The sequence below is a fragment of the Drosophila nasuta genome, chromosome 3, assembly GCF_023558535.2.
Source record: "Drosophila nasuta strain 15112-1781.00 chromosome 3, ASM2355853v1, whole genome shotgun sequence".
Lineage (NCBI taxonomy): Eukaryota > Metazoa > Arthropoda > Insecta > Diptera > Drosophilidae > Drosophila > Drosophila nasuta.
This window is the reverse complement of record NC_083457.1, coordinates 28982326-29232065: the sequence shown is the minus strand read 5'-3', so window position 1 is coordinate 29232065 and position 249740 is coordinate 28982326. Positions and strand designations below refer to the sequence as shown.

General features: G+C 38.6%; 35 protein-coding genes and 1 long non-coding RNA gene across 46 annotated transcripts; 17 read left to right on the top strand and 19 right to left on the bottom strand.

Moving 5' to 3' along the window:
- Window positions 1-710: 710 nt before the first annotated feature.
- On the bottom strand, window positions 711-2534 carry LOC132788149 (neprilysin). Its single transcript, XM_060795479.1, has one exon. The coding sequence runs from the start codon at window positions 2532-2534 to the stop codon at window positions 711-713; it is 1824 nt and encodes a 607-aa protein (XP_060651462.1).
- An 866-nt stretch (window positions 2535-3400) lies between these two features.
- LOC132788800 (uncharacterized) lies at window positions 3401-6097 on the bottom strand. The gene is made up of 3 exons (XM_060796396.1): window positions 5898-6097; window positions 4899-5842; window positions 3401-4834 (listed from the first exon to the last, which is right to left on the bottom strand). The coding sequence occupies exons 1-3, from the start codon at window positions 5992-5994 to the stop codon at window positions 3521-3523; spliced, it is 2355 nt and encodes a 784-aa protein (XP_060652379.1). The 5' UTR covers window positions 5995-6097; the 3' UTR covers window positions 3401-3520.
- A 239-nt stretch (window positions 6098-6336) lies between these two features.
- LOC132788802 (diacylglycerol kinase epsilon) lies at window positions 6337-9446 on the top strand. The gene is made up of 4 exons (XM_060796397.1): window positions 6337-6622; window positions 6706-7722; window positions 7777-8094; window positions 8153-9446. Exons 1-4 carry the CDS (start codon window positions 6458-6460, stop codon window positions 8276-8278), a joined length of 1626 nt encoding a protein of 541 aa, XP_060652380.1. The 5' UTR covers window positions 6337-6457; the 3' UTR covers window positions 8279-9446.
- On the bottom strand, window positions 8585-9805 carry LOC132788803 (nascent polypeptide-associated complex subunit alpha). 2 transcript variants are annotated; one of them, XM_060796398.1, is made up of 2 exons: window positions 9677-9805; window positions 8585-9444 (listed from the first exon to the last, which is right to left on the bottom strand). In XM_060796398.1, exon 2 carries the CDS (start codon window positions 9436-9438, stop codon window positions 8788-8790), a length of 651 nt encoding a protein of 216 aa, XP_060652381.1. In that variant the 5' UTR covers window positions 9439-9444; window positions 9677-9805; the 3' UTR covers window positions 8585-8787. The 2 variants fall into 2 exon arrangements, with proteins under 2 accessions (XP_060652381.1, XP_060652382.1); XM_060796399.1 differs by lacking the exon at window positions 9677-9805 and adding an exon at window positions 9635-9652.
- A 2763-nt stretch (window positions 9806-12568) lies between these two features.
- On the top strand, window positions 12569-16516 carry LOC132791950 (homeobox protein unplugged). Its single transcript, XM_060801098.1, has 3 exons — window positions 12569-13618; window positions 15641-15879; window positions 15979-16516. The coding sequence occupies exons 1-3, from the start codon at window positions 12739-12741 to the stop codon at window positions 16357-16359; spliced, it is 1500 nt and encodes a 499-aa protein (XP_060657081.1). The 5' UTR covers window positions 12569-12738; the 3' UTR covers window positions 16360-16516.
- Window positions 16517-16867: 351 nt separating this feature from the next.
- On the top strand, window positions 16868-17804 carry LOC132791951 (uncharacterized). 3 transcript variants are annotated; one of them, XR_009632948.1, is made up of 3 exons: window positions 16868-16975; window positions 17271-17552; window positions 17662-17804. It is a non-coding gene; the product is annotated as an uncharacterized LOC132791951 (long non-coding RNA). The 3 variants fall into 3 exon arrangements; XR_009632947.1 differs by having other exon boundaries at window positions 16869-16975; window positions 17271-17556; XR_009632949.1 differs by having other exon boundaries at window positions 16879-16975; window positions 17366-17556.
- Window positions 17805-21218: 3414 nt separating this feature from the next.
- LOC132793574 (probable multidrug resistance-associated protein lethal(2)03659) lies at window positions 21219-43616 on the bottom strand. Its single transcript, XM_060803559.1, has 7 exons — window positions 43442-43616; window positions 42953-43183; window positions 40650-42891; window positions 40442-40592; window positions 39432-40380; window positions 39310-39358; window positions 21219-21942 (listed from the first exon to the last, which is right to left on the bottom strand). The coding sequence occupies exons 1-7, from the start codon at window positions 43522-43524 to the stop codon at window positions 21718-21720; spliced, it is 3930 nt and encodes a 1309-aa protein (XP_060659542.1). The 5' UTR covers window positions 43525-43616; the 3' UTR covers window positions 21219-21717.
- A 493-nt stretch (window positions 43617-44109) lies between these two features.
- LOC132793577 (ceramide-1-phosphate transfer protein) lies at window positions 44110-45150 on the bottom strand. The gene is made up of 3 exons (XM_060803563.1): window positions 44899-45150; window positions 44630-44847; window positions 44110-44568 (listed from the first exon to the last, which is right to left on the bottom strand). Exons 1-3 carry the CDS (start codon window positions 45042-45044, stop codon window positions 44267-44269), a joined length of 666 nt encoding a protein of 221 aa, XP_060659546.1. The 5' UTR covers window positions 45045-45150; the 3' UTR covers window positions 44110-44266.
- A 56-nt stretch (window positions 45151-45206) lies between these two features.
- On the top strand, window positions 45207-46077 carry LOC132793576 (protein lethal(2)k10201). Its single transcript, XM_060803562.1, has one exon. The coding sequence runs from the start codon at window positions 45294-45296 to the stop codon at window positions 45990-45992; it is 699 nt and encodes a 232-aa protein (XP_060659545.1). The 5' UTR covers window positions 45207-45293; the 3' UTR covers window positions 45993-46077.
- Window positions 45989-46579, bottom strand: LOC132793578 (dolichyl-diphosphooligosaccharide--protein glycosyltransferase subunit 4). The gene is made up of 3 exons (XM_060803564.1): window positions 46474-46579; window positions 46165-46275; window positions 45989-46101 (listed from the first exon to the last, which is right to left on the bottom strand). The coding sequence occupies exons 2-3, from the start codon at window positions 46263-46265 to the stop codon at window positions 46080-46082; spliced, it is 123 nt and encodes a 40-aa protein (XP_060659547.1). The 5' UTR covers window positions 46266-46275; window positions 46474-46579; the 3' UTR covers window positions 45989-46079.
- Window positions 46580-47060: 481 nt separating this feature from the next.
- Window positions 47061-62267, bottom strand: LOC132793575 (putative phosphatidate phosphatase). 2 transcript variants are annotated; one of them, XM_060803560.1, is made up of 7 exons: window positions 62009-62265; window positions 57909-58453; window positions 50687-50838; window positions 49874-50077; window positions 48492-48671; window positions 48222-48398; window positions 47061-47504 (listed from the first exon to the last, which is right to left on the bottom strand). In XM_060803560.1, exons 2-7 carry the CDS (start codon window positions 58237-58239, stop codon window positions 47391-47393), a joined length of 1158 nt encoding a protein of 385 aa, XP_060659543.1. In that variant the 5' UTR covers window positions 58240-58453; window positions 62009-62265; the 3' UTR covers window positions 47061-47390. The 2 variants fall into 2 exon arrangements, with proteins under 2 accessions (XP_060659543.1, XP_060659544.1); XM_060803561.1 differs by lacking the exon at window positions 47061-47504 and adding an exon at window positions 47933-48132 and having other exon boundaries at window positions 62009-62267.
- Window positions 62268-62862: 595 nt separating this feature from the next.
- On the top strand, window positions 62863-66720 carry LOC132791853 (putative phosphatidate phosphatase). 2 transcript variants are annotated; one of them, XM_060800951.1, is made up of 7 exons: window positions 62863-63131; window positions 63490-64011; window positions 65437-65588; window positions 65648-65881; window positions 65944-66123; window positions 66182-66358; window positions 66425-66720. In XM_060800951.1, the coding sequence occupies exons 2-7, from the start codon at window positions 63642-63644 to the stop codon at window positions 66440-66442; spliced, it is 1131 nt and encodes a 376-aa protein (XP_060656934.1). In that variant the 5' UTR covers window positions 62863-63131; window positions 63490-63641; the 3' UTR covers window positions 66443-66720. The 2 variants fall into 2 exon arrangements, with proteins under 2 accessions (XP_060656934.1, XP_060656931.1); XM_060800948.1 differs by having other exon boundaries at window positions 62863-63426.
- Window positions 66721-73509: 6789 nt separating this feature from the next.
- On the top strand, window positions 73510-87188 carry LOC132794418 (uncharacterized). Its single transcript, XM_060804866.1, has 8 exons — window positions 73510-74209; window positions 76156-76429; window positions 84008-84253; window positions 84315-86220; window positions 86284-86382; window positions 86442-86691; window positions 86746-86834; window positions 86908-87188. The coding sequence occupies exons 2-8, from the start codon at window positions 76264-76266 to the stop codon at window positions 87128-87130; spliced, it is 2979 nt and encodes a 992-aa protein (XP_060660849.1). The 5' UTR covers window positions 73510-74209; window positions 76156-76263; the 3' UTR covers window positions 87131-87188.
- Window positions 87189-90315: 3127 nt separating this feature from the next.
- Window positions 90316-122827, bottom strand: LOC132794419 (sestrin homolog). Of its 2 annotated transcripts, XM_060804867.1 has the most exons (10): window positions 122622-122827; window positions 120960-121501; window positions 108851-109738; window positions 97249-97416; window positions 92739-92921; window positions 92204-92609; window positions 91770-92088; window positions 91158-91341; window positions 90985-91095; window positions 90316-90920 (listed from the first exon to the last, which is right to left on the bottom strand). In XM_060804867.1, the coding sequence occupies exons 3-10, from the start codon at window positions 108899-108901 to the stop codon at window positions 90834-90836; spliced, it is 1509 nt and encodes a 502-aa protein (XP_060660850.1). In that variant the 5' UTR covers window positions 108902-109738; window positions 120960-121501; window positions 122622-122827; the 3' UTR covers window positions 90316-90833. The 2 variants fall into 2 exon arrangements, with proteins under 2 accessions (XP_060660850.1, XP_060660851.1); XM_060804868.1 differs by lacking the exon at window positions 108851-109738.
- On the top strand, window positions 113106-114570 carry LOC132791383 (purine nucleoside phosphorylase). The gene is made up of 2 exons (XM_060800273.1): window positions 113106-113995; window positions 114052-114570. The coding sequence occupies exons 1-2, from the start codon at window positions 113204-113206 to the stop codon at window positions 114325-114327; spliced, it is 1068 nt and encodes a 355-aa protein (XP_060656256.1). The 5' UTR covers window positions 113106-113203; the 3' UTR covers window positions 114328-114570.
- A 4269-nt stretch (window positions 122828-127096) lies between the features above and the next one.
- Window positions 127097-131441, top strand: LOC132789900 (lethal(2)neighbour of Tid protein). The gene is made up of 3 exons (XM_060798230.1): window positions 127097-127400; window positions 127461-127509; window positions 130107-131441. Exons 1-3 carry the CDS (start codon window positions 127167-127169, stop codon window positions 131387-131389), a joined length of 1566 nt encoding a protein of 521 aa, XP_060654213.1. The 5' UTR covers window positions 127097-127166; the 3' UTR covers window positions 131390-131441.
- LOC132792655 (protein tumorous imaginal discs, mitochondrial) lies at window positions 127629-129550 on the bottom strand (the record flags this gene model as incomplete). Its single annotated transcript, XM_060802094.1, is given in 3 exon segments — window positions 127629-127966; window positions 128199-129210; window positions 129212-129550. Coding segments are annotated over 3 exon segments (1503 nt in total), but the record flags the coding sequence as incomplete, so codon positions are not given.
- Window positions 131442-131889: 448 nt separating the features above from the next.
- Window positions 131890-134953, bottom strand: LOC132789898 (protein lethal(2)denticleless). Its single transcript, XM_060798228.1, has 2 exons — window positions 134765-134953; window positions 131890-134431 (listed from the first exon to the last, which is right to left on the bottom strand). The coding sequence occupies exons 1-2, from the start codon at window positions 134805-134807 to the stop codon at window positions 132123-132125; spliced, it is 2352 nt and encodes a 783-aa protein (XP_060654211.1). The 5' UTR covers window positions 134808-134953; the 3' UTR covers window positions 131890-132122.
- A 653-nt stretch (window positions 134954-135606) lies between these two features.
- On the top strand, window positions 135607-168880 carry LOC132789902 (uncharacterized). 2 transcript variants are annotated; one of them, XM_060798232.1, is made up of 4 exons: window positions 135607-135851; window positions 136495-137030; window positions 163355-164189; window positions 167920-168880. In XM_060798232.1, exons 2-4 carry the CDS (start codon window positions 136887-136889, stop codon window positions 168171-168173), a joined length of 1233 nt encoding a protein of 410 aa, XP_060654215.1. In that variant the 5' UTR covers window positions 135607-135851; window positions 136495-136886; the 3' UTR covers window positions 168174-168880. The 2 variants fall into 2 exon arrangements, with proteins under 2 accessions (XP_060654215.1, XP_060654216.1); XM_060798233.1 differs by lacking the exon at window positions 135607-135851 and having other exon boundaries at window positions 136401-137030.
- LOC132790062 (calmodulin) lies at window positions 161860-162625 on the bottom strand. The gene has a single exon (XM_060798493.1). The coding sequence runs from the start codon at window positions 162428-162430 to the stop codon at window positions 161981-161983; it is 450 nt and encodes a 149-aa protein (XP_060654476.1). The 5' UTR covers window positions 162431-162625; the 3' UTR covers window positions 161860-161980.
- LOC132792645 (uncharacterized) lies at window positions 166350-167587 on the bottom strand. Its single transcript, XM_060802082.1, has 5 exons — window positions 167555-167587; window positions 167415-167498; window positions 167189-167343; window positions 166815-167099; window positions 166350-166754 (listed from the first exon to the last, which is right to left on the bottom strand). The coding sequence occupies exons 1-5, from the start codon at window positions 167583-167585 to the stop codon at window positions 166350-166352; spliced, it is 960 nt and encodes a 319-aa protein (XP_060658065.1). The 5' UTR covers window positions 167586-167587.
- An 8-nt stretch (window positions 168881-168888) lies between the features above and the next one.
- On the bottom strand, window positions 168889-170818 carry LOC132789906 (protein lifeguard 1-like). Its single transcript, XM_060798237.1, has 3 exons — window positions 170643-170818; window positions 169994-170265; window positions 168889-169925 (listed from the first exon to the last, which is right to left on the bottom strand). Exons 1-3 carry the CDS (start codon window positions 170689-170691, stop codon window positions 169326-169328), a joined length of 921 nt encoding a protein of 306 aa, XP_060654220.1. The 5' UTR covers window positions 170692-170818; the 3' UTR covers window positions 168889-169325.
- A 451-nt stretch (window positions 170819-171269) lies between these two features.
- LOC132789903 (protein lifeguard 2-like) lies at window positions 171270-173161 on the bottom strand. Its single transcript, XM_060798234.1, has 3 exons — window positions 172845-173161; window positions 172134-172474; window positions 171270-172070 (listed from the first exon to the last, which is right to left on the bottom strand). The coding sequence occupies exons 1-3, from the start codon at window positions 172894-172896 to the stop codon at window positions 171414-171416; spliced, it is 1050 nt and encodes a 349-aa protein (XP_060654217.1). The 5' UTR covers window positions 172897-173161; the 3' UTR covers window positions 171270-171413.
- A 147-nt stretch (window positions 173162-173308) lies between these two features.
- On the top strand, window positions 173309-173611 carry LOC132789908 (uncharacterized). Its single transcript, XM_060798239.1, has one exon. The coding sequence runs from the start codon at window positions 173309-173311 to the stop codon at window positions 173609-173611; it is 303 nt and encodes a 100-aa protein (XP_060654222.1).
- Window positions 173612-173801: 190 nt separating this feature from the next.
- Window positions 173802-176084, top strand: LOC132789899 (mitochondrial-processing peptidase subunit alpha). The gene is made up of 6 exons (XM_060798229.1): window positions 173802-173985; window positions 174052-174433; window positions 174496-174912; window positions 174969-175109; window positions 175169-175673; window positions 175735-176084. Exons 1-6 carry the CDS (start codon window positions 173933-173935, stop codon window positions 175902-175904), a joined length of 1668 nt encoding a protein of 555 aa, XP_060654212.1. The 5' UTR covers window positions 173802-173932; the 3' UTR covers window positions 175905-176084.
- A 29-nt stretch (window positions 176085-176113) lies between these two features.
- Window positions 176114-180826, bottom strand: LOC132789897 (ribonuclease 3). Its single transcript, XM_060798227.1, has 3 exons — window positions 179217-180826; window positions 176839-179151; window positions 176114-176781 (listed from the first exon to the last, which is right to left on the bottom strand). Exons 1-3 carry the CDS (start codon window positions 180721-180723, stop codon window positions 176618-176620), a joined length of 3984 nt encoding a protein of 1327 aa, XP_060654210.1. The 5' UTR covers window positions 180724-180826; the 3' UTR covers window positions 176114-176617.
- Window positions 180827-180906: 80 nt separating this feature from the next.
- On the top strand, window positions 180907-182013 carry LOC132789905 (tRNA methyltransferase 10 homolog A). Its single transcript, XM_060798236.1, has one exon. The coding sequence runs from the start codon at window positions 181019-181021 to the stop codon at window positions 181955-181957; it is 939 nt and encodes a 312-aa protein (XP_060654219.1). The 5' UTR covers window positions 180907-181018; the 3' UTR covers window positions 181958-182013.
- Window positions 182014-182079: 66 nt separating this feature from the next.
- On the top strand, window positions 182080-183594 carry LOC132789904 (ribonuclease H1). The gene is made up of 4 exons (XM_060798235.1): window positions 182080-182600; window positions 182658-182926; window positions 182980-183250; window positions 183312-183594. Exons 1-4 carry the CDS (start codon window positions 182235-182237, stop codon window positions 183411-183413), a joined length of 1008 nt encoding a protein of 335 aa, XP_060654218.1. The 5' UTR covers window positions 182080-182234; the 3' UTR covers window positions 183414-183594.
- LOC132789907 (phosphatidylinositol-glycan biosynthesis class X protein) lies at window positions 183582-184839 on the top strand. Its single transcript, XM_060798238.1, has 4 exons — window positions 183582-183712; window positions 183777-183909; window positions 183970-184118; window positions 184179-184839. Exons 1-4 carry the CDS (start codon window positions 183582-183584, stop codon window positions 184570-184572), a joined length of 807 nt encoding a protein of 268 aa, XP_060654221.1. The 3' UTR covers window positions 184573-184839.
- A 44-nt stretch (window positions 184840-184883) lies between these two features.
- On the bottom strand, window positions 184884-186777 carry LOC132789901 (putative inorganic phosphate cotransporter). The gene is made up of 4 exons (XM_060798231.1): window positions 186508-186777; window positions 186149-186358; window positions 185639-186093; window positions 184884-185578 (listed from the first exon to the last, which is right to left on the bottom strand). Exons 1-4 carry the CDS (start codon window positions 186530-186532, stop codon window positions 184904-184906), a joined length of 1365 nt encoding a protein of 454 aa, XP_060654214.1. The 5' UTR covers window positions 186533-186777; the 3' UTR covers window positions 184884-184903.
- A 462-nt stretch (window positions 186778-187239) lies between these two features.
- Window positions 187240-190297, bottom strand: LOC132793894 (putative inorganic phosphate cotransporter). 3 transcript variants are annotated; one of them, XM_060804043.1, is made up of 4 exons: window positions 190135-190297; window positions 188695-188904; window positions 188185-188639; window positions 187240-188121 (listed from the first exon to the last, which is right to left on the bottom strand). In XM_060804043.1, the coding sequence occupies exons 1-4, from the start codon at window positions 190169-190171 to the stop codon at window positions 187387-187389; spliced, it is 1437 nt and encodes a 478-aa protein (XP_060660026.1). In that variant the 5' UTR covers window positions 190172-190297; the 3' UTR covers window positions 187240-187386. The 3 variants fall into 3 exon arrangements, with proteins under 3 accessions (XP_060660026.1, XP_060660027.1, XP_060660025.1); XM_060804044.1 differs by lacking the exon at window positions 190135-190297 and adding an exon at window positions 189505-189597; XM_060804042.1 differs by lacking the exon at window positions 190135-190297 and adding an exon at window positions 188967-189085.
- A 715-nt stretch (window positions 190298-191012) lies between these two features.
- Window positions 191013-192913, top strand: LOC132793892 (probable lysine-specific demethylase 4A). The gene is made up of 3 exons (XM_060804041.1): window positions 191013-191326; window positions 191385-192251; window positions 192317-192913. Exons 1-3 carry the CDS (start codon window positions 191079-191081, stop codon window positions 192705-192707), a joined length of 1506 nt encoding a protein of 501 aa, XP_060660024.1. The 5' UTR covers window positions 191013-191078; the 3' UTR covers window positions 192708-192913.
- A 115-nt stretch (window positions 192914-193028) lies between these two features.
- LOC132793891 (cullin homolog 1) lies at window positions 193029-197340 on the bottom strand. Its single transcript, XM_060804040.1, has 4 exons — window positions 197202-197340; window positions 195395-196538; window positions 194299-195339; window positions 193029-194213 (listed from the first exon to the last, which is right to left on the bottom strand). The coding sequence occupies exons 2-4, from the start codon at window positions 196268-196270 to the stop codon at window positions 193812-193814; spliced, it is 2319 nt and encodes a 772-aa protein (XP_060660023.1). The 5' UTR covers window positions 196271-196538; window positions 197202-197340; the 3' UTR covers window positions 193029-193811.
- Window positions 197341-197477: 137 nt separating this feature from the next.
- Window positions 197478-198672, top strand: LOC132793895 (uncharacterized). The gene is made up of 2 exons (XM_060804045.1): window positions 197478-198064; window positions 198208-198672. The coding sequence occupies exons 1-2, from the start codon at window positions 197595-197597 to the stop codon at window positions 198365-198367; spliced, it is 630 nt and encodes a 209-aa protein (XP_060660028.1). The 5' UTR covers window positions 197478-197594; the 3' UTR covers window positions 198368-198672.
- A 191-nt stretch (window positions 198673-198863) lies between these two features.
- Window positions 198864-234275, bottom strand: LOC132793890 (RING finger protein B). Of its 2 annotated transcripts, XM_060804038.1 has the most exons (5): window positions 234092-234275; window positions 233239-233391; window positions 218382-218955; window positions 210801-212901; window positions 198864-199551 (listed from the first exon to the last, which is right to left on the bottom strand). In XM_060804038.1, exons 3-5 carry the CDS (start codon window positions 218891-218893, stop codon window positions 199348-199350), a joined length of 2817 nt encoding a protein of 938 aa, XP_060660021.1. In that variant the 5' UTR covers window positions 218894-218955; window positions 233239-233391; window positions 234092-234275; the 3' UTR covers window positions 198864-199347. The 2 variants fall into 2 exon arrangements, with proteins under 2 accessions (XP_060660021.1, XP_060660022.1); XM_060804039.1 differs by lacking the exon at window positions 233239-233391.
- Window positions 234276-236996: 2721 nt separating this feature from the next.
- LOC132792820 (uncharacterized) lies at window positions 236997-239195 on the top strand. The gene is made up of 3 exons (XM_060802315.1): window positions 236997-237241; window positions 237301-237425; window positions 237486-239195. The coding sequence occupies exons 1-3, from the start codon at window positions 237144-237146 to the stop codon at window positions 237752-237754; spliced, it is 492 nt and encodes a 163-aa protein (XP_060658298.1). The 5' UTR covers window positions 236997-237143; the 3' UTR covers window positions 237755-239195.
- The last annotated feature ends 10545 nt before the right edge of the window (window positions 239196-249740 follow it).

Below are 249740 nucleotides of genomic sequence, written 5' to 3'. Positions count from 1 at the left end.
GCGTATCAATAGGCATATCACTGGAATGTTTTGTTTTGATAATTTCTTAATATATGCAATATATTTGAAGTGTTATTTGGTTTATTGATTATTTGGGCATTCCAAAACACATAATATTTGTACATATTTAACATTGGTTGTAAATATTTCGATAATAAAGAGTGCAGTTTTAAAAAGAAAAGATTATTTTTTGTTTAATCAAAGCAACCGTTTTAAATATTGTCACTTGATATTAATGGTTTTTGACAAGAATCTTGAAAGCAAAAATTGGCTCTTATTTCACTTTTTTATTACTTCTCAATAATTATTCGCATATATGTAAAAACTTCATATGATCGAAATTTAAATTTCTGGAAAATTTTGAATTTCTAAAAGTCTATGAGTAATAACGTAAACCTAAGCTTTTTCAAAATATGTTTTATACAAATTAATAATTTATTTATTTTATTTACTTTGCCCGATATGAATTTTATGCATTTTCGTTTAATAATTGTATAAATGTTAATGACTAGCCATAAACATACACAATACATGACAACAAAGATAATATAGGATAATATATGATAAGGAAAATAATTTGTAATTAGACTACCCTCAAAAATATGTTGTTCAAAGTACCAAGATATATACTTTTAAAAACAAATATACCATAAATGCGTTCGACAGTGCACGCAGGGTATATTAATGTTGAGCACTTGCACTCTTACTTTTTATTGCCTGATGGGTCGCCACATTTCACAGCCCATCGACTGCGGCGCCGACTGCTGTCGGCACTTGAAATCGATGGCAAATTGATGCAAATTCCTCTCGGCTTCATTGACTCGCACATCGTCCATGTCATGGCCAATGGCCGGCGGCAGTCGGCCACAAAAGAACTGGGCAAAGTTCATGTGAAACAGCTGGGGCGCCACAAACTCCCTATCGAAGCCATATGGCCGATAGACCAACTGTTGCGAGTTATGATCCAGACCAAAAAATGTATCATACGCCAGCTGCAGACCATTGAAATCAGCCAAGCGCTCCTTCAGTGATACGGTTCTCGTTTGCTGCGCACACTTCAGAGCCGCCTGAAAAGTGGCCAGCTGGCGTATACGTAATCCGATTGGCGACTCGTTCCCAGCAGCATCGTAAAGTATGCCTTCGTGCTCAAAGGCATGACTCATTTCGTGGCCCAGTATAAAACCCATCAAGCTGCTCCGAAAGATCGAGTGCTGGCGATAATCGTAGAGAGGAAACTGCATGAAAATCATTGGCACTGTCAGCGTATTGCGCTCTGGCTCAAAGTACGGTGCATTGCGTGCCTCAAACACATCGTCATTCACATAGTAACTACGCACATCCAATGCTGCATCTGGTTGCAACAATGGGGCATGCTGCAATCGGGTGCGCAGACGCAATGCTTGCCACAGATTGTGATGGAAATCCGAGCTCGAGAAGTTGACACTCTCATAGTGAGTGTCAAAGAACTCTGCTGATATTAAGGGGTCGGGAAGATTGCCAATCTTGAGTTTAATGCCCATCAGTTTGGCACGCACATATTCCAACTGCTCTGCACTTAATTGCAAGCGATTCGCGTCCAAATACTTGCCAAACATAGTCCGTAAGCTGGCAAATATCTCGTCCAACTGTGGCGTATCCTGTGACCTGCTGCTGTAGACAAGTTGATCGTAGATGTAGTTCATGCCCAGTGGCAACAAAGCGCGCATATGATTTATACAGGCAGCTGCAGTTGATGTCCTGGGTCGAGCTGCTCGCTCTAAGGTGACGAGACGGGTACACAGATACTCCTCCAGCTGAGTTTTATTGCTACGCTGCAGCAACTCGCCCATGGCACGCAAGTAATCCACATCGCTCACTTCCAGACGCAAAGCGGTTTCATTCAACTCTGTTTCGAGCAACTCGTTGAAGTAGTTTTGCCAATTGATTTGTGGTATCTGTTGCTTCAGTTCCAACAGTGTCCAGGACTCTACTTTGGACTCCTCCTTGCGATACCTTGAGCGCAGTGCGAACAACTCTCTATCGAATTGTGCCGTTGGCTTTAAATCGAAGCTACTATCGGGCATCTTGATTTGCACCACCGAGCGCAAGGAATCATTGTAGGCCACATCCACGGTCTCCTCAAAGAACACACCATTCAATCCGTATTTACGCAGCTTGGCCACAGCTGTTGTCCACTCAGAGTTTGCGGAACGCAGCTCCTGAGGCAGTTCCACAACTTTGGGCTGATCGCGTGTGCAAGCTTGGAAATATTCTGACATCTTTTGCATCAATCGTGGCGCCTTTAATCGCTCCTTACTATAATTGCCGTTTAGCACTGGAATCATTGCACGCACATAACGCTCCTCGACCAGCTGAAAGTTATCCACATAGCTGGATGACCAATTGCCACAGGCGTAGCCCCAAAAGCTTGTACAAGGCTGCACCCGACGATTCAAATTTGCACGAATCGCACGCATCGTCAGCATGCTAATCTCCTTCTCTGATAGTCCCGAGACGAGGACAATGCTCAGCGCAAACAATATCAAACCGTTCATTATAACAACACTTCTCTCACTGACCATGAAACGGGGCATTCATTTCATCCAAACTTGGATAATCTTTATCTTTATGCCTGAGTGAATTTAAATAACTGGATGAAATCAACTACAGTGAAACAGTTGTAAAAATAACTTTACAATGACAACCTTATACTTAAAAAATAAGCTAACAAATTTATTTATTTGTTTTTCTTAGAAAAATAATAATCTCTATACCCCCATTAATTGATTTATGTATATTAAAATACTAATTAGAAAATAATTCTTTTTCATGTTTTCCCCAATCCTAATTATGTTTCTTATAGAGAATACTTGCTGTACTAACGCGTCACTCAAAATTTATCGTTTTGGAAAATATTAAGAACGCATTTAAATATTTGCAAGATATAAACCAAATATGTATATAGTAATTTAAGCTATTTAACTCTTTTTGCACAAATTAAAACACAATTTTTGTCCTTGAATATAACTATATTTATAATCCAAGCGTTTAATTATCATAAAGACTAAATAATTGGTTACGCATTGCTATGCACAGATGAAGTTGATGCTAAGCTTAATTAGTTTCAGCTCTAAAACGTATCCAACAATTTATTTTAGTAAAATTCTATATACTAAGTGGAGGATTTGCTTCAATTACTTTTTAAACTTTTGTTTCTTTCCTGCATTCGGTTTGGATTTCTTCAATTGTCCAATCTGCTTGGACTTATTTTTTAGGTTGTTTTGCTTTTTTTATGGGTTTGCCCTCCAGCAGCGGCACATCATCCACATCCACACGTTTCGCCTTAGCCAATTTTTCGCTTAGTTTCGATGCAGGTTTCTGTGGGGGGGCTTTTTTGTTGGGGCTTTGTCCATTATTTTTGGACTCTGCTTGTTGGGGACTTTGCTTGGATTGCTTCTCGGATTTCTTGCCGTTGGGTGTCGCCTGTTGGGCAGCGGGTTTTGAGCTCTTGTCCACATTCACAGGCTTCTTTGACTGCTTCTCAGATTTTTTTACCATTGGTTGTCGACTCTTGGACAGCGGGTGTTGAATTCTCGGCCTTGGTCTTCTTGGGACCTTTCGCAGACTTTTCAGTTTGTTCCACATTCTTTGACTGCTTCTCTGATTTCTTGCCATTGGTGGCAGTCTCCGTGGCAGCAGGATTTTCGGGCTTGGGTTTCTTGGGCACTTTCACGGGCTTCTCAAACACCTTGGCAACATACTTTGTTTTGCTCTGCTCGAGCTTCTTCTTCTTCAGATCCTGTTCCACATCGGTGAGTATCGGTTTTCCGGCACGCTTGCCCAGTAACTTACGTGGTGCATCTGGCGCACCTTCAGTACCTTCCACCTCCACCTTCTCCTCCTCATTGTCTGTGGCTTTGTTTGACTCGGGTTCATCAGCTGCAATTGCATCATCAAGCTGCTTCTCATCAGCTTCTTGTTCCTCCTTGGTAATGGGTATGGTGTTGGAGAACTTCTTCAGTTTGGCCACATAGAAACCATCCATGTTGTTAGTGTGGGGATAGAAACGCTTGCTTAGATTCAAGCTGGGATGATAGCGATGCTGACGGAACTTGGTGAAACCAGGCTCGCCAAAATCAATGCCCAGCGGGACGAGTTTAACGTTCCGTTTCTTCAGCGCATAATCGACAACCCATTCGTTCTCCTCGGGCAGCACAGAGCAAGTAGAATAGACAATATAACCGCCCGTTGAGGACTTGGCATCCACACAATCGATGGCAGTCAGCAAAAGTTTACGCTGCAAGTTATAACAACGTTGCACATCAATCTCAGATTTGGTAGTCTTCACACTGGGATCCTTGGAGACGACACCGGTACCCGTGCAGGGTGCATCGAGGAGCACACGATCAAAGCCAGTCATTATATTACGGAATTTGGTAGCGTCTTCGCAACTGACGATGGCATTTACAATGCCCAAGCGATGGAAATTAGCCACAACAGCCTTGATACGATCACGATTCGAATCGTTGGCAAACAGTACACCCGTGTTCTTCATTACGGCCGCAATGTGTGATCCCTTGCCACCAGGAGCAGAGCACATATCCAACACACGTTCATTCTCCTGCGGAGCGAGTGCAATGACTGGCAGCATTGACGAGGCACCCTGAATCATATAATGTCCAGCCAGATACTCGGGCGTGGCGCCCAATGGCACAGTCGAGTTAAAGATAACCAGTCCCACATTGGTCCACTTGCCCAGTGGATCTAGATTGACACCTCGATTGATCAATGCACCAGCCAAATCACGACGACGAGTCTTTAGTGAATTTGTGCGTATGGTCAAGGGACGCGCCACCTAAGAAATTTAAAGATAATAGATTAAAATGTGTTACAAAACTTATGTTATGTTGACAACTCACCTCTGAGGCTTCCAGATATTCCAGCAGATCGCTTAACTTGAAGATGTCCATCAATTTTTCCATGAGGAACTCGTTGTAGCTGTAGTACAAGCAGAGATCACGTCGCAGCTGGTCTACATACTCGCTACGGGAGCGACCCTCCTGGCGATACTTAGCAAAATCAGTGAGCACCTGAGTGATATCCTTGATGCGCTGCTGCACATCCTGCAGTGACATTTCGGCATCCAGTTCCTCACCCGGCTCTGGCAGCTGGAACACTTCCGACTGATCAACGGTCATTTGCATTTCTTCATCGGCTTCCTTAGCTTCCTTGGCTAGACGTTTCTTGAGCTTTTTGTTAGCCTGTTCAATGGGCAACTTGTCGTCATTCTCAACATCGTCGTCATCACTGCCATCTTCATCTTCATCGTCGCTCGATGCATCGTCCTCTGAGGCGGCTTCCTCATCGTCCTCATCATCGTCAGCAAATAGATCATCCAATTTACCGACTTGTGCCTCATCATCGTCGTCACTAACTTCCTCTTCCATATCATCTTCATATAGATCTTCCGTCTCTTCCTCCTCGCCATCCAATTCCTCTTGGTCGTCAGAATCCTCCTCTAACTCCTCATCAGACTCATCTTCATCTTCATCATCTTCTGGCTCCTCATCGGAAACTGGCTTTTTCGGTTGCTGTTGCTTTTTCTGTGCAATACCATTAGATTTCTGCTTCTTAATTGGCACCAGCTGCGGTACTTCCTCGTCAGAAGATTCCGCCTGTTGCTTCGCCTTCTCTTCCTCTTCTGGTTCGCTGTCACTGTTGTATTTCTTTTGCTTTCGCTGTTGCGGTTGTTGGGCGCGCTTCTCTTTTAGCTTAGCCTTTTGTACCACCTTCTTTTGCTCACGTTTAACCATGCGCTGCTTTTGACGATGTGTCAACTTTTTATCTTCTTCCTCCAGAGGCGCTGCAAAGACAAGCACTTTAAAATATGCTCCTAAAATACATTAACCGCGGCTTACCAAACGATTTCTTTGGAAACGTGGGTGGACCCTGTTTGCGTGCCTTGCGGCCAGGTCCCTTCTTTTGTTTCTCACTGTATTCAGCTTTACGACCCATTTCTTAAGTTAACTATAAAAAACACACGTTTTGCTGGCAGAAAAATAATTTTAAAAAATGTGTGCCTGCTCCACGTGCGGCTACCACTCACAGTGTTGGTCACCACCGGCTAGATTACAGCTGTGCAATCGAAGCAAAATCGATAACAAATATCGCTATTATGCTGAGCTTCAGAATTAAATGCTTATGATTAGCATATATTTAAGTAAACAAGACAAATTAAAACAGCTTATTTGAGTATCGTTCTTAAGTCACATTACTAATAATATTTTAACATATCGAACTTGGAAACAATCATCTATCGATTGCCAATTTGAGTTGAATCTGTGCAGCTGTTTGTAGAATTTTGCAGTACTGGCTCTAATTGGCCGAGGTTTCGATTAAAAAAAGAAAACAATAACACGGAAAATGTAAAGTGCTCGGGAAATTGGAATAAACAAACACTGATAACAAACTGTGCACAATGGATATTGCCCACATTGAGCTGAGCGTGGAGGCGCTAATTGGCTCCCTTGTGGCCCTGAGCGTACTCTTTCTCTTTTGTCGCAGCATTCTGGCCGAAGATATTGTGATTTGCATATCTGGTAAAACACGTCACAGTTGGAAATCAATAAAAATTCTCGAACAAGTAATGCGCATCCCTTTCCCAGTAGTATCACCTGTTACTCGTTTAGTATCTCTTGTCTCTTTCGCTCTCTGTGTTTATGCTAGGCTTGCTTCTGCAATGTTTGTGAAATTTTGTTGACACCTTCGGCCGGACTCTTTTGTGACTGTTGCGGCCTTTGCACGCATTCGGCGCCAACGTGTCAGAAGCAGGCCGATGCCAATTATCACTGTAAGGACAAGTGGCTGCGCAATGCGGATTCAGTGAGTCATTTATGGGTGCGCGGCAACTTGCCCATGAGCTACAGCTGCGCCGAATGCGGTCAGGAAGCTGAACCGGATCATCACAGCAGCTCAGCCGGTCCAGGACTCTACGGCTGGCGTTGTGCTTGGTGTCAACGCTGCTACCACGACAATTGCTACAAGAATGTAGACACCAAAGCTACGTGTGACTTTGGCGAATTTCGAGACATGATCTATCCGCCCTATTGCATTGTGGCGGCCAGAACTCGTGAATCTGTGCGTCTGCATTTGGCTGGGATTAAGCCACCCAATATTGAGAACTGGGAACCTTTGATTGTAATTGCCAATACCAAGTCGGGCAGCAGTACGGGCTCCAATGTCCTGTCCCTGCTGCGTGGCTTCTTACATCCTATGCAAGTCATGGAACTGGGCACACGTGGTCCACAGGATGCCCTGCAGTGGGTGGCAAAAACAAGTCCACGACCATGTCGCATTCTGGTCGCTGGTGGTGATGGCACCATTGGCTGGGTCCTCAATACTATCTACACGCTGAACATCAAACCACAGCCATCGGTGGCCATCATGCCGCTAGGCACCGGCAACGATTTGTCCCGTGTGCTTGGCTGGGGCGCTGAACCGCCCTCGGAGCTCGATCCGCTGAAGATTTTGCGCAGCATTCGACGTTCTCGCTCGGTGAATCTCGATCGCTATGATCTGCAAATTGAAAAGCTACACTATCGCCTGCCAATTCAAAGACATCCCATCAAGACAATACACGTCTACAACTATTTCAGCGTGGGTGTGGATGCCTACATTACCTACAATTTCCACAAGACACGAGAATCTCGCTTTTATCTGCTGAGCAGTCGCATATTTAACAAGGTAAATTCCTACAATATCAATAGTTAACTCTTCTTAATACTTTTCCCTTTGCAGTTGTTGTACTTTACGTTTGGCACACAACAAGTTATGCAGCCAGACTGCGAACGCATTGAACAGAAACTGACACTGCATCTGGATAATAAGCTGGTTGAGCTGCCGGAACTGCAATCGCTGGTGTTCCTCAACATTGATTCATGGGGCGCCGGCTGCAAACTATGCGAATTGAGCAACTCGAATGGCGAGACGCGTATCATCAATTCGATTTCCGATGGCATGATGGAAGTCTTTGGCATTGTATCATCCTTTCACATTGCCCAGTTACAGTGCAATATCAGCAAACCCGTGCGCATCGGTCAAGCCAAACAGATAAGGGTATGTGATGCACTGCCTCTTATTGCTAATCCAAATATTAATTTAACTTCTATTGCAGCTACAAGTGAATGCCACGGTACCCATGCAAGCAGATGGAGAACCCTGGATGCAGGCACCGGCAGACATTCGTCTACAGTCACGGAGCCAAGCCCGAGTCCTCAAGATCGAGCCAAGTATGAACTAATAACTACTAACAGCAGTAGCAGCGTAACTAGTCCTTTAAATATTGCACGCTGATCATAATTTAACCATGTACTTAACTATGTATCGATAGGATCATAATTCTTCCGTTGTTCCCCAATCGAATTTATTTGTAAGTCTCGAAAGTAGTTTCTTTTTTAGATTGTAGTTAGCAAAATTCCCTAAAAAGCAGCTAAAGATTGAAATGTAACCAAACTTAAATAAGACCCAAAAAATGTATTGAAATTGTGCAATGAAATTAGCCAAATTTTACTGATAAATGTACAAAAAATTAAAAAGCAACAGAGAATACTTATAAAGTTTACGTCACTTTATTCTTCTCCTGATAAATTGTTAAATGTTCGACTGGTGTACTAGACATGCAGAGTTGCATGCCTCATAACATTTTTGGGGGTATCATAATTATTTGTTTATGTGTTGTTGTTTGTTGGTAATATTGTATCGAAAGGCGGGTAATCAACGAAAGCAACCAAGTTCATCGGTTTAATGCTTTTAGAGCATTGTCAACTCCATGATGGCATTGACAATGTCATTGCTGTTGTTCTTCAGCGCCTTGATGGCCTTGGCACGCGTCGTGTTCGCCTGCGTTATGACCAGCTCAATGTCCTTTTCGTCGACGCCAGTGTCATCGATCTCTTCCTCATCCTCTTCGGCGATAGGAGCCACAGATGTGGTGGCACCCACGCTGTCGGAAGCACCAGCAGCCTCTGGGGCCTTGAACTTCTCAGCAGCGGCAACCTGCGCTTGCTGCGACAGATCTTCGATCTTGGCCTCGCCGAACACAATGTATGTGTCGCTGTGGGGGTTCTTGTACACATCTGGGTTGTTGATGACGAACAGAATGTTCTTCGACTTGCGAATGGTGACACGGTTAACGCCCTGGATTTGCTTCAGGCCCAACTTGAGCATGATTTTGCGTGCCTTCTTCTCGCCACGCGACTGCTTAGCCTTGGACACAACATCGATGGGCAGGCCGGTTTGGCCACCGCCCAGTTGTGTGGTGCCAGTGTCGGCTTCCTCCAACTCGGGAATTTCCGAATCGCTCTCGCTGCCATCATCCTCGACGCGAACGTCATCCTCGGTCTGCTTAGCCTCAGCGGAGGTCGAGGGTGCCTCGTTTTTGATTTCAGTCAGCTCTGGCATGTTTACCTGTCATAGAAGAAGAGAAGCGAAAAAAATCAACATTAGAGCATGTTCTAGAAAATGCCGCAGATGGGGGTCGTTTTGCAATCGATTTTCCAACAACAATTGCCGATGAATAATTGTGAGTCCATTGACAATATATATAAAATATTTTAGTTCAAGGCGAGTCCGACATTGTATAATAGTCTTTTTCTACCTTTAGTGCGTGATGTCAGCTTAAAATATGAATTATATTTACCTAAGAAAAGCGGCTGTAGCACGGAATCGCGAAACGTTTCTTGTGAAAAGAGAGTGTTGCCACCTGATTTAAACTAGGGATGGAAGTTGCTGCAGAAACCGGGGCAATCTTTTCGTGCATTGCATAGAAATATCGATTGCTCAGTAGTGATATGCTGTTATTGTTCACTGTATTAAGCTAACTGCTATGCCACTTGGTGGTCAGATTCAAATGGTTACATTGCCATGCAGGAATAATGTAGATTCTATATTGACATATAGTAGTTTCCATAAATAAATACGTCCTATTAATTAGTGAATAATCCATGGCTGCACACATAGCAAACAGTCGTGTAACTGACAACTATAATTACTTTCCAATTTCCCATTTAAATTGCATAAACAATTGGTGAACTAGACTTAATTACAGTTTTGACTAACAAGGCAATCGAGCATGGCCCTGTGCCTGGTAGAAAGGGTTAAAATGACACAATTATGGCCAACGGAACGGCAGCAGGAGCTGTGACCGCGCACAGTCCTGCCCGCAAATTGTGAATGGGGGCGTGTCAATTGTTGGGTAAACATTGGACAGTTTCTCGTTGTGCGTTGCGGTCAACAGCAAACACATGTTCGACTTCGCATTTCGTTTGTGGCGGCTGAACGTAATGATTATTAAATTTTTATTAGCTGAACGATATAATTTAGGGGCTGGTGAGCAGAGACAATGTAAAGAATGCCTGGCAAATGTATTTGGCTGTCATCATATTGGATATCGATGCACAGACTCATGCTCTCATCATGTTCGCTGCAGTTTTAATTATTTTTATTTTATTTTGTGCGCATTTTTAAGTGCTGCAAACGAGTCGCAAACTATGCGAAACATTTGCAACAATTTGTCAGTAAATAATTTCGATTTGAGTGCGCGTCAGCTCTGTTCTTTATCGTCAGCTACAAATGTATCTGTATCTGCATCTGTATCGGTGTCTGCAAATGTATCTGTAGCTGTAGCTGTGGCTGTAGCTGTATCTGGGACCCTCTGTATGTAGACGTCTTGGTTGGGCCACATCCCGGGTGTCAACAGCGCTCTGATTTATTTGGGCGCATGAAACGCTTCGTTGGCTTTCGTTAATTTGTCCGTTTTCCGCTAGGGAGACTGGCAATACCAAAATTTATACAATATATATAGGAATGGATGCACAACAACTACAAAAACTACAGAAGAAAAATAAAATGAAAATTTCTTTTATACAAGTTATTGCCAAGTGCTCGTATATAATTGACACAACGCCAAAAACTGACATGCTTTTATCATCATAACAATAATCGCCGACAAGGCGCATAATTATATTGTAATTTATGCCCAAGGCGAGTAATACAATAAAAACGTAGCAAAAGAAAACTTTAAATTACTCGTATTGCAATTTCAAATGCTCGTAAAATATTTCAAACACCCAAACGTGACCAAATGCTATTTAATTGCTTATAAGTGTTTGCATATGAATAAAACGAATACAAACCATATTATTGATTGCCAAAAATGTGCTCAATTATGGTCAAATTAAGACACACACAACCATACACCAATGCAAATTGGCAAAAGTGTGAAGAGTGTGCGGCATATTAAAAAAAAAAAGGCATGAGCTTTAAATTGCAGTTTTACGATCCATCCATTTATTAATGGGAAGCCATTTTAGTGATTTCAGCTGTAGTTTCTAGAAAACCTGGACAGGAATTATTATTTTATGAAGAACTGCATCAATAAATATAGCTTTCTTTTATACTAATTTAATATTTGAAAAACATCACAGTATTCCTTTCCTTCTAAGTTGTAATCAACCGGAAATAATAACTTTTTGGAGGTTGCTTGTCGAGTATTATTTTAGCAGGTGTTAAGCTCCAAATTAAGTAACTCTAATAAATTATAATTATCATCTATTCTTTTCAATATAACTTCTTTGTTTGGTATTTTATAGTTTTTTTGAATATATCTTTTTTTAATAATGTAATGAAATTTGAGTCTTTAATCGGCTAATAAATGTAATATAATGATATAAAATATATGCAACGTTTTTGCTTAAAAAATAACTATGCATTTTCATAAAGGATACAAACTAAGTAAAATAACTTTTCTTTTACAATATAAATGAAAATAATCAAGTATCCAGGACAAATGAAAAATTGTTTATTGAAATGAATAGAAAATTGTAATATGTATTATTCTTAAAATTTACAATTCAAATGTAAACTCAAATTATATTCCATTGCCGTCGGAGAATTTATAGGAGTAGCTTCTATGCTCTGCTAGTGCTTAACAATTTTGATGGATACCTGCAGTAGCGGCACTGAAAATGCCTTCATTCTCATTTCGAGTTTTAATATAAATATATGTTTAAACTTTAAAGTGAAGCGTTTGCTAATGATGCAAAACTGAAGCAAGTGCAGAGCCCCTTTGCACTAATGTTTGAATTTAAATTGGTCTGTAATATGCCACGCGAGACCAAGCAGCACATCTCCCCCTATTCACCCACCCGCTGCCCCCAAACACGACTGAAGAGAGCAGCGGCAAAGGCGGCACATTAATGGTAGCGCTGTGGTTAGTCGGAGTCTGATTGCGGTACGAATCGAGGAGAAAGCAATTAGGGAGCTGCACACACTGACTAGGTAGTGTGTGTGTGCTTGGCTCCAAGAACAACCCCAATACAAACAGAAGACAGACAAGTGCAACCGGTTTAGCAGCAATTAAACTGCAGCCAATCAGCGACGCTCACGCGACCAACACTCGCACGCCATATTGCCCATTAACGAGGCGGAGCTAGCGTGCGCTCTCTTTCGCTCTCGCTGTTGCCTTGTCTTGTGCTCTTCCCGCAAGTGTTAGCAAACGTTTATGTGTGGTGGTTGTTTCAGGTCTGACAGTCTTTGGGTGCAATTCGTTGGCCGTTGGCTGGCAGTGAACGTGCTGTGTTGTTTTCAGGCATTTGGGTTTCATTTGCGCGCAGATCTTTGAACGGTTCACTGCGTCAACGTCGTGTCGCGCCTTGTTTGAAATCGAGTTCGAAGCGAGTTCTTGAATTGGTTTCTCAAACCATGCAAAACGAGCACATGGCGCTGCTGCCGCCGACGGATAACAGCACCAAGCTGGTCAGCAAGCCATTTCCTAAGCCCTTCTCTATCGAGAGTCTCATTGCCAATCAAACGCCAGCCGTTGTTCCGGAACAGCCGGAACTGGAGCGGGAACAGGAACGTGAACGTGACCGTGACCATGATCGTGAACCAGAACGGGATTGTGATCGGGAGCTTAATGCACGCGCCATTGTGGCCAGCTCGGCGCTGGGCCTCACACAGTTTCCGCTCTACAATCCCTGGCTACACGGCTACTTTGCCCAGAATCATGAGCGGCTCTCGCATTTAATTGCCGGCGGTTGTTACCTTGGACCACCATTTGCCGGCAAGGAGCCACAACTGCAGGTTACACAGCCACCTCCACCGCCGCCGCCGTCCCAACCGCCACATGCCTTGGATAACCTCAGTCTCAGTCCGTCAAAGCCCAACGATGCCGAGCTGGGCCATCGCCTGCCATTACCGCATCCGCTGGACACCCGTTTCCTGCCCTTCAATGCCGCCGCCGCTGCTGCGGCTGCCACAGTGCCATCGGATCTGAGCTACCGCCGCCTGGCCGAGCTCATGAACCAGGATTATGTTCACAATCTGAGCATGCATTCGCGTCTCCAGCACATGGCCGCCACACGTGCCCAGGACGAGAGTCAACAGCACGCGCTTCATCAGGCACTGCAACAGCCATCGCCACCACAGTCATCGCCCTCGAAGTCGCATAGTCCCATCGAGCCGGCGGTGGATGTGGGCATGGATGAGGACTACGAGTGCAGCGGAGATTCATGCAGTGACATCAGTCTGACCATGTCGCCCAGAAATTACACAGCGGAACTGGACAAAAGCCGCAATGGAGGTAGGTTGACTTAAGATATATGTATAAAATATGAAAAGCTAATCCTAGTATTAGTTGAAGTTAGTTGATACCGACATCCAGATAAATCTAACATTATTCAGTGATTCTTAAGAAATTAATTTTAAGAAGGCACAAATTCGAAGTGTTTTACGTAGTAGTAAAAAAAATGATATGATGATGATTTAAGTATTTAACATATATCAAATTAGAAAATTGTAGAAATTGGCATAGTTTTTTATTGAAATAAAAATAGCATACTATTTGAAGATAGGTTTTTTTTCTATGATTTCAAAGATTTATAACGAAATTTATATATTATATCATTAGATGATTTTTTTTTAAATATAAAATTTCTATAAACTTAATTCGTACGTAATTATTTTTCTACAAAATTTGCATTTCATTGCCAAATGTTTTGCGTATAATTTCAATATTTGTTAGAAGATTAAAATCCCTATAAAAATTATATATATATAAGTACACACAAAATACTTTCGTAAAACTAACTTTACTTTTTTAAGTCCCCCAAAAATGTTTTCAATAATTTATAGGGAAATGGGTTTATATTTGATTTAGTTAGTTTTCTTTAGAATATTCAGATTACATGATTTTTTCTTAGATATAAATATTTAGTAATTATTTATATCTAATTTATTTATTCCAATTTTGATTGAGATTTTAAATGATTTAAATAGATAGTGTGGTTTTTATAGAAAAGAAGATAATTATCTCAGTAGGCTAAGATACGAATTAAAATGAAATTAGAATTAAAATGAAATTAGAAATTGTATCTCCACTTTAAAGGCTGTAAAAAGTATTATTATTATTTCATAATTCACTTAAGACTCTTAATAATGATAATTTGCGTGATTTTAAATACGAAAACTAAAAGCTGTGATTAATTTATAATAACTTAAAAGCCGAGAGAGCTTAGATAGAGTTTGCATACAAGACTCACAGGTCTTTTCGACCAATTCGTATTCAGATGCGGATCCTTCAGCTCTCCTTGCTAAAGTGCTTCTGTCATGGTAATTAAAATGACACTGCCAAGTCATAGTCGAAATTAGCATAAAACGCATTAAGACCCAATGTTAGATGTCAATCAAGAAGGCAAAGTTCTCAACTCTTGCTCCATAGAAAAAACCTAATGAGAAAGCAGGAGAGCGAATGTGAGCGAGACAGAACATAAGGAGAGAATGCTTGACAGCAAAATATGAGCTGACGTTTTGACAAACGTAACGATTTAGCTATTGGACTGAAAAGTGAGCAAGGAGAACTCTTAACAAACCGCATTTTAATGAGTGCACAGCATGTCCTCATGGCTTGCTCCAGGACGTCGTCTCCAGCTTCTTTTGAATTCAATTGGACAACTGAAAAGGCACAACGAATTTGCAACTAATGTATTCATAACTGAAATACTTGATGTTGGTGTTGATGTTGTTGTTGATGTTGATGTGCTTGGGGGTGTGCAAAAATTACTGTGAGCTACCCCCGCAGTGTGTTGGACAGTTGACAAGGGGTGCGGGGTGGCAATAAACCGAAGCCAGACGATGATGAGGACACAAATAAATCAGTGACAGAGTTGGCTCATAACTGAAGCGTGTAAGTGTTAAAAAAGCGCTTAAGCGTTACCCAAAATAATCAGAAATACTCACATCAAGCGGCGGGGGATGAACGTGCCACCCTCACCCTAAACCTCAGTCCTCTTTTGGGAATGGAACGTTTAACATTCACACTCAAGTTGGGTCATCATGAACCGCAGACACAGATTAAGTTTCAAGTGATGTCTTGTTGCTGGGAATGGGGCGTCGCTGGGCCAAGTCAAGTGTGACTGCCAATTGGACACATGTATCCAGTTATAAATAAATATGTTTGCCACAACTTATGACACAGTCCATTTACGCCAGAAGCACACAAGTGTGGCACAGGATGTGCGGCAACTTTATTATACTATACTTAATGATATGTTATTTGTTCATTTAATCAACACCATAAACATTCCGAATCCTTGACTCATTCCAGCTTATACCAACTCGGACAGCGAGGATTGCAGCGACGACGAAGTTGGTCATTCACGTCACGAAACCGGCGGCAAGGAGTCGCAAAGCGGTGGCAGCAGCAGCTCCAAGTCACGACGCCGTCGCACGGCGTTCACGTCGGAGCAGCTGCTCGAGCTGGAGCGCGAGTTTCATGCCAAAAAATATCTGAGTTTAACGGAACGCAGTCAAATTGCCACAAGTCTGAAATTGAGTGAAGTGCAGGTGAGTTTCTAACTGGGATAAAAAAGTCAACTAATCACTCACTCTATAACTGTCTTTCTCCTTCTCTCTCTCTCTCTTTCTTTTTACTGTCCTCTTTAGGTGAAAATCTGGTTTCAAAATCGACGCGCCAAGTGGAAACGCGTTAAAGCCGGACTCACGTCGCATGGATTAGGGCGCAATGGCACCGCGAGTGGCACGAAAATCGTGGTGCCCATACCGGTACATGTGAATCGCTTTGCGGTGCGCTCGCAGCACCAGCAGCTGGAGAAAATGTGCCTCAGCGGTCCCAAACCGGATCTGCGCAAGAAGCTATCAACGGAAGCGATTAGCGGCTTCGAGAAGTTCAATGCCAGCAGCGCTGTCCCCTCGGTGGGCGTCGGTGTTGGAGTGGGCGTGTCCATGGGAGTGGGCATGCCACCAATCGGAGCTTTGGCACCCAGTCCCGCTGCCTCTCTCGCTATGACGCGCAGTATTTATTAAGCTCGAAACCGGAATTGATGTTTTTATTTGCCGAGTTATCTTTGTACATAAGCAAGTCCCCACACACAGACACACTCAATTTGCATTAAGTGTAGAAACAGCGTTTTGTAAATAAACTGAAATTGAATTTAATTGCAACCAAACAAAAAAGAAGTTAAGCTTGATCTGAAGTGAGTAAAAGAAGTAGACTGCTAGCTTAAATGCTGTCAATTATTTACCGCCTAACCACGACAATAAATTTGCAGTGTGAATTGTTCACGCCTCCCAAGTGCCAAAATCACATCTCGCATTGCCCATTTATTTTGGGCCACTCACTCGAGGGGCATACAAATTTCGTTTGGTGTCAATTGGAACAATTAAACTGCCAATTTGTGCGATTTAACACGCAAACCCTGGAGGCAAATGTCGCTGCTCCTGCTACTGCTGCTGCTACTCGAGCAGTGTGACCAATTCTTGTAATTTAACGCACCAAATTGTACCAAATACTCGAAAAGAGGGAGCATGAGAGAGTCAAAGCCTGGGCACATCAAAAGCATTCGCAGCATCAGCATTAGCAGCAATCACTCCAGGTGTCTCACGTGTCACGCCTCTCGGCGGCGACAAGGGCGCACACATGGTAAGTTATTAAGGGACTCGGCTACTCCTCAGCCCCTTCTCCCTCCTCTTCGACTGTTTGTGTGTGAATTGTTAATTGCATTAGCGACTTATTGGCTACGATAATTGACTTTTGTTTGGAGCGAAAAAAAAAAATACTAATTGTGTGTGTGTATGTGTTTTGTGAATGAAACCACCCTGTGAACGCCAGAGCACCCTTGCGGCTCTTGCTATCCTCAACTTAGCTCGTTTCGTTTGCAGTTTTATGTTGGGACACGCCTCCAAGCATGAGTTTTTATTATTGTAACACTTTGCAGGCAATTTGCTGCCGGCTGCCGTTGCTCTTTTCCATTGCTTTTGCCTTCTGCTTTTGTATTTGAATCTGAATCTGAATTGCGGCAAACGAACAAAGTGACACACTGTGTGCTGGGATGTTGTTGATGATGATGCAGGGACGATGTTTGATCGGCTACGTTGACTACGGAGTGCGCTTTTAAATTCCACTCAATCAAATTAAAAACAAATTTCCAAATTTGATTACGGCAAAAATTAAAATTTGCAATAAAGCGATTTTTGTAATTTCGAATCATTTCTCATTAGTAGGTAAAGTATAGTTATAATATGAAATATGAATATGAACACTTGCTTTTATAAATAATTAAATTTAACTTATATATTTCTTTACAACAATATTATTATTTATTTCAGATATTACGATAACTTACATGATGATGGATTACCATGTAATCTTTAAACATATTGACTAAGATAGAACATTGGGAGATATTCAGTTAAATTTACTAATAATATTATTTCACAACTACAAAAATATACCTTAACTTATTAAAAGATCTTTCAACAGCATGAATACTCAATTTTATTACGTATGCACATTTCTTAAAAATGTTTTTTAGTGCAGCGTAATCACAAGTCGTTGTTGCCTCATTCATTGCGAGTAGCGCATGAAAACCCGAGTCTCATTGGCATACATAGGTGTGGCCCAGCTTTGGCTTTGTTGTAAATTATATTGCCATTAATTATGCGCGGATTTGTGTATGTCGCGTTAAGCTGTTAAACAACCATAATGGAGGATGTTAAAAATCACTTTAAAATCATTAAAAGTTTGGGAAGAAAAAATGGGAATAACCGGAAGGATAATATCCTTGTAGATTACAGATGTTAAGCTGAGGTTTCTACAAATGCTGCATGTACAAAATTTTAAAATATTATCACTGTAAACTACTTCATAATGTCCTTAGACCCTCGGAAGACATAAAAAAAAGTCAGGGAGCGCAAAAGTTTTGCATTCGCGGCAAACAGGAAATCTGTTAGCATAGTCAAAAAAAATAAATAAAGGGGGTCATAGCTGAATGCAAGAGCTCATAAATCAAATGGGTAATGCTTGCTGTCATAATTTGTCATAAGGCGTGGCCACGCCCTCCATTTGGTAGTGGTCTCTCTTTAGGGAAATTGCTTGAACTGAGTCTCAACACATGTGGAAAGTTCTGCTTGAATCGAAGCAAAGTTTTTTGCAAGTTTGTTGCTGCAGCTTGATGCTTATTATATCAAAGAGTCCGAGGCCGACTCATTATCCGATGCACTTGTCACTGTGGCATGCCAAATGCAGAGGTGATCCAAGGAGGGGCAGAGCATAACCATTGGGCAGAAACAGTCAAGAGAGACAACAGGCAACAGACAATCAAACGAGTTGCAATCGCAAAACCTATGTAAATCGGTTTGTAAATGAATGGGCCGCCCTGGCAATCGCATTTGTTTGTATCGCATTATGGCATGCGATCTGTCAATTGTCGACAGACAGTAGCGATATTCACCCACCTTGTTCCCTTCGATCGTAGCACCCAAGACTCGATTCGCTTGGGTCTGTCACGGTCGCCGTTGCCGTTGCTGTTGCCGTTGAAATTCTGTTGAAAACCGAAAAATGCACTCACGCACCTGAATCCCTAATCAGATGACAATCGATGTCCAGTCGCAAAAGCAAACGCAGTCCCCATCCCGGTCTCAGTCTCAGAGTCAGTCCACCACGACTCTCAGGCGGCAATGCATTTTTTATTTTATCTTTTCTTTTTTTTTGTTGATTTTGTGTGTGCTTCTGTCTTGTGAATTAATTAATTACATTTTTATGATTTTATTAATTTCCAAACACAAATATGAATGCGACTGCTGTCTGCTGTCTGTGGCGACTCCAGCCTGGCTCCGGTCTCGTCTTCTCCGCCATTCTCCCCGTTTTCGTTCAATATTCCAATTCCCATGGCTTATGGGCACGTACGGCGATGAGAGCTCGTAATAATAATGAATGTAAATTGCCTCAATGAACGATTTAATGTCTTAATACATTATTTACAAATGCATTTGCATTATTGTTCGACTGCCGCCGATGCACTTATACTCTGCCACGCCCCCATCTACTCCCACTGCACGCCTACTTCGCGGACTGTCAACTGACAGTTCCACAAACAATTTGAATATAATTATTAGTAACTATGGGCGCGCATTTGTTTGTTGTCATTTGAGCAACAAGAACTGAAAGTGCCGACTGCATGTGTCCAGTTTAATAATGAACTCGAGTATCTTAATGCAAATTCCAAAAGAAAACTATTAGAACTTTGTTTGAAATTTGAGAAAATATTCAAATAACTCGCATTTCACAGCTGCACGGCTGCACTTTTGATTCAGTTTTTTATTTTTGGTCACGCAGACGGAGGGGAAGACATTTATCAACATTTGTCAGCTATTTCGTGCAGGCTAATTAAATATAAATATATTTATTTTCTTGAGGTTTGGGCAATTAAATTATTATAATTCATAGTTGAAATGTTTGTTGATAATGATTTTCTCTCTGTCATTTGTTTGAAATACCGACTGCAGTTGTGTGTCATTGCGGCTCTTCTGGTATTTCTTGTGGGAGTGACTTTTAGTAGAAGTTGATTGTGCATAGGCTGAAGTGCTTTATAGGGCCCCGTATATCTTTAGATAGGCTAATATCAACTACAGAAGAAATTTACAAGTTAGGATTCTACTAAACGGTGTAAGGATCTATTATTAAAAACTTAATAAGTTTTTTTTTTAGTGATAATTGTGAAGATATATATTTTCTCTTTTAATTTTCTCGAAATTGTTTTCTTAGCTTTCACTAAAAATATATAACTAACTAAAAACATGCTAAAATCAAGAATAAAATCTTTAATCAAGATTGTTTAACGTCAAAATTGAATCAAGAAAGTTTATTCTTAAAATCTACAAAAAATCTAGATCGTCCAAAGTATATCTAAATTTAATCAGCCAATCTACTATTACTCCCTCGATTTCAGAGTTAAAATTCCCATTTGATTTCCTCCATTCAAAAAAACCACTTCCTGATTCCATTGTACTTGATCAGCTGCCGCAATCCTCGATCTAATCCCCCCACAAGGTGTCTCTCATTTTGCATAATTTGGCATGCCCACAATTTATTATCCGAGAAACACTTCCGTCGTTGGCCTACCACAGACTGAGGCGAGAGGATGAGTAGGTCACATGATCATGACCGCATAATAATAAAGTATATCTGGTCGTGTGCACGTAGTTCACTAAATCGTTGGGTTGCTCTTGAGCGAACGCTGTGTGCGGTCTCTGCTCTCTGCCCTGAGAGATCGTTTAGGATGAGTTACGAGGCCAAACGTTGAATTTACGTGTCCACTGAAATGTTTATACCGCTGTTGTTGTTGTTGGCTTAAAGGACACGTGCAGATGTCGGATAATTGATAAAACAGTTTAGATAAGATGAAAAGTTGTTGGCCAAGTAATTGATATTCCTGTCGATAGGCTGGGCTACCCAACAACTACCCAACTACCCGGCTACCCGCTGTGCACTGGGCGCAAAAGCAATCAGCAATCAGAAGTCGGCAGCGAGGATGTGGCGACTAAAAAACCGACGGACAATTTATGCCGTCCCCACACCCCCCGAGAGTGAGAGAGATGACAACAGCACAAGTACATATCTGTATCTTTTGTGGTATATGGTGAGTTGGCAAAAAAATAAAAATGAAACTAGCAAAAATTTGAGCGCAATAAAAAAAGGTTGTTTTGCCGCACAAAAAGCGCATCATTGTCATCTATCCCGAGTCAGACTTCATTGTTACGCCCACTCACACACACACACATACAGTTGGCCGTTGCCTGTGTCTGTCTGGACGCGCTCTAGTTCCGCCCACAGGCTTCCGGTCACATAAGTGCCAAACTCTCTGCAAGTCTTCGATATATATTTTTTGCTGCTTCTACTGTTGTTGTTATAATTTCCAAGCTGTTGTCGTCGATACCAACCGCTAAATGTGCTGAAATGTGACGGAATGGGTGGCGCATGTCCATAATTACAAAACCACCCACCGAGCGCCATTCCGCTCCCATCGTCCCCCTTGGGCCGTAAAAAAGTGATGACGTAGTTTGTGCCACAACTGAATTGTTTGGCAACGCCCACCGCACAGCGGGCGATCAAATTTTGCGGTAATCATTGCCACGTAAAGTTGTTAAGTGCTGCCGGCGGCATGGCGCTTGCTGCTGGACAGCAGCCAACAGAGTCATAAAAAACAAATACACAAACAAGTCAGCAAAACAAACAATCATCATTTCATACTGCAGTAAAGAATGAGAAGTTAATTTTCAAAATGCCAACGGCACACGCCATAGCAGCCAGCTCTTGTGAGGTAGCATTCAGCTATCGATAACAAGCAGTAAACATTCTATCCAATAGATGGCGTTCAAGTGTTGTCAAATGGTATATTTGTTTTTGCGCGCGTAATTATCAGCGGCAATTTTCTTGAGATATTTAACTGTGAGTGCATCACTTTGATTAACCAACTTGAGCAGGGCACCATCCTTGAGCTGCAGCAGTTCATGCGGTGGTCCAAACTCAATCATTTTGCCCGCATCCATTACCAGAACACTATCATTATCCATCACCGTGTGCAGTCGATGAGCAATTGTAAGTACTGTAACGTGTGACTGGGGTATGTTTTTAAAAGAACAGAATTCGTGCACTTCTGGCTTGGCTCCAGCTAAGCTCGACGGATTGGGGCGGGGATCTTTCTGCTTTTAAAACATTCACACTTAACAATAAATAAGTGCACTGTGTGTCGGACAAGAGAAAAATAAATAATAGAAAATCAAATATTAAGGAAAATATTAAACGGACAAGACTTTGGCTCTTAGGAGCGAGGAACCTGATGGCGATGGATCCTCTTCTTCACCCTCCCTACCATGGCAACATAGGTCTTAAACATTGCCCCTTTTTTACAGGTAATTACCAGTAACTAGCTTTGGACAGGCATGACCTCTGGAGTACTGGCGACGGACTCCATTAATAACACTTTAGTTATTCATTTTCAAATACAAATTAATTTTTAATAATAAAAGAAATTACAAACATAAGGTTTAGAAATTGAACTCTAAATCTTCTCATAGATGAATTAAATACGTTTTTTTTTTTATCGAGAAAATGATTGCGCGAAATAAAGGTATGTCTTGGGGAAAAACAAATTTAAGAGGTAAATGGCACTTTGGACTCACCCATCGCTGCGTCGTAGAGCTCAATTGACGAGACTGGTGTAAAACTAAGTATACAATTTAAACCTTAAATTTACCCTGACATACTCGGCAATGTTAAATAATTAAATGGTGAAAATCGTTTAAAGTTCAATTTAGTTAAAGTTACAAATTCATAATAAAGATTACATAAGTTGGTTTCTTTTCAAATTAATTCGAGGTATATAAATTTCAATTCGATGTTAATTCATGAAGCAAAATAATATAAGAATATATATATATATAAATAAAGCAATTTAGTTAGATTTCCGTATATAATGTGCGTAAACATACAAATAAATTCACTTCAGTTTATACACAATTTGAAGTCACCATATTCGAGATGGCCGAGTTAGAAGTCAACTTCTTGAGAGCAAAAAAAACAATAAGTCTTAGTTAACTTCTAAAAACTTGATTCTATATAAACATAATATTCAGCCTAGCACAGATTTGGGAAAGGGCAGCCTGGGACCGTCTCTTGAGCGGCAGCGATAGTAATCCCTCGAAGCAAAATAAAGTTGTTGAAATAAAGATGATAATGAAAGTGATGTTCCCGTATGGTAGAAATGATGATGACGTTGTGGACGAAACATCAATTATCGATGGCTGAGAAGAGGTTTCGTAGTCAATAGACGAAGCAACCTAATTCCCTTTTAGGTGCGAGTGGAGGTACTTGCTCGTATGAGCCACATCAATGTGTAAGCGGGAACCGCTGGCACTGGCAAAAATGCACTAAATACAAAAGCAAAGATAATAAGTATGGATTCAATCAAGAATCAAAATCCATACCTGGCCAATAATAATTATTCACTTTAAGATGAAACTATTTCACTGCACAACTTTGGAATTTTGTCCCGCGTGGACTTTTCCCTTTTATTTCAAATAATTTGTCGCTGCTGTTTACGAATTTGTTCTGTGCGCACCAAAGAGTTAAGCTGTACTAATTTAGTGAGCTCAGCTTCAGTCCAGCCAATGCCTCGAACGATTTACGAATTTACCAACAACGATCTATGATACGAAACGGTATAATCGTACGATGCGCGGGTGGTGACAAACAAGAAACGGTATAATCGTTCGATGCACGGGTGGTGACAAACGAATTTGAACACCAAAAGAGACCGCGACTACAAGAATAGAGAGGAGGGGAGACGCGGTAAGCCTGCGCTGCCTCGCTATCGACCAGAAAAAAAATTATGCACAAAACAAAATGAGCAGACAAAATAGATAGGAATAACGGATCAGCAGATTTACCAGAGGAACAGCAAAGCAAACTTAACAGACTGGCTTAACAGAACTCCTAACCGAATAAAAAAATTACAGAATGTATTTTAACAGAATCTGACCTAACAGAATCCAAATTAACAGTGTCGACCTAAACAACCGCTTTGGTCAAATCCGACCACTACAGCGCAGTTAAGGCTCGAAAAGTCTTAGTTTGAGAGTCCTTAACTGAAGAAGGGCAGGATTTATTATTACCAACCAATTTATGCCGTAATTTGAATGTCTTTCAAATGGTACACTCCGATTATTTTTCCAGACTCATTTTCTAATTCATAGTATGAAGGACTTAACTTGCGACGCACTCTGGCATTTTGAAAAACTGGTGCCAATTTAGCGCTAAATTTTTTTACTAGCATTGCTCTGAGTAAAATTCCGAGCATAAACTTTATCGCCTTCCTTCAACTGGATGGTTCTACTACGCAGGTTATAGATTCTAGCATTAGCGTCATGAGCGGTAGATACATTATCTTTAGCTTTTCGCCGAATAATTTGTAAAACGTCATTCTGTTTCAGAGCCGTATCATCATTCAATAAGCTTAGTTTTCTCAAAAGCTCATAGTCTTGTCCATTAAGGAGCATATTTTGCCCGAAAGCCAAAAAGTATGGAGAATATCCGGTACTGCTATGAACGCTGGCTCGAAGAGCTCCGCTTATTTCATTTAGATTCTTATCCCAATTAGAGTGATCTGTACCAATGTATGCACGAATGGCGGATAGAACAGACCTATTCAATCGTTCGCTCGCATTGGCCTGTGGCGAATATATTGCAGTGCATACATGCGTAATGCCAAAACGGGTTAGAAAAGACTCAAATTGAGCCGAACGAAATTGTGATCCATTGTCTGTCAGTATGACCTCGGGAACACCAAATGTATAAAAAATATAATTCTGTAAAAATTCACAGATTCGTTGAGAGGTAAACTTTTTAAGCGGTTGCAAAAAAGTGAAATTTTGTATTGTGGTCTACTATGATCAATAACCCAATGTTACCGCTTTTAGATCTTGGGTACGGACCGAGTAAGTCCATGTATAGCTTTTGAAAGGGTCTCTCGGAGACCAAAGGCTTGCCCATAGGAGGTCGTAAAACGATATTCGGACTTTTAGTGGTGCGGCACACACAACACTTGGAGACATAGTTTCGAATTTGCGTTACCATACCGGGCCAGAAGAAATATCTTTTAAGTTTCTCTATCATTTTTCCGGTGCCACAGTGTGCTCCATCAGGAGAATCATGAGCTCTATACAAAATGTCTTCTCTTAAATATTGTGGTATCCACAACTTCCACGCTTGGGCTTCTTGTGTGACGTCACCGGTTGAGTGCTGTGTTCTTTTGTACACAAAATTATCACAAATTTTAAATCTGGCAATTTAGACTGGTTTTCTTTGATCAGCTGTATAAGGTCCAGATAGTCTTGAGATTGAAACTCTTTAGATCTTAAATCAACTATTGGGCCGCTGTCGGAAAGTTCGGAAATCATGGGTTCATTTTGCCGAGATAAAGTATCCGCCACAATATTCTTAGAGCCACTACGATGCTTAATCTCAATACCATAACCTTGCAATGTTACCGCCCAGCGTCCTAAACGACCGGTCAGATCCTTTTGAGACATGAGCCATTTAAGAGAGGCATGATCAGTGATAACTGTAAAATTTTGGCCTTCTATGTATGCTCTAAACTTCTTAACTCCTCTTAACACTGCCAGACATTCGAGTTCCGTAACGGTGTATGATCTTTGGGCCTTGGACAATTTTTCCGACATGTATGCTATGGGCATCTCAACACCATCTAAATCTGCCTGCGCTAAAACACACCCAATGCCATAGGTACTCGCATCGCACAACAATAAGAATGGCAGGGAAAAGTCCGGAGTTTTCAAAATAGGTGCCGACGTTAATTTTTCTTTTAAGAACTTAAAAGATTTTTCCGCTTCTTCGTTCCATTCTAATGCCTTATTTTTCTTTAGCAGTTCTGTCAATGGGAAGCTGACGGTGGCATATTGCTCAACGAATCGTCGATACCAGCCAGTCAAGCCGAGGAAGCGCCTCAATTGTTTCACTGTTTTGGAACAGGGAATTCGTTAATACTTTTTATTTTTCCTGGATCAGTTTTCAATTCCCCATAACCAATAATGAATCCTAGGTATTTTACCTCGCGCATGCAAAACTTAGACTTTCCAACATTTATGGTAATATTGGCTTTGCGCAAACACAAGGCCACTTCACGCAGCAAAACCATATGGGACTCAAAATCGTCCGATAACAGCAAAAGGTCGTCAAGATATACAAAAACTCTCGTACGAAGGTATGGCGGAATGACCTGGTCCATTAATCTGCATAATGTCTGTGGAGCGTTGCACAATCCGAATGGCATTACCTTATATTGGTAGAGTGGCCGATTCGGGACTGTGAATGCCGTATATTGCCGAGAGTTGACCTCTAGAGGTATTTGCCAAAAGGCATGTTTCATGTCCAGACTACTAATGAAACGTGCAGGGGGTAGGCGACTTAAAATGCCATCGATGTGAGGCAGAGGATAAGCATCCTTTCTGGTTACTTTATTTACTACCCTCGAATCTAGACAAAGACGAATCTTGTCTCCCCTTCTAACAATAACAGAGTTACTACTCCATGGGCTGTTGGACTCCTCGATTATTCCTAGATCCAACATACGGTCAACCTCAGAAAACATAAGTTTCTCGATTGCCGGAGATATGGGCCAATGCCTCTGTTTAACGGGTCGGGCATTGTCTACTTCAATCCTGTGTTCCAATAAATGAGTGCGACCAAGTCCTTCAATGTCAAAGGACGGTAGATCATTAATAACTTTTTTGTAAATGATTGTTTTGAGAATCGGTAAGAAAATGGGTTTTTTGGGTCTTCTACTTCTCCTTCTGCCTCATCCTCTAATTCTGAAATGGATGGTTCTAATATTTGCTCAAGCAGTCCGAAAGCTTTCCAAAAGTCAATTCCTAGATACACATCCTGACTTAAAGTTGGAATGATATAAAATTCGATAGGATTCGTCCTATTTCGATACGAAACATTTGAAATTATTTTTCCAATGACTGCACTCTTAGAATTATTAGCAGTTCTAATATTTCCTGAGCATTTTTGAACTTTGTGCTTCTGCATAATGACGGTGGCAGCATTGCCACCAAGGCAACTTATTGATGCACCTGAATCAAGCAAAGCTACATATTTCTCGTTTTCAATTTCAATATCGCTATACAGACGATTGTCGGATTGCATAAAAATGGCTGAGACCAATTCTTTCCTAACCGAGCGAACCTTCTTCCAAAACGACCGAATTCTCAATGTTGAACGTCTGGGTTTATTATTAACTTTCAAGTAGTCAACGTTTCCTAAAATTCGTTGATCAACTTCACTGTATTTACTAAAGCGAATATGGAATGGCTGTAGACTATCTGAAGAGCTCGCCTTTTCCTCGCTTTCTAGGTTGAATGCCGGTGTGTGTGTTTGTGACCAGGCATCCATGCTCAATGTTCTTATTGTTGAGGATGTGATAGGATGTTGTTGGCTATCACATCCTTGTGCCGGTTTTCCGACGCATTGCACGACTTACAAGTCGGCTTGTACACATTTCGGGCTCCGCAACCATAACAGAAAATTGACCTGACCTCCATGCAATTCTCAAATCTATGGCCAGGTTTATCGCAGTTCCAACAGATTAATCTCTTCCGTTTGATTTCTGATATTTCATTATCTGAAATATCATCTGTTTCAACAAGAACTTCTGCTACCTGAGATCTGTATGGTAATTTTGGTTTGGCAGGATTCGAATGGATTTGTTTAAAGAAATTTTCATGCGTGCGAATTTCTTCTCGCAGCCGGGCAATGGTCGAGATACCTAAATGCATTATTTCATATTGAAGCGAAGGCTTTGAATTTCTTATAAGAATTCTAACTAAAGCCTGTTCCGAAATGGAATTTTGGAGACGGCCTACCAAGTTTTCAATAGCAAACTGATAGTCGTCGAAATTTTCCTGCTCGGCCTGCCGCCTAGAATTAATCAAATCCCATATATCCATGTCCGAATCACTATCGCCAAATTTTTTAATGAGCTCTTCACAGAAAGTTGCCCAATTAAAACCAGGGAAAGATTTGTGAAACTTCCAAAACCATTCAGTAGCTCTATCGGCGAACAGCAAATACAGGTGGTCACACACCAATTGGTAGTTGCCGCCAAGATTTTGTACAGTCAATGAGCGAAGCCTATAAAGAAAATCTTCAACTCTCATACCTTTCCTATCTCCACTAAATTTTAATCGCCAGCTCTGTATTAGATTAGACACCTTTTCGGGAGAAATAGTAGAGGATGGCCGAAATTCCCCAACCGATTCATGGGTTTGACGGGTATCATTTCTAAAAGTGTTATAATCTGGTCGAAGATTATTTGGGACTGGAGGAGCTCTTGATTGCTTTAGGTCCCTACCAGGAGATGGGGTTGAGTCATATTGACCGAGATTCAAATTTGCCATCTGTGCCTGCATGGCCTGTTGGATGGATGCATTCATGGCTGTTGTTAATTCTTGCAAAAGCGTAAGTTGCTGTGACTGCAAATACGATCGAGCAATATCTACAACATCATTTCTATTTATGGTTTCAGGCGTAGGACTAACAGTCGGCCTAGGATCTTGCTTTGGATCCAGTAAATCATAAGATTGATCGCGCATAGCTCTCTGCATAGAACGTGTCTGCATGCCTCCTCTGGGCGTAGCTAACTTACTTTTACTCCCTCTGTTAGAAGTTGAGGCTGAGTTTTCTCCTAATTGCGAACGAGCCTCAGTGTGAGATTCTGCCTCGGTCAGTTCTACCTCTAAATTATTATTAGAGAGCGATAACTGGTTAACCGAGCATTTGGATTTGCAGATAGGACAAGAAGGTGTGTTTTGCAGTGCTGGGATCAAACAGCTATAGTGGAATTTATGCTTGCAAGGGGTGGTTGCAACGAGTTCATTTGAATTTGTTGCCTCGTGGCAAATGCCACAAAAGGATCTTGATCTTGCATTAGTTGCACTATATCTTCAGCACTATGTCGCACCGCCATAATTAATTCTTATCGTTAAATTAAATGTTCAAATTAGTTTTTGTGTGGTTAAGTGTGTAAGTGAATTTGTGTATGTTTATGCAAATAATAATATATATATTTATTCTAATTTTTAATTTATATAGAGTCCGTCACTTTCCTTTTGAGATCGATGCCATGCCAAAATTTCCTTTGAAGCCGAAAGCTAAACTATTCATAGAATTAGAAAATATTTCTGATTTGAATTGATAGTGTCATCCTACTGGTCGGATACCGAAATTATTCCAGTATGCTGCAATTCCAAGTATAGATGTTCAGCTATCAGTCCAAAGTTTTTTTACACAAAATTATAGTCTGAAGAATGTGTGGATTTTAGTATGAGTTCGATTTGGTCGACCATTCCAGCATGACGAAATGCAGTCGCAAATTCCAATAATCGAAATCCCATCTTCACCACCAGTCAATCCCCAGTACTAGTTTATGTGGGTGTATGCAATACAAATAAGAAACTGAGACTAGAGTTTTTTGACATTAAACACAATATGAAAGAAAAGTATGGATTTAAGAATAGGTTCGACTTGGTCGATCATTCCCAAAATTATGAAAAATGATCGAGAATCCAATAGTCGAGGTCCTATCTATATCATATAAAAGTCTCACCTACTCGTTTAAATCAAAAAACCAAAATAAAATTGGGTGGATAAATAGGGAGCAAATTTCCGTGAGGCTAAACAACTTTTAGGCCCCACGTTGGGCGCCAATGGTGTAACGTGTGACTGGGGTATGTTTTTAAAAGAACAGAATTCGTGCACTTCTGGCTTGGCTCCAGCTAAGCTCGACGGATTGGGGCGGGGATCTTTCTGCTTTTAAAACATTCACACTTAACAATAAATAAGTGCACTGTGTGTCGGACAAGAGAAAAATAAATAATAGAAAATCAAATATTAAGGAAAATATTAAACGGACAAGACTTTGGCTCTTAGGAGCGAGGAACCTGATGGCGATGGATCCTCTTCTTCACCCTCCCTACCATGGCAACATAGGTCTTAAACATTGCCCCTTTTTTTTACAGGTAATTACCAGTAACTAGCTTTGGACAGGCATGACCTCTGGAGTACTGGCGACGGACTCCATTAATAACACTTTAGTTATTCATTTTCAAATACAAATTAATTTTTAATAATAAAAGAAATTACAAACATAAGGTTTAGAAATTGAACTCTAAATCTTCTCATAGATGAATTAAATACGTTTTTTTTTTATCGAGAAAATGATTGCGCGAAATAAAGGTATGTCTTGGGGAAAACAAATTTAAGAGGTAAATGGCACTTTGGACTCACCCATCGCTGCGTCGTAGAGCTCAATTGACGAGACTGGTGTAAAACTAAGTATACAATTTAAACCTTAAATTTACCCTGACATACTCGGCAATGTTAAATAATTAAATGGTGAAAATCGTTTAAAGTTCAATTTAGTTAAAGTTACAAATTCATAATAAAGATTACATAAGTTGGTTTCTTTTCAAATTAATTCGAGGTATATAAATTTCAATTCGATGTTAATTCATGAAGCAAAATAATATAAGAATATATATATATATAAATAAAGCAATTTAGTTAGATTTCCGTATATAATGTGCGTAAACATACAAATAAATTCACTTCAGTTTATACACAATTTGAAGTCACCATATTCGAGATGGCCGAGTTAGAAGTCAACTTCTTGAGAGCAAAAACAATAAGTCTTAGTTAACTTCTAAAAACTTGATTCTATATAAACATAATATTCAGCCTAGCACAGATTTGGGAAAGGGCAGCCTGGGACCGTCTCTTGAGCGGCAGCGATAGTAATCCCTCGAAGCAAAATAAAGTTGTTGAAATAAAGATGATAATGAAAGTGATGTTCCCGTATGGTAGAAATGATGATGACGTTGTGGACGAAACATCAATTATCGATGGCTGAGAAGAGGTTTCGTAGTCAATAGACGAAGCAACCTAATTCCCTTTTAGGTGCGAGTGGAGGTACTTGCTCGTATGAGCCACATCAATGTGTAAGCGGGAACCGCTGGCACTGGCAAAAAAATGCACTAAATACAAAAGCAAAGATAATAAGTATGGATTCAATCAAGAATCAAAATCCATACCTGGCCAATAATAATTATTCACTTTAAGATGAAACTATTTCACTGCACAACTTTGGAATTTTGTCCCGCGTGGACTTTTCCCTTTTATTTCAAATAATTTGTCGCTGCTGTTTACGAATTTGTTCTGTGCGCACCAAAGAGTTAAGCTGTACTAATTTAGTGAGCTCAGCTTCAGTCCAGCCAATGCCTCGAACGATTTACGAATTTACCAACAACGATCTATGATACGAAACGGTATAATCGTACGATGCGCGGGTGGTGACAAACAAGAAACGGTATAATCGTTCGATGCACGGGTGGTGACAAACGAATTTGAACACCAAAAGAGACCGCGACTACAAGAATAGAGAGGAGGGGGGGAGACGCGGTAAGCCTGCGCTGCCTCGCTATCGACCAGAAAAAAAATTATGCACAAAACAAAATGAGCAGACAAAATAGATAGGAATAACGGATCAGCAGATTTACCAGAGGAACAGCAAAGCAAACTTAACAGACTGGCTTAACAGAACTCCTAACCGAATAAAAAATTACAGAATGTATTTTAACAGAATCTGACCTAACAGAATCCAAATTAACAGTGTCGACCTAAACAACCGCTTTGGTCAAATCCGACCACTACAGCGCAGTTAAGGCTCGAAAAGTCTTAGTTTGAGAGTCCTTAACTGAAGAAGGGCAGGATTTATTATTACCAACCAATTTATGCCGTAATTTGAATGTCTTTCAAATGGTACACTCCGATTATTTTTCCAGACTCATTTTCTAATTCATAGTATGAAGGACTTAACTTGCGACGCACTCTGGCATTTTGAAAAACTGGTGCCAATTTAGCGCTAAATTTTTTACTAGCATTGCTCTGAGTAAAATTCCGAGCATAAACTTTATCGCCTTCCTTCAACTGGATGGTTCTACTACGCAGGTTATAGATTCTAGCATTAGCGTCATGAGCGGTAGATACATTATCTTTAGCTTTTCGCCGAATAATTTGTAAAACGTCATTCTGTTTCAGAGCCGTATCATCATTCAATAAGCTTAGTTTTCTCAAAAGCTCATAGTCTTGTCCATTAAGGAGCATATTTTGCCCGAAAGCCAAAAGTATGGAGAATATCCGGTACTGCTATGAACGCTGGCTCGAAGAGCTCCGCTTATTTCATTTAGATTCTTATCCCAATTAGAGTGATCTGTACCAATGTATGCACGAATGGCGGATAGAACAGACCTATTCAATCGTTCGCTCGCATTGGCCTGTGGCGAATATATTGCAGTGCATACATGCGTAATGCCAAAACGGGTTAGAAAAGACTCAAATTGAGCCGAACGAAATTGTGATCCATTGTCTGTCAGTATGACCTCAGGAACACCAAATGTATAAAAAATATAATTCTGTAAAATTCACAGATTCGTTGAGAGGTAAACTTTTAAGCGGTTGCAAAAGTGAAATTTTGTATTGTGGTCTACTATGATCAATAACCCAATGTTACCGCTTTTAGATCTTGGGTACGGACCGAGTAAGTCCATGTATAGCTTTTGAAAGGGTCTCTCGGAGACCAAAGGCTTGCCCATAGGAGGTCGTAAAACGATATTCGGACTTTTAGTGGTGCGGCACACACAACACTTGGAGACATAGTTTCGAATTTGCGTTACCATACCGGGCCAGAAGAAATATCTTTTAAGTTTCTCTATCATTTTTCCGGTGCCACAGTGTGCTCCATCAGGAGAATCATGAGCTCTATACAAAATGTCTTCTCTTAAATATTGTGGTATCCACAACTTCCACGCTTGGGCTTCTTGTGTGACGTCACCGGTTGAGTGCTGTGTTCTTTTGTACACAAAATTATCACAAATTTTTAAATCTGGCAATTTAGACTGGTTTTCTTTGATCAGCTGTATAAGGTCCAGATAGTCTTGAGATTGAAACTCTTTAGATCTTAAATCAACTATTGGGCCGCTGTCGGAAAGTTCGGAAATCATGGGTTCATTTTGCCGAGATAAAGTATCCGCCACAATATTCTTAGAGCCACTACGATGCTTAATCTCAATACCATAACCTTGCAATGTTACCGCCCAGCGTCCTAAACGACCGGTCAGATCCTTTTGAGACATGAGCCATTTAAGAGAGGCATGATCAGTGATAACTGTAAAATTTTGGCCTTCTATGTATGCTCTAAACTTCTTAACTCCTCTTAACACTGCCAGACATTCGAGTTCCGTAACGGTGTATGATCTTTGGGCCTTGGACAATTTTTCCGACATGTATGCTATGGGCATCTCAACACCATCTAAATCTGCCTGCGCTAAAACACACCCAATGCCATAGGTACTCGCATCGCACAACAATAAGAATGGCAGGGAAAAGTCCGGAGTTTTCAAAATAGGTGCCGACGTTAATTTTTCTTTTAAGAACTTAAAAGATTTTTCCGCTTCTTCGTTCCATTCTAATGCCTTATTTTTCTTTAGCAGTTCTGTCAATGGGAAGCTGACGGTGGCATATTGCTCAACGAATCGTCGATACCAGCCAGTCAAGCCGAGGAAGCGCCTCAATTGTTTCACTGTTTTTGGAACAGGGAATTCGTTAATACTTTTTATTTTTCCTGGATCAGTTTTCAATTCCCCATAACCAATAATGAATCCTAGGTATTTTACCTCGCGCATGCAAAACTTAGACTTTCCAACATTTATGGTAATATTGGCTTTGCGCAAACACAAGGCCACTTCACGCAGCAAAACCATATGGGACTCAAAATCGTCCGATAACAGCAAAAGGTCGTCAAGATATACAAAAACTCTCGTACGAAGGTATGGCGGAATGACCTGGTCCATTAATCTGCATAATGTCTGTGGAGCGTTGCACAATCCGAATGGCATTACCTTATATTGGTAGAGTGGCCGATTCGGGACTGTGAATGCCGTATATTGCCGAGAGTTGACCTCTAGAGGTATTTGCCAAAAGGCATGTTTCATGTCAGACTACTAATGAAACGTGCAGGGGGTAGGCGACTTAAAATGCCATCGATGTGAGGCAGAGGATAAGCATCCTTTCTGGTTACTTTATTTACTACCCTCGAATCTAGACAAAGACGAATCTTGTCTCCCCTTCTAACAATAACAGAGTTACTACTCCATGGGCTGTTGGACTCCTCGATTATTCCTAGATCCAACATACGGTCAACCTCAGAAAACATAAGTTTCTCGATTGCCGGAGATATGGGCCAATGCCTCTGTTTAACGGGTCGGGCATTGTCTACTTCAATCCTGTGTTCCAATAAATGAGTGCGACCAAGTCCTTCAATGTCAAAGGACGGTAGATCATTAATAACTTTTTGTAAATGATTGTTTTGAGAATCGGTAAGAAAATGGGTTTTTGGGTCTTCTACTTCTCCTTCTGCCTCATCCTCTAATTCTGAAATGGATGGTTCTAATATTTGCTCAAGCAGTCCGAAAGCTTTCCAAAAGTCAATTCCTAGATACACATCCTGACTTAAAGTTGGAATGATATAAAATTCGATAGGATTCGTCCTATTTCGATACGAAACATTTGAAATTATTTTTCCAATGACTGCACTCTTAGAATTATTAGCAGTTCTAATATTTCCTGAGCATTTTTGAACTTTGTGCTTCTGCATAATGACGGTGGCAGCATTGCCACCAAGGCAACTTATTGATGCACCTGAATCAAGCAAAGCTACATATTTCTCGTTTTCAATTTCAATATCGCTATACAGACGATTGTCGGATTGCATAAAATGGCTGAGACCAATTCTTTCCTAACCGAGCGAACCTTCTTCCAAAACGACCGAATTCTCAATGTTGAACGTCTGGGTTTATTATTAACTTTCAAGTAGTCAACGTTTCCTAAAATTCGTTGATCAACTTCACTGTATTTACTAAAGCGAATATGGAATGGCTGTAGACTATCTGAAGAGCTCGCCTTTTCCTCGCTTTCTAGGTTGAATGCCGGTGTGTGTGTTTGTGACCAGGCATCCATGCTCAATGTTCTTATTGTTGAGGATGTGATAGGATGTTGTTGGCTATCACATCCTTGTGCCGGTTTTCCGACGCATTGCACGACTTACAAGTCGGCTTGTACACATTTCGGGCTCCGCAACCATAACAGAAAATTGACCTGACCTCCATGCAATTCTCAAATCTATGGCCAGGTTTATCGCAGTTCCAACAGATTAATCTCTTCCGTTTGATTTCTGATATTTCATTATCTGAAATATCATCTGTTTCAACAAGAACTTCTGCTACCTGAGATCTGTATGGTAATTTTGGTTTGGCAGGATTCGAATGGATTTGTTTAAAGAAATTTTCATGCGTGCGAATTTCTTCTCGCAGCCGGGCAATGGTCGAGATACCTAAATGCATTATTTCATATTGAAGCGAAGGCTTTGAATTTCTTATAAGAATTCTAACTAAAGCCTGTTCCGAAATGGAATTTTGGAGACGGCCTACCAAGTTTTCAATAGCAAACTGATAGTCGTCGAAATTTTCCTGCTCGGCCTGCCGCCTAGAATTAATCAAATCCCATATATCCATGTCCGAATCACTATCGCCAAATTTTTTAATGAGCTCTTCACAGAAAGTTGCCCAATTAAAACCAGGGAAAGATTTGTGAAACTTCCAAAACCATTCAGTAGCTCTATCGGCGAACAGCAAATACAGGTGGTCACACACCAATTGGTAGTTGCCGCCAAGATTTTGTACAGTCAATGAGCGAAGCCTATAAAGAAAATCTTCAACTCTCATACCTTTCCTATCTCCACTAAATTTTAATCGCCAGCTCTGTATTAGATTAGACACCTTTTCGGGAGAAATAGTAGAGGATGGCCGAAATTCCCCAACCGATTCATGGGTTTGACGGGTATCATTTCTAAAAGTGTTATAATCTGGTCGAAGATTATTTGGGACTGGAGGAGCTCTTGATTGCTTTAGGTCCCTACCAGGAGATGGGGTTGAGTCATATTGACCGAGATTCAAATTTGCCATCTGTGCCTGCATGGCCTGTTGGATGGATGCATTCATGGCTGTTGTTAATTCTTGCAAAAGCGTAAGTTGCTGTGACTGCAAATACGATCGAGCAATATCTACAACATCATTTCTATTTATGGTTTCAGGCGTAGGACTAACAGTCGGCCTAGGATCTTGCTTTGGATCCAGTAAATCATAAGATTGATCGCGCATAGCTCTCTGCATAGAACGTGTCTGCATGCCTCCTCTGGGCGTAGCTAACTTACTTTTACTCCCTCTGTTAGAAGTTGAGGCTGAGTTTTCTCCTAATTGCGAACGAGCCTCAGTGTGAGATTCTGCCTCGGTCAGTTCTACCTCTAAATTATTATTAGAGAGCGATAACTGGTTAACCGAGCATTTGGATTTGCAGATAGGACAAGAAGGTGTGTTTTGCAGTGCTGGGATCAAACAGCTATAGTGGAATTTATGCTTGCAAGGGGTGGTTGCAACGAGTTCATTTGAATTTGTTGCCTCGTGGCAAATGCCACAAAAGGATCTTGATCTTGCATTAGTTGCACTATATCTTCAGCACTATGTCGCACCGCCATAATTAATTCTTATCGTTAAATTAAATGTTCAAATTAGTTTTTGTGTGGTTAAGTGTGTAAGTGAATTTGTGTATGTTTATGCAAATAATAATATATATATTTATTCTAATTTTTAATTTATATAGAGTCCGTCACTTTCCTTTTGAGATCGATGCCATGCCAAAATTTCCTTTGAAGCCGAAAGCTAAACTATTCATAGAATTAGAAAATATTTCTGATTTGAATTGATAGTGTCATCCTACTGGTCGGATACCGAAATTATTCCAGTATGCTGCAATTCCAAGTATAGATGTTCAGCTATCAGTCCAAAGTTTTTTTACACAAAATTATAGTCTGAAGAATGTGTGGATTTTAGTATGAGTTCGATTTGGTCGACCATTCCAGCATGACGAAATGCAGTCGCAAATTCCAATAATCGAAATCCCATCTTCACCACCAGTCAATCCCCAGTACTAGTTTATGTGGGTGTATGCAATACAAATAAGAAACTGAGACTAGAGTTTTTTGACATTAAACACAATATGAAAGAAAAGTATGGATTTAAGAATAGGTTCGACTTGGTCGATCATTCCCAAAATTATGAAAAATGATCGAGAATCCAATAGTCGAGGTCCTATCTATATCATATAAAAGTCTCACCTACTCGTTTAAATCAAAAAACCAAAATAAAATTGGGTGGATAAATAGGGAGCAAATTTCCGTGAGGCTAAACAACTTTTAGGCCCCACGTTGGCGCCAATGGTGTAACGTGTGACTGGGGTATGTTTTTAAAAGAACAGAATTCGTGCACTTCTGGCTTGGCTCCAGCTAAGCTCGACGGATTGGGGCGGGGATCTTTCTGCTTTTAAAACATTCACACTTAACAATAAATAAGTGCACTGTGTGTCGGACAAGAGAAAAATAAATAATAGAAAATCAAATATTAAGGAAAATATTAAACGGACAAGACTTTGGCTCTTAGGAGCGAGGAACCTGATGGCGATGGATCCTCTTCTTCACCCTCCCTACCATGGCAACATAGGTCTTAAACATTGCCCCTTTTTTACAGGTAATTACCAGTAACTAGCTTTGGACAGGCATGACCTCTGGAGTACTGGCGACGGACTCCATTAATAACACTTTAGTTATTCATTTTCAAATACAAATTAATTTTTAATAATAAAAGAAATTACAAACATAAGGTTTAGAAATTGAACTCTAAATCTTCTCATAGATGAATTAAATACGTTTTTTTTTTTTATCGAGAAAATGATTGCGCGAAATAAAGGTATGTCTTGGGAAAACAAATTTAAGAGGTAAATGGCACTTTGGACTCACCCATCGCTGCGTCGTAGAGCTCAATTGACGAGACTGGTGTAAAACTAAGTATACAATTTAAACCTTAAATTTACCCTGACATACTCGGCAATGTTAAATAATTAAATGGTGAAAATCGTTTAAAGTTCAATTTAGTTAAAGTTACAAATTCATAATAAAGATTACATAAGTTGGTTTCTTTTCAAATTAATTCGAGGTATATAAATTTCAATTCGATGTTAATTCATGAAGCAAAATAATATAAGAATATATATATATATAAATAAAGCAATTTAGTTAGATTTCCGTATATAATGTGCGTAAACATACAAATAAATTCACTTCAGTTTATACACAATTTGAAGTCACCATATTCGAGATGGCCGAGTTAGAAGTCAACTTCTTGAGAGCAAAAAAAAAACAATAAGTCTTAGTTAACTTCTAAAAACTTGATTCTATATAAACATAATATTCAGCCTAGCACAGATTTGGGAAAGGGCAGCCTGGGACCGTCTCTTGAGCGGCAGCGATAGTAATCCCTCGAAGCAAAATAAAGTTGTTGAAATAAAGATGATAATGAAAGTGATGTTCCCGTATGGTAGAAATGATGATGACGTTGTGGACGAAACATCAATTATCGATGGCTGAGAAGAGGTTTCGTAGTCAATAGACGAAGCAACCTAATTCCCTTTTAGGTGCGAGTGGAGGTACTTGCTCGTATGAGCCACATCAATGTGTAAGCGGGAACCGCTGGCACTGGCAAAAAAAATGCACTAAATACAAAAGCAAAGATAATAAGTATGGATTCAATCAAGAATCAAAATCCATACCTGGCCAATAATAATTATTCACTTTAAGATGAAACTATTTCACTGCACAACTTTGGAATTTTGTCCCGCGTGGACTTTTCCCTTTTATTTCAAATAATTTGTCGCTGCTGTTTACGAATTTGTTCTGTGCGCACCAAAGAGTTAAGCTGTACTAATTTAGTGAGCTCAGCTTCAGTCCAGCCAATGCCTCGAACGATTTACGAATTTACCAACAACGATCTATGATACGAAACGGTATAATCGTACGATGCGCGGGTGGTGACAAACAAGAAACGGTATAATCGTTCGATGCACGGGTGGTGACAAACGAATTTGAACACCAAAAGAGACCGCGACTACAAGAATAGAGAGGAGGGGGGGAGACGCGGTAAGCCTGCGCTGCCTCGCTATCGACCAGAAAAAATTATGCACAAAACAAAATGAGCAGACAAAATAGATAGGAATAACGGATCAGCAGATTTACCAGAGGAACAGCAAAGCAAACTTAACAGACTGGCTTAACAGAACTCCTAACCGAATAAAAAAATTACAGAATGTATTTTAACAGAATCTGACCTAACAGAATCCAAATTAACAGTGTCGACCTAAACAACCGCTTTGGTCAAATCCGACCACTACAGTACTGTGCACTCGGCGAACTTGGTTTGTATCGTCTCCTGAATCAGCTTATCGGTGCTGCAATCGAGAAGCGAGAATTCCAAATTATTAAATTATTTAATTGCACAGGTGATCCAACAACACTACTTACTCGGCGTCTACATTGGCCGTCGCCTCGTCCATGATGAGTATTCGATTATTGCGAAGAATGGCACGGGCCAAGCAAACCAATTGCCTTTGGCCCATGCTGAAATTGGAGCCACCTTCCTGCATGTGACAGGAGAGTCCACCTTCCAAGCTGGCCACATATTCCTTCAGCTTAACATCCTGTAGTGCTCCCCACAACGCCTCGTCGCTCTTCTCACTGAACGGATCAAGATTGAAGCGTAATGTGCCTGAGAACAAGACTGATTCTTGTGGAATAATTGAGATGCGACTGCGCAGATCATGCAGTCCCAACTGGGCAATGTCCTGACCATCGATCTCGATGAGTCCCTCATTCTCGGCCAGTCGAAACAGTGCTTGTATTATGGATGACTTGCCAGCTCCTGTACGTCCCACAATTCCAATCTTTTCCATGGGTCGTGTCTCAAGATTCAAGCCCTTCAAGATCTCTGTGCCACCTGGAGAGTAGCGCATGTGCAGTTCGCTCAAGCGTAGATGACCCTCGTGCGGCCAGTTGGCAGGAAGCTGTATCTGTTTAGGCGTCTCCAGCGCTGGCTCCGACGGTGTCTTGGCGTACTCCAAGATGCGCTCCACACTGGTCATTTTGTTCTCAAGCTCAGCACTTTGGCGCATGCCCCATTGGCACATGAGCACAAGCGTCATGGACTGTGTGATGGCCAAGCCCACATCACCGCTGTAGAAGTTCTGTTGAATCACGAGGAAACTGAAGGTCACGGCAAATATGTAGATCACACAAATAAGATCGGTCCAAAAGGAGAAGGCACGATTGGCGCTGGTGTAGAGGAATAAGGCTGACGAATTGATGTTCTGATGGCCATGGAAAGTGTGCTCCAGCTGCGGCATGGCGTCCAAGGCGCGTATTGTGGTCAAACCTTGGAAAGTCTGATTGGCATGTGAGTAAACTGGACTACGAGCTGATCAGGAGTATAGGGGTAAAGTTAATTAAGAGTTGATATAAAGAACTCTTTCACTTACTTAAGCTCTCAATGCGTTTCAGACTGCGACTGGCGCCAATGTAGAAAGCACGGCACAAATACATGAGGAGCGCCATAATGGCAGCTGGAATGAGCAACCAATAGTTGGCAATGGCCACAATGACGAGCACCGCAATCACATCTACAAAGAACTGCAATGGAAGGGAATAGTTAGAAGAGATCAACGATAGTTCCTGCTTTTCACTCACCTGCAGTGAATCCATCATGGCTTGCGGGAGTGCCACATCAACGTTCTCAATGTCGCTGGAGAAGCGATTGAGCACACGACCCGAAGCGTTCGTGTTGAAGAAGAACATACGGGCACGTATGATGCCCGCAAAGAGGAGATTGTGCAGCCGGAGGGAGATGCGCAGACACAGCAGGAAGAAACCAAAGGTGCGCAGCAAATATAACGCCAAGGTGCACACCAACAGTACCGAGTACCAGGTGACCATACTTGTGCGTGTTGCCTCAAATTCCTCAATGCTATCGTAGTCACGGTTCTCCTCCAGCGTGGCCCAGCGGGAAATGAAGATGTCCATCAAAGCTTGACAAGCGCGCGCAACCACAAAGAGCACAAGCACCAAGCAAACCCAGAAGGGTGCTCCCAGAGCCTGAAAGTACGACTTGTAGGTCTCGTAGCTAACAGCGCCTTGACCTTGTCCCTCGGCAAAGACATTCTCAGGGCTTTGCTCTTCACTCGCTGAGGTGGCCGTGTCCTGGAACTGCTTGGAGTTGCGATCCACCTGGCTGAGCACACGCTTCACCTGCTGTTTATCTTCTTCGATGGCCTCCAAGTCAGGGGCCGCATGCTTTTCAATCACATCCCGTAGCTGCGCATAGCTGCCCTGTTGTGTAATACGTCCAGATTCGAGGAGCAGTAAGTGATCAACCTGTTGCAGCAGCTGCACATGATGTGTCACCAAAATGCGCAGCTTGTCGCCCAGAAAGCGATGGAAACACTTGTCCATCAGAAGTTTACCCACTCGAGAATCGACGGCAGCGAGTGGATCATCAAACAAGTATACATCTGCCTGCCGATAAACAGCACGCGCCAGACTTATTCTGGCCTTCTGTCCGCCACTTAAACTGATGCCGCGTTCACCCACAACTGTGGCATCACCCTGGGGCAGGAGCGAGAGATCGGTGTCCAGCTGGCAGGCATGCACAACAGCACGATAGCGCTGCTCATCGTACGGCTCCACGAAGAGTATGTTATCACGTATGCTAGCCTGAAAGATCCATGGCTCTTGCGGCGCATAGCTCACCTTGCCATGCAACTCCAGGCGTCCTTGCATCAGCTCCACTTCGCCGAGAATCACATTGAGCAGCGTACTTTTTCCGGATCCCACGTTGCCCACAATGCCCACCATTTGGGTGGCGTGCAGCTCAAAGCTGATATCGTCCACATGTGCGCGCCGTTGCTGCTGTGTGCTGGGCTTGTCCCAGCTGGCACTGACGTGGCTGAGCATTAGTCCCTTGACCACACTCTCCAAGCAATGCACTCGACCCACTTGCTGAGGTTTGTCAGGCTTTAAGCTATCCAGCTGCAGTGTGGGATTGTCGTGGCAGCTGGAGCACTCTTTTCCAGTAGGAGTTTCACTTTGCTGAAGGAAGTCCACAACTCGTCTGGCGCTGACTACTGTCTGGGCCCAGGTAGTGATGGCCATGGGCCAAAAGTGCAGCAACGAATCATTCAAGAGGCTGTAGTACGAGGAGAGTATAAAGACCTTTTGGGCCGTGACCACATCCCCCGTATAGACGTAGGCGATGAGACTGAGGAAGAGCGACACCTTCGAGATCATGTTGGTGCACTGCAGCGCCGCATAGATGCTCATCGAACCTCTGATGGCTCTCACTTCCCTCTGGCGTACTGCGGCAATCAGCTTGGCAAAAGATTGCTCCCAAGCATACATCTTGATGACTTGAATGGCAGTGATGATCTCGTTCATCAGCTTGACTCGCTCGTCGCGATGCTCCGCCGATCTGGTGCGAAACTGTGTCGCCGCCTTGGCTGCCCAGGCCTGCAGTGGAATCAGCACCACAATGAATGCGATGCCTATAAGCGCTGTCCAGCCAATCTCCGTGTACATAATATAGCCAAAGATGCATGCCTCCACAGGACCCTTCCACAGATCGTGAAAGAAATAGAATGTCAGATCAAACTGTGGCAAATCGATCGACATCACAGATATAGCCTGGGCGCCTAATCCTTCGCCAGCATTCATGCCTGCCCGCAGACACTTGCGATAGATCAGCCCGGCGCAGGCGAGGCGTATCCTTGTGCCCACGGCAAATACGTAGAACATGAAGGGATGAAACACCAAGGAGTTGATCAGGGAGCAGAGCACTATGCCCATGGCATACAAATAAGCGCTTTCCTTGGTGATGTCCGTTTGTCCTTCTGCAAAGTACGAGATCAAGCCACCCAGGAAAATGGGTTGAAAGGCGCTGAGGGATTGAAGTCGTGAGTATTACGTGGATTCCCTATAATTTGTTAATTTTTACTCACTGTATTGCAATTTCCAGCGCGGAATACAAAACACAGATGGGCACAAATTGCCAGCCATAAAAGCTAAAGATTAAATGTAGCAAACTCGGTTGCTTACGTTGAGATTCACGTATCCAAGGTTGCTGTACATCCTCTGTCAGCTGTTCGCTGTCGAAGCTGGGCAGATGAGCATAGAGTTCGTTCTCGGATAGCTCTTCGTGACGTCCTTTGCGAAACACATGACGCATCCAACTGAGGAAAAAGACAGCAATGAGAGGATTCGATTTTGGACGTATCTTATCACATGAGCTTTAGATAGACGCAACCAATAGCTTCAATTGGAGTCGTGCCGTTTTTCAGGTACTGTCGCACTTATCACTCAAACAATAGTTTATAGCAAACCCCTATCAATGCAGTAGTGAATCTAACTGACCACTTTATCTGGACAGCTAGACGACGCGCAATTTAAATGGGGCTTTAATCATCAATCGAATCGATATGGGAACTTACACGAAAAACCACTTTGATAGAATGTTTGCCTTCAGAAAGGGATTCGTTTCGCGTTTTACACTTGTATTCGAATGGGAATTCATGCTGTCTCCATTCACAAACTTTTACTGCCCGCGTCGGTTGATAATTCCATAATGACTCGCGCAGTTCCAGGTCTGTTGCTTTTAAACAATTGCCCCAGGTTTCGGTTGGGAGAAGTAGTAATCAAGTTGTACTATATAAAATTAGCAGTTCCCGTTTTGCACTTGGCACTTTAAATGACTGATTAAAATGGCGATCAGTTGGCCAACGGACGTGTGCTCAAGTTGTTGACTAATACGTAATCAATAAGAGCAGTTAACAAGCAATACTTCGGTCATTTTTTTTATGCAGATTGCAGTGAAAGGCTTAGTAAGATCTGTAAATCATTAGGATTTCGGAGGAATACAAAATAATTATGAGTCTTTGTCTAAGCTGCTTAGATATCAGCTAGATAGACAGATATCTTTTTTGGAAGCTTCAAGAGCAATGTCCTACAACACGCAGTTCGAGGTTGTAGAAATGAAATCTTATCGCACAGTATTTTGGGATCCATTGCGTCTAGCTGTCGTCATAGATTATTTGTCGATTGCCACTATTTGAGCACAATCAGTGATAAAAATACGCTTGTTTCGTTCGTTTATCGTTAAGTTCTAATAACATTTAAAATTGATTCATGAAACGGGCACAGCCAGTGGCAAGGCAATAAATACAATCAAGCATTTGGAATGCAATAAATGGGTGAATAAATAAACAAAACACACATGAAATAATGGTCTAGAGATTTGCATAAATATAGCATAGATTCTAAGGCAAATTGTGCAATTCGTGCAGTGAGTAGAGTTCATCTGTGCGATCGTAAGCTGTGCGCATCTGCTTCAGCATATCCGGCAACAGTTCCATGGCACGAGTCGCATCCATGTTGTGACAGACTCGACTCAGGAGATCGCCACGCGTGGGGATTGTATACATGGCCACCTGGGCACCTTTGCGTATGAGAAATGGGTGATGCTTAGCCAGTGTATCGTTGTAGGCGGACTTGCAAACATTGTGCGCCTTCTCGTTATCAGCCACAGTCTGCAGACGATTCAGAAACTCGTACACAAACTCTGCAATAACACGGAGATAACAAACAGCAATCTTATCAAGGTGAAGAATGGTGAAACTAACCCAGACCCCGATGTAGTCGCAATAAGGTACGACTGCCTGACACGTAGCCTTTGTGGAGCAGCAAACTTTCTTCCTTCTCATACAACAACATCGTTTTGATGGTATCAAAGTGTTTCAGCTCGTCGACATCTTTCTTTCGTAATTCGTACAAAATGTCCAATTTGTTGCGCACATCGCTGCTGACAAACGTAAATACGCTGCCCATTAACAGGAAGAACCTGTAAGAACCATATTAATTAAAATGTTCGCAGGGTTCTTTGTTCACTTACTTCATGATTTCCTCATAAGCCTCCAGATAGTCGTCCATGCGTACGTCGTCCACATCAATCAGACTTCTTTCGAATATTTTTGCCACCTTCTCAATGTCAAAGCAGTCTTCTGGAGCTGCTGTTGCGGCATCGCTGTTAGCTGACATTGCTATTTTGTAATAATTTTATTAATTTCCCCTTACTAGGTGGGAGCGAAAGGGGGTAGTCCTAATTTTGTCAACGAATATCTTCTTTTGTTTGCTCAATAATAAGTGGCAGTCCAGCTAGTTATCGTTGCGTTCCACTTATCGATTAATCGCCATATCAAGATGGTAATAGCTAGCGATAGCTTAGAAATTGCGCAGTTGTATCGATAGCCAGCTAGCAAGCAAGAAATACATTTTAAAAGTAGCAACATGGAAATAATAACACACAGATTGCCATTAACAGCGGCGCAACTTGATGCCATACTAAACGAGATTCCCGTTGCATATGCGAAGCCAACAGATCCACAATGCAGTACAGCAATTCGACCTGTTTTTCGCAAACTAGGCGTTCTGGTGGATATGGATGAAATAACAGATGCAGCCGCCGAACAAAAAGATAAAGATAACAAGCAACAAACTCTAGGCAAGGTTAAAGTGAATGCAAAGACGACGCAGTCACAGTCCTACAGTTGCATCCAATGTCGTCGGCAATTACCCACAGCACATCTGTTGGATCTGCACATCACCGAACAACACGATCTGTATTTCGCAGCGAGCGTGGAGCGAGGTGACAAGCCCATGTTTGCCTGCTATATCGAGGAGTGCACCACCAAGTTTCAAGGACCCAAGGAGCGCAAGGATCATTGCATTTCTATACACAAGTTCCCTACCAACTATCGATTTGACCAGGCAAAGGCGCCAAAACACAAGAGTCACAAGCAGCAGCAGCAGAAGGCGGCAGATGATTCCATGGAGGTGGACAATGATGGTCAATTGCCATATATTAAGGCTTTTAGTTTTGGGCATCTTACACAGCGGACGTTCAACACACGTAAGGAATCGAAGAATTCTGGAAAAGCATTACTCGATGTCCAGGCAATGAAAGACGCACTTGAAGAGATGAATTAATTTGAATATACCATTTTTATTACTTTTACTCGAATGTCGTTTCTCTATATGATAGATGGATTAATTAATTTGTGGAAACCTTAAAGATCATTTGGTTTTAATGCTCGACCTGAAATTAAACATAAATACATGCTGAATGGTTTATAACAAGTTGAATTTGTTGTGGACTCACTTGCCGGTGTTGGCATTAATATAATGGTAGGCGACAACCAGCAGGAACAGAAACACACCCAACACGTTCGAGAAAATGGCCAATTGCACGTCGGTAATCATCTTGAAGAGCCTGAGGTTCAATAAAACATAATTGTTAGAATTTTCTCCATGGGCGTTCGTGACACGTCATGCGTTAAGAATTGGTGTTTTCACGTTTTCTTTTTTCACAGATTGTTTAGTTGTTTCTTGAACTAACTATATTGCACACAGGGTACTTTAATTTTAAGCACTCGGGCTTACATACACATTAATTTAGTGGAAAATTTACCTTTTTTATTTAGCAAATACAAGCCGGCTGTTGTTTAGTAGAGGTGGTAAAACATCGATAACACAAATTATCGATGCAGTGGTGTTTTTGAAATATATTAAATATCGATGTTTTTATAAACATCGATGACACTTGTCTATAGAAAAAGATAGCTTTCCAAAAGCTCTAGCATAAAATATTCGTTTTAGCGATGTTATTTTATACTAAAAAAATAATATTCGGCTGTTTACGGTCTTACTACACTGCTCTGAGTAGTCTGCATTAAACTGAACAGTTGATGATTCTCTGATTTAAAAAAAAAAATCAAATTGAGTTAATAATCAATATCTGCAAATCAACATACATACATTCTTAATTACGACAAGAAAACACAGTCAAATATAAATATGTATTTATTTTCTTAAAGTACAGTATAGGTGATTATGCTAATTATTGCTTATAGTTAAAAAGGCATAAATTTATTTTATATATAATTCATATAAATGTATTTATTTTTAACAATATATTAAAAATAATTTGAAATTGTTTAAAATATTAATTGAATATTCTTTCTTTTGAAATAAAATATTTTTAAATCTAACAGAAAGACTCATTTAACATAATACTTATTGTCGATTATGCTGACTTCGCTAATCGCACTTTGTATAATCTGAAGGTCACTTTAGTGAGTTTATAGTCAGTATTAAGTATTTTAAATTATGCGTATATATATTTTTACACTTAATGAGCTTAACAATTAAAATGCTAATTGGCTATCAAATAATATTTTGCGAATTAACAATTAACTAGAATTTAAAATATAACGCAAGCTTTGCTTTGTTTTAAACAAATGTATCGAAAGATCCCTGTTTGCCTTATAAATTATGGAATTTGTGCTCTAAACGACGACTAAAACGGCTATTCGAATTCACAGTGTGCTAATTCGTTGTTACCACAACCGTCGATTGCGTTTGGCTCACATCCTGTGAGCTCCTGGGCAGATATGGCTTAGTCCGGGATTCTCGGGGGAACAAATCGGACACGCAATTTGCCTGCAAAATAAAAGCAAAGGAAGAAAAGTTTTAGTCGAATTAGAAAATAAAATAAATATTGGAATTTTATAATCAGAATTTAAAAGAAGCCTTGCGCCTAAAAGTATGGCATTGTTTTTGGTCGTTCTTGTGGATCTTTGAAAAGAAATTGAGGAATAAATAAGCGAAATGTTTTATATCTTTAATTTTAAGCCCCATCCTCATTCATATTCCAAGCAATAGAGCTAATGAAGCCACAAATGAAGCCTGTAGCAGGCGATTTGTGTTGTGATAAGTTTGCAGTTGCGTGCCAGTTGCAACTTGACTTGACCAGCACATGCAATCATGTGGCAGGAAGGTGTTGAAGCAAAGTCAATTAGTTGCACGATTATTAAATTGTGACTCTAGGCTGCTAGTACACATTAAAGAGAAACGCTTGTGGATATCAATTGATGCAAAAATGTTATTTTAATAGCTAAACATGAGCTGACTTTACAATCTCTTAGATGATGAAGCAGTAGTAATTTTTTGGCTTAGTCTCTGTGTTAGTTTTGTTTCGTTTCATGGTCACGTTTAATCACTGTGTCTTGCCATCTTTGGTCGGCCAAACGGTTTCAAAGTTAAACCAATTTTTGGGCAAAAAGTAGCTCTAAAAAGATGATCAATTGATGTAAATGTGACTAAGGCAATCGGCAAATGGCTGTGACATTGTAATCATAATAAAGAGTTTAAACTTACCACAATTAAAGCGCAGCTTGCACCGATTGTTGAGCCAGCCAACACATCGGACCAATGATGTTTGTAGTCCGAGATGCGGCTAAGTGCCGTATACCAGGCGATCATAATGAAGAGAAACTGCAGAAAGTGACGCAACAGCTTCCCGGTATTCCAGGTCATGCGAGACTGTAGATATAGCTGCAAGTTTGCAAAAAAATTGTCAATGTGGTGAGTGCGAAACAAACAAGAGTTGCAACTTGCAACGGTTAATCTATTAAATGATCGACTTACCGCCACATAGACCATGGTGTAGAAGGTAAAACTGGAGTGGCCACTGGGGAACGAGAGACTCATCTCTTTCAGCATGCGAGGCGTTGAGCCAACTCCTAAGCACTTGAAATCCGTTATGTATTTGCCAAAGTTGGCTGGATCCGTGCAATTCGTGCCATCTGGCATGATCGGCTGGCACACCTGCAAAATTGGAGAGTACAAACACATTATTCATTGATCGATTCAATGAGTGCGCATCATAAGCTGATTAACCACTAGCGAGTTGATCCCCCTTTCGATCTGCGCAACATGTGCTACAAATTTGCAAACTGCTACGCATTTTATGCTCCATTTTAGCGCGCTGTTGCCGCACTTCACTAAACAATAGGGCGGCTCTGTGTGCTTCCCTAATTTACCCAAAGGGAGAATGTTAACAAGCAAAACAAACAGCCTCATAGGTCCCTCTATCTGCCGGAGTTGTTGCCAACCAGGGGGCTAGCGAATATGCGAGTGTTGCGCAACAAGTTCACTGCCAAAAGTATGTTGTACTATTTAATTATAGAAGTTTATTAAGCTGCCCTCGCAGGCGCAAGCAGTCAGAACGATTTAAATAACCATAAATAAAGGGAAATGACAAGATGACATGTAAGAAAATAAAAGTGGAGCGTGTTCGACTTTGAGATACGCTCTAACTAAAAATTTTGAAATGTGCTATAAGAAATTGATTAAAAGAGTTAAATAACAATAAATGGTTGGAAGTAAGAGAACAAGCTTTTCATAAATTTCTTTTATCAAAATGTTAAATAGTAACCATTAACTAACTTGAAGAAACCCGAAAATGCTTCCCCTTAAAGAAATTGAAATTCATTTTATCTAGGTTGTAAAAAAACAAATTGTGTGGTTTTTCCATTTCATTCAAAATATCGGAGCGTTATCAAGTTATACGAAACCACTAAAATTATGGTTATTATTAAGTGCTACAAACTACTGTAGTTGATTGTGAATATCGTTACTTTATACGGCCAAAGTTACTAATATACCCTTTTCACCTATGACTATATAAGGTATGAAAATTGTCATTCGGAGCGACAATAAACTCGAAATGGCCATAAAGCTCGCCCGAGTGCGCATGTCAAACTGCGAATCGGATGCATTTATTAATAGGCCTTGGCTTTGACGTGGCGTCGTGTGTGTCGCAGTCGCATGTTGCTGTCGTTGTCGGTGTTGTCGGTGTTGCATTTGCAAGTATCTGCATATGTTGCACATGTTGCATATTAAAATTAATTGGCAATGTCACGTCTAACGGTTGATCTCGACATTTGCATTGCTTTTATTTCCAGTTCCCCGAGTTGTGTTGTTTTAATTGCGATTCGATTACACCCAACTGCAGCTGCAAAACTTACCTGCATGAAATGTGGACGCAGTCGACCAATCGAATACTTGGCAATATCCGTGGTCAATTGACTGACAGCGGCTCCAAAGGCGAATGCGCCAAGCTTCTTATAGCACTCGACGAGCCAATCGGGAATCCGATATCCCTGGTAGATATAACGACGCGTTGTGTTGAGATCTTTGTCCTTTGAACGCAGTATTTCCACAATCAGTACCTAAAAGAAAACAGAGTGCAACAAACAGTTGTAATTAGAAAACGGACATTTCCATTTCACACCTCGAGGCAAGTTTATTTTTCTTGAGAACAACAGCGCATTTTAACGAGGGAAAAGGTATGCAAATGTTTAGAGTTGCCTTGGGCGCAGCATACCCTGTAATTCTTAGAAAATAGGGGCACGATTTTATGAGCCACATGTTGCTAAGGCACCATTATAAATTCCACATCTGGTCAGCGGGGCAAACCAACCAACCAGCCAACCAGATGACTCGTGTCATTGCGTCACAACGAGCAACAACTGGAGCACATTAAGAGCAGTGAAACACATTGTATGTTGTTGAATGTTTATCAACAATTTGTGAACTTGAAATGATTGTGCAATTGCACTCTCTGGAGAGTTGTAATGTGGGAGATGCCAACTGACAGATGCTTGACATGTTTTTTTTGTGCCTTGGGTGGGCACTTGGGAGATGCTCCAACATCAACCTTCAACTCCACCCACCAAAGCCCGCAGTTCATACGCGCAAGCAATTCAATTCAATTGCCATCAATTCAATTCAATTCAACGCACTTTTATTACGCAAAAAATAAATGTCATTTCACTTACCACACCCACTGGAATAACGAGTCCAATGAAGTACAACATCCAGTTCTTCACGGTGGACTCCTTGAAGGGATGCATTAACGATTCATCGTCACAGAAGAAGCCTCGCTTGTATGAAGATCCCAGCAGATAGAACAAAAGTATAGGAAATCCAGCTGCAAATAATGAGAGAAAGGAGTTGCGTATTAAAGAAAATCCGCTTAGAGCACTTAAAAGAGTTATTGCAATCACATTTTTTGAATGAATAATTGTTATGTTTTCAATATGCTGTAGCTGCAGCCAACGATTTATCAATATTTTTCATTAGTAGGTCATTGGGACTAGCGGGGAGTATTATGTGGCATTATCATTGATTTCTCCCCTTCTAACAAACACCAAAAATTGGTATAAATGACACTGTTGACTTACGATATGTCTAAGCTATTGATAAGATTACGCTATGCAGACGGATTGTCGTTGAACGTGTGCGGCGTTCTAAATGTGTTGAACTGTGGATGGAGTTGAAGTTGGAGTTTGGGTTGGAGTTGGGGGCACATTAGGCATGCCTCCAACTATTTTGAGCACAACAGCTGCACACAGTGCAGAGTCAAAAGAGAGGGTGGGCGAGGGGATTTTCAGAGTCAACTAATGTCTTGGACCTTTCAGCAAGAAAAGTCAGTATATTCTCTCTCAGCGCTGTCTAATTAAAAATGCAATGCCATTAATAATAACAGCGACTACGGGCCATACAAATTGCAGTCAAACGAATGCCAGACAAATGGGCATGTGCAGTGCGTTGTTTGATGGATTGTTGATTGATTGATTGATCAAAATGCTGCAGCTCGGCTCATCAATCAAACAGTTGCAACTGCAAATGGCCATCGAAAGTGTCACTGACACTTGAAATATGTTTGTTTTCCAAACAGACCACGACTTTGAACACTTCTTCTCTTCTCCCCTCTTATGATAACGACGAGAATGCGTTGAGTTGCAAGTGCGAGTATCTAATTAAAAGTGCATTAAGTTCGAATGCCATTACAGTCTGTTCAGGCTGCATAGCCAGGTCGTGGTTCCAGTTACAGTTCGCCTAATTGCCATTGCAATCGCGCGTAGTACCTGCCCAAGAGATGCGATGCAATGCTCGGCGATTTCCCGGTCAACGATGCGTTCGAATTTAGAAAGTCGCATTATCATTAGCATGCCGCATTGCGAGGCCAGGAACTGCAGGTCTGCGCCTCATTAAATGGGCAAAATGAGATGCTATCTTTCAAATTAAATGCTGAACATATTCTTGCTATTTATTAATGAGTAAGAGTTTCAAATAAACTAAATATTATATATGGAGTAAAGTATCTTAGAGATGCTAGCAAATATTCAGAAAAGGTTGGAATGCTTTGAATTTGGAAATTGAAATTTAACCCTGAGCAGTAGTTTCATATTTTGTAATTATTAACTTCAGTATGAGTTGAAAGCTTGCTTTGTAATGAAATTCTGAAAACAGTTTAATTAATAGTTAATTTATGAATGTGTAGTAGCTTTAAATAAGCTAAGAATTGAGTAAAGTATATCAGAGATGCTCCCAAATGCTTTGAAATTAAACCAATTTAGCAATGATTAGTATTTGCATATCTTGCAGATGCCCTCAAATTCAGAGAAGCTATTGATTGAAGCTATTAGATTGAGTTGAAAATAGAATTAAGTTAATGCTTAAAAGATGCAAGTATTGTTGCAATTTAATCAACAGCAGAAGTTAAAGTTTCTTGGAGATGTTCTCAAAGAAAATACTTGAAATTTATGATTGAATATTCCTGATATTCATAATTAGTAGATGCTCTCAAATTCTGAAAAGTTATTGACTTGGCGTTGAATCAAATAAAAGAAAATTGTAGACATTCGTAGTATGTATTACAATTCCTTTATGGATAGTAGTTCAATTAAAGTAAAGTAAAGTATAATTTAATGACAAGTATCTTTGAGCCACAAAAGTATCTCTGAAGTACTTCCGAGTTCTTTATCTCGAAAACATGCCACATTACACATTACCTAATAGACATAGTAGTAAGCATAAGTGTCTCCCAACAACAACAATTCGAAATCAGTTGCATAAGCAAAGAATTTGAAGTGCCTCAGTGACGCGTCGAAGTTCCAACTGCACTTGAGGCCGGACAGACTTGAGATCTTTAGGAACTGATTCAGAACATTGGGTTCAAAAACTTTCACAATTACGAAAATATGAAAAGGGACATAAACCGATCTAAACGACATGGGAAATGAGAAATTGGAAATGCGTCTATTCTTTGCTTCTTTGCAGGCAGCTGCACTGCAAATGAGAAAAACAGGTTCGATTGCCCCAAAGACAGACTTATGTATGTTAACTACTCGTATCTGTGCTGGGAAAGTAGAGGAGCCATTGTTGCAAAGATTAGCGTCATATTACAAACAGCAAGTGGTCTTTGTATGCGGGCGACTAATCCTGCCCAAAAGAAAAACGGTAGCTCCTATCTATAGCATCTCTCCCTCCATCGATGGGATGAGATGGCTTCCCTCTGCTTTGGTGGTTGGTTTTATGACTTTTTATTGTTTCGAAAACGAAAGTATCAATAAAAAAAAGATACTAGATTGGAGCACATAAGCTGATATTAACTAGCTGGAACTGAAAAGACTAGATTGTAAATTGCGTGCTGCGTTTTTTTTGTTGGTCGTGTTTTCTAGGGTGCCATTAAAATAATAGCATGCGGGTGTGAGTACGTGTTGTAGAGTCTAGATCCATAAAAAGGGGTTTTTGGGGGCTGCTCAACCTGGGGCGGAAGTGCTTCATTTAAAGGCAGCGAGAGTCACCGAAAAATGTCGCATTTTGATATCATTGAAATGGGTTTGCGTCCATTTGGTGTCAAGTTCGTTTCAATAATACTTAAAGCGACGCCGCGGCGATGCAATAGAAACGCATGTAGAGAGAAAAGATGTGCCCCCCTCTTTAAATAAACAAATTTGTTTGATAAACAAAGAGGTAAACGCTTTGTCTGGAGGAGGAGGAGGGAGGCAAGTTCTGCTCTTTCTCCCTCCCTTCTACCTCAGACACTTCTTCAGTTGAGACACAAAGGCAAGCCGCTGTTGCCACCGGCCTACGCCACACTCCACAACTTCAGATCTGTATCTGTATCTGTATCTGGATCTGGAGTTGCAACTGCAATCCGTAACTCTTGGATGCTGTCTTTGGGGCGCACACTTTCAAGTTATTTGTTTGTATTTACAAACACTTTGTGGGCCACACAAACAAAAGCAAAAGCGGCTCGTTAGAAACATGCGAGTATCTTTATCTCAAAGTCTTTACCTTTTGCCTAAACACAGCATGCAACAATAAACTGCAACTATGTAAATTAAAAATCTGATCTCATAGGGCAAGTTGCAGCAGCAACTGCCAACTGCGGCTAATTAAAAGCGATGACCGTCTGGCAGTTAAATTCTAACAGCATTAATTAAACAAGACGGAAGTTAAATTAAAGACAATTAATGCCAAAGATTTGCACTCTCAACCTCCAGAGCTAAGTGACAGCAGACTTCAGACATCAGACTCCAGACTCGAGACTCCAATCATTAACCGACTTCAATCTACAGTCTTCAATCTTATAGCTCTGAGTATGAGTGACGGGCTTTAAATTGATTCAAGCAACAACAAAGGACATAGCTAACTGGAGCAAGACACATTCCTTTCACATCACGCGGCAGGCAGGTTTAGAAATCTGCTTGCAACAATAGCATAGAGAGACAGACAGACTCTTTGGGAAGCGACACATTAATTGCAATGTGCAGTGCACATGTGCAACAACAGTACCAGGAATTCCCAGAGACCGAGACGCCGCAAAGGTGTCGCTGCCCCGATGTTGGTGTCACACACAGGTAAAGCGAGCCAGCCCTGCCTTTGTGTGTGAGCTGCCCTATAAGTCATGACGGGGCACAAGACGTTGAGGTTGAAGCTGAAGACGAAGACGAACGAGGCATAGCCGATAGCTCACAATCAGACACAGTCTGAACGTTGCCAGGTAATTACACATTTCCGAAACATTTCGAAATTGTAGCGGGAAACAAGAACGTCGAGTGTGGTCGACTAGCAGATACCCTATATCAGCTAGGCAGTGAGATAAATGTTAACGAAATTCTTTAACTTAACCGAAATCTTATTAAAAAGACAGTGGGGTCGACTAGCAAATACCCTACAGCAATTAGAGACAAAATATAAGTTCTAAAATGTGCAATAAAATCATGAATAAGGTGGAAACCATATTCAATAATGGGGTCGACTACCAGATACTCCACAGCAGAGAGAAAAATGTTTTAAAATGTGGAACAATGTCTTGAATTACTTCGAAATCATATCAAAATGTAATATAAAACATTCTTAATATAAAAAAACGATTTTTCTTATATAAGAAAATCTATAATATTTATATAAACTACCAAAGCGTTAGTATACTTTCAAATATACCCTTTAAAATTTCTTGATCGTGTTGAATTTTGAAGGATGGCAAAATAATTGTGCAAACTTGAATTCTACATAAATCAATCACATTATACACCTGCTAAATCAGTTAAAAATACACCCCTCACACAAAGACAATGACAGGTATAAAGACGAGAGTCATCAATTGTCTGCGGACTCCTGTGGATGTGCCTCCTCGATGTACGTGTTTGTTATTGCGGCCCTTTCGGGTAGAATATAAACAAAAATAATGAACGCAACAATTGTAAAATGACAAGAAACCAAATGCATTGCATAAATATTTCTTTTTCTACTTCTGGTAGTTGTTGCCATCGTGAATTCAACTCCTCCCACACACAAACACACTCACTCACACTCACGCACAATAAATTATTGAAGTGCGTGCACTTTTTCTATCTTTTATGAGTTTAATGACTCCACGAAGTCCCCACCAAAAAAAAACTTGAAGTCAGAATTGTTTCCAGCTCGTTCGCATTCAATTAACATCAGACACAAGTTGAGTTCGGTTCTCTTCGGTACTGAACTAAGAACTAGGAACCCTGAACTGAGGCCCTATTGTTAGGTAGGTGATAGCTGGCACACCCCTCACGTCTTTCGTATTTGGCAGATACCAGCAACGAGTGAGTGCTTCAATATCTTGGTATATATCACTCTATCAGCGACTTGTGTCAGAACTAATTTCCACACAAATTAGTCGGCAAACAGCAGACAAACACACAAAACACAGAAGTCCATCAGATCCGAAGAAACAGAAATGCCACAACAATTTTAATAGGTGTTCGTTCTACTCTTAAAAGGCCTCACACACTAAGAAAGCATCTGTATCTTAAGTCGTATTTCTAATTTCTTACAAATTTAAAACTAATTGGAATTTATTTGGAAAGAACTTTTTGTGTTTTTACATATTTGATTAAGTGGGCAGCTGATAGAAGTTTTGTATTTCCATTTGTTGGGGACTTTAATTTATGCAGAGACCATATTGGGGTAAATTCACTTTCATTGGGGTCAAACAAATCGATATATAGCTTTTTGATAGAGTCTGTATTATCAGTCTGTCATCAAATATGCAAGACGCATTTATTGGGAGGTCATTTCAATCTCATAAAATACACATGTTTTAAGGTCAGATGAGTTTATAGAGTCATGTGCGATTATTGCTGCAATAAGAACAATCTGCATGGTTATAAAATCTTGAATTTAAGAGCAAGTGAAAGTCGTAAACTTGCTTTTCATAATCGCATCGATTACCTTATCTCTAAGATCTTGGAAATCTTTCCACTACTTGGGAAATTTACTTGATCTAATAAAAAATACAATTGAGAGGCCTTGTATAAAAGACCGGCATGTTTGTTAGAAGAGTTTATGGCAAATTTGATAAGCACCCGCAACTCTCTCAGACTGATTCATTTGGGGCTTAAGTTTATAGCTTTTCTTTTCTCCGGGTATCCACAAAGATTACGCACAGCGAAAACTTGATGTTTGACCCAAGACAATCAAGTGAGTCAACCTTTTTACGTTGACTCTTACCTGATGCCAATCTACAGTTATTTATGTGGAGACAAAAGTGTGGGAATGTCTGTGTGATTGTGTGTGTGTGTGTGAGTGGAACCCAAGTGTATTGACTAGCGTGACATTCAGGTAAACACGCATCCAATGCATACGATTGAAAACATAAAAATAGTATCGGTAGTAAATTAAGCTTTAGCTCGAAAGCTACAAAGCTACAGAGATATGGCGATGTACTTGTTCACATTCGCATTCGCCTTCGCCTTAGACAAATGTATTGTTGTCAATATTTCAGTTGTTAATTGAAAAGACGTAAGTAAGTATATAGAAACAGGTAACTGGGGTGACTCATATTTTGGGGAGAGAGTATTGCGAGTTAACAATGCGACTGTGAAGCAAATTCGACTGCGTATTTTAAAGTAGTCGAAAAGCACGCGATCCGGTTCGATAATAATAGAATATACTTAAATGTCAACTGCTTATTATTTTCGATAATGAGTGAAACCCGATGTGTTCTCATTAAAATTCAATAACAAGTCGAAACTCGCCTCCAAAGTACTGGGCGCGTGTATCTTTTGGGTGACACAGTTTGCCACTGTTGAAATTGAAAGGTAAATAAAGTGCAGTGCAAACATTGACTTTAAGCATAGGTAAGATAAATGGAAACACAATGGAAATTTAAGGCGGTGTCAGCTTTTAGGTTTGGCCAACAGGAAATTGCTTATGCGGGTGTCCGATATACCGTAATACCAACAAATAAGTATATATGTATATAATATTTGTTTTTAAAGTATTACTAAAGTGGTTTAATCTTTTTAGCATTGCTCATATGTTGATAACAATATGGATTTTTTCTAATATGAATAACAACTCGGTGGCTGCTAAGAATAAATCGCATATGGACAAACAAATATTGCTCGAAAATGCGATTATCAAATTTTTAACTCGTTGTTAGTCCGTATGCTCAGCTGTTTGAGAGCGCCACTCTGAGAGAGAGAGAGAGACAGATAGAGAGAACGCCAACAAAGAGCGTAAAGCTTTATTGAAAGTGAGCTCCACTGAACAGACGCGTGCACGCACACAGATGTCGAAAATTACATAAAAAGCACAATACAAAACAAACATTGCAACAACAATTGGGCGGCAAATGTACACATGCATACTCAAATTTATAAATGTGTGCTGTTCGTTTTAGAATGTATATACATTTAAATGACTATTACGATTGCAAACTGCACTCACCACATAATAAAATGAAAATATCGAGAGCCACACGACATAAAATACGTTTATTTGTGTCCATGTCTGTAGTTTGTTGTTGCTGCTGCTGCTGCTGTTGCTGTTGCTGTTGCGCTTGCCGCGTATGCTGTTGTTGGTTGGTGAAACTGTTCAAGTTGTTGCTTAGATGATTACTGTTGCTTCTGGGTATATCCAACGTTGTTTGTCCCGTGTTTAACTTGCTTCTGTCGACGTGGTTGTTGTTTGTAGCCACGTTAGTGCCTGAATTTGCACTCAACTGACTGTCTGGCCGTCGCAGCGGTGTTGTCTCGCTCGCTGACGATTCGTTACTCATTTCCAATTTGTTTCCGTGCTTTTTGGTGAGTTCGAACGATGCAAAAGCTTACGCAAAGCTCTTCTCCTCTCTCTCGCTTAGACGAATACCCACTTGACAATGAACTTGGGCTTAAGCTTTTGGAGCGTCCAAACAACTCTCAGATTGCTCTGTTCACCTTTTCTCTCTCGATTTTATGTTGTGTTGAAAATGTGAAGTTTGAAATACGTCACAACTGAAAATATAAATATAAATTAAAATAAGATTGAGAATTTGTGAAAGAAATGTTGATTAATGCTGTGTATGAGTAATGCAGCGGGTTCCCTAATGATTAAATAATAAAAAAAGACAACCATTGACGACAGCAATTGGAAGTTTTCAAGCTGTGATTCATTCACACATCGTATATCATTCCGTCAATTTAAAATGATATGCGGAATTCTAAAAATTCCAACATCGTCGTTAGACAATAGAAAGAAGACTGGTTCTATTTGGTTATCAGTTAAGAATTCCTTCAATTTCAAGGCTAGTTTTATAATAATCATCATGCTTTTCACCGGGTCACATTGGCGGATCACAACCTATCATTCTCCGATTGTGGTTAGGCTAGGTTCTTGGCCATGGCTCTGCTATAATTTTATGCAATTTCGTTAACTCGTTTGACCATAAAGGGGCGTCGTAATAAGCAGTCACGTAGCACAGCTCGCGACTTCTTGCTCCATTGAAATGATCCATGAATTGCAGAAGGAAAAAAAAAGCAAACACTCGAGAGCAGCATGGATGACTGACTATAGTACTTCAACTACAAGCACATCTAGGCAGGAATGCTTTGCAAATACTACTGCCAATTTGGGATGACTAATTGGTCTGGATGACAGACGTAGAGTTGTTGACGATCTGCCCAAGTTTGGTGTCACTGCTTCCATTGTGTAGGGATCAGAGCTCGTTGAATTAAACTTGGCAGCCAGGGCGGAGTTGCAATCACCCCATTGCTGTTCATTTCATCTGACAAGACCTATTTATAGATAGCAAAACAAGATTCCTAAACCGTCAGTGTTGTCGCGTGCGCCTTTTTTCCGCCATCTCCTCTATTTAGCTTTTAGCTAAAGATTCAGCTATAAATCTTTCATTGTCACTAGAATTTTAATTTGATTTTAGTAGAGATTGGCTTATTTTTAATATAGAAAGATTAGTGCCATTGCAAGTTTTAGCATTGCGGTATCTTTTAGCCAATTCTTTACGTCTTTCAAGAGTTGCCAACATTGTTAGCTGTTGGCTCTAGCTTCGTGGCCTCTGTTTCTGCAAAGATCGTTACATTGACAACCAGTTCGCTTGTCTGCCGTTGATCAATGCCCCCTTGGGTAGTGTTAAAGATGTTGTAATGACAGAACATTGACTTAATTAAAGCTGAAAAAATACTTTTACGATTGTATCTTAATGAATGTGCTGCCATATTGCATACGCTAGTCTTTAATTTTTAACTACTAAGAAGGCGGTTACTTTCAACTACCGAGGAAATAAAGCCACCAATAAAACCTTTGTGAAATCGCTTTGATTCATCAGCTACAATAAACGTCAACTACTCTGCGTATTTGCCTTTTATTTTGACTAACTTATCGATCAATTCTGTCTACTTATCTTATCGTGCGTAATATTTCGTAGTACAGTAGCTATTCGGAAATTAGAAATTGTGCTAATTTCAGTTTTCCAGAAAACAGAATCGCCTAAAATAGCGTTAAACTAAATATAGAAAATTTCTTAAGTATTAAGGTAAAATTAATCTTACGTTAATTACAGAATTAGTACGTGGAATAAAAGCGGCTATAAAATTGTTTATCTCTGGAATTAGAACGGAATGAGTCTTGTGTTTACTAACGTTAACGATAAACTAATTTGCACACTGATTAATGGCATAATTATTATCGTTATACTAAAGAGTGTGACGTTGAAAGTGACAAATTTACACTAGAACCGTTGTGACGAATAATTTTAAATCAGTTCCTATATTATTCATGTGAATTGTGTATTAAATTGAATTGTGAAATCTTCCGCAACAACAGTTTTAAACTGCATGCTGCTTTGCGCTTTTGTTAAGCGAATATTAATAAGCTTCAGCACTCTCTTAGCATCAGTGTCAAGTTCAAGTTCCAGACATATTCGGGAAGGACTCTCTCACTGTCTCTGTCTGTCTCGCTCTCTCTGTGAAATGCAATAAATGCAGTTACTTTGAACTTTGCGGCATTTTATCGATTAACTTTGGGGCGGGCAACGACCACAAGCTGCGTTGACCTCGCTCTTTCTCTCTTTTCCAGACAGCTCCGCCGCTCCGCCCCCTCTCGCCAATCGAGATGTCTCCGCATTTAGCAATCAAGTGTCATTTTGAGGTTTTGTTTCATTTGAGAATGCACATGCTGCGAAATAAGGTCAACACGCTGCTGCGTCTTCTGCCGCATTGCGTGTGATGCGGAAAGTGATGGTGGAAGAGGTGGGGAGGGGGAGTAGAATGCATATTCAAATTAACAAAAATATAATTGTGCATAAATAAAGTTAAAATGGAATGTAAATAAATTATATATAAACAGCATGAATTGGCGGTCGCACGGCGCCAAGCGAAAGTAACGTAAAAACAACCAAATAAGAGCAGAGTCGGGTATATCGGGGTATACTCGACTGAGATATACCTCGCTTTGCCAACACATAATGTGAAATGATTTCTAAGACTCACTGTATGTATATACCCCTTTCGGATTGGAAGACTTCTTCAATTTCACATTGGTTTCATAACTGCAGACTGCAGTCTGAAGTCTGGGGGCTGGTAATAATGGCAGTGTTAAGCGCCAAGTCCAGACAAGTTGACGACGTTGCCAGCGGAAGGCGAAATGACACCCAAAAACGATTCGCATGCGCTGTCGTTGGACTTGTGTAAAATGCTTTCTTGTTTTACTCGTGTCTACGACTTAAATGCAATAAGTAATGCTTTTTTTCTTCGGCCTGCAACTTGGCAACTCGATGCGCCTGACATTGAAATCCAATGCGAACAGAAACAACGGATATGGCACAATTCAAGTATGCCGAATTTTGATATTATATCTACATGTACTATATGTACCTCTTACATGTGTTTGCGAAACGCAATTAGAATTTTTGCGAATGCCAAGTATTGTTATGGCTCATAAAGAGAACTGGTTATTTATTGTACTTTGTTGGGCAGCGTTAAATCACGATTAGATGCAATTGTTTTAACGTAGTATTCACCTAAAATGTTTCGTGGAAAATTGTTAATTATGAAGCGTGGCCAACGATAAGCAGTCGAGTACACCTGCTTTGATAAGCCCAAATGAATCAATGGTGTATTAAAGCTGCGCCACAGTTAATCAGCAATTTTCCACCTAGGGCAAGAACCAATCTAATAACCATGTTAAGAGACATGAAAACGGCCTTGACCCTGGTGGCACATTGCGAACATCCTTCGCAAGAGAGAATCGATTTTTTCCGATATTCGAGGTAGCAATAATAATAGCAGCTGCCTTCCGTTTTGGCCGGTTTTCATGCTTTGCCACTTTGCACATGGATTATTTGTGTATTTTGTTTGTTTACATTGCAATAAATTCTATGTTTCCACAGGTATTTTGGGAATCTCACTTTGCTGCCGCCTTCGAGTGCTGGACTTTGATAGAACCAAAAGAATCGACAGACAGCTAATATATTTATTATCTGCTGATTGCACACATGCACACACCAACACACACCCACACATGAAGAGCACTACATTTTGGTGCGAATATTTTACCTTTTGCCAAAATTGAATAGAATTCGAATGTTTGTGGTGTGGTAATTTTATCGTTTTTTGATATCTTTCCGTTGTTGTTGTTGTTGTACGTAGATGTGTGAATTCTGTCGGCCACTCTGTAGCTTTGTTTATCACGTCACGGCACACAAATAGTATTAATTAATTTTTTAATACATAAACAAATACGAATTGTTTTGGACGCAACCAATTCTCTCTTTGACACCGGCAGCCAAAAGCAGCAACCGAACGCGTTCACTGTGTAAATCGCACTGAATGTAAAACAACAGCAACGCGACAGATAAGTCTTATGACAAACGACAGAGAGAGAGAGAGAGTAAGAGGGTGTATGTGTGTATGAGAATGCGAATGAGAGAATATTTCAAATGTTCTGAGAGCAACAAAGAAGTTGCGCACTCACACCTCCCAAAGGTACACTCACTCCCACTCACACATACACATGCGTATATTCTAAGCTTAGATAAGAAATTGTCAAAGAATTTAACTGATTTTTGGCTGAACGATAAGCACCAATACCGGAACCAAAATATTGATTAATCAAATGCTTTTTTTAGACTAAAATACTGCCATGGTATTTGTCAAGTTGAAAGCATTAACTAGAACTTCAAAACACATACGATGGAGTTGCATTAAGCTTGTTTATGCCACTCTTGCGAGGAGTCCACAACAATGTAACCACGATGTTTGTGTTCTGATCCAAAGAGATAGAGCGGAGAGATCACTTACAGCAGAGAGAAAGTAAACACGCACTCACACAAGCATGCATTGTGCTCTCTTGTGCTCTGGAAACGGTGCATTGAAAGGTAGCGCTATTTCCATAGTGGCTGTTTTGGCTGTGTCAGTTCTTCGGGGTCTGTTGAGCGCTTCGGTCGCATTCGCATTCGTTTCGTTCTGGGGCGACGCAATCGGCGCTGCGCATGCGAAGTCAATGCGCGTAAATTGTAACATAGCAACGGGCAGAAAGTGCAAGTAGATATAAAAATAAGTGCGACCAGTGAACGAATTGAAACAGTAAACAAAAATAAAGTGAAATAAGAAGCAGAACTATTATTATGGCCAACTAAGCAACCTCGAAGCCCGGCAAACAAAGTGCTGTGTGTCGAAGGTAGAAAATAACGCAAACGCAAATGAAAGCAATGCAAGTGCAAATACAACGAGTATTAATGACAGATTGAAGAAATTTTATGTGCCTCGCCAGCAAAAATATTTGTCCAACCATTTTTCGTGACTCCTAACTTGCGCAATTTACCAACAAATTTCCCATTCCGCGCCCCGTAGCCAATTCGTTTTGTTTATTTTACATTATCGATGCTCGGCATTTATTTACGCAACTCGGTCGGCCACCAACGCCGATGAACGACGAACGCTTATCACTGACGGCAGAGAAAGGCGCATACATTGTAAAAATACCCAAACGAAATACCAACACTCAGCACCTAATCCCGTGTCCATCTATCCATTAGCGTATGCCCAAAAACAGCGAGTACATTACAAATATTGGGACTTCGGATAACGTACTGATAAAAATGCCCACACACTGCGCTCGCAAGGTGCAATAGCGAGCCACGCCTACAACGCCCAACTACCATAAAAACAAAACTAACTGCAAATAAAAATGAGTAGCCTGCGGCCAGCGAGTGTGTGCGATACGACGCCGTTGCAGCGTTTCGAGAGCCAGAGCAGTTCCAGTGAGGAGCCTTCTTCGCCGACGGCAGCTAGCATCATAGCAGCCGCCGCTGCAGCGAATTCTACTGGACAGCATCCACAACTTCCACAACATCCACAACTCCCACACCAACAACAGCACTACAACAACAATAACATTAACAACAATGTTAAAGTCGACTTACAGCTGCCGTCATTTGTTGGGGCGGCTGCAGGAATCGGCGGAGGGGGAAGGGGAGCTCTTGTCTCCAAGCCGACGGCACGCGGCACTGCGCATATCTTCGGACGCATCATTGTGGATCTGAGTTTGCTCAGCTGCGGTAAGTTTTGATCTCTACATACTATAGAATTTAGTATATATAGTAGTATGGTAATTCGATCAAACTGCAAACTTTAATTGAAGCGAACGCGCAAACAAGTGTGCAAAAGAGCCCAAAAGAGAATGGCAAAAGCACACACTTCCAACGGGAAATTGAAGCTATGCATTGCAGTTCAATAAATTAGAAAGAGAAGCAAAGTTACCTTAGAGTTGTACACTACAATAAATGTCACACTTCTTATGCGCTCTCTTTGAGCTTCTCTTTTGGTTTACGAGCTGTTATCATGGTGTAGCAATTGAACTCTTGCACTTCAGCACTTCATTGTGGAGTTTCTAGTGGAACTCGAGAGAAAAATGTGCCATATCAGTGTTTCACCATGGACACAAGGTATGCGCGACTATGGTGATTATGTGGCCCCCAGTTGGGCGCCTCTTTTTTCCACGCTCTTGTACTCGTCGTATCATTTCATTGTTCGCATATTTTTCATTAAATTAATGAAAACATTCTGAATTGTTGTTGATGTTGTATTCTTTAAATAATGAATAAGCATTTTCAACTGATGTGTTGAACACTGAATGTTGAATGTTGAAGGGGAGGCTGTTAAATTGGTGGCCAGTGCCCACTTGTAGCCTCAATCAGCGCCCAAATATTCGCGCAATCGAGTGTTGTGTGATTTATACACGGTATTTGACTTAATTTACGCAAATGTTTGTGGGGTGAATTTATTTATTGTCGCTCGTTTAACAAAAAAACAGAATAACACTCATAGAGAACGGAATCATCATCAATCCAGAGCAGCATGGGCTTTTCAACTGAAAATGCCACCGTTTGTTTACCCACATCCAATTTAGGCATCATCAGCAGACCTTCAGCCTTCCGATGTGCGTCAGCTAGATTCAGAATCTGAATCTGACACTCGAACCTCAGCAACAATGTTGCCGATCATCGTTGTGACTTTTATCGCCATCATGCTACAGCCCTTGGTTTTCATGCAGATTGCAACTGACCCACTTGCCATGTAATGAATGAAAATATTGATGATCTAATCTGGTTTAGGAAAAATTATGCTCTAAAAAGAAGCGGCTATTTCTAAAGGGTTGATTACAAGATTCTCTTTAATGTAGACTTCAACTTTTGTGTATCTCCAATTTATGACTCCTTTCAATGTCTTTTTCAACAAGTTACCTTTTCTAGCTTGAACCGGTTCAGCTTACAGACCAGTTAACTGCCCTATTTTACTCTTTCTTCTAACTTTACCTTTTACTCACATAGATTAGAGCCGCTTTTGATCTCATTGTTACGCTTCATTTCAAAGTTCTATTCGGTTAAGCAACAAGTCTAGTGTTCAGCTCGCGAAACGGTTCACAAACCGGTTTAGTAGCCTATTATACCCTTATTTTCATTGTTCCTTTCCCCCTTTGACAGTTGGCCTGACCATGCTCGGGTTCTCGCTCTGGGGTGAGCCCAACAAGCGGGGCTTCTTCTGCGACGATCTCTCCCTGAAGCATCCCTATAAGGACTCGACCATACGCAGCTGGATGTTGTATTTGTTCTGTGCAGCGCTGCCCGTATCCCTGGTAAGGCAAACCTTTTACCTTTTGAGATGATTGGCTAAGCTAAGATCTCAATTTTGCAGATCTTACTGGTGGAATTCTACAGGTCACAGGATAAGCACGGTAAGAAGCATTCCCATCATTATCACAGCCAGCAGGAGGGCAGCGGTTACTATTTGTGCCACATGGAGTTGCCCCATTGGCTGCTGGAATGCTATCGCAAGATTGGCACCTTTGTGTTCGGTCTGGGCATCGAACAGCTAACGACGGATATAGCCAAGTACGCTATAGGACGTCTGCGACCGCATTTCTTAACGGCAAGTAGAGGTTTCTTTCCAATCATAATTCAATTTCTAATCAACATATTTATTAATTACAGCTCTGTCAACCCGTGCTTCTGGACGGCTCGACTTGCAGCGATGCTTCGAATGCGGGTCATTACATTGAGGAGTTTACTTGCTCAACGGTCAATGTGAGTGCCAAGATGCTGAAGGATATGCGTTTATCCTTTCCCAGCGGACACGCGAGTTTCGCCTGCTACTCGATGATTTATCTAGTGGTGCGTATACTTAATATATTTTAATAATATCAGTTGCTAAGCTCTTTTCTCTGTGCAGATCTACTTGCAACGTCGCATGCATTGGCCGCGTCTTCGGATGTTTCGCCATCTGCTGCAGTTCCTGCTCCTGATGTTCGCTTGGTACACGGCGCTGACTCGCATCTCGGACTACAAACATCATTGGTCCGATGTCTTGGCCGGTTCAGCAATTGGATTTACCTACGCGGTTGTGGTGGTCAGTTTTGCTTAAAAAATTACCTCATTCATAAGGATATTAATCTCTCTCCCTATTTCATTTCAGACTTCGACCATTTGGTAGCTTAAATTCACAGCAAACTCGACTTCAATCCCCACCGTTGCGGTCTACGCTTTAACTTTCCTGTGCTTGAAGTTTCAGTTTTTAATTCTTAACATAATTTATTCTTAGTTTCTACCTGTACGACTATATACTTACCTGCAAATGTATACATATATCTACTATATACACCTTTGTATAGTATATGCTTACGTATACACGTATTTTCTACGTTACGTTTTACGTTTTGTGCTTTACTTTAGTTATTCTTAATAAACTTTTAATAGTGTTTATTTTCGGTATGCGAAGTGGTTTGAGTTATGAGTTAAATGCTTATAATTGAAAGATTTGAGTTTGGCTATGCTAACAGCATAATAATAATAAATAAATATATGCCTGGTCAATCTATTTAAATTGTGGAAACTGTTTAAGTGCTTGGAATTTTGTTGTTCAGCTGTAATGCGTATTTTGAAGTTTCAAATTCGATCACAAGTTAGGCTCTGCTTTCATCTCTGCAATGTTTATGGTATTGGTTTTTTTCTTGAGTTCTTTTGTGAACTAATTCGAGCATGTTTGTTCGTTGAGAATTAAAATACTACAGAAAGAAAAAAAACGTGCTCTAATCAAGAAAAAAATCTTGAATCAAGATTATATGATGTCTTCCTTTTATTGATGATGACGTCAAACTTTGCCTGACATTTAACATAATGATAGTCTTGCGATGTCACTGTTGCAATGTGACCTTAATCTAGAATCTTGATGCAGAATAAATATGTTACATCTTAATAGCAATAAATGTAAGTTTATGACCTACTGTTTTTTTCCCAGGTAAATAACTATGTTTTATATAACATTCCTCTAGAGCGAATTGAAGTTGTGAATGACTTGGGGGTTCTGCTTGATGCAAAACTAAAATTTGATAAGCATATTCTGTCTGCTGTAAATAGGGCCATGGGTGTTCTGGGATTTATAAAACGCTGGTCGAAAGAGTTCAATGATCCCTACATCACTAAGACTTTGTACGTCTCACTGGATCGTCCTATCCTTGAGTACGGATCTCTTGTCTGGAATCCCCAGTATAGGGTTTATCAAGATAGGATTGAAGCGGTGCAGAAACAATTCTTGTTATTTGCTCTTGATAGTTTAAATTGGAATCCTAATATTAGATTACCATGTTATCGCAGTAGACTTTTATGCAAGGTGCTGTTTTTATACAGAGACTAATTAATGGTGAAATAGACTCTTTGGAGCTGTTAAGTCGAATTAGTTTTGCAGTTCCGGTCAGGATCACTAGGAATTTTCTTCCTCTTCTCATTTCACGAAGAACTACTAAATTTGCTTGCCAGAATCCCTTCCGTAAATCTATTCCTCTGCTCAAAACCTTATCATAGAAGATTTTTCATCTTCTTATACATATATCCTAACATATTTTTAAGTTCATTTGATTAGCTGTCCAGCGTCTTTTAATATTTATTCGCGGTTTTCGATTAATGCATGCTGTTCACAAATTTATTTTGTTTTGTCCTGGGCCACTGGATGGTACTGCCGTTAGTACGTCAACGTCCAAGTAAAAACAACAAAAAAAATAGCCAGGAAGGGTTATTCTTAAATCACGATTAAAATTCTAGTTAGCCCAATCTTGATATTCAAGATTATAATCTTATTTCAAAATTGAAACAAGATTTCCAATCTACTTTTCAAGCTAAATTTTTTTCCAGATGTGATAGTATCTCAATCAAAACATTTTTATAAACGTGTGTAGGCATTCATTCTTGTTTCTTGCTATACAATACAATTGTTGTTGTCTGCGAGTTACAGAGTATTTTCTAGTCATTCATTCGCATTCTATTTCTAAGGTATTTCATGGCTGAATAGTAAAATGTTTCTATAACATCTCTTTTAAAGCATTTTGTTTGCTGAAGAGCACAATTAGGTATTGCACTAATTTTGTCTGCTAGTTACAGGATATTTTCTCGTCTAGCATTCGCTTCTACTTTGCGAGGATCTTATATTCACTAGTTAAATATAACTTTTTATTCTCCTTTTATTTTATTGTTTCCTAACCAAGACAAATGAATTGGACTACTCCTTGTCTGCTAGTTACAGGGTATTTCCTAGTCAAGTATTCACTTTCTAAATGCCAAATCTCTGCATAGATAATTACTAGACTTTATAGAGTAACTACCGGTTATTTGACCTATAGCGTGGCCAAATGTTAACTTAATTTAGGCAAAATCCTTGGCGCTGATTTGATCCGAATGCGCATTCGAGCCGCGTTGACAAACGCTGTTGACTGAAACTGGTAACTTGGCTCAAACTGGCTGCAGTGTCAGTCTCTCACTCAGCGTGAAGTGGCCAAAATGCATTTGGCAGTTGCCGTTAGTTTGGCAGTTTGGCGTCAGATAGCCGAATGACTTATGGCCAACCCGTTGGCCATTTTAGACAGTTGGCCATTTGGCTATTTGCTTAGTTTAGACATGGCTAAATGGCTAATGGCTAATTAACAATTAGCCACAGTGGCGGGGGCAATCAGTTTGGGTCTTTTAATTAGTTGCACCTCCTCCTTCCTTCTCTTTGCCATTGCAATTTGCATTTTAATCGAATTTATTGCAGGGAGCAGCAGGAGAAGGAGGAAGAGGAGAAGGAGGAGTCAGTGTCCATCACTCAATCAAGTCGCCAGTCTGGACACGTCGCTTTATGTGGTTAAGTCAACTATCAGCACTCAGGCTAAAGTCTTTTGCTCTCGGAGATTGATGAGTTTATTAAATGCTAATGTTGCCACAAGCCGTGGATGCCACAGAGGCCACTCGAATGCGATGATGCCACAATTCAAGCATTGCAAGCAAATGTTCCATATTTTTGGTTTGCCAAGTCGCTTTTTAGCAATTAACACAATTTTTTATTTCACTTTTATCAGCAACAATTACAATTTCAGTATCTTCTCCCCCATTTTCCAAAGCATTCCCCCCTTTCTCATCTATTTTTTGTGGCTTTTCTTGGGGGCTTTTCAATTGCCCCGCCTGCATCTGCATCTGGCGCTGTCAATTGGCCGTCTTCGTGTCTGTCAATAGCTTCAAGTTTATGTCCCAAGCTATCCAGCTATCGCCAGCTGTTGATAGACCCAGCCACATTGAATAAAACTTCTTATTTTTTTTACGACTTTATGACAAATGCCGGAGGGAGTTGAGTTGAGTTGAGTTCTTTCACCATTTCCATTTCCACTTCCATCTCCCTCCCATCAGATTGGCAATTTCAATTCAGGCGCTTAATTTGAAGCATGAAAATGACGTCGGAACATTAAGGTAACAACGAGACACGCTCCGTTCTTGTTCTTGTTTTTTTATTTATGACGAAAACTGTGGAAAATTGCATTTTAGGGGAGGCAGCGCATCAGCCATGTTCGCACCATTAAAATCCCAAAACACAATCCCAATCCCAACTCGAATCTCTGAGCTCTGGCACAATGCACAAATCTCGATTCGTATCGGCAGCTCGTGATAGAAATTATTATTGCCTGGCATTCTTGTAAATACCCTGGAAATGCTTGTTAAATGGGGTTGGATTACATTCTTGCTGTTGTATGGAAAGTAGTTTAAGCATATGAAGGTTTTACATTGACTGTAATTGTTGATTTTTCACGATAGTTTAATTGGTAGTTTAAATATAGATTAATTATAACATCAATAACAAATTTGCTTAAGATAATTTAAAAGTTCTTTATTACTTAGGCAACCATCCATGCTTAAATGCATACAAAAAAGCAGATGTCCAAACTAAAACAAAATATATATAGTCAAAAGAATCCAATGATATAAAATAATATAATTGCTACTCAGTTATGTTATTTCATTATAACTACAATGCTATTTCTTATTACTTTCCATACTTCGAACTTTCATTGAATTCTGAAAAAAGGTATGTATTTTTAATTTAAATTACTATTCTTTAAGAAACCTATGTCTATGATGTTTTTGATTACTTTTCATAATACGGACTATTATTAGATTCTTAAATTACTATTCTTTGAAAAACCCTATTCTGGTTTTTGATTAATTTCCATAACTCGGACTTTCATTAGATTCTTAAAAGGGATTTTTACATTAATTTACTATTCTTTATACAAATTTGCAATTCAGATTACTTTTAGATTACTAAATCAACAAGGTAATTAAATAAAACTGTTCAAAAGATATTGAAAAATGTAATTTCGACTTGGTTTTTATGATGTTATATTGATAATACATATTAACTATGAAACTTTTAAATCACTTCACAATTCGGAATTATTTCATTTATGTTTTTGAAAACATTTTTTATTTAAATTACATTTCAACTCAAAGTTTTTGGGTTCCATTCGTCAGTCTGATCTTTCGTCGCATTTACAGGGTGTGCTGCAGTCGAGCAAGCTTGCCTGTTAGTATGAGAGCAAAGTTCTATGCGGCTTCGTGTCGCTGCGAGGCATGACCACATTTCATGCCACAATGTCCAGCGCAGAAAGCGTTAAATTTTCCACATGCAGCGTCTCTGGACGTGTAACAAGCAGTCGCTGCCAAGGGTGAAAGAGGTGTCGATGAGGACGAGAAGGAGAATGTGGGAGCAGCAGCCGGCAGCCAGGAGGCAGGAGGCAGGGAAACTGCACAGTCATAGGTCGTTATGGCGAACGTGGGCCAAGAGTTGCGTGGGTAACATTTTATTTATATTTTTAGTCCCGCGACGCAGATCGCTGAGCAGCCTTTTGTCTACGAACTGAAGAAGAAAACGTGGAACGTGTCTGCTGCTGCTGCTGGGTTGCTGTGGCTGCCACACACAACGAGTGGCAGCATGTTCCGTGTCCTGTGAATCCATGTGGGCTGCGTTTTGTGGAGTCTAGAGTCTGAAGTGTGGCATGGCAATTAGTTGGGCCTCTGCAATTTGTGTGCTGGCCCTAAACGCTTATTAATGAGTTCAAGTCAATTTTGAGATATGCGCATTATTTATGGCGCCGCAATATTGCCTGCAAGTGAAATCTATAAATCTTGGCCAAGCTTTAACAGATAAGGCCAAGACGGAGGCTAAGACGGAGTCGGACTTTGAAGCTGGCGGCTGATGAAGATTACGAGCGCATAAATCGTGGAGGATGAGGCGTGGATTCTGCAGCGAATTTATGCGCACATTAGAGAAAATTTCAGGTAACGCCTCTCCCCTCACTCCTCCCTTATCTTGTGAAAATCTACGCTATTTTCCATTCGAATGCATTTCGAATGCAGCTAAAGTTGTTGTCGTGTTTAGAAGTGACACATAAATAATTTTGCAACTTCGTCACCCCTTTGAATGTTGCCTCGTCTGTTTGCCTTCTTGCTTGCAACACTGTTGCACCCCTCCAGTCCGCACAGCAGGACGTGGCAGTGGCATTGAAAGCGGGCGCCTCTTTTGACACCTCTTTAGTTGCTGAATGCTGAGTGAATGATCTATGAATACCCGTTTTTGCTTGTTGCTAACAAACTGTTAACGTTTTCATTTTGGACAGTCAACAACAACCACCTGGGTGGACATTATAGTTGTGCTTAGCATCTGTAAAACGGGGCGTGGCACCTTTCGGCAACTTTTCGAACTCCTCTCGCTGTTGTTAGCCGCATTTCCTCTGACGACTGCTTAAGCTGAAACTCAAATACACAACTCGAAACTTGTAGCTTGGACAATGCACAGCTTGTTGTCGTTGATGAACTGTTTTTTTTTTTTGCTTTTTCATTTTCCCCTCATTGGATAAACATGTATTTATAAGCAGACAGGTACTTGTAGTCTTGATGAGCTGTTAAGCAAGTGGGCGTGGCAGCTTAATGCAATAGCGTAATCCCGACTGCAAATTGCTCATCAGCCATAACATCAACATCGGCCAGTTTGCTAGACAACCATTTGGGTAATCACAAAGGCGAATTTCTAGACGGAATTTCTTTACAACGTGACTGCAATTTGTAGTAGCGACGATGAGCTGAATCAAATCAGTGCGTTTTAATTGAATAAACGCAGCAGTTATAAATGTTTACATTAAGCGTATGCGTAGTCATTTTCCCCCTCTCCTGCAACTTCTCGTTTCGCAAGAGCTCTAATTAGCAGCAACAAGTCGAGACAAGGCAACTAAATGTACAACGGATGCGTTCAATTACGACCAACATGTGGCAGGAGGTGGGAGGCATGGAGGAAGAGGCTGAGGCAGCGTGTCGGCGCCATGTCTAAGCCACACTTGTGTAGCAACTGCAGCTACAACCCCATCACAATCGCGATCTGGATGGTGTCGGAAAAATTGTCACTGGCCTGCGGGCAACACCTTTTTTTTGCTATATGCATTTGTAATTTGCATATGGCCAATTTGCGCCAGGTCGCCGTTAGCCAAGCTGAAGCTGAGCAGCCTGCAGTTGCCTGTCTGACTTCGGTTGCTCGCTTGTCAATCATCCAAGACAAAGCGACGATTGCATCGCTGGCGACGCGTGTCGCATATGCATAAATTTAATGACTCAGTTGCGTGTGTGCGTTTCGCAGTTTTCCTTATCGCTATTGCAGCTGATTTATATCAGTCATATGCCTTTATATTTCAAATAGCTAAGGTGCGGTCTCAATTCATCAGTCATTGCTGCATTTAAAATGTTGTTAAAAGTGAGTGATCGGTTAATTGATTCAAATTCACTTAACAGCGCTGCCAGTGCGCGCCATGCCAAATTGTTTTCTGTAAATGCAGTGCTGCCAGACATGTAAACCGCACGGCTGTTAACTCAAAATGGCAATGTAAATATACAGACTCGTTCGAGGCTGGTCACACTAATTTTAACGGCCGCCTACGCTCAGCTGTTTGCCATTCACTGGGCAAACAATTCGTATCGCTGCTCAAGTCACACCTGAAGATTGATTGGTTGCTTTTTTTAACCAAATGATGAAAAGGCCATTATATATTTAATGTTTGTTTGTTCAGCCTTTTAAGAAGAAACTGATCTGGAACATGTTAAGTTACTCAATTTTAACGTTTTTCTAATATCGCAAATAATACTAGCAATTTGTGTTGGTATATTTTTGGAAGCGGAATAGTATATTTTAAAATCCAACTTATGGTCACGCTACACCTGAAGTCGCGTTCGCGTTGTCATCATCGCTCCAAAAACCTCCGTTGTTGACCAATTTGTGCCGTTTTTACATATGCAAACGTGTGTTTTATTGCATAAAATACGCATAAAATTTGCTAAAAAATCCTGTGTCAACTGCACTCATTGGTTCGGGTTATAAAAAATTTGTGCAACAAGTGGTTTTCAACTCGCTTTTAACTTGCCATCCAAAGTGCCTTACACACACCGACGCGACGCGCGCACACAGACTTAGTTCTTACCTGCCAGCCAGCCTGCACACACATACTCGCGCATACGTAAGCAACAACAAGTTGTGAGCTGTCGTCTTCGAGTCCAATAAGATAATTACGCCGAAAAAATGCTAAACGCATGCACATAATTTAATTAAAGAGCTCAGTCTCTCTCATTGAATAAATTCAACAAGCAAATCAATTGAGAGTGAGAAAGTGCTAACAGAAAAAACTGCCAAAATCCCCAACGCGAGGATCAGTATCGTGTGTGAGTGTGCGCGTGTGTAAGTGTATGTGAAAGAGGAAGAAAGTGAGAAAGAAATAGAAGAAGGAGAGAAAGAGTTAGCAATCGAGAGCACTTAATAACAGTCTCTCTTCTTTTACAATATAAAAGGCATTATACAAATTGATACAAGTGATTTTAAATATAGATTACAAAGTCCACTTAAGTAAATACCACAACAACGCAGGTAATTACACATTACTTGCATTTTTCACTTTTGCTTTTGCATACTCACATACGTATGAATATAAGTATGCCCATTGTAAATGTATTACATACTTATGTACATACTTATAAATAAGCTAACATATTCGCTCACTCACTGTATAACGCTCATTTCTTTCATTGACATTGTTTTTGCTATTTGCTTTGCTAGTTGTATTTATGTGTCTGTGTGAGTGTGTGTTTTTGCGCGTTTTCTCTGCCGCGTATTGCAAAATATTTTGTATGCTATTTTCTTTTTATCATTTCGCATTGCCCTCCGCTCTTTTCGCTATTGTTGTTGTTGTTTTTATTGTTTTTACCTTTCTACGTTGAACAGTCACCAACAGTTTGCACTTGTTTCACAAATGTTGCCATCTCTTTTTAGTCAAAGAAATAGCAACAGTGCTAACATCGGGTCTAATAAGAAATTTTTATCGGTGTTGGCTGAAGTTTCTTGTTTGGATACTCATACATACATTTGCAAGAGCGGCCGCTCAGCATACCATCGCAGTAACACAATACACACACAAGAATATACATATGTGTATGTAAACTAGCCAATAAGTGCCGCTGCTTTGGAATGTTCACTGTTGTTGTTGGCGTTTTCGTTGCGGGGTTCGCCGTTGTTGTTCCTGTTCTCAATACATTTTGTATTAGGTGTATGTGGCCGTTGTCAACGGTTTTTGGTTATCAACCGAAGACACAAACACACGTACTCGGGGAGCTTAGCAAGTTAATTTCGATAAACAAACCGTAGACTGTGTAGTCAGGTTTTATGTATTCTACATACATACAATATCCGTTGCTTGTCCATCTTTTTCTGTGTCACTCACCTGTTTTTCACACGCTAACCAACAATCAAAGCGTGAAGAACAAAAAACTAAATAACAACAACACACATATTGAGTACGCAATGAATTCGCCGTGATTTTCAAACCGCTGTCCTTGTCTGCCCTGCCAATCAGCTGTTGTCGCCTTTGTTTATGTCTGTAACAGCAATGCGAAGAGAGCGCTGTTAAACTAAAGGACGTGAGAGAGCAATTTAACAGACAAAATTGTTCTAAGCCCTAGCCAGAAGTATTGTAATGAGCAATCAGCAAGTAGACAAAGTTGGCGTTAATTTATGCTTTTGTTAACAACAAGAAACAAAGTTTTTCATTACCTACTTAGCATGCAGTTAAAATGTTTTTTGATGTCACAAACACATGTCTATTTTTGGTGAGAGTAGCGGCGACATTCCTTAGCGTGGGTCAACATTACTCAGCCTCTGTTAGTTAACAGAGTGCTTAAGAGCTGCGACTGCGGGGCAGCGGCAGCGCTGTTAGGCTCAGTTGTCTTTCAACATTCGTGCGCGTCGCAAGGATTCTTCTTGCGGAAGGATAACGAGAAATAAACACGTTGCAGCTAACAGAACAATATTTACGTGGCGGCTTTTCAATTATTCAAGCCGCAAAGCCGACGTGCAAGTCGAGTTTATGGCTTTGCACGCTCAGTGCAAGAAGACACTCAATGCTAGCCGATGTGACTGAGACTGAGGCAAAGGCAAAGGCAGAGAGATAAAGATAGAAATGAAGGAGGAAAAGCACAAAAATGCAATAACATAAAAGCGGTAGCGACTCAAGTAGAAAAGTGGATGAGTACTCGCATTAAATAAGTAAAGACAGACGTTGCAAAAAAAGTGGAAAAGAGTGAGGTCAAACGTACGTAAATACACACAGTACTACTATATAGTAGTTTTATACTATGCTCATATAGATACACTGTGTCAATATGTGTGTGTGTGTGTGACTGCGGTTTGCTTTTCTTTATGTGTGCATTGCATAAGATTCTTTTATTGTTGTTGTTGTTGTTATTGTTGTTGTCGCTGTACTTGACATTATCAATTGGTCGCCAGCAAGTGAAACTTTTTAACGTTATTTCTAATTTCAGATAGCAACAACTAAAGAATATCAGCTGGAACGTGACGTACTTTGGCATTAATATTTAAAACGATTAACTAACCAAGGCAATCGGTAATCGGAATACGAAATACGAATTATGGAATCCATGGAATATGAAATGGCACGCAACATGACGTTGCTGTTCTTCCTTGAGCGACTGCTGGACAAGGGGGAACCCCGCACTGTGCACGATCTATCCTGTCAGTTTGGCAACAAGGAGTTCACCAAGGAGATGCGACAAATCGCCGGCGGTAGTCAGTCCGGTGAGTCAAGAAAACACATTTCACTATTTCAATTCATAGATGTCTTGAGGTAATACGAAACTGGTACAGTGAAACCTAATAGTGGGCAAACAAACACAAATATGCTAGCAACATATTTGTGCACCTGCGGGGGTTTTATTGTTTTTGTTGTTGTTGTTGTTGTAGTGATTGTTGTTGATGCTGGTAAAGTGCTTGACTTGTCCAAGTGCACATGTCATTGCCATTGCCATTGCCAGTCGACAGTCGTCAGTTGTTGGTCGAGAGTCGCCAATTGAAGCTGAAGCTCTAACCGCAAAAGAAATCGACACCAGACATCAGAGTTTGAACCGACTAGCAAATATCCTATACAAAAATATAGGTTCAATTAGATAGCAAAACTCGTTTACTACACTTTTAAAGTACAGGGTTTTGTTGTCGTATCAAAAGCACTTGAAAACCGCGTGTTTTTGTTTACATCGACGTCAGAAAAAACACCATCGATTTCCCCCACATGAAAAATAACATGAAATACTCGATTTGTACGTCCGCTCTTAAACAAAAAACAAACTCAAAAAACTGAAACCTCAACCATTCAACAATTCCAACAACTCAACAACAATTCAAGTCACAAGTAAACAAGTTCATCATCCAAGATGCAGGCGTTTTCAAAAATAGCAATTCCCAACTCTTCAAATATTTTAAAAATAAACCACTTCTCTCAGGCAGAGCATTGCACTTTCCACTACTATACAAAACTATATACTATATACTATAGTATGGGAAAATGGCTTTGAGATCCATTAGCGTATAATTAGAAGCTTATGCGTAAGACGATTTGTTGTACAGGAAACAGTGACAGTTTTGTTTGTGTGAGTTCTCAGATTAATATCAGTCATTAAGTTTTGTATTAAAAAGTGCATTTCATACCCTGCAAAGGTAACATTATTATTTCATGTTGTATGCAACAGTCGAAAGATAAATATTGACAGAAATGCATTGAATTTAAAATCAGTTCTTGACAGTTTGTTGGTGTTTGTTTTTGCCAGACACGAGACACAAGAATTCTTATCGTATTTTCATAGTTGAGTTGTTGTTTAATTTGGCATGCCTTGCTAATTATTTTCCATTTATAACACATTTTTATTACATGCATTTTTCACACCTTGTGGTTGCATTAATTGCATTAATCAAATGTGTGCAACACAAATGCTTTCAACAAATGTTTATCGCACTTCAAATACATATGTCTTTTAGACTTTACTTCGTCGTGTGACGTGTGCTGCAACTTTAATAATTATCGCCATTACTATACATTATTATTATTGTTGTTATGAATAATGACAGCTTTAAGGAGCTTCAAAAGCAAAGCTCTCGCAGAATATATTTGTAACTAACACGCAAAGTGGTCGTGTCTCGAAAGACATAAAGCCAGCATAATGAACATATTAAAATACACAATGTCAAGGTTCAGGTTTATAAATAGAACTGAATTCACTTTATATGAAAAGAGAGAAAGTTGTGAATTCTGACCTAAATCGAAAGTTGAACTGGTTGCACAAAGCTTCTATCGAAGCTAGTCTTTAATGTGCTTAACCCGCTGCTAAAGCTTTCGGACATTTGTTAAGCCATAAGCTCAAGAACTTTTGCAGTGACAAGTCCCAAAAGCTTGACCAAACGGACGATGGTCGTCCAATAAACATTTTTTATGCGTCACCTTTTCTTGTCAACGTTTTTGCTTATACCACTTATAAACCGTTAAGGGCGCTCTGTTGCCAACTTGCAATACCTTTGATATTTTCATAATGCCCACGAAGCTCTAGCTAAAGCTAAAGCCCAGAACCAAAACCCCAAAACCAAACCCCAAACCTGAATCGAAATGATGATGTGGGTAAATTTGCTTTTCTTGTTTGGTTTGTAATAGAAAAGTGTCGATTACGTGACAAAAATGTTCAATTGAATTTCAAATAATATAGCTTACTATACTAGAAAGTGAGAGCGAAAGATATGGGGAAAGGAAGAGTGGGAGTGAGACAGTGAGCTGCCCATTTGTTGCTTCAATAATGCATGTGTATGTGTATGTGTGTTTGTGTGTGTGTGTATAGTTCTCAATTCCCTAGCGATTGATGAGGGTTTTGCTGGCAAACAAGAAAACATTTACGAAATTAATGTCACTAGCAATTTTGTGTCAGCTTAAAAGTGTTGAAAGCATCGAGAGCACATCGTTAGAATGAACGACCGTCGAATTGACGCTCTGCAGCCATCAGCAAGAATTCTCGAAGCCTTTAAGTTATTAACCAAACTATGCTAATGGCTTAAACAAACTGTTACCAAATCGTAGCGTGCCCATTTCACTGTTAATTTGACAAGCGATCGCCAAAGCAAAAACAAGTTTCGCATGCATTTTGTGCCAATCATTTGGCCAAACATCAACAGAAAACCATAAAAAACAAACTACACTCGTATCTGTATCTCTGTATTTGTATCTGTATCCGCAGTTATGTGTGTGTGTGTGTGTGTTGTCCAATAATTGAACACTTGAACACATACAAATATGCCATATTAGCGCGGCTTACGAAGGTCTCTAACCTCCTCCCTCCCAAAAGCGAAGCAACCCCTTGACTCATAGACAAAGTTGTTTTTGTTTTTGCGTAATCGATTGACAATGCGAAGGTGGAACGCATTTGTCAACTTGCACTCAAAATGGCAAGCAAGCGAAAGAGACAGAAAGAGAGACAGAGAGAGAATGAGTGAGATTGCCCAATAAGTAGTGTATATACCCTGTTAAATGATCGAGGCGTGCAGCTTTAAGTAATCCTCGTTCATTTGGCATCATTACTTATCCCAGTTACACATTTCAATTTTTGACTTGCGCCCTTTTGATTCGCAGCCCAGTCAGAGGACATAAATTTAACGATTTTATGCCGACAGCAGTCGGTTGCTCCATTTGGCACCCTCAGACCCAGACCTTTCACTCTCCCCTTCCCCCACTCTACGGTCTCGTGTCTAGAGGCTTTCGAATTGCGTGTCGGCAATGTGCGTCTGACTGGAGTTGAGTTGAGTTGAGTCGAGTTGTGTTTTCCTGCCAGCTGTCAAGGTTTATGTTATTGTTGTTAACTTGTGTGTGTGTGTGTGTGTGTGTAGAAGGCAAATGGGGAAAATGCAAGTGGAGATGGAAATGGAGCTGGATATGGAGCTGGATATGGAAATGGAAATGACTCTAGATTTCATTCGGCATTGATTTTCCTTTTGTTTTCGCCAAAGACTTTAAGCGAATTTGTTGTTTATTAATTGCGCGCCCTTTGCGTATAATGGGGCCAAATGCCCCAATTAATGTGCCTATAATGAAGTCATGCTTGCTGCTAGGCATTCCCAAACCCAATCTTTCAATTGCCATGCCATGCTCGCATCATCAGCAAAGTGAAGTCACATATGAAGGAGAACGTGTTTCACTTTCGTTACACCTCGCAAGACATAAAATCTTGAATTTATTGCCGCATAACCCTTTTTACCTGGCCCCCATACCCTCCCCCATTCGACTGCCTTCTTGTGTTCCACTGGCCCGTCTGGGGTTAAAGTCGTATTTCAATAAGAATACATAACATAAATATGCATATATTTATAGCGTATGCTTTTGCGGTGCATTTGAAAATTGCCCACAAAATTGTGTCCAATATGTGAGCGGCAAAAAAGCGGCGACTGACCGTAAAATGTGCCACTGCCGACACCTGCTCCTCGAGTATGGGGAGTGCGGGGGAGGAGAGAGAGGGGGTCTCGACACCCACCAAATATTCTTGTTAGCCAGCCAAGAAATTCTGCTCTGCAGCCGGGCAAATATTGTCTCTCAGTTCCGCAAATACTTGCATTGTACAATATTTTGCTTGGCACTATAAAAAAAAAAAACAAAACGAAACAAATAAGTAGGCGAGGGTTTTTTGAAATGTTTACTAGCCTAGCTTAGCACTACATATAAGTACTATTATTTACGTGATCAGAGCAAAAAGCTATAATATTTTCTAGTGTATAATTTAAGCTTGTACTTAAACAACACAAATAATTAAATAGTTGCCAAAAGGTCGCCGAAAATGACAAGCGATCCGAATCAACAAGATTTTATACCTGTTAATTTAAATCTGACCAGCACTGCGATTGGCATTAGGTTCGAGAATGGAGTTGTGATCGCAGCCGATAATGTGGTGCGCTGTCAAAATGTGCATCTTTGTCACACCATGGATCGGGTACTCAAGATTAACGAACACATTCTACTTAGCGGCATTGGAGACTTTCCGGACATACTCGACATGAAGAAGTCCCTAGACCAGATTGTGGTCCGCGACCTTTGTTGGAACGACGGCATCGAGCTGAGGCCCGAGAACGCATTGCATTGGTTACGCAATCTCAACCGAGAGCGTCGATTGCAACTCAAGCCGTACTGTGCTCAAATGATTGTGGGCGGCATTCGTACTAACGGTTCACCTGTTTTGGGTAAAATGAATGAACTTGGCCAAGTGGAGTACAAGAAGTATGCTGCAGTCGGCGGAACGGGGCCGTTGCTCGCGAATAGCTTGATCAGAGCTGCCAAGCCCGCAGATCGTCCATTTACCATGAGAGAAGCTGTCGACTTGATATCCCTATGCATGCGATCCATATATTTTCGGGATAACGCAACTATATGCAATTATACTGTTGGCATTTGCACCTCCAACGAATGTCTCATAAAGGGTCCATTTAATGTCGATGAGAACTGGGCTTTGCGTTTTACCATTGATTTGTAATTTAATGTAATGTGTGAATACAAAATGGAACAAAATATGTATCAAAATTATTGTTATTGGTACAAATGTTATAAATAAATAATTGTTACGTTTCTAAAATAATCATAACTAATAAGTGAATTCGCTTTCTTGGCAAAATGTTTAAGCTCAGATTTCAGTATTATATATTTCGAAATATTTAATTTTTGAATACGAAATTTTCAGTTGAAAATTCTGGGAATATTTTAATTGTGAAAATTTTTAAATAGAAAATTTGCAGAATGCAAATTTGAGTATGCAGATTTCAGTATTCAATTTATCAAGTATCAATTTGGGAAATTTTTAAATACTATGCGCCATGCAGATTTCAGTATTATGAATATTTCAATTTTGGGAAATTTTTAAATATTATGCCCTACGTTTCAAATGTTATTTAATTTAAAGACGTCGAGACCTTATCTTTAATTTGAAGTTACAGTTCAGCCTATTTATATAATAATATATGTAAATTTATGTATATTTGGTCACACTTTTTTATTTAAAGGATTATATAATGAAGATGAAGAGTACAATAATATTATATAACCCAATACAAAGGGCTTATAAAACAATATAAATCTACCAAAATTAAATTACGTAAATCTAACAAACCAAAAATGAAACCCACATTTACTGGGAACGCTGTCCTGCCTTTTTCTAGACAATCATTTATTTCGATATATATTTTAAACTGTGTATTTTATTCGTATACATTGAATGTATATTTCTATACTCACAAACATATACAAATAAATATAATTTTGTTTGTTTTTTGTGGTTCAATTTTATATGCGTACTTTGAAGGCAACCCTCGCAGATACATTTATGACATCGTGCAAATGTATATACTATATGTGTGTTTGTGTGTCCATGGAGTTGCTGAGTGGCTCGACGCCTGTCTCCAGACTAGGATATACCCGATAAATATTAATGCATATTGTCCATTTGTACTGTTTTCTTTTTGTTTTTATTTCTTGTTTCTTGTGGTTTGCTTTACAATTTTCATGAAGTTCACTCTGCGTCACCTGTAAATTTCAATTTCAATTTGTGTAATGCATAAGGGAGTATAAAAATTGAATTATGCACCAGTTGCTTGGCCCATTTAGTGTTTCTGTTTGTGTGTCGTTGGCCAACACAAGGCAGAGGGCACATGCTTAATGCTGAGCAATTTTTCTTTCACTTTGCTTTCCTTTTTTTTATACGCTTGCCAAGAGGGCGGCTAGAAAGAAGGGATGCGAAGGGAGGCCATTTGTCAGTTTTGTGGCTCATTGAGCATATGGAACAGGAATCTGTTGGATTAGATTGTCAGTTGGAAATCTGTGTGCAACAAGCACTTGGATAACGATTACATAATGCTTGACTATTTATTTACAACTCGATTAATCAAGAGTTCATTTACATGAGTTACAAATAATGCAATTGGATTAATTTAGGCAACGCATTTTGAGCCAAGCATATTACAAACTCAATTTGACAACAATGCCAAACCAAGTCGAGGTAGAAGCTGTTGCTGCTGCTGCTGTCGATGTTGCTGCCTCTGCTGTTGCTGTCCCCTCGACACGCAACAATAAAAAACATTATTCCGCTTACCCCTCCGCTTGCCGCCTCATGCAGATGTGCTGCGCGTTTGTCATGTCACGTCATATTACACACACAATAGACGCAAGACGAGACGAGGCGGATGAGTTGCCCCTCCCATATCAAACCTCCCATCTCTCACCTCAGCTCTTAGCTTTATCCATTGCTAGCAGCAAATGTTGACGTTTGCCGTTTCCCTAGGCCGTTGACGGCAGTCAGTCAGCAACTATGACCTGATTTATCAAATAAATAGCTCGCGATGCTTGGCTTGAGTGCATTCACTTTTCATTTGACTGGAGTTGACTGCACTGCAAACAATTTTTTCAAATATTGTGGCATTTGTTTATCAAATTTCAATCAAACTACAATGGTAATATTACTATTTGATTACAATGATATGCCTTTTATTACGACTAAACAATAGCAGTAAAGTTTCAGTATTGAATCACTATTTAATAACAATACAACAAATAATTTATAAGAGAAAGCAACCCTTCAATTTAAACTATCATTTACAAAACAATATTTAGTATATTCAACAAACAATGCAAATTTACAAACTGCAACATTTAAGTATCAATTTTCAATTTAATTGCAAGCCTTTTAAACTGCCATCCATTGATAACTACGCTTTAATTTTGCTTTGTGTAGAACGAAAAGTTGTAATCCTGCCATTTTCATTCGCACAATTGCAACTTGTCTGAGGGTAAAGCCATTAGAGTTACAACAATCGCTCTTTCAGGCCATTTCAAGCAAAAGTTTTGCCAACTTTACAGGGAGAGCAGCAGCAGCGAGAGAAACATATCGCAAATATGTGCATATGTATCTCAGTTAGTGTTTACAATAACGTTAATTATGGGAAGCCAGGCATATGTGGCAACCTGATAGCAAAGTTATACAATACAATGCGGCTCAACTTGTCTATTACTCTCTCAGCTCGCTCGTCGTCGTCTCGAAATTAATCAACTAACATATTATAAGTATGAAGCACAATGTACATTAAGTACTTTCCCAGTTATAGCGACCACAAAGAAATGTCTTTCAGCTACGCGAAGGGGAATTAATTAAGTTTAACACTTTTACTGCATTAACTGCAAGTGAAAAGAAAGAAACGAAGAAAGACAGCGATAGTAGAGTGATAAACTGATTGAGATTGAGTAATACGTGTAGAGGAGGAGGAGGGTGTCTCTCACTAATGGCTTAGACTAATTGTAATTGACATCTTTGGCAGGTCTCAAGAAATTTCTCGCCCAATACCCATCGATATTCCTGGTCGACGGCGACTATGTGCAGGTGAATGCCTATCAGCACAGCAGCTCCGATGATGGCAACAGCGGTGGCAAGCGCGACTACATCCAAGAGGCTAAAGACTACTTCAAGAACAAGATGCTGCAGTATGGAGCCGCTGCCGAGGTTCCCGTGCGCAGTCTACTCGGCCATCGATCGCAGGCATCGCCCCAAGTGCGTCACATATCGGGTGAGTAGTGAATAGTTAAGTGAAATTGATCCTTTGTCTAATGCGAGCTCTTGTTGCACAGGTCAGCACATCAAGGAGTTCACCGACTTTCTGATGAAGCACACAGACACCTTCAAGGTGGTCGATGACTATGTGATGCTTGTGGGCAGCGAGAATATGACCGATTTGCCGGCCCGGGATCGTTTGCATCTGCCGCAATCGAACATCGATACGCGTGGCACACAGCAAATGCTCGACTTTTTCGCACAATGCATTGAGATGAAGGGACCGCTGCTGGTGGATCAATTGTTCCATCTGCTGACACTCAACTTTCCGCAGGATCAATGGTTGCGCATGTTCAAGACGCCCGGGGATCTGAGCTCGTTCCTCAAGCTCTTTGGCGACTGCTTCCACATACAGGCGAATCTAGTCACGCTGCTGCAGAAGCCCAAGCTGAACGACTCGCACATCCAGCAGGCTCAGGCCCGTTCCCGCGAGCAATTCAATGCGTTGAACAACAATCAGAATCCTCGAAAGGCGGAGCAGCAGAATGTGAGCTCGGTGCAGCAGCGTTTGCAGTCGCAGGCGATGCGCAGCAATGGACTCACCAATAATGTGAATAACAATGTGAATAATAACAACAATAATAATATTGTTTCGCCGAACTTCAAGCTAAATGCTCCAGTCTCCAATATGACTGGCGGCAATGGCTTTGGACAAGGTCAAAATAAATCGGAGCCCAATTCGGGCTTTGATAGCTATGTGCCAATGTCGGAGCTGAAGCTGGAGAATCTCTGTGAGAACAACTATCCCAGTTCGACGGTCAACTATGGTCCCATAGGTGCTGCAGCACAGCAACAGCAGCAGCAACAACAGCAGCAGCCAACAACGGCAGCAACAACTGCGGCGCCAACGGAGCGTTTGAATAGCGTCAATCAAACGCTGAAGCAACGCATCAATACGCTGGTCATTCGCACCTTGGCTGAGAATCTGGAGAAGGACAACAAATCGCTGGCCAACCAGAACTCGCACTCAAGTCCAGTGCATGCGAAGGCATCTGGCAATGCAGCGGCAACAGCAACAGCAGCCGGAGGTGCTACAGTTGCTGGGGCAACAGCAGCAGCAGGAACAGGAGCTCAGAACAATGCCAATCCCTCACCTAGTCATAGTTATTTTGTTGGCGATACCTGGAAAATTAAAGTGCTGCAGAACACGACAGTCATTGCGAACGTGAAGCATTCAACGTTCGTCACCGAGGCACTGCTGGACCTGGCCAAAGATGAGAACAACATTGCGGTGTCGCTCGATTGCGAGGGCATCAATCTGGGAATCAAGGGCGAGATAACGCTCATCGAGATTGGTACAGCGCGTGGCGAGGCGTTTCTGTTCGATGTGCAATCCTGCCCGGCCATGGTCACTGATGGAGGCCTCAAGACGCTGCTGGAGCATGATCAGGTCATTAAAGTCATACACGATTGCCGCAATGATGCGGTCAATTTGTATCTGCAATTCGGCATACTGTTGCGCAATGTCTTTGACACGCAGGCGGCGCATGCCATCTTGCAGTATCAGGAGAATGGAAAGCAGGTGTACAAGGCTAAATACATATCACTTAACTCGCTGTGCGAGCAATACAATGCACCCTGTAATCCCATCAAGGATCAGCTCAAGCAAATCTATCGCCGAGATCAAAAGTTCTGGGCCAAACGGCCGCTAACCCGCGAAATGATGCTCTATGCGGCCGGAGATGTGCTTGTGCTGATACACGATCAATTGTTCAACAATCTCGCGCAGCAGATTAAACCCGAAAATCGGCAGCTATTCTCAGAGCTGTGCTCGGAGCAAATACTCATGCAGATCAAGCCGAATGAGGTGAAAATACGCAAGAAGCAGCGCAAGGTTAGCACTGAAGTATCGGATCTCAAGCAGAAACTGGCCCAGACCAGCAAGAACATTGTGCTGTCCAATCGTGAAATACGACTGCTGCGGTAAGTTAAAGTTAGATTATAATATCTGCATTATATATGCTAATCTTGTGTTTTTTATTGTAGTTACATGGACTTGACGGAGGATGAGAAAGAGCGACTCAAGGGCTACTACAAAGTTGCCAAGAAGCTGGAGAAAATGGAGTCTGCTGGCAATCCAAACAAGTACGTTATACTAACTAAATACTGAGCAGCGTGGATAACATCATATTTATTGCTTGCAGAGATCAAAGTGATTCTGAGGACGATGCAGAGCCCAATGAGAATGACTTCTTCCCCAGCTTGGATTCTGTGCCATCGGACAACTCGCTATCAGGCACATTTTCGCCGCGTTTTAGCTCTGAGCCGCCGAGCTTAACGGAATCGATGCAAATGCTGGAGGAAATACTGCAGAACAAATCGATGGATCGAATAGCGCGCATCGATAAGCTCGAGGCCATATTGACGACTGCAACAACATTGCCATGCGATCAAGTAAGTGCAACTTGCAACTATTAAGCGAACATTTGTTGATTCATTGTCTTGCAGATTATTACTTCCAATGCCATGCAGGAACAGTTGGGGTCCAGCATTGCAACCACAGAGAATCTGCAAATCATACGCGAAAAGACAAGAAAGTAAGTTACAGCAGACGCATGAGAACCTTAATTGCTTGGCCATATAACTAATATTATGACTCTGCGCTTTTAGCATGAAGAACTGTAATTGCCATGGGGAGCGCAGTATTACGCCCATCTTGAGATCGACGAATGACAAGCGAGTGGTCAAACTAGTCGATGCAGAATCACAAACGCTGAGCACTGGTGATGTTGTCATTACGAAGATCTTCTTCCAAGATGAGCACGAGCGCGTCAAGGATGCGTTGTTGACCAACAGCAATACCAATTCACCGAAGCGTGTGGCTTCAACTTGAACGAGTTTTTGATAACATATGATAAATGATTCCTAACAAGCCAAGCGCCGACATTATATGTATTATTTTTTTATTATGATTACAATGAGACTCCTCCACTGAAAAAATGGGAAAAACGAAATGAAAATGAAACAAAAGAAAAAAAGACGGAGTGCTTAACTCTATTAAATATGCAATAATTATTATCTATCTAATTGAAAAGCAATATATTTTGTGCCTAAATGTTGAACATTGCAATAACAATAAATTCTATAATTATTTACTACACTGTACTCCAATTGTGTGTTAACATATACAACTATATATATTATGATCATTTTGCCCACTCATTTAACAATTTGAACATTTTATTAGGCCGAATCGCACTTCTCACCAACTTATGGTTGAGAATCTGTGTTGTATTCTGATTTATATATATAATCACTAATTTTTGTTAAAGCTTTACATTAACTATACAACTAATATATTAAATGAAATCTTAGCGAAACAATAGATTCAATGTTTGTATTAAATTTGACCTTTAAGCAAGCTTTGCTATTTATTTGAGATGTATAAAAACAAGAAGTGAAACTTAAAATAAGAAGCGTTGGACCAATCTGTGTAGAATCAAAAGTCTATTTCTTTATTAATACACTGATAAATATTATAATCATTCACACAAGCATAGATTGATCAATTTTTGTAAAGGTTTCCAATATCCTTGTCGCCATATCAAAAGTGAACTTTGTATTTTAACCATAACACTTACAATCGTCAATCGATCGCGTTTATCCAACATAATTTTAGTTTAACCCAATTGCATAATCAAATTTCTTAATTATTAACAAAGCGCATAGTCAATCTAAGTAAATATTTAATTGTAAAGTGAAAATCTATTGAAATCGTATGATTATAAAAAAAAATATGCTTAATTAAATAAAGTAAATTGTACATACAAGCCTATGTAACGAAATGGCAAACGGTATTGAAGGAATTATGGAAAACGGCAACAATTTTCATTATATACTTCCGAATTGCCTTGGAAACTTGGCACAATGAGAAAATCCTGTAACTGATTGAATAAAAGACAATTTTAAAACTAGACAATTTTGCGGTTTTTGTTTTTTTATTTAACACCAAACATCAAGAGGCTTAAAACATTGATAATTTGTGGTTAGTTGTACACATACTAGTAAAGTTGTAAACATTTATAAAGATATACTGCGATTATATTCGTTACCAATAGTCCGGCGTTAATGCATTGAAATCGTCAAGAATTTTTAAAACTTTTGACAAAATCATTTGTGCATATTTTGAAACAATTTTCAAATAGATGTAGCAGATACATGTTTAAAAGTTTTCATTAAAATTTCACATTATAGGCGTGTTCAGTTGCATACTATTTGGTAGTCTATAGGTTATCAAATTCATTTAGTTTCAGAAAATGAATAATTCAAAATTGTAACATATTTATTTATTTATTTGATGGTTATGTTAGACATCAAGTTGAGTATTGTAAAATATATGAACTCTGAATTCAAATTCAGTCTCCAAATTGAATATGTGATGAGACTCTTTCAATGTTTATTTATTTATTTCTTTTTGGTATTAATATTGTTGCTTATTGACAATTTGAAATTCGTAATTTACGTTTATTATTATTATTATTATCTATTTTTTGACGTCTAATAATAAAATCGCTGTGGCACACAATGTGGCCTTACAGCTAAAAACTAAGATTATTTTGTTACAGCCATCTTGCACATTTTGAGCATATTTAATAGATACAAAAGTATAATATGTGTATATATTTAGATGGATATACGAGCAAATTTCACCCATAAGTTGCACTCTTCGTTCCATTTATGCAAAAACACAAATAAATATTGAACTGATTAAGCCTAGATATCGTATATAGTATATGCAAAAAACACTTTGATATCTAAATATTTGTTTGTGAAATATATACACCTTTTTCTGTATAACTATATGTGCAAAGGTATACTTTTAGGTATATATATTTATTAAAATCACATCTTTGAATGCTATATAGCGGTGTTAGCTGTATGTACAATTGGTTCTAACACTGCCTTTTATAACGTAATACTTATGTTCTATATCAATATATGTTTAAAATTACGCATACTTCATTATTCGTTTATTCGAAACCTGTTTAAAACATTTGTTTTCGCTTTTTTACACTTAAATATAAACTAATCTACTACTGACAATATTCCAGTTAGATTTTCTCTGACCGTTGAAAGACCAGTTGAAATTTTCATTAAGCTTTCTTAAGACATTCTTTAAAGGTTGAGGAAAGTAAGTCTTGGGGAAAGTTAGTCATATGGCAAGATTGAATTCACATCGATTGCGACATATTTCTTATATGTTTTTATTTAAATTCTGTTCAGCAAACTCTGATATTCTACTACAAAGTCATATATTTCTGTTGACTTCACGATGAAAGCTTAAATTATACACCTCCATTAAAAAAATTGTTATTATTCGTTTAATTCGACTGTTGACTTACCAAACTAAATATACAACATCAAACATTAAAACCGTGTTATATGAAATCTATTCGTGATTGAGCTTAATTTTATATCGATGGCTGCATTAGTGTACTTATATTATGTTGTGTATATAATTTTATTATTCTATAACAGGAATATGCAATAATAACTCAGGTTTAGGCAAGCTTATAGTTAAAATACAACCAGCAACCGATACGTAATGAAATTGAAGAAATCTATTCGTAGTATATCTAACACTATTTAACTCTATTCGTGTTAATAAGTCGAACATACTTATTTTGCACGTTAATCATTTGCATTATACTCTCTCCCTATTGTATTGAAATGTTTTCACAACATTTTTGTATACGTACCTCTTGAAATGGATAAAAATAAAATGTTATCCCAGTTCTTCGACATTGAATGCCTTCACTTAAAGATTTTTAGATGCGCATTTTCACATTACAGTCCAATATGCGTACTATACTATATATGTATGTATATTTTTATATTCGTTTTGTTTTGTTATTCTTTTTAAATATTATCAAAATATAATATTTGTTTATGTCTTTAGAAGAAAAGCTCCGAGATGTATGTATATAGTTCACCATTTTGATTTCGATTGTTTCTAGAAGCTCAAAATTTGAAAAGAAATAATAGAGAAGTAATAAAAAAATGAAAACAAAATAGTAATTAAAATAAAAATGTGTTTATTTCACTAAAATATTTTAACAAAACATAATACATATGTACAGTGATTGTTGCAAGCATTTTTTAAAAGAAACAGAACTAATAATCAAATCTTGAAATTCGATTACATAAATATTGATTTCCATAGGGTAAACTGGTATTTACTTGGTTATGTTGCAAGTGTAACACATTTAATATCATAGACACAGACTATTGAATTGTATTTAAACTGGACATTGACAATTTCTATTTTTTGTTTCTGATTATACTGGATCAATCAATAGACATTGCACAAATTCAAAAAGCTGATATTTTAATTGTTATTTAACTCGTTTTCCTTCTGCTCTTTTTTTAATGCTCATTCAAAATTAGAAAGGTTTTCGTCAGCTCGGCTAAGTATTTTATATATATATATATATGCGTGTGTTTGTATATATATATTTTTTATGTATATTGTATGGTGTATATATTATATGTTGTGTGTGTTGTATAGATATAGATATATTAATCACTTAATGAGATCAAGTCATATAGCGCATTATCTCGCGCAAAGCATAGAGTAGTTCGGCCTGATTACGGGCCTCCATTATCATTAGATTAACATGAACCTGCAAAAAGTAAGAATACATGTTACATTCATTATTCAAATTCCATAGAGTTCGATGAGCTTACCTTTTCACTGTCCTGCAGCTCGACGAGCACACTATCGTAATCCTTGGTGGTAATGCGCTCCGGAAAACAGCAGACTGTCTTTATGAACATTTTCAACGGACGCACAAGCAACTGCAAGAAGAGTTCATTGATTAATCATTGTTTCATGTCATGGAAATTAGCCAGCAATGTACCTGATTAACTTCACCGTAATCGTAGTCATCGTGTCGTATGCCGAAAATGCATTGAATGTAGTTCCAAATGGCACGACGAAACTTCGATGTATCCACATTCTTAATGCCGCCCATGGTGAAATACGTCAGATTATAGGCAGCTCGAAACTTGGCATCCAGAAAAGTGCCCACATCGTTGTACAAACTGACAATGCAAAAAAGGTAAAGAGATAAAGATAAAGAGCTTAAAAAATATGTAAGAATGTGCTCGACTTTACAAAAGGAAATCAGTGTGGTATCATTTAAATATACAAAAATATTATACCAAACAAATACAGAAATATAGCGAAATGTATTTTTGGTATATTAAAGTCTTTGATAAGCAGTTCAATAAGTCTGTTTATGATAATCGCTTCCAAAAAAAAAAACAAAACGCCAAATGAAAATCTCGCAAAATACCAAATTATAAGAAAAGCTTTATTTCTTAAAGCTCTTTTTATCGATATACTACTTCATTCAAAATATACCATGGAATACAATATATACCAGATATTTAACCCAAGAAACCAAGACCTATCTATTCTAGCTCTATCTTTCATAGTCTCTAAGATCTGTATATGAATAGCAATTTACCCGTCCACTAGAGAATAGCCATGATCCTCCCACGAATAGTCCTGTATGCGAAACGTGTTTATATTCTCGGCACCGCGTCGTGCGAAATCCTCATATGTGAAATTCGGATCGTCCACATAGTGCGAAATAATGGGAGGCAAGGCGACAGTTGCCTCGGGCGTTACGGCTGCCAGCTCAGCGGTCTGCAGCTCAACGCTCTTGAAGCGATTACTCAGCTCGGCCTCGCTGCATTCGTCCTGGTTCTGGGACAAGACCTTCATGCGCTCCATCAAGGCCTCCACCGAGATGCCATGCTGTTGCGGCTGTTGCTGTGCCGTTGCTGCAATCAAAACATTTTCGCACTTAATTAAATACGTCGGGGGCAATTTCGAAATGTCGAACGGAATGCAAATATGAATTTGACAAACAAAGTGTGCTGTCTTTTGCCTATTTACCCAAATAATGCTGGCCAAAACCGTTGCTAGCTGCATTCCCTTTATTGTCTGTTGCTCCACCGTTGATGCCAACTCCAATGCTGCTGCTGCCACTGCCATTGTTCAACGATATCTCGCCAAGAACATTTTTCTGTTGCTGTTGCTGCTGTTGTTGCTGGAGTTGAAGTTGCTGCTGCTGCTGCTGTTGGAGTTGTATCTGGGGGTTGATGGGGCTGGTTGTCGTCTGGCGAGTCGCTGGATCGAGCGACACGGGCGCACCTTTCAATTTGGGACTAGACAAACCGTCGAGCTTCTGTGTAAGACCGCAGGAGAACACAAATGAGGATAGCGAATGGAAATGCGATATTAAGACCATCGCATGCACCACCTCCGACAATGACCAACTATTTTTGCCCTTGGTCAGACGCTGCAGCAGAAAATACGGGAAAATACGAGAAAATACGTGAAATGTGAATTGTGAAATGGAAGAGAGACCAGTCATTAAAGATTCATGCAGTTTTGTAAGTGCATCCATTCACTCGCTCATTGTCCTTACCTCGATATGCTCCTTCCGCAACAGCCAGGGTCGGTGTGCTAATATTTTATTTATATCATATATGGCACGTAATTTGGCGGGTATATAGTCCACTCCGTTCAGCCATTCTCTATTGCCGCCCTGATTGAGGAACTCCTTCTCGTAGCGCTTCACCAGGTACGGGCATTGATGGCGTGCGGCAGCCTGTAATAATGTCCGATATCAGTCAATTATTATAAATGCAATCAATAATTAAACAAATGTACCCCATTACACTTGGCAACTAACTTTGATTGTGGTCGACATCAATTTAGAGTTGTAGATTATTCTAAATATGTTGAATTATTTCGATAAAAGAGATTGAAGAATACTGCGTTCTTTAATTATAATAAATTGCATCGATTTCTGTCCCTAGTTCTTAGTTCTGACTTTTCTTCAACTTATCTTTAAGTGAGAGATACCCACTTCCAATTTACATCAAAACCAAAACAGTGCGAAGACGGTATTATCGTTAAAATATACCAAATTATGATACCAACAAAAGCAAACCTGGTATAACGACAAACTACTATGCTTAAAATATACCATATAGAACAAAATATACTAAAAAATAAAAAGAACCCACAATTGTCATATATATTATTTTTGGAATAACTTATAATATTTTTATTGATTGCATCGATAATCATCTATAACGAATACTGTGTTTGAAATATACCATATTCAAAAATATACCAAAACAATCTAAAACCCACAATTAAATATTATTATTTATTGAATATCTTGTAATATTTTTATCGATTGCGTAGGTAATCACAAAAACCACAGTATTTATTGTTTGTATGATTTCAACTTCGATAATCTAGCTTTATAATTAGTCGCTTTATCATCTCGGCTATTTACGCTGATCAATAATATATATACTTCATTTTTATTCCATTAGTAATTTAAGGAAAAAAACAGCTTTCCATATTTATTTAATTTTTATTACTTTATTTTCAACCCAGCATAATTCTTTATCTTCTCAACAATAAGTATTGTTTTTTTCTTTTTGTTAAGGTCACAAACCAAACTCTGTTCGGACTTATGTCGAAAGCATAATTTTGTACTTGGCCACAACGATTTAATTGTGAGACAAGGGTTCAAAACGCTTGTGATAATTATGTAGCATCAAGTGCAAACCGAAGGCATCCAAAACAAGTAGTTGAGCATAAGTATTACGCAATTTGTGTGTTATGTTGGCTTTTGTGGGGCTTTAGCCTTGAACTTTTCCATACTTGACATATCAGAGGGCGCTTAATAAAAGCAATTTATTGTCTGTAGTAGTTCACGCTGCTCAACGAGAAACACAACATTTGAAACCGCAATCAAATGCGAACATCACAAATGACAATGAAACGATCCCATGCCGCGTTCTATATAAAACAACAACAACAACACAAGTATTCATCTATTCATCTACCCATCGTAGTACCCGTAGAATCATAGGCCGCGGTCTCCCCCCATTAAAAGCCCCTGGGAGAGCATTTCGTCCACACCTGAAAATGCGCTAAAAATATTTTTCGATTTTTTTTTTTGGGGGGGGTATCACATTGAGTTGAGTGTGAGTGTGTGTGAGTATATGAGTGTGACCCAAAATACGACAAACACGAATATACAAAAGCGTAGGCCTTTGTTTTGATTTCTATTTTGTTGCCTTTATTATTGTTTTCGTTTTCAGTTTTGATTTTTTCTTCTTTTTTTGCTGTTGTTGTTCCTGGGCCTCTTCTATGCAATGATAACTTATTAATTTTGTACATTTGAATCTTATGAGGTTGACCTGCTTTACATTCGAATGCACTCAAGGCATCAATGCGATTCGTGTACACTGCTTGCAATGAATGAGTTCTTCTTGAGAACTCATTTGCCCCAAAATGTAGCGCAATCTTGGCGACCTGGCGACTCATGTGCGGTTGCTATGAATAACTTCTGGCAAAACGTAGGCGAGGCGCAAATCGTCGCCAATTTGCTGGCATGAGTTAAATGAATGTGTTTATTGTATTCACGAATATACAAAGTCAAAGACCCAAAACCAAAATACACATATCTTATCTAGTTTATGATTATTGCACATAAATATGCACACACTTATTATGAGCTGCTAGCTGTATGTGTGTGTGTGTGTGAGTGTGTGTGTGAAATACATAACAATAATTTATTTAAATAAAACGACACAGAAGAGTCCCTGGCAAAATGTGCGTGTGTTTGTGTTGAGGCAGCTCATGACTGATTAACTTTCAATGATTGCTGCGTATACGTAATGTGCTCGTTGTACACTGTACAGGGTATGCTAAAGTCAGGTATGCCCATCCTTGTGGCTTTATTGCTTTCTGCGCCAATGCAATAACACAAAAAAAAGAGATTAAGAAACAGAAAACGAACACAAATAAGAATTATTGCAATTACCCTTTAAATATCTCGCAACGAACGCGCTTCGAATGTGAGTGTTTGAGTGTGAGTGTGGGTGTGAGGATGTATGTGTGAATGGGTGTGTGCCCATTGATGGGCATAAAATTCACACTGCCACCCTCACTTACCCCCTCCCTCACCCCCTTCGGCCTTCGCCAACCCCATTCAGATTGTTATTGCAGGCAGAGAAAAGATGAAATTAACTGCGCCATAAATAAAAATTTAATTACGATGTTGTTCAATAAATTTGCCTATTTTTCGAAATATTTCAGGCTATTTTCATGTGTTCTGCGTGTTCATTAAACAAAACAAATTAATTATTGTTTTCTCAAACGAGTTTCCGGCGTGTAATCACAATTTGCAGCCAAAGATATTATTTGCAACTAGCAACTTATAGCAACTAGCAACTATTTCGTGTAATAAAATTGTGCATTTTCTTTTTGCACTTACGCAACTACAAAAGAGCAAAGCAGCTTATGCTTTTAAGATACTTTTTACAATTTAGTACAAAAATATATATTTTGCAGATACAAAACATAAAGACTTCAACAACAATCTATGTAACATTTAAATCTCTTTAGCATTTCAATGCTTGATTTCGATGTTGAAGTGCTAATCGACAATATACAATAATGTAATATAGTATATAGTATATTTTGTAGACACAAGAGAAACTTCAAGAGACTTGAACAATCTGCAAATACAAAACAAAAAGACTTCAACAACAATTTATGGAACTAAATGCTTCATTTCGCGGATGAATATACTAATAATGTAATATAGTATATTTTGTTGATACAAAAGAAACTTCAAGAGACTTCAACAAAAATCTGTGTATTACATTTCTTGCTTATTATACTGATAATCTTATATATTTTGTAGATAGAAAATAAACTTGCACAATCTTCATTGAGATTTAAATGCTTGCTTGCATTATTAACATCAAGAGATTGCAACAACAATCTGTGCTTGCAACATTAATATACTGATATACACTACATTTTGTAGCTACAAGGAAGCTTCAACAATCTCAGGTATTACATTGAAATGCTTGCGTGCAACATTGAAGTATTAATCGATAATTGGGCAAAGGAATTCGATTGATTCTGCCTATGTGAATAGCATAGAACTATTTCATGGTTGGCTCTTAAATTATTCAGCAGTTTCTTGTCAGTGGAAATGGAATTTATAATTTCCGCAACTCTGAACTGTTGTAGAAATGTCAACATAAATCGTCTGACATCTTGACAGTATTAATATCTGAGTATTTATCCTGAGCAAGGAGATTTCGCCTCTTCTATCTCGTGTGTTGTTGCTGGGCCAAATATAAAATGCTGTCAGTTGTAATTAAGAAACTTGTTTAGCTGCAACACTTCCATTGTTCCAACTGCATGCCCCCGGTTATGTGTGCACACCTCAAACCCAAACAATTTCTACTTTATATATCTATCTGTTGTGATGTGTGTGTGTGTTGCAGTTTCTGTGTGTGTGTGTGTGTTGTAGTAGCTGAGGGTGAAAAGTCTTTTATTCTGCATTTTGCAGAGAGCTCAGAATAGTGGAAATAATTTGCTGTTGTTGTTGATTCCCCAATGTTTAAGCTGTGTGTGCGAGTGTGTGTGTGTCAGTGTGTGTGTGTGTGTGTGGTTGTTTTCTGGGAATGTGGAGGCTGCTGATGTTGCCATTGATAGGGCATCAACAACCAACAAGCAAACTGACTGCAAATGTGAGCTGACAGCATCAGTCGGTGAGAGCTAATGTGCTTAAATTTGCTACTGGCAACAATGCATTCACACAATGCACACACACACACACACACACACGCACACACATTCGCACACACCTGCATAGTCACATTACAAATACTGCGAATGTCAGATCCATGATGAAAACTCAGTAGGACAGCTTTGCTCCTGGCTAAAAGACAAAAGCATGAATCTCTTTCTCACTCCCGCTTCTCGCTCCCATTTTCTGTTGTTGATTCTCGCATAAGCGCCTCGGGGAAAAAACTCCAACAGCTGTCGCTTTCAAGTGCGCTTAATACCCGACTATTATCATATATATATACTGTATACTGTGTACTCACAATTATGGCCAAATAGTATCTATAAGCATAGGGCAGCGGTCCATCGCCTTTCATGATGAAATTCTGCGTACGCAGAAAGTGATCGCGATAGCGCGGATGATAGCCAATAACTTGTGTAACTTGATCACAATCATCGAGATCATCCATGTCAAGATCTGTTGAGGAACACTGCAATGACAAAATGAGAAAATTGATATAACATATGAGCAAACCATGCGTATACTTAATATTGCACATACGCAATATAAAACGATTTTTAATAAATACGAGTTGGCATTTAAATGAAAAACTGTGTTTGCTCTGATGTCAAATAAAATGGAAAATATGAGCAATTTTTATTTATTTTTTCTTTTGGCAATGTTTGCATCCAGTATTTGTAATTAAGTTTCACTTTTGAGCATTTGATATGCTTTATGCATCATTCTACTGCAGCAGCAGCAGCAGCAGCAACTAAGGGAAAATCTCTCCTTTATGGCCAGCTGCATATCCTGATTATGAATCAATGCCAGTTGTGGGCCAGTTGTCATGGCAAATTGTGTATGTCAAAGCTATATTGAATGCATTCCAAACTACAATATTAAATTTATGGGCTCTTCATTAGGCATATCGCTACTATAAGACTGAGACTTAGTCTGAGTGCTGAATTGAAGGTGCAGCTATTGAGATGCTCTTTGATAAGGGCGTAGTCTCAAAGCTCAAGCTACTTAATCGGATTGACAGTTCAAAGACTATTAATAGCTAGGGAAGCAGAGAGACAGATGGATCGGAGCACTTTGAAGTTGCTTCGTAAACAAATAATACAAAGCAAGCGATTGTTGTTGCTGCTGTTGCTGTTGATGCCAGAGAGAGAGTGTGTGTACTATAAAGTTGATCATTAAACATACACTCGCACATACGCACAACACATGTTTACGCGTTGTGTTGCGTTGCGTTGCGAGAACAACATTTTTCTATATTTTTATCAGAGTCTGCAGCTCCAATGACTGACTAACTGCCTAAGTGACTGTAAAATTTTAATCAAAGTTGTTTTGTTGTTGGCGTTTTATTATTTTATTTGTTTCTTTTGCTGCTGCTGCTGCTGCTGCTGCTGCTTCTGGCGCTGCTTTAGCTACTCGTGTGTGTGGCTGCTGCTGTTGCTGCTGCTGCTGCCTACTAAACTGGGGCGATGTTATTAAACGTTCAATGACTTTGTGTGTTTGTTTTTTCTTCTACTGGCTGTGCTTGTTGTTTGTTTCTCGCTGCTTTTGTAGTCGGACTTGGTTGCCTTTTAATACTTTAAGATAGCGCAATAGTCGCTCTTCTAGAGCATGTACCCATAATCAGCCACAGCCTCAGCCAGAGCAGCAAAGCGAGTCCAATGCTTAAAATGCTTGATAAAGACATAAGAAAGTTTCAGATACAAATACGAATATATGTATGTATCGAATGCTGTCAATATTAGCACAACTCATTAAAATAGTTAATATACGTACGCTGACCTTAATACACACTCCCACACACACACACACACACACACACACACACACGCACAGGCAATCACGCCTTATTGGGCAGGCGGTTCAATCAAATAGAAACTGAGAATTTGTTGTTCTGACATTGACAACTCCCACACTCAGAATATGAGATGAATACCCAGCTAAATAAAGTCAAATATCTAATATACATGTTTATTTGCTAAACAACAACTAAATCTATACGTGTATAGTATATAGTATAGTACACACTTAATCAGATAAATCATATCTAACATCATTAAGAAGCCATGTTTACGTCACACGCTCATTATTCATGTCTTGTCTTGTTGTAGAATTTGTGATCATCACTTTCTCGTCTTGTAATTAATAGCATTTAATGTGAAATGATAAATAGAAAGATAGATTTTGGTAGCCAGCCGATTGAATTAACTAACAAGAGGCCGAACAAAACATCTACACGATAAAGCATTCGATTAATCAATCTGATTTATGGCCCAAAAACTATTCACATGCAAATTGAAGCTGCACAAAGCGTTGCCATAAATTAATATGTAAATTGTTTTGCTTAGCTTTGCTTTCCTAATTTGCAAAATCAAGTATTTTTTTTTTTTTGGTTCGTTGTTGGGGGGCTCTAAACGGCACAGCATAAACAGTTGTTAATCGCAAAGGAAAAAAACAAGAAAAGAACAGCGACAGTTTGTCGCATTCGAAATACTCTACTTGCACTCTTTACTCTCACTACTCATTTTGTTTCTGCAATTACTCTCAGGTTTAAGGAAGTACATACATACATACATACATACATACATGTATACATACATACATGCACTGCTCCCAGCATTGATAAAGCAAAACACAAAAACAATTTTGCTTCCTCAGTACAAAATACAAAAACAATTTTGCATATTCCGTCATATTCTCTGCTTATGCGTCGAGCTTAGCAACAACACTTTCATCGACTTTACATTGGTAAGCCTAATGCACTTTGTTCTTGGGTTGCCGAAAAATCTACATTGTTCGAAATGGACTTTTTTCGTTGCTTGGAAAAGAATCTTCGAAATTGCAAAGAAAGAAATTTTGTGAGCTGCAATGCAATTTTTTTTAGTGCATTTGTGTATTGCACTTAAGTGTATTGGTGTTTACTCTTTCCTTACTCTAGCACAAATTTGTAAATATGAATTCATATCGCACCACAAATTGTTTATACTCTTTGTAAGTGTATGATGGAAATACATATACATAAGTAATTGTCACTGCTACCAGTTGAAAATCAGCTCTCTGTTATTGTCGTCTCTTGTTGCTTCATTTTATTATTTTTTATATATATTTATTTTTTGTATTTCGTTGTTTTTTTTTTTTGTTGTGTTTAGTGTTTTGGTTGAGATTTTAATTGGCAGCATTTTGTTAGGTGGCGCCTGGGCAAATGAGCGTGTCGAAAAAACTTGACAGACTTTTTCGCGCTTTATTTGAATTAAGACAAAAGACTGCGACAAATTGTGTAACGTGCAGATTATAATTAATTATTAACAAGGCAGCGTTTTAATTACAAACGTTGATATCAAATTAGCAAAAAAGCTATTTATAGACTCAACAAACACGTATATGTGGTTGTTTGTTTGTCTCTCTATATATATGGGAAATATGGAAAACAGGCAAACACACACACACACATACTACAAAGTCAGCTGTGTGAGGAAAACCCGTTTTGTAAAGTAAACCACTTTGACTTTGGCATACAACTTACACTTACACGAACGAACATCGAACAACGAACAACGAACCAGTTAGTTCCATAAACTTGGCTGAATGACAGCGAGACAGCCAGGCAGGAGATGGGGATACGGTCGAGGGTGCTTAGGCCAAGTTTAATGGATATGAACGAGCATTGAGCACGAACCGATCATGTGTACTGGTTTCAATACCAAGTTGTTCATTTATTTTCTTTTCATTTTTATTCGCTTTTCCACAATCGGATGGGTATATCGAATCTATAGCTGTTCTGTATCTCTCTTCTTAGTAGATAGCAATTACAGGGTATCTGCTGTACGTTCAGAGTATAGTTTTGCTTTGTTTTGGCTCGCGAGTTGAAAACTTGTTCATCAACGCGTCGTATACGTGATATGATGAGGTTTCTGCTTGCCGTTGCATGCGGGCATCGAATGTTTGACTTTATTCATCGCTGCACAATGCCGCAATACCCTATATGAATGGGCGTGGGCGGACTCTTCACATCTCTCCCTCTCTCTCTCTCTCTCTGTCGACTAATCAACTAATCGCATACACGTGGCCGATGATCATTTACCTTATTCCACTTTCATACGCTAAGCTTCTCCATTGTGGTTGTACTTTTGGCCATGCCAACTAATTGCTAAGGTTCAATTTGATAATTGAGTACTTCAATGCAATTGTGTGTGTGTGTGTGTGTGTGTGTGTGTTGTGCTGTTGTTTTCATAATAGTACACACAACAGAGAACAACACAAGAATATCAAATCCAAAAATTTAAATGGAGGTCAGACTGTATAGGAAGCACAATTCTGCCTATATATGTTATGTAGGTGTGCGTGTGTGTGTGTGTGAATCGTGATTGAGCATAATTTATTGGCAGTCGAAAACTCTAAGCTGAAGCTGAACTCCATGCCCATGCCCATGCCCATGCATTCATGCATAAATTTGAGCATAATTGAGTAGACTTGAAGTAATGGCAGGCCTTTAAGCTTAAAGGCAAAACAACTGATACTTTTGGGCAAGGACAGGCAACAAGTTGAGTTCAATTTTCGTGTTGCCTTGATGATAAACTTACTTGCATTTTAATTACAATGTGAGGCGTTTGCTTGAAATACGAGTACTGCTTACTATAATTACTCCGAGTATTATTATTTCCCACAGACTTAAGCTTAATTCTATGGCAATTAGCAAAATTATTAATTGCACTAGCTTAACAAATGTTTAAATTAGTCGTAACTAAATTGAAAGTATTTTCAAAACATTTTACAAAACTTCTTGGTAAAATATGGGTTTAAGAAGGGTTTAAGCCTCATCTATTTTATATATAAAACCTCTTTTAAAATTTTGTAAAACTTGTTAAAAAAATGTTGTTTGCTGTTCAGTGATTAAAATCTTTGTAAGTTGCTTGTGATTAATCTATAAGTTACACAGAATAATAGAGTATTTCAAAAGCTGTTTTACTACAAACTTTTCACAAATTCTGCGCAACTTGCTAGAAAAATGTTCTGTTAATGGATTCGCTTCATTTAAAATGAGCGCAAATCTTTTTATCATCGTCTGATAACTTTTAGCGATGACTGTATCGCGCGATGTTTACGTGCAAAATCATGAAGCGTAAAGATTTCAAATCTAAGATAGTGTCAGTTTTTTTTTTCGTTTTGGAAGGGGTAAACAAAGTCTACAGAGTTGCATTAACTAAACTATTTGCTGAAGGTGGAGTTTAGACAAATAATAAATAAAAAGTAGAAGAAGAAAGAAATGAAGACGCTGCTTACAATGCGTATTAAAAAAATGAGGCGTTATTCGAGCTGATGTTAATGCGTGTAATTAATTATTGTAAGCTAATTTTGATTTCCTCACTAAAGCGCATTTAATGGGCGGATGAAGTACGAAAATAAAGCAAATTAAATATAAATTAGCATAATTAGCACATGAAGTCGACAGCAGACAGATTCAAGCACACACACATTCCCCTTTTGTCTGGCAATTTGATTAACTTGGGTCAGTCCCCCAACTTGTGCTCCATCTCTGTCTCACACCCTGTATCCCCCTCTAACCATCTCTTTCTCTCTCTCTGCTCTTGATCTGTGTTCAGTTACATGTGGTTTTTCTGTTAATGTTACATTGTTTTCGTGTTGTTTTGTTTGTGTCATTGTGTTGTTGTTGTTTTTTTGTGAGTGGGCGCACAGTTATTATTATAAAAAAGAAAAAAAAAACAGCCGCAGTTCTCGTCGGTTTCGCTTCAAATGTCAACAGAAGTGGCCTCAACAAATTAAAACAAAAGCTGGTAAACAAGCAAATAAATTAGCATAAATGGTAGACGGCAAAAAGAGAAATAGCAAACAATAAGTAAGTAGTAGTAGGAACGATACAGAGGTTGTAGATAAATGTATGTGTGGTAGATATGAGAGAGCTGGAGGATGAGTGAGTGAGTAGAGAGGTAAACAACTAAAGTGGAAAAAACGGCAGGTGTTAAAAATGCAAACTAAATAAATAGCTTGATGAAAACCAAATAGTACTACTAAAAACGAATAATAATAATAATAGTAAAAATATAGCAAAGCAGCGAGTTAGTAACTATGAGTTGTCTAGACAAATAAATATTCCGCATAAGAAGTTAAAGTGTGAAATAGTAAAGGAATATGATTGATTTGCGTCTTTAAAAGAAGATTTAATATAAAGGCAAATGTATTATCAAATTAAAGTAAATATTATTAAATAAATAAATATTAAATATTTGCATAATTTATTATTACTGTGATTAAAACTCTTCAACTTAAGCAGAGTAACTAAAGCCGCGTTTTTTCCATCGGCAATTTTGTTATACAAATACTATGTATAACACGCACTGTCAAGAGTATAACAAAGGATTAAGCAAATGTATTATAGTTAAATCAGAAGTATGTACATAGAAGAAACTCTGCTTAAAGCTGCCTTCAAGCTATTTTGTTATACAAATACAATGTATAACACCCTCTGCTGATCACTTTGAAGAGTATGACAAATAGAAGAAAACTTGAAAGCATTTTTTATAAAATACACATACATACGTACGTACACGTTGTCTGCAGGTACTCGTGTTGCTGTGTGTGTTGGCTATTAGCAACAGCAGAGAGCTTGCATTATAAACTATTTGTATTATACACGCCTGTCTGCCTGACTCTTTCTGTGCTTGTGTGCGTGTGTATGTATGTGTGCGGGTGTGTGTGTAACTAATAAAGACGCGCGTCTAGACGTGATAAACTATCAACGGAGAAGTGTGCTACTTGAGTGGATTCATAGTGTACTACTAATGAGTAGATTTGTAAGTTTTGCATTTGCAGTGGCGCATATTAATTTAGGTTTATCTGCATATTTATTTTTTATGTATGCAAATGCACATATCTACGCATTGAATTTATTATCTCGTATGTCTATGCAAATGCAAATTGTTGCCAGTAATAAACAAATATGAAATAAAATTGAAACAATTAAAACAATTGCAGCTGCAGTGTAGTGACACACATTTTGTTTGTGCTTACAATTATAATATAATATTATCATTTTTCAGCATATTCATTTAATCAACTCTAGCACTGTTGTTGTTGTTGTTGAATTTTGTGCTTGTTAAATACAAAGTTGATTCATTTTATTATTTTATGGTTCTGTTTACACAGTTTGTTGTATCAGTTCTCTTACATCAAATTATATAAAAAGCATTTTTAGTCAAAGTCAATAATAAACACAAATTTCACTCTTCTGCATTCTTCTTCTGCATTCCGCTTTTGTTTTCGTTTTCGAGTGTGTTTTGTTTTTGTGGGATTATCTCATTGTTTGACTTGACTTTTTCTCTATTTCTTTCTCTCTGACTCTGACTCTGACTCCGTTGTAAATGTGTGTGCGTGTGGGTGTGTGCATGTGTATTCGCAAGTGTGTGCAGCGTGCACATATTTGCAAGTGTCTATCAAGTGGCAATATTGACTAACCTCAAAATGAGTCTGCATGTGTGTGTGTGTTGGTGTGTTGATGTGTGGGTGCCCGGCTGGCGTGACTCTTTGCCTGGACTTTTGTTACCCTGACTGCATAGACTGGCACTTGCTGCGACACTTTGTCTACTGATATAATACAAACAATTGATGGCAACACAAAGAAAGGCAAATGCAAACACAAAGACATGACAGCAACCCAATTCCCCACTTCCCTCTCTCTCTCTCTCTCGCTGCCTATCAACTGGCAAGTGTGGCAAATTATTAGGTGCACATTATCGCATGTAATAGAAGCAGCAGCAGCAACGACAACAACAATGAGAACTACGACAATAAGCGAACTATAAAGAGGCAGACAGACAAGCTCCTTGGCCTGATAACACTTGTTGATAAGCAGGTAAGACACACCGTCAGTCTATGCCCGTAATTGTCATTTCCTTCTGGCCCTGGCAACACCAGCAGCTTTCTCCCTCTCTCTCTCTCTTAGTCTCTCGCACTCTTGGCGTCATTTGTTTAGAAATAAATCACACAGCGAGTTCAATGAACTCTCGTTCAAATTCAATTTACTAATTGCAATTACAATTATTATTTTATTTACCTTACGAACACAATAAAATGCAATAAAATACAATATGAATTACAATTAAAACTAAATACACAAGAAACAAGTAAGAAAGTTACAGTCGAGTGTGCTCGACTGTGAGATACCCGCTACCCATTTTTAATAAGGGCAAAATATTGTGGTATTATTTTCAAAATATACCGAAGATACTAAAAATACTAAAAATATACCAAATGGTATGTTTGGTATACCGATACAGCACACCATTCAAAATATACCATAGACGGCACAATGTACCAGATTGTCGGCCAAAGCAACTATGAGCCCTAGTAAGTGGGAGTTTTTGCCCATACAAAAGTATTTCTTTAATAACTTCCACAATTTTTATCTGATCGCAACCAAATTTTCAGGAATCATAACTACTATAGTAATTATAGTATATACCAAAATTCGCAACTCTAGCTTCAAAATTACGCTTGCTATACGATTTTTTTGATTTGCGGGGGCGAAATGGGGCGTGGCAAAAATTTGAAAAAAACTTGATCTGCGTGCAAATATAACAAATGCTGTCGAAAAAAAATTATAGCTCTATCTCTTATAATCTCTGAGATCTAGGTGTTCATACGGACAGACGGACAGACGGACAGACACACAGACGGACAGACACACAGACGGACAGACGGACAGACGGACATGGCTATATCGTCTCGGCTGTTGACGCTGATCAAGAATATATATACTTTATAGGGTCGGAAATGCCTGCTTCTACCTGTTACATACATTTCCTGCCGGCACAAAGTTATAATACCCTTCTACCCTATGGGTAGCGGGTATAAAAATGGTACAGTTAAGTGTGCTCGACTGTGAGATACCGACAAAATATTCCGAAAGTTATATTTGGTATATCGATATACTACTATATTCAAAATATACCAGATTGCCAGCAATAGCAAACGAACAGACAAATATCATTTCACCTCCTTCAACATAAAGTCATAATACCCTTCTACTTTACGGGTAAGGGGTATAAAAAGCACTGCTATAGTTAGAAATATACAATTAATTGCGTATGACTTTTGCGAGTCCACAATATTATAGTAAATAATTAATTGCCACGACTTCCGCATCTGTTAAAAGCTGCCAATTGAATAAAATGCTGAAAATTCAGCGAATTTCTCAAGCAATTCTAATGGCATAAGAGCAAACTTATTCCCTCATTCTATCAGTCAGTCAATCATTCGCTCAGTCAGTAAGTGAATCAGTCAGTCAGTGTGTCATGTGGCTATTCTGTCACTCAATCAAAAAAAAAAGGCGAATGCCACTTGGACACTTGCCAGCCAGAGAATGGCGCACATCTGTTTATTTGGTATTGTTGCTCATCTTTGTTGCTCTATATATTCCAATATAATATATATTTTTATACACTTTTTCCCTAATATCAAAAGGCAAGAATTTCCACACGCTAGTTAAAATAACTACATAAATAATACGCCAATTGCAGGCATGTTAATTAAATGCAATTGAAATTTAAATTTGATTTTCTATCGCACAAACAAAGCAGCAACATTTTATTAAATTTGTCATTTGCAATTGAAATTAGAAATTAGAATTGCATTAATTGAATATGCACACATTTATGGCATTTGCTGTCAATACATCGAGTATTTGAATATACTATATACTATATATATATAGTATGCATTTGAATTGTTTATTATGCAGATGTGACTGCGACAGTGTGTGTGTGTGTATTTATTGCACAAGCCGATTAGATGACCCAGTTTGCCAGTTTATTTTTAAGCAAACATAAATAAATAAGAATACTTTTATTCTAAAGTTAATTCCCCCAACACTAATTCACACAATGCTCTCTTATCGGTTTTATTGTTTTATACAAATAATTAATTGTATGTAGTTGTATAGTTCGAGTTTGCGTTGTTGTTGTTGTTGTTGTTGTTGTACAATGATGATGTAGTTTTTGTTAGCTTATCAAATCCTTATCAAGCCACCCCAAAAAATAAAATGGTACGAGTATATTTCCAGCAGAGAGACCAACAAACAACACCGAAATTGCGCATTAATAATCTGGTTACCAAGCTTACTTATAGTATATACTAATAGTATGTTAAATTACTGCCATTTTCATTCGCAAATCTGGTTTTAATTCGCATCAACCATTTAATATTATGTAAAGTCCTGCAATCGCTGTTAATTTGTGCAATTAAAAGCATCCTTTTAATTCTGAACCGCAATGTGTGTGCTAGATTTTGGTTTGTAATATTAAAAACCTTTCAACTCAGCTCGGCATTAAAGTAGCATTGACTTTTTTGTTTCAAATAAACAAAGGAAAATTCCTATATCACTTTCGTTCCTCTATAATATGACTAACTTAATTATAATACAATGAAGACTCAATGATTCACTGGGCTTTAAAGCAACTATCAATGCTGTGGCCCTATGCTAATGACTCAGAGTGTAAGTCACTGTGGATCCACAATTTGAGTGGTCAGAGTTTGTGCAAATACTCAATGTTATACAGCATTTCATATTAAACGAGTAAGAATGCTTAAGTCCCATTTGCTCGACCTTGAAATACCCGCTAAAAAAGTTTAAAAAATGCAGGCGTTACTATATGAAAAATATACCAAGTAAATACAAAAATATTCCAAATATACATATTGAAAATACTAAAATATACTAAATACTAGAAAAGGGAGCAAAATAATCCAAAATGTCAACAATTAAAACCTACCAAATAAATACTGAAATATACCGAATTAGTATACCGAAAAAAACTAATAAAAGAAAGATTGTGTCGAAGGTGCTTCACTATGATTTTTAATAAAGCATGCAGTAATAGTGTAAAAATATACCAAAAATACTAAAGAATAACACATTAGTATACCAAGAATACTAAAATACACCAAATACTAAATATACTAAAACGCTCAAAAAATATCATAAAAAAAATAAACCAACCTACCAAATAAATACTGAAATATACCGAAAAATACTAATATAAGAAAGTTTGTGTCGAAGGTGCTCGATTGTGATTTTTAATAAAAGTATTTAGTAATAGTGTACCAGAACTACGAAAATATACCGAATATTAAAAATGCTAAAACATTACAAAATGTCAAAAAAAAACCAAATTGTCAACCAATTAATTCAAACCTGACAAGAATATATAAGGTTTATGAAGTCGATCATTCTGATTGTTGAATACAAGTTTCTGTTGGCAAAAAGGGTATTATAATACCCTTCTACCGTATGCGTAGCGTGTCCAAACACGGTAAAAATGTTGTTCAAATACCTTTTGGAAAATGCAAAAGGTAATTCCAACAAAAGCTTTCAGTTACATAGCATACGAGTATATTAAATTTCCAACTATTGTTTGTCAGAAACTGAGTAAATATGCAGACAAAAGAATGCAGCTTAATACATTGTATTATTAGCATACATTTGGATGAATAAATTCAATTGAATTGAAACAATTAGGGGCAACTTTAGTGTAATTCTTTGCCGATAATTGCCTTGGGATATCGGAATAGTTGAAAGGGCTCTTCCAATGAATTGTCCTGCAGCGCTATGCAAAACTTCAATTAGCAAATGAACTTTACTGAAAGAGCAACAAGCAACAACTACAAACGTGTGTGTGTGTATGTGTGTGTGTGTGTTTGGGTTGGAAGGATGTTGGGGTTTGTATCAAAGCCACGTGCCACATTTGCGCGAATCTGTGCAACATGCTGTGGCAATTAACTAAACGAGCTCTCGTTGAGCAGCACTCAGAGATTTAAAGTGTAAGGATTCAAAGTGATTTAAGGTAAAGAAAGTTTCATTACAATTGTATTAGAAGTGGATTTTATTTACTTACATCTTGAGAGATTTGTCCCATTTCCGGGTAATAATCAACAGCCGAATACATTTGTGTGTAAAAGTATCTGTGTGTGTGTATGTGTGTGTGTGTGTGCGGTTGCTGCACTCACTAATGGCGGATAATATAATGAAGGAAAATACCAGTTCCAGTTGCTGCTCAAAGGAAACGTGTGAGCCAAGTTGCTGTTTTTGTAGCTGGCCAACAACTGAAGGAGTTGGCTCTTTGTCATTCACAATCTAGATTTGGCTTAATGCTGCTCTCTCGCTCTCTCTCCCTCTCTCTCTTTCTCTTTGAGTCAGCTTGCTTTTCAGTAAGTTTTCACTTGCTGGCTTTTTGTTTTCGGTTGGTTTATAGCTGCTGCTGCTGTCAGGGCAATTAAGGTAGCCGCTTTGGCAGTGAGTTTGAAACGTTAACAACAACAACAAAAAGTGCATGCAACAGTCGCTGGTTGCTGGTTGCTGTCGCTGTTGCTGTTCGGTGGGTGTGCGTCGCTTTCGTTGCCAAAAACAACAAATTCAAGGCAGAAAGCAAAAAGCAAAGAGAAAAGATGTCGTCAACCACAACTTGAACTTGCGTCTCTCTCTCTCTGTCTCTGTCTCTCTCAGTAGTTATTACTTTGATGCAACTTTTTCGACGTTTTCGCACTTTAATGCGTCACGAATTCAGATTCAATTTTGGATTTATGATTAGCGGATTGTGATTGAGACACTTGTACGTATGACTGCGAGGTCGAAACTTCTTCAATTGTTCCTCAGCAAGTGTGTTCCTGTCGTTGTTGCTGTTGTTGTTGTTGCTGCTGCTGTTGTTTTTCTTGGTTTTCATTTGGTATTTGCAATAAATTCACTTCGCTTCCAACTCACAATTCCTTTAAAGATTCAGCGCAAACTGCAAGAACAGAAAACAACATACGTTAAACTATTTAATTACTATTCAAACTGCAAACTACGAGTATAACGTTTTTTGAGTATCATATCATTATCGTGAAAAATTTAACCCGCAAATTCGCAGACGAGTCTCGCATAACCTTTTTGGTCGGCCTCTTGCAGCCTTGTTGTGCCTCATTTCAATTAACAATTCACTAAACAATTTCAATATTGATATTTTCAATTATCAACATATCACATCCATCACCCGACCGTATAACCCACAATGCAAAAGTGTGGCCAAATAAATATGCGAAAAAGGAACAAAAAAAAAAAAAAAACCACACAGCAAAAGGGAAACCAAAAACAACAAATTCAATTAGCAAATGCTTGCCAGTCAAAATATTTAATACAAATTTGCCAAAGTCCACAAATAAAGCCAACAATCTCTCGGCCAAAATAAAAATAAAAAGAAGTAACCCCAAAAATATACGCATATCGAGTATATGTTGTGTATGTATAAAAATAAACAGATAAATAATTCGAAAAGCGCCAAGCCAAATATTGGCAGGGAAAAAAAGTGAAGCAGCAAAATCAGAACAATAAACAAAAAAGTTACAAAACCATTTTGCAAATGTGATGAACAAAAACGTATGAAAGAAACATTTTGTAAATTTAAACAATCCCCATCCAGCCAGACCTTGCCCTCAAAAGTGCTTTAAACAGCTGTGAACGGGACTTTCCATAATTACATACTCTATGTATTCAGCCACTAAATATTATAAATGTAATTAATTAATTATTGTAAAGTGCCATTGTAATTGAATTGAACAATTGACGAGTTAACTTTGATTGGCTTCGGCGTATGGTGAAAATGTGAAAGAAGAGAAATGTGATTACACATTTTGTTTACTATTATGTTATAATAATAACAACAACATTTGTGCATGTTATCATGACTTTGTGCTCGCAAATGCCACAAACACAAAAGACCGCATCAAATACAATGTTGAATTCAAAAATCGAAAAACACAAAACGCACATGTCAACATTAATTAAGCGAAGAGAACATCATGGAATGATGGTTCAGATGGTTCAGTTGGGATAACAAATTATTGCTGCTATGCAACGCAGATGTTTACTCTGCGTATACGTGATATCAATAAATTGCGTATACGCCACCGAGTGAAGTTGGCTGCTGGCTGCCGTCTGTACGTCTGTCCGTCCATTCAACGTTTGCCCATTGTCCGTTGTTGTAAGCCAGTTTTTGTACAAAGCTCTCAATGCCATCTTGTTGCTATATTTTACACAAAATGTTTATGTTTAACGCAAGCCGCATTTGCATTGTGTAAGCATGAATGTGTGTGTGTGCGAGTGTGTGAGTGTGTGTGTATAAACAAGATGCATGTGCTTGTTTGATAAACAATACGAAAAGTTGTCTCTGCTTAAGGCAGCTGTTGTCGATGCTGTCTGTTGTCTGTTGTCTATTGCCCTGCTGCCTGCTGTTGGCCTGTGGATGCCATTATAATTCATTTCTTTGCTAATTAATAGGGTAAACCAATAAACAAGCAACAACAACAATAGCAACAACAACAACGACAATCAGTCAACAGTCGCCGCAAGTCAAAATTTAATATTGTTTTCATGTGGTTTTGGGCGCGCATCTGTCAACAGTCGCAACTGTTAGAGCCGCAGCTGTGACTGACTGGCTAACTGACAGATTGACTGCTTGACTGAATGACTGACTTGACTCTGACGGGTAAGAGAACACACTGAGCTGGCGAAAGGGAAAGGCAGCCGAAGAGGAGGGGGACAAAGCAAGGCAAGGCCTGATGTTGGGTTATAGCTTCATTAGCTGATCTGAGACGCTGATGTAGCTGCTGCTGCTGCTGCTGTTGTTGTTGTTTTCGTTTGAGTGGCACTGAGTAAATCGCTGAAGCGTTTAGTATGCACAATGTGCTGCTATAAAAAGACCATAAATTTATTAATTTTACAATAACAAAGTAACAAAGTCAACAACATTAACAACAACAACAACAACAACAGCCAGCAAATGAAATAGAAAACTTTTTGTTGAGCGCTTCGTTTTTGTCATTTGAGTGCGCGTCAAGTTGCTTAAGTTACACAGCTAGCAAATGTTGTTGTTGTTCCTTGTTATTGTGGATATTGTTATTTTGTGTTTTTTTTTGTGGATGTTGTTTTTCATATTAGCTAGCTGTGATAGCTAGTTGTGGTTGTTGTTATTTGCGCTATGATGCCGCCTACAAAGTCACGTTCGCTCCCCATGCTTACACTCGGTAGCCATAGGTTAGGAAGGGTATTTTAATTTTATGCCAACTCCAAATGTACAATTTATATCGATATACTAAGTATGGGTTTTGGTATATTTTTGTATGTTTCAGTACAGTATTTGGTATATTTTAATAGTTTTGGTTTACGTTCTAGTATATTTTGTTCTCTGTGATATAATTAAAATGAAATAGTATGTTATATACTGAATACAGCTTATAGTATATTTTTTACTTTGTTGGTGTATTTTAATAATTCCCGATTATCTTTTTTATTTGCTTTAGTTGATATTCTAGTATGTTCTGTTCTCATTGGTATATTTCAAATATATTAGTACAATCTTATACTAAATATAACTTTTAGTATAATGTAGTACCTTTTCGGTATATTAATTCGGTATATTTTGACCTTATAATGAATATAGCTTTTAGTGTATTTTTACACTTTGGGTTGATATACTAGCATGTTTTGTTCTCTATGGTATATTGGGTACAGTAATATTACAATCTTATACTAAATATAGCTTTAATTATATTTTGACATCAATACATACTGAATATAGTTTTTAGTATATTTTAATATTGTAGTGGTACCGGGTATTTTACAACCGAATAGATTCAACTGCAACTTTCTTATTTGTTTGGCTTTGGCTTTTATGTAATATATTTGTTGACATTGCTGTCTTTGATTTTCTCCTCTCCCTTTCTCTGTCTCTGTTTCTGTTTCTGTCTGCGATCGAACCGCAACACACAGCAAATAGTATAATCAAGCGATAAGATAAATTACAAGTCAACAACAAAGAGTTGTAATCGTTATTATATAAGCGCCAATAATACAAATACAATGTTGTCAAATATAAGTCTAGAATCCAAAATGAGTTTCACATGAACTTCAGCTCTTTCCCATCTGCATATATAGTTATTTATAGCACTCAAAGTCCGCACAGCTTGATGATTAGGTCCCCTTTTCAAAACGTGCAGACTGAACATGAGTCAATATCTCTGTTGAGACGTCATGGCGCGTTTTCGAATACAAAGAATTGTATGGCAACTGAATTTTTGAGCTCCAACTGTGCAACAGTGCAAAACCAAATCAAAATTGTCAATTTCATTATTCGTTTGACAATTCATTCATTTTGATTTAGAAATTCCAAAAACAAAAGAGGCAACAAAATTCCAACGGATTCTTGTGGGCAAAAATGTGCAATCATGATTGTTGTGCCATGAAGACAGCGCTGCAGTTGCGAGATCTGAAAAAGATGCTGCAAAAGCAACTGCAGCAAGAACTCGAGAATCCGCCGAAGAAAATTCTAACACCGCCATCGCTGTTGTACAGCTATGAAAACATTGAAATGATTGCGAATTTTATCATGAGCAAAACACGAACAAGGCCCAAATTTGGCATAGTTTGTGGCTCGCATTTGGCCATGCTGACGAAGGTGATTGAGCATCCCATCGTAATTGATTATGCGGATATACCAATGTTTCCCAAATGTACAACACAAGGCCATCGAGGCAAACTGTATGTGGGCACCGTGAGGGGTGCGACGGTGATTGCGATGCAGGGTCGATTCCATTACTATGAGGGCACTCAATTGGCCGCTTGTTCGATGCACGTGCGCGTAATGAAGTTGTGCGGTGTCGAGTATCTGTTCCTCTCATGCTCATCGAGCAGTGTCAATTCCAACCACAAAGTGGGCGATGTGCTTCTAATTAAGGATCATGTCAACATGTTTGGCCTCTTTGGCAACTCCCCGCTCAATGGGCCGCATGACGAACGCTTCGGTCAACGCCATTTGGCCATGGTGAATGCCTACGATCGCATCCTGCTGCGAAAGGCCCAAGAGATTGGCCACGAGATTGGCAATGAGAAGCACATGCACACCGGCGTCTATGCCTGCTTCGGTGGTCCAGCCTATGAGACCGTCGCTGAGCAGTTGCTGCTGCGGAAACTTGGCATCGATGCCGTGGGCATGTCGCAAGTGCATGAGGTAAACAGTTCAAATATTACTCCAACTATTTCCTTTACTTCTTCATTCTTTTGCAGGTGATTGTTGCTCGCCATTGCGGCTTACGCGTCTTTGCCTTCAGCTTAATCAGCGTGCCGAGTGTGGAGAACAGTAAATTTGCCGACAGAAGTCTCGCGCCTGGACAACAGTTTGCCAAAGAGCTGGTCGTTCGCTTGATTCACGCGATTGAGAACGGTTTGATTGAGACGCCAATTGGCACCGATAAACTGATTGTCTCTCAGACAGGATATGCGGAGGATGCGTTTCGAGCTCCGGATGCCACGTTAATAATAAATCGTAAATCAGAAGTGTAATTGATATTGATAGCGTTAGAATTGTGTGTTGTGTAGAGCGACTTGACGTATACGTAATATGGCAGCATCGCGTATACGCAATGTGCACCACACCATGCAATATCACACCTTGTTGCCGGGCAACTGAAACACTAATGAAATGTACAAACACATTGACAAAACACGCGCTGTTTTCCTCTGAGTAGTTTTTTTTTGTTTTCATTTATATTTCTCATATTTTTCTTAAAGCGCTTTCTTAATTGCATTGTAGTTTTGAGCTGGGATTGATTGCACTTTACCTTGTGCCAAGTTCATTGACATCACGTCACAAATGCAACACGCCTACTACAAAGTTGTGAAATAAACTGCACATTTAAAAATTTATTAAAATAATCGAAATGCTCGCTAATTAAAACATGACATCAGCGACGACGACAACAACGACGACGACGACACAAAGTCTGACCGAACCAATGGCGTAACACATGTGGCACGGATAAAATTATAGTGGCCGGTGAGTAAGAGTGTTTAAAAATAAAATCAAAGCATTTGTGGCATTTGTTGTGCGTGCATTTCAACGTGCCAAACAATTGAAATTCGCATGCTGCAACATCACCAGATATGCAGGATATATAGTGTGACTATATATACTATACTATATATAGATTTATTTATATGCCAAGCAAATGCACCAAATAGTGTTGGCATTTCAATTGCTTTACGTGCACATCTGTCGATGCTTTGTAAATTGATTTATTGACAGTGCGAGAATCGAGAACTGCGGACAGGCAGGTAAGCAAGCGAGGGAAGGGGAGAGAGGAAAGAGGGAAGAGGGAGTGGTAAAGGCAAAGGTAGTGGTAGAGGGAGGAGATTTCTTTTTGCATTCGAAATGGCTGCGAATTAAAATAGAATGCGTGATTCAAATGCAAGCTAAAATGTTTTCGATAGCTAATCAACTGACAAAAGAAACATAGAAAATGTTAATTGTATTTACACTATGCAACCAGCTGCAAGTCAACAATTAAATAGATATCTCGACTCTCGACAATTTAATTTAATTGCACATGAGCTTTTCCCTATTGCTTCCCAATTTCCATATGATTTCCTCTCTCAGTTCAGTTTTAGTTTATTTCCAAATGCAGCAAATGTCATTTGCAGCTCTAGAAATGAAATTCATTAAGTTCTCAGTTGCTTTCTCCCCCCGCCCCCATCAAACTGACGTTTGATATAGTTTTGCAACAAAGTTGACAAACAGCTTACGAAATCTGAGCACAGAACAACAACAATTCATATTACTTTTCCCTCGTTGTAATTTGAGAATGGAATGTTGTACTTATCTGGCCAACGGGGTGGAAAATTCAATTGAATTAAATATAATTTGAATGAGTATTTGGGCAACAACACACACACACAGACACATATATATAAGAGTGCTTGATGCAGATACTCGTAACTCGTAAGGCATAAACAACAAGTTAGTCACACAGATCCGAAATAGAATCGCCAGCAAAACAACATCAACAACAACTGTAGATGTATCTGTATCTGTATCTCTGCGTTTGACGTTGTTGCTGTATCTGTATCACAAAACAAAAACAAAAACAAAGCAAAAGTTGCCAAATAGTCTCGTTTAGCATAGCACTTACATATGCCAAGAGTTTTATTTATATAAAACTATATCTTTCTCTTTCGCTTTTTTTTGTTTTTGTTTTTGCTGATTGAGTTGCCATCTGCCACCTGCCACATGGGCCACATGCCACCTGCCACCTGCCACAAATGCCATCAAAGTGGGGCTAGTTGAAATCCAACATTAACGTTTCAATTAGCTGCGCAATCAACTCATTTACACACTCGAAATCAATTAAGTATAAGGCGTAATCATTCATTAATTATTGACTTAATTAAATATAGTCGTTGGCATTTTAAGCTAAGAAATACTTTGCACTTACAATGTATTTTAATGAACAGCAATAAAAAAAAGCGCCCAGACAAATATACATATACATATTTGCCTTATCAGTCAGACAAAACTGTTTGACGTCATTTGTCCTATGATAAACAGCAAAAAGTTGTAATACAAACAAACAACAATATTTTGTTATTCGACATTGTGGGGGTTAAAAAGGAAAAGAGACAAATGAAAGCAGCTTAATTCGCGTTTAACTTTCGACATAATTAATAGAAAATATAATATTTGATATTTAATAAATTCCCTAATGCTTAGCACTCAGCACTTTCTTGGCAGTCTGTTGTTGCCAGGCGAGGCGTCAATAATAAATTGATTAGATTAACAATAGTCGTATAGTCGGAGAGACTTTATGACTCTTACTGGTTTCTCAATCAATCTTGATTAGACGTATCATGTTCGTTAGCCAAATCGCACTTATTAGTCACACGTCACAAACATAGATATGTTTGCTTTTTTTGTTGTTGCTGATCTTTCTATTCAGAATTTCACACCTCGTTTACGTTTTTTTTTTTTTTTTTTTTTTGTTTGGTTGCTATCTGGCTGCAAATGAAGGAAGCCTGACCACGATAACAAAACGTTGAGAAACTTTTATTGAAAATCTGCGGACTTTATAATTAAATGCCTGCAAAAGTTGCAGGAATCAAAGACGAAGCCGCCAAAAGCAGAAACACGAGTGAAATGGTCAGAAAAATCAACGAACATTGTAATACGAGTACGTAAGCTGAAAATGGTGTAATTAAAAGCAAACTTTTTAAGCAGAAAAACCTGAAACAACAACAACAGCAAGAAGAACGAAAATAGCAATGTAGATTAAGCGACCCACGTTGCACACACACACACACACACACACACCGATGGAGAACAACAATGCCACAAAACAAGAACAATGGCGAAAAGCAGGAAAATGTAAAACGAGCTTTTTTGTTTACCCTTCGAAACATTAAGGTGGAAAATGTGTGTGCAACTGTGCAACTTTTTCCACCCCCCTCCCCCCATTTCCTTCGATTACAAGCACTTTGCCAGACTCCACTCATAAGTTCAAGTTGTTGCCACAGTGTCTGCCTAATTACACTGCTTTCCTTGATTAGAACAAATAGAATGCGAAGCAAGCATTAAGTATAGATTACGATACTGATAAAGATAGATAAAGGTAAATAACTAATAACCAACAAAAAAAAGAACCTTTTACTACCTTATTGTCATAGTTGTTATACCCACTTCTTTTTTTTGGACGTCTATCAAACGACTGCTTTGAACAGCTTTTTGGGTCTTAAGTGTGCAACAACAACGACAACGATGGCAAAATGGTCGAAAAATTGTGCTGCCAACCAGCTGGCAACTGAGTGCTGCCAACTCGCTTGTTGTTGCCGTTGTTGTTGCAAGTTCACTCACCTCAATTTGCGACCACAGATGGTGTTGGTAATGCAGTAAGAAAAGAGCGAAACCGTTGTTATTGCAAGGCATTGTGCGTGCCTCATGTTGCATGGAGCCATAGAAATGGGTAACAATTTGACGTTATCACAGATAGTGCGAAGGAATAATTAATTCCTCGACTGAGTGCTGAAAACTAATGCAGCTGTTGCTATTATTGCTATTATTGTTGTTGTTAAATCAATCTATTGCCTGCTCGCTGCAATCTATCTATTAAATAAGTTCAAGCTCCACTTAATAATCGCTTAAAATTGATTGCAACATTCTTCGCTCTTCACTCTTCGCTCTTCGTTCCTCGTCACAGACACTTCAAGCGCTTTGCGCACATCATCGCATGCACGCGCACACACACAAACACACACACACAATACACACACAGTGACAAGCATAAGTTCTAAGCGCGCTTGGCAACACGAAGAGCCCGCGACAAAACAGTTATTCAACTGCAGTAGCACAAAAGGTTCGAGTATTCGCGTACTCGTAGATTTTTGTTTTGTGTGACGTCTTGTTGCTGTTGTGCATACCCACTAGCTATTGTGTAAGAGGGTATTTAAATTTATGCACAATTGGGCAAGATGTGCAGCAAACACAATCAGAATTAACTGAGACCGCAAAGCTTTATTGCCTTGTCCATCCGTCGCTCTGTCTGTCCGTCCCTTTAAATACAAAAATCTTAAGAACCACAAAAGCCAGAGCCAAAAAAATTTTGTAGCAATTTTCTTGTAGGTCATACGCATACAGAAAAGTTACGTTCTAAAAACTTAAATGAAAATCTTGGGACCTTTTGCGATCTTTTCTTTAATTTTAAAAAAGGGTCAGCCAAGAATTACAGTAGAATTTTTAAGCTTGATAATATAATAAAATACTTAATATTTTGTGATCTCAATTTGAACATGTTTCTAGATCTTTTCTCGATTGTAGCATATTTCTAAGTTATTCAACGCCACAAATTATAATAAAAATAAAGGAATATCTATTATAATTTAAAAATTTGAGACGACCATTTTAAAGCTCATAACACACAATTTTAAATTGTAAATATAAAATGTAGCTGCACCGATTTCTTTAATCATAATAAATTATTTCCCCCTATCACAATTTAGTACCGGGTATCTCGTAGTCGAGCATACTCAACTTTTTCACTTATTTTGCTATTGGCATGGCAACAATTGATATCATTGATAATTGGCATAAACTGACTGCTATAGCTCACGTTTTTTTTGTTTTTTTTTTTCGCTATTTTGTTTTTGACATTTTATTGGTCGGCACTCGCTGTTACGTTACGTATACGCAACGGTAGCCGACTGCAAAAAGTTGCATATGTGCGCGTATGTTCGGGCCATAAAACTATCGCCAATCGCCTAAATCAACTGATTATGGCTTTTATTTATTATTTATGATTTCGAATATATATTTTTTTCCGTTTTCCTCCCATATTTTGTTGTTTTTGGTTTTTGCCTAGCCATAAACTTATTGATTAACGTATTCAGTTTGGCAGTTTTAAATGATATCTGTCGGATAGCAGAAGGCGTAGACTAACAAGTATTTGGGTCAAAAAAGTGACTTGCGGAATGTTCAAGCGCATATATCAAATTAGAGGTCAAGAAGAGGAAAGAACCGAAACCAATAGAAATGAGAAACAAGTGAGATGCGATTGCTAAACTTATTGATGCCCTGTTTGAAGTGAAGTATTAGACTACATGATGCCCTAACTAATATACCTTGTGCAGTTGTCGATTGAGTACAGGGTATGCGATGTGCTTGTTACATTCACTTGCTCACTTGATTAAAATAAATTACATGAAAACGTAAAAGCAGCCAAGAAAAGCAAAAGAAAACTCGCAAGAAATTCACTCGGAAAATAATTGTGCACACACAGTGAGTGTACAAATGGCACACACACATTGACACATACATACATTTATGTATGCATATGCATATGTATTTACCTATAGTATAGCTTAAGCAACGAGCAACAAATCGAGAGAAAGAGCAAGAGAAATATACATAAAAAAATTGTTGCTTTATTTAGATTTCCGTGCGGTAGGTCAAGTGGCAATTTTCTCAAGAAATTTAGTATATGCGTGTGTGTGTTTGTGTGTGTGTGTAAGTGAGTGCGGTTTTCTATGCTCAAAATATATATTAACAATTTACAGCGTTTTAACCGTCGAGCAGATTGCAAAACTGCAACTGCAACTGCAGTTGACATGTGGCCTGAAGCTAAACCAACATTAGAAAATCACTTTTGCGTTTTAACCGAACTCTGTGTAAGGCTTTCTAATTACGCACTCGGTATTTTAGCCATGCAAAATCGTAACACCCACACACACCCATACACACACAGACACAGCAAAGCCCTTTTACAAAAATTGCATTCAACTCCCAGCAGTTGTCAATCAATTGCAATTGCTGGCAATACAACCTTTAGCCTTTGATTTGATTTAAGCCTGTAACTCTATGGCATTTTGTTGAGCTTGTTGCAATTGCATTTCACTACCACAACATGTTGCTATCAAACCTATCAAAGGTTGCTCAAAAACCTATTTTCAAAAGCCAAGCAAAGCAAAACACACATTAGTGAATCATTTATTGGTTTACGATCTCATTCAAAAAGAGCTCACAAATTAAAATCCTATGAAATTTAAATCTTTAGAAATCTTAAAATTAAATAAGAAATTAGAATTGAAACTTTTAGGGGAATTTAAGTGGAGTCGTAATGTTTTGTACAAAATACAATACAATGTATATAAAATGTAATTTTATTTGGCATTTTTTATGAAGTTTATAATTCAATCTTTCAGAAATTGAAAAAATCAAAGTGGTTCTAATTTGTTTATTAGTTGCGTTTCTATTTTACATTTTATAAAATACAAAAAAATGAAAAAATAAATCTATATAAATTTGTTAAGGTCAGTTTTTCGTAGTTGCTTTTATTATTATTTCAATTTTTCGGAAATTGGAATTACTTTAAAGTCAAAGTGGTTCCAAATTGAAGGCTACAATAAATTGAAAAAGAAAATCTATTGCATTTTTTTTTTTAGAGTTCGTTTTTATATTTACTAAATATTATTTAAATTGTTCATAAATTATATGCAAAATAGCGCTCATTTTCGAGCGTCTACTGTACTTATTTCTCACATTACAGGATATGCGCCATTATGTCGCTTTTCGCATTCAAAAAGAAATTAATGAATATTCTTTGCCATCAATTTGCAGCTTTATCCATAAGAGGTAAAAATAATTATAAACTTACCCACAGAATCGATGGCTTTGTCTGTCAATTTCAGATTGTTGTCGATGCTGTAGCTCCGTTTGTTGTAATTGTTGCTGTTGTTGTTGTTGTTGTTGTTGTTGTTCTTGTTGTTGTTGTTGTTGGTGACAACTACGCTGGAAGTCATCGGCATAACAACAACGCTATGCTGCTACCTTTATTTTTCTTTTGAGGTCGCTTTTGGCTTTCTGTTTTTGTTTTTTTGTTCGTTGCCTGATAACGCGGACACACGTTGTTGCTTCTCTTCCTCTTGCTGTCTTGCCGTCTAGCTGTCTTGCTTATGTATTTATATGCAGGTCTATATAATTGTCAGCGTCTGATAACCGATGCAGCTTTTTTCATTTCATTTCTTTTCTTTGCTTTCTTTTCTTTTCGTTTCTTTTCGTTTCGTTTTTTTTTTCCTTATTTATTCTCTTCTTTTTTGGTTAAACATAAACTTTCGCGCTTGTTGTTGCCGTGTGTTACAAGAGAGCGTTGATAACGTGTAAACGAAAGAATGGGGCACAAAACAAAGGTGGGAACAACTGTGGAACGAAGGGATTTCGTTAAATTTGAATACAAATAAAGTACAACCGAAGAGCAACAGCACAACAACTTGAATTTCAATAAACAAACCATGTGAGATGCGTTAAATTCAATTTCCACACACACAAAAATGAACAAATATTCCAACATTATTATTATTACAAATTTCCGCCTGTAATAAATGTATTTTTGTAGTGTTTAAACGAATTTTCTGCTGCATTTCAGATGATGATATTGAAATTCTCAACGGATTTCGTCCAGAATTCATTCAAGTTCGTCGATGTGTGTGTGGATCTAAATATATGTATGTATGTGTGTGTGTGTGTTTTCAATTTATACTTTGTTTTCTCAATTTTTTTTGGTTTTAGAAAAGCTGTCCATGTGCTTGAGTGTGTGAAATGACATGATTGTGCCTGTGTGAGTGTGTTTGTGTTTGTGTTTATGTTGCCTAAGATTATAAATTTATCACTCGATCTGTGTTGTTGTGTTTTTTAAGTTTTTGTGAAGGTGTCTGGCACCTTTTTGATATTTCTAATATTTTTGAATTTATAGTGCGTCCGATTCTTTACATAAACACACATACACTTATGATACATCACACACACAGAGAAATCAAACTCGAACTTGAATGCATTTGGCGCGAAAACAGCTCAATAATAATCGTATATTTAAATTATGCCACAGCAACAAAAACAACGCATAAATTCATACATACATACACACATATATTATGTCTGCATGTGTGTGTGTGTGCGTGGATCTACATAAAAACACAATACTGCCGGTCATTTAATTTGCTTGTATGGCCAAACCAATTTATACATTTTGTTGTTATTTCTGTTGGTTTTCTTTAGCTTTTTTTCTGCTGTTGGTTTTTGTTTTTTTGCTTTTGAAGCTGCGTCGAACAAGAAATTTCTGTAGTAATTTTCCATGCAGTAACAATGATTTTTAGCTTTATTATTTTGGGCGCTATCTTGTGCATTTATGTTTTGTGTTGTTTGTTTTGTTTTGCTGTTATTCGAATTGTTGTTCTTTTCGTTTGTTTTATTGTGTTTAGAGTTATTTTTCTACAGACATTTATTGTAAAATATATTTGTATTTTGAATATTGAAAATTTACCAGAATAAAACACAAACAACTAAAAACTTGAACGAAACAAATTGAACACTTTTAACGCTGCTTCTGCTCTTGTGTTTTTATTGTATGTTTTGTTGTTCGCGACTTAAGTAAAAGCTGGGCTTTGTGGCCTTTAAAGCGGCTCTCGTAGGGCGCGCCGTTAACTCGCCGACAACCGAACGCGGCCACTGTCAAAATCAAACTGAAAATCGGCCCCAGCTGCTGCTTGCTTGCTTGCCTGCCTGACTGGCTGGCTGGTTGGATGGTTGGTTGGCTGGTCTGTTCGTAAACAAGCAACAACAATTGCACGAAAGCTAAACGAAACACGTATGTGTGTGTGTGTGAGCGTACGAACTGTGCTACACATACACCCACACACTTGCAGTAAGCTTATTACGTGCAGCCAAAGAAGCGAGATAGCAGACTATAGGCAAATGAGAGAAGAGCAGCAACAGGCAGTCGACAGACGACGCGACGGTAGCAACAACAACAACAATAAGAACAGCAACGACAACAACAGGCTGGCGCATATGAAAAGAGTTCAGCTTGACTATTTGTTGCTGTGTTGCCATTAGTTACTCTGCATCAGAGTGCACTCTACATTCATATGTACATCTCAGAACTAGCAATTAACATTTTCAAAAGCGGAATGTGCACAGTAGCACTTTTTATTTGCCTGTTTGCATTTGAAAGAGCGAGAAAGGGAGACAAAGCATGTAGAGTAAGAGTTGTCGAAACTTCTATAGAGTGTTCGTAGATCGCTAAAGCCGATGCCAAATATATTGTTAGTCTTTGCTATTTCTTATTACATATTTTGTTATTATTGTTTTTGTTGTACTTATGCATGTACAATTATACTCGTGTGAGTTTGCATGTGTGCGTGTGTTCGTTTGTGCATTGCACATGTAAAAACAGCAGCAACAACAACAACTACTAAAAAAGGTGGTGCGAGCATACGCGCACAACATTGACACGGCGCGACAAAAATCGACGCTTGATATGATTGAACTCTTAAATGGTCCCACTTCTATGTCCCCAGCAATTTGCCACCCTCCCCTCCCCCTTCATCATCATTAAATCTACGCACACTTACATACATTTGTATATGTAGGCCTACACCACATGCGTGTGCCTAACTCCCATACAATGTAGGTACGTATGCATGTATGTATGTACATTTGTATGTACGTGAATGTAGATATGTATGTAAGCGAGTGTGTGTAGTTGTGAGTGCTTTGCAACGTTCGCGTTCTCGGCGTCTGCTCAATTATCAACAGTTTGTTTGTTTCGCCGCTTTGTCTCCTTGTCTCCGTTGTGTGTACATAAAGCAAAGTGCCAAAGCAAAGCCAAAAGCAACAGCAAAAAGCAACAATTGCTGTTGCTGCCTATCACAACAATAGCAGCAATAGCAACAAGCAATAAAATGGCAAACAGCAAAGGGCATGACGATGACGATGACTATGAAGAAGAGGAAGATCTCGTTGCAGGTCAACCGCTATTATTATTTCGTTAAAGTTCTTTGACGAGATTAAGCAGTTGACCTGCTTAATTATGATATGTATCTTATACATACATACGTCATTTCAGCAATAAATAGTATAATTTAGTACGAGCAATTAGTTGCATTTCTATGTCGTGCTCTCATTTAGTGCTCAAGCCTTGAAATGTGCAATAAATTAATAAAGAATAAAATAAATTAACAATAATATGTACGACAATCGAGTACAAAGTTCTGTATGGAAACTATTAAAATGATTGTCAGCTGTGGAGAGCTAGACATTTGCGTTATACGAGTAGGTAGGCACACACACACATGCATACATATACATATGTACATGCATATATTACATACATACATACATATATGCCCACTAATACTCTACATTGTTCTGTCAGTTGCTAGATTTTATTATCAGTTCATTTGATAACAGCACTCACGCAGGCAGAACAAACACAGTCACAATCACACACATACTCTCATATGTAAATACATAAATACTATACTATATATAGTATATCTGTACACATACAAACAAAGAGCAATATTGATTAATAAACAATTTTCGCACTGTATAGTTCTATGTACTTATTTAAGTTATCTCTGCAGCAGCCCCCCATACAACAATACTCACACACACACACACACACCAACACAGACACACTCACTTTACTGTAGTTGGGGTCGTTTTTTTAAAGTATTGGTGCTAAGGCGTCGCGACGCCCGATAAGAATTGACCGATTTAGTTCTATAGTATGTACATATGTACAAATACACTGATTGCTACATACTTACTATTGTACTGAGTATATGCCGACTACAAATGATAACTAGCGACCCACGATGCTAAGAATCCAACATACATTGCTGTGTGTGTGTGTGTGTGCGAATGTGTGAACAACATAAAAACATAAAAATAGAATTTAAGTTCATACGCACGTACGTACATACATATGTATGTTCATATAAGTGAGTAAGTATTGAATCGATTATTAAGCAAGCTTCAGTTGCTGTTCGTTGATGTTGAGGAAGGCACAAATGGAGTGAAAGTTGCTTGTTAACTTTATAAAATTCATATAAAATGCTGGGGAAAAAAACGAAACACAAGCAAGAATTGCTATCTTCGTTGTGACGAAGACTTTAATGTCCACTGCCAAACAACAGATACCCTGAACAATGAGCTTAAGATACTACATAATTCAATATTCAATTTTTAAAAGTGTTGAGAATATATCTTACGAAATTTAATTTTGTAAAATATTGAAGAATATTTCAAAATGATGAGAATTTACATATCTCCGAAATATAATAATAACATTTAATTAGCAAAAATACTTTCAATTCAATTTTGTAATAAAATGTGAAATTTGATAAAATTAATTTTAATTAAATAATAACTGTTATAGGAAATTTTCAGTAGTTTTTTTTATATATGTATGTACATCATAATTTTGTTATTCATTACTATTTCTGTTTGTTTTTTCTTTTAGTATTATTGTACCTATTTCAACATGGCTGTATTAAATTACAACAAATTTTGCATTTTAATTAAACATAAATATTATATATTTCCTTTTATTAAACAATTTTTTCAATATTGTGACAAATTCAGTATCATATAGTAAAATTGTTGTTTCCCCATCCTTTTATTATTTTATCTCGACTTTTATCGAAAAAGTCAGAGATAATTAAAATTATTCGGAATCCATGCAACAAGTATGATATGGAATACCAATTGAATTCTTCTCTGTATGTACATACTTTGCTTGTGGTCGATGAAAAATTTGGTAAAATGGAATTGTCAGCCGTGCAGTCATTCATTCCTTCATCTGTGTCCAGTCAGTAACTCACCAAATAGCTCCAGGCATCACATACCATAATTGCAGCCATTTGAGCAGTTCGTAGAGTGGAAATGGACATTGGAAACAACTTGCATGCCATTTGTCAACTTTTTTTTTTGCGAATACACGGCGCGGCGCACTGGGCACAATTAGTGCACGTGTATTCCAACAAGGACAACTCTAAAAAATGTTCATACACCCTCACAAACATGCACACCTACATGTATAAGAGAACATGGTGAAAATCTGAAAAACATTCACATCCGCAGGTTGTCAATTAATTGCGCTTAAAAACCTTTATGTTAAGGGACGGGGGGGTATTCAACAAAAATGGTTATACCGAGCTCAGGGATGTTTGTCGCTTTAAAAACGGCCAACATTTACATGGCACAGGACAAACCGTGGAGCACGACCTGGCCTTTCTCTTTCCTGTTTGCTTGGCCTGCCACATCCTTTTGCCGAGATATCCTCACTTTCGAATGCCGTTAGCGTATATTTGTCAGCGATGCGTTAAACCGCCGTCACCACCGCCCTTACACATCAATGGATTGAAAGGTTGTTATGGAGGTGGATGGAAAATTAGGGAATCCTGGCACGCCCAACTAGAGTGCTGATAATGGAGTCGTTAAGCTGATGCACAAATTGGCCACAAGTAGATTGGATTTCATTTTCAGCAAAATATCCTAAGCTCTTGCCAGCGAGTAAAGATTTCATTCAAGGTAAAAGAAAATTGGGCTTTAAGTTTTCGATCATGCAGTCTATCTTGAATAAATAAATTGATTTGTATGCTTGAAGTAAATTTTATTAAAGATGTTAATAATACTTGACAATAAAACAACTGTTGATGAAAAAGGTGTTTTAGTAATACATAAGTCAGTTTAATTGAACTGAAATGTATTTCAATTTATTATTATTCATTCAACATTGAATTACAATAACCTTACTAACTCTTTAAAGTTCTGCCACAATTTTGTAACTGTCACTTCATGACAACTTCAAAATATTCAAATATTTAAAGCAGCCGCCTGAAAGTATGCAATGCTTTCGCAGAATGTTATCGATTAACGCTAACAATCGCTCAGCTGAACAGTCATCGCAATACGACTCAATCAGCTGTTGCTCTTGTCACTTTCGTTAAATGCATGTATGTGTGTGTGTGTGTGTACGTGTTCTTCAGTTACCAAAATATTTAATTAATTTGTGACAGAAATGGCACCGCCAAGACCCAACAATCGTCCTGTGGCCCGACGCAAAAAGTCCAGCAACCTGTTGCAAACACTGCTGGACAAATATGTGAACTGGAACTTTGTGAAATATCTGATATTCGAGCCGGCTGCGTTGCCCATCGTTGCAGTGCTTATAGTTTTAGCCGAGGCGCTTATCAACGTGCTGGTAATTAACCGTGTGCCTTACACTGAGATCGATTGGGTGGCCTATATGCAGGTAAAACATTAAACAATGATCATGTTCCGTACATAATGATCTAACAAATTGTTTCTGCAGGAATGTGAGGGCTTTTTGAATGGCACCACAAACTATGCGCTGTTGCGAGGTAAGTCAAGTTGCCATCGCCTGGTTTTATTTCTTCGGTTTATTTTTGGACACCAGGCGACCAGCTGACAAAAGTTTATGCGTGCCAGAAATCACAATCAAGCACATGTCAAGTTTATACAGTGAATTTGGTTTGTTTGTGTATTTGTGTGTATTTTTCTTCATTTTGTTGGAATAGCCCTCAAAGATTACACAAGACTTTAAGGCAAAATTAACAAAAAATAATTTGTAACGCCTGGTTTCGATCGTTTACAAAAAACATTAATTAACACATTTCAACTTAGTTGAACATGGATTTAATTTTGTTCAAGAAGCCTCCGCTTTCGCCACCGTCTCTGCTTTCGCCTTGCTGTTGTCCTGATTTCGATTCCTCCTCTTTGGCTTTGGACCCGGTCGTGTCTTTACTGCTGCTGTTAGCTGCTCCTGCTGATCCTTTGGTGTCTTCACTCGCACCTGCGCTGCAACAGTGGCAAAAAGAACGAGTTTAGTTAACGAGTTGATAGACAACACAACAAGACAACCTTAACAACTATTCAAAACTACTTAAAGTTCCAATGACAATGTGTGTTTTGTTGAAATGAGTATTTTAATTGATATAATCAAATGAATAGTTATAAACAAATCACAGAACACACACAATTCTTGGCGTTAAGTTAATAATGCAATAATGTATTTACGTTGCTTTCTTACTGCCATCTTTACGCTGCGCCATGCCATGAATCTGTCCCGGCGTATCCTCCTCCAGCTCAGCATACGCCTCGACCAACGCCTTCTGCTCCTTGCTTAGCCGCTTGGGTATATCGATCTTGATGTGCACATAGTGATCGCCATGTCCATGCGCATTCACACGCTTCAGCCCCTTGCCACGCAACGCGATCTTGCGATGCGACGACGTGCCTGGCTCGATGTTGATCCACTGATCCTCGTAAACGCCTTGCACTCGCACCGTGCCTCCGAGCACCGCCTGCGACAGTGAGATAGGCGTGTCTGTGTGCACGTCGGCTCCATCGCGTCGGAAGTAATCGCTGGTCTCCACTCGGAACGTCACAAACAACTCCTTGCTGCCCACCTGCATACGCACAGTTTGTCCATTCTCGATGCCAGCGGGAACGGGCACCGTCACCTTGCGCCGCTGCACTGTTTTACCCTTTCCTTCGCACTCGGCACACGGATACTTGATGTATTGCCGTGTACCCTGACAGTAGCGACAGGTGGAACGCATTACAAAGGGGCCTGTGGAGATGGTTTCGAAGCCGGTGCCATTGCAGTATTGGCATCGACCCGGTTTGGTGCCCGGCTCGCACTTGGAGCCAGCACACTTGGGACATTGATCGACCACATTGATGTTCACATCCTTGTTGACGCCACGCGCCGCCTGCGCAAAGCTTAGATCCATGACAAGTTCTTGGGCCTGGCCAAAGCCAAACTTGGAATCGGCAAAGTCATCGAAATTATTGCTGCGGAAATTTCCCTCGCCAAAGATCTTACGGAACAGCTCCTCGGGATCGATGGTCGAGCGGAATTGCCAGTTCTGTGAGAAGCCTTCCGGTCCAAAGGGTCCGCCGCCAGCTGCGCCTCCAAATCCACCGCCACCCTGACGATGCATGTTCTCCGTTGTCTGGCCATAGGTGTCGTATTCCCGGCGCTTTTGATCATCACTGAGCACCTCGTAAGCTTCGCTGACTTCTTGGAACTTTTTTGCTGGCATCGGGATCATCCTTGTTTGTGTCCGGGTGATATTTCTTGGCAAGCTGATAGTATGCCTTTTTGATGTCCTTGCCACTTGCATTCTTGGCCACGCCTAGCGTTGTATAGTAATCCTTGGCATACAGTCGACTCGTGGTGTAAATACTACGTTGTTGTTGTTGCGTCCCACTTCTGCAATGCCAAAGATCAGCTGTTGTTGCAACAGCAGCAGCAGCCGCTGGAGATTTTGGCTTCCATTTTAAGAGCAGTGCGCTGTTTAATTGAATTGCATTGTATTGCCGGCAACAACCTTTGTATGGCAGTTTGCGTAACACACATAAATTTTTTACACGAAATCATTTTGTCCATTAACTACGGGTTGTAACATCTATTGAATGTCCTCTCTCACTAGATTTTGGCAGGCAGCTCTAACAACATGCCGTAATAACCTCCATGCTGCCTTTCGAAGTGTTCTCTCTCTCTCTCACACTCTCTCTTGTCTAGTATTTTCTTTTCACTTTGACATTTTGACAGTCACATCGTTGCGTAAACAGTTCAGTCGCTCTCGTTCACGTAAGTGAACTCATTTTGCAGTTCCAAAAGAGATTAGGCGGTTAAACAATATTTAAATAATATAAGGAAATAGTAAAATAATATTGAAAATTATGCCATATTAGGCCATTTCTTATTTTCAACTATTAAACATAGCCATATTTAACGTGATTGTATAACAATGCTTTGTATAGTACAATTAGTCCAGATTTTACTGCCGTTTGCTTGAAAAGAATAGACCGTTACTTATTCAGTATATTTTTAGAAATGGAAGTCGTGGTCACACTGATCTTAACAGCTGTCGTTAAATTCAAATTTCGAATATGAATTTTATTATTAACTCAATTATTTATTATCCAGGTGACACTGGCCCACTTGTTTATCCGGCTGCATTTGTTTACATTTACTCTGGTCTCTACTACATCACATCGCATGGCACTAATGTGCGTCTGGCCCAATATATCTTCGCCGGCATTTATTTGCTGCAGATGTCTCTCGTATTGCGTCTCTATGCCAAGAGTCGCAAGGTGCCGCCCTATGTGCTGGTCTTGAGTGCCTTCACCTCGTACCGCATACACTCGATCTACGTTCTGAGACTGTTCAATGATCCTGTTGCCATTTTACTGCTGTATGCATCGCTCAACCTTTTTGTGGATCGCCGCTGGACGCTTGGCAGCGTCTTCTTCAGCTTGGCTGTTGGTGTCAAGATGAATATATTGCTATTCGCGCCAGCCTTGTTCTTGTTTTACCTGGCCAATCTTGGACTGCTGAAAACCGCTCTACAGCTAATGATTTGCGCTGTGATTCAAGTGCTGCTAGGAGCACCTTTCCTGATAACTCATCCAGTGGAGTATCTACGCGGCAGCTTCGATTTGGGGCGCATCTTTGAGCACAAATGGACGGTAAACTATCGTTTCTTGAGCAGGGAGTTCTTTGAGCAGCGTGAATTCCATTTATGCCTGCTGGGAGTGCACCTGCTGTTGCTGCTCTGCTTTGCCAAGCCCACCTGGACCTTCTTCATGAGCTATGTGCGCTTGCGCAAGGTGCAGGATCAGCTGTTGCCGCAAATCGAGCGCAAGAACCGCGAACAGCAAAAGGAGAATCAAAGGAAGCCCAAACAGTTGCCCAAGGAGCCCGATGAGCAGCTATCAGGCGAACAAAAGTCCTTCCTCAAAGCATTCGAGAAGGGTCTGCAGAAGTCCACTGGAAAGAAGGCACCACAACCAGCTCCAGTGGAGCCGCAATCCGAACGCTATGGCATCAACTTCGATCAGTGCATCCAGTTGGCGTTGCTGCCCTTCTTCCTCAGCAACTTCATTGGCGTCGCTTGTGCCCGATCCCTGCATTATCAGTTCTATGTCTGGTACTTTCACACGTTGCCCTATCTGGTGTGGTCAACGCCATATTCACTGGGCGTGCGCTATTTGCTTCTGGGCATCATCGAGTACTGCTGGAACACTTATCCCAGCACAAATGTCTCGAGTATTGCCCTTCATCTTTGCCACCTCGTGCTGCTTGTGGGCGTGGCACGGCAAATTTTCAGCACGATGCGCTTGAATGCCACAGTGAAGCGTCAGGAGGCGGCGACACTACAAAATGGACAGGCGACAAAAACAACAGTGACCAGCAAGAAACTGCAATAAGACAATCGAAAGACTGTAGTACCTTGAAATAAATTGATTTTTAAAAGAGAAATGCATTTTTGTCTTTAGAGTTCTTAAGCAGGGATCTGAAATAATGATTACTCTCTTATAAGAAAAAATATACATTTGGAATCACACCAAAACATTATTGTTAAACGAAATTGCAGATTCATAAATATTTATTTGAAAATAAGGCATAAGTATGATGGTAAATAGTTATAGAAAAAAATTTTTGAATTCACATAACAAACTATAACGGATGCTTGAAATATGTATTTACTTTTTCTATTTTCTGACCCAAAATTGTTTGTGCAAGTAGTACGATTTATGTTCAGATAGTCATTTATTTACATTTAATATAAAACAGAATCACACTGATTTGTAATCCTCCAAGAACTGTTCATTCAACATAGCATTTCATTTATATTGTCAATCTTATGTGATAAAGTGTTGTGGTTGTTTTGTGGTTGACCCAGCCAAGAAGCACATGCATGTCAGAGTATAACTTAAAAATCTAAATAGTATATTTAATATATTTATATATTATATTTAGTCTTTTGTATTAGAGCTGTACAAAGGCGGGCTTAAGAACTAAACTAAAATTAGAAGCAGACAAAAATGGGAAAAGAAATCAACTTTAAACTTAGCAAATACATAAAGAATAATAACTTATGGTATGGTCCAGTTGGCAACTAGAGGATGCAGATACAATAACTACTGCAACTCCAACGCTTCAATCGCTGCCCACCGTCGTTGTTGTTGCTGTTGGCGTGTGCAACGTTAAAGCTGTCGTTGCTGTTGACGATGGCGGCGGCGACATGGGAGGCAGCTCCAGTTCCTCACCGACTGGAGGATCATTTGTGTTGTTGCTGCCACTGGCGTTGTTGCGTTGCACGCTAAAGAAGCGCAACAGCGTCGTCTCACTGTTGCGCCGACTTGACGTTGGCGTACGCAAATGTCCCGCATTGCTATCGTTGTGGGAGATGCGTCGCCGGGGCGTCGCCTGCAGCCGCGGACTACACTCGGAGTTGCGCAGACTCTGCAGCCGCGGTGAGGCCAACACATCCATTGATGATGTGGCTTCCTCGCTGGCCATCTTTTCGCTGAGCGTGACAGGCGAACGGCTGCTGGACATGAGCTTCTGTTTGCGTATTTTGGTCAGCCAATCCACCTTCTCTTTGGCTTTGCGTTTGGGCGACATGATGCCCAGATGCGGCGCCTCGCCATCAAGCACATAGTTGGGCAGATTCGAGGTAGGTGAGTAGATAAGGGAGGCGAGTGTTGCTGTTGCTGGTGGTGTTGTGGTCAGCATTGTTCCACCAGCTGTAGATGCTGCTGCGGCTGTCGCTGCTGCTTGGGCTGATGTTGTGGGTGGCGAGGTGTAGGGAATGTGATTCACATGATGCTCACTCAAGGGCGATGCCTGCGGCAACTTGCCTGCTGTGCTGCAGGGTAGCGGCGAGACGTCTTCGCTGTTCTCCTGGTTGCAGGTGGGCATAGCACTCTCCTCCTCGCCAATGGTAGCCAAAGGCGACAACTGTTGACTGGTTGTGCACGTTGTTGTTGACGATGTTGGGCCAAAGAGACGACGACCCCGAGACTCGAGCGCCTTGATGCGTTTCTGTTGCGGCTGCTCGACGACGGCATCGCCACTGGTTGCGCCCAGCATTTCAAGAAACGAACGCTTCGTGCTCAGTTTCTCCACGGAATTTGGCGTACGCTCGTTCTGTTCCATGAGACGCTTTAGGGAGCGTGGCGTCGACTCAAGATCACGCAGATTGTACTTGTGCTGCTGCTGTTGTGTGGCCTTTGGCTGTCTGGATAGCTGTGGCACAAACTTGGCCTGGCCGCGATACTGTTCTGCAACGTCTGTGGAGCTCAGCGACTCAGGATTAGGTCCAATGCGCCAGATCTTGTGTCTCGCATCATCGCTGCACGTGACAATAGGACGATCGTGCGTGGCGCCCCAAGCAACGCATGTTACCTCCACCGTATGCCCCGAGAGCTCCACCAGCGGCTCAGCCGCATGATCCAGATTCCAGATGTAGGCACGCTCATCGCTACTGCCGCTAAGTAAATATTTGCCATCGGGACTGAGACAGCTTTTAATGTAGAACGTCGAATTCAGCAATCCCTTGTAGCAGGCCAACGGTTTGGGCGCATACGACACCAGGTTGTAGCAATAGATTGTGTTGTCCATGCAGTTGGCATACAACCGTGTGCCCGATGCATCCACAATGAGATTAGTGAAGCCCTTGAATGTCGATTGCCCCGCATAGGGCAAACTTTGACGGGGCAATGGATCCTTCTTGTAGGCGCTGTAATTACGTCGCAGATCCCAGACTTTGATGATACCATCGCCAGCACCGCAAGAAATCAGCGTATCATTGTCCTGGAAAGCTAATCCCGTAATGCTGCTAGACGTGTTCGCGCCACAAGCCATCTTAGGAGTTCGTGTGCGCTGCTTGCGCTGCGACTGTGGTGTGCCCGGTGCGCCTGTGTGGCCACTATAAATGCAGTTATCCACGCGCGACGTCAGATCCATGTTCAGGTTGGCTCTGATGTCCCAAATTAAGATGGCACCATCGCGTCCACCCGTTGCAAACACAGCAGGATCGGTGCGCTTAAAGGCGGCTGTTTTCACGGAGCGTGTGTGGCCCACATAATTGTTGAGTCCCCGTATTCCCGAGCCAGCGACTTCCCAGAGACGTGCCGTGTGATCGCCCGATGCTGAGACGAAACGCATCTGACCAGGTGCCCATTCCAGATCGAAGACGGCATTGTAGTGACATTGGGGTGCACTCAACGACTGCTCCTCCGGTTCTTGGTTGCGCTGTGTGGTGTCCTGCAACGCAATCTTGCCATCCTCGTTGGCAATGGCCAGAATGTGTCGATATCCATCGCAATTGGCAAACTTGGCAGAGAAAATAGGTGGCTCGGGATTGTAATCTGGACTGTAGTTGGCTGGGGCAATGCCACGCCAACTGTCCTCCTTGGCGACGCAAAGACGGGGCAATGCAAAGTCATACGTCCAATCGTTGGCTGCAATACACACATAGACAAAAATAGACATTAATGCCAAAATGTTGTTGATGGATTTGTTTACGTTCTAGTTCTCCAGTCTTTTCTTGGCATTTTTCGCAAACTCAGCGCATTTTTTGTATTTAACGTATCGACAAGTCATTGTACCCCCTCAAGAATGGATGGATGCACTACTCCAACTCCCCAAAATACACTTGTGTGCAACATAAATTACACGTAGTCTTCATAAATAATTTTGGCGCTCGAATTACCCGCGAAAGGAAAGGGAGCGCGCTCTTGGAATTTTTCGAGCGCCAAATTTCATGAATCTCCCGCGCAACGTTTATTACTTACCAAATCCATGCTCGCGGCGCCGCAATTTATTATATATATTCATTTTTAATATTCTAGGCTTCTAGCCACTCCTTTCACAAACGATTTTTACTATTTTATTTGGTATTACAGCTATTTTTAACTAAACGCGCAGTTAACACATATTTTTCGCTAGCGATGCAGCTGGACGTTGTTTGGAATTTGATAGTAGCGTGACCGGAATTTATATTTTAAAAAATCCCATAAACGTTTTTTTCCTTAGACTTCGGTATTCCTACCACTACAGATGGTCACTCTGTTTCAGTGTCGAAATAGTTCGATAACTGGTTCATTGTACTAAGTTACGTTTTCCTGTTATTAACAGTTTGTTAATTAATTAAGTCTTTTGGAAACGCTTCCTATTATGTGCACAATCTTATTAGTTAAAATTTGTAGTTAATTATATTTTACGATGCTTGTACGAAAAGTAAGTTTTTACATACTTAACATTTGAATTTAACAGATGTTAATGAACGGCTAATATCGATATCTCCGTATATGCGATTACAAAATTGACAATACATCTACTATTTACTAAAGATAAGCTTAATAAAAGATTCCAATATCTGAGATTTCTATCGCTTATTAAATGGTTTAATTAATCCGGGCTATGAGCTTGTATGAATTTGTTTTACTGTAGGAAGCAATTTGAAGGCCGTTAGAACGAGTTCTTCGTCTTCTATGCTAACCCACATTATCGATAACTCTAATAGAAACAAACAGCTGTGATGGCTGTTATTAATTTGTTAGAGGCGAGTTTTCGCAAATTAGTGCTTTCTGTTGATAACATTGTAGCAAAATGTAAAGTATGTAAATAAATGTTAGTTAGTCGCTCGTGTGTGGTGGGTCGGAAAAACATCGCTAGCTGTGAGAAGTTCTTTTTCACAATTTGTCTCCGAAAAGTCGGAGGTCGGCAATAAAAAAAAGTAGAAGAGCATTGGCACCGACAGCCTATTGACTGTTCTAAGAAAGTGAAAGTTAATAACGAAAAAAGCAATGCTAATTATATAAAATCATACGACAAAAGCTTGCACATATCAATTAAAGCATATGAATGTATTTAAAGAGTGTAAGTGAATATTTTTTTTTGCTGTAACGAATCAGCACCCGGCTTATCAAAATGAAAACTTTGCGGAGGCTGCGCCGGCATTACATTGCCCCCCGTATATTCCGAAAGAATTAACATGCAGCAATTGCGAACAATAACAACAACAGCAGCAGCAACAAAGGCGGCGCCTACTGCGAAGCAGCAACTAGAAAACAAGCAAGCAAGCACGCCTCTGCCTAACATTGAATATAGTCGGCGCCTTTTGGTTAAGCGCCACTGAAATTGTACACTCTACGGTAAACATGTGTGTACACTGCAATGCCAAAGTTGGCGAACATTTAATACGAATTGTAAAGATAGGCACACATAATTAAATTACTATATTAGATAATATGTCACTCAGTGCGGTAATAGTGATTACTCATGGCTTGTGGTGCACATACTGCTTTAGTTCACTGTTTGACAGTTGTGTACTGTAAAAATATTTACATACATAGTATGTGAAACAAGTACCAACATCAGTATATTTATGTTTTCTATTGTACTTTTTCTATTCGCCGCATTGAAAAGAATTCAATTTTGTGTTCTGCTGTTATTGTTGTTGAGCGATATTTTTTGTAGGTAAATATTTATTTAAATTGTGCATCATTGTTTGGATTTGCAGGCGAAACAATAAATGTTCGCAACCATGTGAACAGAGAGCGAGTGCGAGAAAGAGAGAACTCAAACAGACATATGTATAATTCAATAATTAAAAACAATAAACGACAAATTCAAAGCGACGAGAGACAAGAGCAAACTGCAAATAACAAACAAGTTAACAATTAAATTAAAATGGTTTCCACATGTGCTGCTACAATCGAACGGTACTTTAATTACTTGTGCTGATAACTTTCGGTGCGGCTTGAAAGACGAGTGAGGGAGAGAGAGAGAGAGAGTGAGAGAGGGAGAGGAGAAGAAGAACCGGCCATCAGACTGGAGGCGTCACTCACACTTAAGCGCATTTTTGCACGCAAAATTGCCTACAAAAAGAAATCGAAATCTATTTTAGCGGCCATGCGAACTAAACATTTGATACTAATATTAATCGGTGTGATAATCGCAACGATCGTATTCATCGCATTCGGACCCGCCGGCGAACCGAACGATTCCTTCAAGCACATTGTGGTGCAGACGCATCAACAGTTGAAAGAATTTCAGGTGAGTTAAGTAAGCTTCACTTCATTCTTCATTCTCTACACCGTTGTAGAGTTTACAGAGAGTAGATTTCTATTGCTTAAGCCTTTCGTTCATTCTCCATTCTACGCCGCGACAAAGTAGCGCAGTGTCTAGTCAACACCTCATTATTTTAAATACCCTTTAATTCGTTGACTGTTAACTTTATACCCCTCTTCGGAACATTGATGTAGTGTTTTGTATAGACTAACATTCAAATTATTTTAAGTGACAGCTTGTTATATGGTCTACTATACCTAGACACAAATATCATTACTTCATTTTCTCTCCACAACACTGATGTAAAAGTCCCCAGTGTAGAATGTGTTGAAGTATAGAGTCTACACTATATTTAAGTCAATGCAAGTGTTAAGTTAATAACTTACTCTCATACTATCGTTACTATTTCTTCTATTTTGCAAAAAGTTCTTCCTTGTCGAGAGTGTAGAGTGTTGATTATTGTGCAGTGTGGAGTATTAGTTTACTCAAAACTCTTTTCTGCATACAGTGTCATGTAGTGCAGTGTAGAGCCAACGCAATTCAAATCAACACAAGTGCATGATTACTATATGGCCTACTATCTGTATTATTCGTTTAGCCAAGAGTCAAGCGCATCGAAATTTGTTTACACGCACCTGAGCTCTTTGGTTTGCTTGTCTATAAACCGCTTCCCTTGTTGCTATTGCTGTTGTGATAACATTGTTCTTATCAATCCGAAAACGTGTCAGTTCTTTGACGGGGCGCTTTCTTTTAGTGCCATGTCAGCAAATATGATCATTTCACATTTGTTTGAAATTCATTCAAAACTATTCAAAATTTATTATCTACACTTAATCTTTGTAATCTTTATAAGGTGTTGTCACGTGTTTACATATTTTGTTTATCGTTCAATTGCTAGCGCCTAATGATTCATTTGTCAAAAGGGACAGCTAATGGTTTTTTATTTTGTTGCTTAAGTATCGGCTTGATTAATATTGGGTGGTAAATTGACAAATCTTATCAGTGTGTTTGCAAACACTGTCTGCCTATGATTCACAATGTCCTTGACCGCTGTGGTTTGATAGCCACGCCCACGAAGCATTTAAACTCTTTCTATGTGATGGGAGTATTAGCATTTATGCTTATTTTCCGCTCATTTTGCTCAGAGGCTTTTAGTTAAATTGAAAAAAGTTGAAGAGCATTTAAGAGGTAGAATGAACAGCTCAGAGAAGCTGGGTCCAGTGATTTGAGATATTCAAAAAAAAATTGGTGCCCATTGTTTTAAATCGTTTGCCCATGTTTGCCCAGGAAAAATTTTTTTTTGCCCACCCTTAGTTTCGAAATTATGAAAAATTTTTTTTTTTCGAAAATACAAAAATTTTTTTTTTCAAAATTTTTTTGCGGAAATCGCTTTAAAATCGTTTGCCCATGTTTGCCCATCTTTTAGTTTTTCGAAAAAATTTTTCGTTTTCGAAATTTTGAATTTTGAAAAATTTTGACATTTTTTCGGCATGAATGACTCAAACTCGATCGCCCACACCTCGAAATTATGAAAACTAAAGCCACAACGGAAACCTCAAGTGTTTTCAAGTCTGCCCATATCTCAGAATTTCAAAATTTTGAAAAATTTGAAGGTTTTCAACTTTTTTGATTGCCCATACAAATTCATCGTTTGCCCAATTTTCAAAGTCTCAAATTTTTGCCAAATTTCAAAATTTTTCAAATTTTTTTGACTTTTTCAGACTGCCCATTCGCTATTTTCGTTTGCCCACCCTTTAGAATTTCAAAATTTTGCCGAATTCCAAAAATTTTCATACTTTTTGATTTCAGCCTATGGCCCATACAAATTCATCGTTTACCAAATTTTCAAAGTCTCAAATTTTTGCCAAATTTCAAAATTTTTCAAATTTTTTGACTTTTTCAGACTGCCCATTCGCTATTTTCGTTTGCCCACCCTTTAGAATTTCAAAATTTTGCTTTATTTAAAAAATTTTCATACTTTTTGATTTTAGCCTATGGCCCATACAAATTCATCGTTTACCAAATTTTCAAAGTCTCAAATTTTTGCCAAATTTCAAAATTTTTCAAATTTTTTTGACTTTTTCAGACTGCCCATTTGCTATTTTCGTTTGCCCACCCTTTAGAATTTCAAAATTTTGCTTTATTTAAAAAATTTTCATACTTTTTTGATTTTAGCCTATGGCCCATACAAATTCATCGTTTGCCCAATTTTCAAAGTCTCAAATTTTTGCCAAATTTCAAAATTTTTCAAATTTTTTGACTTTTCAGACTGCCCATTTGCTATTTTCGTTTGCCCACCCTTTAGAATTTCAAAATTTTGCCGAATTCCAAAAATTTTCATACTTTTTGATTTCAGCCTATGGCCCATACAAATTCATCGTTTACCCAATTTTCAAAGTCTCAAATTTTTGCCAAATTTCAAAATTTTTCAAAATTTTTTTTACTTTTTTAGACTGCCCATTTGCTATTTTCGTTTGCCCACCCTTTAGAATTTCAAAATTTTGCCGAATTCCAAAAATTTCCATACTTTTTGATTTCAGCCTATGGCCCATACAAATTCATCGTTTACCCAATTTTCAAAGTCTCAAATTTTTGCCAAATTTCAAAATTTTTCAAATTTTTGACTTTTCAGACTGCCCATTCGCTATTTTCGTTTGCCCACCCTTTAGAATTTCAAAATTTTGCTTTATTTAAAAATTTTCATACTTTTTGATTTTAGCCTATGGCCCATACAAATTCATCGTTTACCAAATTTTCAAAGTCTCAAATTTTTGCCAAATTTCAAAATTTTTCAAATTTTTTTGACTTTTTCAGACTGCCCATTTGCTATTTTCGTTTGCCCACCCTTTAGAATTTCAAAATTTTGCTTTATTTAAAAAATTTTCATACTTTTTTGATTTTAGCCTATGGCCCATACAAATTCATCGTTTGCCCAAGTTTCAAAGTCTCAAATTTTTGCCAAATTTCAAAATTTTTCAAATTTTTTGACTTTTCAGACTGCCCATTTGCTATTTTCGTTTGCCCACCCTTTAGAATTTCAAAATTTTGCTTTATTTAAAAATTTTCATACTTTTGATTTTAGCCTATGGCCCATACAAATTCATCGTTTGCCCAATTTTCAAAGTCTCAAATTTTTGCCAAATTTCAAAATTTTTCAAATTTTTTGACTTTTCAGACTGCCCATTTGCTATTTTCGTTTGCCCACCCTTTAGAATTTCAAAATTTTGCCGAATTCCAAAATTTTCATACTTTTTGATTTCAGCCTATGGCCCATACAAATTCATCGTTTACCAAATTTTCAAAGTCTCAAATTTTTGCCAAATTTCAAAATTTTTCAAATTTTTTTGACTTTTTCAGACTGCCCATTCGCTATTTTCGTTTGCCCACCCTTTAGAATTTCAAAATTTTGCTTTATTTAAAAATTTTCATACTTTTTTGATTTTAGCCTATGGCCCATACAAATTCATCGTTTGCCCAATTTTCAAAGTCTCAAATTTTTGCCAAATTTCAAAATTTTTCAAATTTTTTGACTTTTTCAGACTGCCCATTTGCTATTTTCGTTTGCCCACCCTTTAGAATTTCAAAATTTTGCTTTATTTAAAAAATTTTCATACTTTTTTGATTTTAGCCTATGGCCCATACAAATTCATCGTTTACCAAATTTTCAAAGTCTCAAATTTTTGCCAAATTTCAAAATTTTTCAAATTTTTTGACTTTTCAGACTGCCCATTTGCTATTTTCGTTTGCCCACCCTTTAGAATTTCAAAATTTTGCTTTATTTAAAAATTTTCATACTTTTTGATTTTAGCCTATGGCCCATACAAATTCATCGTTTACCAAATTTTCAAAGTCTCAAATTTTTGCCAAATTTCAAAATTTTTCAAATTTTTTGACTTTTTCAGACTGCCCATTTGCTATTTTCGTTTGCCCACCCTTTAGAATTTCAAAATTTTGCCGAATTCCAAAATTTTCATACTTTTTGATTTCAGCCTATGGCCCATACAAATTCATCGTTTGCCCAATTTTCAAAGTCTCAAATTTTTGCCAAATTTCAAAATTTTTCAAATTTTTTGACTTTTTCAGACTGCCCATTTGCTATTTTCGTTTGCCCACCCTTTAGAATTTCAAAATTTTGCCGAATTCCAAAATTTTCATACTTTTTGATTTCAGCCTATGGCCCATACAAATTCATCGTTTGCCCAATTTTCAAAGTCTCAAATTTTTGCCAAATTTCAAAATTTTTCAAATTTTTTTGACTTTTTCAGACTGCCCATTTGCTATTTTCGTTTGCCCACCCTTTAGAATTTCAAAATTTTGCCGAATTCCAAAAATTTTCATACTTTTTGATTTCAGCCTATGGCCCATACAAATTCATCGTTTGCCCAATTTTCAAAGTCTCAAATTTTGCCAAATTTCAAAATTTTTCAAATTTTTTGACTTTTTCAGACTGCCCATTTGCTATTTTCGTTTGCCCACCCTTTAGAATTTCAAAATTTTGCCGAATTCCAAAAATTTTCATACTTTTTTGATTTCAGCCTATGGCCCATACAAATTCATCGTTTGCCCAATTTTCAAAGTCTCAAATTTTTGCCAAATTTCAAAATTTTTCAAATTTTTTGACTTTTTCAGACTGCCCATTTGCTATTTTCGTTTGCCCACCCTTTAGAATTTCAAAATTTTGCCGAATTCAAAATTTTCATACTTTTTTGATTTCAGCCTATGGCCCATACAAATTCATCGTTTACCAAATTTTCAAAGTCTCAAATTTTTGCCAAATTTCAAAATTTTTCAAATTTTTTGACTTTTCAGACTGCCCATTCGCTATTTTCGTTTGCCCACCCTTTAGAATTTCAAAATTTTGCTTTATTTAAAAATTTTCATACTTTTTTGATTTTAGCCTATGGCCCATACAAATTCATCGTTTGCCCAATTTTCAAAGTCTCAAATTTTTGCCAAATTTCAAAATTTTTCAAATTTTTTGACTTTTCAGACTGCCCATTTGCTATTTTCGTTTGCCCACCCTTTAGAATTTCAAAATTTTGCTTTATTTAAAAATTTTCATACTTTTTGATTTTAGCCTATGGCCCATACAAATTCATCGTTTACCAAATTTTCAAAGTCTCAAATTTTTGCCAAATTTCAAAATTTTTCAAATTTTTGACTTTTCAGACTGCCCATTTGCTATTTTCGTTTGCCCACCCTTTTTTCAAAATTTCAAAATTTTCATGCTTTTGATTTTAGCCTTTAACAAAATTTTACCAAATCAAACTCAAATTTTTGATTTTAGCCTATGGCCCATACAAATTCATCGTTTTACCAAATTTTCAAATTTTGCTTTATTCAAATTTTTGCCAAATTTCAAAATTTTTCAAATTTTTGATTTCAAAATTTTTCAAAGACTGCCCATTTGCTATTTTCGTTTGCCCACCCTTTAGAATTTCAAAATTTTGCTTTATTTAAAAAATTTTCATACTTTTTTGATTTCAGCCTATGGCCCATACAAATTCATCGTTTGCCCAATTTTCAAAGTCTCAAATTTTTGCCAAATTTCAAAATTTTTCAAATTTTTTGACTTTTCAGACTGCCCATTTGCTATTTTCGTTTGCCCACCCTTTAGAATTTCAAAATTTTGCCGAATTCGAAAAATTTTCATACTTTTTTGATTTCAGCCTATGGCCCATACAAATTCATCGTTTGCCCAATTTTCAAAGTCTCAAATTTTTGCCAAATTTCAAAATTTTTCAAATTTTTGACTTTTCAGACTGCCCATTTGCTATTTTCGTTTGCCCACCCTTTAGAATTTCAAAATTTTGCCGAATTCCAAAATTTTCATATTTTTTGATTTCAGCCTATGGCCCATACAAATTCATCGTTTGCCCAATTTTCAAAGTCTCAAATTTTTGCCAAATTTCAAAATTTTTCAAATTTTTTTGACTTTTTCAGACTGCCCATTTGCTATTTTCGTTTGCCCACCCTTTAGAATTTCAAAATTTTGCCGAATTCCAAAAATTTTCATACTTTTTGATTTCAGCCTATGGCCCATACAAATTCATCGTTTGCCCAATTTTCAAAGTCTCAAATTTTTGCCAAATTTCAAAATTTTTCAAATTTTTGACTTTTTCAGACTGCCCATTTGCTATTTTCGTTTGCCCACCCTTTAGAATTTCAAAATTTTGCCGAATTCCAAAAATTTTCATACTTTTTGATTTCAGCCTATGGCCCATACAAATTCATCGTTTGCCCAATTTTCAAAGTCTCAAATTTTTGCCAAATTTCAAAATTTTTCAAATTTTTGACTTTTTCAGACTGCCCATTTGCTATTTTCGTTTGCCCACCCTTTAGAATTTCAAAATTTTGCCGAATTCCAAAAATTTTCATACTTTTTTGATTTCAGCCTATGGCCCATACAAATTCATCGTTTACCAAATTTTCAAAGTCTCAAATTTTTGCCAAATTTCAAAATTTTTCAAATTTTTTTGACTTTTTCAGACTGCCCATTTGCTATTTTCGTTTGCCCACCCTTTAGAATTTCAAAATTTTGCTTTATTTAAAAAATTTTCATACTTTCTTGATTTTAGCCTATGGCCCATACAAATTCATCGTTTACCAAATTTTCAAAGTCTCAAATTTTTGCCAAATTTCAAAATTTTTCAAATTTTTTTGACTTTTTCAGACTGCCCATTTGCTATTTTCGTTTGCCCACCCTTTAGAATTTCAAAATTTTGCTTTATTTCAAAAATTTTCATACTTTTTTGATTTCAGCCTATGGCCCATACAAATTCATCGTTTGCCCAATTTTCAAAGTCTCAAATTTTTGCCAAATTTCAAAATTTTTCAAATTTTTTTGACTTTTTCAGACTGCCCATTTGCTATTTTCGTTTGCCCACCCTTTAGAATTTCAAAATTTTGCCGAATTCCAAAAATTTTCATACTTTTTTGATTTCAGCCTATGGCCCATACAAATTCATCGTTTGCCCAATTTTCAAAGTCTCAAATTTTTGCCAAATTTCAAAATTTTTCAAATTTTTGACTTTTTCAGACTGCCCATTTGCTATTTTCGTTTGCCCACCCTTTAGAATTTCAAAATTTTGCCGAATTCCAAAAATTTTCATACTTTTTTGATTTCAGCCTATGGCCCATACAAATTCATCGTTTACCAAATTTTCAAAGTCTCAAATTTTTGCCAAATTTCAAAATTTTTCAAATTTTTTGACTTTTTCAGACTGCCCATTTGCTATTTTCGTTTGCCCACCCTTTAGAATTTCAAAATTTTGCCGAATTTAAAAATTTTCATACTTTTTGATTTTAGCCTATGGCCCATACAAATTCATCGTTTGCCCAATTTTCAAAGTCTCAAATTTTTGCCAAATTTCAAAATTTTTCAAATTTTTTGACTTTTTCAGACTGCCCATTTGCTATTTTCGTTTGCCCACCCTTTAGAATTTCAAAATTTTGCTTTATTTAAAAAATTTTCATACTTTTTTGATTTTAGCCTATGGCCCATACAAATTCATCGTTTGCCCAATTTTCAAAGTCTCAAATTTTTGCCAAATTTCAAAATTTTTCAAATTTTTTGACTTTTTCAGACTGCCCATTTGCTATTTTCGTTTGCCCACCCTTTAGAATTTCAAAATTTTGCTTTATTTAAAAATTTTCATACTTTTTTTTTTTGATTTTAGCCTATGGCCCATACAAATTCATCGTTTGCCCAATTTTCAAAGTCTCAAATTTTGCCAAATTTCAAAATTTTTCAAATTTTTTGACTTTTTCAGACTGCCCATTTGCTATTTTCGTTTGCCCACCCTTTAGAATTTCAAAATTTTGCCGAATTCCAAAAATTTTCATACTTTTTGATTTCAGCCTATGGCCCATACAAATTCATCGTTTGCCCAATTTTCAAAGTCTCAAATTTTTGCCAAATTTCAAAAATTTTTCAAATTTTTTTGACTTTTCAGACTGCCCATTTGCTATTTTCGTTTGCCCACCCTTTAGAATTTCAAAATTTTGCCGAATTCCAAAATTTTCATACTTTTTGATTTCAGCCTATGGCCCATACAAATTCATCGTTTGCCCAATTTTCAAAGTCTCAAATTTTTGCCAAATTTCAAAATTTTTCAAATTTTTTTGACTTTTCAGACTGCCCATTTGCTATTTTCGTTTGCCCACCCTTTAGAATTTCAAAATTTTGCCGAATTCCAAAATTTTCATACTTTTTTGATTTCAGCCTATGGCCCATACAAATTCATCGTTTACCAAATTTTCAAAGTCTCAAATTTTTGCCAAATTTCAAAATTTTTCAAATTTTTGACTTTTCAGACTGCCCATTTGCTATTTTCGTTTGCCCACCCTTTAGAATTTCAAAATTTTGCCGAATTCCAAAAATTTTCATACTTTTTGATTTCAGCCTATGGCCCATACAAATTCATCGTTTACCAAATTTTCAAAGTCTCAAATTTTTGCCAAATTTCAAAAATTTTCAATTTTTTTGACTTTTCAGACTGCCATTTGCTATTTTCGTTTGCCCACCCTTTAGAATTTCAAAATTTTGCTTTATTTAAAAATTTTCATACTTTTTGATTTTAGCCTATGGCCCATACAAATTCATCGTTTACCAAATTTTCAAAGTCTCAAATTTTTGCCAAATTTCAAAATTTTTCAAATTTTTTGACTTTTCAGACTGCCCATTTGCTATTTTCGTTTGCCCACCCTTTAGAATTTCAAAATTTTGCCGAATTCCAAAATTTTCATTTTTTACTTTTTTGATTTCAGCCTATGGCCCTTTACAAATTCATCGTTTGCCCAATTTTCAAAGTCTCAAATTTTTGCCAAATTTCAAAATTTTTCAAATTTTTGACTTTTCAGACTGCCCATTTGCTATTTTCGTTTTGCCCACCCTTTAGAATTTCAAAATTTTGCCGAATTTCAAAATTTTCATACTTTTTGATTTTTCAGCCTATGGCCCATACAAATTCATCGTTTGCCCAATTTTCAAAGTCTCAAATTTTTGCCAAATTTCAAAATTTTTCAAATTTTTTGACTTTTCAGACTGCCCATTTGCTATTTTCGTTTGCCCACCCTTTAGAATTTCAAAATTTTGCCGAATTCAAAAATTTTCATACTTTTTGATTTCAGCCTATGGCCCATACAAATTCATCGTTTACCAAATTTTCAAAGTCTCAAATTTTGCCAAATTTCAAAATTTTTCAAATTTTTTGACTTTTTCAGACTGCCCATTCGCTATTTTCGTTTGCCCACCCTTTAGAATTTCAAAATTTTGCTTTATTTCAAAAATTTTCATACTTTTGATTTTAGCCTATGGCCCATACAAATTCATCGTTTGCCCAATTTTCAAAGTCTCAAATTTTTGCCAAATTTCAAAATTTTTCAAATTTTTTGAGTTTTCAGACTGCCCATAGCGCTATTTTCAGTTTGCCCAAGTAAAAAAATTTCAAAATTTTGCCGATTTGGCAAAATTTTCATACTTTGAAACAAGTTGGGCAAGCGATACAAATTTCGTGGGCCTATAAAATCAAAAGTATGAAATTTTTTAAATAAAATTTTGAAAATCTAAAAGTGGGCAAACGAAAATTTTCAAAGTCTCTCAAAATTTTGAAAAATTTTGAAATTTGGCAAAATTTGAGACTTTCAAATTTTTTAAACGATGAATTTGTATGGGCCATAGGCTGAAATCAAAATGAAAATTTTTGCCCAAAATTTTGAAATTTCGAAAATTTTGCCGAATTCAAAAATTTTCATACTTTTGAAATTTGGCAAAAATTTGAGACTTTGAAAATCATCGTAAACGATGAATTTGTATGGGCCAAAGCTAAAATCAAAGAAGTTTTTGCCAAATTTCAAAATTTTTGAAATTTAAAGGGTGGGCAAACGAAAATTAGCAAATGGGCAGTCTGAAAAGTCAAAAAAATTTGAAAAATTTTGAAATTTGGCAAAAATTTGAGACTTTGAAAATTTGGTAAACGATGAATTTGTATGGGCCATAGGCTAAAATCAAAAAGTATGAAAATTTTTAAATAAAGCAAAATTTTGAAATTTAAAGGGTGGGCAAACGAAAATAGCAAATGGGCAGTCTGAAAAGTCAAAAAAATTTGAAAATTTTGAAATTTGGCAAAAATTTGAGACTTTGAAAATTGGGCAAACGATGAATTTGTATGGGCCATAGGCTAAAATCAAAAAAGTATGAACATTTTTTAAATAAAGCAAAATTTTGAAATTCTAAAGGGTGGGCAAACGAAAATAGCGAATGGGCAGTCTGAAAAGTCAAAAAATTTGAAAATTTTGAAATTTGGCAAAAATTTGAGACTTTGAAAATTTGGTAAACGATGAATTTGTATGGGCCATAGGCTGAAATCAAAAAGTATGAAAATTTTGGAATTCGGCAAAATTTTGAAATTCTAAAGGGTGGGCAAACGAAAATAGCAAATGGGCAGTCTGAAAAGTCAAAAATTTGAAAAATTTTGAAATTTGGCAAAAATTTGAGACTTTGAAAATTGGGCAAACGATGAATTTGTATGGGCCATAGGCTGAAATCAAAAAGTATGAAAATTTTGGAATTCGGCAAAATTTTGAAATTCTAAAGGGTGGGCAAACGAAAATAGCAAATGGGCAGTCTGAAAAGTCAAAAAATTTGAAAAATTTTGAAATTTGGCAAAAATTTGAGACTTTGAAAATTGGGCAAACGATGAATTTGTATGGGCCATAGGCTGAAATCAAAAAGTATGAAAAATTTTGGAATTCGGCAAAATTTTGAAATTCTAAAGGGTGGGCAAACGAAAATAGCAAATGGGCAGTCTGAAAAGTCAAAAAATTTGAAAAATTTTGAAATTTGGCAAAAATTTGAGACTTTGAAAATTGGGCAAACGATGAATTTGTATGGGCCATAGGCTGAAATCAAAAGTATGAAAATTTTTAAATAAAGCAAAATTTTGAAATTCTAAAGGGTGGGCAAACGAAAATAGCAAATGGGCAGTCTGAAAAGTCAAAAAAATTTGAAAAATTTTGAAATTTGCAAAAATTTGAGACTTTGAAACTTGGGCAAACGATGAATTTGTATGGGCCATAGGCTAAAATCAAAAAGTATGAAAATTTTTAAATAAAGCAAAATTTTGAAATTCTAAAGGGTGGGCAAACGAAAATAGCGAATGGGCAGTCTGAAAAGTCAAAAAATTTGAAAAATTTTGAAATTTGGCAAAAATTTGAGACTTTGAAAATTTGGTAAACGATGAATTTGTATGGGCCATAGGCTAAAATCAAAAAAAGTATGAAAATTTTTAAATAAAGCAAAATTTTGAAATTCTAAAGGGTGGGCAAAACGAAAATAGCAAATGGGCAGTCTGAAAAGTCAAAAAATTTGAAAAATTTTGAAATTTGGCAAAAATTTGAGACTTTGAAAATTGGGCAAACGATGAATTTGTATGGGCCATAGGCTAAAATCAAAAGTATGAAAATTTTTAAATAAAGCAAAATTTTGAAATTCTAAAGGGTGGGCAAACGAAAATAGCGAATGGGCAGTCTGAAAAGTCAAAAAATTTGAAAAATTTTGAAATTTGGCAAAAATTTGAGACTTTGAAAATTTGGTAAACGATGAATTTGTATGGGCCATAGGCTGAAATCAAAAGTATGAAAATTTTTGGAATTCGGCAAAATTTTGAAATTCTAAAGGGTGGGCAAACGAAAATAGCAAATGGGCAGTCTGAAAAGTCAAAAATTTGAAAAATTTTGAAATTTGGCAAAAATTTGAGACTTTGAAAATTGGGCAAACGATGAATTTGTATGGGCCATAGGCTGAAATCAAAAAAGCATGAAAATTTTTAAATAAAGCAAAATTTTGAAATTCTAAAGGGTGGGCAAACGAAAATAGCAAATGGGCAGTCTGAAAAAGTCAAAAAAATTTGAAAAATTTTGAAATTTGGCAAAAATTTGAGACTTTGAAACTTGGGCAAACGATGAATTTGTGGCGGGGCCATAGGCTAAAATCAAAAAGTATGAAAATTTTTAAATAAAGCAAAATTTTGAAATTCTAAAGGGTGGGCAAACGAAAATAGCAAATGGGCAGTCTGAAAAGTCAAAAAATTTGAAAAATTTTGAAATTTGGCAAAAATTTGAGACTTTGAAAATTTGGTAAACGATGAATTTGTATGGGCCATAGGCTAAAATCAAAGAAGTATGAAAATTTTTTAAATAAAGCAAAATTTTGAAATTCTAAAGGGTGGGCAAACGAAAATAGCGAATGGGCAGTCTGAAAAGTCAAAAAATTTGAAAAATTTTGAAATTTGGCAAAAATTTGAGACTTTGAAAATTGGGTAAACGATGAATTTGTATGGGCCATAGGCTGAAATCAAAAAAGTATGGAAATTTTTGGAATTCGGCAAAATTTTGAAATTCTAAAGGGTGGTCAAGCGAAAATAGCAAATGGGCAGTCTAAAAAAGTAAAAAAAATTTTGAAAAATTTTGAAATTTGGCAAAAATTTGAGACTTTGAAAATTGGGTAAACGATGAATTTGTATGGGCCATAGGCTGAAATCAAAAAGTATGAAAATTTTTGGAATTCGGCAAAATTTTGAAATTCTAAAGGGTGGGCAAACGAAAATAGCAAATGGGCAGTCTGAAAAAGTCAAAAAAATTTGAAAAATTTTGAAATTTGGCAAAAATTTGAGACTTTGAAAATTGGGCAAACGATGAATTTGTATGGGCCATAGGCTAAAATCAAAAAAGTATGAAAATTTTGAATTCGGCAAAATTTTGAAATTCTAAAGGGTGGGCAAACGAAAATAGCAAATGGGCAGTCTGAAAAGTCAAAAAATTTGAAAAATTTTGAAATTTGGCAAAAATTTGAGACTTTGAAACTTGGGCAAACGATGAATTTGTATGGGCCATAGGCTAAAATCAAAAAAAAGTATGAAAATTTTTTAAATAAAGCAAAATTTTGAAATTCTAAAGGGTGGGCAAACGAAAAGCAAATGGGCAGTCTGAAAAAGTCAAAAAATTTGAAAAATTTTGAAATTTGGCAAAAATTTGAGACTTTGAAAATTGGGTAAACGATGAATTTGTATGGGCCATAGGCTAAAATCAAAAAAAGTATGAAAATTTTTAAATAAAGCAAAATTTTGAAATTCTAAAGGGTGGGCAAACGAAAATAGCGAATGGGCAGTCTGAAAAGTCAAAAAATTTGAAAAATTTTGAAATTTGGCAAAAATTTGAGACTTTGAAAATTGGGTAAACGATGAATTTGTATGGGCCATAGGCTGAAATCAAAAAGTATGGAAATTTTGGAATTCGGCAAAATTTTGAAATTCTAAAGGGTGGGCAAACGAAAATAGCAAATGGGCAGTCTAAAAGTAAAAAATTTTGAAAAATTTTGAAATTTGGCAAAAATTTGAGACTTTGAAAATTGGGTAAACGATGAATTTGTATGGGCCATAGGCTGAAATCAAAAGTATGAAAATTTTGGAATTCGGCAAAATTTTGAAATTCTAAAGGGTGGGCAAACGAAAATAGCAAATGGGCAGTCTGAAAAGTCAAAAAATTTGAAAAATTTTGAAATTTGGCAAAAATTTGAGACTTTGAAAATTGGGCAAACGATGAATTTGTATGGGCCATAGGCTAAAATCAAAAAGTATGAAAATTTTTAAATAAAGCAAAATTTTGAAATTCTAAAGGGTGGGCAAACGAAAATAGCAAATGGGCAGTCTGAAAAGTCAAAAAATTTGAAAAATTTTGAAATTTGGCAAAAATTTGAGACTTTGAAAATTTGGTAAACGATGAATTTGTATGGGCCACAGGCTAAAATCAAAAAAGTATGAAAATTTTTAAATAAAGCAAAATTTTGAAATTCTAAAGGGTGGGCAAACGAAAATAGCGAATGGGCAGTCTGAAAAGTCAAAAATTTGAAAAATTTCGAAATTTGGCAAAAATTTGAGACTTTGAAAATTTGGTAAACGATGAATTTGTATGGGCCATAGGCTGAAATCAAAAAAAAGTATGAAAATTTTTGGAATTCGGCAAAATTTTGAAATTCTAAAGGGTGGGCAAACGAAAATAGCAAATGGGCAGTCTGAAAAAGTCAAAAAAATTTGAAAAATTTTGAAATTTGGCAAAAATTTGAGACTTTGAAAATTTGGTAAACGATGAATTTGTATGGGCCACAGGCTAAAATCAAAAAAAGTATGAAAATTTTTAAATAAAGCAAAATTTTGAAATTTAAAGGGTGGGCATACGAAAATAGCGAATGGGCAGTCTGAAAAGTCAAAAAATTTGAAAAATTTTGAAATTTGGCAAAAATTTGAGACTTTGAAAATTTGGTAAACGATGAATTTGTATGGGCCATAGGCTGAAATCAAAAAGTATGAAAAATTTTGGAATTCGGCAAAATTTTGAAATTTCAAGGGTGGGCAAACGAAAATAGCAAATGGGCAGTCTGAAAAAGTCAAAAAATTTGAAAAATTTTGAAATTTGGTAAAAATTTGAGACTTTGAAAATTGGGCAAACGATGAATTTGTATGGGCCATAGGCTAAAATCAAAAAGTATGAAAATTTTTAAATAAAGCAAAATTTTGAAATTCTAAAGGGTGGGCAAACGAAAATAGCAAATGGGCAGTCTGAAAAGTCAAAAAAATTTGAAAAATTTTGAAATTTGGCAAAAATTTGAGACTTTGAAAATTTGGTAAACGATGAATTTGTATGGGCCATAGGCTAAAATCAAAAAAAGTATGAAAATTTTTAAATAAAGCAAAATTTTGAAATTTAAAGGGTGGGCAAACGAAAATAGCAAATGGGCAGTCTGAAAAAGTCAAAAAATTTGAAAAATTTTGAAATTTGGCAAAAATTTGAGACTTTGAAAATTGGGCAAACGATGAATTTGTATGGGCCATAGGCTAAAATCAAAAAAAGTATGAAAATTTTTAAATAAAGCATAATTTTTAAATTCTAAAGGGTGGGCAAACGAAAATAGCAAATGGGCAGTCTGAAAAAGTCAAAAAAATTTGAAAAATTTTGAAATTTGGCAAAAATTTGAGACTTTGAAAATTGGGCAAACGATGAATTTGTATGGGCCATAGGCTAAAATCAAAAAGTATGAAAATTTTTAAATAAAGCAAAATTTTGAAATTCTAAAGGGTGGGCAAACGAAAATAGCAAATGGGCAGTCTGAAAAAGTCAAAAATTTGAAAAATTTTGAAATTTGGCAAAAATTTGAGACTTTGAAAATTTGGTAAACGATGAATTTGTATGGGCCATAGGCTAAAATCAAAAAGTATGAAAATTTTTAAATAAAGCAAAATTTTGAAATTCGAAAAGGGTGGGCAAACGAAAATAGCAAATGGGCAGTCTGAAAAGTCAAAAAATTTGAAAAATTTTGAAATTTGGCAAAAATTTGAGACTTTGAAAATTTGGTAAACGATGAATTTGTATGGGCCATAGGCTAAAATCAAAAAAGTATGAAAATTTTTTAAATAAAGCAAAATTTTGAAATTCTAAAGGGTGGGCAAACGAAAATAGCAAATGGGCAGTCTGAAAAGTCAAAAAATTTGAAAAATTTTGAAATTTGGCAAAAATTTGAGACTTTGAAAATTGGGCAAACGATGAATTTGTATGGGCCATAGGCTAAAATCAAAAAGTATGAAAATTTTTAAATAAAGCATAATTTTTAAATTCTAAAGGGTGGGCAAACGAAAATAGCAAATGGGCAGTCTGAAAAAGTCAAAAAAATTTGAAAAATTTTGAAATTTGGCAAAAATTTGAGACTTTGAAAATTGGGTAAACGATGAATTTGTATGGGCCATAGGCTGAAATCAAAAAAGTATGGAAATTTTTGGAATTCGGCAAAATTTTGAAATTCTAAAGGGTGGTCAAGCGAAAATAGCAAATGGGCAGTCTAAAAAAGTAAAAAAAATTTTGAAAAATTTTGAAATTTGGCAAAAATTTGAGACTTTGAAAATTGGGTAAACGATGAATTTGTATGGGCCATAGGCTGAAATCAAAAAAGTATGAAAATTTTTGGAATTCGGCAAAATTTTGAAATTCTAAAGGGTGGGCAAACGAAAATAGCAAATGGGCAGTCTGAAAAAGTCAAAAATTTGAAAAATTTTGAAATTTGGCAAAAATTTGAGACTTTGAAAATTGGGCAAACGATGAATTTGTATGGGCCATAGGCTAAAATCAAAAAAGTATGAAAATTTTTGGAATTCGGCAAAATTTTGAAATTTAAAGGGTGGGCAAACGAAAATAGCAAATGGGCAGTCTGAAAAGTCAAAAAATTTGAAAAATTTTGAAATTTGGCAAAAATTTGAGACTTTGAAACTTGGGCAAACGATGAATTTGTATGGGCCATAGGCTAAAATCAAAAAGTATGAAAATTTTTAAATAAAGCAAAATTTTGAAATTCTAAAGGGTGGGCAAACGAAAAAGCAAATGGGCAGTCTGAAAAGTCAAAAAATTTGAAAAATTTTGAAATTTGGCAAAAATTTGAGACTTTGAAAATTGGGTAAACGATGAATTTGTATGGGCCATAGGCTAAAATCAAAAAAGTATGAAAATTTTTTAAATAAAGCAAAATTTTGAAATTCTAAAGGGTGGGCAAACGAAAATAGCGAATGGGCAGTCTGACAAAGTCAAAAAATTTGAAAAATTTTGAAATTTGGCAAAAATTTGAGACTTTGAAAATTGGGTAAACGATGAATTTGTATGGGCCATAGGCTGAAATCAAAAAGTATGGAAATTTTGGAATTCGGCAAAATTTTGAAATTCTAAAGGGTGGGCAAACGAAAATAGCAAATGGGCAGTCTAAAAAAGTAAAAAAATTTTGAAAAATTTTGAAATTTGGCAAAAATTTGAGACTTTGAAAATTGGGTAAACGATGAATTTGTATGGGCCATAGGCTGAAATCAAAAAAGTATGAAAATTTTGGAATTCGGCAAAATTTTGAAATTCTAAAGGGTGGGCAAACGAAAATAGCAAATGGGCAGTCTGAAAAAGTCAAAAAAATTTGAAAAATTTTGAAATTTGGCAAAAATTTGAGACTTTGAAAATTGGGCAAACGATGAATTTGTATGGGCCATAGGCTGAAATCAAAAAGTATGAAAATTTTTAAATAAAGCAAAATTTTGAAATTCTAAAGGGTGGGCAAACGAAAATAGCAAATGGGCAGTCTGAAAAAGTCAAAAAAATTTGAAAAATTTTGAAATTTGGCAAAAATTTGAGACTTTGAAAATTTGGTAAACGATGAATTTGTATGGGCCACAGGCTAAAATCAAAAAAGTATGAAAATTTTTTAAATAAAGCAAAATTTTGAAATTCTAAAGGGTGGGCAAACGAAAATAGCGAATGGGCAGTCTGAAAAGTCAAAAAATTTGAAAAATTTCGAAATTTGGCAAAAATTTGAGACTTTGAAAATTTGGTAAACGATGAATTTGTATGGGCCATAGGCTGAAATCAAAAAGTATGAAAATTTTTGGAATTCGGCAAAATTTTGAAATTCTAAAGGGTGGGCAAACGAAAATAGCAAATGGGCAGTCTGAAAAAGTCAAAAAATTTGAAAAATTTTGAAATTTGGCAAAAATTTGAGACTTTGAAAATTTGGTAAACGATGAATTTGTATGGGCCACAGGCTAAAATCAAAAAAGTATGAAAATTTTTTAAATAAAGCAAAATTTTGAAATTCTAAAGGGTGGGCATACGAAAATAGCGAATGGGCAGTCTGAAAAAGTCAAAAAAATTTGAAAAATTTTGAAATTTGGCAAAAATTTGAGACTTTGAAAATTTGGTAAACGATGAATTTGTATGGGCCATAGGCTGAAATCAAAAAGTATGAAAATTTTGGAATTCGGCAAAATTTTGAAATTCTCAAGGGTGGGCAAACGAAAATAGCAAATGGGCAGTCTGAAAAAGTCAAAAAAATTTGAAAAATTTTGAAATTTGGTAAAAATTTGAGACTTTGAAAATTGGGCAAACGATGAATTTGTATGGGCCATAGGCTAAAATCAAAAAGTATGAAAATTTTTAAATAAAGCAAAATTTTGAAATTCTAAAGGGTGGGCAAACGAAAATAGCAAATGGGCAGTCTGAAAAGTCAAAAAATTTGAAAAATTTTGAAATTTGGCAAAAATTTGAGACTTTGAAAATTTGGTAAACGATGAATTTGTATGGGCCATAGGCTAAAATCAAAAAGTATGAAAATTTTTAAATAAAGCAAAATTTTGAAATTCTAAAGGGTGGGCAAACGAAAATAGCAAATGGGCAGTCTGAAAAAGTCAAAAAATTTGAAAAATTTTGAAATTTGGCAAAAATTTGAGACTTTGAAAATTGGGCAAACGATGAATTTGTATGGGCCATAGGCTAAAATCAAAAAAGTATGAAAATTTTTTAAATAAAGCATAATTTTAAATTCTAAAGGGTGGGCAAACGAAAATAGCAAATGGGCAGTCTGAAAAGTCAAAAAATTTGAAAAATTTTGAAATTTGGCAAAAATTTGAGACTTTGAAAATTGGGCAAACGATGAATTTGTATGGGCCATAGGCTAAAATCAAAAAGTATGAAAATTTTTTAAATAAAGCAAAATTTTGAAATTCTAAAGGGTGGGCAAACGAAAATAGCAAATGGGCAGTCTGAAAAAGTCAAAAAAATTTGAAAAATTTTGAAATTTGGCAAAAATTTGAGACTTTGAAAATTTGGTAAACGATGAATTTGTATGGGCCATAGGCTAAAATCAAAAAGTATGAAAATTTTTAAATAAAGCAAAATTTTGAAATTCGAAAGGGTGGGCAAACGAAAATAGCAAATGGGCAGTCTGAAAAAGTCAAAAAAATTTGAAAAATTTTGAAATTTGGCAAAAATTTGAGACTTTGAAAATTTGGTAAACGATGAATTTGTATGGGCCATAGGCTAAAATCAAAAAAGTATGAAAATTTTTAAATAAAGCAAAATTTTGAAATTCTAAAGGGTGGGCAAACGAAAATAGCAAATGGGCAGTCTGAAAAGTCAAAAAATTTGAAAAATTTTGAAATTTGGCAAAAATTTGAGACTTTGAAAATTGGGCAAACGATGAATTTGTATGGGCCATAGGCTAAAATCAAAAAAGTATGAAAATTTTTTAAATAAAGCATAATTTTTAAATTCTAAAGGGTGGGCAAACGAAAATAGCAAATGGGCAGTCTGAAAAAGTCAAAAAAATTTGAAAAATTTTGAAATTTGGCAAAAATTTGAGACTTTGAAAATTTGGTAAACGATGAATTTGTATGGGCCATAGGCTAAAATCAAAAAAGTATGAAAATTTTTTAAATAAAGCAAAATTTTGAAATTCTAAAGGGTGGGCAAACGAAAATAGCAAATGGGCAGTCTGAAAAAGTCAAAAAAATTTGAAAAATTTTGAAATTTGGCAAAAATTTGAGACTTTGAAAATTGGGCAAACGATGAATTTGTATGGGCCATAGGCTAAAATCAAAAAGTATGAAAATTTTTAAATAAAGCAAAATTTTGAAATTCTAAAGGGTGGGCAAACGAAAATAGCGAATGGGCAGTCTGAAAAGTCAAAAAATTTGAAAAATTTTGAAATTTGGCAAAAATTTGAGACTTTGAAAATTTGGTAAACGATGAATTTGTATGGGCCATAGGCTGAAATCAAAAAAGTATGAAAATTTTTGGAATTCGGCAAAATTTTGAAATTCTAAAGGGTGGGCAAACGAAAATAGCAAATGGGCAGTCTGAAAAAGTCAAAAAATTTAAAAATTTTGAAATTTGGCAAAAATTTGAGACTTTGAAAATTGGGCAAACGATGAATTTGTATGGGCAATCAAAAAAGTTGAAAACCTTCAAATTTTTCAAAATTTTGAAATTCTGAGATATGGGCAGACTTGAAAACACTTGAGGCTACCGTTGTGGCTTTAGTTTTCATAATTTCGAGGTGTGGGCGATCGAGTTTGAGTCATTCATGCCGAAAAAATGTCAAAATTTTTCAAAATTCAAAATTTCGAAAACGAAAAATTTTTTCGAAAAACTAAAAGATGGGCAAACATGGGCAAACGATTTTAAAGCGATTTCCGCAAAAAAATTTTGAAAAAAAAAATTTTTGAATTTTCGAAAAAAATTTTCATAATTTCGAAACTAAGGGTGGGCAAAAAAAAATTTTTCCTGGGCAAACATGGGCAAACGATTTAAAACAATGGGCACCAATTTTTTTTTGAATATCTCAAATCACTGGACCCAGCTTCTCTGAGCTAGAATGAACAGATGGACAGAGAGAAAGAGAGAGAGAGAGAGAGAGAGATAGATAGAGAGCCCATTGCCAAGGCAAACAAGTAAATGACCCAAAAGATATCATCATTTGGCTAGCATGCCAATGCCTATTTGTTTATCCTTCTGTCTCTTCCGCCTTCCAATCTCCCACCCACATCCTCAAGTTCCGGACCTTGTGTGTGTGTGTGTGTATGAGTGTTTAGTGTGGCTAGAACAAGCAGAAACCGAAACAGAAACAAAAAACCAGCCATAGCGGCGACCCCTTTAACTTTGCTGTTTACATAAAAATTTCAAATCAAATTTTCCTTAGCTGTCGCTGTCGAATACACAAAACATATGGCCCACCTCTTTATTATACTTTATAGTATATGCTTATATATTTTTTTTCTACTTCTATGTATTTAAATGAGATATGGACGCCTATTAGGTCCACTTGGATTGCTGTTTACTTGAATTGTTTTGTGTGGTCAAAACGTTTAATGTTTGCTTTAATTAGATTGTGGCCAGGTGGCTATTAAATTACACGTTGTGTTCTGTGGCTACTTTAGTGTGCCAACATGGTTTTGCATTACTCACCATTTGACACGCAATTGAATTGGCAAATAAGTTGGTAAAAGTTTAAAAACTTGTTGTTTATCGAATTCAAATATCAGTTGACGAAGCTTTTGCACAGTCTGCTAAATCCCTCCGTCTGTCTGTCTGTAGATAAAACCCTCTTAAATATTTATTTATATTATCTACATCTTATCATCGCTGATAATGCAAGCGTATCACGTGAATAAGTCATAGACCAAGTGTAAGTTGTTTGGAAAGACCCCCAGTATATAAAACAAAAGCGATTTAAAAATCACTGATATTGATTGTGTGAAATTGTCCGGCTGTTTTTAGTTTTTCGACATGCTTAAAAATTCCATTATAATGACTAATATGTAGGCAATCTGTTTTAGGGTGGAGGTTTATTACCAGTCACCCGCAGAAATACATAAATAGAAAATATATATACATATACTGTATATATGAAGGCAATTAACCCTAAATACAATTAAGTACGAAATAGGCAACTGTTTAAAGTTTTCAACGTATACGTGATATTTGAGTGAAACGTATTCGGAAAGTATTCATTTTGTTAAACAGCTTTTCCCTGACAATGTGTCGTTTGTTTTGTGACAAATCAACAAGACTTTTTTGTGCTTAATGCCAGTCAGTTGATAAACTAGTTCCCACTGTTTCAAGCAAATAACAAAAGCCGCAAGCAGAACGAGCTCATTGTATTGAGCAAGTCTCCATATTTAATAGAAACGATTCAATGCATCTATAACTGGTTTTTTTTTTGCCAAGTGCCTTGTGGATGGATGGTTCGCGTTACAGTTTGTACACCAGCTGTTTGCAGGTGATTGAAGAGCTCTTATGAATTGAATATTCTGCATTCACCGCCAATTGAGCTGCATGCTTCGTCCCCCGTTGGAATTATTGGCAAAATGCGCTTCGAGTGAAGGTGTTTTTAATGCTTTCAAGTGCTCATATTGTCAAGTATTAAAAAACTACGTATATTGTAAGCTACTCACGCACCATCATCATCATCGTCATCATCATCGTCATCATGATGATGATGAATGCATGACTAAAGCACACTAGATACAATGATCATTGAACAACTGCATCAAAAGTGACGTCAAGTGCTTTAAAGCCGCGGGAGCTTCGCTTTCGTTGAGAACTTTGTTCACAGCACAGCTGAAATTGTTCATTCTATAATATAATTCCCAGCAAGTTACCAATTATAAGTCCCCTGAGCAATCTAAATATAAGCATGTGAGAAAGCAGTTTTATAATTTATATGTAGTATAGCGACTTTGATTTTAAACGCTTTATGCAAATATAGTACACTCGCATTCTTCGACGTATTTGTCACACAATAACAATTTCATAATGTCTAGATAAAAGTTTTATTACGCGACTTATCGATTCAATAGATTGGCTTCGATTTGTGTGCCATCATAGGTCAGTTTTAGTGGCCCACAATTAAAGTTGATTGTGCGGCTAATTTGGCTGTTTTCTGCTTGATTATTAAGAGATTGTTTGAGAACTTCAATTGGCATTAGTTTCGCTAAGTGACGTGGCATTGTTTCTATGGAAATTTTCTATCCCATAATCGAGTTGAATTGATAACCGAGTCAGCTCTAAGCTGTAAGCATCGAGTCCAACCCAACAAGACATGAATCGTGTCTCATACCCAGCCATCAACTCATCAACTGTTGACCCCCGGGCAGGGCAGCAAGTGACATCAATTAATTGCATAGTCCGTTGTCCGTTGCCTGTTCGCTTAACTAAAGTTGACTCCGTGTCAAGTCACATAGTGCGCTCGATATTGTTTAATAATTGAATGTAATATAGCACAAATGAGCTTCTGATGACCTGGCAAAAAACGAAAAATAGAAAGAGCTAACTCAGCAAAGGGGTTTGTTCTATGGTATGTTACATAGTGACTGCAAACAGTTGATGTACGGCGCTGTTTATTCATGAAGCGGCAGCGAGTGTCCTTTGAAGGACCTTGTCAACTCGGTAGACCGCAATTTAATGTCTGTCGTCCATCATCTAGGTTTATTAAAAATAAACTCTGTGCAAGGCAAATGTGTGCTGCAGCTTTTCATCAAGTGTTTGGCTTGCTCTTTAGCCAATGACCACTGTATCTCGTGTTATTGTTTATAAATGTGATTCGATCGCAAGTTGAGTCCAAGGCAAACGATAGCTTCGTCGCTATTTAAATATTTAAATTATCACAATCAGACTTCAGTTCTCTGCCCTGCTCTGTTTGTACAATTGCTGACCAAGTTTTCTTGTGTGTCTGTGTGTGTGTGTGTGTGTAATGACACGTTCTCTGCCCCTGCCACCTGCTTACACTCCATTCCCCTTTCGGTCGCCATTAGGAACATGCCAACATTTTGAGTCACGCGCCGCGACCAAAAACAAACTCCAAATTGTCGCATACAAATTGTTGCTCACGTGCCGCGTGCTTGGTTTACTGGAAAAGGAGAGAAACAAAAACGAAAAGTAAATAAAAAGAAATTATAGTGCCGACTTTTAGGCGCTGCGTGCCATGAAGAATGTGGCATGTGGCTAGCAGCATGTGGCATATGTCTAATAGGCGGCCATGTGCTGAGTGCAGCCAATTAGAATAGCAGAGAAGTAGACGAATTCACTCTTGTGTTGTTTTCATTTAATTGCGCTCTTATAATTTTGATTTAATTCAATTCTTAATGCCATTAACAAACTCCTGAAAACTGAGCTTGCCATCATTATCGAAATCGATTTCCTTCATCATATCGTTGAACTCCTCCTCGGTGCAACGTTCCCCCAGATTGTACATCACATTGCGCAGTTCGAGCGGCGATATGAAGCCATCATCGTCGCGATCAAATAATTTGAATGCCACCATTAGATTCTCCTCCTTGGTCAAACTCTCCGAGTGTCTGATCATCATATGTAGAAACTCATAAAAGTCAATTTCCCCATCGCCATCCAAATCGATTTCATCGATCATGTCGTACAGCTCGGCTTCTGTTGGGAAATGTCCAAGATTTTGCATTACTTTCCCCATCTGTTCGCTGGTGATCTTGCCAGTGTTGTGGGGATCGAATATCTGAAATGCCGCGCGTATCTCCTGCATTAGATCATTGTTCATTTCCTCCATGCTGAGCACCGGATTTTAAAATCTTTATTTAAATTTTTACTATGTTGTTGTGTAAAGTGTTGAGCTTGTAATGCTTCTGATTTATGTGTTGTTGCTTAAATATGAAACTTTACTTCAGAGAGTACTTGATAAAAAGTATTTTTATACCCGCTACTCTTAGGGTAGAAGGGTATTATAACTTGGTGTCCACAGGAAATGTATGTAACTAGCAGAAGGAAAGAACCGATCCAATAAAGTATATATATAGTATAGTTATATATATATATATATTATATATTATTATTATATTATATTATTATTATTATATTATACTACATATACATATATATATTATTATTATATTATACTACATATACATATCTATAAGAGAGGATATAGTTAAGATATAACGTATGAAAACATAAATCTTGAATATTTATTTATTTAAAGGTTAGCTATAATTAAAATTAATACTAACGCTATTGGTAAAGCAATGGCAGCGAAGGCCTTCAGCTAAATCTTGAATAATTTAAAATAATTTGTATATTAATACATCAGATATACATTTCGGCATATTTCACCATTTTTTTTTTATATTTATTTGTTATATTTAAAAGATAACACTAAACAGTTTTTGTTTATATTATAAACGAGTCGCGGGTATTTCACAGCTTTCTCGCTCGTTGGCATTTGAATTCGTGTTTCAAAAGAATAAAGATAAAAGCATGCGTGAGAAAAGGATGAATATGCAAAACTAGAGTGACCATTTGCGTGACTATTAGAGTGACCACGTTTGTGTTTTAGCAAAATTAAAAGCTTGCCATGATTAATCTGCATTGCTCACATTACAGCTCACTTTACAGAGACTTACATTTACCTTTAGATAATTTGAGATATTCCACAAGTTTATTAAGCCGTATATTTAGAGCTAATCTCTCAATTTTAAATTGCAATAACAACTAAGACATTAACTCTAAATGCACGTCATAGAATGAAAACATAATAATGCCATCGAATTTTGAGACTAGGATGATTGAGGCATCATGTTGATGAACTCGTCCAGGGAAATTACGCCATCTTGATCCTCATCGGCTTCACGAATCATATCTTCGATGTCCTCATCGGACATTTTCGAACCCAAACTGATGTAAAGTGAACGCAGCTCTGCGGTGCCAATGAAACCATTTTTGTCCTTGTCAAATATGTAATAAGCATCACGCAATTCATCGGGAGGCGCAGGTTGAGTCATCTTTAGCAATAGCACTTCGACAAACTCTTGGAACTCGATGGATCCATTGCCATCGGTGTCCGCCTCGTTGATCATGGACTGCACTTGGGCTTCGTGCAGATGGGCACCGATAGCGTGGCAAACATCCTCCAATTCCCTATAAGTGATGCTATTATCCGCATCAATGTTAATAAGCTGAAAGATCTCCTTAAAATAGCCCAATTGTTCTGTAGTTAACTCATCCATTCTTATATAAGTGTTTTATTTTTAGGTCTTCTTTTTTATTTCTTTAAGATTTTCGTTTTTTTTAAATTTTTTTAAAGGTTTTCTTTGTTTTTATATATATGTTTTTTTTTTGATTTTCTTTTTTTTAAATATTTGTATTTTACATAGTTTTTTAAGGTGTTTTTTTGTTTTTGTGTGTGTTTTTTTTTTTTGTATGTTTACTTAACAAATGTTTGTGTAATATTGAAAAGAAAAATTTAGAATTGGAAATGTAGTTTAGATGAGGTATAACACACATCCTACTAATGAAACAGATTTAAATATTCTTACATTGGAGTGCCAGTTAATTTAATAAGAGTGAATTAAATATGTTTTATTGGTTATTTTTGCATTGTGGCTTGAATAGTCAACAAATTTAGACCCTGACACACTGAAAGTTCTTTGGAAACCAGCGAAAACATGTCGAATTGTCATGCGATTTGCGTCGTCGACATTCATTGAATTTTGGGATGTGGGATTCTGTCAAGCAAAGCCTTAGCCTTATCCTTAGGATGAGGTTGAGGAGACGAAGCAATTGTAGTTTGACACAGAATTTGTTTGGTAGGCCAAACCCTTTTTATCGGCATGTGACACGCCTCCGTTGGAGCTGGGAAATTTTTGACAGCCAGCCGGCAGGCACACGGAAAATATTCCATTCAATGTAAACAAGAGTTTGTGTGTGCGGTGCCCATTGGGACTAATTTAGTTGCCCTCTCCAAGGAGAGCCGCAAACAAATATTCATTCATGTCATGCCCAATGAAAGCAGCGAAGAGAGAGAGAGAGAGAGATACTTCTCACATATGCTGTCAATATTTTGGTGTTAGTTATTGATTAACTTACTCTGAATTTTGCAAACTCGCCAGCTGCTCAACTTATGTATGTCGTTTCATTTTCTGATTTTGCAGGAGAATTTACGCGTGGGCCACGAACGCAAGAAGCTCGAACTTGAGCCCAAATATCTGCTGCTCTTGGGCTACACATCGCCACTGGGCAATGATGACAGCCATCTGTCGCCACATGCAGCACAACACACAATCAAGCCGGCTCTCGACGAGAGAACGGCGCTGGAGCACGACGATGGCCTGGCGATAGCAGCACCCGATCTGCAGCAGCTGGAACAGCAGCGAAATCCACGCAAACGCGTCACGACACCGTACAGCGGCATCAAGTCGAACTTCACCATCGTGACCTATGTGCAGGAGGGTCAAGCAGCCTCGGCCATACTGTTGGCCCAGAATATTGCAGCCAAGCTGCCGGGCGAATATTTGCTCATCTACGATCTGGGCGTATCCGAGGAGCAGTTGCGTTCATTGAACGCCTACTGCAACAGCAGTCGCTGCACTGTGATCACCTACGATCTGACGGAGTTTCCGTCGTTTGTCAACGATCAGCGAACGCACGCGTATCGCCCGATTGTGATCAAAGATGCACTGCGACGGGCCAGATCGGTGCTGTTCACCGAGAACTATATGCGCATCCGCGGTGGCTATCGGGAGCTGCAAACGCTGCAGCGACGTGCCAATGTCTCCGGCGTCCTTGGCTGGAATACACCGACAGCGGTTTCGTCGCGCACGCATCCAAAGATGTTCGATTACTTTGAATCGGATGCGGAGAACTTCATATTCCTGCGTATGGTTGATCTCGATGCAGTCTTCTTTATGGACAGCACGTTTGTCACCGACAAGATCATGTTGCCATGGCTAAAGTGTTCCCTAACACTGGAATGCATCGATCCAATTGGTAAGTGATTCGAATTATGATGTGTGTCATTAGTTGATTGGTTGACCACCAAAACTCCCGCTCCATTTGGGGTTGCCTCTAATATGCATAGTTGGGTGGGTGGTTGAGTCACCTCCTCGTCGTGCCGCAGATCAATCAAAATCACATTCAGCAACCTCAGCACGAGCTCTGGGCTCTGGGTTAACCAAGTGGGGTCCCACAACACGAGACACCGTCAAGAACTAATGACCCCCATTTGCAGCGCATTTGCCTGATGATAGCCAAGCATGCCAGATAATTGGCGAGGGGGAAACCTTTTGTGGGACATTCCAAGTAACATGTCATAGCTTTTAAAGCGTATGTTCGCTTATATAAACCGACATAGACGACATTTTGCGCAATTGAATAGGTTTGCCATTAGGTCGCCGGGTTCTTGAACACCATTAACACCATTCAGCTTTATTTCACATCGAGAATTTATAGATTACTTAACTTAACAAATGTAATTCGTACGCGAATGACGCAGCGCTTTTATGAAACCCCTCACAGGGCCAAGCACAAAATGCCCGATGATAATCCAGAGAAATTTGGGTAAATCAGCGTGTATATTGCCAGCTGCATACATATGCTCATCGGGTTGAAGATTATAGCCATGGACACCACAAAGCATTAGATGCGTATCGTAGATAATGTACCACGCCTCAAAGGTGACTCCATAAAAGCTGACCATCCGAAAGAAACAGTTTACGTATAAAAAGTAGGACAATAGCACAATCAGACCATAGACCAATAATATTATAAGGATACCGATGGCATGGCTAAACTTAATTCTCTGCTGTGTGGTGTACAAGACGAGAACGATTAGCTCGATTATAATCATCAACGGATAAGCGTGAAGCTGTGAATAAAATCAATGAAATCAATTATTGTTTGAACATTTGTGAACATTTACGTACCCAACGCGACTGATCGATATGGATTAGATATAAACTCGTGCTAATTGGCGTTGAGATCGATGTTAGAAAATAAACCAAGTAGTTGAAAGGGGCCGGTCGTCGCCAGGTGCGAAAAACATACAGCGAGGTGTAGAATACGATAACAAATACGAAATATGCCCATCGTATAGGCAGCACTCTTAGTATAGTCGCATAAGGAATACATATTTCCAAGCAGGGCATGACCAGCGCAATCTGCAACTAAAATAATGAAAATCACCAAAAATATCATTCGCCACTAAAACAATTTATTTTTCACATTTTATACATTGCTTTCAATGAAGGGTTAAGGTTACATTTACTGGGCTTATTTCTGGTTGATCCAGATTATTGTATAATCTTTTATGTTTCATATTTTATTAATGCTTTATACGAGAAGTGCGAAAAATATATTCGTAATATAAAGAAAGAGCTGTCTGATGATATAGCCATCTATTAAAATTGTTTGGTTGGTATGTTTTATTTTCTTTAGTATATTTTAAATGAATAAGTATTTCATTATACTAAATCGTCACAATCGACGCTAAACAAATAATTGAAGGAATTTTAATTATCGAATTTATCATTTTCGAAGCCATATAGAAAATTTAAATTATTGAATATAATTCTTGTCGTTGGTTGCATTCAAAAATATATTTTGCTAATTCTTACTTACCATTAGCAAGCCGTAAAAACGACGTACAAATCTCCGCCTCGGTCCGATATCGGGCATATCAAATTCACGTGTGGGTCCATGTAATTTATCCAACAATAGTTCACACTGAACGGAGGAATCTTCAAATTTATCATAGAAATTATTATATTTTTAAAAGAATAGAACCGAATGCTACCTGATGTTGCCTGCCATTCATCAGGACCCATTTTTGTTTACTAATCGCTAGATATTTAACCACAACTCATCATTTACTAAATGTAACTAAATGGGAAATAATATCAAAACGATAAAATAGCAAAACAGAAGTTCGTATAATTTGATAATACAATTTGTGTGCTATCTATACATGAAAGTAATTAACAGATTGCGAGATAACATTAGCTGAATCTGCATTCGATAGCTTTAGAGTAATTGAATTCATAGAACTACGCCAAATAAACAAATATAATGAAATAAGTTCTCCATTAGGAAGCTGATTCTTGGAACAACTTTAAGCTTTATTTCACAACGTAAACTTAATGATTATTTAACTTAACAAATGTTATTCGTACGCGATTGTCGCACCGCTTTTATGAAATTTCTTATGGGATCAACAACAAAATGCCTGACGAATACCCATAGAAATTTGGGTAAATCAGCATGAATATTCGCAGCTGCATATATATACTCATCGGGTTGAAGATTATAGCCATGGTCGCCACAAAGCATTTGTCGGGTATCGTAGATAATGTACCAGGCTTCAAAGGTCACCTTATAAAAGTAGAGTATTCGGAAGAATCCTTGTATGAAAAAAATATAGACCGATAACAGGATCAATCCATAAACCGAATATATTATAAGCACGCCGATGGCATGACTAAATTTAAATCTCTGCTGTGTGGTGTATAAGACGAGAACGAGCAGTTCGACTATGATCATCAACGGATAAGCATGAAGCTGTAAATAAGATCGATGTAAACAATAAATGTATATTGAACTTTTTGGAGAATTACGCACCCAGCGTGTCTGATCGATATAAATCAGATGTATACTTGTACTAATTGGCATTGCGATCAATGTCAGCAGGTATATGAAGTAGTTAAAAGGCGCTCGACGTCGCCAGTCGCGATAAATATACAGCCAGGTGTACAATAGGATAATAAATACGAAATATGCTAAGCGAAGAGGAAGCTCAATTAGTATATGTGCATAATGAATGCATATCTCCAAGCAGGGAATGATCATCGCAATCTGCAACTGAAACAGAAAGACAGTTGTGCGAATAAATTGTGAGAATTTGCATTATCATTTTAATTGTTGGTCAGAATTTTATTAACTTGTTGTTGACGTATTTGAATGTTCATTTAATTTTTGGAAATGATTCATAAGATATACTTAGATTTCTTAAAATTCAGATCTTTGCTCACCATCAGCAAGCCATAAAGACAACGTACAAATCTTCGTCTTCTCCCGACATCGGTTATATCAAATTCGCGTGTAGGTCCGTGTAAATCATCCAACAATAATTCGCACTGTATGGCGGCATCTTGAATTGATATTTTTTTGTAAACGTATTATATTTATAAAAAAAAAAAACAAAATATAACTTAATAATACCTGATGTAGACTGCCTTTCAAACTCTTGAGTAGGTTGGGGATAATTGTCCAACAATAATTCGCATTGTGTGGCAACATCTTGAGCTGTTTTTTCTTTTGTAAAATTGATCACATTTTAAATAAATAATTCAAAATAATACCTGAACTAGTCCGGCACTCAATAAAGCCCATTGTTGTTCGCTAATCGTTAGATATTCAACTGAGTTGTGCATCATTAAAAAAGCCCTAACTGTAACTAAATGGCAAATACCTCGATAAAATATCAAAACATTTAACTGGAAGTCAGTATAATTTGATAATGCATTCTATATGCTATCTATACATGACAGTAATTAAGAGATTGCCTGATAACATCAGCTCAATCTGCATTTGAAGTGTCATCGATCGCTTCAGAGTAATTGAATTTATTCGACTATACCAAATAAATTCCCTTGGTCCAATCTGATAACCTCGCCGTCACGCCTATTGAACCTTTAGTAACTTTACCCTTTATTTTTCCGCTCAGGTGCCCAATCGAATGGATGTAAATATAATAAGAAACCGCTCTATCGCTACTCTGGCTGCCATGGCTATGATGCATCAGCTTTCAATATTGTGCTGGGATTAACGCTCCGCCTGGACGACTCCAAGTACTCGCTGCCCAGCAATTCGCCGGAGAACATGTTCTACAAGGAGACGCTGGAGCAGGCGACTAAGATATTGGAGAATCGTCGCAGGAATGCCAGCGAAACATCGGATCATCCATTCACGGAGGACTAAGGGAATGATGCATCGTTCGATCTTTTTCCATATTGGTTAAAACACACACTCAGGAGCCGCTGGATCAAAGCAAGCAAATATTGCTAAAGACACTAATTGTCATCAACATTTAGTCTTTATTATTTAGACAAGCGAATAATTGAAGCTTGTACACAATTTCATCGCACACAAGCAAGATAACAACATATTCATAAAACCAACACATACAATATGGATCATATCGAGAAATACATTCGTTGTCTGGAGAATTACCGAGTACTTAGATCAAATTAATTCAATTGATGAAAATTAAAATTAAAAATGTAATATTAAGCGTCGAGTGTTATGACACATTGACCACGGCCAGGCCAGAGAGCTTCTATATCCAGAAATGAAAACACATGGGCTACTTATTAAAACATTTTCTGTGTATCAATTGATGAATAATTATGTAGGCATTTTATAATTAAGGCTCTCTTGCTACTCTTAAATATGTTTAATTTGAATTAGCATGTAAATATACTATGACAACAACAGCAGCAGCAAACAAACAAAACAAAACATAAAATATATTTTGTGATTGTATTTTGATAGTAACACCATATTCATACATATTCGCTATAAATAACTCAAGATAAACTAACTGTACTATATAGGAAATGAGCCAAAAAAAATGAAAGAAAACGAAAGCGTAATAAAAATAAGAGAAACAACAAAAATATATTAAATGCTTGGTTTTATTTTACTCTGATCGACATACATCTGTAATACATATCATAATAGTATAATTTACATATAATCATAAAGTAATTCACAAACATTCATAATGTATAGGTATATTTATAGATGTATATATAATAAGCACAAAATGCATCCATTAGTCTGATCAAGCAGCATAAGTAACTAATCATTAAATGAGAATTTGACGTTTACACAAATCTTTTGGCATACCATTGAATGGTCACTAATCCGCTTTTCTTAAGTTTGTTCTTTATAATCATTGGAGTCTTGTCGTTGTAGATTCTCACTGTTCACTTTTCAATTAATTGTGTTGTTAGTTACGTGTTTAACATCGTTTTACATTTAGTGTAATTAAAATATTTATGTATAATTCGATTCATAGTTCGGCATTAATTATGAGGTTTGTAATGTAAACTATAACGGGTTGGCGGTTTACCGCCTTGCCATACGTAATACGTATAGGAAAATGCGCACACAGTCCACGTATAATGTTAATGCAGCAAATATATATTCCTCCGGGCTAAACTGATACTTGTGCGTGCCACCAATTATCAATTGGGTATCATAGATTAGCAGGAAACTGGCAATCAAGGCACCAAAAATCGACACTGCCGTCTCGCCGAAAGTCTCCCGCAGAAATCCACCAGCAAGAGCAAGCAGCAGCAAACAGACAACAACGGCAATCATAACGCCACGCCAAGCTGTGAAATCATACTTGGTTTGTATGGCGAATATGGACAATGCGATAACCAACACGGCGGTAACTCCCACAGCCATTAGCACCAGGTTAGCATCCATTGTGCTCGATATGGCGCCCAGTAGTAGGGACATGGTAAATGTGAATAGACCGAGGCATATGAAATTGATCGGATAGCTGCGTCTGGCTGTTTCGCAGCATGCCATCGATAGGAGGACGACCAAATTAACGATCAAAGCGGCGAAGAGCACTTGTTGGTTCTGGTAGACAAACCTTTTTGTCGGTTCATGATATAAAAAGATGCTGATAACGCCACAGGTAAACAATAATTGCATCTGCAAATATGAGAGATAATAATTTAAGTACAATACTCTGTAGCATTAGCTTTACATTCACAACTTACCACAAGAATCATATAGACCTTCCGAATGAAGCCCTTGCGTATGCTTTCCTCTGTAAACCCGAAATTCTTAGGTTCTAATCCTGTAGTATCGTCCATTCCGGGACTAGTAATAATAAGTCCAGGAGTATTACGCATTATAAGGTCCCCACTCTCCAACATTGGAGCGACATTCATCATAGCAGTATTTGAATTGTCTGCCGCCTTTGTTTCGGTTCCGCTTTCTGGAGCAGGCAATGCAATCGGTGGATAGCGCTCGCCATTGTTGACTGGTTCTAAAATGTTATTATTATTTAATTCTTTTCGAATACAGTCCCACTATTTTTCATGTCTAGACTTTTGTATCTACAGTTCGAATAAATAATGCGTCATTGACGCCGGGAAAAAAGTATACATACAAACATACATACAAATATTGAATTTGTATCCACAATGTGCGTGAAATAAGTAGCTAAGAAATATGATAGATCATAGAAATTCAATTTGAATTTAAAATATTTACTTACATCGAAATCCATTTACCGGTTATGGTTACAACTAATTAATATATATGTATGTGTGTATGAATGTTTGTATGTATACATTCGAAAATGTTTATGCTAAACATTCGAAGAATATGTTGTGAAAGTTTTTGTATTTATTGTCAACTTACTAGGCAAGTCATCCAGGTTGACTGGTTCTGTTATTCGATTGTAGGACATTTTTTGATTCTATATTCAATTTGCAGATAACCCCGGGTGAAATAATTCAGTAACGACACTATTGGCGTGCATGAATGCACAACCGCTGTTATCTCAGTACGTAGTTCTTTTTAAATGGACCAATTGGCTGAGTTCTAAGAGATGGCACAATGACGTGTTTTTTTCGAAAAAGAACACCGACTCACGAGCACAGAGTGAGCGTAACATCAAATTGTTCTATAACACAATTTATAAATGCACATGGCTCAATTTGAAAATATATAAGCCCAATAATAAGATAATAACAATTATAGTCGATAGAGTGTATTTATATATCACAAAATCTAAAACACTCGTGACAAGTTCGTGCTAATTTTCGAAATTGCCATCTGCCGTAAAGTTTATTCTTAATTTGGCACTCACAGCAGTATTACAAACAGAGCTGCCAACTTAATCGAAATAAAGGGTGTACGCTTTTTGAAAGCATGATTTCGCGCCTTGAAATCAATTCGGTATTGTGGGCGGACTTTCTCTTAAAATAAAACGTAGTCGATCATAAAAATTCCCAAGTTACCAAAGCAAAATCAAACATTTCTTAAAAGTATATTACATTTATTTTCTGTGTGTACATGGTTATCATTCCATTTTTGAAATTGATTTTTGTTTAAGTTTACGCTATTGACTTGCTTGAAGACATTGTCAGTGTGAAATCCCTGAGTATATCATATATGGGTAATTTAAAATTATGCATTTCGTAGACTGGCCGGCAAATCCTGCTTAGAAAGTACAAGAATTGGGCTACGTTTTTTAACACGTGAGAATGGAATAAGAAAGTCTATGCTATCGAAATACAATGATAGCGCTCCAAAAGTATATTCATTCGGTTTGAACTCATACGTATGCCAGCCGCAAATAATACGCTGTGCATCGAAGATTATCGATGAGCAAACAACCAAGGCAACAAAAATACCTAGTGCCGCTTCCCAGAAACTATCAAGTAAAAATCCAGCAGACAATCCAAGAGCTAGAAAAGAAATTATGATGGTAATTCCACCGCATCTCCAAGGCGTAAACTTGTATTTCGTTTGCATTACGAATATAATCACGGCAGCAATATTCACTGCAGTCATTACTGTTATCATTAGTAGCAGATAGTGAGTCTTCAGTAAGCTGGTCGCTATACCAAAAAATAGTGACATGGTGCAAGAGAATATGATCAGAACCACTAAATTAATCGGATGTTGGCGACGAATTTTTTCACTGCATGAAGTCATAATCACTATGATAATGTTAACAATCAGAGCAGGGATTATTACTTCTTTGTTCTCCAATACGAAATGTTTTGTTGCTTCGTGGTATAAGAAAATGCTTATAACGCCCGTGGTAAAAAGTAATTGTGTCTGCAAACAATTGATACAAATTTTTAGTCATACTTATAGTTCAAAGTAGTGTGTAGACTTTACCATCAGTATCGTGTAGATATTACAAAGAAAGAGTTTTTGGGTGCTTTCGTCACAAAGCGCCAAACTGTGCGGATGTAAATCAGGAGCAACAAAAAACCCAAATACAGTTTCTGTTAAAATAGTCACAGTGCCTGTAGTCGATGATGCGATATAGTATTTTGCGTTGCCCGTCAGGTTATGTGTGATATTATTCTGTCCATTATTATTTATTATTTGTTGAAGTTCTGTAGCCGGCGATGATATAAAATATTTTACATTGTCTTCCGGATTATTTTCTGCATCATTTTGTTGTGCTCCCTGCGGAATTTGGCGAGTGTTGTTGCCATCATCATTACTTCGATCTGAAATTAAATTTTGTTTAATAATTTACTCCTGAAATTCGAAAACTTTTCTCTTATTGCCGAGGCCTGTGCGCCTACAGAGATCACATAATGCCAATTGTATCAGATACATTCATTTTATACATGCTTGTATAACATTCACTGCAAACAGAAGATACTTACCTTAGAAACACGTTTGTTTAGCACTTCGCTCGAATGATTTGTATTATATTGAAATCCCGGAGATGGTATTGTTATTATGTGAAATTGGTACGCCAAATGAAATTTCGATTGAACCACACACACACACACACACACACTCATAACTATGTATCTACGTATGCGTATTTGCAATTGTTTACATATGTCGAAGATGATGTCAACAACTTACTTTGAACGCTTCTTTCTTCATCTTCTGGCTCAGTCATCCGTTCATAATTCATTTTAATCTTTTTTTAGATCTAAGGATCACAGCTGCGTGTTGTTTTTACGCTTTTACACTTTTGAATATGCAAATTGTTTTTTGTGGGTGTTTGCCGTGCTTTTTGCCCAAAAAAAATTGCTATCTGGTGGATCGTCGAATTTCGCATATACATTTTTGCCAATCACACATAACGCGTGAGCAGCGCTGCCCACTTGTTTGAAAGAGACCGCGCCATTTTGAGCATTAAAAAGCTTTTCTGTTCATCGATCGAACTTGAAACAAGAGCTGCAAAAGCGCAGTTAGTGTAATTTCAGACACAATAACTGAAACAAGCTTAAATTCGCATACGAAACGAGTTTAGCCACAAAAGCCACTATCTTATTGTAAACGAAAAGTAAAAGTGAACTGTGCGTGAATATAAACCAGCTGCGATGTTTGTAATTACGAAATTTTTAAGTTTACTAATGCTTTTTGTGTGCGCTCAATACCAACTGAGCAGTGTAAATGCATATGATCCAAATGATACAAAAATAGTTGAATGCTGCCTTCCCCCCGAAGGAATGTTTGAGGCGTTTTATCCACGGGAAGTGGAGGGCATTCCAAATAGTGCTTCTCGACCCGCTCATGGGCATGGAAGCTTTTTTAAGCATAGAAATCCTGCACTGGTGGACACAAAAAATGCTGCTGCCTATGGATATCGTTTTGATGGAAAAAGACGATTCAATTTTGATTAATTTTAATAAGTTCCATTCAATGTATCAAAATACAATACTAAAATAAAAGTAAATTCGATTCAAAAAGAAAATGTGTATTGGAACATGTCTCTTTCATTTAAATTTTCCCCCGCTGACTTATCGATATATTGGAAAACGCAGCCCTGGGCTAGTTGCTTATCGTCAATTTCGAATTGACAGCTGTCAAGAAGAAGAACATTTTCTTTTCGTCGAAAATATGTCTTTGAAACAAATTTCCTGAACGCAACAAAATTCAAACATTTGAAATTGTAAATAAATCGTTGAAAACGCTCAAGGCCAGTTCAAAATCACCTGCAAGTCATGAATGTGCGCAGCTTCAGTATGCTGAGGGCTCTTAAAAACTCATGGCGCACGTAAGAAATACAAGTGTGGACAGCGGCACCCGGTAAATGTAATTTCATCAATTGTTATTTAACTAGATTTCCCCGACGATTTGCAACCAAAGTGACGACAGTTGGTGGCGATGAAATAGGAAGTGGCACGGGCATTGGACAAATCACCGGCCGCGTGCGTAGCCAGGAAGGTGGTCCACACAAAATAAACACGCCGTCTAAAGAAGTTGTTACGCATTTGCCCCCACTTACCGATCCACTGCCTAATTTGCCAGAGGCCGTATACGCTGAACCGTTGGCCGAGAGTGCATCAACCAAAGTGACAACGCTAGCCAACGGATTGCGCATAGCATCCGAGCCACGTTATGGCCAATTTTGCACTGTTGGGCTTGTGCTGGACTCTGGACCACGTTATGAGGTCGCCTATCCCAGTGGCGTATCACATTTTCTCGAAAAGCTTGCGTTCAATGTAAGTGCGATGTGATTTATTTTATCATCAGCATTCAATCTTTAATCATTTTCACTTTGCAGTCAACAGTTAACTTTCCCAATAAGGATGCCATACTCAAAGAGCTGGAAAAGAACGGAGGCATATGCGATTGCCAAAGTTCGCGTGATACCCTCATCTATGCAGCCAGCATTGACAGTCGTGCTCTCGAATCTGTGACGCGTTTATTGGCCGATGTCACGTTGCGGCCAATTCTCAGCGAACAAGAAGTAAACCTGGCGCGTCGTGCTGTCAGCTTCGAATTGGAGACATTGGGCATGCGACCCGAACAAGAGCCCATTCTTATGGATATGATTCACGCAGCAGCTTATAGAGACAATACGCTTGGATTACCAAAGCTTTGCCCACCACAGAATCTGGAGAATATCGATCGCAATGTGCTGATGAATTACTTGAAGTATCATCACGCGCCGGATCGCATGGTTATTGCTGGCGTTGGCGTAAGTTGCCTTCTATAATGCGCAGTTTTCGCATTAATATTAATATATTAAACCAGGTGGATCACGATGAGCTGGTAGAGCATGTAAAGAAGTACTTTGTGGAAGATCAAGCCATTTGGGTGAATGAAAATGCAGCAAACTTGGGACCTAATCAAGTGGACACTTCTGTGGCGCAATACACGGGCGGTTTAGTCAAGGTGAGTGTTGCCCACCTGCGAGAAAACTAAACTTGATGTAACGTTTCTGCTAACTATAGGAAAATTGTGAAATTCCCATTTATGCGGCAGCCGGGCTTCCGGAGCTGGCGCATGTGGTGCTCGGCTTTGAGGGCTGCTCCCATCAAGATCGCGACTTTGTGCCACTGTGTGTGCTGAATATCATGATGGGCGGCGGTGGCTCTTTCTCTGCCGGCGGTCCCGGCAAAGGCATGTACTCTCGCCTCTATACCAAAGTGTTGAATCGCTACCATTGGATGTACAGCGCAACGGCGTACAATCACGCATATGTGGACACTGGTCTCTTCTGCATACATGGCAGTGCACCACCCCAGCATCTGCGCGACATGGTCGAAGTATTGACGCGTGAGCTGATGAGCATGGCCGCTGAGCCGGGCCGTGAGGAGCTGATGCGCTCCAAGATACAATTGCAGTCCATGCTGCTGATGAACCTGGAGTCACGACCAGTTGTGTTCGAGGATGTGGGACGACAGGTGCTGGTCACAGGGTATCGCAAGCGTCCAGAACATTTCATCAATGAGATTGGTAAGTTAACTGAAGCGAAAGCAAACTGACAAAGATGTTCAATTAATGCAATTACTTGCAGACAAGGTAACTGCTTCGGACATACAACGAGTGGCACAAAGACTGCTAAGCTCCGTGCCATCGGTGGCTGCTCGTGGTGATATCCAGAATCTGCCAGAAATGTCGCACATAACCAATGCACTGAGCAACAGCGGGCGTTCGCTTGGACGTCGTTTATCGCTCTTCAAATAGCGATAAAAAAACCTCAGTAATCGAGGAGTTAATTAATTCGTATTGCATTTTGTACCATGGGCATTCAAATCGATGTAATTTTGTTAAGAATTTGAAACCCTTATGCAAAATCTAAATTGATCCTTTCATTTTCGTTCCTATGGATTTGTTATTTGATCAGATAAATTTGGTAAAAGGAAACATTTATTTTTTGAATGCAAACGATGTTCAATAAAATTGAACTAAGCCAAACCAATGAAAAAGTGCAATTCATTTATAAATAATCTAAAAAGCTGTTTCCATTTATTGGCGTTTATGTGAGCACTAATTTTAATTGGATTTAAATAACCAAGCTGTTAAAAAATTTAAATTTGGTAGGTTTTAGGTAGGTAGTATAAAGCAAATGCTGCTCCATAAGAATAGGGTTTTGAAAATCAAAGCTGCATTTAAGAAGATAGTTATTTAATGATTTAAACAGTCAACAAATTAATAGTTTACTTTTCGATTAATATTTGATTATGTTGGAGTTCGCTTTTTTTCTTTCTAATAATGAAATTATTGAAATAAGAAAAAAATCAGCATATTTAGGCCAAATTGAAAACAAGGCAGATTATCTTCAATTAGTGAAGACAATAAATATTAAAAGGAATTCATGTTTAAAGTTATGCACACCACAACAATGGCATTTCTTAAGATTCTCTATTGGATTTTAGCTTAGAAATATACTGGATTTATTACGACGATGATGCCGGAGACACGGGTGAAGTGGAGCCGGGTTCAAGGCGCGCTTTACGTCTCGGCGGTCCGTTGGAGCTGTCGCTATCACTACTACTGCTACTGCTGCTGCTGCTACTGCTACTTGAATCACTACTTCGACTCCTTGGCATAGGCAATGGAGCTGGAAATAATGGGATTTATTAGGGAACTGCTTGGTATTCAATTTACAAAGACTTACAAGTGCGCTTGGTATACTCGTCGTCATCATCGTCGGGTAACTCATCACTGGATATATTCTCATGCATGCGATATTGCTTGGGCAAGTGTGATTCATCCTCCAGGGGCGCCGCATACTTGGGCTTTTTGGCCTTGCCATCTTGGAGCTGCTTATTGGCATCAGTATCCATTTCGTTGCCGGTTTGCTTTTTGATGCTCTTCGCAATGACCCGCTTCTGGTGATCCAGCTGGGGAAAGAGATCCCGCGAATTTTCTAGCGCCTGCTTGGCTGCATTCATCTCGGCTTGTTGTATGGAGGAACCACTAGCGGTGGCCAAACGCTTGGAGCGGAAATAAACGGCCACCTTGTAGACACGAGTATTTGTCGGGCCACTGGACTCGACCACCTTGTAATACGGTATATCGGGTTCACCGCCGTCCATGGTACGCAACGTGAGGCAACATTGTTGCAGCTTTGATTTGGGATCGTTCCAGTCCTGATTCATAATGAACAATTGGAGGCGCGGAAAGAGGCATACATGGCAGAATTGTTCACAAAACAACAGACCCTTGTCCACGTACAAAGCGCCCAAGAATGCCTCGAGCAGATCTGCGCGGTCTTTGGTCTTCAAATCCCCCTTAGGATTGGCATAGACAGCATATTGGGGCATGCCCAGATCATCACAGACCACAGCCTGTGTGCGATTGTTGACAAGCGAGGAGCGCAACAGCGACAAATGACCTTCGTGATGCTCGGGAAAGTGGCGATACAAATACTCCGAACAGATCAATTGTAGCACAGTGTCACCAAGGAATTCCAGTCGCTGATTGGAGCCCAGCGTCAAATGTGTGAAGCCAATGGAACGATCGGTGAATGCTCGCGCCAGCAATCGAATATGCTTAAACTTTATTCCAATGGAGTCCTCGAATCTAGTCAAGTCCTTGAGTACTTTATAGGAACCAATGCAGCTGCGATCGCCCAGCGGTTCCTGTTCTTGCAACGGATGCTCGGGCAAATTTTTCCAAATCTTAAGCAGTTTGTCCTCCTTCCTAAAGAGGGCATCGGTAAAGACTTCATCGGCGACCTTAATGCCACCGTCCAGCAGCAAGGCGCCCATCAACGCCTCAAAGCAGTTGGCCATTGCATGTCGTAGCTCCAGCTCGTGACACAAATCTGAGCCATGAGCATACAACATGAACTCCTCGAGCTGTAGTTTTTTAGCCAACAGAGCCAAGTGTTGATTCTGTACGATGGCAGCGCGATAAGTGGCCAAACCGCCTTCTTCCAGCTCCGGAAACATAAAGAACAAATGAATCGAGCTCAAGAACTCGACAACAGCATCGCCCAGAAATTCCAGACGTTCGTTATGGGTTATATTTGAAACGGTCTCGTGATCCTTGCCAAACCGTGACATTATGCTGACCAGCGTATTGATGCCACGCTTCCGTGTGTTCATATAATGAATCTTGCGATCTCCATACTCGGGCTGCCGGATGCCGCAGTTGGTGAGTGAATTGCGAGCATGATCTGGATTGGTGCCGTAGTTTTCCTTGTAGGAAGGATGCGTCAGAGCCAGCTGCAGCAAGTAGCGATTCTTAAACTTGTAACCAATGCTCTCCTCCAGTAGATCTAATGATTTGTGGAAACGCAAATGCCCGGTGAGCACTGGTATAAGCATCGCATGCTGCACCATGTCGCACATAATGCCCGTTCGATAGAAGCCCTCCGAGCTGATGGCCACTGTTATATTGCGTTTCATGCGGCCCTGGGTACGCATCTCCTGAAGCCGCTGTTCCTTGTCCTCCAGTTTGCGTTTGTCCTTGAATGATGGCTTGGACATGTTGGCCATCAAATGACGAAACTTTACATATTCTCGCCACGCCTTTTGATACTCTGGATTGCCGGCATAGCTCAGTTGTGGTGGACGTATGCCGAAATGCACGATTGCCGGATGTGAAATACCCGTCTCTCGATCGAGACACTCTGGCAGATCTGAATTGTTGCGATCCAGTTGATCCACACGCAGTGAGCAAGGCTTATGACCTGGCTTTGTCACCAGCATGCCCTTTATGAAGTCTACATACTTTTGCCACTCGTGCTGACTGATTTGATTTAAGTGCAACAGCTGCTGGCGCTCCACCAGCTTGGCCGAATTGTCTAGAAGATACTTGAGCACCTCACACATGGCGAGCACCTCTTTGCCGTTGTCGGGCAGCTCGCGCACAAAGCGTGGCAGAAAATGAAAGGCTGGGCAGGATTCCTCCTCATTTGTGGCGCCGTTGGGCATCAAGTTGAAGTCAACCAGCTCCAGCAGCTCATGAAACATGTACTCAACTGCAAGTGAGACGAATATTAGTTAAGTTAATTGATAAAGTAGTTAATGTGTTTCGACAACTCACAAAACAAGTCCAATTCCCGTATGGTGAAATTCTCGGGCATCTGCTCCTCATCATACTCAATGGTATACTCAATGTTGAAGCGAATCACCTTGCAGACAGGCAAATCCGTTAGACGGACATGCGACAGCAACGAGAAGCCCTCAAAGAGAAACTCGTGCTCATCATGCTTAATGATTGTTGGTGTTTTGGTCAGAAAGTTGGTGGGTGGCGAAATGGTGATCCTATAATGATACAAGCTGCCTGCATTGTTCGTTTCCTTGTCGCAAATCTCGTATCCCTTCTCGCCCGGATAGATACCATGCCGTATGCCAATACGTCGCGATTTAGCCGAACAGCGACACAATGGCCCATCGTTCATTTCGCCAGCATCATTATGCCACAAATCGGCATGGACACGTTGCGGATGTTGTACCTTGCGCGACAGCTCTTCCATACAGCAATCCTGCTCAATCTTGAAAGCATCGTCATCCGAGTCGGAGTCCGAGCTGGAGGAGCATGCCTCCGACTTGTGTTTGTGCTTGCAGACACGACGTCGCGCTTTCCTTGGCGGTGGCACATAAGCTGGTAACGTTTCGCGTACACGATTTGCACGCTGAATGAGCTCATCGTCAAAGAGAGCACAGAGTTTGTGCAGGCGTGTCTTGGCCTTCACCTCGTGCTCGTTCTTGGTGCGCTCGTAGTACAGCTCGGCTGGTGAGGAACGTACCCAGGATTCTACTGGTGTCTCTGTATCATTTAGTGCATTCATTTTCTTCACATAGTCCTCAGATTTCTCACAATAATTCGAACACCACTGACGCAACAAACGATCGCGTTCCGTTTCAATCTTTGGCTCTCTTTGGACAGATTCGCTGCGTTCCCGATAGCTACGCGAGTCATCGCTACAAGCTCCCTTGGAGATGCTTCTGCCTGACGAATAGTAAGAGGATGCTCGTGCCTGTCGTGGAGCATTGTAACGTTGCTCATAGCGATTGCTATAACCATATCCTCCACCATAGCTTGTCTGTTGTTGTTGTTGATAATTAGGATTGTAGTTGGAATATCGTTGATTTGGGGGTCGATAACTAGGCGTGTATTCGTAGCGTTCTCTTTCTTGGTATTTGTACGAATACGTTGAGTTGTGGCTATAGGACTCGTAGTTATATGAATTTGGAGGTGGATGCCCATAGTTCTGCTGAGCAGCGTATCCTTCCTGATATGGATAACTTTCGTAAGCGTATGAAGAAGAATTTGAGTTGTAGCCTGTCGATGAATTCGCTTCAGTTTGGGGTGGTGGTGCATACGTTGGTGGAGCATATTTGAAATAGTTTGAAGAAGAACCTTGAGCGCTATAAGAAGCATTTCCAATTGGCGGAGGCGGATAATTGTATGCTGTTGCAGCTGAACCGGCATCAGTTGCAACAATTGGAATGTCTTGAACGCCGGGCGGTGATATATCTTCGCTTTCAGGTGGCGGAGGTGGTTGCGCCGGAAAGTCTTGCGGCGGTGGCAATGGAGGCTGATACATTTTTATTTACCAGATTACGTTATAACGCAAAAATAACTTCAAAAATGTATGTTTGTTGACCCTATCCCTGCAATCCACAAATTATCACTGCGTGACCGAAAGTCGCATTTTGAAATATACCAATAAGAATATACCATAATTGGTCACATTGTCAGCAACACTACATCGATACCGATGGGCAAAACTGCAATCGATTCGATGCGGCAACAGCTGTTTATAAAGCCATATGGCAGCAACACAACTTTAGTAACATTTTAATAATAAATACAAATTGTTAAATAAAAACAATTTAAGTATGGACGCCGAGGAGCAGCAGCAACCCGCAGAGATCACGCTCAGTACCTGTCCCGGCACAACGCCATGCACACCATTGAGCAAAAACCAATTAAAGAAACAACGCAAACACGCCGAAATGATTGAATTGCGGAAGGTGCGTCGACAAAAGGAGCGGGAGCGCCGGAAGGAAAAGAAAGCACAGGCCAAGGCCTTGGGATTGTCTACGACTGTGGGCCCGTCACGCAAGGAGCTGAAACGCCGTCAGGTATCCGTCAACAATCAGAGCGCTGAAGATGCAGTCAACGTGGCCATCGATTTGAACTACGACGATCTGATGCAGGAGCGTGATATTGCCAAGTGTGTTAAGCAATGCTTGCGCATTTACACTATTAATCGCCGATCCGAACAGCCATTGCGTCTCCACTTCACAGGAATAAAGCGTGACGGTCATATTCACGAGAGTTTCAAAAAGAACGACGGTTGGGAGAACTGGAACGTTGAATATCATTTTGATCGCACGCACAGCGATGTATTTGAAAAAAGTAAGCTTGTATATCTCACATGCGAATCGAACAAGGTGCTGGAGAAGCCGCTGGCCGGTCACGCCTATGTGATTGGCGGACTCGTTGATCACAATCACTTTAAAGGATTGTGTCACCAACGGGCCACTACTGAAGGTCTATCGACGGCGCGTCTTCCACTCAGCGAGCATGTAGATATGAAAACACGTTCCGTGTTGAGTACGTTTCATGTATTCGAACTTTTGACGCGAGTTGCGGCTGGACAGGATTGGACTCAAGCTATTCTCGAAACTATTCCGCAACGAAAAGGTGCCAAGGCGAAAGAGGCGAAGGATATAACGCCAAATGACCAAGAAGAACCATTTGAAGAGCAAAGTAAAGCGTCAACTGAGGATGAAGATGAGGACTTAAAAGATCAACCCACAACAGAAAGTTGACCTTATCGTTATTTATACCTTTGCCTAGAAAAAAAATGAAAAATAAATAAATTCAAATCTAGTTTTATTTGTTAATTGTTTTATTTGTTAACTTGAAACGTTATAGTTTGCATTTTCTAGTTATTTTTAAAGATAAAGACTACACCGTGATTCAAAACTTGCGCCTTTCCACTGAATGTAACCAAACTTTTAATTGTGGAAGTACAATATATTTGGTATATTTATCAACTTTAAATAGAGCAAATTGGAATTGAACTTTGCGGCCACATTAAACACAATGTTTGGTCTCTTGCGCTCCGTGCTCCGTCCTGATGTAAAGTTATTTGAACGCACTATGGCATTCTACGCAGTAGCCAAAGGACGAAAAGTAGGCATCTATGGAAGCTGGGCAGAATGCCAGGAGCAGGTGACAGGTTTTAAGGGAGCCGTGTTTAAGAAGTTCAACCTGCGCAGGGAGGCTGAGGAATTCATTGGTGCAAAAGCAGCTCATGGAAGTTACACACCTGATGATTTCGCAGTGCCTCTCGGAAAGAAGCAGCCGCCTCCTGTGAGTTGGGCTGCTAAGGAACAGCACAAAACGAAGACAGAAGACTTCTGGCCAGAAGATGTGGAAGAAGACGACATAGTCACAGAGAATGAAATGGTCAGTACTCTATAATATAATACAGGACATTTGATTCATCATCTAATCTCTTGCTAGATGGCAGCTATGGATGAAGTGGAAGGGTTTCCTGCGCCATCCAGCAGTCGCAAACGAAAGACAGAGGCAGATACTTCTGCTAAGTCCAAAATACCTCGACATGCCTCTAAAGTTGAGGAAGGCGTTGCACTGAAACAGTTTGGTGCTTTTGAGTTTACCATCGATTCTGAAGGCTTTGTCATTGTGTACACGGATGGCTCTTGCCTGGGAAATGGTCGAGCAGACGCTTGTGCAGGCTTCGGAGTTTACTTTGGTGACGATCATCCACTGTAAGTTGTCATTGGTATATGCAAGTGAAATAGTGCTTATATACCTATTCCAGTAATGCAGCTAAACCAGTACTGGGGCGTGTTACGAATAATGTGGGCGAAATTCAGGCTGCGATATATGCAATTAAAACTGCAATAGACTTGGGCATCAGCAAGCTTGGCATAAGTACGGATTCACAGTTTTTAATCAACTCCATTACTATGTGGGTTCCAGGCTGGAAGAGACGTGGCTGGCGTTTAAAAAACAATGAACCGGTGAAGAATGTTGCCGATTTTAAAGAATTAGATGAGCTGCTGCAAAACGACGACATTCAAGTGAAATGGGTGCGTTTATTTAATATAGATATTTTGTATTATTGTAATTAACTTTCCCTGTTTTTCACAGAACTATGTAGTGGCCCACAAAGGCATTAAAGGCAACGAAATGGCTGACAAATTGGCTCGCCAAGGCTCACAGTTGTACAGGGAAATGAACTGCAAAAAATAACTCAACACACTCAATTTCAAATTACCCACGCAAGTGTAGGCATAAGTTGGCATCCCTCTGTATTTGACGTTTTCAGTTACAAATAAGTTGACAGCTCGCACTGTTGTTTACAATCGCAACCCCATGCGATAGCACAATTATTTTAAGCATTTAATTAAATTTAAGAAGATGATGAACTCAACATCCACTGTTTTATTATTATTTAGTTTTATTATTACTTTGTTAATATGTAACATATGTTGCGAATCAATGCAACGATCAATTGTAAGCATGGAAATGGAAAAGGAAGGCATGCATAGGTGCGTATTACATCAACTACATATCAATTCGGCTTGAAATTTATATGCATTTGCTTTTAAGTAGAAAACTGAAGTATAACGTGCAATTTGCTGATTCAATTGTTAATATGAATTGCGAGTATGCGCTCTTGCAATCGCTGCCGGCTGCTGTTTTCATAAGCACCGACGAACTGGACGATCTGCAGCGCTTGAAAATGGTACGATTTTTTGATAAGAGATTAGCAGCGATAATCGGAATTAATCTTGTTAATTTGTAGCTTAATGCCATATACCCAAAGTTTGTAGACATTGAAGCAATCACAGAAAAGGCGACACCATTCACAGTATTGCTACGAGGAACGGCGAACACAGAGGAGACTATTACATTGCCCATACACTTTCGCTATCATGCCGCCAGCGATAAACTGTGAGTTCTGGAAATTCTTCAGTTATGCTCAACATTACATTACCAACCATTGCTTTACAGCACTGCAGTCACTGTGGAAATCAACACACCGCAGCTTTATCTCAACTGCCCAATTGACGATAACCATAAGCCCATTGACACCGAATTGCCAATCAAAACAGATAAGCTGCATTGCCTGAATAGAAGCCAATGTAATCTTGAAGTGCACGAAGTCGACTCGCAGTCGCCAGAAGACTGCAATTGGCTGCAAGTTACGGCTGTGGACTATCAGCTTAAGGAGCCGCTTAAGGCAGAGATTCCCGTGGGCAATGCCAAGGGTTTTACGCCCATTCTCTATGTCACGATAATACTCAGCTGGGTCATATCCATTTGGACTGTGCTGGACACACAGACGGTGCCGCGACGCATCCACAGAAGTGTGAATGAACTACATCAAAAGGTTAAGGTTAAATGACATCTCAAAGTATCTTCACGCTTGACTCAGAACCCACATTCATATCTGTATTCATTATCTTGGCTCGTGCGACAGATAAACCCGGTAAACATTTTACTAGACACGAACAATAAATGCCTCAAAGCGGTGATTTCAAGGACTACATGCTATAATCAGTTTCTATGAAATGATAATGTTTTGCGATCTGTTAAGATTGTGAAGCGTGCAGTACATTTAATACGATATAAATCACTTAACACTCGCTATAAAATTATTATGCATAAAATAATGATAAAAAGACACAGTACAAGTCGTAATAAATGTTTTCATTGGGTGAGGTTTAAAATTAGCATTATGTTGAAGGATTTGTCGTTGATATGCTGGGAACATCATTCCAAGGCTGCACTTCCGCCTTGCCTATCACAACGAAAAGCGTATTGCATATTAAGTATACGCCACTTGTCACAAAGAAGACTACACGCCATTGCGTTGGATCCGTCTCATCCGTTAAGATAGCACCAACCATTAAAGGGGACAGAATCGATATTAAACTTGCCACTGCGTTCGTTATTCCCATCATTGTACCAGCGAAATTGGGCGACAAATCCACATGATTGACAAGATAGCCACAACAACAGGCGGCAGTAATGCCCACACCCAATGTCAGCAGCACAATAGCTTCGGTCGTTTCACCCGCAGTCATATAACCCAGTCCGATGAGACACGCCATGGGCACCCATTGCCCAATGGAGTTGAAGAGCTTGCGTCCTGTGGTTACGGAGATGGTGCCACGATTGATGAGCAGATCGGAGATGGGACTGACCACAAAGCAGAGAGTCCCCATGACAAAGTAGGGCAACGAGGAGAGCGCAGCGTTCGATTTGACATCCAGTTGGAGTACGCTGCTCATATAAGTGGGCATCTCGGTGAGCAGCATGTAGAAGCCAAAATTAAAGCCGCAGTGTGCTGCGACTAAGCCAAGGAAAGCGGGTGATTTCAAGATCGACATCCACGGCACAGTCAATGTCTGATAAAGTGGAGTTATATAATTATCATACATTTAAGGATTAGGGATTCGCACTACTACCTGACTGTTGTTGCTGCTGCCCGTCAAGCTTTCGATATACATTCGCTCGCCTTTGCTGATGCAGCGACAGGTTGCCGGCTCATTGGCGCCCAGCCACACATAGAGCAGTGCCCAAGCCAGACTTAGTCCGCCGGTGATGTAAAAGAGTCCCGGCCATCCCATGCTGGACTCAAACACAAATCCACTGATCACCATAACCAAGGCTGAGCCAAACTGTGATCCTGCGTAGATGAATGTGGTAAGAAAGCCGCGTTCCGTGCGTGGCACCCATTTGGCCACCAACGTGTGCACACATGGATAGATGGCACCCTGCACAATGCCCGTCAAAACGCGCAACACAACCACAGTTTCCCAACCATTCGTAGCAGCTAGGGGATAGCATATAGCCACAATGCCACCAATGCCAGTGGCTGAGAGAATCACTATCTTGGCGCCAAAGCGTTTTGCCAGCAATCCTGATGCGAAAAAAGGATGTCAATTTAAATGTATTGACGTAAGTGAAGGACTCACCTGCTGGCACCGCGGATAGCGCGTAACCCCAAAGGAAACTGCTCAGAATAATTCCCTTCTCATAGCCTGTCCAATCGTAGTAAGGAGCACCGGCTGTGGATTGAGTCATCGGCACAATGGCAGCGGAGATGCTAACTCGTTGAAAGAAATTGATGACAACGCTAAGGAATAGCATAATCACGTGCCAATGACGAGCTCCAAATCGATGGTCTGTAAAACATTACATTGGGATTTGAAAGATAGTCTCTTGATTTGCATGTCCTGAAAACTTCATCAGGATCCGTAGACTGATTCAATAATTATTCCACAGGGTATTTCCCAGACTATATAATGTATGGTAGTTAAACGTTAAAACTTACGTTTCTCTAGCTTATCAAAACCCATTATTAACGTTGATTGTAAACTTTAAAATGCTCTCGTCTGATTTTGTGTGTTAGTATGATACTTTGCTTATCAAGGCCATGGATCGTGAAGCGCTTCGACGGGATGTCGATCGACAACTAAATCTGAGCGTGTCGATTTTATGCTTTTCATGCCAAATTTCCTCAAGTTACCCTATACCGAAGTCTTTATTATCGTAGACAGCATTGTGGGAACCATAATTAAGTTATGCCGAAAATTTTCATTTATCTGAGCAAACACAATTGAGCAAAATGGGGATAGTAGATAGAGATACATAGATGTCATAGGCATAAAAATAAATATGGATTATATATCCATATATTAAGCGTGCATACATTTATAAATGGATAAAATATTGGCACTCTAAAGTTATTGATGCAGAGATATATATTTAACCTATTTCATAGATAAATATAGCTATACTATGCACATCGTATCTATAACATAGTTTTTCTATTACTTATTTTTTTATCAAAATTTTTAAGTAAACTTGTCACACTTAAAAAATTGTATTATTGTTTGCTTGTTTACTAATGGTTATCTATACAAGGTTTATTGGATGGCTTTCACTTCTTAGATTTGAGGTTTATCTAAGAAAGAAACATTTGCGAACCCTGTTAATCTTTTATTAAAGTGTAATCAACACTGTGATATATGTATGTATATATATAGAAGACTACTTGTATGACTTTGGTCTAGGGTAACAGAACTTGTAGTTTTATTTATTAGTATAATCAAGGCATAATATAACAATAAACTTAGCAATAAGCTTAGACGATTAACACCACATTAATTTTAACTTAACGAGATTATTAGGAATTCCAATATTAAGCCATTCAAAACTGATTTTCCTTGCCGGGCGTTGGAGCAGTCGTTCTCGAATCCGTCTGAATGTTGCTCCTTAACGTCATGGTGCTGGACATGCTGGGTGGCTCATTCCAAGGCTGCACTGTTGCTTTGCCGAAGATGACAAAGAGTAAATTGCACAGCAAATAAATGGCACCGGTGATAAAGAAAACCAAACGCCATTGTGTGGGATCCTCTTCATTGGAAAGTACGACGCCAACAATCAACGGAGCTATAATCGATGTCACACCAGCTAAGCCATTTGTAACGCCCATCATTGGACCCGCGAAATTGGGTGACAAGTCCATGTGATTAACCAGATAGCCACAGAAGCAGGCGGCATTAATGCCCACAGCCAAAGTGAGTAAAACAATTGCGCCAGTCTTCTCATCCGCAGTCATGTAACCCAATCCAATGAGACACGCCATGGGCACCCATTGGCCAATGGAGTTGAAAAGCTTTCGAGCTGTGGTTACGGAAATGGTGCCACGATTGATGAGCAGATCGGAGATGGGACTAACCACAAAGCACAGTATACCCATGGCAAAGTAGGGCAATGAGGAGAGCACGGCATTCGATTTGACATCCAGCTTGAGTACGCTGCTCATATAGGTGGGCATCTCGGTGAGAAGCGTGTAGAAACCCCAGGTGAAGCCGCAGTGGGCGGCAAGTAGACCATAGAAGGCACCAGAGGTGAAGATATCCTTCCAAGGTATGGCCAACGACTACAGCATTAATTGAACAAAACATTATTGCTTTGGCTTAACAGAGAAGTGATGTTAACTCACCTGGCTGCTTGTGTTGCTGCCGGTCAAACTTTCAATATAATCGCGCTCGAGTTTGCTGATGCTGGATGATGTTGCCGGCTCGTCGGCGCCCTGCCAGAAAAAGAGCAGCGCCCAGGCCAAGCCCAGTCCGCCAGAGATGTAGAACAAACCCGGCCAGCCCATGCTGGACTCGAAAATGTTACCACTGCTGATCAGAATAACGGCTGTACCAAACTGTGCGCCCGAGTAGACCCCTGTGGTGAGGAATCCACGCTCAGTGCGTGGCACCCACTTGGACAACAGCGTGTGGAAACAGGGATAAACACAGCCCTGCACCAAACCCGTGAGCACACGCAGCACACAAATGTTAATGTAACCACCATTCGCTGCCATGGGATGGAAGAAGCACATGATGCCACCTACCGCTGTGGCCAAGCAGATCACATATTTGGCACCAAAGCGTTTCGCCAACAAACCTGATGTAATAGGACGAATTATAAAGGATAATTGAGCAGCGGTTAATCGACGCACCTGCGGGAACTTGTGAGACAACGTAGCCCCAGAAGAAGCTGCTCAAAATCAAAGACTTCTGAGAGAGATCCCAGTTGTAGTAAGGTGCATCTGCAGTTGGCGTCGTCATGGGCACAATGCCTGCGGAGATGTTGACGCGCTGGAAGTAGTTGATCATCATGCCCAGAAACATTTGAATCGCCTGCCAATGCCGCGCGCCAAAGCGGCTCGCTGGAAATAAAAATAATTATGTAGGATAGGAAGTATTAATAATGTATATTATTGGAATTTACTAGCTATATGTCTAAGCTGCGCTCCTAGCAATAGAGGCGTCCTTTCGCTGTGTGTGAGGTAAACCATTTTGAGATGCACTTGAATCGTTTGAAATACTGTTCGAGTCTGTCGATGCTCGACAATGAAAACTGTTTGCCAAGTGTTCGATCATTTTCTAGGATTATACGCACGATTGATTCATTAGCAATTAATAATTGTACTCAGATAGTACGCTTTATATTGGTACTATATTAAATCGTATTGTGTCATTATCATTAACACATCCACAATGTCGAAAACAATGGAAAAGTTTGCGTCGCGCTGCAGTGGAGTACACCAAAAGGGGTAAAGAGACACAGATCTGGGGAATATATTCCGAAAACTATCTGATTCTATCACTATGTAAATATTTAATCTATTTATCACTCGTCTGCATTGCTCGCTAGTTACATGGATAAACAAAATTCGCAGTCGAAAAACTATTTTACTTATCTCACTCAGGCAAGTCATTGTCATCATAGATTTATGAGTATTTATAAAAGATATATTAGCACTTACAGTTGCATTATATATATACACTCGACTATATCATCATTCAAGCAATCTCAATTAGCGCTCATATTGTGCAGGTCTGGCCGACTACAAGTCTTATAATCCTCAAGTCTCGCCGACTGCAAGTATTATAATCTTCAAGTCTTATACGCGCACTCGAAGAAATTGTAGAAGTGGGCGACATAACAAGAGTTTTCTGTTCTGTATATTATATAATCAGATTAAAGGTATCAGCACAATTATATATATATATTATATGTATGCTCCAGTAAATATTGTTGCAATTTGCCGCATTTTCACTCATCAATCAACAAGTGCTTCACATATAGAAATTATCGGGTATCAATAACCTCTTCAAGCAGATTATAAAAAAAATCAGTGTTCAGGAAACACTTTTAAATTTGCTATGAAAGGGGATTTTTGGTTTGATTTGCTTTCTTTAAACACTTCTATTAAATATGGTAATAATTTCATTACGATTCATTAAGATACTCAATATGTTAATGCCAAAATATAATATAAAAGCCTGTTTTTTGAACGCGTGTATTCTCAGATTGATTAAATTAATATATTACCGTTTTTATATCAAGTGTTTTATATTCAAGTAATGATAAAGCACTTCAACTATTTACTTACGTTTTTTTGGCTTTTCGGTTGAAGTGTCAAAAACCATTGCAAAGATTAAATATTAACTTTGTTTATTGCGCACGAAGTTGTTGTACAACCGTCTGTACTTCAATAAGTTCTCTCTTCGGGTTTACCAATCTCTGGCTCGAGTTTATATACGACTGAAACTCAAAATGCCTTTACCTGTTGCTTTTATACGTCCTACAAGAATCCATGCGCCTTAATTATCTCTGAATGGCTCGATTTGAGATATACGCGAGTTGTCGACCAGAGAGGCGAGTTAATTGTTAAACGTTAGTCATTATCAGGCCCGGCAAGAGTCGTATATTCATAAAATCTCCGGCAAAATGTTTGCGATTTATCATGTTACAAATATGAATTAGATTTATTGCTTTTCGACTCTGTTGGTCACATTTGTTAGTTAAATATTATTGAAGAGAAGAATAATTTATTCATTTTATGCCAATTAACTTATCAATTTCAGTGCATAGGCTTATCTATAGATTATATTGCTTCCAAGTATACTTAGTTATTATCTTAGTTTTTAGTCGGCTCCCTAAACGTGAATTCTGTAAACACTTAGGGTGTTATTGTTATTTGTAATTCGTGAGAAGTGTGTCATTAAATTTACAAGGCTTTGCACACAAGCATATTTTCGGGATGAGCCATAATTACATTATAATATTATTTTATGAGCAGTTCTATTTAAAATTGTTTAGAGAAAATATAATGACCACAATGAAGTTTACTAACAACAATTGAATATAAAAATTTTCAAAAAGCTATAATCGATTTTAAGCAGCTAAAGCGCGTAATTTAATTTTGACAGTTAACTTTACACACTTTACAGCACTGTATAAGCATTGAGTATTGAGCAGCACTACCGTGCCAAAGGGAGTAAACAGACTTTAACAACACTTTTTTATTTGTTTTGTGTTAAATTTGTTCAAAATATGTCGACTCGTTTAAGTTTTGATGATGGTGATCAAAATACCAATCCAAGAATAATGACATTTCGTCCCAGCTATGAGGAGTTTAAAAACTTTGCCGATTACATAGCGTACATGGAATCACGTGGGGCCCATAAGGCCGGCCTCGTTAAAATTATTCCTCCCGTTGAGTGGATTCCGCGCAAATCGGGCTACGATATTGAGAACATAAATATGACAATCCCAGCACCGATTAATCAGGTCGTTACGGGGTAAGTGCTCTTCATGATGCATGTTTTGAAATATATTAATTTATCACTCGACCACCAGAGCACATGGAGTTTATCAGCAATTCAACATTCAACAGAGACGTCAAATGACATTGCGTCAATTTCGGGACAAGGCCAATTCGGAGATGTTTCAGACGCCGCGCCACATTGACTACGAAGATTTGGAGCGCAAGTATTGGAAGAACATCACATATATATCGCCAGATTATGCTGCCGATGTCAAGGGTTCACTAAGTGATGAAGATTTGGACGTATGGAATATTGGACGACTGGACACTATCCTGAATTTGGTTAATACTGATTATGGTATCGAAATCGATGGTGTTAATACAGCTTATTTGTACTTCGGGATGTGGAAGAGCTCCTTTGCCTGGCACACCGAGGATATGGATTTATATTCCATCAATTATTTACATTTTGGTGCCCCAAAAACTTGGTATGCCATACCGCCAGCCCATGGCAGACGCTTGGAAAAGTTGGCCAACAGTCTTTTCAATGAGAACCATCAGGAATGCAATGCCTACTTGCGTCACAAGATGACCATGATCAGTCCGAAGGTTTTGCGTCAGCACAATATACCGTACAATAAGATTACACAGGAGGCAGGCGAAATAATGATCACGTTTCCTTTTGGCTATCATGCTGGATTCAATCATGGCTTCAATGGTGCCGAGTCCACAAATTTCGCCTCAAAACGTTGGATCGAGTATGGAAAACGTGCCAGCATTTGTAAATGTCGTAGTGATATGGTTAAAATATCCATGGAGACATTTGTGCGTCACTTTCAGCCAGAACGCTATCAGAACTGGCTGCGAGGCGAAGATTACGGCAACCACCCGGAGGAGCCTGGCAAAATATGCGCTGCAGCGGCACCCACTATTAATGAGTACAAAATGATTGAAGAAAGGTAAGCACAATTACTGCAAATATCAATTCTTTAATTGAAAATTAATATACATTTTAAACTCTTAGAACGCAGTTATCGAAATTGAAGGGCAATTCTGCTCAAAAGCGTGGCTGCTCTATGCCCAACGATATTGAAGAAGCCAATGATGACGATGACAAAGCAAGCGTGGCTAGCAGCAGTTTGAACACGAAGCAAGTCATGGTCAAGCTACGCAAAATGCCAATGCCAGCTTCAAATGAAGCTACTAGCGACGAAAAAGCTGCGCCTTCGAGTTCAGCTGCCATAACCAAAGAGAAATATGATTTCAATTCAATTGCAGTTGTGCGTGTGAAGCGACTATGGAACGCTTTACCATGCACGGAGAACGGGACAAATCTACTCCCAAACGGAGTTGTTAAAAATACGAAACGTATGCGCTTTCAGACAAAAGTGCTGACACTGGACGACGATGAATAAGTATGCCAGAAAGTCGGCATACTCCACAATCATATCGATCTCCGTTGTTAGTAGCTTTATAATTACAGACTCAATCAAAGATATTCTATAAGTTAGCTAAATAACAAGGACAAATGCGGATTTTGCTATATTTTAATACATTTATAAAGAAATCACATTCTGGACCTTGTAAGAAACCGATAATAAAATGACCATTGATCATTTTAGTTGCATTTTTTTTTTTTTTTTTTATTTATTCCTTCAGTTTACAGATGGGGCTGCTCAGTCGCTGCAGCGGATTGTCGATGTACCTCCCCTATGAAATGATTATATACGGCGTACTACACATTAAGTACGATGTTTATTTAACTTGAAACGCAGCTCGTCAAGTTCGCATATGCCAGTTTTACATATAAACAGTAGGTATCCCAAACGTTTCGATATCACTGTGAAATGATTGAATACAGACAGAGGCTAAGAAAAGCCGGCTTAAACGTACAATAATATTAATAACTGCTTCAAACTTATATATTTTGTTTTTTTCTTTCGTCGTATGAACTTAACACTTGTCTTCTTTTGTTATTTTATGTATGCATTGTAATATGTATGTTTATGAATAAAATTATGAACAAAAAGATAAATTTGATCGAAATACAAAAAAAGTTACATGAAATCTTTTCTGTGCTTGCACATTTTTCATGTTTGGGTGTATAAATATTTTTCCATTCCTCTTTTTTTTTTGTTATTCATGGACTCGCGAAGCAAATTGAATATATTTTGAATTCGCACAGATTGCACTAATGAGTTTTACATTTGCTTTGCTTTGAAAAATATCCGTGTGAAAGGGCGTCAAATGCACGGCAGGATGAGAGGTGCACGCATTCTAAATGCGTGCAAAGATGTATAGATGCGTAATGTGTATGCGGTATGCAGCTAATCTGTAATCGTTTGATGATTACTGGCGGAACAGGATTTCATATTTTTTTTTTTTACTTATATGTTGCTGTTGTTGGGAAGGGGGAGGGGTGAATTGGCAGGCGCTAATTGATATCCGGGAGATATCTCTAGTGGCAGGCAAATTATAAAAATTTTGGAACGATAATGTTTATAATATTAAACACGAACTTAGGCGAGATAACTATAAGTGTCCTTGTGTCCTTCCATACGCTCGAGATACTCCTTCTCAATCAAAATATCGATGCACTTCTTAATGACGGGCACGTTGGGCTTAAATCGAGTCGACAGCTGATTGAGCACCTCAGATATGAGATTTGTATGATTGAGGCGCTTGCGCATTTTCATGATGCGAACAATCGCAGCCTGTATCAATAGCTTTCGATCCTCCTCAATGTGTTTGGTGACAGTCTCCTGTTCCACCTTAAGCTCAGTCTTCAACGGGTGATTGATGTTAATGCGACGTTTCTTGCTCTTGTAATCCAAAAACAATTCCACTGTCGAGTCAGGCGTCAATGCGCTTTCGCTGTCGCTTGAAGTCAGCACTTTGGCTTTGAGCAAAATTTGCAATACCTTAACATTTCACAACCGAAAAAAAGAGAAAATGGCCAAAGGTTAGTCAACATAATTAGCGAATCAAAAATATGTCAACTCTCACCTGTATCAAGTTCTCCAGCTGCGACTGTGTGTTGTCGCGCAACTGTTGCACGGTAAAGCTGGGTTGATCGTTGAACTGCAACAGCACTGACATCTGGAACGTGCTCACTTGCAGTGTATATACATTGCTGCGATTCACGTTCATTATAAGTTCGCCCTTGCACTTGTGGTACAGCCAGTTCAGTTTGCGACCTGAATGACGCGCCGAGTAGAAGATGGTAAACTGTTGCACGGAACGCTCCAATTCCGAGGGTAGCAGAAAGTTGTTGTTTTGGGTAAAGGGCCAAGCATTGGTGGACAGCACCTCGATACCAAAATCAATTTCGGACGTTATGCTTTGGGTCTTCAGGTACTCCTTGAAGTTTGAATTCAAGTCCTTGGACAAGCCAATGTCCTGGAACATACGCTGCAGCTTAACAGTGTATTCATAACCGCATGTTTGCTTCAGCTTGGAGATCATCATTGCCTCGGCATCATCCGATGCCGATGTATGACTGACTAAACGCTTTGCCAGCATATTAGAGTAGTACTTCTGGAAGACATCTTTGTCTTCAATGTATTTGAAGACGACCATCACTTGATTTAGATTATCCTCAAGCTCCTTATCCTCGGGATTCTTCGATGATTTCTTGAGCAACAGATCGCAATATTTGGCCAACAATTCGGGTGACTTGCTGGCATTATTGGGTTTCGTAACCACATTCGAATTGATAAATTTGCCACAAGCTTTGTCCAACGAGGCCACAAATCCATTGTCATTATCAAAGGCGGTCAAAACGAGCGCATTATACTTTTTATGTGTATCGAGTATAGTTTGTACATAGGTTTTTGGATCGTTGGCCGCATCGCTGGTGCAGCATTTCTCAATGGCTTCCGTGCCCTGTTGCAGTATGTGATCCTCGAGTATTTTCTTCAATTGATCTAGATTTTTGGGTGATAGAGCAACCAGTGAGTACATACGTTTCAGATCATCATTTCTGTCAGCGTTCAACAGATTTTGGAACTCGGCGTGGAATAATCTCAGATGCTTCTCAATCAGTACCTATAATGCAAATAATTAATATACGTTATCCTAGACCTCAAATATTTGTACTAACCTGTTCGCATGTCAATTTCAAGACATCTGCAGTAGTCTCATGTAGGTACGACAATGCATTCTTTGAATTGCGACCACGTACACGTTGTTTCTCCTCCTCTAGTCGATTCTCGACATGCTTCAAATACTCAGTCACAGTGTTAGTCGATAGGAACGCATCAGACTCTTTTTCGTAGAAAGCGTATGTGTCGGCAATGAATTTAACTTCGAAATTGTCTTTATACACCGACAACTTTTGTTCGGTGGCATCAGCATCCTCTTCATTGAAACTCAACTCTACGTAGCATTCGATAACATCGCGCACCAAAGCGCGATTAATGAGTTTGCCATGACGTTCCTCCTCGATAGACTTGAGAATCGCTTTGGTCACCGGCTCGTTGAGCACCTGGAATAGATGACCCTTCCATGCGACAAGTGCCAGACGATAAATCTTATAGATGCCCTTCTGGCCCTCTTCGCACTCGCGCTTCACCCAATTACGATTGAGATAATTGCAAATGCCATTGAGCACTTTGCTGGAGAACTGATACAACTTCCATTGCTTAGTATAGCGTGATAGAAGAACTTCTTCGCCACTAATCGACTGAAACTTGGTCAGCAAATCCCTTAGATAATCCTTGAGGAAGAGCTCCAAGCGATCGTAGAGTTTCTTGCCCACCAACTGTGCACCGCCTGCTTTGCCACTGCTGCGCCCACTTGGGGCAGCACTTACACTTGTGCAATAGTCATACACATGCGTATAGAAGCGCATATATTGCTTGCGAGTCAGTGACTTTTCATGATCATATATCTGCAATATACCCTCGACTAGCTCCTTCCAGATGTCGTCCAAGTTAACGGGTCGCTGTGTTGTCTGTGCATTGCTCGAGCGATTCATTTTGGTAGCCGATGGCAAATCTTGTTTGCCTTCTACCCGTTCGTGGTGTTGTTGTTGCTGCTGCTGCTGTTGTTGCTGCGATTGTTGCTGTTGCCGCTGATGCTGATGTTGTGTAGAGAGAACAACCGAAGATGTGGTTTGACTATCCTGATGACGTCGCTTAGCTCCAGATCTCGTCTTGGGTATTTTGGTCGGAATTTTGGCAATTTAAATTTTACAATTTGTAAGAGATATTATACAAATATATCTTTTATATTTATTTTTTAATCTGAAAATAAAGTATATGAAAAAGAGAAATATGTTAATAAAGTAGGCCCCGCTTCAACTCCAATTGTCAAAATTCAATGTCATTTTATTGCGATACATAACAACAATAAAATATCTGTTATTATCATATTGGCATTGTATGTGCAATAAACACAGCTTTACACTTTGTGTATGTATATGTAATAACAGTTAAAGCTTGCGTTTACATAGCCTTGCAGCATACACTCACACACATAAACACACACATACACCTGCATATGCGAGATTGCAGGTGTGTGTAAGTTCGCTAACAAGAAAAAGTGGCAACTTGTGCATGTTTGTTTGTATGTATGCACTAGCATAATTTAACTTCCTGATTAAATAAACACACCAAACACACACATACACAGTGATGATGACGAACCAGCGTAAAAAAATAAATAGAAGGGCGTAGCATTTGCAATTTTAATTGCATTGCAAATACTTTTAATGCAGTTGCATGTTGATTGGGTGCACAAAAATGTCTCTTCAACGTATTTCATTGACATTAAATCTGTAACGACGTCGTGATTTCCCTTTTGGAGCACACGTATTTTTTTCCTTTGTTCGCCATTTTCACAATCACTGACACACAACACAAAACGTTTAAAAAGGGCAATTGCGATGCGTGAAAACACCAATTTACCTGTTGCGAGATATTGTTGAATGTTACGCATAAAGTGTACGCAATTTTTAGACATTTTCAACTTTAATTTAACTATATAAATGTTTTTCTATTAGCGCTTGCACAAAATTCACTTTTTCATCTAAAAGGAAGTACAATGCTGCCAAATTGGTTTAGCCAATGACAGTCATGATTTCGATAGTGTGGCAGCATTGTTTCTCGTAAGTTGGCAGGTCGATACAATGTTATCGATAACGAAAACTGAAAACCGATACGATAACAATATTGTGAGCTACGTAGCCCTAGTCAGTGTAAATAAATAGTAATAACAAAGCCGACGAATTTTTGAAAACGTCACAACAAATACGTGTAACCCATTTGGCGCTTAAAGTAGTAAATAGGCACTAAATATAAATGGAGCAAACGTCACATGGTTGGCAACTGTTAAGTGTTGCACTCTTGCTGTTCATATTGCTGCTACATCAACAACAAATCGACGCAGCGGCTGCAACTAAAAATGACACAGAACCTAACGTTGCTGCTAAGGGAATTTCAGTGAAAAAAGAACGACCGCTATCACCACCATCGCATGCGGAAATTGAAGCTACAACTGTAACACCAACAAAAGTAGAGGCAGGAAAAACAGTGGAAATAAATGAAACGCCACAGCAGCAGAAGTTGAACCCCCCACAGCAATCGGCGGGTGGGGAAAACGTGCATTCGACAGCTGATGAGGCTGTCGTCATGCCCGTTGATGAAAATGTGCACATAGAACGCTCCAAGACCAAAGGCGATGACTTTGCGGACTCCTTTACGCCTGTCTATTACGTGCTTGTAGGCATAACAAGTTCAGCCATTTTGCTGTTGATTGCTCGCGTTTATCGGTAAGTAGTGCATATATGTATATAGTATATATGTGAGCGTGTGCGTGTGAAGATCATTTAGATTTCACCATTTGACACGCACACATTTGCATATTCACGAGCTGATAAGGTTGGAATTTTATTCACTTCTTCTTCGTTTGTAGCCTGCGCTTGTCACGCGCTGAGCGCAAATATGGTGTGCAAGGGGATCGAGCGAATCAGGAGCTGACACCGCTGCCTATGGCCATTGAGGATGTGAACAGCGATGAGGACGAGGATCATACGCTCTTCGAGGTCAATCGCCAGAGTATACGCATCTTATGAAGTCGCAACGATAACAAATAACCATGATAGCTTGCTGAAAAAGTAACTTGCAACACACACCACGCAAAAAAACCCACTTTACACGATTCTCAGTTAAGAAACTCGCCTTCTCAGTTGCTCAGTGTGTAACAACAACAACAATAACAACAACGATTGTAATTGTAGTGTATTATTGTAGTCGTACTAACCTAACTGTATAATTGCCTTAAGATTTACATTATACGCAAAGTTCTCTCTCAAACTTAACACACACACACAATGCAAACAGTTGAAGTTCATGTTTCAAACAAAAACAAAAAAAACATTTGTGATAACAATAATAAATACCATATGTATGTATGTAATGTAAGAGTTGCAATGCTTTTAAAACTAATTTTGTACACTTACCTTACTATAACTATAAGTTGTACAAGTATATTGAATATTGCTTGTAACAATTGTGTCTACAACTTGAAATAAATGTTAAAAAAAAAAATCCAAAAGATTAAAATCATCCATCATTTATTTATTCTTGACTTTTACTTTATTTTGTTCGACTTAACAATTAATACGATACACAAGCATATTATGATAATCATTATCCTTCTTTCTGTTCGACTTACACAAAAATGCACTGACAAACTTAACAGCTAAGATCACAAAAATAATTTATTAACAATACTGCGGCTGCGGTTGCCAAAACCACCAAAACACAACAAACAATCTAATATGCCTAACGACTAAAGACTAAAAATTAGTATCTCTGTTTTTGCTAAACGCCTTTTCGAATTTTCGTATGTTATTATGATTGATCTCTATGAATTACTACGGCACTTTAATTTTGTTTACAATCTTCTCAATCCATTTACATATAGTATATAGTAAGTCTACATAATTATGCGATATTTAATCAGCTAGCTAAGTAGTTAGTCATCATTAATATATAGTACTATACATAAAGATTAGTTAAAGAGTGTTTGCTCTGTTCCGTTTTTATTTGGCTAAATCATGCTGCCAAACATGCGTTTGCCGCGCGTTAAAACCAAACTGACAACCATAACGGTCAACAGAAAGAAGACCAGACTTAGAAACGTGGTGATGAAGCGACATCTTTGGCGGAACTTTTTCTCCTTTTCCATTTTGAGGCGCAGCTGCTCGGCGCGCGGCAAGTCGAGTGTAAAATCCGATTCGGGTCGAGAAGATGGCTGCATGATAAGAAATAAATGGTGTTATATTAAATATCGAAATATAGTAGGGATGTTAAGCTGTCAGTATTACAATTATCTTCCCAAAACAGAGATGATTATTACTGCTGGTTTTCATTTAAATAAGTTTCGCAATTAAGTTAATTACTGCTTGGTGTTGAAATCTTTAAGCTAAGCTTGTACGATAAGAAATAATGTACGTTATTTTGAATATCAAAATATTATAAATCAGTATAACAATTATCTCCCCATCGATCGATTGAAAATGGGGATGAATACTTCTGCTGTTTATTTTATTTTCAAATAAGTTTTGCAATTAACTTAATTAATGTCTTGGCGTTGAGAGTTGCGAGCTTTGCTTTAAGCTTTTTATTGATAATCGATTATGCAGATGCTAATTAGATTGCAGGGTATGCTGTGTGGGCCAGACAAAGACAACGCGATAAAGAAACAGCGATGATGAAGATCATCATCAAGCGGAGCATATCTCAAGTTGACCATCACATCAGAGCCAGAGACCGAGTCAGAGTGGACGAGTGACCAACCAGTGATCAGTGACTGACGATTGCTTTGACATTGATGCCTCACAAGTTGATCTATTGATCTTATTTTATGTTTGCATACATACAATGATATTTTAGGCTAAGGTTTTGCTGCTTATTCGCTGCGTTTAACTCCCGTTTGGCCGCCCTTCTCTTCGCGAAAATGTTTCTTGATTTATTTGTAAAAAATTTGAGGCTCAGTCACAAATTGTTTGCCATAAATCACAGCATAAGTATTGCACATTATTGTACATTTTTTGCATTTTAACTCTGAGGCGTGGCACACTGCCCACATTCTCTCCCTCTCACACTCACGCTCACACTCATACACTAACACACAGACAGAATACGAATACATGCAAAAAAAGGGCGCAACGCACAACAATTTGACCCACTAAGCGGCCATTTGCTTGTTGTTGTTTTCTTTTTCGCATCATCTTTTTGAAATTTTAGCGACACAACCTTGAAATCAGTTCGACAAAAAATAATACAAACACACACACACACACATGCGTGCATATTTATTATATGAATGTAGTAGTATGTGTGTGTGTTGACAGGCGAGTTGTTTGTTGCCTTTTGTTGATTCTCGCAAAACACGTTAAATTGTTATGCAATTTATGTAACATTTTACATTGTGAAATAATAAACAAGTCCACAGACATGAATGAAACAGAGCACAGCTAGAATTGACAGCAAACAAATATTATAATTAACTCAACATTAAGCAAAAAATAAGCATTTACCCTGAGGGGGACTACAACATTTTTTACAAGCCAAGCAAATTCGTCAAGAATTATAAATTAATGAATGATTCATTCATTCATTCATTAATTTGTGTGTTAGGTTCAGTGAACGAACAACTCGCGCATTAAAGCAATGGGAGCTCGATTAAAACATGAAGCAATCATGGAGAGTTATGGAGAACCATTGTTGTAAAAAAGAGCAATAAACATTACACACGCATAGCCGGATGCTAAGTTCAAATTCTATAACAACTTAATGATATGTATCATATCGCATTTATTGTTTTCCAAGATCCGCATTTATCCAATTATCCAAAAATATCAGCGAGTGAAAGTTACGCATATGCAATAGTCATTAAAGGGCATTCAAGTGTAATTTTTATGTGTTTTTGTGTTAAAAGTGTTTTCAACACACACACACACACATACACAGCAAGCCATTTTAAGGTGTGTGTACATCAGTCAAACAATTCGCATTTTTTTGCACTTCATTGTAAGAGCGTATTTATTTATTTATCTTTGTACCCTGTAAGCAGTGAAAGTGTTTGCGAAGGGTATGCTAGACAGCAGAGCAGTTTACCATGCAGCTTAGTGCAGCCATTGAATGCTTTAAAAAAATGCACTGCTTGCTCGAACTTGTGCAAGCAGTGCAAACACTTGCACTCGTGCATAGAGAACTGCAGGTGATTAGCTAGTCTGGCACTGCCCACCTTCTCTGCTGGAGCTCTCTTTCATCTTTTTTTTTGCCAGCTGTCTTCGGTTCGTTTTGGGTGATCATTTTTGTGCCGTGTCCGATTATTTTTTTTGTAGCCTGAGTTTCAGTTTCGGTTTGTTGTCAATGGGTTACACACACACACACACATAGACAGACACACAGACGTACTCAAATACTCATTTCAGACACATATGCGAGATATAAAATGAGAAATTAAAATGAAAACAACTTTACGGTATATTTTTGCCTTCCGGCTTCTTTTCGCTTCTTCTCTAGCCATTCCCCTCACTCCTACAGCAGATTGGCATTTTGCGTTTGCATTTGCGTTTATTTTTGCTTTTGCGTTTGCTTGTCTGAGGTTAGTGATGCCTTTAGCTGCTGCGGCGGCTGCTATTGTTGTTGTTGTTGTTTTTGTTGTTGTCGTTTGTTATTATTGCTGCTGTTTATCAGTCAAAGTACTTTGAAAAGACGACGTAATCGAAGCGTCGACGTTGACGGGAAAATTACCGCATAGTCTTGCGAGCGTGTGTCTGTGTGTGTGTGTCTGAGTGTGTGTATTCGTGTATAACGGTTTTATTGGCCCGGCAAGCAAATCAGGTGCACGTGGCTGCGTAACGCGAGTATGGAACACACACATACACGCAAATTAACTTGGAATTGGAATTTGGATGGGGAGAGTGATTTCTGATTGAGAGCTGTCAAGAGGCGTGAAATGTAAGTAAGTAAAGTGTGTGCGTGTGCGTGTGTGTGTGAGCGTATTTGCATATTATAAAAGATAAAAGAGACATTGACAATTGTATCTGAGAATCGAATGAATGTCAATCAGCTGTGAGCAATAAGATGAATACTAATATTCAGACGATGCACTACTTGTCGAGCCACCCTCGGCGGGGAATGGCAACGGCAACTTGTTGGACCCCGCCCTAAAGTCAAACAAGTGACGCGGCTCATTTGCAAATGATGCCACACGCATGCGGCAATAAATTATAAATAAATAAATAACATACAAATATACATATGACAAATATATTTGATATTGATTCGCTAAATATACACAGATACACTCTCACACACACACACACACACACACACACACACACACAAATATTTATTAGGCGTAAACTGATGCTGTAAATTCCCCTCGAAAAACCAGCCTTGAAATTAATTCGAGAGTGCCCGGTTTTATTTGATTTGCCAAGATACTTTGCAATAGGCAGCAAGTTCAAAAGAAAATCCATAGTTAAACGAATTTGGGTGTTAGCTTAAATGTTGATGGCGGGGTAGCAGCTATGATACTTTTTTTTAATTTGCAACACACGTTTTTCTCTGACATTGAAACCAATATTGTTGTACATACACTTTTTGTTTTATTATTGCTCTTTGTTGTTGTATTTGTTTCGTACTTTTTGGCTGGAAGTTGGCCAAGTTTAAATGTTGTTATTACCACATACGAGAGTGCATAAAGTTGAAAAATCGCTTGAGGTGAAAACAAATTTTAACACGTACTCATGCTAAGTACTTTTATGCATATGAGTCTCTCTTTATGAGTATGTGTGTGTGTTTATACTCGCATAATAAGAGTATATTTATGGTATGACTCTGTGGGAAATCCATGTGAACAAAGCACGTTTCGACATGCAAGTCTGTCTGCCATCCGTCCGTCCGTCCGTCCGTCTACTACATGCACTCATACCTATGCTTGGAGATAAGCCTGTTTATTATTGGATTTGGGCAATGCAGCTTCTTCAGAGACACCTGTGCCCATTGAAAGAAAGGGTATTTGGAGGCTGAGCACTTGCTTGTGGGAACCAGAAGAAGAAAGCCCAACTACCTTAATAACTTATGCATGTGTTCGAGGATGTTTGTTAACTTTATCTTTGGCATAAATGTTGCTAGAATTACAGCTAAAGTTATGACAACTTTCTTAAAATACTTCCAACTATGTTCTATATTTTTGTAATTAACAGTTGTCCATAGATTCTAGTTGAAATAGACATAGAAAATTCAGTAGACTGTAGTTAAAATTTGTATAGAAAATTCAAAAGTTGATATTTATATAGAAAGTACAATAGATTACTGTTGAAGCACATATAGATATTTCAATAGATTGTAGTTAAAGTTTGTATAGAATAGATTGTAGTTAAAATTCTTATAAAGAATTCACCACAAATACTTAAGTTTTGTGTTGGTTTAAGTAAACAAATTTTGTTCCACAGTTTCATATTCAATGAAGCATAAAATATATAGTATATACAATTTTTTTACTATTCACTTTTGCTTGCATTTCCTTTTTTAAGTTATACTGATAAAATAGTTTTTATGTTTCATTAATTCACTTTTAACAATTATTATAAAGAAAAATCCTTCAAATGTATCTTTAATTCAAGGATGAAGACACTTACTATAGGGATATTTCCCATTTTTTATATAATTTTTGATGTAGACTGAACAATGAATGCTCTCGTCAGCAAGGTGCAAAGTAAACTAACCCAATGTGCGATAACTGTGTTCAAACATTCAACAATCGAGAGGAAAAAACTTCTGCAAAAGATTTCGCAGCCATAACAAATTAGCGGTTTGATGTAAATTGAACTGAAGTGTGGCAATAGGCAGCGTGGTTTATTGTTGGCTAATTGACAGAGATTGACAGACTAAGCTCCAAACTTATTTGATTGTATTACATTATACGCTCGTAAAGACTTATCAATAGAGTCGCCACTTTAAATACTATATGAAAATGTTTGAATCTCAAATTGATATTAAATAATACTTATTATTAAATAATTATGCTATTATGAGTTCAGCAAATATGCAATAGTAGAGTTTCCTACACCTTTTTTGTGTGGGCATTTTCCAGATGTTTTTCTTGCAGCATTGAAAACGCGTTCAACAGTAACTAACGAAATGTTGCACAAAAGAAAAGCCGCAAAAAAACAATAACAATAACGCTAACAGCAAAATAAAACCAAACGGGCCGCCGGAAAATGTTTAGCAAAAAAGTAGAAAAGGAAAAACAAAATTGAGCACGCTTGAAAAGTTGGACAATTGATGGAGGGGGAGAGGGAAGAGGGCAGACGGTGGCAAACGCATTTGGCATTTGGCAGCTGGAGGCAGTTTAAACGGTAGCGACAGCTACACGAAATGCGTCAGTGTGTCAGTGAGTCAATCAACTCGAGCAGCAGCAGCAGCAGCAAGGATAGGCGTGTGTATGTGTGTGTGAGTGGGCGTGGCAGCATTGCAACACTTTCATTTACCACATAATTAGTCGAGCATTTAGCCTGCACGCTTTGCATTCGCCAAGCTTTGCCAAGCTGCATTCCCACTGCACACAGTACACGTGGCGTATGAGTAATCAGCTGAAATTCAAGCACTATCGCTGGGAGAGGGAGAGGGCGTTGCAATTTAACTGCTTCCTGATTTTGCTAGCCGAAACTTATGTAAGCGCAGCAGCCTCCAGCCGTGGGCAATCGTCATCAAAACTTTAACCTCAAGGCGGGGCCAAAGGCAACGTTTCACAAATTGTTCGTCTGCGGCAATTGCATCGCTGCCTTTGCCTTTGCCTTGGCCAACTGCCCAACGCGAGGGCTGCAACGCCAAGGAGGAAAGGAAGAGATGCCAAGCGAAAGTAGATAGGAGGGAAACACTTCCGAAATTTATAGACAGCAATCTCAGTCGAAGTGATATAAGTTATCTTCGCACAAAAGTATCAAGAAAATATATTTATTTTATAATTCGATTAGAGAAGAAGTCGGAGAAGTAAACAAATTTCTGTGTATATGAACCCACAGATCTTAGAACCTATAAGCATTAATATAGCCAAAATTTAAGTGGAAGTTTAAAATGGTAACTCTTTTCTCTTCATTATAATTTCAAAATAAAGAGAAATAATTGTTTACTTTAAACCTTTGGTGCGCATTTCCCTCTACGCTCCAGACTTTTCAGGGTTGAATAGAGTCTGGAAGCACTCATCATATGATTTGTTTTAATTTGTATTAATTCTGAGTTGATATTTGATTATTAGCAACTGACAACTGTAATTCAAATGACTTAGAAACCTTTCGCTTGTCAGATAATACAATTTATATTATGTGTGCCTAATAAAAACATTTTTAATGTTTGCTGAAAATTTAATTACGATTATTTGATTTGTAATTACCAAATAGTTAGCTACGGAAACATACTATACCATATATAGAAATATAGAAAATATGTATCTAGGAGAAGTAGATAACTTCCTGTCGCATATATCAAAAATTACCGAATTTTGTCAAAGTTTATCCATCATTAGTGTAATTCTAAATTAAATGGAAATCAATTCCATTTTATAGCTAAAGAAAAGAGTTTGAAATGTTTTTTGAAAATTTCATTACGTTTGAATAATAAATATTATGCTATTCATCTTGTCTTGGTTTAGTTAATCTGTCATCCAACAACAAAATAATCCTTTTGAATGTATAGAGGACATCTCGCTTTTAGACTTGCTTGAATCTAACTTTCTGGTTGCACTAATGAAATTTACGTAGATTCGATTTACAGGTAAAACATCCCTCGCTCTGCCTGAGGAACTACAGCAAGCAGCGTACTGAGGAACTCGCAGTTTTTTTTTGGTGCGTCGACTGGCGACATTTTCATGTCCACGTCCACATCCAGTTGCGAGTTGTTGTTTTTGGTCTTTGGATTTTGGTTTTTGCTTTTGGTTTGCTCTTGGCCAAATGGAAATTGCCATAACACCCAGATTGTGCTGTGTCTGTTTAACTGCATTTGATGGGTGGCTGCAACGACGACGACGACAACGACAACGACGATGGTGATTGCAACACTTTGCGGCAGCCACTTCTAAATAGTAAAAACTGCTGCGGCAGCAACTTTGTCGACCAGATCGCCTTACATTTTGTCGTCTTTTTTCGCGTATTTTGGTTTTTCGTTTTTCGCATTCGTTTTCGGTTTTCTGTTTTCGTTTTCATTTTGGCATTCATGACAGCAAACGAGTTATATGCCGGCCAATTTGCCGTGGGACGAGTTTCGTTTTCGCGGCCTGCCAACTGAGAACTTGCCCAGCAACCAGCCAGGAATGGGAAGCGAGAGGAAAGAGAGGAGAGGAGAGAGGAAAGAGGACTCTGGTGGGCAGGCAGCGAATGGTTGCTCTTAGCCTGTTTTGGTTTTACACTGTTTTGGTCCAGCAGCAGCAGCAGCAGCCCCTTTGCTTAATTGTGGCAACGTCCTTAAAGGTCATTCAAGTTGTAGGGCAACAATGTGGATTGCATCGCACCGGTTTTTCGTTATGGTCTCTGCCACTTGCCACTTGTGGCATGCCATGCTCTTGTTGTTGTCGCAGTTGCAGTTGCATTTTTTATCTGGGTCTCCATCGATGGCGGTCAGTTGGTCAGCCAAGCAGCCAGCCAGCCATCTAGCCAGATAAGCAGGTAGCTGCTGCTACCTGTTCCACAAGATGCTGCAGGCCAGCGGTTGCCGCTGCTGCCGCTGCATTTTTAACGGAATTTTAAGGTTAACCAGTACAGTTGCTGACGCTTCGCTCGTCGCTCGTCGCTCTGCCGTTGTCATTATTATTGTTGTTGTTGCCTTTTGCACTAACTGTTTGATTGCAGCCAGCATTAAAGCCAAGCTTACACAGCTTACAATGCGATCACAATGGAAGCGCGGAAGCCTCAAGTTCACAACCCACATAGCTCAACCTGCATATTGATAAGTAAATGCAGCAGAAAACAGTGCAGAGAGTGGAGCTAAAAGTGAGTTAGCTAAATGGGAGTATACCCTGTAGCTAAAGCATTATTTAGAATGATTTATTGAGTGGAAGTAGTAGAAGATTTGTTGTAAAAACGATAGAAGTGGAGTCAGCTCTAACAAAAGGTATTTGATGGCCTGCATAATCTATTATAATAGTTTAACAAATTGTTTATTATGTTCCTAATACTATTTTATTTTTCGCTAGGTGATCTTCTTTAATCTTCTGCTCTTTACGCTTGAACCCTAGTAATTATCCCATTTACTAATAAAGTTTTCAATCAAGCAAAAAAGTACTTTAGTTGCTGAACAATTAAATAGTAGAGTTACAGAAGTGAAGAAGGTATAGATATAGATAGATATATACAGACTAGATATACATAGATAGATATATATATAGCTAGATAGATATATATACATTTTCTGCAGTTCTTCACCATCGTTATTTCCCTCTTTACTTGCATTTATATTTATCTACTCATTTGCAGACAGATCAACTAATCTTAACAGGTTTATCCCAGATCATCTTGATAATTTAAATTTCTCTTTGATTCACACTACTACAACTTCTACTTCAACTTTTCCTTCGCTACTTCCCAGCTGCAGGGTATTTGAAGCCATGACCATAAGGCGAATAAACTAATGTCGCGCACTGTTTGCCAATTGCTGTTTTTTGTGCTGTGAGCTGAGTCAACACAACAAATAGAGAAAACAACAAAAGCGACTTCTTTCTGTGTATTGGCATTGAAAGTGAAAACTCATTGAGATTCTCCATGCATTGGCCGAGAGACCAAACAAGGCCCACACCAAGTTGGCTTGATTACTTGCTCTGTACGATGTGTGTGTGTGTGCGAGTGTGTTTGTGTGTGTGAGCGTGTGTAGAGCGGATATTGCACAATCCAGAACGGAAAGGAAGTCAAACATGGGGCGAAGAACAAACGTTCGTTCGTTTCGTTTCGTTTTGTTCTGTTTGCCAAACACTTAGATAAACGTGGCCGAGTTTAATTAAACGTTTTGCGCTTTACAAGCCACAATTGAAATGTGACTTTAAGCAAATACAACTAGTTAAAATCGTATGTACTTATTAAGTGTTAGTATCTGCTGCAGCTGCAACTAAGAAAACTTTCAAGTGGACCAACCCATAACGTGTCAAGATTTCTATCTGCAACTTCAACTCCAACTGCAACTGCAACTGCAGAATGATACTTGAGCTTGGTTTGGCAATCGCGTTGACAGTCATTAGATGTAATTATGATCCCTTTCAGAATGGCATTAAACAGTAGCCTGCTTCATTGTGTGGCACGCACATCATTAATCATAATGCCAATAATACGAATCGAGAGACTCGTGTCTCGAGTCTCTGTTACCAAATCGAACATTGGCCATGACAGCGATAATATCTCGAATCGCCTGCTGCATAATAAAACAAACATCAGCATTGGCTGCCATTGTATGCATGAGTGTGTGTGTGCGAGTATTTGTATGCTTAACAACAATAATAGTAATGATGGCGTCAATGCTGATGACGTCCGGTGATGGCGTTGTCGACGCATCCGTTGCTTCTGCTGTTGTTGCTGCTGTTGTGCGGGTGTCAACGGCACTCACGATAGTTGCGGCTGCAGCCAACAAGTAGCTGCAACATTGCTACCAAAATCGATCACATTGCGGCCAAGGATGAAATTAATAAAAGGTTGCACGAACCAATGAAACCAATGAACGAACGAACCAACAGCAACACAAAATTGATGCCATTTACATTGGCAAATTAATGAGTCAATGATTCGCTCTTCGATTCGATGAATAAAACGCCTTTGAATATGCAGCAGCAGCAGCTGCTTTTGATAAGCACAAGCTGCCACTGTATTTGCTCTGGCCCCACAGCAAAACATTTGCTTAATTGTCTTTACCTCGACTCTTGCTGCAGATATTAATCATATGCCTCGTTAAGTATACGCTCCGTAAGCCGGACAGTTGCTTTTAATTATGCTGGAGGCTTAGCAAAATTGTCAATTGTGCATAAACAGCAATTACACTCAGCTAACGATTGATTAAATTTGCCTTTTCCATGTGCCATACCACAATAAACCACACACACACACACATTACGTATACGCGCTGCATGCCCAGCATGCAAAATAGCAAGTAGCAATAATTGCAGCTTGAGCTTTGGCACCTGGTCTTAGTAGCATTTAATGGGCAGTGTTGAATGTTCTAATATAAGATTAAGCATACGCCTTGTAGGCTTATTGGCCTAGACAAAGCAGCTCTTTGTTTGAAATTAGTGCTTAAAATGTTCAAAGACAATATTAGCTTCGATTCATACTAAACATAGCAAACTAAAAGACTTAGAGACATTATCTTTGTTTGAAATTAGTACTTAGAATAATTTAATACAATATTAAGCATACGCCTTGTAGGCTTAAAAGCTTAATTACATAGCAAACATAGAAGATGTTTAGAGCTGTTCATTGTTTGAAGTTAGTGTCTAGAATGTTCTAACACAATATTCGGCATATGCTGATTAGCTTAGCTCCAAATTTATATAAATTAAGTATTGTGAAAATGTTTTAAGCCAATATTAAGCATTCGCCCTGTAGACTTAAATTCTTACTAAATATAAAGCTGTTCCTTGCTTAAAGTTAGTATTTATGATGTTCTACGAGATTATTAATCATACGCCCCTTAATCTGAATGATAAGCTATTCAGATTAAGGGGCTTATGATTAATAAATTTAGGAATATTAAATATATTAAATTTAGGAAACATGGAAAATATGAAGAGCTCTTAGTTGTTTGAATTTAGTACAAACTTCATACTAAATATATGTAACAAACAAATATATAAAATGCAGGGAAGATAGAGGATATAGAGCTGGTCTTTAGAAGAATGTTCTAAGCCAATATTAAGCATACGCCTTGTAGGCTGATAAGCTTAGCTGCATAACAAACTTAGAATATGTATAGAGTTGTTCTTTGCTTAAAGATAGTATTTCGAATATTTTAGGATGATATTAGGCATACGCCTTGTAGGCTGAATATCATACATAGAAAATGTATAGAGTTGATCTTTGTTAGAATTCTCTAAGACCACATTAAGTACACACACCGAATAGCTTAACTGCATACTAAATATACAAGTGCTCTTTGTTTCTAATTACTAATAAGGATATTCTGTGACAATATTAGGTATACGTCCTGTAGGCTGATTAGAGCTAATCTCTGTTGGAAGTTAACGCTTAGAATGTTGTAAGACAATATTAAGCATACGCCATTTAATTCGACTAGCTTAATTCCATAGTAAATATAGAAAACATAGAATATATATAAAAATTGTTTTTCATTTGAAGCTAATACATAGAATGTTTAAAGATAAGAGCTAATCTCTGCTTGAAGTTAGTGCTTAGAATGTTCTGAGACAATATTAAGCATACGCTTAGTTGCTTACAGATGCTCAGTTAGAATCTTGCCCTCCATCAACCCCTTTCCCTCACCCCTTTTACTCACATATGACAGCGTCGGATGAGCGCTGCTGATGACCAGCTCGTTGCCATGTCGCTGCTTGCCCAGCAACGATTGATGCAGTCGATTGGTGCCGTAGTACATCTCCCAGATGCTCGGCTTCTTGCGATGCCACTCCGCAATGCTGTCCACCTTATCGTTGCCGCTGCCACCGCCGCCGCCTCCGTTGCCCAGCCGTGATGTGGAACTTTCGGCTGCCAAGACGGGCTTGTGAAAGTTGAGATTGCGTTGCATTTGCGTGACCATCGTCGTGGTTGTCTTCAGTTCCAGTGGCGGCGAAGGCGTGCCCGAAGGTGTTGTCGTCGGAGTGGGCGTGGTTGTCTGCGTCAGAGTGGGCGTGACACTGCACGATGGTTCCGCAGATTCCACATAACACTCGGCGACGGGAAAAACCTCGCTGATCGATTTGCGTTTCATTTTGAAATTGGGATCGCTGGCACAACGAATGGTCATGATTTGTTCGCGCACACTCAACGGACGTCCATTTGCCGAGATGAGCACACCATCGCGCACCGACTCGTAGGCATTGAGCTGCACATCACCAGCGTAGCTGCGACGCCTTTCAAAGGCATTCTGCAGTCGCAACACATGTTGTTGCCGGCCCAGGCCGCTGCACAGTTGTCGCAGCTCGAGTTCACTGTGCTGATTCATGCGCTGCAAATAGGATTCGAGTTCATCCTTCAGTGTTTGTATCATGCCCTCCAGCTCCTGCGGAATGTCCGTGGTGGGCGTCGGCTGCAGCAGGCGAATCTTATCGCGCACATCTTCGAGTAGTTCGCGTGTGTTCTGGAAATGCAGCTGATCCTCGTAACGCTTGGCATACGAGGCATTCGCCGTGGACTCCGTATCCAGTCGATAAGCATCCTCCGGGCAGGAGTTGATGTATTTGGCACACTTGTAGTTGTTCTCTTCCAGCTGCTCGTCGCTGAGAAAACTCGGATTATCAATGCCCGCAAACAGTTGTTGGCGCATTTGTTGCTGCTGCTGATGTTGTTGTTGCTGCTGCTGCTGTTGTTGTTGTTGCTTTGGCTGCAGCAAAAAAGCATCCAGATCAATGTCGAGCAGTGAATCATCAATGGGCTCCATCTGTTGCTGCTGCTGCTGCTGTCGCTGCGTATCGTAGCCCTCGATGATGGTGGGCAACTGATTGTAGGCGCGCAGCTTTTCGCCAATGTCCAGAGTTGTGGCTGCCGCTGACGATGCACGCTCCTTGCTGTTGGCATCCTGCTGCATAAAGGACACAATGTGCTGCTGGGCATAGAGGCAGGGAAAGGTCTTCAAATGGCGATCCAAATTCTCAATGCTTGTTTCCAAAATGCGCAGCTTATCGCTGTAATGCGGCAACAATTGCTGCTGCTGCTGTTGTTGATGTTGCTGATGTTGATGTTTATGTTGCTGCTGCTCCTGATGGCTGCTGTTGGCAATTGTTCCATTGCCCGTTGTGCTGTCTGCTGTGGCCAGCGACTGGACAGCTGTGGTAGCCGCATCTTGCATTGCCAAATGCTGACTAATCGTCGTCACTTTCGTTGGCAGCTGCAATGCTGGCCGCTGTTTAGCGGCAACCATTTTGTCGCTCGCTTCTAGGATATCTATGACCGGTTCGCAATAGATGTGCTCGTCCAGCGAGTATGTGGAGCAAACATGGGAGCTATAGTAACCGGACGAGCCACTTTTATCCGTTGAATAGTGTGAGCCGCTGCCAGCACGAGTTGCCGATGTTGCTGCCGCTGCCACTGCCGCAGCAGCTGTTGTTGCTGCTTGTGTTGTTGCTGCTGCTGCCGAAGTGCTGTTGTTGTTGTTGCTATTGTTGTTGCTGGTGTTGCCCAGGCCAGAGTCTGTGGTATGTGTGCTGCTGGCATTGGATGCAATCGAGCGTTTCTTGTTTCTCGTTTGAGCTGTTGCCATTGCTGTTGCTGTTGTGGTTGCTGCTGCTGCTGCTGCCGATGCCACTGGCATTTCGTTTGCTGCTGCTTTGGCTCTGGCCATAGATGTGCCCGTCTGGCATTCGAGTCCAGTCGAGCTATTCGCGTGGATCATCGAGAGCGACGCTGTCAATGGCATTGAAGTCACCACATGACCGCCAACACTGCAATAGAGAGAAAGAGAGAGAGAGAGAGAAACGAAAATGAGCAAAAAAAACAAATAAGAGTGCAAGTAAAATATCGTGGAAAAATTTGTCGAGGAGTCGTCGCGACTCTCGGTCGAAAGGGAAACTTAAAGCTAGCCGCATTGCAATGAAAGTGGTTTCTGCTGCTCGTCGAGTCGATTGATGTGGGTTAGCAGTAGTTGTTGTTGTTGTTGTTTTTCCACGACAACGTTTTTATTTTTAGCTGTGTTTTCGCTTGTGCCACAAATCAGTGCAGCAAATACGAGTAGCGAGTCAGTGCTTGCAACAACTGCAGTTGCCGCAGTTGCTGTCAATTCAATAAATCTTCAGCTCAGCTCAACTTATTTAATAGCTCTTTAATGTGTCTGGAATTCTCAAGCTCCACTTTGTATGGAATATTTACATTTTAACGGAGTTTTTTTTCGGTTTTTAACTACCGAAACCGAAATTGAAACCAAAATATCAAAAAAACTGCCAAGAAGCAAAAAAAAAATCACATTTGCCATGCAACATCAAAATTCAATTCCGAACCGAAAAAGAAACTCGTTCTAAACAGGATTTCAGCTTGAGTAACTGTTGCAATTCCGTTTTTCTTTTCTTCATTTTTTGTTTGATTGTTTTTGTTTTTTTTGCCAATATTTTGTGTGTTTTAGTTGCTACAAGTCAAACCGTTAGGAGGCAGCTATTGGCTTTTTAGCGATTCTAAATAAGAGTTGGAAAATTTTGAAGACTACTTTTAAGTATTAGTTATTATTATTATTATTTGTAAGAAAAAGATTTGCATTTGAAAAATGTAATTTCTGAAACCTAACTTGAGAATCATTTAATTACAAATATAACTCTTTTTTAGTGCATGATTAGCAAAAAGAGTTTATTGTTTTTACAAAATATAGTATATAGTTTTATAAAGTCGAAAGCTTCTAAATTTTTGAGCACGAATTTATGTTTTAATCTCATAATGAAATTTTTAATTTTCTAAATATCAGTTGGAAAATTGATGTGAACTCTTAATTCTTATTCTTGCATATTTGCATATTTTTCAGGAAAAGGATTTGATTTCAAATATATAATTTCTGTTCGTCAAAGTTGAAAATTATTTAACTTAAAAATTAACTATTTTGCAGGATTTTTTCAGAAAAAAGAATTCACTTCGAAAAATGTAATTTTTGTTATTTATTTTACTGGTGAATCGTGTAATTCAGAATATTATTATCTATCATTAATTTAATGTAAGGTTTTCTAAAAGGAATTCGTCTTATTTTAGTGAGTTCTTTTATTGAATATTTTAATACTGTTTTTAGAGGCAAAAACTTATCAATTCTTGCATGTAACTTAAGCTTGTATGCTATTTTCGCAATTTAAGCTTGAGTTTAGTTGAGTTACAAAATTCATTTAAAAAGAACAAGCTCTTGTACTACAATATATTTCAATCTGTAGAGAATGAAAAGTTGTCATGAATTTGGGACCAGAGGCGCCGCCGTTATGACTTTATTTAAAGGAGTCCGCCTTCGTCTCTAACTTGGGGCATTGGGTCAGATGCAACATTGAGGCATTGAAGCTTTGCGGCACGTTATAAATTCAAATTGGGCAATTGCGTAATAACGGTGTACGTTCTTAGCCGACCATGTTGCAGCTCTCTGCTGCGTAATGCAACAAAATTGATAAGTTGCCACCAGTTTTGTTGTTGTTTCTGTGTTTTTCTTTAATGTTTTTTTTTTGGGTATGGACTTGGACTTGGGTTTTGGGCTTGGTTCACAGTGGAAGTTTAAGAGTGGGGGCTATGCTATGGTTATTAAGACCAGCTTGTTTATCGATGCGTTTAGTTTGGTTTGTTGAATGTTTTTTTTTTTGGTTTTTGATTTTTTTCCATTTTCATTTTCATTTTTTTTTTTCTTTACTTTTTTGGGCTCAATATGTAATCGACAAGGTTAACGTTCCATCGCGGCTTGAAGCATGAAATATTTTGCAATAGATTTGCGTATTTATTTGTGAGCAGTGTTAATTAAAATGTTCAGCCTCGTTTGCATGTCGGAACATGGGCCGTTAGCTTAGTTACTAGAAGCAAATAAAACTAAAAAAAAAAAACCATACACACACATACACACACTTACTAAGAAACTGTGTGTGTTCGCTAATTATTGTTGACTTCGAGTGCCACAACAAATTAGAGTTTGGTCCAACAACAGCTTTGACTTAGTTTGTTTTTTCTTCTATTTTTGCAACAAAATAAAAAAAAATGTAAAATTAGCTAACGTCCTTCTCACTAACTAGTTAACTATAAGCAACTAAAAATATGAGTAAAGTCTGAATATATGAGTATAAATATAATCATAAGTAATAGGCAGTCTCTGCTGCTGCTGCTGCTGCTGCATGGCAAATCAATCAAACTAATCGCACATTTACATTGTTGCGATTATTCGCACATGCTTAGCCAGAAATATTTAATATGTTATTGGCAGCCAGTTAGATAGATAGCTAAGCCGAGACATTGGCCCTGGCATAGCTACGGCTGCGACTTGGCCAACAATATTGAATACAAATTATCGACGCGACGATCGATCGAAACTATTTAATAGCGGTAATAATGGGCAAATTGACCGTCGCGTAACTGCATCCATCGGGCTGCCTTTTTATACTCTGGCTACTTAAACGCGGACTTCAAGTGCGAGAATGAGTATAATAATAAAAAAACAAAATTCGCATTGCTCGATCGACCTTCTCGCCATGCTCATTGTACAAAGTAGTTGATATGAATCGACACCTCGACACATTGGTAGCACAAATACACTCACACACACACACACACACGAACACATGAGTGTTCTTAAACATGATTCCGAATACCTTCTCTATAATCAAATTCGGTGTTTAACATGCGACGACTCGTCGCAACTCAATGCCTTGCGAAAGGGAAGCGTTGCACTCAATAATAAACATGTCCGTATAGAAGTTGTTTCACTCTAGTTGTGTTCGATGTTGCCAGAAGTAGTTATAGTTGTCTAACTAATAACATATCAAGATCAAGAGCGAGCGCGAGTTTTGTGGAAGTCTATGACTAAGCAACATGAGCAGTGGAATGAGATTGAAATATATAGTTGAAGGAACAATCTTATTTAAAGGGTTATTTATACATTACAGTAGTCGAAGTAGTATTCGAAGCAGTAATAAAACTAAAACGTATTTAAAAGGTGTTATACTCTATAGTTGTCGAAGTAATATTTGTTGCAGTAATTTAATTGAAATAGTGGGTTGTTTTTTGTATCATTTTCTTACTAATTTTTCGTTTATTACGTACAACTTCTCTTGAAATGGGAAACATAAAATTGGGTTTTTATTTGGTATAAGTAAAAAAGCTACAGTCGAGTGTGATTGACTAGGGCCCCTAATCTAGGGGACAACTATTATCCATTTCCAATAAATGCAAAATGATGCACAAACGGTATAATATCGTTAAAATATACCAAAATTATTACGAAATTGTATCCAAAGCTATATTTGGTATATCAAAATATATCATAAAATACAAAATAAGAAACCTGTAACGTATTCATATAAAAAATATATATAAGTAACTGAAAAATATTCAATATACATTTTTTTTAGTATTAAATAAGGTTGTTCTAAAAGTACTATATTATGCTGTAAAGGCTAAGTAATTCGATATGATAGATTCGTAATGATAATTCGTTCAAAACGAAGAAAAACATGCATCAGTGCAGTTGCAGCATTAGTTATTAATTATTTGAGCTGCAGTTATGCTCATTAAAGAATTCTACCAGAAGTAGTATTAGAAATTACAGTAGTCACAATAAAATGAATGAGAAAAGTAGTCACATATGTTACAGCATAATTGCTCATTACAGTAGTGGAAGTAATAATAATACTAGCAATAAGAATTAGTTGAAAGTGTACAAATAACAAAAGCAAGAGCACTGACATTAAGAGTCACAGCTGAAGAAGAGTCACATCATTAGCAGTATTCACAGTAGCAGTAATAGTTGCGGCACTTGTGCTTTAAATTGCCTTGACCTTGCCTTGGCATTAAAGTGGAAGGATTTCCGAATGCGAAGGCGAATGTCGAATGTCGAATCGTGATTCGCGAGAGCCTGTGGAATGCATTCCAAAATAAAGCAAAATCAAAATCGAAATCGTAATCAGAAAATCTGCGTAATTGGCTTTGCCCTGACAGCAGGCCACACTTAAATTGGGCTTATCTGTGGAATGCCATGCATAGCAGTGAATAGCAGTGAATAGTGAATAGAATGAATGTGACCAAAATGGGTAAAGAGCTTTAAATGAAATGCTGGCAAATATATTTTTGTCAGCCAGTCAATAATCATTTGAAATAAATTGCACGATTTGATGGCGCACATGTAAATGTTTCAGCTGCCGTGTCGGTTTTCACTTGCGGCAAACACTCTGACTGTGCAAATGTCTGTGCATGTCTGTGCATGTGTGCGCATGTGTGTGCATGCATAGCTAGCTGGCTATTATGTATTGGTTTGCATCAATAATTTCAAACCAAAACTGGCTGTGACCTCCAGCAGAGAAGCCGAGATGCAGCCGCATATGTGGCTTCTTTAATTTCAATTAATAAACGTAATTGTTGCAGCTGGCTGCAGTTGCATTGTTGTTTTCGATGTTGTTGTTGTTGTTGCTGTTGCTGTTGACCGGCATCAAGTGTTTGGCAAGTCAAGTGGCTTCTGCTGCGGCTGCAGCTGAAAAGAGGTGAAGGCTGACGACAGGCGCCAAAAACCGCATTGCTTGTGGCAACTTGCCACTTGCAACTTGAACTTCGCTCGCGACTTCAACTGCAACTGCAACTGCAGCATTGCCATAATTTACATAGTCGAACAGCTGCAGCCAAAGCGCTGGCAAGTGGCATGTGGCATGCGGCATGTGGCAGTTGCATTCATTTGATGTGCCCGATTGACAGACAACACAATGCGACACACTCGCCGTATGCGCAATTTGTAACACAATTTTGTTTGACCAATTATATTTATAGCCAGGCCCCAAAAAAAGATCAAGATCTCTATCATATCTAATGCCCTGCTAATTGCCATGGAAAAAACAGCGTGCAGCGTTGCATGAACTCCAAAAGAAAACAAATTGAATGGAGATTGAATTAAGTTGAGTCAAGTTGAGCTGAAGAGTTTTTTTGGGAGAGTTGTTGAAGTTAAGACACGATCATAATTAAATTGCAGTTACGATCATAGCAAAGGGCACTTTATGGTTGTCTGTCTGTGTTTATTTTGTTGCCGTTGCCGCAGTTGTTGTTGTTGCTGTTGCTGTTGTTTGTGCCCTATTCAATGCCATCGGCGAAGGTCATCGCAACTGGTTGCTCGCTTGCTGCACCATTATGCAGCACATTTGACGCTAATTGTCCAAGCGAGCGACAGATGTCGAAGGTAACAACGAAACCGACGAAGCCAACGAATCGAATGTGCAACACTCACCTCTGATATTGATACTTCAGCATGGCGCGAGGCAACAAAAAGTTGTCATTACTTTGCCCAGCTGCCGCAGTTTCATTCGCTGTTGTCACAGTTCCCAACTGTTCCTCTCCAGTTGCTGGCGATGCGGCACTTGTTCCATCCGTTGCTGATTTATGACCAAAGAATGCGCCCAAACGTTGCAGGTAAGCAAACTTTGTGATTGCAGCCGCATTGCTGTTGCTGTGGCTGTTGCTGTGACTATTGCTGTTGCTATTGCTGTGGCTGTTGCTGTGGCTGTTGTGGCTGCCATTGGCACCCGAATAACGTCCGCTGCTGCTGCGACTATGCGGCACCGTCTCATCGTCATCCTCGTCGTAGGGCAGCACCTCGATTGCATCAAAGTCGTAGGAGTTGAAGTAAGCCTGCTCGCGGGTGCGCTTCACCTGGGCTGCCTCCGTTACATGATCGGCGGATATGTCCGTTGCGGTCTTCTTGCTCGACGCCATCGCTGGCGAGCTTTTGCAAATGGGCATGGTTCAACGCCCTCGCAAACACATTCAGCTCACGATTTGCCCGCCTCAGTCTTGGTGATTAACTGCAATCAAAATAACACACAGGTATTTGTGAGATAAGGAAGCAGAAAAAATATATACATACATATTTATATATTTTATTTCAGTTTTTAATTTAAGTCTCTTTCATTTGCATATGTTACAAAGTTTTTGGTAAAGTGTTGGCAATAAATGAATTTATTCATGAGTGCAACAGTTGCGCTGTTCGATGATCATTCTGATTAAGTTCAGACAATAACAAACAAATCATTAGGCGCATTCAGGTAATACTGATCAGAAATCATAACATTTTAATGAGTCATCAGGAATAAGTTGCTGCTGAATGGCAATTATACTTTAAGTACAAAAACAGTTAATAAAAACCAAATAGTATCAAGATATGGCTACATTTTTTAGTACAACATTTGAGTTGTGGTGATTTAGGTATGAAAATTAATAATTTATATTATAAAGTGTAATGTATTCATGCAAAAATATATCAAGCACACACATGAATCAATTTTCTTGATTGAATTTACCAACTACAAAAAGTAATCATAGGGTAAAAAGTAAGCAGTAATCAGCATCATGATAGTCCAACCAAAATTTTGACGTTTCTAGTTGTCGAAAATCTCTAGAAGATTGCAAAATAATACTGATTAGGCTGACGTATCTGATGAATCCACCTGCCCATTGACGAACTGCATCCAAACTTTGCTAAGTGTGCCAACGCTTTGCAATATCACATTGTCTATATGGAAGCGTGAAAAGTGTTTGTGCATGCTGTTGCATTAATTAGTTGCTTTGCAACGCAATCCAGCAACAGCAAAAAGGTTCAGATTGCATAATGCAGGCAGCAACCATGTTGTCGACGACGTCGTTGTCGTTGTCGTCCTCCTGCCAACGCCATAATTTATGGCCAAAAATTGTTGCGCGCTCTTGGCAAAAATTGTTCGACTGATAACTGACCCACGATGAGCATGCACATTTTGGAAGCTCTCTTCTTCCACACAACAGTCATTTGGGCACATAATTCGAAAATTGAAAATTCACTAGACAAGTGCCTGGCGATTTATGTAAAAGCCTATCTTCTCTCTCCTCGCTCTCTTCACTGTCACAGCCAGCGGCTATAAACGTATTTAAGCGATAGACAGTTAAGTGTGGTAAAGGTGGCTAAGAGCGGGGGCTACGTAATGCAGACAGCACGCTGACAGCTTCATCATTTGTCAGCGGGCTGGGAAACTCGATGGCGATGGCGATGGCTATGGCGAAAAAAAGGGGCAGCAAAGAAAATGCTGCCATTGATGATGAGACGTGCTTGCATCGCACTCTTTGTAGGTGGAAACCAGTTTTGTGTTTTTTTGCTGACTTGTTGTTGTATTACCAAAAATATACAACAGCAAAGGCCTCACAGTTTGAGCTAAGCTGCATTCTTGTACCTTTATAATTAGTGGCCAGTCATCGAAACGTGCCTCATTTGGTTGCTTTCTGTGTCAGCTGAGCTAAGAGAATACTTGATAATATTAATAATAATAAGTGTAAATTAATCATCGAACGATGCACATTTATGCCATGGTCAACACATGATGGAAACTCGTAAAGTTTTTCCAGTTCTCTTTCGAGTTGTGACAACTCAAAGTTACAGCGTGATGTCTCTTCCAATGTGTTGACAGCTTTTGGCAAAAAAAAAATGAAAAACAACAGCAACAACCGACAGCAGCAGCAACAAAAACAATAGACGCAAGCAAAACAGGTGAGATGTGCTTAATGAGAAGAGTTTGCTAGACAGCAAGATATCCTGCAGACAAAAAGTGGATTCAATAAAGATAAAAAGCTAGTTGAATCGAATCAATAAACAAACTATTAAATGTAATCAAATTGTGATTAATGTAATGTATAAATAAATTTTGCAGGGTATGCAAATAAGTTATTAAAACCATGTGGAAGAGTATGCTAAACAGCGAGATATCCAATAGAATCGATAACGGAAAAAACTTAAAGCTAAAGCAAATTGTTGTTAAATTGTGATTAATAAGTGTAGCAAAGTTTACAACAAAGTTATCAAAAAAATGTGCTCAAGTCGAAGAGTATGCTTGATAATTAAAGCGAGCAACAGTATCAATAAAATATAATCAAATTATGTTTAATGTAATACCCATTTCATACATTTTCCAGGGTATGCAATAAACTTGTCAAAACAATTGCCGACATTTTTGCTTGCTTTGAACAACTTGAAGCGCTTTGCTGATGTCCGTTGCCTCCGCAAAAAAAACAGAAAAAAAAAATAAAACACAGCGTGAAAAGCTGCCACAAAACTGGAGCAGTGAGTCAATGGTTCAATGTGAGCTGTTTGCACTCGTTGTTGGACATGGACTTGGACATGAACTGTCCCATCAATCTTCATTTGCCCGCTTGGCCCTTAATGATGGCACAGTGGTGGCACTGCCGTTGGCACTGTTGTGCTTTTACAGTCGTGTCACAGCATAGGCATAGTTCTTTAACCCCGAAGAAAGTGCGCAAGACAAAATATGCAAATGTTGCATTAAAAAAACTATATATAAAATATAAAAATATGTACATATTTATTTATAAATATATCTATAGACATATATAGGTTGTTATGGCAGCAAAAAAAAATGTGTGCTGTCATGAAAATCGATTTTTGTTTTATTTCCATCATGATGTTGGTGATGATCTTTATTATGATGGGCAAACACTCAAATTACTCTGGCATCCACTTGAAACAAACTCACAGAACTATGGCATATCGAGACGTGAGGTTTTTATTTATATCGTCGAGTCTCCGTCTCCATCTCCATCTCCGTTTCCATCTGCGTCTCCGCCTGCGGCTGCTTTTGATATTTGGTTTGATGATTCAATTGCTGGACAAACAGAGACATCAAGTCAACTACAACAACTACTATACTCGGTACAGTGGCGAACAGACGTCACACTGTGCTCTGCCCCCATAATAAGAAAAGAAGCGTGCAAATTGATCAATTCGATATTCGAAAAGCGGTTGCGGTTGCGGTTGCCAAGTGCCTGCCTCTTTGTCTTCATCGCCGTCTTCTTTCACTACCTTGACTTTTATTTGACATGCATTGGATTTATCGAAAAAGGCATTAAGCGAATGAACGGCAGCAGACAGTTGGCAATTGACAGACAGCAGGCGGCGGCCTAAAACAAAAGACTTGGGCGACAAACTTTATTGTCGATCAACAGCAAAATTCACAACAGCAGACGCAATCTGCATAAAGCACCACAGCAATAGCAACACCAACAGCAACAGCAACAACGAAAACGATAATAACAATAACAATAAATGTATATGTTTGTATAATTTGTGCTGTAAATCTGTATAACACACTGTGCAGATTGCGAAAATGGTGTCGCGAGCAAATTCAATGCTTAAATTTTACCGCAGCAACAACTACAAAAGCAACGCCTCCCTTTGGCACGCACAGTGGGACAAGGTGCTGCTTAAATGTGTTGGCTTAAAGTTGAAAAGTTTATGAATCCAGTCACCTTGCTTCAAAATAGCAATGCTCCATTTGAATTTAGGTGAGTCACAAATTTGTTGAACTTCGATATCTTAAAGGTCAACTAGATTTAGCATTATGAAAATTCACCCAAAATAAAGTATATGGCCACACTGTTTTGCCACTTCTCTTTGAGAATATTGTTAGTAGCAGTTATTGAATATGTAGCATTTTAAAATCTAAGTATAGAATTGGTTAAAGCAAACTTTAGCTATTGTGTTTTTACTTAATATATACTAAAACATCAACATTAAACAAATCTTTAAATGTATGGGCACATTGTTTTGTTTCTGCTCTTTTCTTTGAGCATATTTAGAGTAGATGCTAGTGACTTTGTTGCGTGATAAAATCAAAATCTAAAACCGAATTAAGTAAAGTCAATAAAGTATATGGGCAGAATATGAAAATAAAGTATATGAGCGCACTATTTCGATTCTTCTCATTCCATTGAGAATATCGGAATTGTGTTTTAAATGTAAACATAAACACAAATATTCAACTACCTATTTACCATAGCTTTAATTATGTTTTGTACCACTGTGACATGTCACTTAACGGACAGGCCACAACCAGCGGCATCGGCTCACTAAAAGACAATGAGCTCTTTGGCTAAGTGGCAAGCTAACATGCAGTTGCTGTAGTTACTTTAGTTGTTACCGAAGATGCAACAGCGTCTGCAACCGCAGACAACACAACAATACAAATCCAAAACCAGCGGTCAACGGAAAAGGTCAAAGATATCCATAAGCAAAAAGCTAAAAAAAAAGCCGGCAGATTATGTAAGTCTCTTTTTTTTTTTGGTTGGGCTTTTTGGGGTTTTGGGTTGCAAATGACTCACGGTAAGGTTTATGAGCAGATTATATATTAAAAACACTTATTTTTAATTTAACCCAAAAGTGCAGCTGTTAAATGTCCAAACGCCTCTTTTTCATGTTCGTTGCTGCTGCTGCTGTTGTTGTTGTTGTTGTTGTTTTTGGACTGACGATGTGAGAATTGGTGGCAAGTTTATGGCTCGTTGCACCCACACGCCAGCCCCTCGGCTACTTGTCGGCGTTGTCATTGAGGTGGTGCTCACTCTGGTTGGGCTCGAGCCCAGTGGCCGCAATTAGTGCGCAGCAAAACCTTTAATTAGTTGGCCCAAGCCAAGTCGCAAAGAGACTCATTTTGCAATGCAATTATTGCGACAAAGTAAGCAGCAGCGACTGCGCGCTTTGAATTTTGCAATTAATGCGACTGAACTCAGCTAATGCCTTATTTGTATCCATATATGTATATGGATATATATATACAATATATATAAAACTGTGAATGGGTTACTGAGTGTATGAATAAAGTGAGTGTGTAAGTGTGAGTGTGAATGGGATGAATAAAAAACGCAACTCTGTGGCTTAATGTGATTTACAGCTCATACTCTGCTCTCTACTCGTATTTTCTTTTGTGCCCAACTAATTGCAGCTTTGGCTTTGAAAAGCGTATGAAAAGCGTTTTTCCATTTTCCAGATGCTGCTGCTGCTGCTGTAAGATTTTCCCTTTTGCAACCTGTAGGTGGGTTGCCATAATAAACTCTTAATCTACTTGTGGCTCAAGCTGAAGCACAGCTCGAACTAACTGAATTGTGGCACGTACAAGTGCAACAACTGGTGTAAGATTTTTTCGTTTTTTTTTGTTTTTGTTGTTATTGTTGTTGTTGTCGTGCAGCATGCCACAAATTCTGGCAGTCAGCAGCACAGACAATTACGAGCAGGAGACGACGATTTGTGGCCAGACAACAAACACTCGAAAAGCATAAGAAACTGCTGAGAGGGAGGGGGCAAAAGTGGCACTTGCTGGCAGGCTTGTGGCATGTGGCAAGTACTCGTCTAAGCTTGCAACAAGATACAACAAACAGCAGCAGCAGCGACATGAGTGCAAAATGAGAGAGGAAGCAGAATGCGCAACATTCATATCCTCATGCACTTCAGTGTGGCACTTGGACATCACATAAGCTACAGCAACAGCTATAAAAAAAACGCACTAAATGCAGTTGCATGTCCTTTCTGTTTGACCATTTGAATACCCTAGCAATAAGAGAACAGGGTATGTTATACTAGCAAGTATATAAAGCTGTATATCTGGTCTGCAAATTAGAAAAGTGTTTAAGATACACTCTAAAAAAATCCATGTTTAAGTATATATCTCTCTTCATCTGCATATCTCTCTATCTCTATCTAAATCTGCATCTTTGTACACATGTGTGTGTGTGCGTGGCATAAGCTGCAATAGCTTCGCCATTTCACCAACAAAAAATAGTAAAATTTTATGAATATGAAACTCGTTTCGCTTTTACTTTTGCCCAAGCTTTCGTCATAAATTTCTGCTTTGTTTTTTATGCTGTGCACGAAATAAATGAAATTTTCATTCTAATGCAAAAATTTCGTTAGAAATTGTTTCAATTTTTCATATTTGTCGCATTTTTGAGAGGGAGAAAGAATTGCAAGCAAAGATTATGATATTATTTTTAAAGCCTTGTGGCTTACAATGTTGGATTAAGTCTCACACAAACCGAGTGCAATTAAAAGCAATCACAGCTGCAGAGCATACACTTAAAAAACTATTCATAGAAATATATATGCTGTATGTGTTAAATGTGCTTGGCCATTCTATTTTTAAAGGCGAATGCTTCTTCTGGCTTTCAGAGTGTGTTTTTTTTTGTCGTTATTGATGGACAGCAGCAATGGCCACAAGGTTAATTGGCATTTCGGAATTGGTAGCATCCATTCTCAGGGCATTACACAAAATGACAGACGAACATACTATAATACTATGTGAGCATAAAAGAATTATATTTTAAATAAGAGAATCTGAGGGTTTTGTTTGCTGCCACATCAAGGGCAAGGTTTTTCGCTCTGTGATTGTGGCTTTGGCTTTGGCTTTGGCTTTGACTCTGGCTTTGCATAATTTTCCGGCTTCATCAGCCAAACAGTTCTATTCGTATTTTTTGTAGAAGTGAAGTGAAGTGAAGCCTCCACTTGGAGGAGGAGTGCAAATGGCAGACGGAGAGAATGAGAATGAGCTTCTATGATAATTTTCCATGTTGGCCCGCAGACATTTACATAATCTTCGACTACGAGCGGCAGCTGTTGCGATTTATTGGCTACCAGTTTGGCTATTGCCCGCTGGCATATTGGCCCGATGGCCTGCTAGCTAACTGACTGACTGACTGACTGACTGACTACTCTGTTGGCCAGGGCTCAAACTATTGGCTCTTGGCCATATTTATAACCTGCACTTAATAAAGCTCGTTTAATTTTATAACTTATTTACACGCTGTCGTTGTGGGCAGCCACGACTACTTTTTCTGTGTGTGTGTGTGTGTGTTTTATGTTCACTTCACTCAGAGGGGAAAAAAACTGTTGGCTAATTTATGCATATTTACTAATTTAATGGCAGGCAGCCAAACAAATCATAATTTAATGATCATGCGATGTAATATGCCAGATTTAAGGGCCAATTCACATAGCAATAATGGCGTAGATTTTAGTCTAATCAAAGAGATGTCAATCAGTTAGCAGCTAAAGGAATTGAAATTGCCAAGTTAATGGTGCTCACGCATCTCTTTGGCTATTTATAATCACAACAAATGGAAAACTATTTGTGAAAACAAATTGAGAAATTTGAACTTGAAGCGTTTGGCAATTGAGGCGCCCTTTTTCTTGTTTTTGTATATATCACTTGACATTGTGGATTAAAAGCGAAGCAATGAAACTAATAATAAAAACGAAAATAATAAAGCCAAGAATCATCGTGTAAACATAACACACAAGAAGTAGAAGAAGAGGCACATTTAATGAAGTGATACGTTTTGGTATGTGTGTTTTTTTTTGTGTAAATACTCCAAATTATTCACATCGCATTCGGTCATATTCATATCGTTCACAGCCAAGGTCAATATCAGTAGCCAAAGTCAACGACGTCACTGACGCTCCAAAAATGTGAGGCTCACGCATCAGAAAGAAACATTCAAAATAAAATGAAATCAACCACATTCACAAGCGTAATCGCATGAGTGTATTCACATACATCATCAGCGCACATCACATTTGACATTTGGGTTTTGATTTTCGGTTCATTTCATGACTCAAAAGCGCAGCTGGAGCCAAAGACCCCACAAAAAAGAAGACAGAAGAAGAAAAGAGAGACCCCCCAGTCAAAGTAGCCGCAAGATTAAAGACCTCAGATTGAAGTCGCAACAAGTGTTGCGAGTTGTGAGTTGTGAGTTCCGAGTTGCCAGTTGCCAGTTGCGATTCAGTAGCAACAGGTGTAATTTATTGCCTTGTGCTTGTTATTGTTTTCATTTCGTTGGTTGGGCCTTTCTTTGTGTCGGGCCTGTTGAACTTGAATTCAAAATTGTGTAATGCCATTAAACAATAAGCAACAATAAGCAGACAACAACCAACTCGAAAGCCGGCCGGACATCCGCGTTTTTGGGTCACACAAAGCCCATAAACAATATGTATAATGCATACTTATACACATATGATAAAGATAATATGCATAACTGCATCTGTATTGTGTGTTTCTATTGAGTATGGAGTATTGTGCCACTCCAAATTGGAGTCAATGCAGCTAATCAATATCGGATAAAGTCAATCAAATTCGGCTGCCAATTAGTGAAACTTTTGTTTTGTTTACGCTCTGCATTGTGTGTTGAGTGGCGCCTGCAGTGCAGTTAGACAGACAAAGAGAGACGGAGCGAGAGAGAGAGAGAGAGAGAAAGAGAGAGAGAGATACAGAAGTGTGTTACCGTTACTTTGCCATTTAAGAAAGGGTATGAAAAGCCTTGAACAGGTCAAAGTGTAATTACTTGTAGCTATAGATTTATTCTATTTTTTTTTTTATAAATATTTAAATTGCTCAATTACTTAAGAGTTAATTGAAGAATTACAACTATTATGCAAGCAAAGGGAATTACCACAGCATATTACGTATACGCCACGAAGTACATGCATGCATGCAAATCTGTCTAAGAAGTGTTAGTTGAGATTAAATATTTATGTATTCTCTTTTGACTGCAAGTATTAATTTAATCAACACCTGCAGAAGCAACGCTATGAAGCAAAAGAAAAAGAAAGATGAAGCGCAATTACCCATCCCATTATTTGTGGTACGGGTATCAGGTCAGTCGAGCACCCTTTCAACTCGCTTTTGCAACTGTGCAATATCCGAAATGAATGCGAGTAAGAGTGCAGCATTTGCATGCAACGCTTTGATGCCATTGTTAGCTGCATCAAGTGGAGTCTCATTAAGTGTTGTCGGTTGATACTACACACACATTCACACACTCTCTCACACTCACACACATACTAGCACAATCACCTGCTGGCGTGTAAGCTGCGTTGCTTTTGTCTTTGCTTGTCAACATGCTAATGTCTCGAAACTTGGAAACTGGTTTAATGCCGTTGTTATCTATTTAGCGCTATTATCGAAGCTTTTCATGCCAATTTGTGCGTTGGACTCGCTTTTTTTATGATGAAAATTAGCTGCACACACAGACTTGCAGTTTATTGGGTTTCTGGTTCAAGTCTATGTCCCATTGTCCCATTGTCAATCGATTAAACGGCGACAAACAATTAAAATCTATTTAAATCAATTGAAAGTAAACAATTTTATTGATGTCATCGGGGTCCTCTGAACTTGACTTATGCTAATTTTCAACTTATTGTATTGTATTTTGTATTGTTGTATTGGAAATCGATGCGAACTTCGATCTATGATCTCCGCTCTTCGACACGCTTTTAAAAGCCTAATGACTATCGTTTAACGCTATAAACTTGTTTCCAGAATTGAAATTGAATTTAGCAATTTTTTAGTTAATCACTTGACACGATTCCTAATTTATTACCGCATGTGTGTGTTTTTTTTACTGTGCTGTTCTTGTTCGGGATGAGTACGAAGAATTTTTAGTATAGGTATAACTCCCCTCCTGCATAAATGTCTTAATTTAAATCACGTTTAGAAGTGCCCCACGATCTCTCTGTGCAAAATGAAATAAAAACTAAAAGGCAGAACATGCTATAAAAGCAACCATTTATCAACCAGTTACTCAAAAAAAAAAGAAACGAAAATCGAAAATCGAAGCCAAGAAATAGCCGAAATATGTATCATCAAACGTCATTAGAGGCAAAGTGGATAACTTGTTTGATCGAGGTTTATGCTTCCAATTCATTAGCTAAACACAAGCAATTTATATGCGAAAATTCTTTACAATCAACAGCAATAAATTATGAAGTTTTTCAGTGGCGTACTTTTGTGACAGCCCTCGTCTGAAATTAACTTTATGATCACATTTTGCATTGCATTTGAATTCCGCTTAAGTTCGGCCCTAACATGTGATTGTCTCCATCTCCATCTATATATAAAATACAGATATATATAAACTTCTAATACTTTGTGTATTTTTGGTTTGTCTTGGAACGTGTTTGGATTCTTTGTGCTTATCAGCGACTTTACTTCTCATATATTGTTGTCGCCGGGGTCTTTTGCCGAGTTTGTTTCGTTTTATTTAAGCATTTACTTATTTGTATGTGTGTTGTTGTTATTTTTATTTTGTGGTTGATTTGATTTTTTGGCAATTCCGGTTCGACGACCCTTTCACTTATTAGAGCGGAGCCTAAAGCTCCAAGCACCAAAAATCTTTATTAATTGTATTTAACTCTGTCGAGACTCCGCGGGCTTTTTGCTCCGTACTCCAAAACATCAAATCTGTGATCCTATCACGTGCTGACAAATTGTAGCATTTGTATATTCGCACAGTATTCACAGTATTCACAGTCCCTGTGCCAATCAACGCGCCATTCAAAAGCCACAAGCCCGTGAAATAATAAATAAAATTATTTAAATGCAAAATTCAACATGCAACACACACTCCAAATGCAAACAATTCAAACAGCGAGCCGCTAAAAGCCAACAACATTCAATAACCAATATCGTCACAATACACTGAACAATGCCGCCAGACAACAGACTAGAGCTCGTCTCTGTCTCTGTCTCTATCTCTCTATTTCTTTCCTAGCTTTTGACCATCTCCCAATATTTATTCATACTACTCATGTTTAATGCCGCATGCGAGGGTCGTTGATTAGTTCAATTAATTGAATATTTATACTCTGGCAGTGGGAAATGTGTAACACTTGAAGCAAACTGCTTCCGATTACCTTTTCTTTATAGGTAACAACATTGTATCTATATATGCATAGATAAATATGTTTAAAATCATTGGTAACAAATTCTTTAGCAATTGCTAAAGAAACTGGACTATAATTTATAAATAGTTTATAATTGATTGAATATTTATAGACTGGCAGTGGCAAAAGTGTAGCACTTGAAGAAACTGCTTTCGATTACCTTTTCTTTATAGTTAACAACATTGTATCTATATACATAAAAATGTCATAAATGCAAATGCTAAAGAAGTTGGACTATAATTTTTATCATAAATAGTTTTTAATTTATTGAAAAATGTATCACTTGTAGCAAACTGATTCCAATTACTTTTTCTTTATAGATTACAACATTTTATAAGAATGTTCAAATTATTTAGCTCAAATTATTCTTAGTTAAATGCCAAAATTGCAGGACTTTAATTTATAAATAGTTTATCATTTATTGCAAATTTATACTCTCGTAATGGGAAATGTGTAACACTTGAAGCAACTACTTCCGATTACCTTTTCTTCAGAGGTAACAACAATATATCTATAAAAATGTCAAAAATGATTGGTAGAAAATTCTTAGGTAAATGCCAAAGAAGCACGACTATAATTTATAAAGAGCTTATAATTTACATACTAAAAATAAATGACTGTGATTGGAACAATCTGTTAAGCAATCGAGACTTCGACAACCTGAATTGAGTTGTTCTCGTGTATTGAGAATATTAAGGAAAAAAGATAATGTCTTAACTTTCTGCAATTCATAAATATTTCGCAACAAAGCTGCATAATTTTTTCAAGATTTCAAACTTATTGAAAGAGCGAATTAATCGCATTAAAAATGTACAAAAAAGCGAAAAACGAAAAAAAAACACAAATACAAATAAATAAAAACAAAATAAAAATGATTGCGCCATATGGCGCATCTCTAGCAATTGACTATAAATAGTAAGAGCTTAAAAGTTACAGCGAAATCGCAATCGAATACTTGTTGTGGGTGTTGCTATTGTCGCTTTCGATGCCAATGTGAAATTAATGAGGCAACCAACCGGCTGGAATACTCGTATACTCACTCACTCACTGGCACTCGAATGCTGGAAAAATAGTCAGAGTAATTAATGAATGAATGCAATGCCAGCCAGCCAGCCATCGAGAATAGTGTCAACTTTAAATATTTCGTAGTATTTAATATATTTGCGTGTAAACTTTGCCAAATTACGCAATTAATTAAATACTTAAAGCGAATGCCAAATATGCTATAAAAATGCACATTTAATTATGCGGTTTACAAACAGAGTTCATAGACAAGCATAATATGTTTATACCCGCGACCCATAAGGAAGAAGGGTATTATAACTTTGTGCACGAAGAAGGCATCTCTTACCCTATAAAGAATATAAATATTCTTGATCAGCGTCAACAGCCTAGACAAGCCATCGATTTTGAGTTGTTTTGGCTGACAATCTGGTATATTTCAAATGTAGTACTTCATCCAAATACCAAATATGGCAATCGGTATTTTTTAATATTATTGTAGTATATTATTTGGAATATTTTAATAACAATTCCGCACTGTCTTGCCTTTATTCAGTTTTTGTGGTATACATACTCGTCGGTATATTTTAAGATTAATAACGCTCATTTTTCTTTTATTCAGTATTTTTGCGGTATAATTTAAGACTAAACCGCACCGTTTTGCTTTCATTTAAAATGGGTAGCGGGTATCACACAGTCGAGCACACTCGACTGTAACTTTCTTACTTGTTTATATTCGTAACTGCGAATCGAAACATATGCAAATTGTCAAAATTGAAAAATGGCCAAGTGAAAACCACTGCAACCACAATTAGCAATTGTGGTAAATGGTAAATCGTAAATCTGCAATGTGTATTTTCGCGTTAAAATGTGGCCAATTATGTAACGAGGGTGGTTTCATAATTTCCCCTATTGTATTAGGCTTCGTTTGTGATTAATTCGCATTTAATCTCATGGCAGATATCTCGCATTGTCTCTTTCTCTGAATGAAAAGAGTGTGCATAAGAGCGAGGGTTGCTTCACCTGTTGATTGATCATCGTCGCCCACGACAAATTGCCCATTAAATATTATTTAATGGAGGTTTGCTTGACAAGTTTATCGACTTCCGAACTTCGATTAATAATATTCCTGGTATCCCATATTTTAAAATGCATAAAATTAATCAAACAATACACTGTGTATTTATGTATGCGAGGGCTGCTCTACATGTTTTCGTGATTGATGTGTCTGCGCAACTTCAGCCTGTTTTTAGCGGTCAATGTCTACAACAGATGATGCTGACAGCACATAGATCAGTTGTTATCTCTTCGCAGAGATCAGGCATATGCATATGCGAGGGTTGCACAATCAGTTCATGCATTAAATATGTTTATCTATTTGATGAAATCAAACAATTATGAGAGGGCTGCTTTAGTTGTTTCATTTTGTGGTTGAGTGCATCGGCTGCTTGTTTTGTTTTGTGTTATTTTTTTATAGGTCAACGCCCACAGCAGATGTTGACAGCACGTCTGATCACTGTGCGATGAAATCGTACATTGTTTATCGATGGCTAAACACATGTAAAACAAATGTTTAAATAAATGTGTGTAAGTGCGAGGAAGAAGCAGAGGCAGAGGCTGAGGCTGAGAGATACAAAATGATAAATTATCTAATTTAAGCTTGTGATATTTTCGCTGTTGAGTATTCACATTCGCGTACGTCTTCAAGCTGCGGCACGCCCACCCACTCACGACGCCCCCGCCGCCCATTCGCATTTAATTTGACGCAACTAAAGTCTAATGTTATGTGATTCTGATGTGATGCTCCCCAAGTGGAGAGAATAACGGGTAAGTGCACAAGTTATATGGCTGTCATTCTGTGCGTTTTTATCTTTATAGCCCCAAATTTATAATGCTCGTTTTCGTGTTCGAGTTCTGACAATAAAAACGAGGAAGATGCCACCAAACTGCATACGTATTTGGTCAATACCTGATAGATAGCTTTCAATATTTATGGACTCTTTGACAGCAAAATTTACATAAAGTATAATAATATGAAGGGGAAGGAACTCATCTCATTCTCTGTTCTCTGTTCGCTGTTTTTGGGCAATTTTTGTGTAGAATTTAGAATTTATGTTTTGTTTGCCAGATTATGGCAAATTATGTGCATAATGCAATTAGTTAATAACTTTATAAATACCATCAATAATGTGTGTGCGGATGGATATTATGTCATCGATAGCAACAATGACTAACTATGCCTCTGAAATGTTTAATGAACTCTCTCACTCAATTTGACAATTTCAACATTAATGCCATCATTAATCATATTCATATATTATTTTTGATACTTTAATTTTTGGCCATTCGCTGTTGCTGACAAATTTTGTGCTGCAAATTGAAAAGCACATTAAAGCTCAGCTCAGGGCTGTGCAATTGTGCAGTGCTTTATGGTAATTGCAAATTGTTGCTGACCGGCTTATCGCATCCGTTTAATTCCCCGCCTAATTTGCCTATTTGTGCACTAATTAGTTTATGTTAATTGCATTTTTTTTTGTGTTTTGTTTGTATGAGAAAAACGTACCTTTTTTCAATGAAATGAAATGCGTTGATATGTAATTCAGTTCAGGTGTTGTCGATGTTGCATAAAGTTTAGTGGTTGAAGCAACACACACACACTCAAACACACACGCACATTTACGCACAATTTTAATTCCAATTGCTAATTGTTAATTAACTAAAAGAAAATAATTTATATCGATTTTTTTAAGATCAGAAAAACTGTAAAAACTTGTTAAAAAGTCAAATGAGCAAACAAGAAATTGATTAAAAAATTGTTAAATACTTTTTTCTCAGTTTGTTTGTCAGTCGTTTATCGGGTTTTCGGCTTTTATTCGGTATTTGTTTTTTTTGTTTTATTTTGATGAATGTATTTGGAAACAAAACAAAGGCCCAAATATTGCATAGTCCGAAGCCGCAGCAACAGAAACTTAAAGCAGCAAAAAAACAGAAAAAACAGAAAAAAAATGAAGATGCGCAAAGCGCACGCCAAAATCAACTTATGCAATTTCTTTTCTGTTTGTTTTCAATTTCTGCTGCTGCTCTTTTGCTTCTTCTTTTTTTTTGTTTCATGCTTTTTTTTTTGCTGCTGCTCTATGTGTCCGTTGTTGCTTTTCTTTCGCCCGCAAAGTGTAAGACACGCCAACAATTTTATGCACATTTTATTTTCCACATTTTTCCACACACTCTTACATTTTTCACAGTTTTGCACAGAGCCGAAACGCGAAATTGTGTCAGTGGGAATATTTATTAAATATTTAATGTGTGTGTGTTTTCATTTTGTTTATTCTCTCTTTCTCTTTGCGCAAATACTCGTACTTGTAGTTGACAACACTATTTAGTCAATATAATATCGTATGGAGGGAATTGCCATGCACCTTTTAGACGCCGACTGTGTTGAGACTTGAAGTTTGCCGCAGCACTTGCTTTTGCTGCACTAGTCGTTGCTGTTGCCGTTATTGAGGCGTCTGCGTTAAATTTGTTTCGCCCCGCTTGAAATGCGCCTGCGTGTGCGACTTCTTCAACCGATCGACCGACGCGAACGACTGGCAGAAAGAAACTGAACAAAAGCAAAAGACAAGCGCAAGAAAAGAGCCATTGGAGCAGCGCTCACGTTAACTCGATACGAAGCTGTTGGCGCTGCCGCTGCCGCCGCCACCGACGCCTTGCACTGGCCAGTGCTGCCCATCTTAGCTAGATCACACGCAATTTCTGACTTTTGGCAGCATCCTGAAAGTATGCAATGGCTTTTGTTAGCATGCTGCAGTCACTTGTAAAACGGTTTAATCGCATTTCAAGAACTATCTTTATTTGGTTTTCGTTACACAAATCACACATTTCCGGTGCACTATGATATTAGATTTATTTTTATGTCTGTCTGTCAATCGTAAAATGTGCAACGAAAGCGCAGTGCGACTGCTGGCAATTTTTAAAGGCAGCCTGAAAGCATGCTTTAAATAAATAGCGAATCGTCACACAGAACAGTCGCGGCCATAAAAAATGGCTGCTGTAAAATGTGGCCCCAAAACAGTCGTAGCGAACAGACGAGGCGGAGCGACGACCATCAAACTGTTTGTGGCAGCATTGACGTCATTTAATTATGATTACTGCAAATGGGAACAGGAAAGGAGCGGCGAATGCAATATCTACGCGAGTATCCTGCCGGCTACTTGCATAAAATGCACGTAATAGCGCGTAAAACAGTAGACAGAGAGAGAGAGAGAGCGCGAAAAAAATGGTAAATGGTAAATGGAAAATGAAAATAAATAAATAAATGGGCAACATTATGAGCGTTTGGCTAAGTGATTTTCCGGGCTTAACTCCGGCTATGGCTCGTAAAATGATTAAAAGCCCATGCAGCTGTTAGCCAAGAGCATCTTCGTTCCTCGCTCTTCGCTCTTCGTTCTTCGCTTGGCAAGCAGAAAATTTAAATTTTTGCACGTGCCGACAATTCAATTAGCCAAGTCGGTAGCTGGCTGTCAAGTGTCAGTCGGTGTCATGTTTGCGTGACCTTCGCCCTCTAATAGACCTAAGCTCTAGTCCTCATCATCATGATCGTTATCATCATTGTCATCATCATTATTATGAGCGGAGGAGACATGTAAAGCTTGTGTGTGCCTCGCTCTGTATGGCTTCCTGTGCCTGTTCCTGAGGTTGAGCCTGCAACAGAAAACGTTAAATATAAAATCCTATTTATTTGCCAATTTTACAATCGAGTGCACAGCCAACGTCGACGACGACGACAAATGGGAGTGACGTCAGCGCACCAAGGCGCCAAGGCAGAAGCCAAAAACTATTCACACCGACACACAGCCCCTGCCCTTTAAAATATATCTCCAACAGTGTCTGTGTCTGTGTGTGTGTATGTGTTTGTGTATTTGTGTGCAGCGCCCATAGAAGCAAACGCATAATTTCATTACCAAAGCCCCAACGTTTGTTTTCAATGATGTCATATGGTCGCACTTAGCCGGAAGTCACAAGTCCTTGTGGGCCAAGTTAACGCAGGCGCGCTCTTCTTCTTTCCCAACTGCACTTGCACTCTCTTCGACTGTGACGTCATGGCTCTCTTAAGCTCTCTCTCTCTCTCCTTCTCTCCAAGACTGTCCAAGTGAGACTTGTGTGTGTCGATTGTCGTCCATGCGAGCTTCCGGTGTGTCCAGCAGCAGCTGTTGTGATACCCTTTGAAATTACGCAGCTGAAGAGGTTAATTTGCCTCGACACTCAACAGCTGTGCTTAAGCTAGCGAAATTACCCTCTACAGGGTATTTAGTAGTTCGTCAGCTGACTTGTTTGCTTGCTCATTTGTTATGATGGGCCTTTACTGCTTCATTTGGCACGATTCTTGCGCTACTTCTCCGTCTCCGCCTCAGCCTCCGTCTCCGTCTCCATGTCCGTGTCCGTCTCCGTTTCCTCTCTGGCTGCCCGCTGGGCACATGGGTAAATAAATATTTATCTTAAAGTGCGCGCTGAATGTTTCGCAGCATCCTCGAGTGGGTCGTCCTCAGTAAGCTCTTCATTTGCGTTGGCTTTTGGCTTTTGGACTCTTGACTCTTGTTGATTTTGCTTTTATTGTCGCCTTGGATGCTGTTGTAACTGTCTGCCAGGACATTAACCTCGTGTGTGCGGAGGAAGTGCGCTCTTCTGATTGAAGTATTGAATTACAACCCCGTCACGCCATAACAATGCCACAGCACAAAAATAACAAACACATTTTCGACAAATTTTCTGTAATTTATTGTGTATTATATTCTCGCTATTTGTATTTGTATTTGTTTTTGTATTTGTATACGCTGCGGCCTAAGGGGCAACCAAAACAGAACAGAAAAAAAAGGGTAGACAAATGTCATATTATGCAAACATTGTATCAAAAAGTTCTTTGCCAATGCTCCACTGTCATTTGGCCATTAGTCTGAGGGCATAACGAAAGCCAAATAAACAAATCAAAGGGGCTTACAGGACGTGTAACTCGATTGACATTGACGCAAATGTAAAATAAATCAAACACAAAGTTTGTTTTGTTTTGCCTCAGCTGTTTTTTTGTTCCCTCTTTTTTCTGGTTTTGTGACGAAATCTGAATCGAATCAAAATGCGTCTGACGGCTCTGTCGCATTTCCCATTTAGCCAGCCAGCAACATAATGTAACGGCGCCTACAGCAACGTGTATTGAATTCGGCCTAAAAGTTTACTAAGTTTAAGTCAAGGTTGATGTTGCTGCAAGTAGCTCCTAAAAGTATGCACTTGTTAGTCTGTCGAGTTGAGCTTAAAGCAGCGCTGTAAGCAGCTGATAAGCCGAGCAGTGCTGTAAAACTGCTGATAAGCTTGAAGTGCATCGGTTGCACTGGAAAGCTCAGCTTTGACATCTGCGCCAGCTGCATCAGCTTGAGCGCGGCCAACTTAGTGAAAGCCGGTTCCGGTTTGGTCATTTTTCTAATGACCGGCTGCGTACATAGACGCGTAATTATTGAAGATTTAAATCGGAAGGCATCGAGCGCTATTGGGAAATTTTTTATTGTCTTTGCTATTATTTGGTAAGAGAAGTTTTATAGTGTCATAGGAGGACTCCGTGTAATTAAAATTTTGTTCGCAGGATTGGTTTTGCTGCCTTCAAGGCCTTGTTTCTCGCTTCGCAGCATACCGCCAGTTTGCTTCGGCCAAGTGCCGCAGCTTATCCAGCGGAGCACCCCTGCAGGCCATTCTCGGCCAGCGGAGCACCTCTCCGGCCCTCACGGCCAGCGGAGCACCCTGCACCGGCCCTCTCGGCCAGCGGAGCACCTCTCCGGCCCTCACGGCCAGCGGAGCACCCCTGCACAGGCTCTCTCGGCCAGCGGAGCACCTCTCCGGCCCTCACGGCCAGCGGAGCACCCCTGCAACGGCCAGCGGAGCACCTCTCCGGCCCTCTCGGCCAGCGGAGCACCTCTCCGGCCCTCACGGCCAGCGGAGCACCCTGCACCGGCCCTCTCGGCCAGCGGAGCACCTCTCCGGCCCTCACGGCCAGCGGAGCGCCTCTACAGGCCACTGCCTGGCCAGCGAAGCGCCTTTAGGTGCCAACTTTAACTCTCATCTCATCTTTGCTTTCCTGAACATCAGCGACCAGATCGCTTGTACAAATATAGTGTGTGTGTTAAAGTTAATTTATGAGAAATTAAAACCAAATCTGAAAAGTTTAAAATGATGCGCTACATTGTATAAAACAAAAAAAGTGAAACAATATGATAGAGTAAAAGCTCAACAGTGTAGCGCCGCTCAGCACAAGTTAAAATGACATGTTGAGAAAAATTTAGTATTGCAAAAATCGCAAAAATTGCACAGAAATATTAAAAATTAAAATAATTAAATTTAATTTAATTTAGTTAAAAATTGGTTAAAAAAAAATGAATACGCTAAAAAGTTAAAAGTTGAAAATTATTAAAAAAATTGAAAGTTCATTTGTTCACAAAAAATAGTAAAAATTCACATTAATTTTAAAAGCGCTACTGCAATTGCAGAATTTCAAAATTGCACAAAAAAGAAAATAAAAGTTAAAAGTTAAGTTCAAAGTTAAAAGATAAAATGATTTAAAATCAAAAGGAATTAGCGCAGCTGTTTTGTTGATAAAAAAAATGAAAAATAAAAAGTTAAAATCAGAACGAGTATTGTGCCACATTCAATTAAAAATAAAAGCGCTAAAATATTGTAAAACAACAAATTAAAAAAATTGAAGCGCTACAAGAATTAAACAAAACAAATGTACAAATATAAATGAAATAGTTGAAATTAAATAAGAAATTGTAGAGCCATGAGAATGTAGAATTTAAAACAATTGTTGAATGTGAAGTGCACAAGTTACAAAAAAATTTAAAAATATAAAACAAAACAGCTAAAAGCTTAGAAGGCAAAATGCCTAAACGAAAATTATTATATTAAATTAAATTAAACAAATAAGTTATGAAAATCAGTGCCAAGTTATGAAATATCAAAATTAAAACAAAAATTAAAACGTATGCAAATTATATTGAATAACTAGTACCAGTTTCGCGTAGGTACAATATGAAGTGTTTCGGTGAAAGTTGTATTTTTTATTTTAATTTAGCACTGTTCCAGCACACCTTCGTCGGAGATCGATCGCCGCCGCAGGAGTTCTGTTGGTGAGTTTTTTATTGCGAAACACACACTTTATATAGTACTTTCACCTCGATTTACATTGTACAAACACGAAATATAAATTTATAGAAAAGCATACGAAAAAATTCAAACTATTAAATATTATAAAAAAATGTTTGAAGATAAATTACAAAATTAAATCAAAGTTTAAAATTTGGTACATGAAATAATACAAAGCACTGAAATTAAAATACATTATATATTTAAAAGAAACTTTAAAAGAAATATTGCAACTATCCTCTTGTAGTATTATTGATCATTTTGTACTATTTTTATTTATAATGCCATATTGTTTAATATCTATCATTAATTAAATATTGTATACCATGAAATAATTTACTTTTCATTTAGCCGAAACAAGCCAGCGACACCACTGTCGTAGGGTTAAAAGGGATCACCAGAGCCATGCTCTGATGCTGTGATCATAGGTTGGGAGGGACTTCATCACTTAACAGCTGTGATGGCCTGCCTCAATTCTCGCTCTCTCTTTCTCTCTCTGTCTGTCTCTCTCTCTCTTGTTCTCTCTTTTTTTTTTTCTATTTTTTGAGACATTTTTGGATCTTCCTTCTCTTTCCGGCTAGTTTTCTAGCAATCCCTTCTTCGTCGCAGCACGCTCAATTTCTGATCTTAAATTAATAATAATGAGCAGCGAAGGAAGGGTTATTGGCATAAGCAAGACCACCACCCCAAAGCCGACGAGCTAGAGCCGGACTCTAAAGCGTGCCCCGCAAATGCCGATAGCCCTGTCGCCTTGTGCTTCTTCTCGTTGCACGTTACAGTTATAATTAATTATTATTAATTAAGAAAAGTGGCGCCCAACGTGTAGGGCCTTAGTGAGTACAGTAAATACTCATTAAGACTCTCGGTTAAATTCAAATATCGTACTCTAAAATCTTTTTATCTTCTTTTCATTCATTTTCTTTTTCATTCATTTCTTTTCAAAAATTCGACTTTATCTCAAATTTGTTATGGATTACAAGAAGGAATACACAATCAGTTCCTTTTGGCCAAAAGAAAAAGTTGGATTGGAATTTTCCCCTTTTAATTTTTGTATTTGCCAATGATGAAGTATATATTTTTATGAGGAATACAAATAAATTCAACCACGGTTGGTTATTTGGCCCATTTAAATTGGTTTTCATCATTGGTGAAGCAGGCCGAAAAGGAAAAGTTGTGTAGGAATTTTCCCTTGTAATTCTTGTACTTGCCAATAATGGAGTATTTATTTTTATGAGGAAATACAAAATAATTCAACTACGGTAGATTATTTTGGCCCATTTAAATTAATTTTCAGTATTGGTGAAACAGCACAAATTTTGATGTTCTTCATGTCAGTCGAATGGAATGTGTAAATATTTTGTTTAGAAAATTTTGCAACCTCGAATGACTGAAGAATATCCAAAATTGAATTCTTCTTCTTTCGAATTTTCGTTTCTAATTATTGAATTTGCCAATAATGCGGAATTTATTTGTATGAGGAAATACAAATAAATTCAACTACGGTTGGTTATTTGGCCCGTTTAATTTATTCCTCATTATTGGTGAAACGGTTCAAATTTTAATGTTCTTTATGTCAGACGGCTTGGAATATGTAGACATTTTAATTGGAAAATGCTACAACCACGAATGACTGAGGAATACCTAAATTTGAAATTCTTCTTCTTAGGAATTAGGCTTCTCTGATTTGCAGGAATACAACAAAAGTATTGTAAACTGCTTTGTTGTCCGTAAATCAGGCCTAATTTTGATGGAAAATTCATTTTTTTACTATTTCTATTTCTTTTTTTTTTTTTTTTTGGGAATTTTGGTAGTGAATGGAATTACCCTACGATATGTGGTTGTCAGGCTTTGTTATCGGCTAAAAATATTTATGAATTATTTCTTTATATCTCTACGTTATTTTTGGTTCCTTTGAATAGTACCATTTTTGTATTTTTTTTAATTTTTATTATTTATTTATTTATTTTTTTTTTTTGTTTATATACATTGTTCGTTGGTTAGTAAATTTTTGGGTTTTTCTTCTGTTGATAATTTTCGATTAAGATCGACTCTGGAAACATTTATTAGCTCTATAGTTTGTTTCGTTCCCTTTGAAAAATGAGTGTTGCTCGATCGCCGAACAAGGGAGCAATGGGCTTGCCTATCGCTTCATGTCCTTTATGCAAAAAGGAAATTAAGTCCGTTGCAGAGGCGTATAGAACCGCATGCAACCACGAGTTTCACAAAAAGTGCATAGAATTGCATTTTAAAACGAAGGACAAATGCCCAGTTTGTCAAGTGCAATCCAGGCCAGTTGAGCCATCGAATACTCAAGGGTTGCAAACTCGCTCACAGTCTAAAAGCCGTCAGGCAGAAGAGCGGAGTAGCGATTCAGTGACGGATGACGTTGCTAGCACATCGCAAATGAGATCGAACATACGCGTAAGTGATTCAGAGAATCCTGAATCCGTGAATGCTCTTTCCTTGCTCGCTATGGAGAGAAGATTGCTCACTACTCTCTCCGAGAGGATGGCCGAACTAATTCAGAGTTCGGTCGTAGATAGTGTGCAAAGGTTGATCGCGACTCCAGCAAATAGCGATGCTAGAACCAGCACACCTCCAACAGGGCAGAGAATAGAAAGTAGGCCTGAGTATGTCAGAGAGCAAAACTTCAATGCTGACTCTGCAAGGATCAATTCTGGCACTCCAATGTCGCATGTATCCGACCTATTAAATAGGCCAGACAAGGTAGTGCAAGTATTAAATGGTTGGAAAATGAAATTCTCTGGAACAGGAGTATCCGTTGACAATTTTATATATAGAGCAGAGGCACTCACACATCAGACCTTAGGCGGGAATTTTGTTGTTCTATGTAAGCATGCTAGCGTACTTTTCGAAGGCAAGGCCCTCGAATTCTATTGGCGTTACCACAAAAGCGTCTATGATGTGAAATGGGAAGAATTGTGCGCAGCCTTGCGATCACAGTTCAAAATCGCACGAGACGATTGTGACATAGAGGAGCTTATTAGGAACAGAAAACAGAAACCGAATGAGCCGTTTGACAGTTTTTACGAAGGCTTATCTGTGTTAATAGATCAGTTAGAAATGCCGTGGTCTACTCTGAAGGTCGTTCGCGTCCTTAAAAACAATTTAAGGCCTGAAATACGGCATGAGCTGTTAAATGTAGACGTAAAACTGTGTCAGATTTGAGGGAGATATGCCGTCGACGCGAAACCTTTTGGACGATGTCCAAAAGTCTCACGGCTACGTAAAAGGACACCATTAAGACGTGAAGTCGCAGAGTTTGTAGATTGTCAAACTCAGAGTATGGAGTCAGAATGCGAAAGCGAGTTAGACATAGAAGCTCTATCCTTGGTATGTTGGAATTGCCGTAAGGAAGGACACCGATACCAGGATTGCGTATCAGACCGAAGAGTCTTTTGTTATGGCTGTGGAGCAGCTAACACGTACAAACCGAGTTGTGGCAAGTGCTCAAAAACTCCAAGCCCGGCACGTCGAAGTCAGCGTACAAACCGAAGACTCCGAGTGCCTCACGAAGCCAAGCGACAATGACGGACGAGTGACGGAAGTCTCACAACTTCCACCATACACTTTACCAAATGTGAAAATTTTACCGGACTTACAAAACGATGGCAGCTTATTGCTACATCAAAAATACCAATATTGAAAGAAAACCGTTCTTACAAATGATTTTTCACCAGATTTTACGAAATCCAAAACTCGAAGCACAAAGCGCATTAAATCGTTTTGGCAGCAGGTCAAAAGTGTGTGCTAGGGTTAGAACACATAGGCACACTCTTACCTGGATCTAGTGATCCTCGACCATTTTTGTCCGTTCGAATTCTCAATCGCACTGTGTACGGTCTGCTGGATTCAGGGGCTTCAATAAGTTGTTGCGGAGGAGCGCTAGCAAAAGAAATTATTGAGAATAAAATCGCATTTAAAGAAATTAAGAAAAGCGCAACCACTGCCGATGGAAGACTTCAGCAAGTTGTAGGGCGGATGAAAGTTAAGGTAGAGTACGCTAATCTTGAAAAACTCTTAGAAGTTTATATTGTTCCATCCCTGAAACAAGACCTGTATTTGGGTATTGATTTCTGGAAGCTTTACGATCTTCTTCCGAAAAATCTAGAAGTAGCCAGTGTCGAAGATTTTAACACCAAAGTTGAAGATGAGGACCAACATGAATTATCGAACAGTGACAGGGCCAAGCTAGCTCTTGTGATAGAGTGTTTTCCTTCATTTGCTCGAAAGGGATTAGGGAAGACGAAGTTAATTTCGCATTCTATAGATGTGGGCAGCGCTAAGCCTATTAAGCAGCGACATTTCCCAGTCTCGCCTGCTGTAGAAAAGGCGATGTATGCTGAAATAGACAGGATGCTGGAACTGGGAGTGATAGAAGAGTCAGAAAGCGCCTGGTCTTCTCCAATCGTTATGGTAACAAAACCAGGCAAAGTGCGAATCTGTTTAGACTGCCGTAAAGTTAACAGCTTCACGGAGAAAGATGCGTATCCACTTCCTCAAATTAACGGCATTTTGAGTAGACTACCTAAAGCTGAGTTCATCACCAGCTTAGATTTAAAGGATGCGTATTGGCAAGTGCCTCTCGAGGTGCAAGCCCGAGATAAAACGGCTTTCACTGTCCCTGGTAGGCCGTTATATCAATTTAAGGTTATGCCTTTTGGATTATGTAACGCGACTAGCACTATGTCGCGATTGATGGACAAGGTAGTACCGGCCCATCTTAGAAATGAAGTATTTGTATATTTAGACGATTTGCTTATAGTCTCATCTAGCTTCAATGGCCATTTAGAGGTGTTGAGAGAGATAGCTCTCCACATTGAGCGTGCAGGTCTGACAATCAACATTGGCAAAAGTCATTTCTGCATGCGCCGTGTGCGCTATTTGGGCCACATAATCGGAGACGGTGGAATTAAGACTGACCCAGAGAAAGTCAGAGCGATAAAAGATTTTCCACTTCCGAAAACATTGCGAGGTTTGCGAAGTTTCATGGGGTTGTGCGGTTGGTATCGCAAGTTCGTTCCGAATTTTGCCTCGTTAGCTTCACCTTTAACCGATTTAATGACCACTAAACGAAGATTTAGTATGACACCGGAAGCTTGTACAGCATTCGACGTGTTGAAATCACGCCTTAGTGAAGCTCCCGTGCTATGCAGCCCTGATTTTACTAAGCCATTCGCAATACACTGCGACGCAAGTAAATCTGGCGTTGGGGCAGTATTAGTTCAATTGAGTGAGAACGGAGATGAACGTCCAGTGGCTTTCATTTCGAAAAACTCAACAAAGCTCAACGCAATTACACTGTCACCGAGCAAGAGTGTTTAGCAGCGATTGTAGCACTGAAGAATTTTCGTGCTTACGTGGAAGGTCACGAGTTCACCATTGTGACTGATCATGCTTCGTTAAAATGGCTGATGTCCAACCATGATTTAAATTCACGTCTAGCTCGTTGGGCATTATCGTTACAAAGGTATCGTTTTAAGATAGAACATCGGAAAGGCACAATGAATGTGGTACCGGATTCTCTGTCGAGAGTGAATGAAGATGGCGTGGCTGCCATAGACTTACGACAAGGTTTAATTGTGGATTTAGACTCGCCACATTTCAAGTCTCAAGAGTACTTGGAGTTGCTCGATAGCGTAAAAGCTAATAGTACAAATTTTCCGGATTTAAAAGTTGATAGTGGCTACGTGTATCGTAAGGCCGAGCATTTGACAGGAGAGCAGATTCACGATGAGTATGCCTGGAAACTCTGGATACCAAAAGAATTGGTCCCTGAAATTCTTTTCCAGTCGCATGACAGTCCTTTGTGCTCACATGGTGGTATCCACAAAACCATCGAAAGAGTGAGGAGATATTATTTCTGGCCTGGTCTCGTTTCTGATGTTAAAGCTTACATCAACGCTTGTGAAGTTTGTAAAACTACGAAAGCACCAAATCATGCTCTGAGACCTCCTTTGGGTAAAGCTCCTGAAAGTCAGCGGTTTTTCCAACGCCTTTTTATTGACTTTCTTGGACCGTATCCCCGATCAAGGAGTGGAAATATTGGAATATTTATAGTACTCGACCATTTCTCAAAATATGTTTTCCTTAAGCCAGTAAAAAAAATAAACGCGGCTCTCGTAATTAAATATCTGGAAGGAGAATTATTCATGACTTTCGGCGTTCCAGAAACTATTGTCTCTGACAATGGATCGCAGTTTCGCTCTGAGGCGTTTCAAAAGCTCTTGAAACAGTATGGAGTAAATCAAATGTTCACCGCTGTTCATTCCCCTCAAGCGAATGCATCTGAACGAGTTAATCGCTCGGTAATTTCGGGAATAAGAGCTTACTTGCGTCCAGATCAGAAGGATTGGGACGAAAGCTTAAGCAAAATATGCTGTGCTTTGAGATCGTCCGTGCATTCGAGCATCGGTACTTCTCCATATTACATGGCTTTCGGCCAGCACATGATTACGTCGGGGTCAACATATGCATTGCTTAGAAAGCTAAACATGCTGGATGATCGATCATTAGTATTTAATCGACAGGACTCTTTTGATTTGATCCGTAAGAATGCATGTAAGCTGATGCAACTTAAGCATGATGTGAACGAGAAACGTTACAATTTGCGGTCAAGAATAATAACTTTCGCGCCAGGACAAGAAGTGTTCCGTCGAAATTTTAAGCAAAGTTGCTTCCAGACTGGTTATAATGCAAAGTTTGGTCCCGCATTTCTAAAGGCGCGAGTTCGTAGAAAACTCGGCAATTCGAATTATGAGCTCGAAGATTTACAAGGCCATTTGCTAGGCAATTATCATGTCAAGGACATTCGACAATGATGTTGCTTCCGGCGGTATCAGTCTAGGGTATCTATTGAAAGGAAATACCCTAGTCTGATTGTAGCGGGGGGGTTTTGTAACGGCGCCTACAGCAACGTGTATTGAATTCGGCCTAAAAGTTTACTAAGTTTAAGTCAAGGTTGATGTTGCTGCAAGTAGCTCCTAAAAGTATGCACTTGTTAGTCTGTCGAGTTGAGCTTAAAGCAGCGCTGTAAGCAGCTGATAAGCCGAGCAGTGCTGTAAAACTGCTGATAAGCTTGAAGTGCATCGGTTGCACTGGAAAGCTCAGCTTTGACATCTGCGCCAGCTGCATCAGCTTGAGCGCGGCCAACTTAGTGAAAGCCGGTTCCGGTTTGGTCATTTTTCTAATGACCGGCTGCGTACATAGACGCGTAATTATTGAAGATTTAAATCGGAAGGCATCGAGCGCTATTGGGAAATTTTTTATTGTCTTTGCTATTATTTGGTAAGAGAGAAGTTTTATAGTGTCATAGGAGGACTCCGTGTAATTAAAATTTTGTTCGCAGGATTGGTTTTGCTGCCTTCAAGGCCTTGTTTCTCGCTTCGCAGCATACCGCCAGTTTGCTTCGGCCAAGTGCCGCAGCTTATCCAGCGGAGCACCCCTGCAGGCCATTCTCGGCCAGCGGAGCACCTCTCCGGCCCTCACGGCCAGCGGAGCACCCTGCACCGGCCCTCTCGGCCAGCGGAGCACCTCTCCGGCCCTCACGGCCAGCGGAGCACCCCTGCACAGGCTCTCGGCCAGCGGAGCACCTCTCCGGCCCTCACGGCCAGCGGAGCACCCCTGCAACGGCCAGCGGAGCACCTCTCCGGCCCTCTCGGCCAGCGGAGCACCTCTCCGGCCCTCACGGCCAGCGGAGCACCCCTGCACCGGCCCTCTCGGCCAGCGGAGCACCTCTCCGGCCCTCACGGCCAGCGGAGCGCCTCTACAGGCCACTGCCTGGCCAGCGAAGCGCCTTTAGGTGCCAACTTTAACTCTCATCTCATCTTTGCTTTCCTGAACATCAGCGACCAGATCGCTTGTACAAATATAGTGTGTGTGTTAAAGTTAATTTATGAGAAATTAAAACCAAATCTGAAAAGTTTAAAATGATGCGCTACATTGTATAAAACAAAAAAAGTGAAACAATATGATAGAGTAAAAGCTCAACAGTGTAGCGCCGCTCAGCACAAGTTAAAATGACATGTTGAGAAAAATTTAGTATTGCAAAAATCGCAAAAATTGCACAGAAATATTAAAAATTAAAATAATTAAATTTAATTTAATTTAGTTAAAAATTGGTTAAAAAAAAATGAATACGCTAAAAAGTTAAAAGTTGAAAATTATTAAAAAAATTGAAAGTTCATTTGTTCACAAAAAATAGTAAAATTCACATTAATTTTAAAAGCGCTACTGCAATTGCAGAATTTCAAAATTGCACAAAAAGAAAATAAAAGTTAAAAGTTAAGTTCAAAGTTAAAAGATAAAATGATTTAAAATCAAAAGGAATTAGCGCAGCTGTTTTGTTGATAAAAAAAATGAAAAATAAAAAGTTAAAATCAGAACGAGTATTGTGCCACATTCAATTAAAAATAAAAGCGCTAAAATATTGTAAAACAACAAATTAAAAAATTGAAGCGCTACAAGAATTAAACAAAACAAATGTACAAATATAAATGAAATAGTTGAAATTAAATAAGAAATTGTAGAGCCATGAGAATGTAGAATTTAAAACAATTGTTGAATGTGAAGTGCACAAGTTACAAAAAAATTAAAAAATATAAAACAAAACAGCTAAAAGCTTAGAAGGCAAAATGCCTAAACGAAAATTATTATATTAAATTAAATTAAACAAATAAGTTATGAAAATCAGTGCCAAGTTATGAAATATCAAAATTAAAACAAAAATTAAAACGTATGCAAATTATATTGAATAACTAGTACCAGTTTCGCGTAGGTACAATATGAAGTGTTTCGGTGAAAGTTGTATTTTTATTTTAATTTAGCACTGTTCCAGCACACCTTCGTCGGAGATCGATCGCCGCCGCAGGAGTTCTGTTGGTGAGTTTTTTTATTGCGAAACACACACTTTATATAGTACTTTCACCTCGATTTACATTGTACAAACACGAAATATAAATTTATAGAAAAGCATACGAAAAAATTCAAACTATTAAATATTATAAAAAAATGTTTGAAGATAAATTACAAAATTAAATCAAAGTTTAAAATTTGGTACATGAAATAATACAAAGCACTGAAATTAAAATACATTATATATTTAAAAGAAACTTTAAAAGAAATATTGCAACTATCCTCTTGTAGTATTATTGATCATTTTGTACTATTTTTATTTATAATGCCATATTGTTTAATATCTATCATTAATTAAATATTGTATACCATGAAATAATTTACTTTTCATTTAGCCGAAACAAGCCAGCGACACCACTGTCGTAGGGTTAAAAGGGATCACCAGAGCCATGCTCTGATGCTGTGATCATAGGTTGGGAGGGGACTTCATCACTTAACAGCTGTGATGGCCTGCCTCAATTCTCGCTCTCTCTTTCTCTCTGTCTGTCTCTCTCTCTCTTGTTCTCTCTTTGTTTTTTTCTATTTTTGAGACATTTTGATCTTCCTTCTCTTTCCGGCTAGTTTTCTAGCAATCCCTTCTTCGTCGCAGCACGCTCAATTTCTGATCTTAAATTAATAATAATGAGCAGCGAAGGAAGGGTTATTGGCATAAGCAAGACCACCACCCCCAAAGCCGACGAGCTAGAGCCGGACTCTAAAGCGTGCCCCGCAAATGCCGATAGCCCTGTCGCCTTGTGCTTCTTCTCGTTGCACGTTACAATAACAAATTTATCGCCGGAAGTGATTTTCACTGAAATCCAATCAATAAAAAATTATGCTGCTGCTAAAAATAAAGGCACACACACACACACACACACACAAAAAGCAGGCGACACACACAGAACGGAAACACTCGAAACAACAGCAGCAAAAGCGAGTTGCGTTGGCTTGCTGAATTTTTGGCACAGCATGGCGACTGCCTAAAAGTAGGCAACGATAAAATTCACCCCGCTCAGCCTCCGCTGAGTGTGTGTGTGTGAGTATAAGTATGTGTGCGCTTGTGAGGTTGATGGAACTGAAGCAGCCGCAGCTGAAGTGAAGTAACAATCTGTTCTAAAGCGCTGCAAAAAAAAAAACACAAAAAATTGCCACAAATTTATGACGCGAATTTGTTTTCTCTCTAGAGATTTGAGATTTGAGAATAAGGAAACGGAAACTCATCGTCGTCCGCTGTGTGCTGTCATTGTTCTGCTCCCAACTGGCTTTATTCACTCCTCTTCTTCTTCTTTATTTATTTATTTAGTAGCAAATATAAAGTAAAGTTGTATCAAATGTGAGTAAAAAGTATTAAAGGATTAACGTAAAGTTATATTAAATTTATGTAAGAAGTATTAAGAGATTAAAGTAAACAATAACTGATACACTAGTTGAGTCAAAAGCATCCTTTATGCAACACATTTATTTATGCGTTTACTTTAAAATACAATTCAAGTAAGTACTTGATGCATAAGCTGCATGCAAATATTTGTATATTCGTCATTGTAACGGCGCAATGCCAAAGTTCAAGTAATGCGCCGTTTAAGATAAATCAACAGCAGCAAACGCAGCAGCAGCAGCAGCAGCAACGGAATAACGGAATAAGTTAACGAAGCGAAGCGCACTGAGACAATAGAGGCACAGTATGAAAGAAAGCCAGAAGGAATGAATGAAGGACAGAATAGAAAGAAAAACAGAGAAGAGCAGCATCAGCAGCAGCAGCACAGAAAAGCAGCAACAATAGGATGAGCTCAACTTGACTTGCGGCTAAGCGTGCAATGTTAAATATCAGCATAGGGATACTAGACTAACGCAAGACAGAAAGAGAGAGAGCGATTGCAAGCGAGAGTGTGGAGGAGAGAAATATTGTAAATAAACAAGACACTACAAGTCAGAGCCAGAGCTAGAGGCGTAAAAGGTTGCCTGCTAATTTATGGC

Coding starts and splice junctions, on each gene's coding strand:
- LOC132788803 (XM_060796398.1), bottom strand. CDS start 9,438: ATGCCAGAGCTGACTGAAATCAAAAACGAGGCACCCTCGACCTCCGCT.
- LOC132794418 (XM_060804866.1), top strand. CDS start 76,264: ATGGAATCCATGGAATATGAAATGGCACGCAACATGACGTTGCTGTTC. Junction 76,430..84,007: donor CGCCGGCGGTAGTCAGTCCG/GTGAGTCAAGAA, acceptor CATCTTTGGCAG/GTCTCAAGAAATTTCTCGCC. Junction 86,835..86,907: donor ATACGCGAAAAGACAAGAAA/GTAAGTTACAGC, acceptor CTGCGCTTTTAG/CATGAAGAACTGTAATTGCC.
- LOC132794419 (XM_060804867.1), bottom strand. CDS start 108,901: ATGTATTCGGCTGTTGATTATTACCCGGAAATGGGACAAATCTCTCAA. Junction 92,610..92,738: donor TGCGGAAGGAGCATATCGAG/GTAAGGACAATG, acceptor TTTCTGCTGCAG/CGTCTGACCAAGGGCAAAAA. Junction 91,342..91,769: donor GGCTATTCTCTAGTGGACGG/GTAAATTGCTAT, acceptor TTGCATTGTCAG/TTTGTACAACGATGTGGGCA.
- LOC132789899 (XM_060798229.1), top strand. CDS start 173,933: ATGAATGTGCGCAGCTTCAGTATGCTGAGGGCTCTTAAAAACTCATGG. Junction 174,434..174,495: donor TCGAAAAGCTTGCGTTCAAT/GTAAGTGCGATG, acceptor TTCACTTTGCAG/TCAACAGTTAACTTTCCCAA. Junction 174,913..174,968: donor TGGTTATTGCTGGCGTTGGC/GTAAGTTGCCTT, acceptor ATATTAAACCAG/GTGGATCACGATGAGCTGGT.
- LOC132790062 (XM_060798493.1), bottom strand. CDS start 162,430: ATGGATGAGTTAACTACAGAACAATTGGGCTATTTTAAGGAGATCTTT.
- LOC132793895 (XM_060804045.1), top strand. CDS start 197,595: ATGGAGCAAACGTCACATGGTTGGCAACTGTTAAGTGTTGCACTCTTG. Junction 198,065..198,207: donor TTGATTGCTCGCGTTTATCG/GTAAGTAGTGCA, acceptor CTTCGTTTGTAG/CCTGCGCTTGTCACGCGCTG.
- LOC132788800 (XM_060796396.1), bottom strand. CDS start 5,994: ATGGGTCGTAAAGCTGAATACAGTGAGAAACAAAAGAAGGGACCTGGC. Junction 5,843..5,897: donor GTTTCCAAAGAAATCGTTTG/GTAAGCCGCGGT, acceptor TTGTCTTTGCAG/CGCCTCTGGAGGAAGAAGAT. Junction 4,835..4,898: donor AATATCTGGAAGCCTCAGAG/GTGAGTTGTCAA, acceptor TAAATTTCTTAG/GTGGCGCGTCCCTTGACCAT.
- LOC132789907 (XM_060798238.1), top strand. CDS start 183,582: ATGATGAACTCAACATCCACTGTTTTATTATTATTTAGTTTTATTATT. Junction 183,713..183,776: donor GAAAAGGAAGGCATGCATAG/GTGCGTATTACA, acceptor GCTTTTAAGTAG/AAAACTGAAGTATAACGTGC. Junction 183,910..183,969: donor ATCTGCAGCGCTTGAAAATG/GTACGATTTTTT, acceptor GTTAATTTGTAG/CTTAATGCCATATACCCAAA.
- LOC132789903 (XM_060798234.1), bottom strand. CDS start 172,896: ATGAATTATGAACGGATGACTGAGCCAGAAGATGAAGAAAGAAGCGTT. Junction 172,475..172,844: donor TGAAGAAAGAAGCGTTCAAA/GTAAGTTGTTGA, acceptor ATTTAATTTCAG/ATCGAAGTAATGATGATGGC. Junction 172,071..172,133: donor ATATCTACACGATACTGATG/GTAAAGTCTACA, acceptor AATTGTTTGCAG/ACACAATTACTTTTTACCAC.
- LOC132791853 (XM_060800951.1), top strand. CDS start 63,642: ATGAGTAGCCTGCGGCCAGCGAGTGTGTGCGATACGACGCCGTTGCAG. Junction 65,589..65,647: donor CAGCGCTGCCCGTATCCCTG/GTAAGGCAAACC, acceptor TCAATTTTGCAG/ATCTTACTGGTGGAATTCTA. Junction 66,124..66,181: donor ACTCGATGATTTATCTAGTG/GTGCGTATACTT, acceptor TTCTCTGTGCAG/ATCTACTTGCAACGTCGCAT.
- LOC132789905 (XM_060798236.1), top strand. CDS start 181,019: ATGGACGCCGAGGAGCAGCAGCAACCCGCAGAGATCACGCTCAGTACC.
- LOC132793891 (XM_060804040.1), bottom strand. CDS start 196,270: ATGAATCGCTCGAGCAATGCACAGACAACACAGCGACCCGTTAACTTG. Junction 195,340..195,394: donor TGAAATTGACATGCGAACAG/GTTAGTACAAAT, acceptor TTTGCATTATAG/GTACTGATTGAGAAGCATCT. Junction 194,214..194,298: donor AGCTGGAGAACTTGATACAG/GTGAGAGTTGAC, acceptor TGAAATGTTAAG/GTATTGCAAATTTTGCTCAA.
- LOC132789908 (XM_060798239.1), top strand. CDS start 173,309: ATGTTTGTAATTACGAAATTTTTAAGTTTACTAATGCTTTTTGTGTGC.
- LOC132791950 (XM_060801098.1), top strand. CDS start 12,739: ATGCAAAACGAGCACATGGCGCTGCTGCCGCCGACGGATAACAGCACC. Junction 13,619..15,640: donor GGACAAAAGCCGCAATGGAG/GTAGGTTGACTT, acceptor GACTCATTCCAG/CTTATACCAACTCGGACAGC. Junction 15,880..15,978: donor TGAAATTGAGTGAAGTGCAG/GTGAGTTTCTAA, acceptor TGTCCTCTTTAG/GTGAAAATCTGGTTTCAAAA.
- LOC132789900 (XM_060798230.1), top strand. CDS start 127,167: ATGGCACCGCCAAGACCCAACAATCGTCCTGTGGCCCGACGCAAAAAG. Junction 127,401..127,460: donor ATTGGGTGGCCTATATGCAG/GTAAAACATTAA, acceptor TTGTTTCTGCAG/GAATGTGAGGGCTTTTTGAA. Junction 127,510..130,106: donor AAACTATGCGCTGTTGCGAG/GTAAGTCAAGTT, acceptor TTTATTATCCAG/GTGACACTGGCCCACTTGTT.
- LOC132789904 (XM_060798235.1), top strand. CDS start 182,235: ATGTTTGGTCTCTTGCGCTCCGTGCTCCGTCCTGATGTAAAGTTATTT. Junction 182,601..182,657: donor TAGTCACAGAGAATGAAATG/GTCAGTACTCTA, acceptor ATCTCTTGCTAG/ATGGCAGCTATGGATGAAGT. Junction 182,927..182,979: donor TTTGGTGACGATCATCCACT/GTAAGTTGTCAT, acceptor TACCTATTCCAG/TAATGCAGCTAAACCAGTAC.
- LOC132792820 (XM_060802315.1), top strand. CDS start 237,144: ATGACCGGCTGCGTACATAGACGCGTAATTATTGAAGATTTAAATCGG. Junction 237,242..237,300: donor ATTGTCTTTGCTATTATTTG/GTAAGAGAAGTT, acceptor TTTTGTTCGCAG/GATTGGTTTTGCTGCCTTCA. Junction 237,426..237,485: donor ATTCTCGGCCAGCGGAGCAC/CTCTCCGGCCCT, acceptor CCAGCGGAGCAC/CTCTCCGGCCCTCACGGCCA.
- LOC132793894 (XM_060804042.1), bottom strand. CDS start 189,033: ATGGTTTACCTCACACACAGCGAAAGGACGCCTCTATTGCTAGGAGCG. Junction 188,640..188,694: donor TGTCTCACAAGTTCCCGCAG/GTGCGTCGATTA, acceptor CTATTACATCAG/GTTTGTTGGCGAAACGCTTT. Junction 188,122..188,184: donor GCAGCAACACAAGCAGCCAG/GTGAGTTAACAT, acceptor TTAATGCTGTAG/TCGTTGGCCATACCTTGGAA.
- LOC132792645 (XM_060802082.1), bottom strand. CDS start 167,585: ATGGGCTTTATTGAGTGCCGGACTAGTTCAG. Junction 167,100..167,188: donor ATTTTAAGAAATCTAAGTAT/ATCTTATGAATC, acceptor TTAAAATGATAA/TGCAAATTCTCACAATTTAT. Junction 166,755..166,814: donor ATATCGATCAGACACGCTGG/GTGCGTAATTCT, acceptor TCTTATTTACAG/CTTCATGCTTATCCGTTGAT.
- LOC132793890 (XM_060804038.1), bottom strand. CDS start 218,893: ATGCCCATTTGCAAAAGCTCGCCAGCGATGGCGTCGAGCAAGAAGACC. Junction 212,902..218,381: donor CTGAAGTATCAATATCAGAG/GTGAGTGTTGCA, acceptor TCTCTATTGCAG/TGTTGGCGGTCATGTGGTGA. Junction 199,552..210,800: donor CTCATCCGACGCTGTCATAT/GTGAGTAAAAGG, acceptor CTTATCATGCAG/CCATCTTCTCGACCCGAATC.
- LOC132793578 (XM_060803564.1), bottom strand. CDS start 46,265: ATGATTACCGACGTGCAATTGGCCATTTTCTCGAACGTGTTGGGTGTG. Junction 46,102..46,164: donor ATTAATGCCAACACCGGCAA/GTGAGTCCACAA, acceptor GTTTAATTTCAG/GTCGAGCATTAAAACCAAAT.
- LOC132793575 (XM_060803560.1), bottom strand. CDS start 58,239: ATGAGTAACGAATCGTCAGCGAGCGAGACAACACCGCTGCGACGGCCA. Junction 50,078..50,686: donor TCGTTATTCCAGTGGGTGTG/GTAAGTGAAATG, acceptor GTTTTCTTTTAG/GTACTGATTGTGGAAATACT. Junction 48,399..48,491: donor ACACCATGGTCTATGTGGCG/GTAAGTCGATCA, acceptor GCAAACTTGCAG/CTATATCTACAGTCTCGCAT.
- LOC132789897 (XM_060798227.1), bottom strand. CDS start 180,723: ATGTATCAGCCTCCATTGCCACCGCCGCAAGACTTTCCGGCGCAACCA. Junction 179,152..179,216: donor ACGGGAATTGGACTTGTTTT/GTGAGTTGTCGA, acceptor TCTCACTTGCAG/TTGAGTACATGTTTCATGAG. Junction 176,782..176,838: donor CGAGTATACCAAGCGCACTT/GTAAGTCTTTGT, acceptor CATTATTTCCAG/CTCCATTGCCTATGCCAAGG.
- LOC132788149 (XM_060795479.1), bottom strand. CDS start 2,534: ATGAACGGTTTGATATTGTTTGCGCTGAGCATTGTCCTCGTCTCGGGA.
- LOC132788802 (XM_060796397.1), top strand. CDS start 6,458: ATGGATATTGCCCACATTGAGCTGAGCGTGGAGGCGCTAATTGGCTCC. Junction 6,623..6,705: donor CAATAAAAATTCTCGAACAA/GTAATGCGCATC, acceptor TGTTTATGCTAG/GCTTGCTTCTGCAATGTTTG. Junction 7,723..7,776: donor GCAGTCGCATATTTAACAAG/GTAAATTCCTAC, acceptor TTCCCTTTGCAG/TTGTTGTACTTTACGTTTGG.
- LOC132793892 (XM_060804041.1), top strand. CDS start 191,079: ATGTCGACTCGTTTAAGTTTTGATGATGGTGATCAAAATACCAATCCA. Junction 191,327..191,384: donor ATTAATCAGGTCGTTACGGG/GTAAGTGCTCTT, acceptor CTCGACCACCAG/AGCACATGGAGTTTATCAGC. Junction 192,252..192,316: donor TACAAAATGATTGAAGAAAG/GTAAGCACAATT, acceptor TTAAACTCTTAG/AACGCAGTTATCGAAATTGA.
- LOC132789902 (XM_060798232.1), top strand. CDS start 136,887: ATGCGAACTAAACATTTGATACTAATATTAATCGGTGTGATAATCGCA. Junction 137,031..163,354: donor AACAGTTGAAAGAATTTCAG/GTGAGTTAAGTA, acceptor CTGATTTTGCAG/GAGAATTTACGCGTGGGCCA. Junction 164,190..167,919: donor GGAATGCATCGATCCAATTG/GTAAGTGATTCG, acceptor TTTTCCGCTCAG/GTGCCCAATCGAATGGATGT.
- LOC132791383 (XM_060800273.1), top strand. CDS start 113,204: ATGTGCAATCATGATTGTTGTGCCATGAAGACAGCGCTGCAGTTGCGA. Junction 113,996..114,051: donor GCATGTCGCAAGTGCATGAG/GTAAACAGTTCA, acceptor ATTCTTTTGCAG/GTGATTGTTGCTCGCCATTG.
- LOC132789898 (XM_060798228.1), bottom strand. CDS start 134,807: ATGAATATATATAATAAATTGCGGCGCCGCGAGCATGGATTTG. Junction 134,432..134,764: donor GCGCCGCGAGCATGGATTTG/GTAAGTAATAAA, acceptor TGTGTATTGCAG/CCAACGATTGGACGTATGAC.
- LOC132793574 (XM_060803559.1), bottom strand. CDS start 43,524: ATGAATTCCCATTCGAATACAAGTGTAAAACGCGAAACGAATCCCTTT. Junction 42,892..42,952: donor GCGCTGGAAATTGCAATACA/GTGAGTAAAAAT, acceptor TCAATCCCTCAG/CGCCTTTCAACCCATTTTCC. Junction 40,593..40,649: donor CCATGATGGATTCACTGCAG/GTGAGTGAAAAG, acceptor CTTCCATTGCAG/TTCTTTGTAGATGTGATTGC.
- LOC132793577 (XM_060803563.1), bottom strand. CDS start 45,044: ATGTCAGCTAACAGCGATGCCGCAACAGCAGCTCCAGAAGACTGCTTT. Junction 44,848..44,898: donor GCTTATGAGGAAATCATGAA/GTAAGTGAACAA, acceptor TGGTTCTTACAG/GTTCTTCCTGTTAATGGGCA. Junction 44,569..44,629: donor GCGACTACATCGGGGTCTGG/GTTAGTTTCACC, acceptor GTGTTATTGCAG/AGTTTGTGTACGAGTTTCTG.
- LOC132793576 (XM_060803562.1), top strand. CDS start 45,294: ATGGAAATAATAACACACAGATTGCCATTAACAGCGGCGCAACTTGAT.
- LOC132789901 (XM_060798231.1), bottom strand. CDS start 186,532: ATGGGTTTTGATAAGCTAGAGAAAC. Junction 186,359..186,507: donor TTTTGATAAGCTAGAGAAAC/GTAAGTTTTAAC, acceptor AATGTTTTACAG/ACCATCGATTTGGAGCTCGT. Junction 185,579..185,638: donor GCAGCAGCAACAACAGTCAG/GTAGTAGTGCGA, acceptor CCACTTTATCAG/ACATTGACTGTGCCGTGGAT.
- LOC132789906 (XM_060798237.1), bottom strand. CDS start 170,691: ATGTCCTACAATCGAATAACAGAACCAGTCAACCTGGATGACTTGCCT. Junction 170,266..170,642: donor CAACCTGGATGACTTGCCTA/GTAAGTTGACAA, acceptor ATAACATTTTAG/AACCAGTCAACAATGGCGAG. Junction 169,926..169,993: donor AGGTCTATATGATTCTTGTG/GTAAGTTGTGAA, acceptor TCATATTTGCAG/ATGCAATTATTGTTTACCTG.